The sequence below is a fragment of the Stenella coeruleoalba genome (genome assembly GCF_951394435.1).
Source record: "Stenella coeruleoalba genome assembly, chromosome: 1".
NCBI classification, from domain to species: domain Eukaryota; kingdom Metazoa; phylum Chordata; class Mammalia; order Artiodactyla; family Delphinidae; genus Stenella; species Stenella coeruleoalba.
Window position 1 is genome coordinate 80,490,756 of NC_137169.1, and position 216,407 is coordinate 80,707,162.

Here is a 216,407-nt window from a genome sequence, read left to right on the forward strand (position 1 = left end):
AGTAATAAGTGCTATGTAATTAAGTTGTAATGAGAGTGTAATGAGTGTAACAGGAAGACCTAATCTAGTGGAGGCCTCCTTGAGGAAATGACTTTAGGTTGACACCTGAGTGTGGGATGGAAGAAGAAGAGAGAAGAGCCCAGTACAGAAGCAGAGAGAGAGAGAGGAAACAGGGTACTGGGAAGAGCTGAAAGGTAAGTGGCTGGAGATGGGAGCATTGCTGGAGGGGTGGTTGCCGCTGAAGATAGATAAATCACGTAAGACCCTGTAGTTCATCCTAAGAGTTTTGATCTTTATCTTTAAAATAATGGAAAATAATTGAATGGTTTTAAGAGTGTTAACATGATGAGATTTAGCTTTTTTAAAAAGATTACTCAGGCTTCTCGGTGGAGTGTGCCTTTATCCCTTCCACTGGTTCTCAGGAGGAGAGCCAAAAAGTTGACACTGAGCAAGATTTGCACTGTCATTCCTGGGTTTTATTTCCCTTGACCTCCCTTAGCTCTTTTTTTTTTTAAACATCTTTATTGGAGTATAATTGCTTTACAATGGTGTGTTAGTTTCTGCTTTATAACAAACCGAATCAGCTATACATATACATATACCCCATATCTCCTCCCTCTTGCATCTCCCTCCCACCCTCCCTATCACACCCCTCTAACCCTTAGCTCTTTCATGGTGTGATGGTCACACCAGAGGTCTGTACCTAGGTTACACCCTAAGCCTTACCTTTTCCCTGCATAATGAGATTTTATACAACAAAAACAAGAACACAAGTATTAAATCTAAATAAAGTAAACTCTTCCACACAATTCTTGGTCATTGGGTTACTTGGAAACAAAGACCTTTAGTTCTTTCTTTCACTAAAGAAAAGCATTTTCAGCTTTTTGAGTAAGAAGAGTCTCTCTAATGTAAAAATGCCTGCAGCTAGTTATTTATGTTGACCTCTAGTAGTGTGTGGCTTCCTTGTGAACACTTAGTCCTGAGGACATTTTCTCTCACATAAAAACGACTGAATCAAGCCATGCCAAGCTGTTAATGACCCTCAGATTTGCGCTTCAGGAAACTGGAGGTTGATTGGTTTTTGACGGGTTTCTCAAGCAGTTTGTCATCTGTTTTTGTCCTCCCCTCCCTCTTCCACCCTTCCATCTAGGAATGAATATTAACGAATTTAGAAACACTGTTTGCGGTTGGGTCCAAAAGACAACTCCTGTGCTGAATACATTTTTCTAATTCACATCCACAAATAATGATGAGGTAGTGGTCAAGACTCTCAAAATCCAAACTCAGTCTCCTTACTCAGCTGTTGTGAAACAGATCTTAAGTGCTATTTTAAACCCAATGAACCATGTTGGCTCCAACCTCAGCTGCTACCACATGCTGAGTACTCACTACGTTCAAGAGAATGGAGCTTTGGGGAGGGTGGGAGGAAAGTATGAAAAACATGACAACACCGCAAGGCAAAACTCACGAATCCCCTAAACGACATGGGGGCTAATCCACTGACTTGTTTTGAGGGTAAAAGCCTTCAGGGCGGCGCTCCTACTCCTAAATCCTCAGCTCCCTGTACGGGGCCTGGCATTCAGAAAGCACACAGCAAACGTGCACGTGGTGAGTGAACGATCTCCGATCCACGCTCAAGCCTGGGGCCGCAGAGCTCAGACCTCAAGCACCTTTCAGGCGGTCGAACTCCAGGCCGGGCCACGTGATGCGCTCCAGCCAATGGGCAGGTTGCCCCCGGAGGATCGCCAATAAAGGCGCCAGTTGCTGCCCGCTAGCGGCCGCCATTGGGGCGAGAGTTGGCGGCGACGGGTGGTGGAAAGGTGCTTCCCTGCAGCGCTTCATCTCGTGAAAGCTGAAGCGGACAGTCAGAGAAGGTCCTTTCCACAAGGGGTAAGGGAGCCCCTTGCGGGAAGCACTACTCTGGGATCCGAGCCCTCGCTGTCACCCTGGGTGGGGAATAACCGTTTTTTCCTCTCTTCCCCTCCCCCATCAACATTGTGCGACAGCAGAGGCCGTTAGAGAGGCCATCCCGGCGTGTGCCTTTAGCCCAGGTGAGCTGCCGATTGCTTTTCTTTGGCCTTACCAGCTGCAAGCTCATTGCCCCAGTGGACCCTCTAAAATGTTTTTGGCTTTTCTCTTACGCTTGGTGGTGGTGGTGGTTATTTTTTTTTTCCAAGGAAGGGATGAGAAGAGGAAGGTTGGTCCAAGGAAGGGCTGTCCAGCCACCTCCCCATTTGAAAAACAGTCATGGCCTTTGTAGTTCTCTTAGGTCTTGGATTGATGGATCGCTGCTTGTACTGTAGTTTCGGGAATGAAGGAGAAAACATGGAACTTTAGCTGTAGCTGACTTTTCTTGTTGTGTTTATTCTGGGCGTGATCATTTGGGACAGGAAATTTCCCATCCTTGATTCATTTATTCATTCAACTAACATTAAGCCCTTGGAACATATTAAACCCTCTGTTGGGTGTTGCGGAATCTGGAGTTAGGGCAGGCCTCAAGGCGCTGGATTGTGTTAAGAATTAAAATGAGGTACGTACAGGGTGCTTTGGGACCTGTGGGAAGGGCCCGGGTGGTTGGAAGGGAGCAAGGGAGGGTTCTGGGTAGGCAATAACTGAGCTGGGTCTTGAGATGAAATAGAAGTTAGTCTAAAGAGTGAGGGGAGCTCTGGTGAGGAGGGGAAATTTTCCAAAAGCATAGACGTGAGAGCACAAGAGTAGGTGGGACAGTGGAAAACTGGCAAATTTTTGAACATGGCTGGCACTGTGTTGGGAGAGTAGGAAGAGATGAGTCTAGTGAGATAGGCAAGGGGCCATAAGAGGGTTTGTTTATTGGTATGTCATGAAGGGCTATAGGTTGAGCAGTATGATCTTAAGTTGCTGAACAAAAATCACAGCATCACCATTGCATGAATTCAGGTGGGAGATAACAAGTGATTGAACAAAAGGAGTGGTTTGGGAGATGGAAATTAGGAACACCATAAGTATTCAGAATATGTAAATTTATATTCAAGAGTCAGTTGTTTAGAGGTATTTGATGCCTTGGAGTGGCTGAGATCTGCAGAAAAGTAGTAAAGAAGACAAAGGAAAAACTGGAGGATATTAATGGGTTAGCAGAAGATGAGATTATGGATTTCTCTGGAATTCTAATCTGACCCACCTATTTGTTCCCTTAGCACCCTCTTAACCTCTGTCACAGCAATAATTATATGTATCCTGTTGGAATTGCCTATTTTATAAGTCTCTGTAAAGAGATTATTGTATCCCCCAATTCCTAGCTCAGTGCTTGCCACCATTGTAGGTGCTTTGTAAATATTTAGTAAGTGAACAAACAGAATCTGGGGAAAGTGGTATCCTGGAAACCAGAAAAGAGTTTCAAGAGAGTCACAATAGTCTAGTGACAGATATAGCTGAGAGGTCAAGTAAGGTATAAGATTCAAAAAGAATCCATTGGATTTAACAAGTAAATATCGTAAGTATTAACCTTAGTGTAAGGGGAGTTTTAGAGGAATGGCAGGAAAAAGGCATGTGTGATGTGGGGAGTAAAGACTGTCATTTTTTAGGATGCTCTGGTGTGAGATACAGAAGAGAGAAGATTGAGACTACAAGGATAGAATAGGATCAAGAGAGGAATTTTTAAGGAGACTTGAGAAAGTTTATATGGAGGGTAAGCTAGTATAAAAGTATTGAAGATACAGGCAGAAGAGAGCAAGGACCTTCAGCAGGGGTATTATCTAGAGTATCTGGGAAAAGAGTTCAGACAAGAAGATTGAGGAAGGAGCAGATGAGAAGATTGAAGCATTGTGAAGAATATACATTTTCTACAAATTACCTGTTTGACCTTAAATAAAGCCTGATTTTATTTCAAAGAAACCATTTTCTCCCTTGAACTGGAGATGGCTAATTTGATGGTGCAGGATTTGTAGTCAGTATTTGAGCTCATCACAGGGCAGATTGCTTTTGATCTTTCTGAGCCCTAGAGGCATCTGATATTCAGAATCCAGACTTTTTTTTTCACCTCACTATCACCACTTTTATTCAGGATATACAGGAGATAGGAGTATTTGAAAAGAAACTAATAAGCAGACTTTTACAAACCTAATAAACACACAAAACCCAAATAGAAAAAAAGAGAATGCTTTGAGGGATATAACACCAGAGGCTTTTAAGAAAAAATAATTTAAAACAGGGAAAAAAAGGTAAATTTCAGGACATGTTAAGTATACGAAACCAAACTAAATTAGAAAATCAGACGAGACCAATAGATTCTTAGACAGTGGTTTCTTTTTATTGTTTTCTTTTTTCTTCCAGTTTTATTGAGATATAATTAACTTACAGAACTGTATACGTTTAAGGTGTACAGCATAATGATTTGATTTACATATATCATGAAGTGATTATCACAATACATTTAGTAAATGTCCATCATCTCATATAGGTACAAAATTAAAGCAATAGAAAAGAAAATTTTTATTTGTGATGAGAACTCTTAAAGAATCCAAGCTTTTTATGCTGTACTGCTTCCCTGCATGTGTAAGATCTATGAACCCAACCAGAAGTGCCACCACACAGCAAAATAACTTATATGTTTCTTATAACATTTTGGAAACATTTTTTAGCTTGTGTGTGCATTTCAGGAAATCTTTGGCCTATATGTATTTGTCAGGGATGACTGAAACATTCACAACAATCCCAAAGGCTCTCTTTTTCTTAGAAGTTTAAAATTTCACTCTATAAGTTGGAATAACCTATAGAGAACAATTAAACATCTAGCAAAATTTAAATGCATTGGCCCAGAAATTGCCAATAGAAATAAATCCAGTAGGCCAGGCCAAAAGAAGAAAAAGAAGAAAGGAAGAAATATATCCAATAGGTTTTGGCATACATATGCAACAATATATTTACTTATTAGTGAGTAGATATTCATTGCAACATTGCTTATAATATCCATATGTCCACATCCATAAGATTACATACTACGCAGGCATTAAGGAGGGAGGGGGCTGCTCTGGGACATTTTCTAAGATGAATTAAGTGTAAAGAACCAGTTTCTAAAAGGATACCCAAGAAATTGCTAAGAGTAAGGAGGGGGATCTGGTTGGCTGGGGGATAAGAATGGGAAAGGAAACTTTGTTGTATACCATTCAAACCATGTGGATGTTAAAATTCAAATAAACTTGTTTATTTTTTGAAATCCATAAATGATATATTATCTTTAAGAATTTCTCCAGAATTCCCAAGATTATTTTATAATGAGCTATTGTGTGGACGAAAGGGATCTGATTTTCAGGCAACTTGCCCATGGAACCGTAGAATAATTGACAAGGTGATGCTACATTATTATGTGATTATCTTTATCAAAGTAAACCAGAATTTTTTTTAAATTAATTAATTTATTTTTGGCCACGTTGGGTCTTCGTTGCAGTGCGTGGGCTTCTCATCGCAGTGGCTTCTCTTGTTGCGGAGCACCGGCTCTAGGCATGTGGGCTTCAGTAGTTGTGGCTCTCTGGCTCCAGAGCACAGGCTCAGTAGCTGTGGCGCACAGGCTAAGCTGCTCCGCGGCATGTGGGATCTTTCCGGACCAGGGCTCAAACCTGTGTCCCCTGCATTGGCAGGCAGATTCTTAACCACTGTGCCACCAGGGAAGACCCTAAACCAGAACTTTTAATAATCATTTATGATACATTGTTTTTGAGCAGTTGTAACTGGTGGTTGTTACATAACATTCAATTCTTAGTGACATTAGATTTCATCTGCCCATGCTATCTTTCTTTTTAGAAATATATCCATGGGTAAAAAATGTTTTGAAAGCAGAAATAACAATAAAATGACAGCTCATCATAACCATTAGAAACAACAGTGGATTTTCACATAAGCAGTATAGGCCATGGATTATGCATAGTTCCCAGTAGACTTGTAACTCCATAGTTCAGTAAGTTGGAGTGAAGTAATTTTAGAGAAAATCTTGAAGTAACCAATCTATTTAAATGACAAATTACTTCTGACACCTTACTAATTGTGACCTACCATTATGTCAATTAAGGTGAATCTTTTAGAGGGTATGTTGCTGGACCATGATGCTGGCATTTTTTGTTTATTCTTAATTAAGAGTAAAAGCTAAAAATAATAACAGTCTTTAGAGAATGTAAAATAAAACAGTGAAATTGGCAGCTATCTAACAGAAATTTGCCAAATATCTTTTAAAGCCACATAGCTCCTTTTTAAAAAATTTTAAATAAGAAAGAAAAGATTAAAATAATTTGAACAGTAAGACTGGGATAATTACAAAGAATATTTTATAAAGGGGATAATTCCTAGCTCTCTATTGCTGGACAGAATTTCACCTCAAAGAAACCAGGGCCTGTAGCCAATGCAGAGCACTTCTGAGATCATCATCAGATTACCAAATATTAGCTATTCTTTTGCCCAATGATAATTATCAGAGCTCTTGTCCATGGTCAGTCCATCTGCTGCCTTCAATTGCAGTGCACTTTAAGTTTATTATTAAAAATTTCTGACATATAGAATAACGGATAAAGTAGTACAAAGGACACCTGTATAACTACCAACAATTGTCAACATTTTGCCATGTTTGCTTGTCTGTATAGGTTTTTCCCCAAAACCATTTAAACATATTTCACAGATGTGGCTATTCACACCAAATTTTTTGAGCATGTATTTAAACTTTTTTTTCCTTACATAATTACCCTACTGTTCTCACACCTATCAAAATTCCCTCGATTTCCCTAGTTGTCCCCAAAAATGTCTTTAGTAGTTGATCTCAAACCAAGATTTGATATAGGATGGTAAGTTGAGTTCAGTTGTTATGTCTTTTTTTTTAAAATATTTATTTATTTATTTGGCTGCATCGGGTCTTAGTTGCGGCACACAGGATCTTCGCTGCGGCATGCAGGATCTTTCGTAGTGGCAAGTGGTCTGTTCATTGCAGCGTGCAGGCTTCTCTCTAGTTGTGGCATGTGGGCTCCAGAGGGCACGGACACTAGAGTGCGTGGGCTTAGTTGCCCCGTGACATGTGGGGTCTCAGTTCCCCGACCAGCTGTCGAACCCACGTCCCGTGCATTGGAAGGCGGATTCTTAACCACTGGACCACCAGGGAAGTCCCCAGTTATTATGTCTTAATTCAGAGCAGTTCCTCATTTTCTTTAACAATCTTGCTTTTTATAAAAGATGGGCCATTTGTCTTATAAAATATTCCGTATTCTACATGTGTCTCTTTCCTTATGATTTTCGTTTCATTTGTTCTAGCACGTCAAAAAACTTCTGCAATGATGGCAGTGGTCTATAGCTGCACTGTCCTGTACAGTAGCCAGTAGGCATATGTGGCCATTAAGCACTTAAAATGCTGCTGAGTTTTTAACTTAGGTAATTTTGGTTAATTTAAATTTAGAGTTACATGTGGCTAGGGACTTCCCCTGGCAGTCCAGTGGTTAAGACTCCATGCTTCCAGTGCAGGGGGTGTGGGTTCGATCCCTGGTCATAGAAGTGAGATCCCACATGCTGTGTGGTTTGGCCAAAATAAATAAATAAACAGAATTACATGTGGCTAGAGGCTGTCACATTGGACAATGCAGCTGTAGCCCTTGAATTTTCTGTTACAGAAAAGTTAAATCTAGAAGCTTGTTACACATTTTTGGCAAAAAGCCTTTATAGATGCTATATAGATTGTATTTTGTCTTATCAGGAGATACATATATATATATATATATATATATATATATATATATAGGCTTTTAACCCAATATATGCTATTTTAAGTTCTTTCTAGTTAGTATTATTTTCCTAAATACTACAAAAACTTCAGTATTGGATTTGACTAATTTGGTGCAGATATCTGATCAAAGTACCAGAAGCAAGAAAATGTGGACTAGTGTGGTTGAAATATAACGGTCATATGATGAAGTGGTATGAGTAGCTAAGGATGTAAGGGATGCAAAGGAAAACAATTTTAAGAGTGTTGCTAACCATTTCAGATACTACAGAGGAGTCTGGGAAGATAGCTTAGGAACACCAGTGAGGGATTTGGAATATTTCAAGGTATTAGTGGTCTTTGGTAGAGCAGTTTCAGAAGAGTTGGAGAAATCAGATGAATGTATTTGACCTTTACAAGATTTTTTGCACCCAAGTTTTGTTTGTTTGTTTGTTTGTTTGTTTTAAGAGCAGTTTTAGGTTTACAGCAAAATTGAAAGGTACAGAGATTTCCTGTATATTCTCCTGCCCAAAAACATGCATAATCTCCCTTGTTACCAGCATCCCCCAACAAAAGGGTACATTCGTTACAATAGATGAACCTACAATGACACAGCATTATCACTTAGTCTGTTGTTTGCATTAGGGTTCACTCTTGGTGTTGTAATTCCTAAGGGTTTGGGCAAATGTATAATGGCAGTATTTTCACTGCCCTAAAAATCCTCCATGCTCCATCTTTTCTCCCAGCTCCTGGCAACCACTGATCTTTTTACTGTCTCCATAGTTTTGCCTTTTCCAGAATGTCATATAGTTGGAATCATACAGTATGTAGCCTTTTCAGATTAGCTTCTTTCACTTATTATGCATTTAATATTCCTTTATGTGTTTTTGTGGCTGTATAAATCATTTCTTTGTAGCACTAAGTAATATTCCATTGTCTGGCTATTGCTTCACAGTTTATCCATTCTCCTACTGAAGAACATCTTTGTTGCTTCCAGGTTTTGGCAATTAGGAACAAAGCTGCTATAAACGTCTGCGTGCAGATTTTCGTATGGAAAGGTGTTTTTAAGAAAAAAAAATTTAAGATGCTGATTAGAACATGTCTGTAGGCAGAGATATCAGCAGAAGCTAATAATGTAAACAAATATAGAAAATGAAGCCTTAAGACAAAGCAGGAAACAGAACTATGTGTTGCATAATCTTTAAATAGAGGAAAGGCTTCATAAACCTAATAAAAAAGAAACATACAATAATGGAGATAAAGGAATTATTAATGAAATAATAGGTTTCTGGAAAAAGGGAAAGAAGGTCCTTATGGAAAAGAGGTGAGGCACTTATTAAATAAGAGGTAATAGTGTAGGAAATAAAAGAAGCTAAGAAATTAATTTTTAAAAGTTTCTCATGTAAACTAAGATGAGATCCTCTGCAAATGGGTATAGTGGGCCTGAGGTTTTGAGGAGTGGAACAGGTTTGGAAAAAGCATTTTATAATTGATGTATATTCATTCATTCATATATTTTTTTTTGAAGGCGGATTCCTGAGCAGTAGGAACTAACTTAAATCATCCTTGATTTCTCTCCCTACTTCTCCCTGTATAAACAAGTCACATCTGCTTTATTTCTAACATGAAATTGAACCTGAACACTTAAATTCAGCATATGTAGGCTCTGTCCTATGCATTGGATCAATACAAACAAGGTCCGTGGCCGGCATAGAGTTTACATTCTGGGAGTTGGTGGGAGGGTGGGTTGGGAGACAGTAAGCAAGTAGGTAAAAATATATTGGTGAAGCAGAGAAATGGCTGATGGATTGGAATTGGGGAGGATGGGTAAGTATGCCTATTTAAAATGAGGTTGTGAAGGAAAAGTCTCCCTCAGGAGCTGATGATTTTGAATCAGTCTGGAATAAGAGCATTTCAAGCAGAGTGTAAAGGCCCAGAGACCAGAACTGGCTTGATGCAAAGAACTCAAAGAAGAGGATGGCTGGTGTGAAGTGATTGAGCTGGGAGAGTAGGAGTGGAGGTGGAAGGAACAGAACAATGAACCAGACCTTGGGAGGTTTCAGATCAGTTTGGAGGCGATGGCATTAGTCTTTGTTAGAGGTGATAATGACTGGGGCTAGGGTCATAGTGGTGGAAGTAGTGAGAATCTGAGATTTATTTTGGAGGAGGACTCATCAGAGAAATACAAATTAAAATCACAATGAGATCCCATCATACGCCCACCAGAATAGCTAAAATGGAAGAAGCTGATAATACCAAATATTGACAAGGATATGGAATAACTGGAATTCTTAGACTGCTGTTGTGTATATAAGTTGGTACATTTTGGAAAACTGGTGGTGTCTATTAAAGCTGAACATATGCATAATCTATGTCCCAACAATTTTACTTCTGGGTTTATACCCAGCATAATGCATGTACGTATACACTAAAGCATTTCATAGTATTATTTGTCATAGTCAAAAACTGGAAACAACCCAAAAGTCTCAACAGGAATGGATAAATTTTGGTATAATTTTACAATAGAATACAGTATAATTTTACAGTATACAGAATAGAATACAGTAATGAAAGTGAAAGTGAACAAACAACATAGGCAAAAACATGGATAAATCTCAAAAACAATATTGGTGAAAGAAAGCTAGGCACAGTGTAATACATAGTAAATAATACTATATTTATGTAAAAGTTCAGAAACAGTCACAATTTAATGTATGGAGATAGAAGTCATCATAGTGGTTATCTCTGTGGAGAAGGGAGGGTGTAGTGATTGGGATATTCAAAAGGTAGGCTAGCTTTAAATAATTGCAAAGCCAGGATAAGAGCCAGTTGCAGTTGCAACACTAGAATAGCACCTTCTTTCTTCTCAATGACTTTTTAAAATTTATTTATTTATCTATTTATCTGTTTATTTATTTGTTTATTTTGGCTGTGTTGGGTCTTAATTGCTGTGCGTGGGCTTTCTCTAGTTGTGGTAAGTGGGGGCTACTCTTCGTTGCAGTGTGGGATCTTCCTGGACCAGGGCTCGAACCTGTGTCCCCTGCATTTGCAGGTGGATTCTTAACCACTGCACCACCAGGGAAGCCCCCTCAATGACTTTTTTTTTTTTCTCAATGACTTTTTATTGAGTTCTAGTTCATATTTGTATAAGATGAGGAGAAAAGTGAAATGATGAGATAAAATTATAAGTCATCTCCAAGTTAATTCATTTTAATGTAGTGGTTTGAAACCTGACTGCACATCAGGATGTCCAGGGAACTTAAAAAAGAAACAAAACTGATTCTCAAGCTGTATCTCCAGAGGTTTGGACCTAGGCATTGTTTTCTTGTTTCTTTGTTTTTTGGGGGGTTTTTTGATAGGTAAGAAGTGGATTTATTTAGAGAGATACACATTCCATAGACAGAGTGTGGTCCGTCTCAAAAGGCAAGCGGACCTTGGGAGATGGGCCATCTCAGAAGGGCATTGGTATTTTTTAAATGATCCGCAACACCTCACACCCATTACATTGGCTGCTGTTAAACAAACAAAGTAACAAGTGTTGTGAGGATGTGGAGAAACTGGAACCCTGTAGATGGTGGGAACGTAACACAGTGTTGCTGCTGTGGAAAACAGTATGGGATTCCTCAAAAATTAAAAATAAAATTACCAAATTACCATATGATCTAGCAGTTCCACTTCTGCACCCTGGGGATATATCTCTAAGTATTAAAAGCAGGGTCTTGAAGAGATATTTATACATCCGTTTTTTTTTTTTTACATTTATTTATTTATTTTTGCTGTGTTGGGTCTTCGTTTCTGTGCGAGGGCTTTCTCTAGTTGTGGCAAGCAGGGGCCACTCTTCATCGCGGTGCGCGGGCCTCTCACTATCGCAGCCTCTCTTATTGTGGAGCACAGGCTCCAGACGCGCAGACTCAGTAGTTGTGGCTCACGGGCCTAGTTGTTCCGCGGCATGTGGGATCCTCCCAGACCAGGGCTCGAACCCGTGTCCCCTGCATTAGCAGGCAGATTCTCAACCACTGTGCCACCAGGGAAGCCCCTACATCCATGTTTTTATAGCAGCACCATTCACAATAGCCAAGAGGTGGAAGCTACTCAAGTGTCTGTCAATGAATGAATGGGGAGACAAAATGTGTATACGTATAATGGAATATTATTAAACCTTAAAATGAAGGAAATTCTTACATATGCTACAATATGGATGAACCTTGAGGACATTGTGCTAAAATAGATAAGCCAGTCACAAAAAGACAAATACAGTATGATTCTACTTATGTGAGATTCCTGGAGTAGTCACATTCATAGAAACAGAAAATGGATTGGTGGTTGCCAGAGGCTGGGGAGACGGGAGAATGAGGAGTTGTTTAATAGGTATAGTATAGAGTTCTGGTTTTGTGCGATGAACAAGTTCAGGAGGTTAGTTGCTCAAAAATATGAATATACTTAACACTGCTGAACTGTACACTTAAAATAGTTAAGATAGTAAATTTTATGCTATATGTAGTTAGCCACAATTTTAAATGAAGGATCCACAAGTGATTAATATGCAGCAGGAGCTGAAAACTAACACTGCTTTAATGAAAAAAAAAGGTAAATTGGCTAAATGTTAACACTGAAAAATGGACAATTTATTTAATAGTCATACTTCGCTGATACACTTGGTAGTACCTTTGCTCTTTTATCCTTAAAGTAATAATGTTGTCTAGGAATGTTAGATACCATCTTTCTGAAATACTCGTGAAGCTTTAAAGTATTTTATTTTAGGTATAGAAATATCCACTAAAGAGTAGCATATTAACACTTGTCATTTTTCTTCCTAATAATTCACTTTTAAAATAAATCACTTTATTTACATTAGCCAGAAAAATTCCTTTGCCTTTCTCCCTTCACTGATTAATAATTGTAGAATAATGATGTACTCAGATAGTTATTCTTTAACCATCTCTTTAACATTCCCTGTTATTTCATTTTTACCAGGAATTTATAGACTTTTCCTACTGAGACCTCAATTTGTGTCTAAGAAAGACAGAAAGAAATTACTGTAAAAGATTGGAATAACTTAAATCATCCAAAATGGAAGCGTACATAATGAAACAACTTTTAGTACTTCCATAGAAAAAGGTTCGTATTTGTTTACAAATAAATTTATCATTTGGCTTTTCTTTTTTCTTCTTCTTCTTTTTTTTTTTGCTGCCCTAGTCATGATATGCTTTAAAATATGAAATCTGCTACTCTTGAAGAAAACTTTTCTGTTCCTATAAAAACCATTTTAAAGGTGCTTTGAAAATAACTCAGTTTTTTTGTTGTTTGTTTTCTGGTTTCTTTTTTTGTTTGTTTTTTAGGGCATATACCTATAGACAACATTAGAATATAAGGACTTGAAGCAGTTGAGAATGTCTCTGCCAAGTCGACAAACAGCTATTGTTAACCCTCCACCACCAGCATATATAAATACTAAGAAAAATGGGCGATTGACGAATCAACTGCAGTATCTACAGAAAGTTGTCCTGAAGGCTTTGTGGAAGCATAGTTTTTCCTGGCCTTTTCAGCAGCCTGTGGATGCTGTCAAACTAAAGTTGCCTGTGAGTGTATCTTATAATTATATTAGTTTAAAACAAGTAAAACCCTGTAAATATCCTCTGATAGAAATATTATGAAATATATTTAACTTAATAAATAATTATTCAGCACCACTAAAGAATATCCCAATGACTATTTTTTCCTAAAACAAAAAACTCATTTTTCTGAGCATTGAAATTCTTATTTTAGCAAGTTGTGGTAAATTTTAAGTATCAACATATGCTTTCTTGTTTATAGCATATGTCCCTTGACCTTTCGGTGTAAGGTTGTCATAAGTGTTCCCTTCTCCAAGAAGTCACTCTTGACACGTCCTGACAGACTTAGGTGTTTCACATACAGAATTCAACTTTAGGTCTTATATTAAGAATTTTAGCCATCTGATAACAGAATGGTTAAGTAATTTGTAATATAACTTGTAAACTGTAGAGCTGGGATTGTACTCTGGATTTGTCAGACTCCATAAATTCTAGTTTCTTTTTCTTCATGCCCTTGTTATTTTCCGGGATGGTTCTACTCTTATATTCTTTCGTTATTCTTTCTTTATTGGCTTTTTTTTTCTTCTCTCTGAAGAAAAATGCCATGGTAATCAACTTTGTTTCTCATCGCAAAAGGTTTTGGTTTCTATATTATCGCTTTTAATCAGTTGCTCTCTCTAGTTACAGGTGTATAGCTTCTTAAATTTGTGTACCAATTGTTGTAGTGAATTCATTCTTACTACTAACATTTAGAATTTCTTCTTACACCATAGGATTATTACACCATAATAAAAAACCCAATGGATTTAAATACAATCCGGAAACGCTTGGAACATAAATATTATGTGAAAGCTTTGGAATGTATAGAAGACTTCAATACAATGTTTTCAAATTGTTATTTATACAACAAGGTCTGTAAGCCTTATGCTATACTTGCTAATTCTTTTCTCTTACGTACAGAGCAAAGAGATATGTATAAACAAGTGTGCTGATTTCAAATTTCAAGTCTTGATTTGGGGTACATTCCATATTTTTAAAGATAATGTTTTTTACTTTATTTCCTAATTTTCATGTATCAATATTTGTTCATTTTGCCATATTTTTTGCTATATTTTTGTCTGAATAGCTATAATGGCTTATTATGTTTTAAAAAATAAAATACTAATGATTGCTGGTTTCTGTGAATAAAGTGTTATCTCAAAATGTTCTCTACTACACTTCTGCCTTTTTAGTTAAAATATGAATGATAAATCTTATTATACACTAATCTTGGTTAAATTTTTATGGTATGGATCTCTAGTTATAATCTAAGAAGCCAAACAAATGACATACTTATTTTTTCTTTCAATAAATTTATTTATTTATTTATTTTTGGCTGAGTTGGGTCTTTGTTGCTGGGCGCGGGCTTTCTCTAGTTGCGGTGAGCGGGGCACGCGGGCTTCTCATTGCCGTGGCTTCTCTTGTTGCGGAGCACGGGCTCTAGAGCGCAGGCTCAGTAGTTGTGGCGCATGGGCTTAGGTTGCTCTGCGGCATGAGAGATCTTCGCAGACCAGGGTTCGAACCCGTGTCCCCTGCATTGGCAGGTGGATTCTTAACCACTGCACCATCAGGGAAGGCCAAATTACATACTTCTGAACTTCATACAAGTTAACTTAAAGATCAGACACACTGTGTTATATCTCAGTAGTAGTTTTGCATTTGTGTTAATGTGTTAGCCTGTATGATAATATATGTGGACATTTTGAACTTAATCTTCACTTTTGTCTTCATCCATAAAATTGGATTTGTGTATTCAATTTTCCTCCATATAGGATTCCTGTTTCCCTAAGTACTGCATCCTTTTCAAGCTGTTCTATGCTATCTAAAATTTTTAAAACTTATTTTCCATTTATTCAAAATCACTAGTGACACTGAAATGTAATAGAAATGTTGGTTTAGTTTCCAAGGTAATCATCAGTGCCACCTTATGTATAATAGATTTAAGACTATTAGCTACTATGATTTTTTTTAAAAATCAGAGCTAATGGTATTCTGTAAGTACCATTGGCAAATTCATTTTAATTTAATAATTGTAAGGAGTCCTCTTACATTTAATATTTTAAAACAAAATTCAGTAATTTTCCTGAACTACCTAACTTAGAAATAGGTGTCTGCTTTAGGCCTTGCTTTGTAATTTAGTTTTTTCTCAGTAGTCAAGTAAAGCAAGATGAAGACTTCTAAGCAGATAGTTAAGATTTAAAAACTTAGCTCTACAGTGTCACTTTATTGCTTAGTTAATTGAAAATTGAATCACATCAAGTCAAACCATGAGGTACTTTTCACAGCCATGAACAAGTTTTACTTTATCCTATTTGTAAGGTAGAAATTCTAATTTCTAATACCTTTTTGTATTAGTAGGATTGGTTGGATTTTAACCCTTAGTGCTCAGAATGGCATCCTCAGTCCTTTTTAGAAGTTATAGGGGTAGGATGTTAGAATTTTAAATGCGAGCTGCTATACTTAATTTAGAAGTGATAAATACTGTTTAGTAAATATTGTCTAAGAGTACTATGGCACTGCCTTCACTAAGGCAGCCTGAATTATAGAAATTTGATACAGTGACCATACTGTGTAAACTTATGTTACATTTTATATATTTTCTAGCCTGGAGATGACATCGTTCTTATGGCACAAGCTCTAGAAAAGCTGTTCAGACAGAAATTATCTCAGATGCCACAAGAAGAGCAAGTTGTGGGTGGTAAGGAAAGAATAAAGAAAGGTAAGCAAGAAAAGGTTTATGTTCTCTTTCTTTCTCTTTTCCATATATATTTGAATGTGTGTATAAGTATAATGACTATAATTAAATAATAAATCCCTGGGAATTCCCTGGCAGTCCAGTGGTTAAGACTTGGCACTCTCACTGCCAAGGGCCCGGGTTCGATCTCTGGTCGGGGAACTAATCCTGCAAGCCATGCGGCATGGCCAAAAAAATTAATAAATAAAAATAAAAAAATAAATAATAAATACCTGAAAGGAGGTAGACATCTAGAAGTCCTTTTACATCTAAAACGTCCCTTTAAACAATCTGCTAAACCTTGAGCACAAGGATGGCTATCATACAAGATTGGGAGGACTGTATAGATTATGGCCTTGGAGCAAAGTTTCCTATAGAATAGTGCCATTCACTTAGTAGGCACCAAGTAATTCACAGTTACTATTTTAGTAGATCATGTATCTGTGCTATACTAATTAAGAGGGCCAAAATTGCCAGCATTTCTCTGTGTCAGAAGATCCCATAGCTAAGAATGAAGTGTTGCTGGTGGGTCTGAAGATTCTCTTTTCCTAGATCTTAACTCAGAACTTTAGGGGGAGATGTTTTACAGCTAATAATCCTAATATTTAAATATGAAGTTATAAAATTAATCTTAAGTATTCAGATGGGTTTATTGTAGAGGTTAATCAAGATTGTCATAGGTCAAATGTTGGTTTATCTTTGGGTCACTGAAGCTGTAAATCTTGGTTAAGTTACTTAATCATTCCATGTTAGTTTCCTCATCTATAATATCTGGAAAATATTTAGCTTTCATGGTTGTAAATTTTTGTAAAGTATATGTTAAGTGGCTGGGACATATGAGACTTGTACCAATTCAGGTGATGGTTGAGGTTGTTTTATTGATAGTATGATGTACTTTTTTGCTGGTTGTTAATAGATCTTTAGGATGGGTCATGACTTATAGCTTGCTTTCCATCCATCCTGTGAGATACTCACTTTTTAATAAAGTTTTTATTTTATTATTTTTGGAGAAGATTGATCGTAAGTCTGACCATATAAGCATAGGTTTCCACAAGAGGTTTAAAATAAGCCCTTGTGAGGCAAAAAACATAGATCAGTATGTTACTTAAATTGTTAAAACAAGGTGATAATTATTGCTGACTTAAAATATTATCTCTAGCAAGGTGAAAATTACTTACCTTTAGAATGTTTTCCTTTAAAACAACACTTTAACAGTTTCTTGATGGTTAAGTTGTAGCTACTTATTTCAGGTGCTCAGGTTATTGCTAAAAGCATAGGTTTCCCTTAGACAAAAGTTCTTTGACTTTGTTTTTCTGTCAGTACCTACTTGGATGTTTGTCCCTGTAAGGCACGTACTTTGGGCCTACAAAAAAGTATAACCACCCTAACTCTCAGTTTAAATTTAAGTTAGAAATAAAACTTTTTAAAATAATAAGGCAATGCATTACAATAAGTGTCAGGTGAAATTACACGTGGTGTGTGCTATGGTTCAAGAGTGAGAAATTGACTTGCACTGGAAAAGCTGGGAAGGGCTTTAGAGGTGATAGAACTTGATTTTGGCCTTGACAGATAGGTAGGATTGGGCTTTGGTGTGAAGGTCTAGGTTTCCAAGTAACTTTTAGTAGGAGCTTTCTACTGCCTAAGTCATGTCATTTTTCATGCACAGTGGTAGGGAAACTGCCATGTGACAGTAGCTAGTCTAAATAATGTGGTTACATGTTGATACTTTATGGCAAAGAAAAAAAATTTTTTAAGTAGTACATTGAATTGGTGTTGATTTACTGATTGAACAAATATTTGGGTACCTCTTATGTACCAGAACACTGTTCTGTATTCTTGGGATATATCAATGAACAAAACAAAAACTTTTGCCATCTCGGAGTTTACATTCTAGTAGTGAAAGAGAGACATACATGATAGGTTCAAAGTAGGCCTCATTGAGAAGTTAAGATTTGAACAAAGAACATTCCAGGCAGAGGGCTCAGCTAGGGCAAAGGCCTTTTCCCTTCCATCACTTTGGGCCATTGCCTTCATTTATGACCTGGATCTTGCTTCCCTCCTTACCTTCTTAAGGATTTTATTCCTTTGGTTATCCCCTTTGTTTCATGCGTCATTAATCTTTCATTCTCTATCAGGTTAGTTTTATTATACTATAAACATGCTCTAGTATCTCATCTTTAAAACTCATCTTTTCCCTATATCCTTCCAGCCACTGTCCTGTTTTTTGCTTTCCTCTTACGTACTCATGAACTCACTTCAGTATAGGTTCTAGCCTTACTACATCACTAGAAAGGTTCTTGTCAGTAGTCTTTATGTTGCTAAATTTAAGTAATATTTTTCTGTTCTCATTTTACTTGATCCCTATCAGTTGCTTTAGAAGGCTGCTGTCTCTTGAAATGCCTTTATTTCTTGGTGCACACTAGTTGTGAGGGTTTACTTCCCATTCTATAGTCTTCTTGGCCTTATCATCCTCTTCTACTCAATCTCTAAATATTGAGGTATTTTTCAGGGCTTGATATTAGATATTTTCATAAAATCCATCTGTGTTCTATTAACTCCCAGATTTATAGAATTTGGAGAGTCAGGGATACTATATGTTGTATGTCAAATGATAATGACATGGAAAAAACAAGAGAACTAAAGAGTAGTGGAATAGAGAGGGTTGCTTTATATAGGGTGGCTTGAGAAGGTGACATTTGAGTAAAGCCTGAAGGGAGTGTTGAAGTGAGCCATGAGGCTGTCTCCTGCCGGGCAGAGCAAATAGTCTGCCTATGGTTACCAAACTTGAGGACAGCAGGCCAGTAGTCTGGAGTGAAATAAGTGAGGGGAAGGGTGATAGAAAGTGAGGTTGGAAGGAGCGCAGAGGTAGGGGGAAAAAGTAGAGAGGTCACATGTTTCCTTACAAGCCATTGTGAGGGCTTTGGTTTTTACTTGGAGAGAAGATTAGAAACCACTGGACATTGAGCAGGAGTGTCATGATCTTATTTGAATTTTAAAAGATCCCTTTGCTTGCTGTTTTGAGAACAGACTATAGGATGTAAAAGGCAGAAGGGGGGGGGGCTTCCCTGGTGGCGCAGTGATTGAGAGTCTGCCTGCCGATGCAGGGGACACGGGTTCGTGCCCCGGTCCGGGAAGATCCCACATGCCGTGGAGTGGCTGGGCCCGTGAGCCATGGCCGCTGAGCCTGCGCATCCGGAGCCTGTGCTCCGCAACGGGAGAGACCACAACAGTGAGAGGCCTGTGTACTGCAAAAAAAAAAAAAAAAAAAAAGCAGAAGGAAAGAAGGCCTTGTAGGATGCTACTGCAATAATTCAGGGTTATTACCACCTATAATAATAGTTGGATTCTGGATAAGAAGATAGAGCAAAAAAGTTTGCTAATGGATTGGAAATTAGGTTTGAGAGAGAGTGGAGTCACAGATGACTCCAAAGTTTTTGGCCTGGGCAATTAGAAGAATAGAGTTGCCTAGATGGAAGGATGGGCTTTTGAAATAGTCATCCCTCAGAATCCACAGGGACTGGCTCCAGGACCCATCCGTGGATACCAAAATCTTCGGATGCTCAAGTTCTTTATATAAAATGGTATAGTACAGTGGTCCCCCGTATCCGTGGGTTGCCTCTGAGTGTTGTATCCAAGGTTGGTTGAATCCGCAGATGTGGAACCTATGGATACTGAGTGCTGACTGTAATAGATTTCAAGGTGATGTGATCCAAATGTCTCCAGTCCTAGCACTGTCTGGGAACGTATAGGGCAAAAGAACATGCACAAATGTTCCTTTGATAAGAGAATTATGTTCACATCTGTTGTTCTGTGTTAGCCAGTGATGGACTATCTGAAACAAATGTCCTAGGATATTTATGCAGAGCATTCTGAAGACCTCACGTAGTACCACATAGTTATCACCAGGGCGTCTGAAATTTTTGCTCGGGTTTACAGCAACCTGAAGCTAAAATCACAGAGCTCTGTTAGTCTGAGTTTAAGCCAGGCACCTTTCTGAATAAAATTGATAAACCTACCATTAATATAACAGGTTTTGAAGTCTCCAGTATTATATCTAAATCAGTCTAACTGTCAGCAAGTATGTGTGGGAGGGTTTCAAAGGGGAATGGGAGTGTAAACTGTGTTTATATTTTTAAAAGCTGAACTAAATGTATTAAAATAGAATGCTAAAAGAAAAATAGTTTTATGTTTTACTCAGATACTGACTCTGGTTCACACTTTACTAGATACTCAACAGAATGCAGCAGTTTCTGTTAAAGAAAAACAATCCCTCAAAGCACTGGAAAAAATAATTAAGCAGCAAGCAATTCCCTCTGTATTTCCCAAAACATCTATTTCTCCTTCAAACATGGCACAAAGTGCTCCACTGAACTCTGCCTCACAAACAGGCACCCAAGTAAGTTTACTGTAGCATTAAAATGTTTCAGTGTAAGTTTGATGTGATGTCTGTACCTTTTTTTTTAAACATCTTTATTGGAGTATAATTGCTTTACAATGGTGTGTTAGTTTATACCTTTTTATAAGTTGATAAGAAAATTGATCTTCAGCATACAGCAGTCAGTCTTTTTGTCTGTGTACATTTTGTGAACAGAGACCTGGGAGGCAAACCAAATTTTAGAGATTCCTTAGGTAGAATTTGAACTGATTTAGTATCTTTGTAGTATTAATATCAGTTGTCTAACTACTTTTTTTTTTCTTTTTTGGGTGATATAACTTTTATTGGCTCACAACTTGGTGGGTTGATAATTTTCTTTTTTAAAATTGTATACCTTAGCTGGTTTCAGGTGTTCAGAAACTTTTTGATATAACCATGACTTTTTCCCCCCATCTTTCATTGGTCTCAAAGGTTTGTACCAGACAGTTCTTTGGGATGTGGGAAGGAAATATCTGAACTATTTATTTTACCTATGAAAGAAAAATTAACCTTTACTAATACACGGAAGAATTGGTGCTAAATATCATTTCCTTTTTTTAACTGATAAGGGTAATGATCAAAGTGTGAAAACTGTTGCTCTGAATGTCACCTTATATATAGTTTTCTTTTTGTTTTTAAATTGTTTTGTTTTAGGTTACAAAGGGTATGAAGAGGAAAGCAGATACAATTCCTACAGCTTCAGTAGTTAAAGCAAGTGGTGAATCTTCCCCAACACTTACAGAAAAAAAATCAGGGAAAATGCCACCTATAAAAGAAAATGTGTTGACGAATGTTTTGACGGATTCTCAGCAACAATATAAAGTTGTAAAGAATGTTCAAGTAACCGAACAATTAAGGCACTGTAATGAGATTCTTAAAGAAATGCTTGCAAAGAAACACTTGTCATATGCATGGCCCTTTTATAATCCTGTTGACATTAATGCTTTGGGACTGCATAACTACAATGATATTGTAAAAAATCCAATGGATCTTGGAACCATCAAGGTAAATGTTGTGTTAATAGGAGGAACTTCTTTTCTTGATTATAAAAGTAATCTTGTCATCATAAATTTAAAATTCAGAAAAGGATAAAAGAAAAAATCACTAGTAGTCATACCACCTGAAGTAAATCATGGGAACATTTTTTTTTTTTTTTTTTTTTTGCGGTACGCGGGCCTCTCACTGTTGTGGCCTCTCCCGCTGCGGAGCACAGGCTCCGGACGCGCAGGCTCAGCGGCCATGGCTCACGGGCCCAGCCACTCCACGGCATGTGGGATCTTTCCGGACCGGGGCACGAACCCGCGTCCCCTGCATCGGCAGGCGGACTCCCAACCACTGCGCCACCAGGGAAGCCCCATGGGAACATTTTAAAGTGTTATGTTTTTATTTTCTTCAGTTCAAACACATTCATGGTTATTTACCACAATGTTTGAGTTACAGTATGTAATACAACTCTACCCTGAATTTTTACTTTGTAGATATTTTCTTGTTATATATTAAAAGTATTTTTAATTTGCATAATTATAACACAAAAAAGGTTTTTTTGGCAAGGCATTTATGTGGTTTCTAATCCTCTCTGCATTTTTTGGTCTTCTGCCAGATTGGTAAGTTTTCTTTATTGCTGATTTGGAAGCTTTAAATTATTGGAAAAATTTAATTATGTGTATTCATTTTAAGGGAAACTACTAAAAGAGTAGAACTGTAGCATTTTCAAAATGATGCATTATCTCAGTGTTCCTCCTGAATGACTACTCATTGTACTCCCTGTTCTTTATTATTGTCTAGAAGTTTGGTTCTTTTAAACACAGTTTTGTTTTATTATTTCATCATCAACATTGTTTATTAACATGTTACTAATTTTAGTGCTTACCCTCATTTCTTGCTTCTTACTCTTTCCCCTCTTAGTGTTTCTTTTTGCTGAAGTGCCAACTTCAGTGGTTCTTCCATGAGCATTTATAGGTAGTAAACTCTTAATAGCCTTATCTCTGAAAGTATCTGTATATTGTCTTTATTCTTGAATGGTTCTTTAACTGACTATAGAATTCTAGAACGACCAGTTATTTTCCCTCAGCACTAGGACAATATCCTTTGGCATTTATTGTTGCTGCTAGGAAGTCTGCTGTCAGTCTACTTGTCATCCCTTTGTAGGCAGTCTGTCTTTCCTCTCGCTGGTTGTGCATTTAATTTTATTCATCTTGATTGGAAATTATTGCTTTCAATCTGAAGTTCATGTTTTAAGTTCTAAAAAAATTTTAAGCATTATCTCTTCAAAATATGCTTTTCTACTTTCCCCTAATACTTACATGAGAGGTCATGAAACAATACCTGAAATAGGTAAACCTGAGCTGAGTCTTAAAGGATAAGTAAGACTTAGTAAGTTATAGCATCGGTCCCCAACCTTTTTGGCACCAGGGACCGGTTTCGTGGAAGACAATTTTTCCATGGACGGGTCGGTGGGGGGATGGTTCAGGTGATAATGCAAGCGACGAGGAGGCGCAGATGAAGCTTCGCTTGCTCACCCGCCATTCACCTCCTGCTGTGTGGCCCTATTCCTAGCAGGACTGGGGGTTGGGGACCCCTGAGTTATAGGACATTCCAGGCAGGGGGAGCAACTTGGAAGGCCCTCAGATCATAAAAGCATCCAGAATACAATATTTAAGCCAACATGAGACACAATATGAAGCAGTGAGTAGGGGAAAATGAGACTGGATGGAAACGGGGGCTTGAACATGAAAGACCCTCATTGTAGAGGCCTAGAGCTGGCATTAAACATGAGGATTATGTCCTCATATTTGATTCCTACAGTAACTTCTGTAGCAGCAATGTGGAGACTGGGTTATTCAGGAGGCTATCATAGAATTCCAGGGATAAGAAGATAGTGACTTTATTTAATTTAGTTCTCTGAAATCATTCCCAGTTGCCAGTGATCTGAGTGGTAGAAAATTATGTTTCTTGTTTTAGTTTTGTGTTTCTTTAATTACAAATGATGTCTGGCATGCTGTATTTGTTTATTGGCCTTTTGTATTTATTCATGGATTGTCTGTTAATATACACTTGTTTTGCCCAGCAGTCTATAGGATTTTCTTGACTGCTCATTTTTCTTTTTATAGTGGCTGCCTAACTGGCTACTCTGTATCCTCACTTCTATCCACTTTATATGCAGCTACCTAAAAATGTAACCCATCCTGATATTTCTCTTCTGTTCAATTTTTAATGTCTTTTCATTCCCAGGAGAATTTTAATACAGTATAAACCTTTCATTCAGATGTTCAAGGCTCATTTAAGGAGTTTATTTATTCATTGTTTTCCCACAATCAAACTGGTCTGTCCAAGATTATCTGGAAACACTGTTTTTTTCCTGCTTTTGTGGTTTTGTTCCTGTTCTCTTCTTTACTTGAAACACCCTCCTTTGTCTCTACTTGTCAAAATTTACTGGATTTTTTCAAAGTCTAAAAATACAAAACAAGCGTAGCAGAATTTTAATGTTTGTCAAATCTGGATGGTGGGTATCTAGTTTTGGTATTATCTATTATTCCTCTGTATGTTTGAATTATTTCATAATATAAACACTTAACATAGGTGCTCAAACAATTATTGAACTATATTGTTGATGAATCCTGTAATTTTTCCTTAATTTAGGCAAAAATGGATAACCAAGAATATAAACATGCGTATGAATTTGCTGCAGATGTTAGATTAATGTTCATGAATTGCTACCAATACAGTCCTCCAGATCATGAAGTAGTTACAATGGCAAGAATGCTTCAGGTGAGTTTTTACTTGTGCTCTGAAAGTGAGTTTCCTCTGAACATAGTTTAAAAATTTTAGAACCATAACTCAAGAGATAAAGAATATACCCCCCACCCCCACCAAGTAGTAAAGCATAATTTAGACTCTTAAAATTGTGGGGGTTGTTTGTTTTCTGAGGCATAGCATCCATTCGTAGTAAATCTGTTAATGAAGCTGCCCTACATATAGAAGGTACTGGGGAAGTAGTAGTGAAGAGAGGACAGTAGGTATCTGAGAGAGGGTTGACTGCAGTCAGTGTCCCACTGAAGGGAAGGCTCAAGGACTTCTGAGGCTAAGCCATTGGCAGGTAGTAGAATGATGCACCAGCCACAGGGCAGATCTTAAAAGGACTTCCCCTATATAATCTGAGAGGTCTGTCTTACCTGGAAAAATGGAGAAAAGTTGCTAAGGTTGGTAGGCAGGGAAGCATGAGTCTTATTATATTTCTGGTAAATCTTTTTGTCCTCCAGTTTTATAGGGATATAATTGACATTGTATTAGTTTAAGGTATACATTATGATATATGTATATATTGTGAAATGAGTACCACAAGGAAAAATAGAATTCTCATCAAAATATGACACTGAGGGGCTTCCCTGGTGGCGCAGTGGTTGAGAGTCTGCCTGCCGATGCAGGGGACACGGGTTCGTGCCCCGGTCCAGGAAGATCCCACATGCCACAGAGCGGCTGGGCCCGTGAGCCATGGCCACTGAGCCTGTGCGTCTGGAGCCTGTGCTCCACAATGGGAGAGGCCACAACAGTGAGAGGTCCGCGTACCGCAAAAAAAAAAAAAAAAAAAAAAAAAAGACACTGAGGGAATTCCCTGGCAGTCCAGTGGTTAGGATTCTGTGCTTTCACTGCCGAGGGGCCAAGTTCAGTCCTGGTCGGGTAACTGGGATCTGGCAAGCTGTGAGGTACAGACAGAAAAAAAAAAATGACACTGTAATGTACCTTTTCTTAAAAGGTGTTATTGCTGCATTAAATCAGAAACGCAGAAGACCTTAACAGTCTGATTTTCCATTATAGGATGTTTTCGAAATGCATTTTGCAAAGATCCCAGATGAACCTGTTGAGAGTATGCCTGTATGTTACATCAAAACAGATACCACAGAAACCCTTGGTAGAGAAAGGAGTAGTGAAGCTTCCTCTGCAGATGACTCTTCTAGTGATTCTGAAGATGAACAAGCTCAGAGTCTTGAAAAGCTTCAGGAGCAGGTAGTTGTTTATATTGATACAAAGTTTTTATATTCTTTCTATGAGCTGCTGCTGCTGCTGATCTATTATAAAATCCTATTTGTAGATTAAAAGCTGTTATATTTAGATCACGTATTAACTGTGACTTTATTTACTTCTTGGCACATTTTTAATGTTTAATAGTCTTTTCCCACTCAAAAATATATACATCTTAAAATTCTGTTATTTATATTCCTAATCAAAATAAATGCCTAATCACAATTCTCATTGAAACAATTTATATGACATAACCTGGATAGTTTATGGATGAGATCTTTATTTAACATTTGTTACCTTTTGTGATAAAATGTTAACCTGCTTTGAGCTCAATCCTGAAAAATCAATGATTTAAGACTTAAGACTGCCTGGAAAAATTAATGATTCTTGTTCTGTTTTTAGATGAATATTTAAGTTTATGGGTTGAGTACATGGTAGTCTTTGAAATTTAACATACGCCTTTCAAAATAATGAATTTGTGAAATGAAATATCAACCTGAAGGAAATGAATTTCACAAAGGATAATGTTGACTTTTGAGTGCCTTCATTTTTTTCTACTGTCTTTAATTATTTAGAGCCATGAATGTTTAAAGAATTTTTCCTTTATCAGCTTAAAGCTGTTCATCAACAGCTACCGGTTCTGTCCCAAGTACCTTTCAATAAGCGAAAGAGAAAGAATGAGAAGTCTAAAAGGGAAAAGAAAAAAGAAAAGATTGATAATAGAGGTGAAAATCCAAGGAAAAAGTTTAAGCAAATAAAATTAAAGGAAAAGTCCAAGTGCAAGTAAGTATCTTTAATGATGCCTTATTAAAATAACATTATCTAAAATACATTTGATTAAATTTAACTTTTGTTACAGTCAGCCAAAGAAGGGGAAACAACAGGTCTTCGCTGTGAAATCTGAAGATAAAGATAATGCTAAACCTATGAACTATGATGAGAAAAGACAGTTAAGCTTGGATATAAACAAACTCCCTGGAGATAAACTTGGGCATGTCGTTCATATAATACTGTGCAGAGAGCCTTCACTGAGAAATTCCAGCCCTAATGAGATAGATATAGACTTTGAAACACTGACAGCATCAACACTGAGAGAACTGGAAAAATATGTTGCTGCATGTCTGAGAAAAAGACCAGTAAAACCTCATGGTATGTATTTCTTTGTATTAGTAGAAATCAGTCTGGTATTTGTGTTAGTTTTTGGTCGTACTCACTCTTTTTTTTCCCTCCTAAATCACACAGGTAAGAGAATAATGAAGTCCAAAGAAGAACTTCATTCACAGAAAAAACAAGAATTGGAAAAGCAGTTACAGGATGTCAGTAATCAGTTAAATTCTAGAAAACATCAAACAAAACGTAGGTACCGGTTTTTAAAATGTTCCTGTAACTATTTAATGTCTGGCATTTAAAAAAAATACATTTATTTATTTATTTATTTTTGGCTGCATTGGGTCTTTGTTGCTGCACACAGGCTTTCTCTAGTTGCGGCGAGTGGGGGCTACTTTTCGTTGTGGTGCATTCGCTTCTCATTGCAGTGGCTTCTCTTGTTGCGGAGCATGGGCTCTAGGCATGTGGGCTTCAGAAGTTGTGGCACACGGGCTCAGTAGTTGTGGCTCGCGGGCATCAGTAGTTGTGACTCGCCGGCTCTAGAGCACAGGCTCAGTAATTGTGGCACATGGGCTTAGGTGCTTCACAGCATGTGGGATCTTCCTGGACCAGGGCTCAAACCCGTGTCCCCTGCACTGGCAGGTGGATTCCTAACCACTGCACCAGCAGGGAAGAGCCTAATGTCTGCCATTTTTCATGTCTTTTTGTATTCTGTAGCTGAGAAAACTCAATCATCCAAGGCCATTGGAAGTGGTTCCCGACTGAGTGAAAGCAGCAGCAGTAGCAGCAGCAGTAGCTCATCAGAGTCTGAAAGTAGTAGCAGGGATTCAAGTTCTTCAGACAGCAGTGATTCCGAATCAGGTTAGCTGTCCCCTTAAGTATACCTCTGCTTGTGGGGAAATATTTTTCTTGTAATATTGAGACTTATCATTTGAAGAAATGTTCATTACTTACCCAGAATCTATGGTTTGGATGCCACACTTATTATTTAACTGCATGTTGACAATCTGAACTATTTTCCTTAAAAGAGATACTGTGTAAAGTGAAACTTCATATTATACGTATGTGACTTACAGGCTTGTAATGTTGAAAATAATTTACTAAAGGTGGGATAGTCTGATATATAATATCAGGTCCTAATACCAAAAAACAGCACAGAATAAAATGCTGATTTTCACTTTTTAATAAAAGATTATTTGAGGACATCTTTCACTTTATTCTCTGATATATCAAATCACTCTAATGTTGCAAAGTTTGCTCTGTTGTGACAATATATTCTGAATTGAATAATCATTTTGAATTAAGAAACCAGTCATCCCAGAAAACGTGTAAAGCAGATTTTTTTCACTTCAGTGTTTTCTTCACTGTGGATTATTGTCCATTTATAGAAAAATGTACTTTAAATTCAGATTCTCAGTTATGCTAAAGTACCATGTTACCTTATATAGTTTATCATCAACTATATCAAGCTTAAGGCATTCGTGTTTCCTTTGTACTCTTTCACTCTTTCTTTGTACTCTTTGTACTCTTCACTGATGGTTGTGTAGTTGACAGCTAATCCCTGCCCCAGGTTTCAGACTTGGCAGAGGCATTCCATCATTGTTCACCAAAAGGCACATTCAAATACAGGGCACTTCCGGGCCTAAAATTTTGCTTTATTTTAAATGAGACATTTCTTGTTTGTCATGAAATTCAGCTCTCTTTAAAACATCCCACACAGAATATTGTCACATTAGGAATTCTTACCGTTTGTAAGAATATCCCTCCTATTTCAGTCCGGTAGTAAGGGTCTGCTCCGTTACAGTACATTGTTTCACTTTTGGTTCTCTTTAATTTGTGGTGCTGATGTCTGCATTTTGTTTTTACATTTCTGAAGTATATAGTGGTAAACATTTTTGTTAGAATAAACAGAGTTTTTACTTTTGTTGAAATTTGTCACACTAGAAAATTTTTAAATTAATTTAGGACTCAGATTATACATTATTTTCTTATAGTTGACTTTTTAAGCATAAAAAAGTACTGAAAAAACTCTAGCTTGCATTTAGTATTTTAAATTGTGACTAGCATTTGTAATTTCATCTAATAAAGAATTTATGGCCTAATAAGTTAGAGCACTTTGTCTTTTATTTGTAGAATAAAACTCTTATTAAATTATCTAATTATATATTGACTACTGATCAATAAATACCTTGAGTATTAGCAGAAAAGTACTTCAGAGTGCTTCAGTGAAGTACCTTAATTTTAATTTGAATTATCGGTTTCTGATAGAATCTTCCAATATGTTGCTTGAAGGAAAGAATGTTTTTCATCTATTGTGTTCTTAAAATAGTATAATATATATTATGTTTTCCTAACTTTCTAGCAGAATAACTCAGCCTCAGAATTCTGATTTTAAAACACTATTTAATTTTTATTTTATGACTATTTTATTTTATTTTATTCTTGTTTGATGTCATCTTTTCCAAGTAACTGGGGATGTTTTTAAAAACACTGTTAAAATCAAGGTAGCAAATTTTTATATTTCAATCTACTTTATGGATAATGTATAGGTTTGTGACACTAAGGTCAGTTTGTCTACTAATAGGATAGTATGAGTTATCATTTATCTTTGAAATTTTCATTGTTTTATGAACCAACTACATACTTCATTGGAAAAACACTGTATATGTAGGTTATAAGTTGCAAATGCAATGCTTACCTTAACAGGGAAAGAACAGTTATCTCTTTGCTTAATAAAATAAATTAGTAAATGAAGCAATGGGAGCTTTTCTCCTGTTAACTTCAGTTGTACCCATTAAAATACTGTAAGGCTCTTGATTTCTAGTGTGTAAGCTAACAGCATTTTTTTAACTTTCCTGAGAACAACAAAAACTATAAGTAAAAGGACTGCAAATTGTGAAAAATAATTAATTCAGACTATATCAATAGCTATACCTATTGTAAGAATAAGCAAAGCATCTACCATTCTTAATAATGCACATGATGTTATCAAGAAGCAGATGACAAATCCCAAGTCTAAGTTTCAGGGTGAGGGGAAATGGGGCTGTGGAGAAAATATAATTTGTGAAAATTAGCTATATTAGCAAAAACTTTGTTACATAAGTAAAAATTAACTGAAAATGTAAATAAGATTTTGTAACTTTAAAATTTATTACGGGCTTCCCTGGTGGCGCAGTGGTTGAGAGTCCGGCTGCCGATGCAGGGGACGCGGGTTTGTGCCCCGGTCCGGGAAGATCCCACATGCCGCGGAGCGGCTGTGCCCGTGAGCCATGGCCACTGAGCCTGCGCGTCCGGAGCCTGTTGCTCCGCAACGGGAGAGGCCACAACAGTGAGAGGCCCGCGTACCGCAAAAAAAAAGAAAAAAAAAATTTATTACAATTTGTCAAGAGCTGAAACTTAAAATAGGAATATCTTGATTATCAGAATTCTGATTAAATAAGAGTTTTGATTATTTAAAATAGGACATATGCATATAATTTCATTTCCCCAAAATTTTAATAGTGGAATCTTTTCTGAAAGCTTCTGTGAGAAATTCTTTTCTGATAGAAGGATATTGATCTTTAGTAATTTTTCTTAATCTATTTTTTAATACCTGTCTTCCTGGATTTTTTAGAAACTTGAGACTGTATGCAGTTTTCTTAACGAAGTCACAATCTCTTATTTATTTATTTATTTTTTTGTCACAATCTTTTATAATTTCTGTTATCAAGGACAGCTCTCTAAATTAACTTTTCGAAATTCTTTAATAGTATTGACTCTTAAGGTTCTTCTGTAGTTTTCTTGTATTATGAGTTTCTCTCTTTACTGCAATATTATTCTGTTTAGGTATGCTGAAATGTTTTAAGGGTGACATCTGTGAAAAACACTTAAATGTTATAAAGAGTGTTAGAGCTGTTTACACATTAATTATTATGTTCTATGTAATCTTAAACCTTATTTTATGCATGTTTGAAAAATATGGAGTAATTCTGCTTCATTAAATGGGATTAATTAAATGGCAGGGGAGTAAGTGCCAAGGAAAGATTCATTTTAAAATTTCTTTAGTTATAATTTCAAACAAGATACTAAATCAGTTCCAAGATAGACTTGTAATGAAATCCCAAATCTTTGAAAACTATAAGCAAGAAATCTGTGGGCTAGAAGCAGTACTTAATTGCAAATTTCAATGTGATTCGATTTTGCCTTTTAAATTATCTTCTTGAGTTACATTGGCATATGCAAATTGTCATGTGCCAAGAAATCAAGAACGATGATTGGGAATTCCCTGACAGTCCAGTGGTTAGGCCTCTGCGCTTTCACTGCCAAGGACCTGGGTTCGACCCCTGGTTGGGGAACTAAAATCCCACAAGCCGTGAGGCGCAGCCAAATAAATAGATAAATAAATAAAATAAAATCCTATCTAAAAAAAAAGAACAATGATTAAACATTGGTATAAATATAAAACCTTTCTAAACTGTTTTTCATAACCCAAAATATCATTAAATGCCAGATCAAAGATATAAATGAGGCTTGACAATAAAATGAATTCCAGATACATATATCCTATGTTAGCTGGGCTGCGCTAGAATGTACACACAAGCAACTGAGAGTTTTCTAATGCTCAACAAGGTTGGCTATCTTGAGTGATATAATAGGGAGGAATATTATTAACAGATTTAATACTATTACTGAGAAACCATCAAATGGAGCAGCTCATAGGTAATAGTGCTTTTTTGATGCTATCCTTGTAGGAAATAACTTCAGGAACTGTCTAAATGTTAGCTCAGATACTTGATTAGTGTGGAATAGAATATTTTTCAGGAATGATTATCATTTCAATTCTTACAACAGTTATACACAAAGAAATTGAATGGTTATGGCATCAATTCTTTACCTGGTTAAGACAAAGTGAATTTGTCACTTCATATTTTGGACTTTTTGCTTTTATTGGCTTCAGTGTAGTGTTCTAAAAGTGAAATTTATGAAATTCTTTAAGTACCAATTGTTCCTTTTTTTTTTTTTAACTTTCTTAATTATGGTGACTTAAAAGGAGTAAAATAACTGTTTCTCTTTAGTACTACAACCCACATCTTCTGTAGAAGTGACAATGATGCATTTTTTTTTCATGCAAGGGAAAAAGGACAAACTTTGTCCAAGTTTAGATTTTATTTTACCTTTTAAGGGGGAGAATGGTTTAGTAAATGTAGGAAGTATGAAATGACAGTTTGGAGTACTTTTCATCATTCAAGCTAGAAAGTTTAAGAGAAATGATTAGTACTCATCATGTAAATATTTTAAACTTTCATTAGTTTTCTCATCAATTAGAGTGTTTTTAAAGCCCCAGAAGGATAAATTCAAGGACTCAGACTTGATTAAAAACTTGCATATATTGAGGTCTGTACTTGAGCCACGAGTCTTAGAAATAGGGATAAACTTTGTCATGTGAATTTAAAAATATTGTGTTCAAACTGGGTCTTACTGAATAAACAGGCTGTCTAGAATAGTGTTTCTCAACCTTGGCAGTACATTAGAATCACCTGTAAAACTTTAAAAAATAGTGTCCAAATCTGAATTGAATGGAGAGTGGGGCCAGGTAAATGTAGTGTTCAAAGTATCCCATGTGTGGACTTACCTGGCAGTCCAGTGGTTAAGACTCCACACTTCCAATGCAGGAGGCCCACATTCGATCCCTGGTCCGGGAACTATGATCTCATGTGGCGTCGCCAAAAAAAACCCAACAAAAACAAAACAATGTATCCCATGTGACTACTGTGCTGCAGTGTTTGAGAATCATCAGTCTAGGTGTTTTTTTGTTTGTTTCCACTTTCTAAACTCTAGTTAAAATTACTTTGGTAAAAGGAAGAGGCAGCTTATAATCGGTTTGTTCTTCTATATTACATAAGCACCACACACTTAAATCAAAATACCAAAACATTCTTTAAAGGGAGCAGATTTCTTTCGTTCAAAGTACTTGATTTTTATCAATAGAACATTAGGGGATAAGCTTGGGCAAATCATTCAACATCTCTGGACATACTTTCTTTCCTATAAAATAAGGTAATAACTTCCAATCACTTTTCTGTACCCTGTCCTATAAAACAGAAGTGTGATTTGTTTTTCTAATTTAAAAATCTTCAGTAATTTTTTCTGCTGTAATGGCATTACATTCTGGTTTTACATTATGTATGGTATTATATTCATATTCAATTTATCAAATTTTTTAGTCAGTACTGGCTTGCTGATAATATTTGGTGTCTCTGGAGCATTGATCTCAGTGCTTTGATAGGTGATGGTTATTAGCAAAACTTTCAATCAAATATTTGATGCCAGATCTCTCTCTTTTTCTTGATTCTGTGATTAAAATTTTTGCTTAGTTTGAAATGAAAGTTTTCCAATGAAAGTTTTATATTGAGGTTTTTGGGGAGCTGTGAAAATAAAACACATTATATAATGTGCAAAATATTCATTTGTTTAGTAGTTAACATATTTTATCCAATTGGATCCTCACAAGGTAGGTATACATATTATCACAGATCCCTGGTGAAGTTGGTTGACAAGCGTGTATGTTGTCACTATAGTGCTCAGTTTTATTAATGTTTGTAAGACCTGGTAGGGCTTCTTCATTTATTGAAATGTGGTCTTAAGCTTGATAGTGAAAATGTGTATGTTTGCCTTTTAATTCCAAAGGCCAGGAACTCATAAATAAACAGAAATATGCAGTTTTATTTTACTATGTTCCTGGAAAGTCAGCTACATAAGAGTAGAATGAGAAGCAAAATACTGAGTTTTAGGCTATCATTATTCATCTATCTATAGTCTGTAAGACTTTTTTGAGGCACACTGTATTTGGTGTTTTTGATTTTTTTTTAATTAAAAATCTTTGATGCCTTTTGCTAGTGCTTTTTAGATTTTGAGGTGCTAGTTTTTATAATAGTCCTGAGCTTTAGTTTTATGTCAGAGAACTAAGATAATGCCCTTGAATTTTTCGTCAGAACACTAATGTGGTATGTTGTATTTTTACTGTAGTTAAGAGTTTATATCATTGAATAATTTGTTTAGGTGCATATTTGGATAATTAAGACAGATGTATATCACTAATCATTAGAGAAATGCAAATCAAAACTACAATGAGATATCATCTCACACCGGTTAGAATGGCCATCATCAAAAAATCTAGAAACAATAAATGCTGGAGAGGGTGTGGAGAAAAGGGAACCCTCTTGCACTGTTGGTGGGAATGTAAATTGATACAGCCACTGTGGAGAACAGTATGGAGGTTCCTTAAAATACTACAAATAGAACTACCATATGACCCAGCAATCCCACTACTGGGCATATACCCTGAGAAAACCATAATTCAAAAAGAGTCATGTACCAAAATGTTCATTGCAGCTCTATTTACAATAGCCCGGAGATGGAAACAACCTAAGTGTCCATCATCAGATGAATGGATAAAGAAGATGTGGCACATATATACAATGGAATATTACTCAGCCATAAAAAGAAACGAAATTGAGCTATTTGTAATGAGGTGGATAGACCTAGAGTCTGTCATACAGAGTGAAGTAAGTCAGAAAGAGAGACACAAATACCATATGCTAACACATATATATGGAATTTAAGGGAAAAAAAATGTCATGAAGAACCTAGGGGTAAGACAGGAATAAAGACACAGACCTACTAGAGAATGGACTTGAGGATATGGGGAGGGGGAAGGGTAAGCTGTGACAAAGCAAGAGAGAGGCATGGACATATATACACTACCAAACGTAAGGTAGGTAGCTAGTGGGAAGCAGCTGCATAGCACAGGGAGATCAGCTTGGTGCTTTGTGACCGCCTGGAGGGGTGGGATAGGGAGGGTGGGAGGGAGGGAGACGCAAGAGGGAAGAGATATGGGCACATATGTATATATATAACTGATTCATTTTGTTGTAAAGCAGAAACTAACACACCATTGTAAAGCAATTATACTCCAATAAAGATGTTAAAAAAAAAAGACAGATGTATAGATGTACATATATTATATGATCGTATTAATGAAGTCTGTTTTTTTTGTTGTTGATCAAAGCTGAAATCATAATTTTTCCCCTAAATGTGAAAGCTACCTGGATCTATACCCTCAATCTTTGCAGTCTGTCTTCTTCCCTTCCCCTTTCCACCTAACCCCCAACACTTAAAATAATACTTAGTGGAGTGACATTAAGATGGTCCATGTCATTTTAAATACTTGAATTCTTTAAATTAAAGCACGTCATTGAGTAGCACTTAGCAATTTTAACAGTGTCCAGCATCAAACATTTTAGGAAAGAACAGTAACACATCCAGCGGAAACTGATGGCATTTCAGGAGGCAGAAGGTAATTATTAAAATTGGAATGTTTTAAGTTTGAATAAGACCTGGTGTTGACCAGCCTTGGTGCCCTGAAGCCTGAGGCAAATAATGCTCAGGAGGCTCATGAAAGCTGGCTGGAGAGGTGAATCAAGGCATTAACTACCAGTTTGGTGCTTTACCACACTGACGTAGGCTTCTTACTGGGGAGGATAGCACCAGAATCAATTGTAGGATCAAGAAAGAGGAACCTATGAGCACCATGTCAGAGAGATCTCTTTTTATATCTACTCTACTGCCAGCGTCAGCTGTAAAGGCATTTCTAAAGGTAAAGGAGGTACTATAAAACCCATTTGTTTCTCTGTAGTTGAGGCTGCCAGATAGCTCGGAAGTAAAACAGGGTACTAATTAGATGGGATCTTTATTATAATGCTTAGCAAGCAGATCAGACTTTATCATGTATAATCAAATAGCTTCACTTTTAATAAAAGACTGTATCCTCTCAGGTAATGACATACCCTTCTCTTGTAAATTCTCAATTATTTTAATTAAGCCTCTTAATGGCTACTTGGTTAAAGATGATTTTAGTATAATTGGTACTGCTTGTTTAAACCCTTATCTCTGTTGTAACTTGTTTCTTTTTAAACTGTCGCTTATTCAAGCTCTTTACTCTGAAGTAACACATTGTTCTTTTTGCCTAATAATCTAAATTGAAATTTGTGAGGGGATATTTATTCCATTATGTGGAAAAGAAAATATCCCTTTTCAAAGCAAGTATCCCTTTAGAAATTTTGACTGATTCCAAGAGGGCGCAAAAAAATTTGTAAATAAAAGAATTTCTTGAGTTAAGAAGTTGACCATTTTCTTAAAATCATCACTTTCTAATGTGAAAAAATCTGTCATTTAGATGATGGTAATTTTTTAAGTTGGCAAATATTAAAATATTTATATACGTTTGCAGAAATGTTTCCTAAATTTACTGGAGTAGAACAGAATGATTCTTCTTCTAAAGAGAAAGTAAAGGTAAGTTAATTCTTCATTTTTACCTTAGAATTTTAAAATTATGTAGGTTATAGCTCACTGGTATAGTAGTAGCTTTCTTTAAAATTGTTCTTGATTTTATTTACATGAAGAGTTGTCACTCATTTTAATTTGTCAGCTAAATGTTCAAAGATTTCTTTGTAAAGAAGATTGAATAGTGAAATGATTTGGTTACATTTTTCTAACAAGATGTGACTTTTTTATGATTTAGTCAAACAGGTAAGTAGAACAAATTATAGAAATTTCAGCTTAGTCTTGAGAGTCTAAATACAGAGAGAAGGTCTTGGTGTCCCCATGTGCGTACCAATTACCAACTATTCATTTTTAGCACATCTATGTTTGATTAGTAGTTGACATGCTTTAAAAAGGATAAAAGTAATTTTATCTTTTACTACTAATCCTCATAAAATTTTTAATCCTTTGTACCCATCCCAAATATAGAATTACAGGTGTATACCTTTTATTAAATCATAAACTTACTTAACAACATCTAACTCTAGGTTAGGGGAAATACAACATAAATAATACTGTCTTGAAGTATCTCTTAGTTGTGAGAAGAGAGATAATCATACCGTTAAGAGATTGTATAATTAGTGCTATAATCATCTATATTCATAATATATTGAGAAAATAAAGGAGGAATATATATATACTGCCTGAAGGAGGGAATGCTTAAAATGGGTTTTAAATTATAGGGAAAGGGAAGAAATGGTTAGTATATTGACATGCTGATTAGGGACTTACTTTTTTAAACAGAGGTAGTAGCAGTAAGAGAGAGGGCGGGGGTGGGGGGTGGGGGAAGCACAGGAGGTGTGTTCAGGGAAATATGGTAGCAGAGGGTGTTTGTATGGGATTAGTTGGCTTTGGAGATATAATAGGGAGGGCTTTGCACACCTAGATAAAGTGTTAATATTTAATTTGTTAGGTAGGCGTGAGCTCTCACCGGTTTTTGAGTGGAAGGAAGATCCAGATGATCTGTCTGCCATAGGTATTAGTGGAATCAGAAAATTATGTCAAGTTATGAACAAACTTTGGAATAATTCTTAGTACATAGCACATAGAATGCTATGTTTATGATCTGTTTGTGACCAAGTGTTTTTCAGTGTCACTCACTGAAGAACAAAATGCTCATTTAAGACAAAAGAGGAAATATATTTATAGGATCATGAATAAATGCACATATTTGTGTGTTTCAGAAAGTGTTGTTTTGCTGATTTAAATCTCAGCATTTGCCTTTAAGCTTTGGGCTTGGGTCTGTATTATTGTTGGGATAAACATTCCTATGCCCTTTGTTTTATTCAAACTAGCATAGGTATTCATACACTTGCCTTATCGGCTCACTCACTCTAACCCCTTTATTAGATGGAGAAGGAAGATTGTCTTATTCATCTCTGTACTATCTATAACTCAGAGCTTAGTAGACAAGGTACCTGGGCTTTGGTACTGTAACTTAGCTTGCCACTGAATAGATGTGAGATTTTAGGTTAAGTTACCTTCCTTATATCTAAGTCCTATTGTAAACTGTAAATGGGGATAATAATTATACCAAACTCATAGGATTAGTGTGAGAAATTAAGAACTATATAAAAGGCTTACCCTGGTGCCTTGCACATCGTAAGTGTTAACTAAATATTATCTATTATAATACACTTTTTCTTAATAAGTAGTTAACAAGAGTTTGGAATCAGAATTTGTTGATAGTCTATGGCTCAACCATCATGTTATTCTTTTTTTAAACACCCCTCCTTTTATATCTATAATTCACTAAGGAAAAGGGGGTAAAGAAAGTGGATTAGTCTCTAGATTTGGTATAAAAGCTCAGTTTTTATTTTCAGTAGATCACAGGAAAGCATTTGAAAATAAGCAACACTGTTTAATAACATGTATAAGTCTATGTGTACTAGCAACTAAGATCATAGACTTTGACTCTGCTTATAAGCTATATAATGGCCAAGTTATTTAATCGTTCTAAACCTTAGTTTTCTCATTTGTAAGATAGTGATATTTATACCTTATAAATTCGTGTGACTTAATTTAATATCATATTCAAAGACAGTATTAAATTATATTCTATCCTCTTGTGTTTCTGTTTTCTTAGTTATACTTCTTGTGTGGTTAAGCTCTGAAAGATAGTTTTGTTTAACTTTGTCTTAGCGGATACAATCATCTGTGCAATATACAGCCTCTGGGAAAACTAGTCTTGTTCATCAGACTACATGTTCAGGTGGAACACCACCAAATCCCTACCAGTTAGTATTTAATTATCAAGAATCAGAATGTTTACAGAGTGTGGAAAACATTTCACCTTTACAAATTCTGCCTCTTTCAGGTAAGAAATTAAGAAGTAAATGACTGTGATTGAACAACTGACTTCTAAATGAAAATGCCAAGATTATCTTAAATGTTATGTATCTGGAATACTGACAATCATAACTAGTAAATTCCAGGTTAGAAATAATCCCTGAAGCATATTGCTTTATACCCCAAGGTACTCATTACATTTGAATGAAAGAAAATTGTATGTGCAGTTCACACACAACTTACTTTCATACAGATTATATACATTGGCATGTGAGCCATGCATAAAAACCTGTCACTGCCATAGCTCATAGCAAGCTCTGAGCAGACTTGCGAAATGTTGCTCTAATTTCCATGATGTCTGTGTGGGTTGGAAAGGTAGATTAGAATAGGGAAAAGATAGAGATTCTATAGGTAGAGAAATGAAGTTATAAACATTAAAAACAGTTTACAGTTAAAGAAACTTGGGCTAGAAATACTTGCCTAGTGGTGCTTCCTATTTACTAAAAACATATTCTAAAACTGGAAATTTTTGTATTTTTAGGTTCATTTGACTTTATAAATGTCTTATCTGTTAGTCTTATCAGAAGTGAACGTATCACCTTTCTCAGCCTGGTCCTCCTGGGGATGTGTGGCACAGGAGCATACTTCTCTGATAGTGATGAGCCCAGCTTATGGAGTGCCTGAACTTTGAGACACAAATGTGTTCAGGCCTAGACAGAAGCAGATGTGAATATTCCATATCCATGTCTCCTTCTGTCTAGACTGCTCCCTGGCCTTCCAATGGCAAGGGTTTCTCCAAAACAGAAGAAATTTCTAAGCTGTTTTACTGAAGGACAGATTAGGAGGAACACAGAAGTTTTGATCCTCCTTTATTGCTTCCAGTAAACGCTCCCTACTATTCTGTGTTTGAGTATTCCGTTTTGCATTTAACTCGAGTTATAGCTCTTGACTCTGGAGAAGGAGTGGAGATCAAGAGAAAAGGCAACACTGGGGGGCATCCCAGGAAGAAGTATAAACAAAGATCCAAAGTATGAAATATTTATAGCCATTCTTTTCTGGAAAAATATTTTCAAGGTACTCAGGAGAATAACTGAAGATGTAGTTGTTCTAGGTCATAAATTACCTTAAATACCAGTGCTACATTTGGATCTTTTATTTTGCACACAGAAAGTAGCTTCAAACAAGAGCATAACAAAATCAGATTTTACATTAGGAAGAGATTGCTGCTTGCTGTGTAAGGGATGGACTAAGATGAAGATGCTCTGATATAATTGGGACCAAGTAAGGAAGCTGGGTGCTATAGTCTAGGAAAGAAATTATGAGGACCAAAACTAAGGCAGTACGTACAGAAAGGATGTGGCTAAATTAGATATTTTTGTGGCAGAATTACTAAGCTTTATTAGAATAAGTGTCTTACCAGAGTATTATCCAACAGTTGGCTTGAAAATAAGAGACATTGTTCATTTTGGACATGTTTAAGATGCTGCAGAATATCTAATTGGAAATACATAACTAGAAATAGGTTTCTGGAACCAATAGGGTGTAACAAGAACTACAGTTAGGAATTACCAATATGTAGAAGCTACTTGAAGCCATGAGAATGAAGGAAAATGTACAGAGCAGGAGGAGAAAGGTCAAGGACAAAATTCTGGGTAACCAAACTCCCTCTCTGTAAAAGTAGAAAAAATTAATAAGTTAAAAGAAGAGGTAATCAAAGCTAAGAGGAAAAGGAAAAATGGTATAATAGAAGCCCAGGAGATACGTTTTTCGAAGGAAATCATCATCACGAGTATCATGTCCTACTATATACAAAGCCTTAAAGTACCGTGAGGAATGAGGAGAGAAGATTAAAATTGGCAATGTGAGATTTTTTTGCTTTTACAAAAGCTTCTTTTATGGCTACTGTGATTGAGATGGAAGCAGATTCTTGTAAACTGAGAAGTAATGGAATCTGAATGTAAACCAGTCTTTCAAGAACTTTATTGAAGAGGATGGGAAGATAGCTGTGGCTTTAACAGGAAGATAGATATTTTGTTTTTGTTTTTTTAAGACTGGGAGAGAGGTTGTTTTGTTTTGAATTTTGAAATCGGCGAGATTTGATCGAGTTTGGAGGTCAATCGCAAAGAACCAGAGTAGGGAAAAGTTGCTGTTTTCATTATAGTAAGTTCCTAGGACAATGATAGGGATAGCTTTGAAGAAGAATAAAGACATTGAAAAATAATGGAAATAATGCAGTCAAGATGGTCTTTTGTTCCTATTTTAAGAAAACGTCCTATCTATGAAAAGTCAGGCTTTAAATATCTAAATCTTCGTTCAGGTTCCGTTTCTTGTATTCCTTCAATTTCTGTTTATACGTGATTGTGAGTAATAATATTGTGTAAAGAGGAAGTTTGGATGATGCTGAATGGCTGTTCTAACTGCACTTAAGCAGATTTTTCAGAACCAAAGTGGTTTGCATTTGCCAACTGTAGGTGGCACTATGCCCAAGAGAAACTGCAAATATATATAAGCTATAAAATGTATATAGAATTTTACTTTTCTGGAGTGTAATCTTGGTGGAAATAAATTAGAGTACATAAATTAGAGTTACATAGAGTACATAAATGTATGTTAGAGTACATAAATATTTAAGAAGTTGAAGTTTTTAGTCATGAAGGATTACTAAACTTTATAATTTATCCTTCCAGAGCTCTTTAAAATATCTTCACTCAGTTGTATTAAGAAATTTTTTTAAAAAAAACTTATGCTGTCACATCAATGTGAATTAACATGGCAAATGAGAAGGTAAATCAAGGAGTTTGCCGTCTAGTAGGAGAAGTAAACAACTGGTATATAAAGTAAAAATAGGGACTTCCCTGGTGGTGCAGTGGATAAGACTCTGCACTCCCAATGCAGGAGGCCCGGGTTTGATCCCTGGTCAGGGAACTACATCCCACATGCATGCCGCAACTAAGAGTTCACATGCCGCAACTAAGGAGGCCACCTGCCGCAACTAAGACACCAAATAAATGAATATGTCTGTGGATATGTGTGTATGTGTATATAAATTTTTTTAATTAAAATAAAGTAAAAATAATGTGCCCTAAAAGAACCCAAAATGAAATTTAAGGAGATGAGGAAGGCAGAATTACCTGACCTCTTTGAAAGATGTGTATTGATGTATAGTAGGATCAAAAGGCATTTTGGTTAGAGGGAACAACACGAATGAGTGTATTCAGGTGACCAGTAATTCAATGTAATTAAAGCTTTGCTTGAATAAATAAATAGGAATACAGGGAAATAAATTTGGGAAGGTAGATCAGGATCAGATCATAAAGAACCTCAATACCTAGAGACTTTTGGACTTAATTATAATAGTATAGTCAGTGGGGAGCCAATGAAGATTTTTTGAACAGAGTGTGCTTCAGTGTAATTACTCTGCCAATATTGTGTAGGTCAGTTGGAGAGATGGGGAACAGAGACCAGAGAAGGAAAAGACCAACTGGGCTGTTGCAGTAGTACAAAAAAATTAAGTGATGGAAAGAAAGAAAAAGGTATAGTTGAAAGAAATCACAAGAGTGGAGTGAGCAGGTCTGCAAAAGATGAATATATGCTGGGTTTTAATAACAAAGGGGTGTATAAGCTTTGGTGGCTCAGAGGATAGTGGCTGGATACTGGTCCAGGTTGACAGACCTGGAACACAGATGAAGAACAGATGTCTGAGGAAAGATGAGTTTTGTAGTGTTTTGAGGTGCCAGAGGGCATCCATATGAAAATGTTTTTCCAGAGAGTCGGTCCCTTGACACACTTCCCTTGGCTTCTGTGACACTCTTCTCTTGATCATCCCATCTCTGAACGTTCTTTACAGACACCTACTTTATCTGCCTACCTTTAATGTTGATAATACTCTGAGTTACATCCTTAAGCCTCTTTTTACTTTACTACAGGCTTTTCTAGCTGTATTCCAACGCATAGGCTTACTAAGCTAGGACCTCCCCCTCAGCTCTCATAGCAATAAGCTTGGAGAAGACCTCCCTTTACCCAGGTATGCCATACATTGATCATTTTCTACTTATTATGGCATGTAAAAGGTTGGAAGGCAGCAATCTATACATCGTTCCTGGATGATCTTCTTGGAGTCTATGACTTCTAGTCTCATTTTTACAACTCAAGCATCCAAGCCCCAGGCATGTTTATACAACTCTACTGAATACCTTAAACAGCACATAGGCATGTCAAATACAGCATGTCAAAACTGAATTTCCCCCTTTTAATTCCTACATTTAAATCTTTCCTCTTTAGTTCTTAATAATGGCATTGTCACCACTTACTAACTTAGAGTCAACAAACTGAGTCGTTTAGAATATACTTCTCTTGACATAATACTCTTTCTACTTCTTAAATAATATCTGATCCCAGGCAGAGAGGGGATGTAGTTCTGTACTTAGACTTTTTCTCCCTATTTTTCCATTCCCTGTTGAACTGAGAAAATAGGTGCATTGGGCCACATAGGAACACACAAATTTAAACTTTGTTCCTTCATTCATCCGTCCACTGACTGTTTTGTCTCACCCTCCTGTGCTCACTCCTATCCTTTAGTGTTCCTCCCTTCTTCAAGCCTCACATTCAACTAGTGTGATTTAGCCAGAGAATCAAAGGAATTGATGGGTGATAGAAGCTTAAATGTAAGTTCCTATAACTCTAAGTGGCCAGGATTTTATGAGCTTGAGCCAATTAACAAAAAGATAGCAACTCAAGTTTTCATTTTTCTCCTCTGTCCTTTTGCTACTAGTTAGGACCTATAGACAAGAGCTGGAGAGACCTGAAACAGAAATGACCTAATTAAATTTCATACACCAGGATGCTTTTGGTCACAAATGCAGAAAATTCAGCTCCAAACTGGCTTACACAAGGAATTTTGTTATCATACATACTGTAGTCCAGAAGTAGGTCAGTCATTTAGACATGTTTGACAAAGGCTCAAGCTCTATTTCTGAAATTATTTTCACCTGTAATAAATGAAATATTTGTATGAAAGCTTTACAGTCAACAGGATTGTGTGGTTTGTTCTCTTCACCTCAAACAACATTTTGCATTTCTTACTCCTATTCCCCACTGGGTAGTTTAGGTGTCTGGTATCTTCGTTCTTCAATGCTTTGTATTTTCTTTGTTCTCAATTTGGCTACCAGGAAGCATCTTTCCTTAGAAGCCCTACAGTGGCTTAAGGCCTCCTCTTTTCTAAATGATTCACTGGTGTGGGGGTAGGATTACCATAATTAGCTTGGCCAATGAAGACCCATCTCTGGAGCTGAGGTCAGTTTACAAGCTGAAAGACTGCTATACCATGGGGAAAGCTAAAATAGGTCTTGGTAGGTGAGCCACAATGTCAGCTATACTTTATGCTGACAAAAAAGAAGAAGAAGAAGAAGAAAAAGAGAAGAAATAAAGGAGGTAAAATTTCAAGTGAAAATGTTTATTTTACAGTATTACAATTCTCCAACTAAGAATACTCCAAAATTAAGCGTAAAAAAACTAGTTATTTTATTTTCATAGTTTCTGACCTGGTGGGGGGGTGGGGGGGTGGTGGAAATGTCAAATTCTGGAGAATCAAGATGAAATAACTTGACTATACTATTCTAAAAATGTGTGCATTAGATAATCCTGAACAACACTTGAATGGCCTAACTGTGATGCATCAGTCCGGTGATAATGACACAGTGGTATTAGAATCAGAATGTCAAGTTCCAGTGCAAAAGGTAAGAGTAAAGTTATTTTTTCTCACAAATATTGGGGGATTTAAAATTGAATATAGAAATGGCATGGAGGTATTTTAAGCCCTAATTTGAATGAATTTTGGATCTCTAAGCCTAATTTTTGCCTACTTATTAAAAAAAAAAGTTAACCTGTGAGCAACACTCTTTCCCACCCTCTACCTTCAGTCCCCATATTTGTGTTTAATTGTAAATTCTATAATGCTGGTATTTGCCAGCTATCCTGATTTTAAAACATGTTATAAAACTATCTTTTAGAATCTGTTGTAGGTGATTTCCTCATGGAGTCTTTGGTGCACTTAAGCTCAAACCACACATTGATCAGTCTTTCAACAAGTATTCTAGATGTTTGGTATACATTAGATACACCAGGTACTATTCTAGACATTTGAATCTAGTAACTATCAGAAATGGACTATGAATGAGATATTCACATATCCCCTCTTTTTTCTCTCCCTCCCTTCCTTCCATTCTTTCCTTTCTTTTTTCCTTGTAAGTACTTCAGAGGACAAATCTTACTGCTTGGGCACACTTAGGAATATCTGACATTTCACCATGAGGAGCATATTGCTTTGGCCCTTGTTTTTTCTTATTCTTAGAATCTTTGACTTTCTTACATACTGCTCTGCTAATAGTTATTATCATCAAAGATGACCTATGTTTAATATGGGTGTTTTGTTATTGATAAGAACCATTTAAAAAGTACCTTTCCTGGGAATTCTCTGCTGGTCCAGTGGTTAGGACTCCTTGCTTTCATTGCCGAGGGCGCGGGTTCAATCCCCAGTCAGGGAACTAAGATCCTGCAAGCAGTGTGGCCAAGGGGGAAAATAAAAAAACAATAAATTTTTTTTAAAAAGTGCCTCTCCTGATATCCAGCATAAATTTTTTATTGTTATTGTTTTTTGTTTAAACATTGAAAGTGTCATCTGTCCCCTTTAGGATGCAAAGAATAAAGCAGCAGAGTTTCTCAAATATTTGGTTTACTGTGTACTAAAATCTTTGTTTCTCATTTAACAAAACTGTAATTTTGACTGACCCAAAATAAATTTTGAAAACAGTAAGAAAATTTTCAAAAGGGCAAAGATTACAGCAAAAATAAGCAGCAAAACATCAAGTATATGTCATACCATTGAAGTTTGTGTTAAAGGTAAAAGTGACATAAGTCTACTCTCTGTTGATTTCTAATGTCTAGCATATAGTAAGAACTAGAATGTTGAAAGCTTGAGGAGGAATGGGATTATGTGGCTTGTTCTCTTCACAACAAACCGTTTCCATTCTTTTTTTTTTTTTCTTGATTTTAAACTGTTTCCATCCTTGACATTATTTCCTACCGTTGCTCACTCACTATCAGCAGTGTTATTACCACTTACTGGAAAAAAAAAAGGCTACAGAATTTTGGTGCTAGAACAGATCTTTGAGAATTAGTCTTTATGAACAAACTGTGGCCCAGACAGTTCAAGCATCTTGCCCAAAGAAGAGCTGATACTAAAATAAAACATTTCAACAAGCTCCCAACCTCTGTTGTTTTACTCAGAGCTCTAGCTTTGCTGTTCGTCTCTTACTTACCTCTGCCTCAAGAAAAGGTATCCCTTCTTGCCAAGACTTCTCTATCTCTTTTCTTCATTTTCTTTCATTTAACAGATTTTTGTGGAGCTCTCCTGCCATCTCTATAGTCTCTATTATTCCTTTTGTCTTATTTCTCCACTACCTGTTTACATTTTAAACCAGGCTTTCTCAACTATAGCACTATTGACATTTTGGGCTGGATAAGTTTTTGTTGGGAGTAGGCCTGTACATTGTAGGATGCTTAACAGGAACCCTAACCTCTATCTACTAGATGCTAGCAACACCCTTTCCCCTACCACTACGTGACAACAAAAAACTTTGCTGACATTGCCATAGGTCTTCCCTGGGCAAAGGAGAATCACCCCAGTTGTGAAGCAGTACCTTAATTTTACCTAGAATCCAGCTGTTCCCCATTCCTGTAATTTGTCCTATCAGAGGAACCAATGATGTCTAAAATTGCTGCATCCCTCCCAAAGTCTTGATAGGGTAAGGAGTCCAGGGTCTTCTACTACTTCTCTCTCTGGTTGAACATCCACTGTGGTGATTTCAGTTACAGTCTCTCTGCAGATGACTCAAATATATAGTTCTAGACCTGACATCCTGTGAGTTTTAATCATTTTTGATTTCTCAGTCCCCTACAGCCAAGGAATTGCTAAATTCTCTGGGTTTTACTTTCAACATGTTTCCTTTTCCACTTCTGCCTCAGAGACCAGACCTCATTGCTTTCAGTCTGAGCTCTTTGTAATATTTGTAACTGGTCAGACTAACTTGAAACCTTCCTTGTTCTAATCCATTCTGCTTTTAACATTCTTACACTGTTCCTCCTGATGTATTGCTCTGATCACATTACTAATATGTATGAAACCTTCAGTAGTTTCTAACTTTGACTCCAGAGTGAAGATTAAACACCTTTACCTTATGACTCCAATCTAGCCTTTCAGTCTTAACTATATATGCCTTGTAATTCACTGAAATTGAACTCTTCATTTCTCCCCGGATATATCTAGTAATATCTTTAGTTATGATTTTCTTTCTTCAGTGAGGAATGCTTTCCATCCTCATCTCTGCCTGTCAAAAGTCTTCTTATTCTTCTCTGTGATGTCTGAAAAACTGTACTGTACTCCAAACCCAATTATGAACTTTTTTGTTTTAGGATCTGCCAAAATTTTATTGCAATTAGATAGACATTTCCGGGATCAAGCCAGAGACCAGGGTTTCATCCTCCCTTTATTTCCTATTAAGTATACTACCAGGTATTACCTGTTCTGTTTCAAATCTCTATCTGAAGGCAAGATTCTTTAACTAACTCAGTAGAAAAATGAAGTCTGGAACTAGTATTTAGCCCATTCCATGGGTAAGAACGAAAACAGGTTTTATTGGCAGCATACAGGAAAGACTTCATAAACACAACTGGGTGACCTATGGTGAAGGTCTTGTGTGTACAGTAGGGGTGAGATTACTTCAGGACGGAAATTAAAAAGGCTTATGGAAAAGTCTTGTCATAAATTTTCTTTTGCTTTACCTGGGACCCTGGACAAATTTCTCCCTAATATTTCATGGAAATAATATGAAAAGAGGAATCAAGCATAATTATTAAGGAGACATTTATCAAAAAAAATTTAAACAGAGGATGTTCAGGTATTGCATTGTCGTCTTTCCTTACCCCAGATAAGTAGGCTAACTCTTTTTTTTAAATTGAGGTATAACTGATATATAATATTATTAGTTTCAGGTATACAACTTAATATATTGAGAAATGATCACCACAGGAAGTCTATTCTCTCCCTCTCCCAACATAGTTAAAATTTTTTTTCTTGTGATGAGAACTTCTAAGATCTACTCTAAGCACATTTCAAATGTACAATGGAGTATTATTGACTATAGTCACCATGCTGTACATTGCATCCCCAGGACTTACTTATTTTACAGCTAGAAGGTTGTACCTTTTGACCTTCTTCACTCATTATGCCCACTCCCCACTCCCCCTCCTCTGGCAGCCATCACTTTGTTCTCTGTATCTATAAATTTGGGGGGTTTTTGGGGGAGTGGTGTTTCTTGGGGTTTTTTTAGATTCCACATATAAGTGAGATCATATGGTATTTGTCTTTCTCTGTCTACTTATTTCACTTAGCATAATAAATGCCCTCAAGTTCCATCCACGATATCCTTGGTTTTTTGTGGCTGAATAATATTCCATCATGTATATATGCCACATTTCCTTTTTCTGTTTATCCATTGATGGACACGTGGTGTTACTTCCAGATCTTGGCTATTATGAATAATGCTGCAATGAACGTGGGAGTGCAGATATTCTTCAAGATCCTGATTTCATTTCCTTTGGCTATATACTCAGAAGTAGGATTTGCTGCATAATGCGGTAGTTCTACTTTTTTTTTTTTTCTCGGGTATCTCTATGCTGTTTTCCATAATGGCCATACCAATTTAAATCCCCACCAACACTGTACAAGGATTTCCTTTTCTCCGTGTCCTCACCAACAGTTGATAATTGCCATTCTTATAGGTGTGAGGGTGATATCTCATTGTGGTTTTGATTTGCACTTCCCTTATAATTAATATTCCCTTATGATTAGTGATGCTGAGTACCTTTTCATGGACTTGTTGCCCATCTGTTTGTTCTCTTTGGAAAAATGCCTATTCAGGTCCTCTGCCCATTTTTTTTCAGTTTGTTTGTTTTCCTGCTGTTGAATTTTCTAAGTTCTTTATATATATCTCTTATCAGACATATGATTTTCAAATATTTCCTGCCATTCAGTAGGTTGCCTTTTCATTTTGTTGTTGGTTGCCTTTGCTAAGCAGAAGGTTTTTTAGTTTGGTGTAGTTCCACTTGTTCATTTTTGCTTTTGTTGCCTTTGCTTTTGGTGTCAGATCCAAAAAGTTATCACCAAGATGGATGTCAAGGAGCTTACCACCTATGTTTTCTTCTAGGAGTTATAGTTATGGTTTTAGGTCTTATATTCAAGTCTTTAATCCGTTTTGAGTTGATTTTTACATACGGTATGAGATAATAGTCTAGTTTAATTCTTTTGCATGTGGCTGGTCAGTTTTCCCAATACCATTTGTTAAAGACACTGTCCATTACCCATTTTACATCCTTCACTCCTTTTTGTTTGTTTGTTTTTGTAGGTCATTTTCCTTTATTTTAAATGTAACAGAAAGTTAAATTTTCCAATGAAATAATAATGAGGCTACTGGCTCTCTCCCACAAGACTCTGAGGCCAAGCCAAATTATATGAAGGCTAGCCTATCCACACTATTTTCCTTCACTGCTCTTTTAATTTCCTCTTTCCCCATCTTCTTCTGCAGCAGAACACGTGCCCAAGTATGAAATGAGTCCTTCACTCCTTTATTGTAAATTAATTGACCATAAGTGCATTTGTTTATTTCTGGGCTCTCTATTCTCTTCCATTGTGCTATGTGTCTGTTTTTATGCCAGTACCATACTGTTTTGATTACTGTAAGTTTGTAATATAGCTTGAAATCAGAGAGCATGATACCTCCAGCTCTGTTGTTCTTTCTTGGAATTGCTTTGACTAGTTAGGGTCTTTTGTGGTTCCATACATATTCTAGGATTGTTTGTTCTATTTCTGTGAAAAATGTCATTAGAATTCTGATAGGGATTGCATTGAATCTGTAGATTGCTGTGGGTAATATGGATGTTTTAACAATAGTAATTCTTTCAGTACGTGAACATGGAATATCTTTCCATTTCTCTGTATCTTCTTCCATTACTTTCATCACTGTTATAGTTTTCAGTGTACAGGTCTTTCACCTTGGTTAAGTTTATTCCTAGGTATTTTATTCTTTTTGATGCAATTGTAAATGTGATTTTTTCCTTAATTTGTCTTTCTGATAGTTTGTTAGTGTATAGAATCACAGTGGATTTTTGCATATTGATTTTGTATCCCGCAACTTTACTGAATTTCTATATTCTAATGTTTTTGATGGAGTCTTTAGGGATTTCTATATATAATATCATGTCATCTGCAAATAGTGACAGTTTTACTTCTTTCTGATTTGAGTGCTTTTATTTCTTTATCTTGCCTGATTGCTCTGGCTGGGACTTCCAGTACTATGTTGACTAGAAATGGTGAGAGTGAGCATCCTTGTCTTATTCCTGATCTCAGAGGAAGAGCTTTCAGCCTTTCATCACTGAGTATGATATGAGATGTGGGCTTGTCATATATAGCCTTTATATGCTAGGATATAGTCCCTCTATACCTACTTTGCTGAGAGTTTTTATCATAAATGGCTGTTGAATTCTGTCAAATGCTTTTTCTGCATCTATTAAGATCATATTTTTATCCTTCATTTTGTTAATGTGGTGTATCATGTTGTTTGACTTGCAGGTGTTAAACTATCCTTGCATCCCTGGAATAAAACCTACTTGATCATAGTGTATCATCCTTTTACTGTATTGTTGAATTTGGTTTGCTAATATGTTGTTGGGGATTCTTGCACCTGTGTTCATCAAGGATATTAGTGTGTAATTTTCTTTTCTTGTGATGTCCTTATCTCATTTTGGTATCAGGGTAATGCTGGCCTAGTTAAGTTTGGAAATGTTCCCTCCTCTTCTATATTTTGGAAGAGTTTGAGAAGGATTGGTATTAGTTCTTCTTTAAATGTTTGGTAGAATTTACCAGTGAAGCCATCTGGTCCTAGACTTTTTGGAAATTTTTTGATTACTGATTCAGTCTCCTTACTAGTAATTGATTTGTCCACATTTTCAATTTCTCCATGACTCACTTTCGGTAAGTTGTATGTTTTTAGTAATTTATCAGTTTCTTCTAGGTTGTCCAGTTTGTTGCCATATAATTGTTCATAGTAGTCTCTTACAATCCTTTATATTTCTGTGGTATCAGTTGTAATATCTCCTCTTTCATTTCTTTCTTTTTTTTTTTTTTTTTTGCTTTTTTTCTTAGATTGATTGATTTTGGCTGAGTTGGGTCTCCATTGCTTGCAGGCTTTCTCTAGTAGCAGTGAGCGGGGGCTACTCTTCGTTGCAGTGCGTGGGCTTCTTATTGTGGTGGCTTCTCTTGTTGCGGAGCATGGACTCTAGGCACACAGGCTTCAGTAGTTGTGGCACGCAGGCTCAGTAGTTGCGGCTTGTGGGCTCTAGAGCACAGGCTCAGTAGTTGCGGTGCACCGGCTTAGTTGTTCCATGGCATGTGGGATCTTCCTGGACCAGGGCTCAAACCCATGTCCCCTGCATTGGCAGGTGGATTCTTAACCACTGCACCACCAGGGAAGTCCCTTCTCTTTCATTTCTGATATTGATTTGAGTCCTCTTTTTTTTTTCTTGGTGAGTCTAGCTGAAGGTTTGTCTGTTTTGCTTATCTTTTCAGAACACCAGTTCTTATTTTCATTGATCTTTTCTGTGGTCTTTTTATAGTCTCTATTTCATTTATTTCTACTCTGATCTTTATTGTTTCCTTCCTTCTTCTAATTCTGGGCTTCATTTGTTTTTCTTCTAGTTCCTTGAGGTGTAAATTAGGTTTACGTGAGATAGTTCTTGTTTTTTGATGTAGGCATTTATCACTATGAACTTCCCTCTTAGGACTGCTTTTGCTGTATCCCATACCTTTTGGTATGTTGTATTTCCATTTTCATTTGTCTCAAGGTATTTTTTTTAACTTCTTTTGATTTCTTCTTTGACTCATTGGTTGTTCAGCAGCATGTTGTTTAATCTCCATATTTATGAACTTACCAGTTTTCTTCTTGTAATTGATTTCTAGTTTCATATCATTGTGGTAAGGAAAGACACTTGATATGATTTCAGTCTTCTTAAATTTATAAGACTTGTTTTGTGGTATAACATTAACTATCCTGGAGAATACGACAACTATTAGAAGGGCCATCTAGACATGTAATATCCAGTGTCCAGTATGGTAGCCACTAGCCACATATAGTTATTGAGCCCTTGAAATGTCTAGTGCAACTGAGAAACTTAGTTTTAGAACTTACAATTAACTTAAATTTAAAAACTTATACTCAGTTCAATTATTGGAGAGCGTATGGATGTTTGGAACAGTTTGATTATGCATATCTACTTTTTCAACTGTAAGTTTTATGAAGTCTAATTACAGATCAATGATTTCTAATCAAAGTTAAGCATTTGAATTGAGATGTGCTATAAATGTAAAACACCAATTTAGAAGACATTACAAAAATACAGGGAATTCCCTGGTGGTCCAGTGGTTAGGACTCCAGGCTTTCACTGTCAAGGGCCTGGGTTCAATCCCTGGGCGGGGAACTAAGATCCCACAAGCTGCACAGCACGGCCATAAGTAAGTAAGTAAATAAATAAATAAATAAATAAAATTATCTTCAGTCTTTTATATTGACTGCATGTTGAAATAATAATGCTTTGGGTATATTTGGTGAAATAAAATATATTATTAAAAGTTTTAGTTTAAAAAAATTGTGGTACTAGAAGATTTTAAACTATATATATTTCTATTGGGCAGCACTGATCTAGACCTTGGCATATCACAGTTAAGAACAGTGATCACAATCAGTTAATTTTTTTCTTCATACCGAAGAAAGGAAAACATAGCTATGTCAGAGGGTTCTCAACAAACACTGTGCTGTTCTTCTGGCATCGTCTTACTTTCCCTCTGATTAATCACTTGTATATTTGCTTTATTTTTCTCATAAGATCATAAATGTCTTTTTTTTTTTAAGTTTTGTAACTTAATTTTTTTTATTGAGGTGTGATTGATTTACAGTGTTAATTACTCCACACAGCAAAGTGATTTGGTTATACATATATATATATATTTTTTAATTCTTTTCCATTATGGTTTATCATAGGATATTGAATATAGTTCTCTGTGCTATACAGTAGGACCTTGTTGTTCATAAATATCTTGATTACAGTGACATGGGGATTTTTATATTCTTAACAGATTGTCATACCCTTAACATACATGTTTCATATTAAATTGAAGTAATTGTCAAGCATGCTATTTTAATTTGATCTTAGATGAATAGTTGAATTTAGTTAATCTGTTATCCTATTTTTTCTATTTTAGTAACCTTTAACTTAAGTTTAGTAAAGTTATGAAGCCTTTGGAATCTTTATTTTTGATCTATTACTATATCAAAAAATATTGCTTTTCTTCCAAAATTTAGTAGACATATACTGAATCAAATATTTGTTTTAGGATATAAAGATCAAGAATGCAGATTCTTGGAAAAGTTTAGGCAAACCAGTCAAAACATCAGGGGTAGTGAAATCATCAGATGAGCTCTTCAACCAATTTAGAAAAGCAGCGATAGAAAAGGAAGTGAGAGCTCGAACACAGGAACTAATACAGAAACATCTGGAACAGAATACAAAGGAACCAAAAGTATTTCAAGGAAATCAAAGGTCTGTAATTTACTGGATTAATGGAGGCTTTGAGAGATACAGACATGTATTTAAAATAAATTTCGTTTTTGTAAGTGGCTATAATTCAGCTATTTAGTAGACCACAAAGCAAATTATATTTAGAAAAAGTAAATTTTTATTGATTTTTTAAAAATTGGTAAGTAGTAGTATCTATTTTGAAGGGGATACAAATAATCAACTGATTGAAGAAGCTATTAAAGATACCAATATTGCTAAATTATAAAGACATCATTATTTTCCAGAAATGTCTTAATATTTCCATTCTATGTGTAAGAAGATGATGGTAAACCTTGGCCATAGTTTTCTAAAACCTTCTCTTTATTAACATAGATTACCCGATGTAAAATTTGACATCAAAAATACTAAAAATAATGTCATAACATACAAAAAAGGGTACCTAGAACATTGCTTTATATTTTTCATTTAACAACGTATCTTCATAATAAAAACTTTTAAGGAGCTTGAAACCTACTTTGAACTTCACTGTTTCTTTAAGGGACCATGGCTTCACTCTAGAATCTTTTCCAAATAAAATGCAAAACAAGTGTCTTGGAGAAGAGCAGAAAGAACATCAGCAGTCACTGGAAGCTCAAGATGGAGGCAAACTCTGGCTTCTCAAAGACCGTAATTTAGCAAGGGAGAAAGAGCAAGAGCGGAGGAGAAGAGAAGCAGTAAGTGAATTTTAGTTTATTAAATCTAACGAACAAAGGAAAGATTTAACAGAGCAGTGTCTTTACATGTTCAAAGATGTATTCTGGGTGGTTCTTCAGTGACAGTTACCTCTTTGGTGAGGATCAGGTTCTAAAATCAGAGAGTAAAATTAAAATTTCATAGTCAAAAGACACAAGCATAGTGTAATAATAGAGTATCAATCCTGGAGGCTACTAGACTTTGAGTTCAAATCCTGGTTCTTCCATTAACTAGATGTTGGAGCCTGGGCTATTTATTTAACCTCCCTGTGCCTCAATTTCCTTATTTGTAAAGTATGGATAATAAAGGTAAAAGGTGAAATGAATTTACGTGTATTAAGCACATCTGAAAATGCCTGGCACAGAGGTAAAATCACTTACTGTTATTACTGTTGAAACATCCATAAACTGCCTATGAATTGTGGCTAAAAGATATGCCATCTGTCCCTAGTCAGTGTTTATTTAGTTGAACACTAGATGAAGAAGTTATATGTCAATTATATCTTAACAAAACTGGAAACCAAAAAAAAAAAAAAAAAAAGACTTGTGTTTAAGGAGTCCTTAATATTTAAAAACTGATGTTTTAAAAAGTAGAATTAATTCCTTTTTTTATTGAGGTGGATTATTCTTTTATCTGTGGACTATTTAGAAGTGTGTTATTTAGTTTCCAAATATTTGGAAATTTTCTGGCTAGTGAAAATAATAGAAAATTAGTGATTTCTAATTGAACTCCATTGTGGTCAGAGAACATACAATGTCTTGAATTCTTCTGAATTCACTAAGACTTGTTTTATGGCCCAGATTATGATCTACCTTGGTAAATGTTCTGTGTGCACTTGAGAAGAATGTGTATTCTGCTGCTGCTGGGTAGAGTATTTATTAAACAGGGCAAGTTGGTTGGTAATGTTTTTCAAGTCTACTAAATTCTTGCCGATTTTCTGCCTGTTTGCACTATCAAATACTGAGAAAGGGCATTGGCACCTACAATGGTATAATTATAGGTTTGTCTTTTTACCCTTGTAATTCTATCAATTTTATTTCATGTTATTTTGAAGCTGTTATTAGGTGCATAGACATTTAGAATTGTTACGTCCTCATGATTAATTGACCCCCTTTTCATTACAGAATGATCTTTTTTACTCCTGGTAATATTATTTCCTGTGAAATATGACCACTTCACCTTTTTTATGACTAGTGTTGGCATGGTGCAAAAATTTTTTCCATCCTTTTACTTTTAACTTATCTGTGCTTTAAATTTATTTTCTTACAGGCAATATGTAGTGTAGTCTTGACATAAAAAAAAATCCAATCTCTGTCTTTTATAGGAGTGTTTAACCAATTACCTTCAATATGATTATTGATATGGTTACGTTTGAGTCCATCATCTTGCTTTTTTTTTTTGCGGTATGCGGGCCTCTCACTGTTGTGCCCTCTCCCGTTGTGGATCACAGGCTCCGGACACGCAGGCTCAGAGGCCATGGCTCATGGTCCCAGCTGCTCTGCGGCATGTGGGATCTCCCCGGACCGGGGCATGAACCCATGTCCCCTGCACCGGCAGGCGGACTCTCAACCACTGCGCCACCAAGGAAGCCCCATCTTGCTATTTTTTGATGTGTGTCCTCTGTTCTTGTTATTTTTTTTTCCCTGCATTCTTTTAGATTAATCGTATTTTTTATGATTCCATTTTATTTCCTTTATTGGCTTATTATCAATAACTCTTTGTTTTGTTACTTTAGTGGTTGCTTTAGCATTTACAATATATACTTTAGCTTGTCACAGTCTTCTCTTAAGTTATATCATACCACTTCACATTTAGTGTAATAGCCTTGCAATAGTGTACTTCCATTCGCCCCCTCCTAGCCATTAGACCATTGTCTAAGCAGTCAAATTGTCTCTAAAAGTTTTAAATGACATTTAAAAAAAAACCCTTGTATTTACCTACATAGTTACCATTTCTAGTGCTCTTTATTGATTTGTCTAGATCCAGATTTCCAAATGGTATAATTTTCCTTTTCCCTAAAAGGACTTCCTTCTAACATTTCTTGTGGTGTGGGTCAGCTGGTGATGAAATCTTTCAGCTGTTGTGTACATGAAAATATCTTTATTTGGCCTTTGTTTTTCATTAATAGACTTTATTTTTAAAGTATTTTAGATTCACAGCAAAATTGAAAGTATAAAGAGTTCCCACATATTCTCCCCTTTGCCCCACCAATTCACAACCTCCCCCACCATTAACATCCCGCTTTAGTGCAGTACATTTGCTACACGATCTGTGAACCAACATTGCCACACCATTATCAATCTTATTTTATCAAGGAAAGTCCATAGTTCACATCAGGGTTCACTCCTTGTGTTGTGCTTCTTATGGGTTTTGACAAATGTATAATGACATACACCAACCATTATGGTACCATCAGAATACTCTCCCTTTCCTGAAAGTCCGCTGTGCTCCTCCTGTTCACCCCTCCCTCCTGAACCCCTGCCAACCACTGATCTTTTTACTACCATAGTTTAGCCGCTTCCAGCACGTTGTATAATTGGAATCATACAGTATATATACCTTTTTCAGATTGGCTTCTTTAACTTAGTTATATGCATTTAAGTTTCCTCTATGTCTTTGTAGGTTGCTAGCTCATATCTTTTTAGTGCTGAGTAATATCCCATTGTATAAATGTACCACAGTTTATCCATTGACAGACATCTTGGCTGCTTCCAAGTTAATCACTGGGTTTTCATTAATTGTTTTCTTCATGTGTCTTGTGCTTTGTTGAACTTACTGGAGCGATGTGTTTATAGTTTTGATCAAGCTTGGAAAAATTTGGGGCATTATTTCTTCATATTTTTTCTGTTTCCCCCTTTTCTCCTTTTTTTATATTTGTTTATGGCTGTGTTGGGTCTTCGTTTCTGTGCGAGGGCTTTCTCTAGTTGTGGCAAGCGGGGGCCACTCTTCATCGTGGTGTGAGGGCCTCTCACTATCGCAGCCTCTCTTATTGCGGAGCACAGGCTCCAGACGCTCAGGCTCAGTAATTGTGGCTCACGGGCCCAGTTGCTCCACAGCATGTGGGATCTTCCCAGACCAGGGCTCGAACCCGTGTCCCTTGCATTGGCAGGCAGATTCTCAACCACTGCACCATCAGGGAAGCCCCTCCTTTTTATCCTTTTAGTGACTCCAATTTCTTTTGTATTAGGCCACTTGAAGTTGTCCCATCTCAGACATTATAGTTGTCATATCTAGAAGGTGATTTGGGTCTTTTTAATGTTTTTAGTATCTCTATTAAACTTTTGAACAAATGGAATACAGTTATCATAACTGTTTAATGGGTTCTCTGCTAATTCTGACATTTATGTCATTTCCAGGTTGGTTTCGATTGATTGATTGATCTCCTTTACAGATATTGTTTTTCTGCTTCTTTGCTTACCTGGTAACCATTGATGCCAGATGTAAATTTTACCTTATTGGGTGCTGGATATTTTTGTAATCCTGGAAAACTCATGTGAATTCATAGGACATACAGAAACATTAGTTCCAGAAGAAAAAATCCACTGGCTTTGGCTGTGATATTGATTATGATACAAGTAAATTTCCTAGGAAATAATATAAAAAAGTTTTGTCAGCCTCTTATCTATAGTATGAAGGCAGAAACAAATTGCATTTAGCAGTGTTGTAACATATGGTGGAGTTTACTTTAGAGCAATATGGTCTTATAGAACTTTCTACAATTATAGGAATGTGCTTTATACAATCAAATATAATAGCTGCTAGTCACATATGGCATTGAGCACTTGAAATGTGGCTAATGCAACTAAGGAACTAAATTTTTAATTTAATTTTAATTAATTTAAACAGCAAAGTTTTTACATTGTTTTATTTTTTTGTTTGTTTTTTAGGAGTTCTTTATTAAAGTTTAATTAGTACTTTAATAGAAGTATTTCTCTAGTGACCTAGGAATTTTTCCTTTTGGTACTCACAAGGGCCTGACTTCGGTCACCCACAAGTGACATCTCAGCAACCTACCTGCCACCTAACAACCCAACTAGGTAACCTGATATAACTTCTAAACCCCAAGCATTTTTCTGGAACCCACTGAAATGTGACTAAAAATGCCACCTCTAGCAGCTTGACATTTGAAAACCTGACTTTGGAGCTACCTACTATCATTCTTGACAACCCAAACTCTTATGCTGCTGCTACTTGACAGATCCGTATTGTAAACAGCTGCAAAAACTTGACATCTAGCATAAGCTCCCTACCAGAGCTTATTGCCAGTTCCTTTGACCCAATTTTTTATCTTAAATTTGAATGGCTGAAGTGTATATTAGGACCACTGAAAAAAGGAATATCCAGGTTATGGTGTCAGCTGCAGAGAGCCTTAATATTTAAATCATGGTATCTAAGGTTAATTGGTATAGGCAATAACCAGTTAGATATCAATAAGTATTCCACTAGTTCAGATTTAGTCAAGATGGAAGAGAATCTAAAATAAAGTACTTTTATTTATTCATTTTTTTAAAGTTAGTTTATTTTTTTAATTAATTCATTTATGCATTTTTGGCTGTGCTGGGTCTTCGTTGCGGCACTGGGTCTTTGTTGCGGCACACGGGCTCTTTGTTGCGGCATGTGGGCTCAGTAGTTGCAGCTCGCAGTCTTAGTTGCAGTATGTGGGATCTTAGTTCCCTGACCGGGGATCGAACCTGTGCCCCCTGCATTGGGAACATAGAGTGTTAACCACTGACCACCAGGGAGCTCCCAAAGTACTTTTTTTTTTTTTTTTTTTTTTTTTTTTTTTTGCTGTGTGGGGGCCTCTCACTGTTGTGGCCTCTCCCGCTGCGGAGCACAGGCTCCGGAAGCTCAGGCTCAGTGGCCATGGCTCACAAGCCCAGCCGCTCCGCGGCACGTGGGATCCTCCCGGATCGGGGCACGAACCCGTGTCCCCTGCATCGGCAGGCGGACTCTGAAGCACTGCGCCACCAGGGAAGCCCTCCCAAAGTACTTTTACATTTTATTTAAAAATTTTTTTTTATTGGAGTACAATTGCTTTACAATGTTGTTAGTTTCTGCTGTACAATGAAGTGAATGAGCTATATGTATACCTATATCCCCTCCCTCTTGGACCTCCCTCCCATCCCACCCCCCCCATCCCACCCATCTAGGAAGTCACAGAGCACCGAGCTGAGCTTCCTGTGCTTTATAGCAGGTTCCCACTAGCTATCTATTTTACGCATGGTAGTGTATATATGTCAATCCTAATCTCCCAGTTAGTACCCCCTCCCCCCCCTCCGCCCCATGTCCACAAATCCAGTCGCTGTGTCTGTGTCTCTATTCCTGTCCTCAAGTAGGTTCATCTGTACCATTTTTCTAGATTCCACATATATGCATTAATAGACAATATTTGTTTTTCTCTTTCTGGCTTACTTCACTCTGTATGACAGTCTCTAGGTCCGTCCACATCTCTACAAATGATCCAATTTCATTCTTTTTTACAGCTGACCAATATTCCATTGTATATATGTACCACATCTTCTTTATCCATTAATCTGTCGTTGGACATTTAGGTTGCTTCCATGTCCTGTCTATTGTAAATAGTGCTGCAATGAACATTGAGGTACATGTGTCAAAACCTTTTGAATTATGGTTTTCTCAGGGTATATGCCCAGTAGTGGGATTGATGTGTCATATGGTAGTTCTATTTTTGGTTTTTTAAGGAAACTCCATACTGTTCTCCACAGTGACTGTATCAATTTACTTTCCTATCAACAGTGTAAGAGGGTTCCCTTTTCTCCACACCCTCTCCAGCATTTATTGTTTGTAGATCTTTTGATGATGGCCATTCTGACTGGCGTGAGGTGATACCTCATTGTAGTTTTGATTTGCATTTCTCTATTAGTGACGTTGAGCATCCTTTCATGTGCCCCTTGGCCATCTGTATGTCCTCCTTGGAGAGTTATCTATTTAGGTTTTCTGCCCATTTTTTGATTGGGTTGTTTGTTTTTTTGATATTGAGGTCCATGAGCTGTTTCTGTATTTTGGAGATTAATCCTTTGTGTGTTGTTTCATTTGCAAATATTTTCTCCCATTCTGAGTGTTGTCTTTTCATCTTGTTTATGGTTTCCTTTGCTGTGCAAAAGCTTTTAAGTTTAATTAGGTCCCATTTGTTTATTTTTGTTTTTTTATTTTCATTACTCTAGGAGGTTGGTCAAAAAAGATCTTGCTGTGGTTTATGTCAAAGAGTGTTCTTCCTGTGTTTTCCTCTAAGAGTTTTATAGTGTCCGGTCTTACATTTAGGTCTTTAATCCATTTGGAGTTTATTTTTGTGTATGGTGTTAGGGAGTGTTCTAATTTCATTCTTTTACATGTAGCTGTCCAGTTTTCCCAGCACCACTTATTGAAGAGGCTGTCTTTTCTCCATTGTATGTTCTTGCCTGCTTTGTCATAAATTCGGTGACCATATGTGCATGGGTTTATCTCTGCTTTCTATCCTGTACCATTGATCTATATTTCTGTTTTTGTGCCAGTACCATATTATCTTGATTACTGTAGCTTTGTAGTACAGTCTGATCCTCCAAACTCCTGAGGGTCCCTCCAGGCATGGGAACCCCTCCCCTCTCCCAGCCACCCCTCAGGAGCGCCAGTCCCATCCAGTCTCCACTCCTCCCCACTCGCTCCCCTCCACGTCCTACCCGGTCACTCAGGGGTTCCTCCCATCCCCTTGGGTGTCAAGGTCCCCCACCAGTGTCTGGTATGTGCCCTAGTTGTGGGGAGATGTGAACTCCGTGTCTTCCTACTCTGCCATCTTGACTCCAAATTGCCCAAAGTACTTTTAAACAAAACAAGTTTCATTACATATTTTTGGAATTTTGCAGTATGTTTGGATACTTCTAGGAGTATCAGTGATATTTAAACTAGGACAGTGTATCCAACTCTCATTGGAGGGTTAAAATAGAACTTTTAAGGAACTATTCGGGCTAGATATTTGGTATCCTAAGAGCTGGCATTAGGAAAATAGCCTGGGCTAAGATCTAAGAATTTACCCTTTTGTCTCTAAGGCATGTTTAAAGAAATTTTCATAGTTTTTAAGAGTCACACATAGCTTCTTAATATCCTTTTGGTAGCTAAGTCATAATTCCAAGTCTTCTTCCACATAGCCAGAGAACACCGATTCCCATCCAGGAAGTCAACCAACTGGTTGCAAACTGGTGCTTTTACCTACTACTCTGGGCTGCTACTCTTCACTGATTTAAAAAAACAAAACAAAACATTTTTTGAACTTTCCTAGTTGGTATCATTTCAGATGTGGCAAATACTATCTAACTTGTATCACAAGGACTTTTAGAGAAGGCTTCAGAGTATAGTAAGAAACATTTGTTTCTTTTGTCTTAATTAGCTTTTCCTATACTTTAGCTTATTTTATTTAGCTTTTTAGCATTTAATAAACAACATTGTACTGAGTGTTATACATGCAATCTGGTTGCTCTTCATAAATACCTGTATATAAAATAAACTTGGTTAGATCATTTGCCTTAGGTTACACAGTAATTGGCAAAATCATGGAAAGCCCTTGGCTTTAAACATAGTATAGTTCTCTCACATAGGTAAGATACTAGTTCATTCAGAAAATAATTTTATGTGTCTAGCACTGTGTTGGCTGGAGAGATACATGAAACCACGTAATCTCAGTTCATGTTTATATATTAACACTGAGAACTTTATTGGAGAGATAGGTTAAACTTGTTCTTCGTGTTCTTGTAAGTTTTAAACTTATTTTTATTTATTATATGAACAGTATTTTAACAAAAATCAGATAGTATTTGAACAGATATTAAAAGTTATGTACAAACTCATTATGTTAAATAAATTGCATTCATTTTGTATGTTCCAAATGTTGCATTATCATTTTTTCATATAGATGTAACATAATGAAGGTATAAACTTTTTAAGTAACATTTACGTTTTCTCTTCTTTTCTGCAGATGGCTGGTACCATTGATATGACTCTTCAAAGTGACATTATGACAATGTTTGAAAACAACTTTGATTAAAACTAGGTTTTTTAATTAACCATCAACTTAAATGAATAATACAAAAGATTAAAATGCAAATGGTAAAAGAATTGCTTTCAGACACCAAGATACCAGTCTTATACTGTATTTTGACTGCTCTTAGATGATTAAACAATTTTCACTTAACATTTTTTAATAGCTATATGTTCATTTTTTTAATGACATAATTTACAGGAAATTTTATAGTTCTGGATCCCTAAAAATTGAATAAATTCCCAAATGTTATTCATTTTACAAATAGTCTACTATATATTATAGGCCCTGTCTAATCAATGAAAATCCTAAAGAGATGGTGTCTTCCTGTTTAAAATATGAAGACTATACAAGGGTATCAAAAATATAGTTCTTGTTGAGTTTCTAATTTTGCTTTTTAGAGGGAGTTGTCATTTAATGGAGTTCAAACCTTATTTTATGGAGTGATGGGCCCTTTTGTAATGCAGATGTTTCAGTATTTTATTTATTTTTTAAAATTGAAGTATAATTAACCTACAACACTGTTATTTCCAGGTGTACAACATAGTGATTTAATACGTCTGTACATTACAAAATGATCACCATGAGTTTTTAACTTTTAAAACAAATATTTGTCTGCCTTCAAAAATATTTAGAACCTCTAACAAACCATACTTGGTTTCTTTGAGTGTCAGGTTACATAAGATTCTCTATTGGTTCTATATTCAAAATTTATATTACCTATGGTTTGAAAGATGTTGAATTTGAGGCAAAATAGCAGTAGATATTAATTATGTATGCAAGTTTTTATAAGAATCTATACATTTCTTAATATGCATATGTGATAGCAATGGAAATCTAAAGTTTTACTTACTAAGTATTTAAGTCTGTAAAATAGTTTTGTTTCATCATTCTCAAGTTGGAATTATGTATAAGTCATGTATATCAGCTTCATGTATTTTAAAATTTTGATCTCTTGAAGTGTAACATTCAGGCACTATTCCAGTATCATCTAAAGTGAAAATTCAAAGTGTATGTGTATTGTAGAAAAAGAAAGTTTTCTTGGCTTCGTTTATTTTTATAATCAATATGATAATTTTTTGCAATATCTTTAAACTATTGACCATTTTGAAAACATGATTAACTAGTAGCTAAAATGGTGACGATACCTTCATGAAACATAGCCAGAATTAAAGTGAAAATCATACCTATACCTATTAAACTATATTTTTAACCAAGAAATTAGTATGCATATACTAAACAGCATGCATTGTTTTTCCTAAAAGATCATATAGATATATATTCTAATGTTTATTTATATATATAGTCTTAGATACTTCAGAAATGCATAGTGGTTACCTCTAGGTGATGGGATTACAGGATTTTTTTTTTGCTTTTTGGTTTTTTTCCATTTTCTGTAGACTTTTCAGTATTTTCTGGTTCATTTAAATATTGATTGTGTAATGCTTTTATGATCTGTGGGAAATTTTCCATTTTGAAGAGAATAAAAATAGTAAATAAGAATTTAGTTCTGTCACATACACATTAAATCTTTCAACAACTGCCTTTCAATAACTAATAAAACTGCTCAATGAATGATCTTTGTCTATATCTAAAAAGAAAGTTCAGCTTCATTAACATATCCTTTTACATTAAATGGCTTACTTGAGGTTTTCCTGTAAACATTTGCAGCAGTCCTTATAGAGAGCTATGTTATGGTGATCAGTGTTTAGTTTAACCAATTTCACGCTTGAACCTTTGCTCAGTCTGTAAGGGGCCTGGCACATTGCAGATACTCAACAAAATTTTGGTAGGTTGATTGAAGGCAGTTCTGCAGAGAAATTATTGATGTATGACTGATCCTTCCTATGTTACGCATTATTTTTTAGTACAAAATTGTTTGGCTTCTCTTAACTTCTTGCACGGAGTTTACTTGTGTTAACAACATTCTCTATATAATCAACCTTTTTCCTTTTTTTTCCTTTTCGTTCTTGAGTTGTTCTGGAAGTGTGGTCCATGGCCCAGCTGCATCAGCATCATCTGGGAACACGCAGATTCTCAGACTTCAGACTTACTAAATCAAAACCTCTTGGTTTGGGGTCCAGCAACCTATAGTTGACCCTCCAGGTGATTCTAATATACACTGAAGTTTGAGAATCACTGCTCTAACTGAACCCTGGCTCTCTCCTGCAGGCTGTCATTTAGTACTTGTTTCTCCACTAATGGTTTTCTTATCTTGGGAGTGCTACTTGCAGACCATTCTCTCCTTCCCTAAATATCCCAGCTTTAAGTTTTTCATGATCATCAGACTATACCACCCATAGTCATTTAGCATCCCTGGTTCACTCCTCCTCGTTCCCCAGAGATTTTAGTCTCTGTTTCACTGTCACTGTCTAATTGATGCTTCTCAGTCCCTTGACTTCTCTGCTAATGACCTTAATATCTAATCAACTTTAGCAACTCCTTTGTCATTGCCAACAACTATAACTCTTCCTTAATCTCAGTTTCAAGCATCCTAGTCTCTCACTATTTACTCCTGTCTTTTTCTAGCTTAATCTGGAAAGGCCCTGACTCCAGCAATCATTAGACCTCACTAGGACCTACGATCCTTTAACTCTAGTGCCTTTTCACAGTACCTCTCCCCTCACACCCTCACATCTCTCCTCATCCAGAGTCTGTAGTACATTATCATTTATAATCGCTCCCTTGCATACACTCTCAACTCCATTGTTCCTTTCTTTGTTGAACTCACTTGGCAAAACTCCAGTCTTTATTAATCTGCCTGCTTGGCATCCATGAAACTGGTTAGAGAAAGACATACACCTCTAGCAAGAATAACAAAAAGAAAAAGACACAAATCACTACAGATCCTATAATCATTGAAAAGATAAAAGGGGGGCTTCCTTGGTGGCGCAGTGGTTGAGAGTCCGCCTGCCAATGCAGGGGACGCGGGTTCGTTCCCCGGTCCGGGAAGATCCCACATGCCATGGAGCGGCTGGGCCCGTGAGCCATGGCCTCTGAGCCTGTGTGTCCGGAACCTGTGCTCTGCAACGGGAGAGGCCACAACAGTGAGAGGCCCGCGTACCGCAAAAAAAAAAAAAGATAAAAGGGAAATACTACAAATAACTTTACATTCATAAATTTGAAGAAATGGACCAATTCCTCAAAAAACATAAACCATCAAAACTCAATCAATGTGAAATAATCTAAATGGCCCTGTACCATTAAAATTTTTTTAATTCATAATTTAATGGCTTCTGAAAAAAATCTCCAAGCCCATATGATTTCACTGAAAAATTATACCAAAGATTTAAAGAAGGATTAATACCAGTGTAAAACAATCTCTTGCAAGAAAAAAATCTATTTTAGAAAATGCCTCTTCCAGAAATTGGCCTATTGTGTAATTTTTGTCAACAGGACAAATTTTATCAACAGGAACAGGGAATACTTCCCAACTCATAAGGCCAGTAATACCCTGATACTACAATCAAAGACAGTACCAAAAAAAACAAAACAAAAAAGCTGCAGACCATTACCTCTAATGAACTTAGACACAACAATCTTCAACAAAATACTAGCAGACCAAATCCCATAATGTATGAAAAGAATTCTACTCCAAGTGTGATTTAGTTGTGTTATGCAAAAAAAACCCAAGTTATACAAATTGGAAATGAATAAAACTTTTTGGTGTTTTTTTATTTCTTTAGCTATAATTTCCCAAAATGTTAAATAATAGAAGCAATAGGAGTCATTTATATTTCCAATTTTAAAGTAAATGGCTGCAGGATTTCACCATAGGCTATTTTTGGGGGGTAACTATAATGTTTAAACAGTTTCTAAATTAATCTTGCTTTAAGGAACAGCTGCTGAATTTTTGCACATGATTTTCTACACAGAAAATCCAAGAAATCTAAAAAAAACTACAGCTAATCAGTGATTTAAGTAGGGTCACAGGATACAAAATCAACATACAAAAATCTGTTCTCTGCAGGCTAATGAGCATGTGAAAACAAAAACAGTAACGTTTATAATCACTCGAAAGAATATGGAATATTTAGGTATACACTTAACAAAACGTGTACAAGGATCTGTATACTGAAAAGTACAAAATGCTTATGGAACAAATCAAAATAGAAAGACCTAAATAAATGAAGAAACATACTGTGTTCATTAATTGGAAGACAACATAGTAAAGATGTCAGTTCTCCTCAAAATCACATCCTATCAAAACCCCAGCAGTTTTTCATAGACCTAAACAAGCTTATTCTAAAATGTATGTGGAATGGGAAAAGCACTAGAATAATTAAATAATATTGACAAAAAAGAATAGCATGAGGAATCATTCTGTGTGACATTAAGGCTTACTAAAAAGCTATAGTGGGGACTTCCCTGGTGGTCCAGTGGGTGAGACTCCGAGCTCCCAATGCAGGGGGCCCAGGTTTGATCCCTGGTGGGGGAACTAGATTCCGTATGCATGCTGCAGCTAAGAGTCCGCATGCTGCAACTAAGAAACCCACATGCAGCAACAAAGATCCTGCGTGCCACAACTAAGTCCCTGTACAGCCAAAATAAAATAAATAAATATTTTAAAAAACTACAGTAATCAAGAAATGTATTAGTGAAGCGGTAGACCCAGAGATCAGTGGACTAGAACAGAATAGGGAACCCAGAAGTAGAACCATAAAAATATGCTCAATTGATTTTTGACAAAAGTGCAATTCAGTGGAGGAAGGATGGAAGGATAGTCTTTGTGGGGTTTTTTTAGTTTATTTTTGACTGTGTTGGGTCTTCGTTGCTGTGCAAGGGCTTTCTCTAGTTGTGGCGAACGGGGGCTACTGTTTGTTGTGGTGTGTGTGCTTCTCATTGTGGTGGCTTCTCTTGTGGAGCACAGGCTCTAGGCGCACAGGCTTCAGTAGTTGTGGCACATGGGCTCAGTAGTTGTGGCTCGTGGGCTCTAGAGCACAGGCTCAGTAGTTGTGGTGCACGGGCTTAGTTGCTCCGTGGCATGTGGGATCTTCCTGGACCAGAGATTGAACCCGTGTGCCCTGCATTGGCAGGTGGATTCTTAACCACTGCGCCAACAGGGAAGTCCTGGAAGGATAGGCTTTACAACAAATGGTACTGGGGCAACTGGATATCCATAGCCAAAAAAAAACCAAACAATCTCAACCTAGGTCTCACATCTTATGCAAAAATTAACTCAAAAACGCATCTTGGACTTAAATGTAAAACCATAAAATTTTAGGAAAAAAAAGAAGAAAAATCTTTAGGCTCTGTGTGTTAAGCAAAAAGATTTTAGACTTGATACCAAAAGCATGATCCATAAATGAGAAATTGATAAATTGGATCTCTTCAAATTAAAACTTTTGTTCTATGAAAAGATAAACTACAGATTAGGAACAAGTATTTGCAAACCACATACCTGACAAAGAAATATCATATACAATAAAGAACTCTCAAAAAAATTGTAAAAAAATTAAGAAATGGGCAAAAGACATGAACAAAATTTCCTCAAAGAGAATATACCTATGGCATATACACATGAAAGCATGTTCACCATCATTAGCCATCAGTGACATGTAAATTTGAACTGCAATGAGATATCACTGTACATCTATCAGAAAGGTCAAAATAAAAAAATAATGACAACATAAAACGCTGGCAAGGATGGAGAAAAACTGGGTCACTCATATATTGCTGGTGGGAATAAAACGGTAGAGCCACTTTAGAAACCAGTTTGCAGTTTCTTACAAACAAAACATGCAAAGCCATGTGACACAGGAATTGTACTCTTGGGCATTTATCTAAGATAAATGATAACTTATGATCACACAAAAATGTGTACACAAATGTTCCTAGCAGCTTTTTTCATAATAGTCAAAAACTGGAAAACATCCAGATGTCATATAATAGGTAAATGGTTAAACAATTTGTAATATATACATACTGTGGAATACTACTCAGCAGTAAAGAGGAATGAACTATTGATATATACAATAACTTGAATTTATAGGAAATTATTATGCTGAGTAGGAAAAAATCCCCAAAGATCATATACTATATGATTTCACTTATATAACATTTTTGAAATGACAAAATTTTGGAAACAGAGGACAGATTAGCAGTCACCAAAGGTTAGGAATGAGGTGTAAGTATGGTTATTACAGGGCAACATGAGGGATACTTGTGGAAATGGAACTGTTCCGTATTCTTGATTTTGGTGGCGGGTACACAAAGCCACATATATGATACAATTAGAAAGCGTAAAGTACACTGGATAAAGTATACACAGGTTCTATTATTTCTCTTATAACTTTGTGATTGTGTCACTTGAAATGTCAATTTAAAAAAGGTAATACTCAGGGCTTCCCTGGTGGCGCAGTGGTTGAGAGTCCGCCTGCCGATGCAGGGGACACGGGTTCGTGCCCCGGTCCGGGAGGATCCCACATGCCACGGAGCGGCTAGGCCCGTGAGCCATGGTCGCTGAGCCTGCACGTCTGGAGCCTGTGCTCCACAACGGGAGAGGCCACAACAGTGAGAGGCCCGCATACCGAAAAAAAAAAAAAAAGGTAATACTCAAAACTAAAAACTAAGTACTAAACTTATAGTGGTAATCATTTCACAATATATACAGATATCAAATCATTATGTTGTACACTTAAAACTAATACAATGTTATAAGTCAATTATATCTCAATTTTTAAAAATTAGGGAATCGGACTTCCACTTAGGATCTAGAAAACTAGAAAAAGCATTTCTCCCATCATTACAATGAATTAAAAAGCCAGAAAATCTTTAAATTCACAAATTAATCTGAGGGCTGACATTGCAGGGTAACCCAAAATCTAAAGAAACACAAATGCATCAAAGGAGAGACATGACATAGCACTGGCTTACCTGAGGTGGGTAGCACCAAATGCTATATAATCTGGCAACAACAACAATAAAAAATTATCTAAAAGTTCTAACAAATTGCTAAAGGCTGGTGTGGGCTAGCGTGAGAATAGAACCATTGGGAGCACAAGAGAAATCTGCCATCACTTTCAGGCTCTTCTCCACAGACCTCATCAGTACTTAAAAGAAAGATTTGGGGGTGAGGGTGGGGCAGGATGAGCGTTCTGAGAAAGCCATCCTCTTGATGCAGGCCTAGAAGAGAAGAGCAGCAGATACAGGAAAAGCACAAAGGCCCCCCAGATCCTTCTCCCCCATCTTCCCTAAAAAATATAAGGCTTAAGCTTCCGGAGGAAGAACAGCAAACTCTATCAACTTTAGGGCATAAATGAAGACCCACTGCAACTGGGGGAAGGAAATAGAAATAAAACTTCTAATCCTGGGAGAGGGGCAGGAAATACATTGTGGGTCCAGACCATTAGAGATACCGTGTCACTGGGGGCAGGGAAGGATCATTGAGAAGGTCCCACTCTGATATCCAAGGACATACTGCCTGCTGATGAGGCTGAATTAGGACAGCAGAGAATGCCCTGCCCTTCTTACCACCAGGGTAAAATGCAGTCAATGACAAGTAAAAGCAGTCTACTGCAATCAGAGGTGCAAGAGCATGGAAAGAGACTGTAACTAACACTAAGCATAAAGAAGGACTTAAAGATGAGCATGTAGCAACTATTGAGAAAAATTCACTGGCAAACCAGGATCCACCCTCATGATTCACACCAGATCCACACCAGAGAAATTTGAGAATCTGTGGTGTACAGAGGATAACCGTAGCAACAATAAAATCCAAATCCAGCTCAACTTCTGACTAGATTGACTCAACCTCCAGACTAAAGGCCTAGCAAAAGAAAAAATGTGTCAATTTCCAGGCATAAAAAGTATATACTTTTGGGCTTCCCTGGTGGTGCAGTGGTTGAGAATCTGCCTGCCAATGCAGGGGACATGGGTTCGAGCCCTGGTCTGGGAGGATCCCACATGCCGTGGAGCAACTAGGCCCGTGAGCCACAACTACTGAGCCTGCGCGTCTGGAGCCTGTGCTCCGCAACAAGAGAGCCCGTGATAGTCAGAGGCCCGTGCACCGCGATGAAGAGCGGCCCCTGCTTGCCACAACTAGAGAAAGCCCTCGCACAGAAACGAAGACCCAACACAGCAAAAATAAATAAATAAATTACTAAACTCCTATCCCCAACATCTTCAAAATAAATAAATAAATAAGATAGATAACCAACAAAGACCTACAGTATAGCACAGGGAACTCAGCTCAGTATTCTGAAAAAAAAAAAAAAGAGTATATACTTCTGTCTCTATTGTCTTACACAAAATGTCTTTCAAGAAAAAACTATGAGGCATACAAAGGAGCAAGGAAAAAAAAAAATCACACTGTCAAGAGACAAAGCAATCAACAAAAATGGACTTAAAGATGACACACAGTTGCAACTATCAGAGAATTTTTAATTACTATGATTAATGTATTAAAAGCTGGAAAGGAAAAATGGACAATGTGTGATCAGATGGATAATTTCAACAGAGAGATAGTAACTGTAGGAAAAAATAAAATGGAAGTGGTAGAAAATGAAAAACATGGTAACAAATCAAGAATGACTTTGATGGCCTCGTCAATAGAATCAACACAGCCAAGGAAAGAATCAGTGAAACTAAGTATAGATCAAAAGAAATTATGCACACAAAAAAGCAAAGAACACAAAAAGTGGGGTGTGGTGGGACCAACAGAACAGAATATCCAAAAGCTGTAAGGCAGCATTATAATCTAACATATGTCTAATTGGAATCTCAGAAAGAGAAGAGAGAGAGAATGGGACTGGAGAAATATTTGAAGGGACACCAGCTAAGAATTCTCCAAAATTAATTTGTATTGGAGAAAAAAAAACCTCCAGTTTTTCATTCTCCTGAGTAGGGAAAAACCCTCAGTTCTTCCTCCTGTGTGTTTCCTTTATTATTCACACAGAACGCTTCACTTCTGGTCACCAAATGTGTGGGGGATTTCCCCCAACCAAACAATTCTCTGTGACATCATCTAGGTGTCCTACAATTTAACTCAATTCTGAAAGTATCTACCTGGAGATAGTATCAGATCCCACAGGTTAAGGGCTCAGTCCCACAAGACTGATGCACCTTTCAGACACCAATCACAAGTAGTAGATCCCCAGATTATCCACAACTTCTGTCTGACTTAGACAAATCAGAGGTTCCCATGACATTTTCCCCCTTAGATTCAATTATTTGCTAGAGCAGCTTACAGAACTGAAGGACACACTTATGTTTATCGGTGTATTAAAGGATGTAGTAAAGAATACAGATGAAGAGCCAGATGAAGAGATAACATAGGGCATGAGGTCTGGCAAGGTCCCAAGCACAGGAGCTTCTGTCCATGTGGAGTTGGGAGTGTGTCACCCTCCTGTATGTGGATATGTTCACCAACCTGGAAGCTCCCCAAACCCCGTACTATTGGGATGTTTTAGAGGTTTCATCACAGAGGCATGATCAATTATTAGCTCCATTTCCAGCCCCTCTCCCCTCTGGAGGAGGGAGGTGGAGCTGAAGATTCCAAGCTTCTAAACATGTCTTGGTCTTTCTGGTGACCAGCCCCCATCTGGAGCCATTCAGGAGCTCACCCAGAGTGAACTCATTAGAACAAAAGATCCTCCTGGGGCTCTTATCACCAGGAATTTACAAGGGTTTTAAGAGCCCTGTATCAGATATGGGTCAGAGACCAAATATTAGAATAACAGATGCTCCTAGTTCTCTTATCACTTAGAAAATTACAAGGGTTTCAGGATCTATCTGTCAGGAAGCGGGGCAGAGACCAATATATATTTTCTATTATCTAACATAGTGACAGATCCAAAACCACAAATTCAAGAAGCTTAGAAAATGGTAAGCAAGATAAATACAAAAAAAAAAAAAAAATCCCACACACTTAGATATATCACATTTACACTGCTGAAACCAAAGTCAAACATGACACAATAAATACAGAGGAACAAAGAAAAGAATATGGCAAACTTCTCATCAGAAACTGTAAAAGTCATAAGACGGTGGAATGGCATCTTTAAAGTTCTAAAATGAAAATCTTGTCAACCTAGAATTCTATATCCACTGGAAACATTTTCAAAATTGAAAGAGAAATAAATACTTCTTCAAACAAACACAAAACAAAGTATTTATTGCCAGCAGACCTGTATTACAAGAAATGTTAAAGGAAGTTCTTCTGGTAGAAGGGATGTGATTCCAGTGAGAAAATTGTATCTATACAATGAATAAAGAACACTAGATATGGCATAAATGGAGGTAATTATAAAACTCATTTTTTATTATTTATAAATGCTCCAAAAGACAACTGGCTAAAGGGGAATTCCCTGGCAGTCCAGTGATTAGGACTATGCACTCTCAATGCCAAGGGCCTGGGTTCAATACCTGGTCGGGTAGCTAAGATCCCACAAGCACGCGGTGCAGCCAAAGGAAAAAAAAATTAAAAAAAGATAACTGGCTAAAGCAAAAACAGTAGCATTGATAGATCTAAAAAGATAAATAGGCAAATCCACCATTACAGACAGATTTCACCATTCTTCTTTCAGCACTTGATAGAATGAGTCGGCAGAAAGTAAAGATCGAATAGTCCTGAACAACATTGCTAACCATCTTTACCTAATTGACATTAATGCCACACTCTAGCTAACAACAGCAGAATACACTTTTCAAATACAGCTGGAACGTTCACCAAATAGACCATATTTAGGGACATAAAGCAAACCTTGACAAATTTAAAAGAATAGGTAGTTTATAAGATTCCGTACCAGATTTAAAGTAGAAATTAATAATAAAAATATATCTGCAAAATATTTGGAAATTAAGCATTTCTAAATAACCCATGATAAAAGAGGAAATTACAATAAAAATTAGAAAATATTTTGAATTGTATGAAAATGAAAATGCAACACATTAAAATTTGTGGGATGCCATGAAGTGGTAATATTTAGAGGAAAATTTTTAGCACTCAGTGTTTATATTAAAACAGAAGGAAGATCTCAAATCAGTCATTTAAGCTTCTACCTTAAGAAACTAGAAAAAGCAAATTAAATCTAAATCAAGCAGAAGACAGGACATAATAAAGAACAGATATCATTTAAACTTAAATGAAATTAAGTTTCATTAAAACAAAATTAAAAATAGAGAAAAAAATCAATAAAACCAAAAGCTGTTTCTTTTTTTAAAAAGATAATAAAATTGATAAGCCCTCTAGACAGACCTACCAAGAAAAAAGAGAAGACACAAATTACAAATGTCAAGTGTGAAAGGGAGAATATTACAGATCCACAGACATTCAAGAGATAATAAGGGCATGTTATGAAAAATTCTATGGCCATAGATTCAACAACTTATATGAAATGGATAAAATTCTTAAAAAATACAAACTGCCAAAGAGGAAACAGATCACCTGAATAATCCTACAAATATTAAGTAAATTGAATTGTATTTTAGAACCATTAAAAAAAAAAAACAAACAAAAAAAACCCCAGGCATACATGGCTTTTTTGGAGAATTCTACCTAACATTTAAGAAACAAATTATACCAATTCTATATAAATTCTTCCATAATATATAAGAAGAAAAAATATAAATGCAAAAATCATTAACCAAATATTAGCAAATAGATTTCAGCAATATATTAAAAATACACTACTTCATGATCAATTGGGGTTTATTCTGGGAATGAAAGGCTGGTTCAACATTCAAAAATTTTATATGTAATTAACCATATCAGTAGGTTAAAAAGGAAAAACTGATTATCTCAAGAGAAGCAGAAAGCCCTTTTAGAAAATTCAACCCCCATTTGTGGAAAAAAAAAAAAAAAAACTCTCAGAAGCTAGAAATAAAAAGGAACTTCCTCCGGCTTCCCTGGTGGCGCAGTGGTTGAGAGTCCGCCTCCTGATGCAGGGGACACGGGTTCGTGCCCTGGTCTGGGAGGATCCCACATGCCGCGGAGCGGCTGGTCCCGTGAGCTATGGCCGCTGAGCCTGCGCGTCCGGAGCCTGTGCTCCGCGACGGGAGAGGCCACAGCAGTGAGAGGCTCGCGTACCGCAAAAAAAAAAAAAAAAGGAACTTCCTCAATATGATAAATGACATCTAAAAAAATCTTAAGGGAATTCCCTGGTGGTCCAGTGGTTAGGACTCCCTACTTTCACTGCCAAGGACGCAGGCTCAATCCCTGGTCAGGGAACTAAGATCCTGCAAGCTGCGTGGCTCAGAAGAAAAGAATCTTCAGCGAATATTATGCTTAATAGTAAAAGACTAAATGATTTCCCCCTATGATTGGGAACAAGGTAAAGATGCCCATTCTAACTCCTACTCAGTGTTGTACTGGAGGTCCTAGTCAGTGCAATAAGGGAAGAAAAAGAAATAAAGGGCAAACATATTGGAAAGGAAGAAATAAAACTGCCTCTATTCACAGATAACACGATGGTCTACACAGAATATCCCAAAGAATTTTTCAAAAAGCTACCAGCACTAAAAAGTGAGTTTAGCAAGGTCTCAGGATTTGAGACATAAAACAAAAAAAATCATGTAAGCACTAGAATCAGCAAGCAACTGGAAACTGAAAAATAGCATTTACAATAATATTTTTTAAAGAAATACTTAGGTATAAATCTTACAAAATGCATGCAACATCCATATGTTTAAAACTATGAAAAACATAAATCAAAGAAGATCTAAATAAATGGATAGATATGTTCATGGATTGAACAACTCAATATTGTTAAAATATCAGTTCTCTCAAAATTGATTAATAGATTCAATTCATTCCAATCAACAATTTTTGCCAAAATTGACAAGCTAATACTAAAATCTGTATGGAAAATTAACTAGAATAGCCAAAACAATTTTGATAAAGAACAAATCTGAAGGACTCATACCACCTGAGTTCTAGACTGACTATACTTTCAACAGTCATGACAAGTGTGTATTAGAACTTCCCTGCTGGTACAGTGGTTAAGACTCCTCACTCAGACTTCCCTGTGGCGCGGCTCAGTGGTTAAGAATCCGCCTGCCAATGCAGGGGACACGGGTTCGATCGCTGGTTCAGGAAGATCCCACATGCCGCTGAGCAGCTAAGCCTGTGCACCGCAACTACTGAAGCTGGTGCACCTGGAGCCTGTGCTCCCCAACAAGAGAAGCCACCGCAATGAGAAGCACGTGCACCGCTACAAAGAGTAGCCCCTGCTCTCAGCAACTAGAGAAAGCCCCTGCACAGCAAGGAAGACCCAACGCAGCCAAAAAAAAAACAAAAACCTTAAAAAAAAAAAAACACTCCACACTCCCAATGCAGGGGGCACATGTTGGGGAACTAAGATCCGCATGCTGCACAGTACAGCCGAAAAAGAAAAAAAAAAGTGTGTATTGGAGAAAATATAGACGTATAGATCAATGAAACAGACTAGAGGGTCCAAAAATAGTCCCACATGTCAAGCGACTTTCAATGAAGGTGCAAAGGCAGTTCAATAAAGGAAGAATATTCTTTTCAACAAATGATACCGAAATAATTGGATATCCACATGGAAAACATAAATGTCAACCCATACTTTGCATCTTATGCAAAAATTAACTTGAAGACCTAAATATAAAACATGAAATGATAAAACTTCTAGAAGAAAACATACGGGGAAAAAAACCCTTGTTGACCTGAAGTTTAGGTAAAGATTTCTTACATGCAAGACCAAAAGTACCACGTATAAAAGAAAAGTGATAAATTGGATAACATCAAAATTAAGGAATTCTGCTCTTCAGAAGTCCCTAAAACTGAAAAGAAAAGACAGACTGGGAAAATATTTGCAAACCACATGATGTGTGATAAAGGATTCATACCCAAAATATATAAAGAACTTTCAAACTCAATAGTAAGAAAATAAGCAACCCAATTTTTTAAAAAATCTATAAAAGATTTGGACAGCTGCTTTGTCAAAGAAGAATATATTCAAGTGTCACACAAGTACATAAAGATGCCCAACACTATTATCATTAGAGAAATGCAAATTCAAATTTCAATGAGATACCACACTACACAACTCTTAGAACGGCTAAAATCGGGATTTTTTTTTTTTGACAATGCTAAGTGCTTTCAAGAATATGACCTAATCATAACTCTCACACATTGCTAGTGTGAATTAAAATTGCAGCCACTTTGGAAACCAGTTTGACAGTTTCCTATAAAGGTAAATGCACACCTAACGACCTGACCCAGCAAGCCCACTTCTAAGTGTTGACCCAAGTGAAATGAAAACTTAAGTTCGAACCAAAAATTTTACATGAGTCACTTTATTCATAACCACCAAAAACTGGGGAAAAACTGAAATGTCCCTCAACTGGGGACTGTTCCATATACAATTATGGTACATCCATCCAACAAAACACTTATGAGCAATAAAAAAGAAACAATATATGTAACAGTGTAGTTGAACCTCAGATGCATTATGCTAAGCGACAGAAGCCAGAAACAAGAGGTTGCATACTACGTGATTCTATTTATACAGTATTCTTGTAAAGGAAAAACTCAGAGGAACAGAAAAAAGACCAGGGATTTCCAGAGGCTTGACTTTAGAACCAAACACCTGGCTGGGCAGATAACGACTCTGAATCTAGTTGGAGAATATCAACACCTTCAGATGATTGTTTGGAATGAATAAAGAAATAATGTCTGTCAGGTAGTATGAAAATCGTTTACTGCTCCTCCTCCACGCGCCCCATAATTCCATGATCCAGAAAAAGGCCTAATTGAGGACAATGGGAGGATTTGAACACTGGTCAAAATGAGTGGCTCTTCCGGCCACAGTACCTAGGATGATTTGGGAAAGTCTCACCTTCATTTTCCCCACATTTTACCGATTCTGAAATGGGATTTTACTCTGCGGAGGAAGGTCGTGTCTCCACCCTTGCCTACCTAGTCCGGGGCGGACGTCGCAGCGTAGTGGGTCTGCGACGCGGCACTCCGGGGCTGGGCGCAGTGGCCGCAAGAGCTCACCGTGAGTGCGGGAGCCCGGGGCTGTGACACCGGACCCGCGCCAGGCACGGACGCCCGGGGGCCCGCGGGGAGGCGCGCGCGGAGCCGGCTACCGCGGACCGGCTGGAGGGGCTGACGCGCCGCCGCGCTTGCAGTCTCGCTCCGTAGCCGAAGTGCGCGCCGCTGCTCTCCGCGCCTCGGAAGTGCAGCGGACCCCGCCGTTGCCGCCGCCCGATGGCGAGGCTGCGGGATTGCTTCCCCCGCCTGATGGTCACGATCCGGTCCCTGCTCTTCTGGTCCCTGGTCTACTGCTACTGCGGGCTCTGCGCTTCCGTCTACCTGCTCAAACTTTTGTGGAGCATCGGCAAGGGACCCACGCAGACCTTCCGGAGGGTCGCCCGGGAACACCCTCCAGCGTGCTTGAACGACCCCTCTTTGGGTACCCACTGCTACGTGCGGATCAAGGTGAAGGCCGGCGCGGGCCCGGCGCTGTCGCGAGGGAATGTGACGACTGTGAGAGCAGAGGGCGCCGGGCTGATCCTTGCATGACTCCAGGCCCAGCGTCCCCTACTGTTCTCGGGGTTCGCAGGGCGTGCGGCGGGGACGGGGAAGGTGCCAAGGGGATGCAAGAGGGGCAAGGTGTCGCGGGAGAAGGTCGGGATTGTGTGTCTTTACGGTCCCTGTTTGTTGCGTGCGTGTGTGTGTGTGTGTGTGTGTGTGTGTGTGTGTGTGTGAGAGACAGAGAGAAGGTTATGTGGAATTTCTTTAATAATCTGGGTCCTATTATATTACTGTCCCCTCCTCCTCCACCACAACAACCCAGAATAATTCTGCTCCCTCTCCTCCTGTAAGGGGAAGCTGTGGTCTGTCACCTCGTTGCCCTTTAGAGCTCAGATAAGCTGTAGGGAATTGTTACTGGTGGCGCCCTACTGTCTCAGGAGGCTGTCCTCGTCCAAATTTTAGAGATTGAAAGAGTAAATAGAATAAGTCATTGGAAATCAGGAGTTTATTCAGATCAGCAGAATGGAGCATTCACAGATGACCTAAGCAACATGAAACAATAAATAAATTGTGTACGTTTGTGGGGAAGGAAGCAGACTTATGGTGCCAGAGACCAAAGGAATGGCACAAAAAGTAAATGTCAACTATGCATGCAGACTCTAATTGTCTGTGCTTGTCCCAAGCTTTCTTACAGCCCTCGGATATTCTATTTCCTGAGGCTCCAGGTGGTGAAGGGAGATGGCTTCTTGAAATGCACCCTGCAGTCTGACTCGCAGGCCTTTCAGAAATAGCCTACGTGAAAGGATATTTTTGTCACCAGGTCTGGGATTCCTATTAGGAACTAGATTGCCCAGCAGCTGAAGTTCAGAAAACCAAGGGGCATGTCTTTCTTACACTTTTTCAGCCTGGAGTTGATATGAGAATTTAAATGAGTTAATATGTGTAAAAACAAATGAACGAAACCAAAAAACTTAGAACAGTGCCTTGCACATAGTAAGTGAAATGAAGTATTTATTCACTAAATCTAATCAAGTGCCCACAGCCTTTCAGCTTCCAAGACTCACCACCAATAAAAGAAGTTATTGAACTTCTGGGAAGGCATTCAGCAGTGGAGGGCAGGGCTTCCCTGGTAGCGCAGTGGTTAAGAATCTGTCTGCCAATGCAGGGGACACGGGTTCAATCCCTGGTCCAGAAAGGTCCCACATGCCACAGAGCAACTAAGCCCGTGTACCACAACCACTGAGGCTGCGCTCTAGAACCCCTGAGCCACAACTACTGAAGCCCCTGCTCCTAGAGCCTGTGCTCCGCAACAAGAGAAGCCACCACAATGGGAAGCCCGCACACCGCAACCAGAGAAAGCCCACACACTGCACAGAAGAGTAGCCCCTGCTCACCGAAACCAGAGAAAGCCCGTGCGTAGCAATAAAGACCCAATACAGCCAAAAATAAATAAATAAATGTTTTAAAAAAGGAAAAGCAGTTGCAGGCAGTCAGAGTTGTTATCTTCATCCTACCTGAAGGGGAAAAGCAGTTTAAGAATCATCTGGAATTCCTCATAATGCACTTTTTCTGACTCTGGCCACCTAAAGAGTTTCCCCAGAGACATAGAACCAAGGAGTGGAAAGAGCATTGTCCTGGGTGGCAGGACAAGATGGAGGTTCTAGTCATAGCCCTGCCCCCAACCACCTTTACGACCTGTGCTAACATCTTTGGACCTCAGTTTCTAACTCTGCAAAAATGATAGGGTTGAACTATATGACCTTTAAGATTTTTTTCACATCTGGAAACCCAATTGCTTGGGTTATCTAATAAAAAACCCAGTCTCTGGGTTTTGGGTCTTGGTTTCTTTCCTCACTTCCTTCTGAGTTTTTGTTTTTCTTTCTTGCTTTTTCCTCCACTTTCCTCTTTTCTGTTTGCTTTGTATTTGCTGTATTCCTGTCTCATTCCCATGATTTTTGTTTTCCTTGGGCAGTTTTTCTCCCATATGCAGAGTGAAGGCTTGAGCACTCAGATCATTCGGCTGTTAGAAATACACTGATATGGGGGCTTCCCTGGTGGCACAGTGGTTGAGAATCCGCCTGCCATTGCAGGGCACACGGGTTCCATCCCTGATCCAGGAAGATCCCACAACCACGGAGCAGCTAAGCCCGTGCGCCAAAACTACTGAGCCTGCATGCCGCAACTACTGAAGCCTGTGCGCCTAGAGCCCATGTTCCGAAACAAGAGAAGCCACCACAATGAGAAGCCAGCGCACAGCAACGAAGACCCAACACAGCCAAAAATAAATAAATTAATTAAAAAAAAAAAAAGAAATACACTGATGTGACATGAGGAGCAGGCAGCCAGGGGAACTGTACGTGCAACCTCAACAGAAAATACTAACGTGGGAAGGAGAGAACTAAAAATAAGGAAAGGTGGTGTGAATTATGTAACTGATGGCACAGCTCTTGATGGGCAAGCTGAGAAAAGTACATGAGTAGGAGGTAAATATGGCAGGAATATAAATGCAGATCAGAATTATTTACATGTTCTGCAGAATTTGAGTGCGATGAAATGTGACACATCAGTAAGAAAATTGTGACTGTTTCAGAAGCTCATAATATATAAATTGAACTTGTAAATAGGAGAAGGGAATGTTGACAAAAGTGAATCATTCAATTCACCCTGTTAATAAATCATGGTTATTTTTTCTTTTTGAAAATTAATATACTTATTTTATTTCTTTATATTAAAAATAATGCAAGTGAATTTTTTTTAACGGCATGGAAATACTAAATGTACCACTTTTTATAGTCAACACAAAACATCGCTGAAATTTCATGCCCTCTATTTCGTGCTGCAGGATTCGGGGTTAAGATTTCATTATGTTGCCGCTGGAGAAAGAGGCAAACCACTGATGCTGCTGCTTCATGGATTTCCAGAATTCTGGTAAACTTACCAACTAACTTTTTCTTTTGCACTAAAGACTCGGCTTATCATAGAGTCATTTTCTTATAATGACTTTTAATAGACCCCATGCTATGATCAAGTACTGGTCTAGAGTTATTATTCCTAAATGTTCCTCAATCACAGGAATGGTGTTCCTCCTGTTTTAAAGAAACGTGCATATTATCATCCTAATTTTTTTTTATATAATTAAAAGAAGTATCATTTAGTGTTTCAAATTTCTGAATAGTCAATTACAAAACAGTTTTTATAGTACCTACTGCAGACAAAATACAACATTGGATAGAAAAGGAGATTTGCAAGAAACCAAAGAATTAGAGTGCCTGTTACCTGGCAGCTTTTGGTGAGACTTGGGGTGTGGGAAAGGCAGAGGGAGAAGAGGGCTCATGGAATCTGAAAAGGAACTCTTTCCTATGCACATAGTAACAGGCTCAGATGAATGCAGGACAAATTAAGGATTGGAATATTTCACATTGAGAAGAAAACCTATAGCCAAAAATATGCAGTTGCTAGTTACCTAGAAGAAAATGTTCTGTTCTCCTTTGAACCCCACAGAGCCAAGTAAGTACAGATGAAACATCACATGATTAAACTTTAAAAAAATGAATATCTTTTTAAAAGATGGTACATATCAAGGTGGTAAAAAGAAAATCATATTTTTGATAGCTCAAGGGTATGATCTTGAGATAGCTAAATGGACCAAAAAAAAAAATCATGTTCTCTGAACTGACTCAAATGTAGAATATATGGTATGTTTTTAAAGTTCTGGGACAATGCCCTGTCCCTAAATGTCTCCCTTACTTTTGCTCTTAACACCTAGAATTCCACCATTACATATTCCTCACTTCCTTTAGAGTTTTAAAGATTTTGGGTCATCCAAAGTCCTAATTTAAAATACATCTAGCTGTGAAAGAGATATTACCTTAATACACTTTAGTTAATACTTTTCAAATGAAAGGGGCTTTATTAATAAATGCATTGAGATTGCTAGCACACTAGGAAGTATTAGGCATCGAAGAAAAGAATGGAGAATGGCAAAAACCCATCTAGCTAATCATTTTCCCAGAGCAAAAAGTCTATGACCTGACTGGCTCACAAGTAAAATGTTAGTCTGCAGCGTTAGTCAAATCTGCATAAAGTAACATGGGCAGTGAATTCTGGCTCAGCCATTTAATTGCTGCAGGACCCTGCACAATCTACAAGAATCTTGCAGAGTTGTGGGGATAAAGGGAGTCAAAATATGTGAAAGGCCGTTCCCATGGCCCCAGTGAATACTCAATAAATGTTCATTTTCTTCCTTCATTCCCATTCACTCAGTGTGGAGATCCATGTGCCACCACTAGCATCCTCAATGCATTTATTAATAAAGTCCCTTTCACTCATAAAGTATTACTAAAGTGTATTAAGGTAAAACCTCTTTCAGAACTAGAGCCTTTTTAAATCAGGGCTTTGGATGACACAGAATCTTTAAAACTCTGAAGTAGGTGAGAAATATGTAATGGTGGAACTGCAGGTTAAAAGTGAAAGTAAGGGAGAAATTTGGGGACAGAGCATTGTCCCAGACCTTTAAAAAATAATTTCCTGATTCTGCTGATGATAGTTAATACTTCCTGAGCATTTACTATGTGCCTGGCACTCTTCTGAGTGTCACAGCTACCCTTCTGCAATTGGCAGTGCCAGAAAGTAAGGTATACCTTCTTAAACTTCAGAGCTGACCTCTGCTCTAATATATCCTTGGTATATAGGAATGATAATGATCTGATAACATACATGGATTTTTACCTTTCAAATTTCACAGCTTATAGAAAAATTCAAAAGTTAACCAACAATGTAAGTATACCTTACTTTAACATTTTAAATCATCATTCTATATAAAATTCATGATCTTTTAAGTGGGGAGACTTAACTTTTTAGAAAGAAAAGATTTAAAGGCTCTTCTCTTTCTGTACCTCATACCAACCCCGATACTTGTCCGTGCTCTTTTTCCTCCTGGAACGTCACTTCTTTATATGTGGAAGATACAGATGAACCTGCAACCACTTCAGCCACTTGGTAATTGTTCTGAGGAGCCCCAGAAAATAGCAGTGATACCCATTTAATATAGGACAGTAGATGCTCTGTGTCATATTTTAAGAAATGATACTTTTGCACATTTTTCATAGCATTGTCCCTTTATTTACTCTTCATGAGACCCCTTTTGCAAAACAGAAACGTCTGGTGATTCTTGTCCATGTCCTAGAATCTTCAGTGGATAGGACAGCCTAGGAGGGGGCCCAACACCAGTCACTGGACATCAGACCCATTTTCTCCAGCAAAATCAAGTCTTGGCTTTGTCCAAAAGGGTTATTGAGAGGAATGGTTTAGTTTTGAAAAAACTCCTAGAGATATTTTTACTTTAAAGAGCATATATTAGGAAATATATGCAGATCATGGGAATGAGCCCCCTTCTGTTCACCAAATGTACTATTTGTTACTCCAGCAAGAGGCTTGCTATAATTTAAAACAACAAACAGCAAACCCTGAAAACTGAGTTACTCAAATAGACCATATTGAATTCACTGAACTTTGCTAGCCATTAATCTGAAAGCTACCTGGTTGTTCAGGGAGATTCCTAGAGCAACCACATGGAGATTGCTGTTAATCAAAAACTTCTATTTGAGTGTGTCCTACCCTAAACCAAGACCTCTATGTTGACACTTACTCTGTCTTTCCTTCCAAATTACCACTGTTCCCCATCATACAATCTAGTCAATTCCATTCATGTGCTCCATTCAGGAAAAAGTCAATTTGAATCACAATTTAGGATAAAGCTGTTTTGATTAAGCCACTTCAAGTCTCTCTCTCTTGAACTTCCCCTTTTCTTTTTCCAAAAACCCCTTCTCTTGCACTTCTCCCCTTTTTAAGAGCCAAAAAACTTTATCTGGCACTTCAAACCGATTTCAATTTACATTATAAATATAAATATTATTCCTCTATCATCAAGTTTTGCCTAAATACACATGAATTTATAAGCATCTTTGTAGGTCAGGTAGGCCAGATTATTTGGTACAGTGAAAACAAAATAATCATAAATTGGCAATGTGTGTAAAAGTGCTTTTTAAACAGAAAAGTACTATACAAATGTAATGTATTATTTGCATTTATCATCATTAACTAAGAATAATTGTTGAGAATTGGTAACATTTAATGTATACTATTAGATGTTACGCAGAAATAATAAAATTCTCTGTCTTCTTTCTTAAAATATAAAGGAAACATCAAACAATATACACATCTATGAGAACTTTAGCTAAACTAGCCCAAAATAAGGCTGTTTGTCAAAGATGGTTTTTCTCCCCCTCTATCTCCACCTCAATTTGCATTGCTTTTAAAAATATCTTGAGCTGATGCAGGCAATTTCTGGCGATACACCAGCTGTATGGGACGCATTCGTCATTACTCAAGTGAGGGCTCGTCATCCATACAGCTGAGCAGAATCTGATGACTGCAACTTTTTCTCTCTTGTGAAGGGGAAGAGGGTATTCTACATTTCAAAGAGGCTAGCCTGGTAAACCAGGGGTCCTCCTTACGTTAAGAATAATAACTAAGAAAGAGGTTGTTTTTTTTGAAGTGTCCTCTGCTATTACCTAAAGCTACCAGAGGGGGAAAAAACAATGTGGATGAAAATAGCTAGATTTGTTTATTTATAATATTGTCAGGAGTTACTGATTTTGCAGTATGTTTCATTCCTCTATCAAGGGGGTTGTTTTGTTTTATTCATGTGAATGACATACCCATCAGTCTATCGCTGGGGTGATTTCTTCTTCAGTTTACAGTTAATGTGTAAATCAAATATGATTTATTTATGAACTCTAGGAAGATTGCATTTAAAATTTATTTTGTACTTTATTAAGATAGCAGTTGCAATCCTTAAACGTTCTTAGAAATGTTTAAGATATTGTTTGGCTCCACTCATTGACAATAGCAATAGCTGAATTTATTTGGAAGGCAATTTAAATTATTAATAAGGTAATGATGTGCAGGTATTATGTTTGCATAATCTCTAATACATTAAATGTAAAATGTTACAGGATTGCACACATTTTTTTGAGTCAAATTTCTACCTTGAAATCTCTAATTAAGTGAATTCTAAGTGAAGACACAAGTATTTAAGATATAAAAACAATGCACATTTTAATAGAAATTGAGTATAAATTCCCCAACAGGAATCTGGGAACTTTAGTTCAAGGTCGTCTCAAGGTTTGAACTGAGACAGAGTTTTATGGAACAACTGGTATTTCTAGCACTATCATAATTCAGTGCTTTCATTTGTTCATTGTTTTACTCAGTCAACAAATCTCTATTGAGCACCTACATGTCTACCAGATAATTCAGGGAGCTCACCATCAAATGGAAGTGCCAGGCACCAACAGACTAGTGTCTAGTACACTTGTCTGTACACTCTTCCCAGTGCACTGAAGAGTGTACAGACAAGTGGGAGAGTATGGAAGGGGCCAACCAACCCACCTGTGAAGGAGGGAGACTGGGAAGTCTCCTGGAAGAGGAGGTGCCCAGCATGAGGAGTTCAATGAGGGGTGAAGGACAGGGATTGTGGGGAGTAAGGGAATGATGTGGAGGGATGATGTTTCAGACAAGGAGATTATATAAACAAAGTCATAAAGACAAAACCCATGTTTATTCACTGCAAGTAGATAAGTGCCGCAGAGGCAGCATAGCATGGGCTTTCAGGCCAGACCACCTGGGTTTGAATCCTGGCTCTGCTGTTTGCTAAATCTGTGACCTTCAGCACATCCAGGAACCAGTCTGTGCCTCTGTTTCTTCATCTGTAAAATGGGGATAATAATAGTACCTACTTCATAGTACTGCCTTGAAGATCGACATCCCTATGTGTGAAGCACTTAGAATTGTGCCTGGCATGTAGTAAAACTGATATAGATGTTAGTTCTTTTTATTATATAGCAAATGACAGAGTATAAAGTAGTCAGGCTGGAAGATCGGGCAAGTCAAATCTTGGAGGTTTTGTCTGCCAGAATAACATGCTTGGGCTTCACGTTATGAGTAACAGAGAGTCAAGAAAAGCTGTTAAGCTGGGTAATGACCTGAGAGAGTTTGTGTTTTTGCTAAACCACTCTGGTTTGTAGAAGACAGAGCCAAGGGGAATGAAATGGACACAGACCAATCGATAGGCTGCTGTGTTAATGGAGGCCTGAATGAAGGTAATGGTACCAGGGATGGACAGGAAAAGTGATTAAATAAATATTTAAGAGGTTGAATCTACTGAACTTTATTGATTGAGTATGAGGGATTATAAAGAGTGAAGAGTTGGGCTTCAGTTATGAAGACATAAAAAAATCAATTCACAATGTTAAGTAAGGCTATGAGAAAATAATAAAATCATATGTGTTGACAGATGAGTATCTTTAAGGAATGAAACTGCTTCATTTGTTTATTACAAACCAGAGACAAGATTGTCAATATTGCTATGGCCTTGCTAAGAAAGACACTTTTTGTTAACATTTTCAAATCCATATTAATTGGCAATGCTTTTGCAGATATTTACAAATTATAGGTATCCTAGTAATAGATCGAAGACGCTATCCATTCATAATTCCAAATATGTATCTGACACCCTTCTTGATAATCTACCTGCTGATGTAAGGTGTTTGATTTGCTTCGTTGTTCTCATGGCTTTGTGTCACTTCACACTGCAGTCCCCTTGCACTATTGGTTTATAATCTCAGATCACTCTGTTCACTTTCCTATTGTGCTCCAAAAATCTTTCCAGACAACACTCTCCCATTTGGTTTGTGTCAGATAATTTTGCACTGTGTTTTCATGGACAGATGTGCATGCAGATGCTTTTCGATAAATGCATATTTTGAGCTCCATAACATAGTGAGTCGCTTTGAAAAATCCATGTCTCTTTTTCTGTTTGTCATCCATAATGATTTTGCTTATTAGAAGATAATCTCATGGATCTCTGTATTTCAATTAATTCTGCAGTTTTATTATCAAGCACAGGGGGAACACCTGGCCCAGCAGAAACGTCTAGGACTTGGCTGTCACTATGGTCATTCTAATTAGTCAGTTCCTGTGCCATTTTGGTTGTTAAATGTTTTAAATATCACACTAGCTTATGCTGATGGTTCAGGATCTTCCCCCCAAGATTTTGTTTTAGCAAGTGGAGGTTTATCTTTTTTGTTTGTTTTTATTTTTGGCTGTGTTGGGTCTTCGTTGCTGTGTGCAGGCTTTCTCTAGTTGTGGCGAGCGGGGGGCACTCTTCATTGCGGTGCCCGGGCTTCTCATTGTTGTGGCTTCTCTTGTTGTGGAGCATGGGCTCTAGAGCGCAGGCTCAGTAGTTGTGGCGCCTGGGCTTAGTTGCTCCATGGCATGTGGGATCTTCCCAGGCCAGGGATCAAACCTGTGCCCCCTGCATTGGCAGGTGGATTCTTAACCACTGTGCCACCAGGGAAGCCCAGAGGTTTATCTTAAGTAGTTGTTTTATTGGATTCTTTCCATGAAAATATTTTTTTAAATCGTCAGACATTTTCATCCATGAGTAACCCATTGTTATTACTAAAAACATTGAGTCCTATTTGACAGTGGACTAAGGTGAGTAAAATCTCCCTTCTAGGAAAATATATTTTCATCTCACAAATTTTTTGAGAGAATCAAATGGTGCAGTATGCGGAAGCATTTATAGGTACAGACTCAGTGATAGTAGTGAGCATTATTTAAGAAAAGCTTAGAAAAGTGACTTCTTAAATACATTTCTTAAGGTTTTAGTATCTGATATTTTGTAGTTTCTATAAACCCTGGCCCTTTGTTACACTTCACTGGACCTGGTTAAAAAAAATAATATAATTTTAGTAAAGAACGTCAGTGCTTATTTCTCAAACAGTTCTTTTCTTTCCTGCCCACACACAGCTATATAACCTTTCTCAAAAATGAGGGGGTTCTTACAGCTTTCCAGTTAGAAAATCTGTAATGTTATTCTTTGTATTAGTTACTGTGGTATTTTTAACGTTTCTTATTTCCTGCAGGTATTCTTGGCGTCACCAACTAAGGGAATTTAAAAGTGAATATAGAGTTGTAGCGTTGGACTTGAGAGGCTATGGAGAAACAGATGCTCCCATTCATCGAGAGAATTATAAATTGGACTGTCTAATTACAGATATAAAGGATATTTTAGACTCTTTAGGTAGGTTTTAAAAAACAGTGTTAATTCTTTTTAAGGGACTAACATTCAACAAACTGTAAACTGATTACCACATTTCTTCCATCTACCTGAGCTGTTGTCTAGATCCTGTCATCTTAGTTCATACAGCTCAAAATATTTATAGAGGCAACTTAAAATAACACAACCAGAATAACTATTCTGTCTAACAGCCAAAAGTGACTCTCAAAATTTGTTTTTAAAAATTGACTTAAGGTATACTATCTATTATAGTGGTCTAGTGGTTAAGACTCTGCACTTCCACTGCAAGGGGCACAGTTTGATTGGGGAACTAAGATCCCGCTTGTCTTTCGGCATGGCCAGAAAAAAGGTGGGGTGGGGGGGACTTCCCTGGTGGCACAGTGGTTAAGAATCCACCTGCCAATGCAGGGGACATGGGTTCAAGCCCTGACCTCGGAAGATCCCACATGCTGCAGAGCAACTAAGCCCATGCACCACAACTACTGAGCCTGTGCTCTAGAGCCCATGAGCCACAACTACTGGGCCTGAGTGCCACAACTACTGAGCCCACGTGCCACAACTACTGAAACCTGAGCGCCTTGAGCCTGTGCTCCGCAACAAGAGAAGCCACCGCAATGAGAAGCCCACACACCGCAACAAAGAGTAGTCTCTGCTCACCGCAACTAGAGAAAGCCCACTCACAGCAACGAAGACCCAACACAGCCAAAAATAAATAATAAATAAATAAATTTATGAATAAAAGAGGGAGGGAGCAGTGAAGTATACTACCTCTATGGCAGTGGGGAGAGGGGAGGAGTAAATATTTTTTAACAATAATCTAATACACTATATCCCTTTTGACTAAAACCCAGCTGCTGCCATCAATATGTTAACAGAACCAGTATAGTGAGAAACCCATGAAATCAAATTAAAGACCCTTTTCTACAACAATCTAATGAGAACGTAGATCAGGTCAATATTCTTAGAGGGGAAAAAATGGATGAGGTCTGGGGGTGTCAATGCAGTGTTGTAATTTACTGTGATTACAGTAAAATAGACTCAGAGACACTGATTTCCGACAGCCATATTTCTTTCACATTTTGTGGTAATTCAGTCAAACTTGGCCTAAATTTGTAATCATGAAATTTTCGAGTTAAATCAATAATGTAATCTTGCTTATGACCTAATTATGTGTAGTCTTTACCATGGTTTTCCAAACTCAGGTTTATGTGACCAGAGCTGAACTATTTCTAATTTTTTTTAAGAGTATAAATTCCCAAGAGAGATTCTGAGGTCTATAATGGATCCTGGGCATCTAAATTTTCTAAAAAGCTACCCTAGGTGATTCAGACATACAGGGTTTTGGAAGCACCAAACTCAGTGTCTGCACAAAGTGCATAATTAGGGTAGGAGAGTAGAAAGATTAGTTTTAGAAACATACCTATTTTATGTGCAGTAATGATGTACCCACCTGTTTCTTTTCAATGATGCCAACATTCATTTCTCAATTACAGGGTATAGCAAATGTGTTCTTATTGGCCATGACTGGGGAGGCATGATTGCTTGGCTAATTGCCATCTGTTATCCTGAAATGGTGATGAAGCTTATTGTTATTAATTTCCCTCATCCAAATGTATTTACAGGTGAGTTTAAATTTCCTTTAAGACATCTTTGATAGCGTGACAACTCACTATTGTCACTGACACGGATTAAAAACAGCAAAAGTTGATTAACATAATATTTTTTAAATTAAATATGATATTATCACATGATAATGTCAGCTATCTCAGCTTTAAATATTCCTGAAGAGTCACAGGAATTGTTGCTTTATATTTGCTTGCATAATTTTATTTATTTTTAGAAAACATTTTACCGCTAACTTAGGGAGAGTTAAAGAGTTAAACGGAAAATGCAGTAACATTACTTTGACAGTAATGAATCTTGACAGCCTAGAAATAAATTTTCCTCTTGCCTGACTCCTTTGGCTGTCAGGAATGGCAGCATTCTTTAAAGCAGCAGTTCTCAAATTTTTGGCCTCCTTTATACTCCTAAAAATTATTAAAGACCCCATTGAGAATTTGTTTATATGGGTTATATCCATAAACATTCACTGTATTGGAAATTAAAAAAGAGAATTTTTAAAATGTTTATGTATTAATTCATTTTTTAAAAATAATTAATCCAGTACATATTAGCATAAACATTTTACTGAAAACTAGCTACATCTTCCAAAACAAAATTTTAGTGAGAGGAGTGTCATTGTTTTACATTTTTGCAAAACTCTTTAACTTTTGGCTTAATAGAAGACAGCTGGATTCTCATATCTGCTTCTATATTCAATCTGTTGCAAATGTTTGAATTGAAGTACATGAAGAAATCTGGCCTCACACAGATTTGTAATTAGAAAAAGGAGGAGAATTTTAATAGTCTTTTCAAATAACTGCATATGTTCTCCTTTAATACTACACCAAACTCAAAAATTAGGTATTTCTTAAAGGTTAGTAACAATGTGGAATCTGATGTCATATTAATGAACTTTTTGTACTCTGTCACATTAAAATCCATTGGCCTCTCTAGCACTTTGAATGGATTTTTTCTACCTATGCATGATTTTGCAATCATCACGCATTGGAAGATATTGGTTCATTGAGTTATGCAGGTCTTCCATAAGTGGACACATTTCATTATATGCTATCAAATCATGTTCATTAATATCACCCCAGTTTCATCAAAAAAGCCTTTGCAAAGCTGTCAAGCTCACAGTAGCAGACACAAGTTTCCAAAATTCTAATTTTCATTTGAAATCTTGAACTTCATCATTGACAACAAACACTGTTGATTGTCTTCCCTCAAGTGACAGGCTCACTTTGTTCATTTTCAAGAGACTATCTGTTAAATACCCAATCTGACTGATGATAGTTAGTCGTTCTCTCAAGTAAAAATGGTGTTCCATTAAAAATGCAGCTAATTCAACTTATCAGACAATTGCAGAAGTGCTTTTCCTCGAGACAATCATTGTATTTGGGTGTTCAACAGAACTGCCTTATTTTCTATTTCTTTTTAACAACGTTAAAAAGACGTATACAAAAAGGTAGAAATTTAATAAAATTAATAATTTTTGCTATTTCATCAAAGACATTCTTAAGTGAAACTGCCACTTAATTTTATGTATTTATGTACTTGTTTGTTTACAGCAAGTGTGTGGTGGTGAAGAATACAATGACTGCGGGTATTGTTTAGTGTCACTGCCTTGATTTGTGCTCAGGCAGCAATGGCTTTATCTACTATTGCCTTTGTACCATCTGTGCAAATGGCAAAATGAGAAAAGTTAATTGTATTGTTTTGAAATAATTTGACCATCTGTATCCTTTGAAAGGGTCTTAAGGATCCCTGGGGGTCCACATGGACTATGTTTTGAGAACCTCTGCTATAAAGAGAACCCTTAATCTTAAGAGTGACTAAAAACAAATAAAAAAACTGAACAATGGCTAGGCACACTTTTATTTGGTTTTGACAAAAATTATAATTTTGTCCTCTTTAACTACCCTTGTCAAATTTTCTGAGGTTCAGTACTGTCATGACCCACAGTAGCCCTCCAGGGAACAAAAAATTCAGAAAAACATATTTTTATTTCTTCCTCAAAATTAAAGTAGGTGAGGGAGAAAGGGAACATGACTACATAAATACTGTATAAGTATAAAAGTTAAATTTCAGATACATATTCAATTGTCCTATCTCAGCTGAGGTAATAGCATGGCTGCTTAGGAATCAAATATCTAACTGAGGTTCATCATATTTCTCTCAGTTGCATTAGTCAATAGAAGTTGTGCTACATGCTTGTTCAAGTGATCAGGACCCTAGAGTAAATGTTATTTTGTTGGTGCTGCTATATGGACAAACTGTAATTGGTCATTTCAGTAAGAAAATACTTGGATATTTCTGGAACTATCTTATCAATAATAGGTTCAACCCTGGTCAGGTCAATATGAAGTCTTCAAGTAATATGACTGTATTTTCCCTTAACTGTATTGATATCTCTAAATGCAGAGCTGAATAAATCTTATTCGATGATGACATTATAAAAAAGTATAGCACAAGAGTGCTCCACTTACCTGAGAATCATAATTCTAAAAACTCTAACCATGTTGAGTACAGTTACACAGTTAGAAATAAGAAAAAAAAATCACCTCTATAGCAAGGAAAGTAAAAGTATAGTATACAATACACAAAAAATATGTACATTTAATATGTATGATCACATTACTCCCTAGTTTAAAACTTGTGTCTTCCCAAAACACTTAAAATCTTTATCATTCTGGCCTTACCTGACTGGGTTTCTGCGTTTTTTTCTAAAACTCATACCATCTCCCCCTCCTCATTCACTACACATCAGCCACACTGGCCTTCTTTCTGCTTCTTGAATGTGCCAAGCCCAGTACCTACTTTCTGTTCTTGATGCTCTTCCTAGATCTTTGCGTTCAAGGCTTATCCCACATCCCCAGAGAAACCTGTTCCACCACCTTTACTAAAGGATAGTCCCTTCACACCACCCAACCATTACTTTCAATCAGATTACCTTGTTCTATTTTCTTTATGGTATTTTTGCTAACTAAAATGATCTTTTAAGTATTCATTACTTATTTATTATGTATGTTCCTTATGAATGGGAACCTCTTTTCTCTTGTTCAATGCTAAATCCCCTCACACACAGTAGATATTCAAAGATTCATTGAATGGATGAATTTTCTCAATACATGAATGAATTTAAAGGAAAGGCTTTAGTTTCTGTTGAGGCCAAATGAATAAGATATTCAAATCAGCCTGTAAGGAAAATCTTTTCAACAAGGGAAAATTACTTCCCCATGTATCCTTAGGAAAAGTGTTTGGTCACTGATAATGACCTTGGAGAAAAGGGAGTGTTGTTTTGGGTTTCCTGTTCCTTTCTGAGTCAACATTTCATAAAGTGGAACTTTCTTTTTATTTAAAGTGCTTTAATTATTTAAAATACCAAAAATATCCAAAATAAAATATAAGAACATAGAAATTGTTCCAAAGAGAAATATACAGAAGCCTTATTTGTAGATTCTTTTATGGGATCATCTCAAAGGTGAAATTGCCTTAAAAAGAAGTTATTTCAATAGTAAGTAATTCATACCCCTTGGATAAGGTCTAACACGATATTTTAATTTCAGAATATATTTTACGACACCCTGCCCAGCTGTTCAAATCCAGCTATTATTATTTCTTCCAAATACCATGGTTCCCAGAATTTATGTTTTCCATAAATGATTTCAAGGTAAGTCAAACATGGTGATGGATGTTACAGACTTATTGTCTGTGATCATTTTGCAGTGTATACAAATATTGAATCAGTATGTTGTACACTTGAAACCAATATAATGTTATATATCAATTATACCTCAATTAAAAAAAGAAAGACTGGTGCCCAAGAGGATGACAAAATTAGGAGGTCAAAAATAAAACATAGACTGAAACACTAAAAGCAAACAAAAAACCCAAGAAAACCAGTTCTGCTTATGTTGTTCTGATTTATTTTAAATAATCATTTATTGTACATCTGTTATGTGTTATGCACTGATAGGCATTTCCTCCTATGCAAAAAAATAAGTCAAACAAATAATGTTAATGAGAAACATTTTAAATTAAAATCCATCTTTAAGAAAGAAAAACAGGGAATTCCCTGGTGGTCCAGGTGGTTAGGACTCCACCCTTCCACTGCAGGGGGTACGGGTTCAATCCCTACTTGGGGAACTAAGATCCCAAAAGCCTTTCAGTGCTGCCAAAAAAAAAAGGGAAAAGAAAACAGACAAATGCTAAAACTTAATAAATGTTTCTAAGGCTTCATCGATAGGCTTACTTATTTTTACATTCTCTATTCATATGTTTGAGTGCCTGGGTGTTAACTCAATTTTTTTCTGAGAGCCTGTTCCCCTACAGGCATACTTCTTTCTAGAGAACATTCCATGGGGAGATGAAAGAATATGAATGCCAGGTAAGAGAATTTGACAGTAGCAGAAGTGGAAGCCCTTGGGATTAAAAAAACCCCCAAACAAAATTAAGCCTGCAGGTATTGGTGTACCATATACACTGACACCAGGAGTCATATATAGTATCTATTTCTTCGAAGTTAATTAGTTGCTTCTTGTTTGTCCAGCATGATGTTAAATATTTAGGGAGGTTAAAAAAAGACATAATATTATTTTACCTGGAAATACTTCTGCATGTACCTCTGACAATAAGGACTATTTTTAAAAAAAGAACATAACTCCAGTGCCATTATCAAAGCTAACAAAATGAACAACTTGTTAAAATCATTTAATGCCCATTCAAATTCTCTTAATTGTCTCAACTGTCTTTATGCACTTTATTTGTTTGAATCAGGAACCAAACAAGGTCTACATATTGTATTTGTTTGTTATGCATTTTAAAATCTTTAACGGTTCTTTCCTTTTGTTTTTTACCATCACTTTTTTAAGAAGAAATTTGTTCATTTGCCCTGAGGAATGGTCCACATTTTGGATTTGACTGACTGCTTCATCATGGTGTTATTTAACTAGTTCTGCTAAGCCTTGTCTTTCCTACTTCATAGGTGCTACTGATCTAGAGGCTTGATTAGACTGTTTAATTTGACAAGAATATTTTATAGGTGGTTCTGTGTATTTCCTAATGCGTCACATCAGGGAAGCACATAATGCTTAGTTGTCCCAGTTTTAGTAATGCTAACACTAACCAGTGGACTCACAAATTGTCAGCCTATCCAAATTGCCTAACAACCAACCTTTCACCAAATAACTTTAGCATACCTTGATCGTCACGGCCTAGGTTCATTATTTCTTTAGAAAACAGTGATTTTTTTAGTTCTATGGGGATGCCTAAAAAGTTCCCTCAGTTTTTAAGTAAAAATAAAAGACACATTTTTCATTTTCACCAAGAGCTTTACTGAACCCTTTGGTTCCCCTACCTTCTGCCATTTTTCAGGCAACTTCTAAATTCCATCTTCCCAAAATTTTTTATCCTTTTGAGCAAAGAACTGTTCCGGGTGCCTTTTACAGTCTTCCGGGGTATTGACATTTTTTCCATTAAGAGAACTTTGTAAAGACCGAAATAAATGGAAATCTGAAGGTGCAGTGTCTGGTGAATATGGCGGATGAATCAGAACTTCCCAGCCAAGCTGTAACAGTTTTTGCCTGGTCATCAAAGAAACGTACGGCCTTGGTTATCCTGATGGAAGATTATGTGTTTTCTGTTGAGTAATTCCGGATGCTTTTTGTTGAGTGCCACTTTCAGTTGGTCTAATTGGGAGCAGTACTTGTTGGAATTAATAGTTTGGTTTTCCAGAAGGAGCTCATAATAGAGGATTCCCGTTCAATCCCACCATATACACAACATCACCTTCTTTGGACGAAGACCAGCCTTTGGTCTCTTCCGTTCCACATTATTGTACAGTATCCACTTTTCATCACCCATCACAATTTGTTTTAAAAACGGAACATTTTTGTTACGTTTCTGTAGAGAATCGCATGCAGCAATACGATCAAGAAGGTTTTTTTTCACCTAGCTTAACATCAAAGCGATTCACATAACCAGGGTGGTGCAAATGATTTTCAACGCTTGATTTAGATATTTAGAGTATGTCGGCTATCTCCTGCGTGGTATAACGTTTATTGCTCTCAATTAATTTCTCGATTTGATCACCATCAACTTCAACTGGTCTACCCGACCATGGAGCATCGTCCAGTGAGAAATCTCCAGCAAGAAACTTCTCAAACCACTTTTGCCACATTCACTCAGTCACAGCACCTTCTCCATACACCACACAAATCTCTTTTTGAGTTTCAGTTGCGTTTTTACCTTTCTTGGAATAATAAAACATAATATGCCGAAAACGTTGCTTTTTTTCTTCATCTTCAATATTAAAATAGCTACACAAAAATTCACCAGTTTTGATAAGTTTTTTTTTTTAATGCATGCTAGTATGACAGCAGTCACAATACAACAAAATTATTTCGAATAAAGTTAAAGACAACTAAGTGCTACTAGAGCCATCTTATGGAAAAAACTGAACGAACTTTTTGGCCAACCCAATATTATTCTTTCTGCTTTTATTAACTGGAATTCATGTATAAAGAGGAATTTCCACATCTATATTTGGTTATTCTGAAATACAGTTCCCACAAGAATGGCAGGACAAATGCTTCATTATTTCCCTTTGTAAACAACTTCCAGAGTAATGAATTGGTGCCCTAGAAACTTCCACTGATAACCAATGAGGGTTTTTTTTTCATATCATTATGAGCTCATGATTTTTAAAAATATATTTGATATTTATCAATTGATTACAGTCATTATTCTCTTTGATGCCCAAATTGTTGCAAGTGTGAACTCCTTCAGGTTGGCTCCTATGTCCTCTTGACACAGGAGCCCTTTAGTCAGGGATAGCTTGCTTCCTTAATGTCCTAAGGTCATCATTTTTTTCCTGTTCCAGATCTGGAATCAGTCATTTATTGAAGGAACTCTGGCTCCTATTAGCAGGAAATGGTATTTAGAGACCACAGATTGGGTATCAAGGTGATCATTGTTACTGAGTTTTCATTGCTTCTAGATCTTTCCATTGGACAGAATGTAGACATACATATTTTTTAGGAAAAAAATATGAGTTCTTATTCACATTTCCAAAGCAAATTTAAGATGACAGCATTTTCACTTAACTTCTATGACTTTATATAAAACATTATATGGTTCTAAGTCAAAACTCTAGAACAAGGTACATTCAGAGAAGTCTCACTTGTCTCTGTTTCCTCTGTTTCTCTGTCTCCATCCTATTCTGTCTCCCATCGAAAACCATTTTGGTTAGTTTTGTTTCCTCTTTTTATTGTTTCTTTTTAAAAATATAAGCAAATATGTATATATTTATCTTTTCCTTCTCACACAAAAGATAACATACTATAAACACTATTTCTACCCTTGCTTTTTTTCCAGTTAACAATATACCCTGCAGATGACTCCATCATCAGAATAGAGATTATCTCCATCTTCTCTTAGAGTACTAAGAACACATAATTCACCAACGTGTATCTATACCATAGTTTATTCATCCAACCCCCCACAGACATTTGTTTCCATTCTTTTTATTTTCTTAATTAAAAAAATTTTTTTGGCTGTGCTGCACCACGGGGCATGAGGGATCCTAGTTCCCCAACCAGGTATCGAACCTGTGCCCCCTGCAGTGGAAGCACAGAGTCTCAACCACTGGACTGCCAGGGAAGTCCTCCATTCTTTTTCTATTACAAATAATGTTTCAATGAATCACCTCCTGCACATGTCATTTCATATTTTTGCAAGGGTGTTTTGGGGTTGAGGGATCTAATTTTAAACAAGAATCCCAATAATTCTGATTCAGATTGTTTAGAGACACACTTTGAGAAATGCTGGTATAGAGCAGTATTTTTCAAATTGTAGGTGGAGACCCATTAGTGAGTCATGAAATAAGTTTTGCAATTCAGTAAAGTGGCTTGCAATTTGAGTTTTTAAAAATAAAGTAGAACAGAATTGAAAATATCATTACATGCTGTAATAAGTGTAAGGGCTATTTCTTTAAACTTTTGTTTCAGACATATATGTGTAGAGATACGAACTGGATCATGATGTAAAATGTGTTTGTTACTCTAGGTTGTGATCAAAAGAAGTTCAAACAATTTAGGGGGAGGTGTGTGGATTGGTTGTCAGTAAATAGATAAACTGTTAACTGGAATATCAGGCTTTAGAGCAGGGATAGTACTCGAGCTCAGCCTTGTAGAATGTGAAGAGACACCAAGAAGACAGGATACTTTTCATAAGGGTGAAGTGTCCATGGGGGATTAAAAGGGAATAATATCAAAAATAAAGCCAGGAAAGCAGAAATATATAAAATGTGCTTGTAAACAATGAGGTCTCCAACCTGGCTAGAGCAGAAACTGGGCGCTATCACTGCACACTGACCATCATTCTCTTTCAAAAGCCAAGTATTTAGTTACTATTAGGTAACTGAAGAGTTTTAATTATTCTCTTCTCACTTATCAGGCTTTGAAACATCTGTTTACTAGTCACAGCACTGGCATTGGAAGAAAAGGATGTCGATTAACAGCAGAAGATCTTGAAGCTTATATTTATGTTTTTTCTCAACCTGGAGCATTAAATGGTCCAATCAACCATTACCGAAACATCTTCAGGTCAGTATAATTTGCTCTTTTTAACTAAACAAAATATTAATTCCATACAGAGCCAGTATTTGATTTTTGTTAACATCTTTATTGGAGTATAATGGCATTACAATGGTGTGTTAGTTTTTGCTATATAACAAAGTGAATCAGCTATACATATACATATATCCCCATATCTCCTCCCTCTTGTGTCTCCCTCCCACCCTCCCTATCCCACCCCTCTAGGTGCTCACAAAGCACGGACCTGATCTCCCTGTGCTATGCGGCTGCTTCCCACTAGCTATCTATTTTACATTTGGTAGTGTATATATGTCCATGCCACTCTCTCACTTCGTCCCAGCTTACCCTTCCCCTCCCCGTGTCCTCAAGTCCATTCTCTATATCTGCGTCTTTATTCCTGTCCTGCCCTTAGGTTCTTCAGAACTATATTTACTGATTATTTTTAATAAGAATTATTTTATCAAGTATTTTCCATTAAGTTCTTTAGCTTAGTATACTAAAACCTACTCTCTTAAAATATTTAATGTTTTTCTTTGTTTTATTTATTTATTTATTTATACTGTAGTATAATTGACATATAGCATTATATTGGTTTCAGGTGTACAACATAATGATTTGATATTTGTATGTATTGCAAAATAATCACCACAGTAAGTCTAGTTAATCATCTGTCACCATACATATAATTTTTTTTCTTGGGATGAGAACTTTTAAGATCTACTCTCTTAGCAACTTTCAAATATGTAATACAGTATTAACTACAGTCACCTATCTGTACATACTTTGTTTTATCTGTAACTTACGTTTCATGTGACATTTAACAGTTTGAAACCTCAGGACCAGAGAATATGCTTTTCTTTTAGTTTTCTGAAAACTCCTCCCTTTTACCCTCAATTCGATCTGGTGAAGAATTTATATTCCTCTTTACTTTTTCATTAATAGTCCTTTTAATAGGGACTAATAGTCCCCTTTCCTTACTAATTCAACTATTACATGCTCACATGTTGTTAAATATGCAGGTAACTATTAGAAAATGTTTTGTTTTGGAACACTTTATGAGCTCCAGAATTTAAGTGACTTGCAAGTTTGTATAGCAATCCATGTATCAATAATTAAGTATAGATATATTTTTATATCAGTTTACCCATTCACCAAGAACTTAATTTTTAGGAGCATTAGAACCAAATGATGGCCACTTGCATGAGAATCAAAAGTTAAGACCTTGGTGGACATATGTGATATCCTTCATATTCCAGCAGCATTTTATCAACCCCAAGTAGCCTCAAGTCAAGCTTTTTTGTAACTAGCAAAAATGTAATTCAGTGCTGGAGAGTGTCTAGTTAAATGTTCCTTCTCATTCTTAGTTAACAGGGTTGTAATTAATACCATCCCGCCTTTCTGAAAAACAGCTTAGCAGAAGTTGTCAAAAGCTTTAAAAATATGTATCCTCTTCAGCTCAGGAATTCCACTTCCAGGACTCTAGCCCAAAGAAGTTATCTGAAATGCCAACTAAGATTTGGGCACAAAATGCTAATTGCAGCATCACTTAAAACATCCCCGGGCTTCCCTGGTGGCGCAGTGGTTGAGAGTCCGCCTGCCGATGCAGGGGACACGGGTTCGTGCCCCGGTCCGGGAAGATCCCACATGCCGCGGAGCGGCTAGGCCCGTGAGCCATGGCCGCTGAGCCTGCGCGTCCGGAGCCTGTGCTCCGCAACGGGAGAGGCCACAGCAGTGAGAGGCCCGCGTACCACAAACAAACAAACATCCCCTTCTTTTAAGTGATGCTATAATCTAAATATTCCATTATACAGGAACAGTCATTTATGGGTTATTATGCCATAAAATAGTATGTTTTACAATTATTTTTGAAAAACTATATGAAACAAGAAAGTTATTATAAATTAATATGAAATTTGCATGTGTATACTGTGTATAAACTGTATATTTACTGCATTGTACTTATGGTTTCAACGATATGCATAGAAAATGACCATTTTTTAATGATGGAATTATGCATGATTTTATTCTTTATACTTTTCTGTATTTAAAAAATACACAATAAAAACTTTATATTTTAAAAAGAATCTTCTTGCGAAATAAATATAGTATCATGTAGTATTAAGGCTCATTCCGTATATATGTTCTGACTTTTCAGTTCCAATTTTCACATAAAATTCATTAGATTATCCAACAGATAATTGAAATACGTTTAAATAGTAACACTGTTTAAAGCTCCCTTTCATCACACTATTCAGAAATTCTGTTATCTTTTTGAAGCAAATTATTCTTCATAGTGATGAATTTCATATTTAATTTATAGCCTGCATTATAAGTTTTGCACGGCTGATCCAATTAAAACTTTTATCTGGCCCTTTCTTAAATAGACCATTAATTTTTTTTATTGTACAGATTGATTGCCTAATGCAGTGTTTCTCAACCATTTTGTTTGTCATCACTTCCCTTCAGAGGCTTTTTAGGCATTTTTTTTTTTCCTAATTGCCCCCCACCCCATGAAATTTTAATATCTGTTTATGTACTGTGTGTATACTCATGGTTTATATATAAAAAGCATAATTTTTTTTTCACTCTCCCAAGAACAAATTTTCATCCCTTTGGTGGTGATATTGCCCTCCTTAAAAATCTGTGGCCTAAAGAAACATTTTGGGGGAATGTTATTTTAACGTTTACAGTGAGTCTCAAGCCCACGTGTTTTGTTTTTATAGCTGCTTGCCTCTCAAGCATCACATGGTGATCACTCCAACACTACTACTGTGGGGAGAGAAAGACGCATTTATGGAGGCGGAGATGGCTGAAGGCACGAAGATTTACGTTAAGAACTATTTCAGGCTAACTATTTTGTCAGAGGCCAGTCACGGGCTCCAGCAAGAACAACCTGACATAGTGAACAAACTGATATGGACATTTCTAAAAGAAGAAACAAGGAGAAAAGACTGGCTTTTTCTGTGACGAGTCTGTAATGAAATCTCTAAATAATTTTTTTAAATTGTTCATCAACTTCTTTAAGCTTCATTAGGAAAAATTGTTTTAATATGCTTTATCATAAATAAATATCCTGACAAATGACATCAAGAAAAATCTGAGAACATGTGAACTTGTAACATAATGTTGGTTTTTTTCTTGTTGTATTTTGCCCAGAAAAGCATCTGCCTTAAAATGTACACACTTGTACAAAAAGGAAGTTGGAGAAAGTGGTTCAGTTTTGGTTTTTCGTGTTATTTACCCTGTTAATATATGGTGCCTTTTACAAATGTATATTAAAGATTAGCTGTGCCATATTAAAAGGCAAAACTGCAATGGTATAAATTTTTATTTTATTGTTCCAAAGTTCTTTTTACTATTTTTTGACCGTTAAAAAATTCTATTATCAAATCTCTTGGATTTATAGTATATTTATTAGTCTGAAGGCAGATATGACAAGATGAATGTGCATCTTAAAATAGGCCATAAATACTACTTACACTGGGAAGAGTAACAAAAGAGGATATGAAGATTCTATATATACATATATATTTATTAAACATTGTAGGGAAGCAGATCCATTAAATTACTTGCCTTAATTCTTCAGCTAAATTGGTGAGAGATTTAGAAAAAAGATCAAAATGTGCTTTTGCCCCATTTAATGCAACAAGGATTGAATACTGTACTTCCTATGTGCACTAGAATCTAAGCTCCACAGGGCAGAGATTTTTGCTTTATTAACTGACATATATCCAGCATCTAGAATAAGAGCCTGACTCATTGTGGGAACTCAAATATTTGCTAAATGAATAAATAATATATTTGATACACTGCTAGGCACTGTGCGGGAAATATGAAAGGAAGATGGCATGGTAATGTTGATCTTTCCCTTAAGAACCATATACAGAATGCAGTTAAATCAAACAAGGGTTCAAAAGTATTAATGAGCCTTACAGATAAGAGTGGGAAGGGAACTCCCCGGCAGTCCAGTGGTTAGGACTCAGCCCTTTCACTGCTGGGCCCAGGTTCAATCCCTGGTCAGGGAACTAAGATCCCACAAGCCGCACGGCATGGCCAAAAAAAAAAAATGGCAGGAAGAATTACAGAATAGAGGATGAGACCAACTCAAGGGATTACTACTCATTCTCTTGGGTTGCTCTCATCTGGCACGGGAGACAACCTGTAACACTGCCAAATCATGGCTCCTTAAAGACTACAACTGTGTTCCCAAATAAAACTAAGCTGGTGAAAGGAATGTTTCCCTCACTAAGCCTAGTTCTGATAGTGACAGAAGAAAGTGGAATGTCCCTAAGAATTCTCATCATTGTATCCTAGCAACGTGTATTTACCAATAAAAGCCCAGTTTTCTATGTACATTGTACTTGTGCCTCATAACATCTCAAGGTAGGGAGTACTTGTGCCTTATAACATCGCAAGGTAGGGAGTATCACCACTTTACAGATGTGAAAATGAGATTGGCCAGTGCCCACAGTACAAGGGTTGGAACCAGGATCTGACCTAGATCCATCTGGTTGTAAAGCCCATAATCTTTCCACTTAGATCACATTCTGTTTAACCGGCTTTGGTATCCACACTGCTCTTTCTGTTTTATGGGTAACCTGTTGTGTTCCAATAATTAGAAACATCTTTCAGAAACTTAAAATTTGACTTTTAATTCTGGAGGAATTTAAATTAGCAAACAGGAATATTTGATACAGCAAATGCTACAAGGTTTAGCAGAGAGCCTCGTTCACACCAACTTGAATTATGCTTCCCTCTTGATCGTTTTCAAAGGGCAGCAACAAAGGAAGGAACAAGACTTTATTGACCGTGTGTGGTGACACAATGAAGTAATCCTGACTTATTTTAATGAAAACGTGTTTCTGACAAAGGTGATTTTAAGGTTTCTCGTTGTTGTTACTTATGTCTGTTTGGAATGCTGACCAGTTCATCTGGACTAATATTAACAGTACGCATCAAAACGTGCCACGGGTAATCCTGGCCTATGATAATGGATGTATTCTAATTTTCAGTGGATGTAGAAGAGTACTTGTAACAGATATAAAGGCTCAAGGTTGCCATCAGTTGGACCTCTTAGCATAAAGAGATCCATTTGTAGGAAGAGTAAATGAATTTGACTTACCAACTGCCAAAGCATCTCACTGTAAGTAAACTTGACTGGTAATGGCATTTAAATTAAAAAATTGTGATTAATAAATATTCATCTATTTAATTCATCCTTAGTAGGTATATAAATATGCTTAATGTAAATTTCAGAAATTATGTGAAAATAATTTATTAAGCATATATGTCAAAAGGAGGCCATTTACAAAAAGCAAAAAAGATTGTGCTGTTGATATGATTCTAATTCTCCTGTTACATCATTTACCATTTTTGATTTTTCTTACTTTAAAGGTAATATATCATTGTCTATTAATCCACAGTTGCCTCAAAGAGTTCTAACTGTGCGAACGGAAAGAGCACTTAAATATGGGGCAGGGGTATACTCCGGGGGCCGCCTCCAGATCCAAGCTACAGGCGTCCTGAGACTAAGGAACAGTGGGCTTCATGGCACAGCCCACCTCGGACTCCGAGGCTGCGGTGTTGGAATCCACCCTCAGCCAAGACACAAGCAAGTCCCTGTACCCACCGGCCGTGGACAACCCCTTCACGCAGCAGACGCACATCAGCGCGTGGCGCTGGGCCTACATCGTCCTCATGGGGGCTGTGCTGGTGCCGGTGCGCGTGTCCTACATCGCCGTCCTCTTCATCTTCCTCTGGCCGGTGGCTGCGCTTTCCACCATAGGTCGTCGTGCTCGACCAACCAAGCCCGCCAGGAGTTGGAGAAGAAGACTGGTGCAGCCAACTCTCAAGTTCTTGTTTCAGGTGACTTTTTTTCAGCAGGGTTCCTGGTTAAAGTGAAAGGGATAAAGGCAACCCGAGACGAGGCCTGCATCTTCGTTGCAGCACCGCACTCCAGTTTCTTTGACGCAGTCGCCTGTGTCGTAGCAGGGTTCCCCTCGGTGGTCTCTGCGAGTCAAAATGTGCGTATCCCCGTGGCTGGGAAATTCTTACTGTCAACGCAGCCGGTGCTTGTGACCTGAGATGACCCCAATTCGAGGAAGAATACCCGGGAGGAAATCCTGAGGCCAGTGATATCTGATAGGAAGTGGCCACAGATCCTGATTTTCCTGGAAGGAGTGTGTACCAACCGCAGCTGTCTGGTCACTTTAAACTAGGGGCCTTCTCTCCAGGTGTTCCTGTGCAGCCAGTGCTGCTCAGGTAGCCAAACACCCTGGACACCGTGACCTGGACCTGGCAGGGGTTTACAGGCTTCCAGACCTGTATATTGACCCTGAGTCAACTCTTCACCAGGGTAGAAGTTGAGTTTATGCCCGTTTATATCCCAAATGACCGAGAAAAAAAAGACCCCGTCCTTTTTGCCAATACAGTGAGGATCATCATGGCCAATGCTCTTGGGGTGTCTGTGACAGATCACACTTATGAAGATTGCAGACTGATGATTTCTGCAGGTAACCTTCGACTACCCATGGAAGGCGGTTTGGTTGAATTTACAAAAATTAGCCAGAAATTAATGTTAGATTGGGATAATATTCATCAGTGTTTGGATGAATGTGCTACAATTGCAGCTGCCTCAAAAGGAGGGAAGATAGGAATTACAGAGTTGGCGAACTATTTGAAACTCCCAATTTCAGAGCCCTTGAGACAACTTTTTGCCCTCTTTGACAGGAATAATGATGGCAGCATAGACTTCAGAGAGTATGTGATAGGTCTGACTGTCCTATGCAATCCTGCCAACACTGAAAAGATTCTGCACATGTCATTTAAGCTTTTTGATCTTGATAGTGATGGTTTCATAACCGAACAGGAGTTAGCTGCTATACTTCGGGCAGCTTTTGGAGTGCCAAATCTTGATGTTTCCAGACTCTTTCGATAGATAGCTGGACAGAACTCAGAGTACATTTCATACAGGACCTTTAAGAACTTTGCCCTGAAGCATCCAGGATATGCCAAGTTATTTAGTTCATACTTAGACCTCCAGGCAGCCTATATATATTCATTACCACAGCAAGTACAGGTTTGATGGTTGTATTCAGATGTTAAAGGCAGCCCTGAAAATGGTGAAAGTTAACATCCAGGTTGAAATAAAAATTATCCTTTGAGGAAAGACACAATAGTTTTTACTCTAAGTGGCCTGGGCACTTAATTATGATATTTAAAATGTGCTTAAGGAATATATATTTCAATTTGATTTTATAGTACCTAATTTTCTTCTTCAGGTAATATGTTTGTTTCAATGTGGCCTAAAAGTAGAAAAATATCTGCTTATAACTTTGTTCACCCAGCATGGTTCTAGTTAATGCCTTTATTCTGCTTAAAGTAAGAAAAAAATAAGTGAAATAAAGGGCCTTCTTTTTGCTAAATTAAGGTCAGAGAAATATTACAGCCCACCACCTCTCCCTCATTTTTACAGAGAAAATACCTCATTAAGAGCTCTACTGGGGCTTCCCTGGTGGTGCAGTGGTTGAGAGTCCGCCTGCCGATGCAGGGGACACGGGTTCGTGCCCCGGTCCGGGAAGATCCCACATACCGCGGAGCGGCTGGGCCCGTGAACCATGGCCACTGAGCCTGCGCGTCCGGAGCCTGTGCTCCGCAACAGGAGAAGCCACAACAGTGAGAGGCCCGCGTACCGCAAAAACAAAAAAAGAGCTCTACTAGCAATAAATAAATACTTTGTTACCATTATTCTTCCCTCCAAAAAGGATCTGCTGCATAAATGCTTCCTTGCTCTTTCTCAAAGTAGCCCAAATGTTCTTATTGTACAAGACAAAATAAAAATAAACATCAGGAAGATATAGTATTGGGAATACCATTGAAACACTTATATATGGCATAGCTGCCCTTTATTTATTTATTTTTAAGGTATAAAAGTGATTATTTAGAATGGGAAATCATGAGAAAAGAAAGCTAATATAATAAACATAGGTTATAAATACAGGAATTCTGATAAATTCTGTTATGTATGACCCTCACCAAAAAGGAAAAGTTTGTGTTTATAGTCGAATGTTTTGCATTACTGAGAACATTTCTTTTGTTCTGACTAGGCACCCATGAAACTTCTGCTTACTGTTGTGTACCTCCTTCACTATCCATGTACTTCCAGCATCATTTGCTGTAAGACATCTTCACATAGTGATGTGACCTTGAGCCCTACCCCTTCATGTCACCTTGTAGGATGAATCAGTGAAGTATTCCTAGAAGCCATTCCTACAACAGGACAGGGAGCAACAACTTATCTAGATGTGGAAGTGATTTTGAACCAATAACTATGCCTTGCTAACCCAAACTACTGTATCCCCAACTCAGCTTCATTGTGGCTGAATCCTCAAAATGCCTACAGCCACTCAATGCCACCAGATATGAGGGGATATATGACTAAGGGGGAAGAGTCTTGATCACTTGTAGTCAAAATCTCTTACTTATGCAGACCTTACAAAAACATACCCAAGTAGACACATTCCTAGGGACCCTACTAGACCTTTGCAAGGGCTTGTACAAGTGGGGCCCCTAAAGCTTAAGGGTCATTAGTTAGCTTCCTGGTATTTTGAAAGAGTAGAAAGGAAGAAGAGATAAGAGTGGGAGAAAGGTGAGCAGATGGAAAAACTTAAGGAAAGGGAAAGAAAAAAAATCATATTATTTTGAAATAATTTCCATGCAGTTCTGATCTGAAAAAAGGAGATGGATAAGTGATATTTCATAATCCCCATTGTTTTAGTCCATTCAGGCTACTATAACAAAACTACCACACATTGGGTGGCTTAAACAACCAAAACTTATTTCTCACAGTTCTGGAGGCTGCAAGGTCAATGCACTGGCAGATACAGTGTCTGGTGAGACCCTGCTTCCTAATTCATAGATGTCTTCTCACTGTGGGCTTACCTTGCAGAAGGGGCAGAGGGAGTTCTCTGGGGTCTGTATGTATTTATATTTTTTTTACTTTTTATTTTTGGCTGCTCAGTGCTGCTTGTGGAATCTTAGTTCCCCAACCAGGGATCGAACCTGCACCCTTAGCAGTGAAAGCACAGAGTCCTAACCACTGGACCACTAGGGAATTCCCTGGGGTCTAATTTATAAGGGCACTAATCCCTTTTATGAGGACTCCACCCTTGAGACCTGGTCATCTCCTAAAGGCCCCACCTCCAAATACCATTACATTGGGGATTAGGTTTCCACATATGAATTTTGGGAGGACACAAATAATTCATTCTGTAACAACCCCCCAGCATGATAGTTCCATGATAATAATGCATGCATATGTAATTCAAATACAATGATTTTTTAAAGGTAATGGAAATTATTCATTTAAATAAGAGATTTTCACTTAAAAATAGTTACCAAGATGTATCTTTACTCAAACAAGGGTACTATTACTCAAATATTCACTGAAGTTTGAAATTATCTCTAATTAGATAGTGAGCTATACAAAATGTCAGGGTCATTACTTCATTATATTCTACCTTTTAACTTCAAAATGTTAAACACTGCTTTATTTAAACCCTCTTTAATATATAACACTTTTTAATTGAAGTATAGTTGATGTACAATATTATATAAGTTACAAGTGTACAATATAGTGATTCACAATTTTTAAAGGTTATACTCCATTTATAGTTATTATAAAATATTGGCTATGTTCCCTGTGTTGTACAGTATATCCTTGTAGCTTATTTTATACATAATAGTGTACCTCTTAATCCCCTACCCCTAACTGCAACCCCCTTCCCTCTCCCCTATGGTAACCATTAGTTCTCTATCTGTAACAGGTAACACTTAAACTTTTTATTGTAAAGTGCTTACAGTTAAAAACTATACCAAACAAATCTGTAGCTAATAATAATTATTACATATTGTATATTATGAATATAATCTGTTTTAAGATAAACACTGTTGCAACTAACTCAGCTCAAGACATTAAAACTTTTCCAGCCACCCTATAAGTTCCTCTATGCCCCCAATCATAATTACAACCTCTTTCTTCCTCCCAAATTTAAACTGCTTTCCTGACTTTTATAGTTTCACTTCTTGTATTTCTTTACATTTTTGTTATCTAAATATGCATACTTTGACACTGTGATGGTTCCTTGTATATGTTGTGAAATAATAGAAAATGTATATTGGCCTTTGCCCCAGCTCCTGGCACAGAGTTCCTAAAACCCTTGTAATTTTCTAAGTGATAAGAGTATTAGGATCATCCTTAGTTCTAATATTTGGTCTTTGATCCCCGTTCCTAAGTTTCTAAACCCCTTGGGATTTCCTGGGTGATAGGAGCATCTTTTGTTCTAATGAGATGACTCTTGGTGGGCTCCTGGATTGGGGCTGGTCACCAGAAATCATCTCATGATTAGAAGCTTGGAATCTTCACCCTTCCATTCTCTAGAGGGTTAGAGGGGCTGGAAATAGAGTTAATGATCAGTCAGGCTTATAGGATGAAGCCTCCATAAAAATCTTCAAACTATGGATTTTGGAGAGCTTCTGGGTTGGTGAACACATGGAGGTTCTGGGAGAGTGGCACACCTGGAGAGGGCATGGAAACTCCATGCCCCTTCCTACATATTGGGTTGGCCAAAAAGTACCTTTGGTTTTTAAGTAAAAATAAAAGACACATTTTTCATTTTTACCAAGAACTTTATTGAACAACATATTCAACCTTCTGCCAGTTTTCTGGCCACTTCATAATTCCATCTTCCCAAAACTTTTTATCTTTTTGAGCAAAGAACTGTTCCAGGTGCCTTTTACAGTCTTCCAGGGAATTGAAATTTTTTCCATTAAGAGAACTTTGTAAAGACCGAAATAAATGGAAATCTGAAGGTGCAATGTCTGGTGAATACGGCAGATGGATCGGAACTTCCCAGCCAAGCTGTAACAGTTTTTGCCTGATCATCAGAGAAACATGCGGTCTTGGTTATCCTGATGGATTATGCATTTTCTGTTGACTAATTCTGGATGTTTTTGTCGAGTGCTGCTTTCAGTTGGTCTAACTGGGAGCAGTACTCGTTGGAATTAATTGTTTGGTTTTCCAGGAGAAGCTCATAATAGAGGACTCCCTTTCAACCCCACCATATACACATCACCTTCTTTGGATGAAGACCAGTCTTTAGTGTGGTTGGTGGTGGTTCATTTCGCTTGCCCCACGATCTCTTCCTTTCCACGTTATTGTACAGTATCCACTTTTCATCGCCCGTCACAATTTGTTTTAAAAACGGAACGTTTTTGTTATGTTTCAGTACAGAATCACATGTGGAAATATGGTCAAGAAGGGTTTATTCGCTTAACTTATGTGGAAACCAAACATCAAAGCGATTCACATAACCTAGGTGGTGCAAATGATTCTCAGTGCCTGATTTGGATATTTTGAGTATGTTGGCTACCTCCTGCGTGGTATAACGATTGTTCTCAATTAATGTCTCGATTTGATCACTATCAACTTCAACTGGTCTATCTGACCATGGAGCATCATCCAGCGAGAAATCTCCAGCACGAAACTTCGCAAACCACTTTTTTAAAAATTAATTAATTAATTAATTAATTTTTGGCTGCGTTGGTTCTTCATTGCTGTGTGTAGGCTTTCTCTAGTTTTGTCAAGCGGGAGCTACTCTTCATTGCAGTGAGTGGGCTTCTCATTGCAGTAGCTTCTCTTGTTTCGGAGCACGGGCTCTAGGCACGTGAGCTTCAGTAGTTGTGGCATGGGGGCTCAGCAGTTGTGGCTCATGGATTCTAGAGCGCAGGCTCAGTAGTTGTGGTGCACCGGGTTAGCTGCTCCGCGGCATGTGGGATCCTCCCAGACCAGGGCTCATACCCGTGTCCCCTGCATTGGCCGGTGGATTCTTAACCACTGTGCCACCAGGGAAGTCCCCACAAACCACTTTTGATGTGTTCAGTCAGTCACAGCACCTTCTCCATATACTGCACAAATTTTTTGTGTGTTTCAGTTGCATTTTTACCTTTCTTGAAATAATAAAGCATAATATGCTGAAAATGTTGCTGTTTTTCTTCTATCTTCAATATTAAAATGGCACACAAAAATTCACCAATTTTGATAGGTCTTTTTTTAAATGCACGCTGATATGACAGCTGTCACATACAATCTAACAAAATTGTTTCAAATGATAAAGACAACTAAGTGCTACTAGAGCCATCTTACAGGAAAAGATGAACAAACCTTTTGGCCCACCCAATACTTTTCCTCTCTCGACTGGATGTTTACTTGTATCATTTATCGTATCCTTTTATAATAAACAGGCAAACAGTAAGTAAGTCAGTTCCCCTGAGTTCTGTGAGCTGCTCTAGCAAATTAATTGAACCCAAGGATAGGACTGCGGGAACCTTATATTTCTAGATGATTGGTTAGAACCATAGTAACAACCTGGCGTTGCAATTGGCAACCGAAGGAGGAGCAGTCTTGTGGGACTGAGCCTTAAATCTGTTGGATCGGATGCTGTCTCCACATAGATAGTGTCAGAATTGAGTTTAATTGCCTGACATCCATCTGGTATCACAGAATTGCTAGGTGTGTGTAAACCCCCCCTCACATTTGGTGTCAGAAATACTGTGAGTGTGACAGTGGTGTGAGAGTAAAGGAGATACACAAGAGGAGAAGAGTATTTTCTAAACTTATGCCAACTTGGCTAGGGCATGGTACCCAGATATTTGGTCAGTCAATATTCTAGAAGTGAAGGTATTTTTTAGATGAGATTAACATTTAAATGAGTAGACTTTGAGTAAAGCAGATTACCTTCCATAATATGAGTGGGCCTTTGAAAAAAGGATAATTTAAATAAGAGAATTAAGCATTTATCCTGCCTTTGCAGTGTGAAGTGTATTTCTGGATATCCAGTATTTCTCATTGATGAGGGAAAATTCTTCTTTACAGAAGATTTCCAGCAAATTTCTAGCAAATAAATGTAGAAAGAATGATAGAATTATAAAATCATTTTGTAATCCCTAGTTAATTGATTAAAGTAAGAGTCATCAACAGACAAAACTATCAGATGAAAATTAATGATACATTTTAACAACATTAAAATGGGGATAACCAAAGATTATGTGCCTTCTGACAGGATTCAAAATGAATTACTGCTTGTGGGAGGCAGAATAATGCCTGCTCCCCCTGCCCTGCTCCCCCTGCCCCCAAAGATGTCTATTTCCTAATTCCAGAATCTGTGAATATGTTAGGTTACATGGCAGGGGAATTAAGGTTGCAGATGGAATTAAGGTTGTTAATTAGCTGACCTTAAAAAAAAGGAGATTATCCTGGATTATCCACTTGGTCCCCAGTAATCACAACAGTCCTTAAAAGAGGGAAGAAGGAAGGAGAAGAAGAGTTCAGAATGATGCAATGTGAGGAGGATTCAACCTGTTAACTTTGAAGTTGGAGAAGCGGAGACGAGAACTGAGGAATATAGGCAGCCTTGAGAAGCTGGAAAAGGCAAGGAAGCTCTCCCCTCAAGCCTTCAGAAGGGGATGCAGCCCGGCCCAAAGAGGAATTTTAGCCCAGTGAGATCTATGTGGGACTTCCAACCTATAGAATTGAAAGTTAAAAAAAGTGTGCTTTTTTAAACCACTAAGTTTGTGGTAATTTGTTAAAGCAGCAATAGAAAACTAATATACCACTTATAAAAGTTTTTTTTTTCACTGGGCTTCCCTGCTGGCGCAGTGGTTGAGAGTCCGCCTCCCGATGCAGGGGACACAGGTTCGTGCCCTGGTCCGGGAAGATCCCACATGCCGCGGAGCGGCTGGGCCCGTGAGACATGGCCGCTGAGCCTGCGCGTCTGGAGCCTGTGCTCCGCAACGGGAGAGGCCACAACAGTGAGAGGCCCGCGTACCGCAAAAAAAAAAAAAAAAGAAAGGTTTTTTGCTAAAAAATTGAAACTGAATATAATCAAGCCTCTAAAAACAGCTTCCATTTACAGAAAATATATGGGATAGATGAGCACAGTGCGTGATGCTACAAAGAGGCAAATTTAAAATGTGGCATACTCTACAGCTCAAATTGCTCAGGCTTCTGCCACAATGTCAGTGTCATGAGGGAAAATATAGGAGATTAGAAGAAACTCAGGAGATGTAAGAACCAAATGTAACCTTGTATCTTGTTTGAAAACCGATTCAAACAAACCAACTGTAAAACATATTTTTTAGGACAGTTGGTAAAATTTTACAATGGGCTACATAGGAAATGGAATTATTGTCGATTTATAAGGAATACCATTAATGGTTTTGTAATGTTATGTAAGAAAATGTACAGTTTTTAGTGATGCAAACTGAAGTATATAGGAGAAAATGAAATGGTGTCTGGGGCTCTACTTTTAAAATTTTTAGAAGGAAAGGAAGAAAGAAAGAAAGAAAGAAAGGAAGGAAGGAAGGAAGGAAGGAAGGGAGGGAGGGAAAGGAAGAAAGAAAGAAAGAAAGGAGGGAGGGAGGGAGGAAGGGAGGAAGGAAAGAAGCAAGGAAGGAGGAGAGAAGGAAGGAATAAAGAAAGGAAGAAAAGATGAGGAAGGAAAGAAAAACTGATACAACATAATGCCCAAATCTTGATAATTGTTGAATTTTGGTAATGGGTATATCGGGGTTCACTGTAGCTCTCTCTTTGTTTCTTTGTATGTTTGAAATGCTTCATTTGAAAACATTTTTAAAGAAAGAAAAAATACATCTAAGAGAATCACTTTTTTTCATGAAATTGTAGTACTTAGATGAGTTTTTTGCCTTCCAAGGCAATTTTACCTAAACTTATATTTCACACATAAGGATCACAGTTAAGGCCAACCCTAAATAAAATTATGGATTTAGCAGTGTTTACCTCAGAGCTCCTGTTGCTAGCTTCCCAGGACTTTCTAGTGTTCCTGATCATAAAGCCTTTGAGGAAAAAATTTTTGATAATTTCACTCACATTAAGGTGTAAATGATTACAGATATAAATTAATTAAAATAGAAATAATGTTTTAAGTAAAAAATCTCTAATGGTGGAATGTGAAGCATCATTAAAACTCTTTTTTTTCTCTTTTTTTTTGCGGTACTTGGGCCTCTCACTGTTGTGGCCTCTCCCGCTGTGGAGCACAGGCTCCGGACACGCAGGCCCAGCGGCCATGGCTCACGGGCCCAGCCGCTCCGCGGCATGTGGGATCCTCCCAGACCGGGGCACGAACCTGCGTCCCCTGCATCGGCAGGCGGACTCTCAACCACTGCGCCACCAGGGAAGCCCTAAAACTATTTTTTTGTTTTGTTTTTTAACAGGGTACTTTTTCTTCAATTACTTCACAAAGCTGCCTAAGCTGCCTAAGGTAGTTTAAGAGAATTAAATTTACATGGACTAACCACTTCACACCAAAGGGCCCACATCATTAAAAGGTGAGGAACCCAGCAGATGTGACCTCACACCAGAGGGCCCACATCACAAAGGGGATGGGAACCAGGCAGGAGTGACCTCACACCAGAGGGCCCACAAAAAAAAAAAAAAAATTTACATGGACCAGAAACCATCTGTCATCCATTCCCAACCAGAGAGTAGCCTAATTTTTGCTTCATCAGCTGATAAAGGGGCATGGTAGAAGTATTACAGGACTTTGGAGGGAAAGAATCTTGTACTGAACTGTCTGGGTTTTAATACCTAGACCACCACTTACTGGCTGTGTGACCTTGACCAAGTTATCTAGCCTCTCATGCCTCAACTTCCTCATCTGTAATTGGGCTCATAGCAGTACCAACCTAAATGGTGGTTGTGAGGATTGAGTTAATACACAGAAAGCAGGTAGAGCAATTTTCCCACCTAAAAAGCACTCAATAAATATTAACTATCATATTATCTTTGACACTCCTCTTTTCTATAGGAATGATTAAAAATCAGTTATCCAGTATATTCATAATTAAGGTATCTGAACAATTGAGAAGGTCATTATTTGGAGAAATGGCTACTACTTGGCCAATCTTCTGGTACAATATCCATATATTTTCCAAGCAATTAGTATGTACTTGTTACCTTGTGCAGAGCTTCTGAATGATGCAGAAGGATTGAATCTTCTTCCTTTGGAAGAAGTAATCAAATAAAAAAACAAAAGACTTTGTAAGTAATTTCGCTCCAGCTCTTTTCTCCACACCAAAATTTCAAAATTCTATAGCTCATCAATCCACCCAATTCCTTGGTCAATTAAAGGCTCTACCCCTACAACATTACTTCCTTTCTTCCACCTCATAACTTTTATAGCTTTATATGCAAAGTGGGGGAATATAACTGACATTTCTCTGCTTAAGTCCAAGAGCAGTTACATGAGCCACTCCCTGGATTAGAAGGGGAAGGAGTCTTCTAGACATTATACCATACCCTTTGCAGGGGGCTCTGGAGTGTTGTAACTCCTGCTGATTTTACGAAGTTCTTCCCGCGCCCCTCACACCCCCAATTTTTCTTGCCCAAAGCAGTAAGTGAAGGAGTGTGACGCGCCGCAGTAAAGGTCTAGTGAACTTGTCTTTCCTGGGAAAAAAAGCGCTGACACCCCAGGAAGACAAAGTGCTGAAAGGCTGCACTGGTTGATTTGAACTCAGTTCTTGATAAAACATTTATTTAAATGACTGGTTAGCACCAACTGGAAAGCAGAGGGATAGGGATAAAGCGCAGACCTGGTTAGCAGCGCGGACCTGGTTAGCTCCGCAGAACAGTTGGCTCCCTGGGCAGTGCTGCGCGGAGCGCCTGCCGGCGGGGTTAAAACACAGCTACTACGCCTGCGCACACCCTCCCGGGTCACGTGCCGGCGCTGTTCGGGTCTCCGAGATTCTCCGTGACTGAGGTTCGGCAGCCATAAGGGACCGTCAACAAAGAGACGAGAGGCGTCAGCATTTTCCTTTAGGGGGCGGATTCGGGTAGGAGCAGAGCTTTCGGTATGAAACGCCCGTTTCTTCCAGAGGCGGGGAAGTGAGACCCTGTACTGGGCCTGCGGGGCGCCGCCGTACCTTTGTGGAACATGGCCCGCCGTGGGGAGGATAGCGTGGCCTCCGTGGTACTTCTGGAGTCCCCTGGAGTTTCCAGTAAGGGCTTGCAAAGGAAGGGGCCCAGTGAGCGGCGCCGGCTGAAGGCGATGGTGTCGGAGCAGCTCAGCCAGGATCTGCTCAGGTAGGAGGAGGCGGGAACTCAGGCTGCTTCAGTTCTTAAGGCGCCCACCTCCGTACCAGAAACTGTGGCTCCTCGGTTTCTCCATCCCTCCCTGCTTTGTCCGCCTCACCTCAGGCCACTGCAGGACGCTCACTGGTGTCCTCACTACAAAGAGGATTCTTTCGCCCTTATAACCAATCCAGAGCACCTCGGAGACCACGTACCAGATTCAAGAAGAAAACCAAAATTACCGTCATAGTTCTGTGCAGCACCAGTTTATGCCAAAATACTCTAACACGGGTAGGCTTAAGTCTTGAAAGACTCGCTAATGTCGGGGTGGATACAGGTTTCGTGGTCCTGAAACTTACACAACTTTTTATAAGCTCAAACAATTCTAAGAACAATGATACAATTAGATATATATATTTTTATATTTATTTTTTATATTTATTTTATATATTTTTTTTAATTTTTTGAGTATCTATTTAGAATGAGTAAAAATGGATCAGATTACTGGAGCGCTGGAGGTCTCTTTTGAGCGCTCTTTAAACGATTTAGCACAAATGCTTTCGTAGAAATACTACCTGATCACAACCTGGCTTCCCCTCTCCTCCTAGAATACTCTACAGCCCGCAGCAACTCCCAGCAATTCCCAGTTCCCATGAGGACTCTAGCAAATGGAGAGTTGTTGTGAAGCTTAACTCAGGCTATAGTGAATCCAGGAACGTCATCTCAGTTAATAAAGAAAATGAAGCTTAGAAATATTCCCTAGCTAGTTACCATTTCCACCAAAACATTGATTCTTGAACTTTAGTGTGCATCAGAATCACCTGGAGAGCTTAGATTTCCTGAGACCCAGACCTTAATTCTGATATAGTTGGTCTGGGATGGGGCGTGAGATTTTTGCATTTCTAGCAAGGTCCCAGGTGATGCTGCTGGCCTGGGTCACACTTTGAGAACTATTGAACTAGTGTAAACATAATTACTATTAATAACAGTTGTGCAGCACTCTACATTTAAAAAGTGCTTACTGTTGCCCACACTTAAGGCTCCACCATTTATAAACTGAACTTTATAAAGCAAAAAAATTTCCTTTTAATTTGGGCCTGTCTATGAGAGATTCTGCCTTGTCTCCACCACTGGGGGAATTGATGTACAACATTAAAAAAAAATGAGAGTGAAGTTGTTCTGTTTCTAGGATGAATCTCTAAGGATGTGGTACTCCTCTTCAGTGGCTCTATTCTTCTGGCTGTATTGTGAGCCTTGAAGTGTCATGAATTTAAAGAAGATAATACATCTAATTTATATAAAGAAAATGAGGTCATAAGTATAGTAGGTGAACAATTTATCCTCATCCTAGCAGCAATGAAAGGATAGGATCCTGAAGTCTCAAGTTCCTGTTACAAGCAAAAGTGTTTTTGTGTGTGTGTTTTTTTTTTAAACAACTAAAAAATCTCATATACTCACCCAGCCATACTCTTCTACAAACTCCTTGAGGGCAGATACTATGCTTTAGTCCCCTTTATGTCCCCAGTGCTTCGTACATGGTACATGCTCAGTAAATTTTTAGTGAGAATTGGGTTTAATCAGTAGTCTAAAATGCTTTAGATAGGTGAATACAGTAGGTGACAGAGAAATAAGATGGAAAGAAGCTGGGCCTTGACACCACTGAGCCTTTGCTCCAGCCTATCCTTCCTCTAGAGTTTATTATGAGATGAGCCAATAAAACCCTCCTTAATGTTTAAGCAGGTCTGAGTCAGATATTGTTACTTGTAACAGATAACAAGATATGCTTATAACTGATACAGGTAGTTTTATAAAATAAAAAGCACTGTATTTTCACATTAACATTTTTTAAAACATTAACTTTTTTTTTATTTGACGAATACTCATGAGCATCTATTATGAACAAGGCAGATTCCCTAGTGACAGTTGTATGGCTACCAGCTGCAATGCTTGTTTATTCACTTGGGGAGAAGTGGGGGATGGGTAGAAGGTGGGTGGGAAGGAGGAATAAATGGTGTATTTGTATTTGTACAATTTGAGTTTTTATTAATGTTTGGGAGACCAATACATTCTTGTATAACTTTAACAATCGCTTATGAAATAACTTATTGATTAAAATATTGACTAAAATGCATCTATTCGCTCATTGTTTCCAAGGTTCTGAAAGCTTTGTGCTCTGAAGCATTTGTTTTGTTTAGGGTAAAATACAGCCAAATCCAAAAAAGCAGATATTGAGCTCTTGCTGTCTAATGAAGGTACAGTTTTTGCCTTTGGAGAGTTCATTGTCTGAATATAATATATTTTAGTTATATTAAAATAATATAATTTTATTATTATAAAAATAATAATGATACAGTGACAAGTGCTGTGATAGAGGTATGTACGGAGGGATCAGAGGAAGGAGCCAGTAACTGGATCTTGGGGGAGTGAGTGTCAGTGGCAACATTCTAAGCTTTCACTGTAATGGATATCTTTATCCATACTTGGACCTCCTGTAGTGTACTAGTGTGATTGCTAGTTATATCCTGCAATACAGAAGTCCTCTGAGAATATATAACTTGCTGATGATAATGTTATACTATATGAAGTACTATTTAACATTTACAGAGCAGAAATATATAGTTACCACACAGAAAAAAACATTGTGACAGTTTCTATTATGATGCTGATTTCTGTTCTTCTATCACCTTACATGTGAGCTTTACCATAACTATGTCCTAACATTAGTAAAGGGACTTGAATGGGCTTTCCTTGAGTCCATCGTTTTAATAATAGATTAGAGCATAGTTCTATATTTTGTGGGGTGGGCAATGGAAAAGGGCTTAAATGTCACATTCTTGATAGCCAAGCCTGCATTTCAGACTTGGTATTTAACAGTAGTCAAAGTACAGCGTACCAGTTTCTAGACTGGATTGTCTGTTATTGCGTGTGGTTTGCTGGTGGTGTTGACTGTTTACTTTTTTTGCTTCAGTTTTAGTAAGATTTTAAAAAATTGATTCAATAGTCAACAATCACATTACTTTGTGTTCTCTTTCCAAAATAAATCTAAAGTACATACATTATAAAGGAAAATCAACATAAGTAGCAGAAGATAAATTTTATTGGTAGAAGGAATTAAAAGGAAAAGATATTTTTTGAAAAAATAGTCTTACTCTTTTAGTGTAATTACCTTTGTTTTCATTATAAATTTTAGAAAATTGCCTTCTAAACCAATATTAGACAATGTTCTTTGGATGAACTGAGAATAAACTCATTTTCGTACTAACTTAATTTTATTATCTCTGTATTTTTAGTTTATGTGTTTTTTTAAAAATTTTTTTCGGTACGCGGGCCTCTCACTGTTGTGGCCTCTCCCGTTGCGGAGCACAGGCTCCGGACGCGCAGGCTCAGCGGCCATGGCTCACGGGCCCAGCCGCTCCGCGGCGTGTGGGATCTTCCTGGACCGGGGCACGAACCCGTGTTCCCTGCATCGGCAGGCGGACTCTCAACCACTGCGCCACCAGGGAAGCCCTATGTGTTATTTTTAAAGCTTATTTTATAAAAATGGGCATATTATATATTAACTGTGTATAATTAATTAGTTTAATTAATTAACTAAACTGGTTCCTTTTTATTCCTTATAGGCTTCTAAGAGAAGAAGTCCATACAGATGTTACTTTCTCAATAGGTTGTACTTTGTTCAAAGCACACAAAGCAGTCCTTTTAGCAAGGGTTCCTGATTTCTATTTTCATACTGTTGGACATACAAATAACTTAACAAATCATGAACCTGTTGCTGTGGAGAACTTTGAAGCTTCAGAATTTAGAATATTTTTACAGTAAGTGCTTTCTTCATCTTTTTTTCTAGTATGTAATTGCCTATTTTTTAAACATATGTGTGTGTTTTTATTTCATGTATTTTCATATCTATTTTATAACCTTCTAACTTAAATTCCATATTATCTTAGTAATTAGTGTTAGTAGAGGCTAAGTATTAGTATTAGAGTCTTTGAGGCTTAGTATTAGGAGAGGCTAATTTCTGCTTGAGATTGATCCTGAGAGAGGAGAAATATATCTGCTTTAGAGAACTGTCTATTCACATCCTTTGTCCATTTTTCAATTGGATTATTTGTCTTTATATCATTGAGTTATAGGAGATCTTTATGGATTCTGGATATTAGGCTCTTATCAGATATATGATCTGCAAACACTTTCTCCCAATCAGTGGGTTGTCTTCACATTCTTGATGGTGTCATTTATAACACAAAAGTTTTAGATTTTTTAATGTAGCCTAGTTTATCTAATTTTCTTTTGTCACTTGTACTCCTGCTATTGTAGATAAGAAACCATTGCCTATTCTAGGGTCACAAAGAGTTATTCTTATACTTTCTTCTATGAATATTTTGGGTTTATGCTTTTAACTCTTACATTTAGGTCTGTGATCCATTTTGAGTTAGTTTTTGTGTGTAATGTAAGGAAGGGGACCAACTTTATTCTTTTGTGTGTGAATATCTAGTTGTCCCAGTACTATTTTTGGAGAGACTATTCTTTCTCCATTGGATTGTCTGTACAGCCTTGTTGAAAATCAGTTGTCCATTGCTATGGACTGAATCGTTTCCCTTGAAAATTCGTATGTTGAAGCTCTACTCCCTAATGTGATGGTATTTGGAGATTGTGCCTTTGGGAAGTAAATTAGCTTTAGATGGGACCTCATGATAGGAATAGTGCCCTTATAAGAAGAGACACCAGAGAGCTCGTTCTCTCTCTTTCTCTGCCATGTGAGGGTACAGTGAGAAGGTGACTGACTGCAAGCCACGAAGAGAGTTCTCACCAGAACCCCACCATGGTGGCATCTGATCTTGACGTCCAGCCCCCAGAACTGTAAGAAATAAAATTCTGTTGTTTAAGCCACCAGTCTATGATTTTTGTTGTGGCAGCCCAAGCAGACTAATACACACATAAACGTTAGGGTTTATTTCCGGTCTCTAAATTCTTTTCCATTGGTCTGTATGTCTGTCCTTAATGCCAATGCCAATTATCATTTTAACTTTTATGAGAAATCAGAGTTGGATTTTTGTGTTTTTATGTCCTGAATCCTAGGTATTTTTTAGATGCTAGTCTTTTAGTTATTTGCTGACATACTATTTGCCTATAATCAAAATCATGTTGACTTTAATGTTGAAAATTCTTTTTGGATAATTAAACTTAAGTATATGTGTGTGATTTGGTGTATTTTTCTTCATTTCATGCTCTGACAGTTGCTTGAATGATCTGTTTTTATTATTTCAGAGTTTCTTATATGAAGCTCCAATAAGCATAAACAGAAAAATGGGTATCCTTGGCTTCCTCTGTTTGTAAGAACAGTATGACATACTATAATTTAAACAAATACTTTAAGTGCAATTTAGAAAATCATTATCATTTTCCAGTATAGTTCATAATAGGTTCATCACTGAGTTCCAGCCATAATTTTAAAATACACACTTTTGTTTTTCTAGTAGGTGGTATAGTGGCTTTGTTGTAGAGTAGGCTCTGTGGTCAAGCCAGGTCTACCATTTCTAACTGAGTGAACTTGGACTGATCACTTACATTAGTTTCCTCACCTGAAAAATGGACATAATACCTACCTCATAGCGTTGTTGTGAGGGTTAAATTAGATGCTTGTGAAGCACTTAGCTCAGTGACCTGAGATATAGTAAGCACTGAATACATTGTAAGTATTATTCATAGTAGTAGCCCTTTGATATTACACATTTCTCCAGCTATTGAGTGTATGTTTAGAAAAAGATGCTTGGGAAAAGTCAAATTTTTATATATTAGAGAAAGAGAAATTACATTAATGTTATCCTTTATTTGTTGTCTTTTTTAGAAAAAAAGATTGAATGAGAGACAGTATGGTAGAGTGGAGGAAGCACTGGACTTGGCAACAAGACAGAGATATGCCTTCTGGCTGTGCATTACCTTGTTTTATGATTTCTTTGAGCCTTAATTTTCTCATATTTAGAACAAGGACGTTGGAGTAAATGGCTTTGTGCTTCCTAGCACTTCACAATCCTCTGTTTTAAGCACTTAATCACATTCTGTTTTGTGTTAGGTTAGTGAAATATGTCTGTGGTTATGGAAGCTCCTTGAGATTAGATCATCTCATTGATGTGAGCATTCCCAGTGGTATCTCATCAGTGTCTTGCGTATAGAAAGTACTTGTGATATACCTCCCCCTTTTTTAAAAGGCAGATTGTATTGAAATTTCTCTGTGTTAATATAAAGCATAAGGAGAGGATTATAATGTGGAGTATTGAGATAACATTTTTTAGTAAAAATTCTGATAACAGATTTTTAAATTTTTATTGTATGAAATGCAGTCCTTATAAGTATCTTCAACACACATCCTTCTCTTTAAATAACCAATAAAGATTTTGAAGTATACTGTCATATTGCTACTTATTGTAGGGTCCTTTGCTATGCACTTAAGTTAGCATAGTAAGTACAGTCTTTGAAGAAATTTTTTATGTACCGTGTCTTCAGATATGGCTCAAATGATTGGCACTGGAAAGTAGTTCCTGCTTTATGACCTCATGATTAAAATTCAATAAAAATCTTTGATTTCCTAAGATTTACCACATTATAGTTGTGTGTGCATGTTTGTGTGTGTGTGCGTGTATGTGTGTGTGTAAAGGAAGGAAAAAAGGGAAGACCTTTAAATTTTCAATTTAACATCAATAACTGGGAAATGCTAGTATAAAATGTCAATCAAGTAAACACATAGAACAGCAGCACAGTATAAAAGATTCCGTTTCCCCTACAGCTTTCTCAGGTGGTGGCTATTTTCTCTCCCACATCCCTTGCACTAGTAGGGCTGAAGTGGGTGGAATAGGTGTCTTGTAATATTAACTATATATATATGTAACTTGGCATCTGGGGCCTCACTAACTGGGGAGAGACTGCCCCTTCCAGAGTTAGCTAATTCCCTGAGCATGACTTTGATATGCAAACCAAGTAATCCTGAAGCCATTCCTACACCCACCTCTTCTGTCTGTTTCTTATACTCTAGAAGGCAACACTCTCCTTCCCTAATCATCCCAGAGTCAGGTACCAGACAACTAAAGACCAGAGCCCCTCTCCCCCAGAGCCCCTCTCCCCCAAATTACTCAAACTATTTAATCCTAAACTTGGTCAGCTGCTTACCTTGCCTCACCCATTCCTTCCCACAAAAACCACTTTTGCCTATGCTTTGCCCTCCCTGTTATGTCTCTAAATAGACCCTGTTGCTTCCCCATGTGGCCCTACCTGGCGTGGTATTCCCCATTCCTCTTGTGAACTGTAAGTTGTAAACTATCTATTCACTGGTAATCATCTCCTGATCAGTTGGCCTCACCATACCTGAATAAACCTAAATTCCCAGGTAACTTTTTTTTTGTTGCCACGTGGCTTGCAGGATCTTAGTACCAGGGATTGAACCTAGGCCACAGCAGTGAAAGCCCAGAATCCTAACCAGTAGGCCACCAGGGAACTCCCCCCAGGTACATTTTAAAACACTTGTGAACTTCATTACTGCCTCTAGACCTTTCTCCCTCCCTTCTTCCTAAACCCCCTATCTTTGAATCTCATCTTACCAATCTGTACCACTGGTCAGTCATCCATAGACCCCTCCAGGTCAGTCCTCTTCATTCCTCAAAGAAATTGACTATTGTCAGTTTCTCTAATAACTTAATTCTTGGTAATTGCAACTGCCATACCCATTAGCAGTCACTTTCCACTCTCTCCTCCCCCCACTTCCTGGCAACCAATAATCTACTTTCTATCATTATGGTTTTGCCTATTCCAGGCATTTCATGTAAATGGATTTTTATAGTATATGGCCTTTTATGTGTGGGTTTTTAAACTGGGTGTGATGTTTTCAAGGTTCATCCATGTTGTGTTGTTTATCAATACTTTGTTCCTTTTTATGGCTGAATATTTCATTGTGTGATGGATCAAGGGTTGCCAAGACCATTCCCAGGTTTGATGATTCACTAGGAGGACTCATAAGACTCGGCATATAGTTATACTCTAGCCTCTGATTTATTACAAAGGAAACAAAGGGAAAAGGTACATGGGGTGAAATCCACGGGAAACAAGACACAAGCTTCCAAGGGTCCTCTCCCAGTGGAGCCACACAGACCATGTTTAATTTTCCTACAATGAGTTATGACAGCAACTCTGTAATGTTGCCAACCAGGGGGGCTCATTACAGGTTCAATGCCCAGAGTTTTTACCGGGAGTTGGTCTCCTGCCTGATGTGTACCCATATTCCAGACTCCTAGAAGGAAAGCATGTGTTCAGCATAAACCATATTATTTGTATAAACAATACACAAGCTAAAAACAGCTGAGCCACCCTTGTCATTTAGAGAATGCTAGGAACACTGTTGAAATAATGTTCCCAGATACCAGCCAAGGACACCTCTTACAATCAAGTCTTTCAAAAGATAGCAGTCCCACCTGTGTTAACTCTTTTCTGTACATATGGATATAAATTGTGTTTATGCATTCATCAGTTGATATACATTTCAGTTGTTCTGACTTTCTGGCTGTTATAAATAATTCTACTACAAACATTCATGTACAAGTTTTTGTGTGAACATATGCTTTCAGTTCTCTTGTGTTATATGTACCTAGGAGTCGAATTGCTGGGTCATATGTTAAACGTTTTGAGGAACTGCCAGACTCTTCCAAACTGGCTACACCATTTTACATTCCTACCAGCATGTATGAGGATTCCAGTTTCTCTGTGTTCTTGACAACACTTGTTATTATGTCTTTTTGATTATAGGTACCCTAGTGGGTGTGAAGCAGTAACTCATTGTGGTTTTGATTTGCATTCTTCTGATGGACAGTGATGTCGAATATCTTTTCATGTGCATATTGGTTGTTTGTATATCTTCTTTGAAGAACTATCTGTTCGCATTCTTTGCCCAGTTTGAAATAGGGTCATTTGTCTTTACACTATTGAGTTTTGTAAATTCTTTTTTTTTTTTTAAATAAATTTATTTATTTACTTTTGGGTGTGTTGGGTCTTCGTTTCTGTGCGAGGGCTTTCTCTAGTTGCAGCGAGCGGGGGCCACTCTTCATCGCGGTGCGTGGCCCTCTCACTGTTGCAGCCTCTCTTGTTGCGGAGCACAGGCTACAGACACACAGGCTCAGTAGTTGTGGCTCTCGGGCCTAGTTGCTCCGCAGCATGTGGGATCTTCTCAAACCAAGGCTCGAACCCGTGTCCCCTGCATTGGCAGGCAGATTCTCAACCACTGTGCCACCAGGGAAGCCCCTGGAAATTCTTTATATATTCTAGATATGAGTCTCTTATCAGATATATGATTTGCAAACATTTCTCCCATTTTGTGGGTTGTCTTTTAACTTTCTTGATGGTATCCTTGAAAACACAAAAGTTTTTAATCTCTATGACTTTCATTTTATTTTTTCTTCTATAACTTGTGCTTTTAGTGTCATATCTAAGAAACCATTGCCTAATCCAAGGTCACAATTACTTATCCTGTGTCTACCTTTTTAGTTCTTACATTTAGAGCTTTGACCTATTTTGAGTTAATTTTTGTATATAGTGTGAGGCTAGGGTCCAACATTGTTCTTTCACATTTGGATATCTAGTTGTCCCAGTACCACTTTTTTTTTTTTTTTTTTTTTGTATAGGTAAGAAGTGGATTTATTTAGAGAGATACACAGATACATTCCATATACAGAATGTGGTCTGTCTCAAAAGGCGAGAGTGGCCCTGGGAGGAACACACTCCACAGACAGAGTGTGGGCCGTCTCAGAAGGTGAGAGGCCCAGCACTGTTTTGTTTTGTTTTTGTTGTTTTGTTTTTTGCGGTACGCGGGCCTCTCACTGTTGTGGCCTCTCCCGTTGCGGAGCACAGGCTCCGGACGCGCAGGCTCAGCGGCCATGGCTCACGGGCCCAGCCGCTCCGCGGCATTTGGGATCTTCCCGGACCGGGGCACGAACCCGTGTCCCCTGCATCGGCAGGTGGACTCTCAAGCACTGTGCCACCAGGGAAGCCCCCCAGCACTGTTTTGTTTTTTTTGTTTTTGGGGTTTTTTGCGGTACGCGGGCCTCTCACTGCTGTGGCCTCTCCTGTTGCGGAGCACAGGCTCCGGACGTGCAGGCCCAGCGGCCATGGCTCACGGGCTCAGCCGCTCCGCAGCACGTGGGATCCTCCCAGACCGAAGCACGAACCCGTGTCCCCCGCATCGCCAGGCGGACTCTCAACCACTGCGCCACCAGAGAAGCCTCCCCAGCACTGTTTTTTGAAGAGACTTTTCTTTTCCCATTGGATTGTCTGAATACCTGTAAAGGAAAAACACCCTCCTGTGTGTCTCCTTTACTCTTAATACTCTGCTCATTGAGTACTTTACTTCTGACACTTGTGGTCACCAAATTCGCAGGAGTTTTTCCCCACACCAAGCAATTCTGAGGTTCTCCAGATGCCAGCTGGGTGTCCTACAGATTTAACTCAGTTCTGACACTATTTACCTGGAGATTGCTACCTGTGCCTCAGGTTGTTGCCTGTGCTTCTGATCAACTGGCTATAAATGTAGATTCCTATGACCCCTTCCTCAGGTTCAGTTAATCTGCTAGAGCAGCTCACAGGACTTAGGAAAACTTTTTACTTACCATATTACTGGTTTATTATAAAAGGAAAAAATTCAGGAACAGCCAGATAGAAGTGATGCATAGGGCAAGGGATGTGGGAAGGAGCTTCCAAGCCCTCTCTGGGTTCACTACTCTCCCAGCACCTCCATGTGTCCACCAACCCAGAGGCTCACTGAAACCCATCCTTTAGGGTTTTCATGCAGGGTTCATTACATAGGCATGATTGTTTAAATCATTGACTGTTGGTGATTAATTCAACCTCTCCCCTCTCCAGAGGTGGAGGGGAGAGCTGAAAGTTCCAACCTTCAAAGCCCTTGGTTGGTTCTCCAGGCAACCAGCCCCTATTTTTAGGAGCTTTCAAAAAGTCACCAACTTCACTAATGTAAACTCTGGTGTGGTTGAAAGGGGCTTTGCTATGAATAACAAAAGACATTCATTTCACCTTTATCCTTCTGGAGCTATTTCAGGACCTGGGAACAAAACTTAAGTACTATAATAAAAGATGTTCTGTGGTTTTTACATAGGAAATTAGAAGGGTTTTAGAAGCTACGTGCTGGGAATAGTGGACAAAGACCAAATATATAGTTCATATTATAAATCACAATATCACAACACCCCTGTTGAAAATCAGTTGCCTATAAATCTATATTCTAGACATTCAATTCTATTCCACTGATCTATGTGTCTATCCTTATACCAGTACCACACAGTATTGATGGCTATAGCTTTGTAGGAAGCTTAGAATTCAGAAAGTGTGAATCTTCCAACTTTGTTCTGTGTAAAGATTGTTTTGGCTATTCTAGCATTTCTGTTTGACTTTGAGGGTTGGCTTGTCAATTTCTGCAGAAAACTAGCTGAATTTTGATAGCTGTTGCACTGAATCTGCAGATTAATTCAGAGAGTATTGCCATTTTTACAATATTAAATCATCTGGAATGTGTTTCCATTTATTTAATTGCTTTCAGCATTGTTTTGTAGCTTTCAGGATATGTCTTGCACTTTTTGTGAAATACGTTCCTAAGTATTTTATTTTCTTGATGCTGTTGTAAATTGAATTATTTTCTAATTTCATTTTGGATTGTTCATTGCTAGTGATTTTTGCATATGGATCTTGTACTTTGCAACCTTGCAGAACTTGTTTAACAAATAGTTTTTGGGTGAATTTCCAAGGATTTTCTATACACATGTTTGCCATTTGTAAATGAAGATAGCTTTACTTATTCCTTTCCAGTCCAGCTTATTTCTTTTTCTTGCTTAATTGCCCTGGCTAGAATCTCCAGTTAAATGTTGAATAGAAGTGGTAAGAGCAGACAGACATCCTTACTGATCTTAGGAAGAAAGCTTTCAGTCTTTTACCGTTAAGTCTGATGTTAGCTGTGAGTTTTTCATAGATCTCCTTTATCAGGTTGAGGATGTTTCCCTCTACTGTATTGTTGGTTTGCTGAGTGTTTTATTATGACAGCGTGTTGGATTTTGTCAAATGCTTTTTTTTTTTTTTGCATCAACTAAGATGATCATGTAGTTTTTGTCCTATTGATATGGTGTCTTAGTCCATTTGGGCTGCTATAACAAGACACTGCAGACTGGATGAGTTATAAACCACAGAAATCTATTTCTCATAGTTCTGGATGCTGGAAATCCAAGATCAGAGTGCCAGCATGGTAGGGTTCTGGAGAAGGCCCTATTTTAGGTTGCAGACTGCTGACTTCTCATTGTTCCCTCACATGGTGGAAGAAGGTGAGGGATCTCTTTGGAGCTGCTTTTAATAAGGGCACTAATCCCATTCATGAGGACTCCACCTAATCATCTCCCAAAGGCCCCACCTACTAATATCATCACATTGGGAATTGGCTTTCAACATGATTTTAGGGGACACAAACATTCAGGCTATAGCATATGGTATATAATATTGATTTTCATCTGTTTAACTGCCCTTGAATTCCTGAAATAAAGCCCAGTTGGTCATGATGTATAATTCTTTTTATATGTTGCTGGATTCACTTTGCTATGATTTTGTTGAAGATTTTTTCTCTATATTAGTAAGGAATGTTAGTCTGTAGTTTTCTCTTCTTGTGATGTCTTTGTCTGCTTTTGTGTCAGGATAATTCTGGCTTCACATAATGAATTGGGAAGTGTTCCGTCTTATATCTTTTGGAAAAGTTTGTGAAGGATTGGCATTAATTCTTCTTTAAATTTGGTAGAGTTCAACAGTGAAGCCACCTGGTCCTGCGTTTTTCTTTGTGAGAAGTTTTTGATTACTAATTCAATCTCTTGTTATTTGTCTATTCAGATACCCTGTTTCTTCTTAAATCAAGTTTGGTTAGTGTGTATCCTTCCTAGGAATTGTCCCTTTCATTTAGGTTATATAATTTGTTGGCATTATATATTCCTTTTTAACATTAAAAATTTTTATGGACTACTTTTCAAACTTTCTGTTATTTTAGATTGATCTTTCCTCTAGTTAGTCCAGATTAGAAAGGTTTTAAAACTATATAGCCGTTATCTATGAAAGCAGCATGCTGGAAAACTAGCTTTTAAGAATCACTGACATTTATTTTACATTTTGTCTTTTAGGACTGTATACTCATCAAACAGAAACATAAAAAACTATGAAGAGGAAATTCTCAGGAAAAAGATAGTGGAGAGTGGAGTACCACAAAAGAAATGTGACTTCAGTGTTGGAAAGTGTACTGACAATGATGGAAGGTCATCTGTAGGTAAAAGGTCATCTGATCATTCTTTTATGAAGCATGAAATTCCAGAAGATAACAATAAAGAGGACATTCCAGAAGATAACAGCAAGGAGGACAATTTAATTTCCACTGGTGAGGTATTTTTTATGGATTTTTATAAAATTTTATAGCCATGAAAGTAATTATATTCTGATACAATTAGAGAAAATATACTTCACAAGTCAGCTCTACTGATCACTTTTTATAAGTAAATGAAATAAAAGTAAATGAAAGTCAATATAATAAAAATAAATGAAAGTAAATTATAGGTAAATGGAAATAATAATATGGTCAACTCCCAGTTTTCCTAAGTAATTAGAGATGGGGTTATTATTAAAAAATACACACATAATTCATAATTCTCCTTTTAAGCCTCCATATATTGTCATCCTTATTCTAATCTACACCAATAAAAGCTTTAGCAGACTATAGAATCAATTCTGTTATAACACAATATATGCATTCCTTAAAAAACACCATGCAACACAAAAATCACCAGTACATTTTGTCATGACACAAAATCACTGAAACTTTTGTCGTGACACATTTTTAAAAGATAGGAACCTAATAAAAATGATTAGCATAGTTTTACCCATGTTAAATGGTTCAGAAATGCGTAAGTACTACAATAGATGTGGCATTTGACCTTGAAAAACACCTCTAGTTTGTTTGTATAAGTGGGTGTCAGAAGGGTTGCAGCTTGTGAATTATTGTGAATTGGTGGAAGGAGGTTGTTAAGGATATAGATATATATACAGGAGATATTCTAACAGGAAACTCGAGACCCCTGGATCAGAGAACAGACTGTTTGTTACTTACAGAGCATCTCAGCACTACCTCCCAACCCTCAGTCCCCACGAGGCTATGTGGTGAGGGCCTGATGTTACCTGTCCTGCACGTGCAGTGGGATTGCACCATAGGAGGGGAACACCAACATTATGAGACTTTTATAGGCTGCTGGCAGATCTGCCCATCCTCCTCTGCAGAGAGAGAGACACCTTTACTTTGGAAGGTAAATAAATCTTCTCTGGTTAGGATAAGGTAGCTTCAGTACCCTAGAGTGTAAGGAAATGGTTTTGAGGGGAGGGTAGTCTGAATCTTTCTGGAGCATCACATTATCTCTGACTTCTAAGACATGTTTGTTGTTTAACCATCCTTTACCCAAATTTGCCAGTGCTCTGCTCAGAAAGGCCAGACCATACAGAAGCACAAAAATATTCGTAGAAAATGGTCTCCCAGAAGTTGCTATCTGAAGTCAGATAGAAGTTTGTTACACCAGAAATGGGTAGGTGTGGGTGAACTGAGGTATCTGGTATATGTTTTAGGTGTTTGTGTGTGTTTTGTGTATTCTTACAGGGCTGAGTTCGGCTTGGTGCAGTTCTTTGCCTTGACCTAGTGTTTCTCATGGATTAGCTTGCACCTAAGAGAGAAAAATCAAGAGCATAGTGTCAGAGAAGACAAAGGAAGTTTCAAGGAGGGTGGCATTGACAGTATGCGATACTGCAAAGGAGTTAATAAGATGTGGACAAGCAAGTGTAAGATGTGGACAAGCAAGTGTCTGGTAAACCAGTCAACACGGAGGTTTCCATGGAGTGATGGAGAAAGTAGATGAAGGCAAGGGGTTGAGGGATTAATGAGCTCTATTCACTTATACTCAAAACTTGTTTGGCCACTTTAATAGGCTGCTGTGGGACCATGCGGAGCTCTAGACTATAGGCAGGAAAAATGGGTATCAAATACCAGCTCTGCCAACTGCTCTAACTATGTGGCCTTGGGAAAGTCCCTTACACTCTCTGAGTCTTAGAGTCCTCATCTATAAAATCAGTCTGAAACCACTTCTTAGGACTGAGACTAAATGAGATAATTAAAAAATATGAATAGATCTACCTCAAGCCTAGAACAGGCATACATGCATGTATTCGTTCATTCACCATAATGAGATACAGTGAACATATATAAAAGAAATCTAACTAAGCTTAAATCAGTTTGTTTTTACTGTTGTTGCACTAAACACCAGTAATAAAACTCTTTAGTTAACAGATACTTTCAAATACATCCAATTCTACTATAACACTTGTTTTCAAAACATGAGTTTGATCCAACACAATTGACATATTAGGGAACAATTTGGGCATAATGGGGCTTTTTCCTTTCCTTCCCTCTTGGTCACTCCTCAGTCTCCTTCACTGGAACTTCCTCTTTCTGCCCCTTAAATAATTGGTATTCTCCAATTTTTTTTTTTTTTTAGCTTCGTATCTAACCACTGACTAGACATATCTGTCTAAATATACCTTAAATATCTCAAAATTTAACTTGTGTCAAACTGACCTAATCATCCGCTTTCTCAACCTGCTCTTTTCTTAAATACTGTATCAGTGTGAATTATATTACCATCTTTCTCCTCAGTTACTCTTTTACCCTTCCTTCGATTCATGATCATGTCTGTTGATTTGTCTCCTAAATATTCTTAAATACTTCTCTTCTTTACCCTCCTGCCATTTCTTTATTTCAGGAATTTGCTATTTTCCTTGAGAATTTGAACCCCAGCTGGTCACCAGGCCTCTTGTTGTGCCACCCTCCATCTCTATTGTACAGAACAACGTCCATCAATTGCAAGTGTGGTCGTGGCACTTCCCTTATTAAAATCCTGCAGTAGTCTCACACAGCCTTAATATAAATCCCAGCTTCTTTCCCATGGTGCAAGGGGATGTTGGGAACTGACTCCTGCCTAGAACGCTACTACCTCCTGTCTTCACAACCCCTCTTACCCCCTGAGCTCTATTCTTACTGACTTACTTGGCATTTCCTCCTAAGGAAGTATATTTTGCCACTTCTGTTCTTTTGCACTTGCTGTTTATTCCTGAGATGCTATTCTAATCATTACATTGAGTATCAACTTTGTGCTAGTTTTGAAGATTTGATAGTGAACAAAACAGATAGTGTTCCTATTCTGCAGTTTAGTAGGAGGTACAGTCAGGTAAGTTACGTACCAAGTGTGATAAGGACATAGATAGGGCACATGTAACCTAGGCTTAGGCCTTCAGAGAAAGCTACATGGAGGGAGTGATATCTGAATTGAATCCTGAAGGAAAAAGCAGAAGTTAACCAGGCATAAAGAGTTTAGGGGAGAAGTGTTCCAGGCAAAGGAAACAACATGCCTGGAGGCAAAGAGAACCAGGCACATAGCAAATTTGGAAAACCAGAAATGGTTTGTTGTGGGTGTAGGGTAGAGTAGGGGACAGGAATGGTCAAAGTAAGGGATGAACCTGGATATATAAGCAAAAGCCAGATAATGAAAGCCTTCTATAAAGGATGACTTTATAGTCTATGGTCCAAACTAGGATTCTTTTGAGAGAGTGAAAGATGAAAAATTATTATTGCTGTTGATAATTATTCTGGGGCAAGAGGCATTAATTGGACTGCCCCAGGCAAACCAAAAGATGTGGTCACCTTACTCATAACCTATTTTAAGGAGTTTAGGTGGTACTATTTTGCAGGCTTAAGGAGTATGAACAGAGCAAATTTAAGATAGAGTGGAATGATGACTTCAGGTTGTGGAACAGTTTTGGGTTTCTGTGATTGTGTTTTTGTTTTTGTTTTTCTGGTTACCACTTCTGACACCAAACGTGTGTGGTTTTTTCCACATACCAATTCTCCTAGCACCAAATGGGCATGCAACAGTTCAATTCTAACAGTTAACTATCCAGAGTTAGCACAGACCCCACAGGTTAAGGACTTAGTCCTACAATATTGCCCCCACTTCAACACAAGTGGAGTGCTTAGGCTACTGTAGGGGAGAAAAGAGTTCCTTCTACCCTCTTAGGTCCTGTGACTGGCCTACGAATTTAACTGAAGTAAGACAGATTAACACAAGGGGGAAAAATGGTTTTCATTACTTTCTTTTGTACCGAGAGTTTCACAAAGAAAGGAGATTCAGGAAGGTGGCCGGATGATTGAGGCTTATATATCATTTTAGGCTAAATGAAAGAAAGGACTTTTGGGCTACTAGGTGGTGGAGGCAAGTTATGGGAAGATGAGGGGAGAAAATGTATGGTGAATAAGGATTGTCTTGTTATGCAAATAAGAGTCAAGTGATGAGAATAGTAAGGAGATATCTTTACAAATGGAAATTTCCTTTACAAAAGGGAAAATTTGTACTTTTATTTTTAGGCAGTTAGGGGGATGTAAATAGCTTTTCCTGCATCTGCTCCTTCTCAAGTACCTTTAGCTCAAAATAATCCTCATGCCAAAGTGGCATGTTTCGGGGTGACATATTCTGGCGCTTTTTACTACCCGGGCTTGTGCCCAGTGACTACAAATTCAGGAGTTCCCATGACCATCCTCCTCCAAGGTTCAATAATTTGCTAGAATGACTCACAGAACTCAGGAACACATTTCTCTTACGTTTATGTGTTTATCGTAAAAGATATAATTTAGGAACAGCGAAATGGAAAAGATGCATAGGGTGAGATATGGGGTGGGGTGGGCAAGGACAGTATACAGAACAAATTCCATGCCCCCTCAGGGTGCGCCATCTTTCTGTTACCAAGTCCAAGCTCGCTCGGCTCGCCGCATGACAAGCCAATAAATCAGAGACGAGGTGTTGAGGCAAGGAATATGACTTTATTCGGAAAGCTGGCAGACCGGGAAGATGGCATACTAAAGTCTCAAAATAACCATCTTATCGGGGTTTGGATGCCAGTTTCTTTTATAGCACAGAGAGGGGGAGGAGATGAGGAAGTAAAGTAAAAAGGCCAGAAGTTTTGCAAATATCCCCTGGAATGGCCAGCCTCAGGGAGGGGATGTGTTAATTTCTTCTTTTTTGCAGCCATCCACGGGGTGGACAGGGTCCGGATGTTTCCCTGAACAAAGGCACTTTGGTTTAACATTCAGGCAGAGGGGCAGGGTTCCCTGAGGCAGGCCATTATGTATAGACAGTATCCTTTTAGTGAACAAAAGCAGTGGGAAGCAAGGGTTAAAGTCAAAAAACATCCAATATGTAGTCAGATTTGGTTCTTCCCTGTTATATTTCCAACAAGTCAGTGTGTTCACCAACCCAGTAGCTCCCTGAATCTTATTCAAGAAATTTTATAATTCAATCTATAGCCCCCTTTCCCTCCCTGGATATGGGGGGGAACACTGATAATTCCCACTCTTTAATCACATATTTGTCCTTTCTGGTGACCAGCCCCCATCCTGAAGCTATTTAGGAACCCTACCCTGAATCGCCTCATTAGCATAAACTCAAGTAAGACATTCCTATAATTTAGGAAATTTCAAGAGTTTTAAGCTCTGTGCCAGGAATGGGGGAGAAAGACCAAATATATATTTTTATTATACCCCACTGTGATGTATCAAGTTCAGGGGGCTATTTGAGTACATAATTGAGAGTTGAGATAGGTAATCATCTATCAAATTAGCTTGGTTTTCTTTTGAAAAGTTTCTAGATTTTCCCTTTGGGTCAAAAATTATACTCTGATCTTTGAATCATCGAAATGAAGACTATTCCTTCAACATCTCCCACAAATTTATGTGCTTTAAGTCTTCTATAGGAATATCTGGAAGTGGTAGGATCTGCCTCCTTCCCCTGCTTTATTCTGGTTGGAGTTTTATGTTTTTTCTTCAGAAATCTTTTTATGTAGTATTTGATACATTAATTTATTCAACAAATATTTATTGAGGATCTATGTGTTAGGACTATTCTAGGTCTAAGGGATACTTCAATGACTAAAGTGGACTTCCAGCTCTTTTGGAGCTTAGATTCCAGTTAGAGAAGGTATGGTGGGGGTGGAGATAGACAATAATGTAGTAAAGAAGTTAGAAGGTGACATGCTATAGAAAAAATAGGACAGAGGAAGGAGGATTGGAAGTACTAGTGATGGGAGTTGCAATTTTAAATGGGTGGTCAGAGTCAGCCTTGATTAAAAGGTGATGTTTAAACAAAGATTTGAATCCAGTAAGGAAGTTAGCCAAGTGGATATCTGGGAGATGAGTGGTCAAGGCAAAAGAAATGGCAGTAGAAATATCCTAACATGGGAACATAACTTGCCATTTGGAGGAATGAGAGAGAGTTCAGTATGGAAATAAGCAAAAGAGTAGACAATGAGATTAGAGAGGTAGTGAGGAGCCAGATGTGGGGCTTGATAAGCCATTGTAAGACTTTGGCTTTTACTCTTAAAAAAAATGGAGAGAACCGTATTGTTTTGAACTGGAATGGTGATGCCAAAAACTTGGCCTCTGTGCACCAGTGCCGAATCAAATCTTGGAGACAGAGTTTTGGGTGAAGTAGAAAAGAATAGCTTTATTGTTTTGCCAGGCAAAGGGGGACACAGCGGGCTCCTGCCCCTCAAAAACTGTGTGTCCCAACCTGGGAAAATTTGATGAGAGTTTTATAGCAACAGTTCAAGGGTGAGGTTGCTCATAAAATTAGGGTGTGTGCAGGGCCTGCACTCCTTTAATCTGGCTTCAGGTGGTCTCCATATAAGCTTCTCTGGTTCTCGAGGCTATCAAACCATGACCTTCTCTCTGGAATGAGGATTGCTTCATCTTCCATCTATTGGGAGTTTTAGTTCTATAAGGAGCTCAAAAGATATTGTTCCTGCTCCAAGGCTGCACCATTGTTTCTTGGCTGCTCGGCCCTTGTCTCTGCATCCCCTCCCTTAAGATCATTAATTACCTGTTCAAGGGCAAGCATTGCGGCTAGGCCTAGATCACAAAAAGGCTTAGGCCAAAATGGGTTCTCTTGTGTCAAGAAAGCCATTCATGGTTCTCTTTCTCCGGGGACCCCCTAACTTATCTGTTTACAGTGGTAGCAGTGGAGATATTGAGTAGTGGTTGGATTCTGGATTTCTTTTGATAGTAGAGTCAGTATTGGCATCTGGTTTATAAATGTATACATTTGTAAATTGGTTAGTGGGAATATGTTCTTGGTGATCCATCCTCACCAGGTGTACTAACAAAAATTTCTGAACTGACAAAGCTATAGTATACAATTTAGTATTTTTCTTTTTTTATATATATGTACATGTTCTATATTTCACTTCCCACTGCCTAAAGTGAATCTTTTGAAGTAGAGCTAGTTCTTAAAGTGTTTATTTTCTATACCTCTCCATACTATGTACAGTACTAAACTCATAGTAAGTGTCCTATAAATCCCATTGATTTTAGTTGAAATTCTATTGGTTCACAGATTATCCTAGCCATAAATCCATGAACAGGAACAGGAAAAAATTAAGTGGTGAAAAAGAATATCAAAATTGGAAAATTTTCTAAGTCAGCTGTTCATGAAGTGGCTTCAGTTTTGGTATATAATTTTGTAACAATATCACCTATGTTTAAATGTGTATCTATATTTAAAGGTATATCTATATTTAAATAGAAATATATATTTCAGAGCAGAAAGGATAGATGATTTTAAAGTTTCATTTTACTTTGAATTTACCACTTAAATGTTTCAGTCACTGTTACTCTCTTTCAGTAGCTAATTGAGATAACTGTGGAAAAACATTTTGCTAGTATTAGAATACAAAATTTTGGAATATATATACTATTAAAGAAACTATTTTTTTAGTCTTGTTTTTCTCTTTTAAAGATATTTATGACTTGGAACCTGCATCTGAATTAGGAGAAGATTTATTGAAGCTTTATGTGAAACAGTGTTGCCCAGATATTGATATTTATGTTGATGGAAAAAGTTTTAAAGCTCACAGGTAAATAGGCATGTGATTAATTTGGTGTCTTGGTTGTGACAGTAAAGTGTAAAAAGGTAGCTATCTTTTTCTAGCACGGTGGTTTTCAAGCTGATTCACATAGGGTACAGGGGTTCCATGGTGATGCCTCAGGAGGTCTCTGACAGGGGAGGAGTTTGGACATTAGGCAGGATTTTCTATCTGCACATTCACACATGCACAGGTGACCCTACCCAGACATGTGCACATGCTCAGCTAGAGAAGATCTGTGCTGTGCATTGGGCATGAACGGAAGATTTTATTAGAAGAAAATATACTGTTACCTAAAATAGGTTTGAAAGCCACTGTCACAGAAAATGTAATTAAATGCAATTTTTAATTTCACAGGCATTATGCTATTGAAAATGATTATTTCTACATGAATGACATGTATTTTCTCTGAATTCATTCTGGCTCAAAGCCTTTGATTCAAAATAGCCAATTCTCCTGAATAGCATGGATTAGGAGGTTTAATATTTCAGTGTACTTTTAAAAAATTATTTTTCTGCTGTAGAGTTGGGTTGCTTAGACATTCCAGGCTTTTAGAGTTTAAATTAAAGCCTGCTGCCTGTTTTGGTTAGACTCTTCTTTTGGTAAGTAACTAAAATCTGCTTAAAGAAAGAAAAGATGTTAATAAAAATACAGGTTTTTTTCTTGGAACTCAAGGGAAAGAGGTACAGCTGGCCTCATAACAGACTAGAATTGGAACCAGAAAGCTGAGGAACCCAGAGTTCTCCTCCCTATCTCTTTGTGTTTCAAAATAGAATGTTAAGTTATTCTGGTGCTGCAGAAGAGGAAGAACCAGACTATTTTTGCAGATGCAAGAAGCAGTGTTGTAGGTTCAAGGGTACACAGCCCTTAATGAAATTAGCAGTGAGTTTAGATTACAGAAGTCCACCAAGCCAAATAGTAGTGATGTTTGTACTCTCAGAAATCATACTGGTTTTGCCAGTTAACTGACTGTAGTACATTGCTAAACTCTAGGATTGCCAGTTTCCATTAGACTACCATTCAGAATTTGAACTTTTCTTTCTGGGAACATAGGTTTTGTAAATATATATACACATTTTCCTATTTTTTATGAAATCTGCATTATATATAGTAAAATACAGAGTGTGATACAGATTTATTCATATATTTTCCATATCATGGATATGTATTTCTCATATTTGGGAATATACAAATTCCCAAGTGGTGTGTGTGTGCACACGCATGCCTTTCTTTTTGGTTGGGGTAGGGGGACAGCACAATTTTATTTTTAGAATTAATTTACTTTGATTTTATTTTGTGCCAGATTTTTCTTGAAACCATATGGGCATCCTAGCAAAATTCTACCTATGGAGCCCTAAGGCTATTGTTGTCATACAGGGAAAGCAGGACGCTGTGATGATTTGCAGTATGTCCTCAAACAGTGTCTGTATTTGTCTTCTCCCTGTGTACTGCCCGACAGTGGACTGTTTAAGAGCTGGAACTAGAATATTAGGTTTGTATTTTAGGACAGCTCTTGCCCACATTTCTGGCTTATTTTGTTCACCTAGCAATAAAAAATAAATTTATGTTAACTAGAAAGGCAATTTCCTGAGAATGTGTTTCAGGAAGATCTGGCTTAAGTTTTCGTGCTTTGTTGTTAGTGCCCTTATGTGAGTAAAAATGGCAAATTCTAAATCCCAAGATTACCTTCCTATTCCAAACGTAAACATCTCTTTGTACATATTTACTTTATTATTCAGTTCAAAGAATATTATGTCAGTAGTTCAGAAAACACAGGCGTACCTCGTTTTCCTTTATGGCTCTTCACAGATAATTGCGTTTTTTACAAATTGTAAGCTTCTGGCAATTCTGCATCGAGCAAGTCTGTCAGCACCATTTTTTTCCCAAAAGCATTGGCTCGCTTCATGTCTCTGTGTCACAGTTTAGTAGTTCTCACAATATTGCAGACTTTTTTCATTATTATAATATTTGTTATGGTGTTCTGTGATCAGTGATCTTTGATGTTACTACTACAACTCACCGAAGGTTCAGATGATGGGTAACATTTTTTAGCAATAAAATATTTTTAAATTAAGGTATATACATAATGCTGTTGCACACTTACTAGACTACAGTATAGTGTAAATGTGACTTTTATATGCACTAGGAAACCAAAAGATTAGTGTGACTTGCTTTATTGTGGTGGTCTGGAGCTGAACCCTCAATATCTCCAGTGTATGCTTGTATCATGTAATATAATCTAAAGCCCAGCAACAGAACTTTCTCAATTATTTCTTGTTCTAGATAATTAATGTCAGCATTTATCCTAGTGGTATAGCTAAAAATCCGTTTGTAAAATGACTGCTTTAATTATATGTACTCATATATTTAATGATCAATGCAAGTACTCACAAAGACCAGGATTTATGGGCAGAATTACATTCAATTTAGGTCTCAAATTTTAGAAGAGTTTAGTTTGCTAGTTTAATGTCCAAACTGGTATGGTAAAGAGATAGTTTCTTTTATTGAGTCACTGTCTTTCTCTTATGCTCAAGCTCCTTCTTCAAAAACATCCCTGGTATCCCAGTTCTTCCAAGATTATGTCTCCAGTTGCTAGTTGCTCTGTCCAGCCTTTCCCTTGATCTGCAGCCCAATACCTGGAGCCCTTTATGTGCTGCCGGACAATCTGATGACAATCACTTGCTTGTGGTGCTACAACTAAGCCAAAGAAATAATTTATAACTGAGTAGTTAAGAGTATGTGAACTATGTATGGAGCCTGTCTGCCTGGGTTTGAATTCCAGCTCTACCATCTTTAGCTGTATGAATTTGGAGAAGTCATGTAACCATTCTGTGTTTCAGCATCCTCATCAACGATGGAGATTATAATAATACTCATCTTATAGGGTTATTCTGAGTGTTAAATTACTAAAAGCATTTACGTACTTTGAACAGTGCCTAGCACATTGTAAGTACCATATAAGTGTTTGCTATCATCATCCAGGTAATAGGCCTTTGATACGAGATTTTGTGTAGATGGTAGCAACAGTCTGTGTGTCCTTTACTTACGTGCCACAAGGAGAGAAAGGTGATTTGAATCACTTGCATTTCCCCCCAATCCAAGGAGGAAAGGGATAGCAGTGGGCCTCCAGGAAAGTCACATTTACTACACTGTTCTGCCTCTACACAGGCCTTTCCCTCTCCAAAGCATAACTTCTCCACCCTTCCCACATCTTTGTCCTTTCTTATCTCCAATACTTCTTCTCAAAGGAGAAACAAAGAGAGCTCTTTTTATTTGGTGGAAGAGAGGTTATAATAAAAGGACCCATTAGAGTTCATGGATCCCATTTGTTAATTATGTTACTACTTTTCTGAGTATTGCTTCCTGGAGTACTACAACACATTACTCCTGTTGTGGATCTCTGTAACATTACATAACATTACGTTCTTTCCTGAATTGCTGTCAATCACCAGATGAATACCATCTGTATATTGGGCATTTCTCTCTATTTTTATTTCCTCCTGTCATCTTTAGCCTACCTCTAAGTACCTACCTTATCCACTCCACTGCTGATCTCCCATTTCATTGTGTTAATTATTATTCTAATGTTTTCTGAGTGAAATTGAATCTGCTATATTTTTAAACTAATTTATTTGTTGCACTTCAGTATTCCATAATTAAGATTCTCTTGGGCTTCCCTGGTGGCGCAGTGGTTGAGAGTCCGCCTGCCGATGCAGGGGACACGGGTTTGTGCCCGGTCCCGGAGGATCCCACATGCCGCGGAGCAGCTGGGCCCGTGAGCCATGGCCGCTGAGCCTGCGCGTCCGGAGCCTGTGCTCCGCAACGGGAGAGGCCCGCGTACCGAAAAAAAAAAAAAAAAAAAAAAAGTCTCTTGTGCTGCTTTATTGAAAAAGCAGGGCAGTGATTCCTAATTTTAGCTTTGTAACACTTAAGATCCTATATCCCTTCCAGAATACCTTTTTTTTTTCAGTGCCTGATATTATAACATCAGACATTCATTCATGGGGTTAAAATGCTGTCAAATCTCCCTTTAAAATGTAGATTTCTCTGAATATTTAGTAAATCAGCACTGAGTCAGGAGATCAATGTCCTAGTCTGTGTCACATGACTAATTAGCTATATATTCTTGAGTCCATCAGCTGAAAACTTTTTCAGAAGTATACAGTTTAGTAATTCAGAAGTCAGTCTTTCTGGGTGTAGATTCTGATTGTACCATTTAATAATTATTGAGAAGTTACTTAATCTCTCCAAGTCTCAAATTCTTTATCTGTAAAAGAAATAATGATAGTAATTGTAGCATAGGATGGCTGTGAGGATTGAATCCGATAATGTACATAAAGCACTTAGCATGGTTCTGTGGCACATTGGAAGCATTCAGTAAATATTAGTTTCTATAAGTATATATTAGATATCTGGGAGGGAGGCACATTGTTGCTTTTTCTACCTTATCTTAGAGTGGAGGTTGGCAAACTATGACCCAACCCAAAGCCGGTCAGTGGCTTCTTTTTGTATAAAACAACAACTACAACAAAAAAACAAGAATATGCAACAGGGACCTGAAAAGCCTAATATATTTATATTGATGTTTACTATCTGGCCCTTTGCAGAAAAAGTTTGCTGTTCCCTATCTTACTAGGATTGCCAAGAAGCTATTTTTTTTTTTTTTAACTAAAATTAGATGAAATTATTGACTGGAAAAACAGACATATGGAAAATAGGATCTAATGGAAATATAATGCCTCTTTTCAATTGAAAGATTTATTTTATTTATTTATTTTTTTAACATCTTTATTGGGGTATAATTGCTTTACAATGGTGTGTTAGTTTCTGCTTTATAACAAAGTGAATCAGTTATACATATACATATGTTCCCATATGTCTTCCCTCTTGCGTCTCCCTCCCTCCCACCCTCCCTATCCCACCCCTCCAGGCTGTCACAAAGCACCGAGCCAATATCCCTGTGCCATGCGGCTGCTTCCCACTAGCTATCTACCTTACTACGTTTGTTAGTGTGTATATGTCCATGACTCTCTCTCGCCCTGTCACAGCTCACCCTTCCCCCTCCCACCAAGAAGCTTTATGAAGTAATTGTAATAAAATTCCAGATTCCCATGCAATAAAGTGGGTTATGAACGTCTTAATACTAATTACTTTATTAATGATAAATGGTCAACCCTGTCCACTTAAAAGGTTTAAAATAATAAATTAGATGTGGGAACAATAGAGAGAAAAGAGGTGAGATTCTTTGGTACCATGGGCCTTTGAGGGAGGTTGCAATGGGGAACCAAAGCCAAAGGTACTGAGCGCCTAAAAGGAAACAAGTCATCTAGAGTAGAAACTCCTTAACTGAACGTGACTAAATGTACTCTTCAGCTGTTCTCTGTAGAGCATGCTGACATGTTAGGCAGAACTCTCAAGGCTAGGATGTCATTCTCTAGTATACCTACAACATTTCCATTCCTTTTATTGAGTTTGTGTCTCCTGAGTCACTTGGGGTTATTCCCAAACCTGTTTGATGCCATTTGAATTTCTTGTTTTGATAACATGACTTAATGACATATCATATAAACCAATGACACATGATGTATGAAAAGAATTTGTTGTTACAATGAAAACTAAAGTGAATGTTTTAGAAAGATTAATAAGGGAGGGGCACTTTTTTTTGAGCATTTTATTTAACTTTTTATTTTATATTGGAGTATAGCCGATAAACAATGTTGTGATAGTTTCAGGTGCACAACAAAGCAACTCAGCCATACATATACATGTATCCATTCACCCCCAGACTCATCTCGGGAGAGGCACTTTTAAAATTGCTGTTGAATTCAGGGACTTCCCTGGCAGTCCAGTGGTTAAGACTCCACACGTCCAATGCAGGGGGCACAGGCTCGATCCCTGATCGGGCAGCCGGGATGCCGCATGCCACGTGGCATGACCAAAAAATAAAAGATAAATTAAAAAATAAAGTAAAATTGCTATTGAGTTCAGTTTAGATGAAACAATATAAAAGTTTGAGGGGAAATTATAAAAGTCTTAAATTATTCTATACTTCAGATTGCTTCATAAAATTTTTAAATTTCTTCACTTCAGAGAAGTTTGAACTAAAAATCATAGACAGGGTATATGGGTATATATAGTTTTTGCAAGAAATAGGAGGCTCCAATCAGCAAACCCACAATAAAAAAATAAAGATTGGCCTTGTATGGTCAAAGATTTGTGAATGAATACATAGTTATTTTTTAAGTTAGAATAAGATGATTATGATATAGACAAATCATTTAAAAAATTCTCTTCTAATTTTTAGATTAATCAAACAACCATCAGTCCTCATTGTACTGGATAACAGGGCATCCATTACACTTCACAAATCATTTTTTAACTTAGGAAAGGCTAATCCTATGAAAGCTGTAGTCAATGTATGTCAAAATGGATGTCTCAAGAGAAAGCTAACTTACCATTTTTAAAGTTTATGTTCTCTAAAATATTTGCAAAGTGTAATGGGTAATGGTGACAGCACCAGAAAGTTTGCATTCACTGTTCTGGGTTTAACCTTTATTCAGTTATGTTGAACTAAAAGGAAAAAAATATATTCTTGGAGAAAGAGTACTTAAAAAAATAGTCCTAGTGAGAAATTCTTTATTTAGAGCTTCTCTGAGTAATCCAGGCCATTATTCTGCCTGGAGTAGTGAATCCAGTTCAGCTAAAATCAGGAAGTATTGAATAGCAATGTACTCTAAAGCAAGAGCAAGGGGGAAATTAGGGCATCTCTACAGAGTCAGAAGCAGCCTTGTCAGTTGAGATTAAATTTAGTCAAAAAGAGAAAAAAATTTTGATGTGTTGGAAAATGAAAAATCTGGTGAAGACTTTTAATACACCATGCTATCTACAGCATAATTTTTTAAACTTAGGCTTGTATCTGAATTAAATGGGAATGTTTCCTAAGTTTCTGTCTTAAGGGCAGGGTAATTGTTTAAGCCTCAGATGCTTTTTGTCTTATTTAGATGGGAACGGCTAGCATGCTGCTTAGTTTAAACATGCTGTTTAGCATGTTTAGTTCAAGTCTTCCATATCCTTAACTGACTTTTTGTCTACTTGTTCTGTTAATTACTGAGAAGAATGTTGATGTCTCTAATATAATTGTAAATTTATCAACTTCCCCCTTCAGTTCTATCAGTTTTGCTTCATATATTTTGAAGGTTTGTTATTTGGTACACACACATTTAGGATTGTTATTTCCTCTTGATGAATTGACCCCTTTTTCATTATGAAATATTAGTCTTTACCCCAAGTAATATTCCTGTTGTGAAGTCTTTTGTCTGATGTTAATAGGGCCACGCCAGCTTGCTTTCTTTTTTAAAAATTGAGGTATAATTGATATATAGCATTGTATTAGTTTCAGGTGTTTAACATAATGAACTGATCATCACAATAAGTCTAGTTAGCATCCCACTCCAGCTTTCTTATGATTAGCATTTAGATGGTATATGTTTTTTCATCCTTTTACCTTTAGCCTCTCTGTGTCTTTGTATTTTAAATGGGTTTAAAATTAATTTTTTGTAGACAGCTATAGTTATGTCTTGCTCTTTTATTATCTGGTCTCATAATCTCGCCTTTTAATTGGAGAATCTAGATTATTTATGGTAATATAGGTATTAATGTGTTGGAATTTAAGGCTACTATTTGTTTTCATTTTTTCTTTGTTTTCTTTTTCCTCTTTTCTTTGTATTAATTGAGAAAAAAAAATTTTTTTTTTTTGCGGTACGCGGGCCTCTCACTGTTGTGGCTTCTCCCGTTGCGGAGCACAGGCTCCGGACGCGCAGGCTCAGCGGCCATGGCTCACAGGCCCAGCCGCTCCGTGGCATGTGGGATCCTCCCAGACCGGGGCATGAACCCGTGTCCCCTGCATCGGCAGGCAGACTCTCAACCACTGTGCCACCAGGGAAGCCCGAGAAAAAAGTTTTTTTAATGCAGTTTATTTCCACTATTGTCATATTGGCTATATTGTGTGTGTGTGTTGTTTTTGTTTTTTTAGTAGTTACTTTAGGATTTGTAATATGCATTGTTACTACCATTTACCTTCAATTAATATTATACACCTTTATGTATGATGTTAGGACATTTTCCCCCTTCTGTCTCTTGTGTTATTGCTGCCATACATTTCACTTCTATATATACTCAAAACCCCACTATAAATTGTAATTAATTTTTTAAACAATTATCTTTTAAGTAATTTTAAAAATGAGGGAAAAAGTTATACTTTAGTTATATTACCAGTTCTGACACTTTCAGTCTTTGGTGTAGGTCCAGGTTTCTATCTGTTATAATTTTCCTTCAGCCTAAAGAACTTTCTTTAAATTTCTTGTAATAGAGTTCAGCTGGCAATGACTTTTCTCAGCTTTTGTCTAGAAAAGTCTTCATTTAGCCTCCATTTTTGAAAGATATTTTTGCTGAATACAAAATTATAAATTTGTGATTTGGATTTCTTTCAGTGCTTTAATCATGTAATTTCATTGTTTTTTTGGCTGTGCTGTCTCTAACAAGAAGCCTGTGATCATGTCTAGCTTTCCATGTCAGTATTTGATGTACCTTTTTCTTTGGCTGCTTTACAGTTTTTTTCTCTATAATTAGTTTTTAGCAATTTGGTTATATCTTGTGCTTTTGTTTATTCTGCTTATGATTTATTGAGCTTCCTGGACCTGTGAGTTTGTAGTTTTTATGAAATTTGGAAATTCTACAACTATTATTTTTTTCAAGTTTTCTTACCATCCTCTTCTTTTTCTCCTTTCCACATGGGACTCCAATTATGTTATGTTAGTCCCAAGCTCGCTTAAGCTCCTTTTTTTTTTTTTTTTTTTTTTGCGGTACACGGGCCTCTCACTGCTGTGGCCTCTCCCGCTGCGGAGCATAGGCTCCGGACGCGCAGGCTCAGCGGCCATGGCTCACGGGCCCAGCCGCTCCGCGGCATGTGGGATCTTCCCGGACCGGGGCACGAACCCGTGTCCCCTGCATCGGCAGGCGGATTCTCAACCACTGCGCCACCAGGGAAGCCCAAGCTCCTTTTTTTTTTAACCAGTTTATTTTTTCTCCCTATGTCTTGTTTGGATAATTTGTATTGCTATATACACAGGTACACCAATCATTTCTTCTTCAGTATCTAATCTTTTTAGTCCATTCATGAATTGTTTTTCATTTCAGATATTGCATATTTCATCTCTAAAAGTTTTGTCAGGTTTTTAAAAAGATCTCTTCATTATGTTACTTATTTAAAAATCCTTGAGTGTATCTATAATAAGATCTTATTTTGTTTATTTACTTTTTATTTATTTATTTTGGGCTGTGTTGGGTCTTCATTGCTGCACGTGGGCTTTCTCTAGTTGCAGGAGCGGGGGCTAGTCTTCTTTGTGGAGCACAGGCTTCTCATTGCAGTGGCTTCTCTTGTGGCAGAGCACTGGCTCTAGGCACGCAGGCTTCTGTAGTTGTGGCACATGAGCTCAGTAGTTGTGGCTTGCGGGCTGTAGAGCGCAGGCTCAGTAGTTGTGGTGCACAGGCTTATTTGCTCTGTGGCATGTGGTATCTTCCGGACCAGGGCTCAAACCTGTGTCCCCTGCATTGGCAGGCAGATTCTTAACCACAGTGCCACCAGTGAAGTCCCTATAATAGCATTTTTTTTTTTTGCGGTACGCAGGCCTCTCACTGTTGTGGCCTCTCCTGTTACGGAGCGCAGGCTCCGGACGTGCAGGCTCAGCGGCCATGGCTCATGGGCCCAGCCACTCCGCGGCATGTGGGATCTTCCCGGACCGGGGCATGAACCCATGTCCCCTGCATCGGCAGGCGGACTCCCAACCACTGCGCCACCAGGGAAGCCCCCTATAATAGCATTTTTTTTTCCTGTTTTATTTATTTATTTATTTTTTATTGGAGTATAATTGCTTTACAATGGTGTGTTAGTTTCTGCTTCACAACAAAATGAATCAGTTATATATATACATATGTTCCCATATCTCTTCCCGCTTGCGTCTCCCTCCCTCCCACCCTCCCTATCCCACCCCTCCAGGCGGTCACAAAGCACCAAGCTGATCTCCCTGTATAATAGCATTTTTAACTGCTTTTTCTGCTAACTCCATCATTTCTTTCATTTCTGGGTCTATTTCTATTGACTGATTTTTCTCCTGATTATAGTTCATATTTTGCTACTTCTTCACATACCTGATCATTTTTTATTAGATTCAGAACATTATGAATAGTATGCTGTTGAGTGTTTGAATTTTGTCGTCTCTCTTTTAAAAGTGTTGAAGTTTGTTTTAGCAGGCAATTAAGTTATTGTGGATCATCTTCATCTTTTTGAGATTTGTTTTTAAACTTAGGGTGGCTCTAGAGTAGCCTTTACTCTGAAGGGTGGATAGCTCTTCTACTGAGGTGTGACCCTTCTGGGACCTAGGAGCAGTATTCAGTCCTTGCCAGAAGGAACTTGATCTTCCTGCCCTGTATGAACAGGCTTATAGCTCCCTGACCTTTATTCTTTGCTGGGCTTCATGAAGTTTTACCCTATGTGTGCTCAGATTGTGTTCAGATGAAGGCTCAACGGGATCCCTCCTCTAATTTTTGGAGCTCTTTTTCTTGAGTTCCTCTTCTATTGTACTGTGCCCCGTAAATTCCAGCTGACTCATTTTCCCGAGCTCCCATATTTGTCTTCTCAACTCAGCAAGACAACTAGGCTCTGCTTCTGTTTACCTTCCCTGTGCCATGATCTAATTGTTTCTGGGAAGAAAAGTGATATGATTGTAGGGCTTGCCTCATTTGTTTTCTTTCTCTTAAGGATCAGAGTTCTGTACTGCCTTTTTTTTCAATGTCATATTTTATTCACTTTCCTACTTGTTAATGGAGGTGAGGCAAGTCCCATACTTGTTATCTTTCATGGGTGGAAGCAGAAACCCTAATTTTTTCTTAATATACTTTATTTTTAGAACACTTAAATTTACAGAAAAACTGAGTACAGAGAATTCCCATATGCCCCCACACCCAGTTCCCTTATTATCAACATCTTATGTGTGCATCTTAGTATAGTACGTTTGTTACAATGAAAGAACCAATATTGAGACAATATTATTCACTAACATCCATAGTTTATTCAGAATTCATCAGTTTTTGACTAATGTCTTTTTTCTATTCTAGGATCCCATCCAGGATACCACATTACATGTAGTGGTCATGTTTCCTTAGGCTTCTCTTGGCTGTGATAGTTTCTCAGACTTTCCTTGTCTTTGATGACCTTGACAGTTTGAGGAGTCCTGGGCAAGTATTTTGTAGAATGTCCCTCAGTTGTAGTTTACTTAATGTTTTTCACATGATTAAATGAGTTATGAATTTTGGGGAGGAAGTTCACAAAGATAAACTGCCATTCTTATTACATCATTTCAAGGGTACCTGTAATCAGCATGACTTATCACTGTTTATGTTAACCTTGATCACTTGGCTACACTAGTTTTCGTCTGGTTTCTTCACTGTAAAGTTACTCCCCTCTCCCCCATCTCCCAGTTCTATACTGTACTCTCTAGAAGTAAGTCACCTTAAGTGTAGTAAGCCTACACTTAAAGGATGGGGAGTTATGGTCCACCTTCTTGAGGGGATAGTATCTACCTAAATTATTTGACATTCTTCTATACAAGAAATTTGTCTTTTCTCCCCTCTTTATTTATTCAAACATTTCTGTATGTCAGCATGTACTCATGGATATATATTTTGTACTTCAGCTCATTTTGGTACTTTGGTTTGTAATTTGGTTTATCTTGCATTTTGGCCTATTTATTTTTTACTGAAATTGTTCCAGGTTTAGTTATGGGAGCTCCTTCAATTGGTTCTTGACATACAACCCCCCCCATCAGTGTGTGTGTGTGTGTGTGTGTGTGTGTGTGTGTGTGTGTAGCATTTCCTTACTTACTGACACTAAAAGATACTCTAGACTCATCTGTCCTAGAACCAAATATTTCTCTAATGAACCCTGATTCCTTTTATTCTAATGGTATTAGAAACTACTGTTTGGACACTGGGTGTGCTTGTTGCTAGTTCTTTTAGATCCTCTCAGCTGACAGAGCAAGGAAATATATGTGTATATATTAATCTTCAGATATGCACATATCTATAAATATTTCTGTATGAATCCATCTTTATTTGTATTAAGCAAAAAATGAATTCATCATGAGATCTCCAACACTGATCACACTAACACATTGATCATCCTACTCTTACCTCCTTGCTTGTCTGTAATCTTCCAGTATAGCGGTGAGAAACTGGCTTTCATCATCTAACATCTAATACTTAATCATTCAATTCCAGTATTCATGTATAGTGGTTTCAGAATTGTTAATCCATACCTGCATGGGAAACAACTTTACCAACTAGAGCAGGGGTCCCCAACCCCTGGGCCACAGACTGTTATTGGTCCATGGCCCATTAGGAACTGGGCCACACAGCAGGAGGTGAGCGGCGGGCAAGTGAGCGAGTGAAGCTTCATCTGTATTTACAACCGCTCCCCAGCACTCACATTACTGCCTGAGTTCCGTCTCCTGTCAGATCAGCAGCAGCATTAGATTCTCATAGGAGCACGAACCCTACTGTGAACTGCACATGTGAGGGATCTAGGTTGCACACACCTTATGAGAATCTAATGCCTGATGATCTGAGGTGCAGCTGAGGCAGTGATGCCAGCACTGGGGAGCAGCTGCAAATACAGATTATCATTAGCAGAGAGGTTTGACTGCACAGAGACCATAATAAATCAATTGCTTGCAGACTCATATCAAAGCCTTATCAGTGAGTGGTAAGTGACAATTAAGCTGCATCTTACAGAGTAGACTGGACATAAGCAACACACTTTGGGTGTCACTGTCTCCCATCACCCCCAGATGGGACCATCCAGTTGCAGGAAAACAAGCTCAGGGCTCCCAGTGATTCTGCATTATGGTGAGTTGTATAATTATTTCATTATATATTACAATGTAATAATAGAAATAAAGTGCACAATAAATGTAATGCGCTTGAATCATCCCAAAACCATCCCCTCCCCACCCCCAGTCCGTGGAAAAATTGCCTTCCACGAAACTAGTCCCTGGTGCCAGAAAGGTTGTGGACTCCTGAACTAGAGTACACTGCTTGTACTACACAGTTCCTTTGCCTTTATTCGTACAGTCTATACTCATTTCCAAAGTTATTTAGGCCAGTACCTCCATCTCCCACTCGCTTCAATGAGGTTATTTCATACATTTGTAATACAGTTAGGTAATTTTGTCACAGTCTGCATCCTGGGATCTCCTGACCTCCTCCTAAGTGTTCTTGTTTTAATTAGCATACATTAAGTTTCACTTGTACTATAAAGTTCTGTGGGTTTTTTTTTTTAAACATCTTTATTGGAGTATAATTGCTTTACAATGTTGTGTTAGTTTCTGCTATATAACAAAGTGAATCACCTATATGTATACATATATCCCCATATCTCCTCCCTCTTTCATTTCCCTCCCACCCCTCTAGGTGGTCACAAAGCACCGAGCTGATCTCCCTGTACTATGCAGCTGCTTCCTACTAGCTATCTATTTTACGTTTGGTAGTGTATATATGTCAGTGCTACTCTCTCACTTCGTCCCAGCTTGTCCTTCCCCTTCCCTGTGTCCTCAGGTCCATTCTCTGCCTCTGCCTCTTTATTCCTGTCCTGCCCCTAGGTTCATCAGAACCATTATATATGTGTTAGCATACAGTATTTGTTTTTCCTTTCTGACTTATTCACTCTGTATGACAGACTCTAGGTCCATCCACCTCACTACAAATAACTCAATTTTGTTTCTTTTTATGGCTGAGTAATATTCCATTATATATACGTGCCTCATATTCTTTCTCCATTCATCTGTCAATGGACACTGAGGCTGCTTCCATATCCTGGTTATTGTAAATAGAGCTGCAGTGAACATTGTGGTACATGACTCTTTTTGAATTATGGTTTTCTCAGGGTATATGTCCAGTAGTGGGATTTCTGGGTCACATGGTAGTTCTATTTTTACTTTTTTAAGGAACCTCCATACTGTTCTCCCTAGTGGCTGTATCAATTTGCATTCTCACCAACAGTGTAAGAGGGTTCCCTTTTCTCAACACCCTCTCCAGCATTTACTGTTTATAGATTTTTTTTTTTTTTTTTGTGGTACGTGGGCCTCTCACTGTTGTGGCCTCTCCCGTTGCGGAGCACAGGCTTCGGACGTGCAGGCTCAGCGGCATGTGGGATCTTCCCGGACCGGGGCACGAACCCGTGTCCACTGCATCAGCAGGCGGACTCTCAACCACTGCGCCACCAGGAAGCCCTGTTTGTAGATTTTTTGTTGATGGCCATTCTGACTGGTGGGAGGTGATACCTCATTGTCATTTTGATTTGCATTTCTCTAATGATTACTGATGTGGAGCATCCTTTCATGTGTTTGTTGGCCATCTGTATGTCTTCTTTGGAGAAATGTCTATTTAGGTCTTCTGCCCATTTCTGGATTGGGTTGTTTGTTTTTTTGATATTGAGCTGCATGAGCGGCTTGTATATTTTGGAGATTAATTCTTTGTCAGTTGCTTCATTTGCAAATATTTTCTCCCATTCTGAGGGTTGTCTTTTCGTCTTGTTTATGGTTTCCTTTGCTGTGCAAAAGCTTTTAAGTTTCATGAGGTCCCATTTGTTTATTTGTTTTTATTTCCATTTCTCTAGGAGGTGGGTCAAAAAGGATCTTGCTGTGATTTAGGTCATGAGTGTTCTGCCTATGTTTTCCTCTAAGAGTTTTATAGTGTCTGGCCTTACATGTAGGTCTTTAATCCATTTTGAGTTTATTTTTGTGTATGGTGTTAGGAAGTGTTATAACTTCATTCTTTTACATGTAGCTGTCCAGTTTTCCCAGCACTACTTGTTGAAGAGGCTGTCTTTTCTCCATTGTATATTCTTGCCTCCATTATCAAAGATAAGGTGACCATATGTATGTGGGTTTATCTCTGGGCTTTCTCTCCTGTTCCATTGATCTATTTCTGTTTTTGTGCCAGTACCATACTGTCTTGATTACTTTAGCTTTGTAGTATAGTCCGATGTCAGGGAGCCTCATTCCTCCAGCTCTGTTTTTTTTTCTCAAGATTGCTTTGGCTATTTGGGATCTTTTGTGTTTCCATACAAATTGTGAACTTTTTTATTCTAGTTCTGTGAAAAATGCCATTGGTAGTTTGACAGGGATCACACTGAACCTGTAGATTGCTTTGGGTAGTATAGTCATTTTCACAATGTTGATTTTTCCAATCCAAGAACCTGGTATATCTCTCCATCTGTTTGTATCATCTTTAATTTCTTTCATCATTGTCTTATAGTTTTCTGCATACAGGTCTTCTGTCTCCTTGGGTAGATTTATTCCTAGGTATTTTATTCTTTTTGTTGCAGTGGTAAATGGGAGTGTTCCTTAATTTCTCTTTCAGATTTTACGTTGTTAGTGCAACAACAAAAATGCAAGAAATGCTGTGCATTAATTTTCTATCCTGCTACTTTACCAAATTCATTGATTAGCTCTAGTAATTTCTGGTAGCATTTTTAGGATTCTCTATGTGTAGTATCATGTCATCCGCAAACAGTAACAGCTTTTTTTTTTTTTTAACATCTTTATTGGAGTATAATTGCTTTACAATGGTATGTTAGTTTCAGCTTCACAACAAAATGAATCAGTTATATATATACATATATTCCCATATCTCTTCCCGCTTGCGTCTCCCTCCCTCCCACCCTCCCTATCCCACCCCTCCAGGCAGTCACAAAGCACCGAGCTGATCTCCCTGTGCTATGCGGCTGCTTCCCACTAGCTATCTACCTTACGTTTGGTAGTGTATATATGTCCATGCCTCTTTATCGCTTTGTCACCGTTTACCCTTCCCCCTCCCCATAGTCTCAAGTCCATTCTCTAGTAAGTCTGTGTCTTTATTCCTGTTTCACCCCTAGGTTTTTCATGACTTTTTTTTTTTTTAAATTCCATATATATGTGTTAGCATACGGTATTTGTCTCTCTCTTTCTGACTTACTTCACTCTGTATGACAGACTCTAGGTCTATCCACCTCATTACAAATAGCTCAATTTCGTCTCTTTTTATGGCTGAGTAATATTCCATTGTATATATGTGCCACATCTTCTTTATCCATTCATCCGATGATGGACACTTAGGTTGTTTCCATCTCTGGGCTATTGTAAATAGAGCTGCAATGAACATTTTGGTACATGACTCTTTTTGAATTATGGTTTTCTCAGGGTATATGCCCAGTAGTGGGATTGCTGGGTCATATGGTAGTTCTATTTGTAGCTTTTTAAGGAACCTCCATACTGTTCTCCACAGTGGCTGTATCAATTTACATTCCCACCAACAGTGTAAGAGGGTTCCCTTTTCTCCACACCCTCTCCAGCATTTATTGTTTCTAGATTTTTTGATGATGGCCATTCTGACTGGTGTGAGATGATATCTCATTGTAGTTTTGATTTGCATTTCTCTAATGATTAGTGATGTTGAGCATTCTTTCATGTGTTTGTTGGCACTCTGTATATCTTCTTTGGAGAAATGTCTATTTAGGTCTTCTGCCCATTTTTGGATTGGGTTGTTTGTTTTTCTGTTATTAAGCTGCATGAGCTGCTTATAAATTTTGGAGATTAATGCTTTGTCAGTTGCTTCATTTGCAAATATTTTCTCCCATTCTGAGGGTTGTCTTTTGGTCTTCTTTATGGTTTCCTTTGCTGCGCAAAAGCTTTTAAGTTTCATTAGGTCCCATTTGTTTACTTTTGTTTTTATTTCCATTTCTCTAGGAGGTGGGTCAAAAAGGACCTTGCTGTGATTTATGTCATAGAGTGTTCTGCCTATGTTTTCCTCTAAGAGTTTGATAGTTTCTGGCCTTACATTTAGGTCTTTAATCCATTTTGAGCTTATTTTTGTGTATGGTGTTAGGGAGTGATCTAATCTCATACTTTTACATGTAGCTGTCCAGTTTTCCCAGCACCACTTATTGAATAGGCTGTCCTTTCTCCACTGTACATTTCTGCCTCCTTTGTCAAAGATAAGGTGACCATATGTGCGTGGGTTTATCTCTGGGCTTTCTATCCTGTTCCATTGATCTATCTTTCTGTTTTTGTGCCAGTACCATACCGTCTTGATAACTGTAGCTTTGTAGTATAGTCTGAAGTCAGGGAGCCTGATTCCTCCAGTTCCTTCTTTCGTTCTCAAGATTGCTTTGGCTATTCGGGGTCTTTTGTGTTTCCATACAAATTGCAAAATTTTTTGTTCTAGTTCCGCAAACAGTAACAGCTTTTTACTGCTTCTTCTCCGATTTGGATTCCTTTTATTTTTTATTTATTTATTTTTCCTTTATTCCATTTTTCTTTTCTGATTGCTGTGGCTAAAACTTCCAAGCTGTGTTGAATAATAGTGGTGAGAGTGGGCAACCTTGTCTTGTTCCTGATCTTAGAGGAAATGGTTTCAGTTTTTCACCATTGAGAACGATGTTGGCTGTGGGTTTGTCATATATGGCCTTAATTATGTTGAGGTAAGTTCCCTCTATGCCTACTTGCTGGAGGGTTTTTATCATAAATGGGTGTTGAATTTTGTCGAAAGATTTTTGTGCATCTATTGAGATTATCATATGGCTTTTATCCTTCATTTTGTTAATATGGTGTATCACATTGATTGATTTGCATATACTGAAGAATCCTTGCATTCCTGGAATAAACCCTGCCTGATCATGGTGTATGATCCTTTTAATGTGCTGTTGGATTCTGTTTGCTAGTATTTTGTTGAGGATTTTTGCGTCTATGTTCATCACTGATATTGGCCTGTAGTTTTCTTTCTTTGTGACATGTCTAGTTTTGGTATCAGGATGATGGTGACCTCATAGAATGAGTTTGGGAGTGTTCCTCCCTCTGCTATATTTTGTAAGAGTTTGAGAAGGATAGGTGTTAGCTCTTCTCTAAATGTTTGATAGAATTCGCCTGTGAAGCCATCTGGTCCTGGGCTTTTGTTTGTTGGAAGATTTTTAATCACCGTTTCAATTTCAGTGCTTGTGATTGGTCTGTTTATATTCTATTTCTTCCTGGGTCAGTCTCGGAAGGTTGTGCTTTTCTAAGAATTTGTCCATTTCTTCCAGGTTGTCCATTTAATTGGCATATAGTTGCTCGTAGTAATCTCTCATGATCCTTCGTATTTCTGCAGTGTCAATTGTTACTTCTCCTTTTTCATTTCTAATTCTATTGATTTGAGTCTTCTCCCTTTTTTTCTTGATGAGTCTGGCTGATGGTTTATCAATTTTGTTTATCTTCGTAAAGAACCTTTTAGTTTTATTGATATTTGCTATTGTTTCCTTCATTTCTTTTCCATTTATTTTTCTTCTGATCTTTATGATTTCTTTCCTTCTGCTAACTTTGGGGTTTTTTTGTTCTTCTTTCTCTAATTGCTTTAGGTGTAAAGTTAGGTTGTTTATTTGAGATTTTTCTTCTTTCTTGAGGTAGGATTGTATTGCTATAAACTTCCCTCTTTAGAACTGCTTTTGCTGCATCCCATAGGTTTTGGGTCGTCATGTTTTCATTGTCATTTGTCTCTAGGTATTTTTTGATTTCCTCTTTGATTTCTTCATTGATCTCTTGGTTATTTAGTAGCATATTGTTTAGCCTCCATGTGTTTGTATTTTTTCCTGTAATTGATATCTAGTATCACAGCATTGTGATCGGAAAAGATACTTGATATGATTTCAGTTTTCTTAAATTTACCAAGGCTTGATTTGTGACCCAAGATATGATCTATCCTGGAGAATGTACCATGAGCACTTGAGAAGAAAGTGTATTCTGTTGTTTTTGGATGGAATGTCCTATAAATATCAAGTCCATCTTGTTTAATGTATCATTTAAAGCTTGTGTTTCCTTATTTATTTTCATTTTGGATGGTCTGTCCATTGGTGAAAGTGGGGTGTTAAAGTTGCCTACTATGATTGTGTTACTGTCGATTTCCCCCTTTATGGCTGTTATCATTTGCCTTATGTATTGAGGTGCTCCTATGTTGGGTGCATAAATATTTACAATTGTTATATCTTCTTGGATTGATCCCTTGATCATTATGTAGTGTCCTTCTTTGTCTCTTGTAATAGTCTTTATTTTAATGTCTATTTTGTCTGATATGAGAATTGTTACTCCAGCTTTCTTTTGATTTCCATTTGCGTGGAATATCTTTTTCCATCCCTCCACTTTCAGTCTGTATGTGTCCCTAGGTCTGAAGTGGGTCTCTTGTAGACAGCATATATACAGCTCTTGTTTTTGTATCTATTCAGCCAGTCTGTGTCTTTTGGTTGTGGCATTTAATCCATTTACATTCAAAGTTATTATCAATATGTATGTTCCTATGACCATTTTCTTAATTGTTTTGGGTTTGTTTTTATAGGTCTTTTCCTTCTCTTGTGTTTCCTGCCTAGAGAAGTTCCTTTAGCATTTGTTGTAAAGGTGGTTTGGTCGTGCTGAATTCTCTTAGATTTTGCTTGTCTGTAAAGCTTTTAATTTCTCCATCGAATCTGAATGAGATCCTTGCTTGGTAGAGTAATCTTGGTTGGAGGTTTTTCCCTTTCATCACTTTAAATATATCCTGCCACTTCCTTCTGGCTTGCAGTGTTTCTGCTTAAAGCTCAGCTGTTAATCTTATAGGAATTCCCTTGTATGTTATTTGTTGCTTTTCCCTTGCTGCTTTTAATATTTTTTCTTTGTATTTAATTTTTGATAGTTTGATTATTATGTGTCTTGGCGTGTTTCTCCTTGGGTTTATCCTGTATAAGACTGTCTGCGTTTCCTGGACATGATTGACTCTATCCTTTCCCATGTTAGGGAAGTTTTCAACTATAATCTTTTCAAATATCTTCTCAGTCCCTTTCTTTTTCTCTTCTTAATCTGGGACACCTATAATTCAAATGTTGGTGCATGTAATGTTGTTCCAGAGGTCTCTGAGACTGTCCTCAATTCTTTTCATTCTTTTTTCTTTATTCTGCTCTGTGGTAGTTATTTCCACTATTTTATCTTTCAGGTCACTTATCCATTCTTCTGCTGCAGTTATTCTGCTACTGGTTCCTTCTAGAGAATTTTTAATTTCATTTATTGTGTTGTTCATCATTGTTTGTTTGCTCTTTAGTTCTACTAGGTCCTTTTTTAGCATTTCTTCTATTTTCTCCATTCTATTTCCAAGATTTTGGATCATTTTACTGTCATTAGTCTGAATTCTTTTTCAGGTAGACTGCCTATTCCCTCTTCATTTGTTTGGTCTGGTGGTTTTTACCTTGCTCCTTCATCTGCTGCATATTTCTCTGTTTTCTCATTTTGCTTAACTTATTGTGTTTGGGGTCTCCTTTTCGCAGGCTGCACATTCATAGTTCCCGTTGTTTTTAGTGTCTGCCCCCAGTGGGTGAGGTTGGTTCATTGCCCATGTCCGGTGGTGTGTTTTGGGATGTTTGTGAATTTAGTATGATTTTAGGCAGCCTCTCTGCTAATGGGTGGGGTGTGTTCCTGCCTTGCTAGTTGTTTGGCATAGGGTGTCCAGCACTGTAGCTTGCTGGCCATTGGGTGGAGCTGGGTCTTAGGGTTGAGACAGAGATTGCTGGGAGAGCTCTTGCAGATTGATATTACATGGGGCTGGGAGGTCTCTGGTGGTCCAGTGTCCTGAACTCGGCTCTCTCACCTTAGAGGCTTAGTCCTGACACCAGGCTGGAGCACCAAGACCCTGTCAGCCACATGGAATTATCAAGGTGGTGGTCATTGGTGAGTGAGAACAGGAGAAGAGGCCTGTTCTATGCCTGGTCCTGCTGAGCAGTTTTCAGACTTCACCTCATTCTGGCAGCAGGATGACTGGGTCAGCCACTTGAGGCAGGATGGGGTGCATTAAGCGGGCAGTGCTCAGCTGTTGTGCAGACTGAGGGGCCCAGTCGAAGCCCTCAGGGAAGGGTGACAGCCTCTGGCCTCCGGCCTCCTGTGGCCACGGCCTCTTTGGGGTCTTCCTCCCGGCGTCAAGTCACTCTCACTTCTGCTTTGGTGGCTGCGCCTTTACCCTGAGCTTCTTCACGAGGCTAGCACTCCCGAGGCGACATATGAAAAGTGCGGGCCGCGCTGAAGCATGAGAAACCTCTGTGGGTTTTTATAAATGGATATTGTCCTACATCTACCATTACAGTATCATACAGACATTTTCAACTAAAAATCCCCTTTGATCAGTCTCTTCAGGTTTTCCCCCTCCCCAACCCTCTGGCTTTTTTTTTTTTTTTTTTTTTACTATTTCCATAGTTTTGCCTTTTCTAGAATGTCATTTGAATAGAGTCATATAACATGTAGCCTTTTGGGACTGATTTCTTTCATTTAGCAATATGCATTTACTATTCATTCATGTTTTTGTGTGACTTTATAGCTAATTCTTTTTTTTTTTTTATCACTGAGTAGTATTCAGTTGTAATGAATATACCATTTTTTATCTGTTCACCTATTGAAGGACATTATGGTTGCCTTAGTTTGGTGATTATGAATAAAGCTGCTGTAAACATTTGTGTACAAGTTTTTGTGTGGACATAAGTTTTCAGGTCTTACTGAAACTGTCTTTCAAAGTGGCTCTATCACTTGCATTTCCACTAGCAATGAATGAGAGTTCTTTCTGGTCCTCATCCTCATCAGCAGTTGATACTGTTCTTATTATTTTTTGTTTTTTGGACTTTAGTCTTTCAGATAGGTATGTACTGGTATCTTATTGTTGTTTCACTTTTTATTTACCTAATGGCAAGTGATGTTGAAGATCTTTTCATATGCTTATTTGCCATCTGTATATTATTGAGAGTTTTTGGTTCAGATCTTTTTTTTATTGTCAAGTTAGGTTGTTTGTTGTCTTACTATTGAATTTTAAGAATTCTTTGGATATTTTGCATAGAAGTCCTTTATATGATATGTGCTTTGCAAATACTTTCTCCCAGTTGGTGCCTTGATTTTCATTCTCTTAACAGTGCCTTTTATAGAGCAAAATTTTTAAATTTTAATAGAATCCAGCTTATCAATTTTTTCTTTTTTGGATCATATGTTTGATGTTATATCTAAATTCATCATCAAACCCAAGATCCTTTGTTTTCTTCTAGAAGTTTATGGTTTTATATTTATATCTATGATCCATTTTGAGGTAATTAGTTAATTTTTATGTGAGGTATAAGGTTTGTATCTACGTTTATTTTTTTTACATGTGGATGTCCAGTTGCTCCAGGACCACTGTTAAGAAGATTATCCTTTCTCTACTGAATTGCCATTGTGCTTTTGTCAAAACTGAATTGATTGTATTTGTGTAGGTCTATTTCTGACCTCTCTATTCCATTGATCAATGAGTCTCTACTTTCACTAGTGCATACTGTTTTGAGTACTTTAACTGTATAGTAATTCTGGGAATCAGGTAGTGTGAATCATCCAACTCTGTTCTTCTTTTTCAATATTGTGTTGGCTATTTTAGGTTCTTTGCCTTTCCATATAAGTTTGAGAATCACTTTGTCAATATCTACAAAATAGCTTTCTGGGACTTGGATTGAAATTTCCTAAATTTTTTAAGTCATAAGAATTGCAAATGCTTTTCTGTATCTATTTTGATGATCACATGGCTTTTCTCCTTTATTTTATTATTTTTTTAATCCCATACTCCCAGCTTACCTCCCCCTCCTTTCCCCTTTGGTAACCATAAGTTTGTTTTCTATGTCTGTGAGTCTGTTTCTGTTCTGTAAATGAGTTCATTTGTACTCTTTTTAGATTCCACATATAAGTGGTCTCATATAATATTTGTCTTTGTCTGACTTACTTCACTGAGTATGATAATCTCTAGGTCCATCCATGTTGCTGCAAATGGCATTATTTCATTCTTTTTTTATGGCTGAGTAATATTCCTGTGTGTGTGTGTGTGTGTGTGTGTGTGTGTGTGTGTGTGTATAGATAACATGTCTTCTTTATCCGTTTATCTGTTGATGGACACTTAGGTTGCTTCCATGTCTTGGCTATTGTAAATAGTGCCACTATGAACATTGGGGTGCATGTATCTTTTTGAATTAGCACTTTTGTTTTCCAGACAGTTGCCTAGGAGTGAGATTGCTGGATCATATTTTTACTTTTTTAAAGAACCTCCCTACTGTTTTCTGTAGTAGCTGCACCAATTTATATCCCCACCAACAGTGTAGAAGGGTTTTCTTTTCTCCACAACCTCTCTAGCATTTATTATTTGTAGACTTTTTGATGATAACCATTTCTGACAGGTGTGAGGTGATACCTCATTGTAGTTTTGATTTGCATTTCTCTGATAATTAGCAATGTTGAGCATCTTTTCATGCGCCTGTTGGCCTTCTGTATGTCTTCTTTGGAGAAATGTCTATTTAGGTATTCTGCCCTTTTTTTTGATTGAGTTGTTTGTTTTTTTGTTACTGAGTTGTATCAGCTGTTTATATATTTTGGAAATTAAACCCCTGTCAGTTGTATCATTTGCAAATATTTTTTCCCAGTCCATAGGTTGTCTTTTCATTTTGTTTATGGTTTTCTTTGCTGTGCAAAACTGATGTGTGATTAGGTCCCATTTGTTTATTTTTGCTTTTATTTCTTTTGCCTGGGGAGACTGACCAAAGAAAACATTGCTATGATTTATGTCAGAGAATGTTTTTCCTATATTCTCTTCTAGGAGTTTTATGGTGTCATGTCTTATATTTAAGTCTTTATGCCATTTTGAGTTTATTTTTATGTATGGTGTGAGGGAATGTTCTAACTTCATTGATTTACATACAGATGTCCATCTTCCCCAACACCACTTGCTGAAGAGACTGTCTTTTCTCCATTGTTTATTCTTGCCTCCTTTGTCATAGATTAATTGACCATAGGTGTGGGTTTATTCCTGGGCTCTCTATTCTGTTCCATTGATCTATGTTTCTTTTTGTGCCAATACCATGCTGTTTTGATTACTGTAGTTTTGTAGTATTGTCTGAAGTCTGGAAGGGTTATGCCTCCAGCTTTGTTCTTTTTCCTCAGAATTGCTTTGGCAGTTCTGAGTCTTTTGTGGTTCCATATAAATTTTAGGATTATTTGTTCTAGTTTTGTGAAAAATGTCATGGGTAATTTGATAGAGATCACATTAAATCTGTAGACTGCTTTGGGTAATGTGGCCATTTTAACAATATTAATTTTTCCAATCCAAGAGCATGGATATCTTTCCATTTCCTTCAATCCTCTTCAATTTCCTTTTTCAATGTTCTATAGTTCTCAGTGTGTAACACTTTCACCTTCTTGGTTAGGTTTAATCCTAGGGTTTTTGTTTTTTAATGTGATTTTAAACAGGATTTTATTTTATTTTTTTACTTTCCCATTCTGATATTTCATTGTTAGTGTAAAGAAATGCAGCAGATTTCTGTATATTAATCTTGTGTCCTGCTACCTTGCTGAATTCATTTATCAGTTCTAATAGTTTTTGTATGGAGTCTTTACAGTTTCTTATATAGAGTATCATTCATTTGCATATAATGAGAATTTTACCTCTTCCCTTTCTGATTTGGATACCTTTTATTTCTTTTTCTTGTCTGATTGCTGTGACTAGGGCTCCCAATACTATGTTGAATAGAATTGGGCATCGTTGTCTTGTTCCAGAATTTAGCAGGAAGGCTTTCAGCTTTTCACCCTTTAGTATTATTTTGCCTGTGGGTTTGTCATAAATGACTTTTATTATGTTGAGGTATGTTCCCTCTATACCCATTTTGGCAAGAGTTTTTTTTATCATGAATGGATGTTGAATTTTATCAGATGCTTTTTCTGCATCTATTGAGATAATCATGTGGTTTATGTCTTTTCTTTTGTTGATGTGGTGTATCACATTGATTGATTTGTGTATGTGGAACTATCCTTGTGACCCTGGAATGAATACAACTTGATCATGGTGTATGATCCTTTTTTTGTGTTGTTCCTTTATTTTGTTAATGTGCTAAATTATGTTGCTTGATTTTGAAACGTTAAAGCAATCCTGCATTCCTGGAATAATTTCAACTTGGTTGTGATGTTTTATATATTCTGTTTATTGCTGGATTCAGTTTGCTAATATTTTGTTTAAGATTTTTTTTATGTATATTTATGAGATAGGTTGGCCTATAACTTTCCATTTTTTATAATGTCCTTGTCAGGTTGAGGTCTTAAATTTACGTTGACTTCATAAAATGAGTTGGGAGGCATTTCTTTTATTTTCTTTCTATTTTATTCATTTTTAATGTGTATGAGTAAGATTGATTTTATATGTTTTTAAAATATTTATTTGAATTCACTGAGGAAGTCATCTTGGCCTGTAATAAAAGGCCACTTTTCTTATATTAAGTTTTATTTTCATCCTTTTTTAAAGTTAAATTTATTGAATTAGAATTCATATACAATCAAATACACACATTTGAAAGTCCAATTTAATGAGTTTTGACTAATGTATAAACCTGGGTAACTCCCACCACAATCAAGATACAGAGAAGTTTCATCACCTAAATCCCTTGTGCCCATTTACCATTAGTACCTTCCCTCTCTCTAGCCCCAGGCAAAAACTGAGTTTCACATGCTTATTTGTCATCTGTATTTCTTTAGTGAGTTTTCTGTTCATATTTTTGCCCATTTTTTAATTGGGCTGTTTGTTTTCTTATTGCTGTATTTTCTAAATTATAGTTTATTTTACCTGTCCTAGAATTTCATATAAATGAACTCAGACATGTTATTGAGCTTGGTTTGCTCAGCATAATGTTTTTGGGCTTAATCCTTGGGTATTATGTATATCAGTGTTTCATTCAGTTTTTATTGCTGAGTAATACTGCATTGTATGCATACACCACAATTTATTTACCCATTCTCCTGTTGGACATATTTGTTGTTTTCAGTGTTTAGCTATTATTAATAAAGCTGGTATTAACATTTTTGTGCAAGTATTTGTGTGATTATATATTTTCATTTCTGTTGGGTAAATTCCTACGAGTAGAATTGCTCGGTCATATGTTAAGTGTATGTTAACTTTTTATGAAATTGAGAAACATTTCTCCAAAGAAGTTATACCATTTTACACTACCACCTACATGCTGTGAAGAGTTCCAGTTTTTCCATATTTTCCTCACCACTTAATGTTGTCGGTCTTTTAAATATTTGCCACTCTAGTAGGTGTGTAGCGGTATCACATTGTGGTTTTAATTTGCATTACCCTGATCACTAGCAATTTTGAGCATCATATTATGTGCTTATTGGCCATTTGCATATCTTATGACGTTTCTGTTCAAATCTTTTACCCATTTTTTTTAAAGCACTCGTAAAGGGAGTGATTTGTTACAAATTTTAATATACATTAACTATTGAGAAACAGACATGTACCTTTTTTCCCCCTTAAAATGAATCATGTACTGTTCTGACCATAGCTTTTTCTAATTTTAATCTAATGCTCAAAACTTGATGTGATGTTTTTCTTTATAACGAGCCATAAACATTAGTTTTGTAGTAAAACTATTTAAATCAATTTGGCTCTTATCTGATAATTTTTTGTGTGAGTGTGCCCATTTTTTAGTAGGATTGCTTATGTTCTTATACTGAGTTGTATAGTTCTTTATATATTATGGATTCAGTTGTTTGGCAGATATACGTTCTGCAAATATTTTTTCCCAACATTTTGCTCATCGTTCCATTTTCTTAAAAGTGGCTTTAAAAGGACTGAAGTTTTAAATTTTGTTAAAATTTAATTTTTTATGTTTTTTTTGAAAAATTGGTTCATGCTTTTTGGTTCCCAAGAAATCTTTGCCTACTCAGAGTTGCAAAGATTTTCACCTGTGTTTTTTCTAGCGATATTATAGTATTAGCTTTTATGTTTAGGTTTTGATCCACTTTGAGTTAATTTTTGTGTTATGGTGTGAGGTTAACTGTCAACATTCATTTTTTCCCCTCCAAACCTCCAGTTCCAGTACCACTAAAAAAGCTTGATCAAGACTGCATTGAATCTAGAAATTAATTTAGGCAGAATGGACATGTTAACAGTTTTGGGTCTTCAAATCCATGAGCACAGTTTAGCTCTCTCTTAGGTCTTTGTAAATTATCTCAGCAATGTTTTATAGCTTTTAATGTAGAGGTCTTGTACTTTTTTGTTATATTTGTTCCTGTGTACTTGACCTTGTTTGCTAATAGTGTAAATGAAATTCTTTTCCTTCATTTATAGCTATTCATTATTATGCCTGATTATCTTTGGATATTTTATTGAAAATTTATAGAAATAATTTAATAGTCTGGATGATGTAATTTTAATGAAGACAAGATTTCCTTTTGCTTCTGGAAAGCATTTAGGCTAGGTGGAGATCACTTTAATCCAGTCAGGAATTGAGCTCATTAAAAGCTGGACTTCAGTTCTAATAAGGGCTTGTCTATTTCCTGTTCATTCTTCTTCCTAAGGTGTAGACCTTTCAGAGTCCAACTGGAATCCTGGGGCATCCACCAAAGTCTCTCCTCATTGCTGGATCCCAAATTCCAATTTGTGTGCCTCCAAGCCTGTGAAGATTGTCAGAAGCTATGTTTAGCTTCTTAGCCTCTCAACCATTGCTTTTGCTTTCATATTTGGCAGTTGCCTCAATGGAAAAAGTAACCTAAAATATACTTGGATCACTTCAAATCATTATTTCTTTCTTTCTTTAAAAAAAAAAAGAATAATACATATATATATGTTTTATATATATATATATATATATATATATACATATATATATATATATATATTTCCAAGCTATTCAGCAGGAGGGTTGGTCTGTGACAACCTAGTAAGCCATTGCCAGAAGTGTCTTTCTCTTATTCCTCTCCCCCTCTACTTTTCCCTCCCAACCTCCACTAGAATATTCACATTTTCTCTATATCTCATTTACTGTTATATTCCCTAGAATAGTGCCTAGCACAGAATAGAAGTCATTAGATATTTGTTGAGTGAAAGAATGGATGAATTAGCATTCTATCTGGGAAGATAGAATGGACATTCAAAAGAAAATATCTTTACTGTCATTTTCTCAAACTTAAGAGATAGCTAAGTAGCTATTCTTGAGCATAATTATGGTGAGTTTTGAACTGGAGCTCAGGACCTTTAGAGTTCTAGTCTCTTACTAATGTTTCCTCAACATGTTACATGACATCGTTTGGTCTTTATTTCTCCATTTGTAAATGATTTATTACTCTCTTACTCATGGAAATTGTTACTAAAATTTAAGAGCTTTCAAGAGAAAAAATTAAGTGGGAGTTCCCTGGTAGCCTAGTGGTTAGGAATCTGGGCTCTCACTGCTGTGACCCAGATTGAGTCCCAGGTCAGGGAACTGAGATCCCTCAAGTGCATGGTGCAGCCAAAAAAAAAAAAAAAGAGAGAGAGAGAAAAAAAAATAAAAAGATGAAAAGGACATTGGAATTAATGTTTTAATCAAGGAATCAAAATTCTTTGGTATAAGTATAGGCTTATAATTTGTATTATTAAAATCTACCAGTGAATACAGTTAAGACGGATAGATTGTTATCATGTTTTAAGAGGTAAAGATGAAGAGTTTCATAAAGAATAACATTTTGCATTGTGCATAAATGTTTGCCTGTGTTTTTTCCCCCTCTTCCCTTTAGAGCCATTTTAAGTGCAAGATCTAGTTATTTTGCTGCGATGCTGAGTGGCTGTTGGGCTGAAAGCTCCCAAGAGTACATTACTCTTCAAGGGTAAGCAGAATTTTTACAAGGCAGCTTGACTGCAAATGATTATAAATAATGCTTTTAATACAAAGCACTTTTCATGAATCTGATTTCCCTGTATGTTCAATGAAATGTTTCTCATGTGGTACAATTCAGCAAAGTACACTTTCTGAAAATGAGAGGTAGTTGGGAACATTTAGTAATAGAGATAGTGTGTTAGTCTTCTCAGACTACCATAACAAGATACCACAAACTGGGTGGTTTAAACAGCAAAGATTTGTTTTCTCACAGTTCTGCAAGATCAAAATGCCAGCAAGGTTGGTGTCTGGTGAGAGCTCTTACCTTGGGTCCTTGGGTTGTAGATAGGCACTTTTCCACTGTGTGCTCCAGTGATGTTCTTTTTAAGTGCATGGGGCTGGGGGGCAGGGAGGTAAAAGGAAGGTGGAAGGAGAGAGCTCACTCTCTGGTGTTCTTCTTATAAGGACACTAATCCTATCACATCAGGGCAGGGCCCCACCCTTATTACCTCATTTAACCTTAATTATTTCCTTAGAAGCCCCATCTCCATATAGGTACACAGGAGTTAGGGCTTCAATATATGAATCTGAGTGGGTGGGAGAACACAGATATTCAGTCTGTAATAGGTAGTTTCTTAAAGAATAATTTGGATAGGTGTGGATTTCACTGACCTATGATAGTGCAATGGTGAATCTACACAGTTGGTGGCAGTTTAAACTGCTGAGACAGTTATTAAGAGATGAACTACTTCCTTAAACGGTGAAATGGAATATTTTTTGGTCACAGATGATCACTGTGAGAATCTGGAGGGTACAATATGGGAGAGGGCTTTGTCAGTAGGAAAACTGCCTGGGCGTTCTGAGGGAGCCTGTCAGCCCTGCATCATTCACACTGCTGATGTTTCCTCGACTGGGTCAACCTTGGCTAGAGGGTTGGGTGTGGAATGGTGGTCATGGTGATTCCATAACAGTGGATGCATGGAAAGTATTGATAAATTCTCACTATTTTTTACACTGGCCTATAATCTTGAGGCTTCTAGGTTACAGCTGTCTGGTTTCCTTACTAACTAAAATTGATCCCCAAATGCCTCTCATTTTTAATTTCTCAGTCTATAAAATATGGAAAATTGAAACATTTGTAAGAATATGTTATGTGTTTTTATTTATTTTTTCATATTTCATTCATTTAATAGAAATGAAACGCATATGCAGAAGAACCTAAACCTCCTTTCTTTCTTACCAGGGTTTTAGAGAGTTGTGTTTTAATTATATTACCTATCACAGTTTCGATACACATATCACAATCTGGCAATCACCAGGTAGTTTCTGATTATGGAAGATTTTGTACACCAAGCAAAGAGTTTATTAGCCTATGGGTAAAAGGAATGTGTAGTTGAATCAGTTGGTGAAACCTTATCATTCACTGTTGAAAAACAACCTGAAAGATACATATATCCTACCAAGAAGGCTTCTTCCTTTATGGCGAATTTAAAATATCTGCTGAATATAGGAAGAGGGATAATGCTAGCAGAGGCCAGAATTTCTCTAAGTGTGTCAATCCTAGGGATAATCACTCTAGTGTAATTTTGGAAACGTGTCCAGGGACTGTGTTTCAGATGTTTTAGATATCATTTTTTAAAACTGTCAATCTTCTCTCATTAGAACTGAATTAAATAAAAATTTAAATGAAGAGATAACCTAGTTTGACTCAGAATGCAACTTTTTTGGCATTTATTAAAAATCATGTGATTCTATGTAGTGAGATAAAGGTCAAAAGAAGTGTATGATTATTGGACCTTACTTGACAGCAGGGGAAAGTAATTTACAGAGAACACTTGTCTGATTTCGTAGAAGAAATCTTAGTTGCTTATATGTTTAGTGACAATTTTTACTATCTGATACCTATTAACATATACCTTTGTTCCTCTCTCCAAATAGATTCTGTCCTCAGCAGTGATAATACCTTACAATAACATCATATATTTTCTAGGATTCTTCCACACTTATGGTGCCCTTTAATTTTTAGAATCAGTCTTTGAGAGAGAGGGTATATTCACATATTACAGATGAGTAAAAACAAGATCAGATAAATTAAATGTCTTCCAGGGGTTACTTGGTAAATAAGTGCTTATGCTGAATATAAGTTACACGTTTGTTGATTCTTAATTCAAAGTCCATTCCACAACAGTTACTGAAGAAATTAAAAGTTTCACATTGGCGTGTGTTCTTGAGCTATCTCAGACTGATCTTCTCCACTGTTTAAATCAGTGATTTTCCCATAGGACCCTCAAGTTCCTGGTAGGTATGTTAGGGAATACATGGCATGGGATTGGGATATGAGGGGAAGGCCATTTGGGAAGAGGCACATCTTCAACCAGAGCTGCTCTACTTTTATTTATTCTATATTGCTCAAAATGACCTCTGAGTTTAGCTATAGGAACAAAGGCAATCTTTAATCAGCACTCACGAGTGATCCGATTAAACATTCAAAACACACAGGCTTTTAAAGGAGAAGTCTATTTATTAAGAGGTCAATAGATAAGAAAGAAGTAGTGGCATAACTATTGGTCTCTACTCACCACCTATAATTTTCCTTCTTTCATTATAGTGGAGGTAATGGATAAAAATCTCCTCTTATAATATGGCTTGACTGCTACTGACCAACTTTAGTGGTTCAAGGGAAAGCCAAGTAGAAGTAGCCAAATTTGTTTTAAACTGTCATTACAAATAAGTAGGCTGTACGTTGTAGCAGTGCCAGCAATGATCAGGCTCACTCCTCTTACAGTATTTTCCCTTCACTTCTGTTGTAAGCAAGACTCTACTCCTTACTGGATCATCTTACCCAGAGCTGCTATTTCAGCAGTGGAGACTTACTCCTAATCAGCTTATTCACTTCTAATGCTAGCACGTTGGAAATGAGGATACATTTCTTTTTGACTCTTTTATTTTGCTTGATGTAACAAGGTTTTCTAATGCTAAAATGAAAAGAGAATTTCCTGACAGATTCTGGGTTTTATCTACATCCTTTATTATTATTATTATCACACAATCTGTTTTGCTTTCCCCTCCTGTATCATATATCAAATTGACTGTCTCAAATTACCACCTAAAATGTTATTAGCATCATGGTGTATAAAGCTGTAGGAAGGCTAAAGGGGATTTAGGGATTTTACTTATTTTAAAAAAAAAAAATCACATCTTTTAGGAATTTTTATATTATAACAAAGTAATCTACAAAATAAAATCTCTTTTCACATTAACTTATATGGTAATCCTGGGTAGATGTTTCCATGGATTGTGTGGTATAGTAGAAAGATCATGGACTTTGGTCCTTCCTTATAGGAAGTCCTACATCCAGTCCTAAAGTGTTACATGACTTTAGGGACATTGCTTACCTTCCTTAAGTTTCCTGAGGTTGTTGAAAGAAAAAAACCTGGCATAGTGCTTGGTACATAGTATGTAGTGCTCATTAATATTTGTCTTTTTCTTCTTTCCCTAAATTATATTGTTCTCATTTTCTAGAGAGAAAAGCCTTCAAGTGAGGGCCATTTACAGTACCAGGACAGCAATGCCTGCTGTGCTTGGTCAGCAACTGCTTTTGGAACTGTGCCACTGTTGCATATCTGTAGGATGTTTTCTGCAGTAGATTAGAATTGAAATCCTGTCTGAAATCCCTACAGAAAAGAACCGAATGTTTTTAATGAGTTGGTAGTTCAACGATGTAATGCACATGATATTTTTAAGATGGGCAGCCTTCAATAAATTATAGTAGGAATAGTGGGGTCCTATTATCCTTGATAATAATTATCCTATTATCCTATTATCCATGTCCCAGAGTTGGAGGGGGAAGGATATAGTTGGAAGGAAGTTCTCCTGGTGGAGGAAGGGGGAAATTTTCCACATCCTATACTGGAAATTGAACCGCAGCCAATAGTTCTGTAAAGAAACCCCACATGTTTCCATTTTATATAAAAAGAGGTCTTTCACTGGTGGCTTGAGACTTTAGAGCATAAATTTGGATTTTCTTGTCTCCCTTGGGAGATTCCTGGGCTTGCTGTGAACCTTCAGGATGATCTTTTCAAATATGTCAGATAATATTTCTTTTCTGACTAAAATTCTTCAATGCCTTCTCATCACAATCAGAATTAAACCCAAATCTTTACCATAATCTATAAGAACCTGTATGATCTGGCCCATAGGCTTTTCCCAAACTACCCCACCTAAAGTAGCTACAGCCTAACTCTCTAGTTATTCTCTTCTATGTTATTCTGTTGTATTGTCTTCACTTTTCACTATTAAAATTATCTTCTTTGTATATTTGTTGACATATTTATTGGCCATGTCCTCTCTCTAGAACGCAAGCGTCTTGTATCCTCAAGGTCTAAAATAGGGCCTATCATTCAATAAATATTGACTGTATATGAACAAATGAATGAGTGAATGAGACCCTACATTACCTTAGCCCACATATATAGGAGCCTGAAACTTTAGGAAGCACATATAAAGCACAGAGGTTTAAACTGGGCACATGTTGTATCTGATCCTAGAGCTCTGTCCTCTCATAGGCTTTTCTTTTTTCTAATTCTGGGTATATGTTATATTTTCATCTCCTACAGGATTTTATTCTGATTACATTTAAATGGGAATAGTGCTTTAAATCTTTCCATTTAAACTGTGGGCTATTGCAGTAATTTGTTGGGGGTTTTTTTTTCCAGGTCAGTTGATCATGTCTTTATAAACACTTTTAGTAAAAATACAGATGACTTACAATAATGAGAATGCAGTTTAGTAAAACATCTGTCAAGACAGCAGGAAAACAGTTTCTTGCTGTTTTTATAGCTATCATATATATTGATACATAAGCTCAAATGTCTAGCTTTTGCTATTTATTTTAATAAAACTCCTTTTATTTTTACTTAGTCATTATTATCCTTTGCTTAAATATGTCAAGTCTTAGAAGAAACTATTCTTTCAACAGAAATGGTCAGTCCTCATTAATACTGATAAGAATGGCTCTCGAAATTTTGAGGAAAAGTGCATGGAATCTAATAATTATGCTACTGTTTTAGGCTACAAACTATAGATGATATGGCATAATCATTCTGAGATCAAATCTTGTTGTATCAACGTATATAAATGAGAATATTTAGAGATTTGACTTTTTTCTAAGTATTAAAGATGTGGAATTTTGAATCAGCAGAAACCAGTAGGGGGCAGTAAATATTTATTAAGTAAATTGAAAAATATTTATGTTTTCAACTCAGTATTCCTTCTGAAGGTTTGGGAGATGCTTATAACTACCCTAATAAGCCATTCATTAAATATTCATTAAACATTTATTGAGCATATATTATTTAAGGCCATAAAATCAAAGCAGACACCTTTCTGAGTCCTACCCTGAGGACTCCATTTCTTTTCTTCTTGCCTTCCTCCTTTTGTTACTTTAGCAGACATTAGATACCATGCTTAACAAACTGTGAAGGTCTTATCAGCACTGTGCCCACCCTGCTTCCACTGCGGAGCTCCAGTATTATGTGGGGAAAGGAAATTCTTCTCAACCTGGGGATATTGAATCAATGCTGACATTCTGCTGCTACTAGACACAAATCCTGCCCTCACAGAACTCAGTTTAGAAGGAGAAACAAATACATAAACAAAGATATTACAAGTCAGTTTAATAAATGTGATAAGGGAAGTGTGTGTGTGTGTGTGTGTGTGTGTGTGTGTGTGTGTGTGTGTGTGTGTGTGTGTGTGTGTGTGTGTGTGTGTGTGTGTTATACTGCTTAAGACCCCAGGCTTTGGAGTCTGGATTTAAATTTGAAAATTCCAAAATTCCAGTGCTATCTGCCTGGATTTAAGATCCAGTACATCACTAGTCATTTGACCTTGGGCAATTTACTTTTTTTTTTTTCCAGCACCTGCCCCCATGGGCAAGTTACTTAATTTCAGTTGTTTCATCTGTAAGATGAGACTAATAACAATATCTACCATTGAGTTGTTATGATGATTAAATGAGCTAATGGCATTCAAAATGCTTATTAGCTCATGACTGAATCATAATAAATGCTCAACTGATGTTAGTTATTATTTATGTTTAACATTCAGTGATTTCTTTTTTTTTCCCCCTTGTGAGCATTAAGGAAACAATCAGAGGTAAAGAGCCCCATGTCTTGTGTCTAAAAGATGAAATAAGTAGAGAGGGAGAGAATTTTAAGCAGAGTGAACAGTATCTGCTAAGGCATGGATGTATAAAGAATTATAAGTAGTTCAGGTATAAGAAACAGCAGTTTACTTATCTTGGAACAGCTGCTAGAGAGAGAGAACTAGAAATCAGATGATAAAGAACATTGTACACCAAGCTAAAGAATGTCGGCTTGTTTCCTAGGTGCTCTGGAGAATTGTTGAAGGGTTTTTAAAGTCAGGGGCTATATCAGATTTACATTTTAGCAAAGTCACTCTAATAACAAGGTGGGAAATGGGATGCAAGGAGATAATTTCAGGCAAGAAGCCCACACGAGAGGATACATTATCATAGTACAGAGGAGAGAAACTGAGAGGCTAAACCAGGGCAATGAAAGGGGAAATTAGACAGCAGAGGCTGAATTCAAGAAAATTTTGAAGGTATAAAATGACAGAATATAATGAGGGAGAGAATTGAGATGAACCTCCAGCTCTGACTTAGGCATTTAGGTTATTGTTCAGTCTTCTTTTTGTTATTCCTGTTTGGTTCATAGCACTGTTGCAGGACTTCTTGCATCTTGTCCCACCTTCTATTCCTCGGTACCAAGGCGAGTGAATTATCCAACAACCATTGGGCATTGGTCAGGACGAACTCTAGATGAGAGGTAATTTGATTTCTTTTCTCCTTTCTTCTGTGCTGAACCCGTGAAAAGAGGTGATGGGGAAGAGGGGCATCTGCTTTCCATCTTTGCTATCTGTTGGAATTTTGAGGGGGCCCCAATAAATAGTATACTTTCTTCCTGCTCAAAATGAGACAAAAGACTCAGCAGATGAAGTTAGAAAACATTTCGTTGATTTTTGATAAAAACTGTTAAAGCAGTAAAATGTGCTTTAACGCAAGAGCCAAAGTTGATTTGCTAGCTATGTCTACTCTAAGACAGCCCACCTGAGAGAAAGTCTGAATCTGGACAGCGGATGCACTTCTTCCCCGTCACCTCTTACCACTGGTTCAGCAGAGAAGAAAGGAGAAAAGGAATCAAATTACCTCTCATCTCAAGTTCCACTTGATCAACAGCCAGTGGTTGCTGTCTACCAACCAGATAATTAACCTCCCTTGATACAGAGGAATAGAGGGTGGGACAAGATGCAAGAAGTCCTATAACAGTGCTGTGAACGAAATAAGAAAAACAGAAAGAAGACCGAATTTGGGGTGTTGGGAGAGGAAGTCATGAATTTAGAGTTTGAGATCTAGTAGTCAGTGGGACATAAAGATTATCACTTCAGACTACTTCTTAAGTCATGTCTTTACTTTTAAATCTGTAAAATGAGGATGTTGGCAGAGCTAGAGCCACTGGATAGGTATTACAAATTAAGAAATCTATACAGCATAACAAGACTCTTTCTAGTGAGTAGAGTTGTCCATCCCAGGCTTTAAGCAAGACCAGAGGCCATTTGTCAAAGATGCTGAGAAGGATTTCTTAATGAGCCAGAGGTTGAACTATGACCTCTAAAGCCCTTTCTAACTTTGTCTATCATGGAAGATGCCCCCAAAATAATCAGGTATTTTATAATATACTAACAACATTTTATAGCATATAAAAACCCGTAGCTGCAGTTATGCTTCATTTTTAAATTAATGGCATACCTCATGGATGTTATTCAAAGAATATATTCATCCGATGAAAATGAGATTAGAACTTTATCTTGGCTAAAAGTTTATGGGAAAATAAAATGTATCATTGCTATCAGTTAAATCTTAATTATTTCTGGATTTGAGTATATTGAGTTTTCTTTTATTTTTCAGGATAAGCCATGTAGAAATGAATGTTTTGATACATTTTATATATGGAGGAACTTTGGACTTTCCAGACAAAGCTAATGTTGGGTATGTATGATTTTTTAATGATTTTAAATATAAAAGTATTAATATTTTGTGGCTTCTGCTTTGTTGAGCTTTGTTTAAAAGTGTCAATGGAATAGAAGCTTCAATTTTATTGTCTATTTTGCCTATCTTGTGTGTATTTTGGGAATATCTAAAAATAGTAAGTCACCTTATTTAGAAGAAAAGATGATCTAGCAACTCACAGTAATAAGATTAAGAAAAGTCTATTACACTTAAATTATGTTAGAAAAACTTAAGATTTCTTTTGGAAAATAGACGACAGGTTTTTATAAAATTAATTGAACTTTTAACAAATTTGGAATATTTTTTTTACTACTTTATTTTTTAATTTTAGGATGTCAAAAGAAAAGGAAAAAAACCCTAAAATTAATCTGAGAATTTAGGCATCCTAAAGATTAACAGGAATTCCCTGGCAGTCCAGTGGTTAAGGTTCCACGCTTCCACTGCAGGGGGAGCGGCTCCGATCCCTGGTCAGGGAGCTAAGATCCTGCATGCCGGGTGATGTGGCCAAAAGAAAAAGAAAAAGTAGTATGATTCTTTAGTACTGTATGGTGAAATGCCGTCTAAGCTGCTGAAATCCTACTGGAGAGTGAAATCTATCTTGCTCTTCTAATTTTCTGAATGTTCTCTCCTTTTATTGCTATTCTAACATCAGACAAATGAAGGCTGCTCGTTTACTTTTAAATATTCATTAGTTCCTTTAGTTATAAACTGAATAAATATGATTTGGGGGAGAAGGTATCATGAGTCAAAGGGATTAAGTACTGAAGTTTTGTCCCTGGAAACCTATAAGAAATTTTATCATGGTATCAAGGCTTGTAGGTTTCCTAAGTACCTAAAGTATGTGTGGGTACTCAGAAATACTTGCCAGTTGAAAGAAGCAACAGAAACCCTCTGAATCATTGGATGCCATCTCCAATCTTATGGTCATTTGTAGGCATTTTCAATATGATAAGCATCAATTAGTTGCCCTCCCCCTAAATTTTTATTATTCGTATTTGTTGTGAAGAGTTGTAACTTTTACAGCCTTTGAAGCAGTTTCCTGGGCTTTGTTGCATATGACTGAGAATATGAGAGGAGTTTGATTGAAACATCTCCAAATTTACTTCGTGTTATTCCCCACAAATCAAATCAAGTTACAGGGCTTTCAACTTTTGACCTATGTCCTTTTTATAATCTATAAAGAGTATCTATTATGTAGGGTATAAAGTTAGAATTAAAATAATTAAGATTATTCTTTTTTCTAAACTATATATTATCAAAAAATTATTGTGTATTATGCCTTGGTTTTTAAATTGAAGAATTAACAGTGCATCTATTCTTATTTTAGGCACATACTCAATATGGCTGATATGTATGGACTAGAAGGATTAAAAGAAGTAGCAATCTATATTTTAAGAAGAGATTACTGTAATTTCTTTCAAAAGGTAATTATTCAGTCTTAGAAATCTTTTACCTAGTGCTTAAAGTCACCCATTATTACCTACTAGCTTTTGCTGTACGCGGGCCTCTCACTGTTGCGGCCTCTCCCGTTGTGGAACACAGGCTCCGGATGCACAGGCTCAGCGGCCATGGCTCATGGGCGCAGCCACTCCACGGCATGTGGGATCTTCCCGGACTGGGTCACGAACCCGTGTCCCCTGCATCGGCAGGAGGACTCTCAACCACTGCGCCACCAGGGAAGCCCTTAAAAGAATTTTTTACATCAATAGTCCCCTCTTATTGGCTACTTGAGCCAACAATATGCATTGTAATTATGTAATTTTAATCACATTTAAATTTAGATTTTTGGGTTGGAATGGACTTTTCCTATCTGTCTATAAGTTGTAGCTGAGGAATCACCCCATGTGCTAAAACAGAGTCATGAACTGGGTCTACCACTCCTACCAACCCTTCAAGGTTCACTGAGAAACAGTTAAACTCCTTAGCTACCTTTAATCAACCATTCATTCCAGCCTCTATAAGTAAGGGAGCTAGAAGAAGGAGCACAGTCCATGGTGTCCTCAGCATTGCAGAAAGTGAAGAATCCTGGTGAAAGACTTTTCCTTCTCTTTCATCTTTCCCCATCTTCCTAGCCAAGAGAAAGTTAAGAGCCTGTTCCAAATAAAGATTAAAGATAGGGGTATCTGCAGTGAGGAGATAATGTCTTCTCAGCCCCAAGATGGACATCTATCATATCTGTATAACCAACCCACTCTGGAACTTCCATCAAAGAAGAAAAGAAAGTACTGAGAGATTTCTTGGAAGAGCCTGGAATATGTCTCAGGAACCAGTGAGAATATACTTGAATATGGAGATTTCTTAAGGGAGGAGGAGGCTTGCTGGAGAAGCCAGTACTAGCCTGGTGACTAGAGGCAATAGTTATTGTCATAGATAGAAAAAAATAATGGAGAGTCCATTCCACACCCCAATTATACATGGTATGCAGGGAAGGAAAGGGACCTTAGTGGTTCATTGAAGATTAGAAGAGACTGATACAGGGTCAAATGACAGTGTCCCACGTAAGGAGGCATCAAGCATCATGAACCCTAGAAGAACCTTTACCACTGAGAGGTTAGGGTGAAGTTCAGTCTGTCTCTTAACAAGCCACCACATTAGCAAAGGCCACCAACATCTGGATTAGAGTAGTCAAGGACATCTTCCTATTACCATGTTTGTCACTGGTTAGTTACATAAGGTGGCCATAGCCATCCATAACCCTTTTCCACAGGAGTTAGACCCACAAAACGGAGGAGTAAGAGACCATGTTCTACTCTCCATTCCAGATCTCCCCAACTAAAAGTGTAATCAGTGATGGAGAGTGAAAGATTTAAATCAAGTATGAGATAGGTGTTTAAATAGTACTATACCAAATTTCAATACCAAAAGTAACCAGAAGGTACTGGAATTTGCCTATGATCATTAAAGTATGGGAAAAGAGGGAATTTGACACAGCGTGGTTGATAGCGCTAATTGGGGAAAGAAAGTTTTGTTAGTATCTGCTTTAAACTGAGACTCCTCAATAAACCAATTGCATGAAACATTTAAAAAATAATCTCTTTTATGTATTGTCTTTGGACCATTGCCTCTACTTTTTAGTATGTTCATGAGTATACACAGGTTACATGCAGCTTCTTATATTTTACTTTCAATAATTCACTTAATTTTAAAAATACAAAAGGCATATTTGTTGCCATTTAAACAACAGAAGATGAAATGCTTTTAAATTATCAATATGGCATTTTGTTGAAAATTATTTTACTTTATTTTAATGAAGTCTGTACTACTGTGCTAACAGATATTTGAGAGCAGTTTTTGTTTTTATTGACCTGATCTTTAAATTGTTTGCTTTACATATTTTAACAATATATATTTTGATAAATATATTTTTGAATGTATAATTTTTAACTTCTAGATCTCAATTATGCAGTTTCTTAGCAGTGACTTAAATATAGTAAATCTATAATAGCACATGCCACAGTAATATATGATGGGATATAATATGATGGTTAATGGGCCCCAGAACTCTTGGCAAGCTAGCTTCAGTCATTTCATTAACTTTACAATCTTGCCTTTTTTAAAAGTAAATTTTAGAACTTCATTTATAGGATTATAGTGGGTTTTACATTATGTTTTTTGCCACTGATTTAAAAATATATCTTAGGTTATAATTTAAATATATGTCATCCCAGATTTTACAAGCAGGTTTTGAAGATGACTAAAGATCAAGTCATCCTATTACAAAAACACTTAGGAAATCAGCATTTCCATATAAATAAAATTCTTAGAAAGCTAGTTATCCCTTTAAGCCAGGGGTCAGTAAACTTTTTCTATAAAAGGCTAGATAGTTAATGTTCTAGGCTTTGTGGGCCACACAGTCTCCATCACAACTACTCAGCTTTGCTGTTATAAACCAAAAACAGCTATGGACAATATGTAAATGGAACAGCATGGCAGTGTTCCAATAAAACTTTATTCACAAAAACGGTGGGCTAGTTTTGGCCCACAAGCTGGTTTGCTAGCCTTTGCCTTTAAGCAGCAAATTATTTTGTATGGAAATTATTCTTAAGTTATACATCAAGTAGTGGATTTTGTGTTGTGGAGGGCTGGTTATTCCTAAATAAAATTAGATTGCTAGACTTCTTAACTCTTGTGCTTACTTTTATAATTTTTTATGCTTCTGGATGCTTTTAGGTTGTCAATTATGTCTATACCAGTAGTCTCTTCCCTCATACTACTTTTATCTTATCTGAAGTGGGTCAGAAAACCAAATTATTTAACTTAGTAGAATTATTGTATAATTTATATAGTGATAGCCATTTCTGATTTTAGGACAATTTAGAGTACCTTCAGTTATCTCAAAGGGAATAACTAAATTGTTGATGTGCAAAAACAGGTATTTACAGTTAATTTCCTAAGTAGTATGTAACACCTTTAGGAGAAGGGTATTAGGAAATCAAATTAATAGCAATTTGTAATTTTAAAATTTGGGGGACTTCCATGGTGGTGCAGTGGTTAAGAATTCGCCTGCCAGTGCAGGGGACATGGGTTCGATCCCTGGTCCAGGAAGATCCCACGTGCCGTGGAGCAACTAAGCCTGTGCACCACAACTACTGAGCCTGTGCTCTAGAGCCTGCGAGCCACAACTACTGAGCCTGCACACCTAGAGCCCGTGCTCCACAACAAGAGAAGCCACCGTAATGAGAAGCCCACGCACCGCAATGAAGAGTAGCCCCCGCTTGCCACAACTAGAGAAAGCCCGCGCACAGCAACGAAGACCCAATGCAGCCGAAAATAAATAAATAAATAATGAAATGGAAAAAAAATCTATTAAAAAAAATTGGAGGGCTTCCCTGGTGGCGCAGTGGTTGAGAGTCCGCCTGCCGATGCAAGGGACACGGGTCCGTGCCCCGGTCCGGGAAGATCCCACATGCCGCGGAGTGGCTGGGCCCATGAGCCATGGCCGCTGAGCCTGCGCGTCCGGAGCTTGTGCTCCGCAACAGGAGTGAGAGGCCCGCGTACCGCAAAAAAAAAAAAAAAAATTGGAAATCACTGACCTTATTTGAAGGACTATGCTGGAGGCATTTCTGAAGAAGCTTTTGCTGTTCTCTGAGTGCAAGGTATCTTCAGATACATATTTAGAGACTATATATACATATTGGTTGATTGCTGGTCTTTATTAAGTGTATAAACGCAAATCACAACTAATGAATGTGTACAAAGAGAAGCTGAACTTTATTCACCCTAATAGGGCAATAGTTGTGCTTAGGAACATAGTCTAAAAAACTGAAAATACATGGGACAGGTAATACGTAACACATATTGAGGCTTAACACCAAGAGCAGTGAGTTCTTCACTACTTGTATCTACGTTTTATTTATTTGTTTTAGTTCATTACTTCTGTATATGTGCTTTTTAAAAATATGTTTATATAATCACGATCTAATTAAATTCTGTCATTTTGTTTGAGGTCAATGTAGGACCTCCCATTGCACATGTACTTAGTTATATTTATACTTTAGGAAGCAGATTAGACCATACGGTTGTGTTGCAATGTGATGTGCTAGAAATTATTATACCACTTGTACTCTAGAAAATATTTATGCTAAAAGAAATTAGAATATAAACTGTGTGCATTCTGGCAGCTAAAAGAACTCAAATGCTATCCTATAAAAACTAAAGTTTATCAGTGATACTTGATTTTAAAAGAATAACAGACTTTTGAGTTACATATATTTATTCTGCAGTTTAGGTATGTAAATCAGATCATTTTTATGAACCAATTACTTTTAGCCTCTGTAAGTTGAAAAAGAATAAATGTAGTGTTTTCTATCAATTTTAGCCTGTTCCCAGAAGGTTGGCATCTATATTAGAATGCCTGATTATTGCTCATTCAGTTGGAGTGGAAAGTCTTTTTGCTGACTGCATGAAGTAAGTGATCTGAAGTAGTGCTGATATTATTAATTTAGGGATTCTGTTCTTCCATTCTCCTAATTTTCTGGGAAATTTTAGACTTGGCCTATTTTCTTGGGCATAATGTAAATAGCTTAATGCTTAACTAGTTACAACAATTGAGGAGAAGTATTGATGTAGATATTACTCAAGATGCTTGGAATCAACGTTATTTTAGCTGAACCATGGTTACTTATGTTAAAATCCATGCACGTAACCCAGAGTGGACTTGAAATAAATGTCTACAGAAAAGGGAACTTAGTTAAGTCCATTATAGCACTCACAAAATTAACTGTTAGGGTTAGTCAAAACATAATATATATAAAACTTATATTATTGAAAACCAAAATGTTACTGAATATTATAATGAAAAATATTTTCATTACTTTAACTTGAGATTCTTTGACTTTTAACAGGTGGATTGTAAAGCATTTTGCAAGGTTTTGGTCTGAGAGAAGCTTTGCAAATGTACCTCCTGAGATTCAGAAAAGTTGTCTTAATATGTTGATTCAGTCTTTAGTAAGTATAACCTGAATACTTTGTGTTTGTCATCAAAAAGTTTATTAAATTTTATATAGGTACTTTCGGTGTTTTAAATACAAATGTAGAATTGTATTATAAAAGCAAGATGAAAGGACCGATTCCAGATAACCCAGAACCAATTCAGAGAATCTGTCTTTAAGACTCTGTTCCTCTGTACCAAATGCATTAGAATTCAGTCAGAGAACCACAATCACTAGAAAGTATACGTTGGCTCATGAACAAAAGGGGCATGGTGCCAGGGTTGGTTATGCATTGGCTCAGTAGCAGGGACCTCCACTCATTACGGTGGATTTAGGTGCAACACTGAAACAGTGGCACCATTCTCCAAGAGGACCAGCCATCTACCTGCTGGCAGGTTAATTACATTGCACCACTTCATTATGGAAAAGTCAGTGCTTTGTTCGCAGTGTAATAAACATTTGCTTTGGATATGGATTTGCCTTCCTTACTTCCAGTGTTTCTAGTAAAACCACTGTCCGTGGACTTACTGCCTTTTTCACCACCATAGTATTCCACACAGCATCACTTCTGACTAAAGAACTCACTTTATAGCAAATGAAGTATGGCAGTGGGCCCATGCTTACTGATTTCACCTGTCCTACTGTGCTCCCTATCATCCTGAAGCAGCTGGCTTGATAGAATGGAGGAAGGGCCTTTTGAAGACTTGGTTACAGTACAGTCACGTGGCAGTGACTTGTGGGATTGGGGCAGTGTCCTCCGGGAGGCTGTATATGCTCTAAATCAGCTTTTGATTTATGGTGCTATTTCTTAACATAACTAGGATTCATGGGTACAGAAATCAAGGTGTGGAAGTGAGAGTGGCTCCACGTATAATTACTCCTAGTGATCCACTAGCAGAATTTTTGCTTCTTGTCCCTATAACTTTAGGATCTGCTGATCTAGAGGTCTTAGTTCCAAAGAGAAGAATGTTTTCACCTATGGACACAATGATTCCATTGAACTGGAAGTTGGGACCACCTCCTTCTGGCCACTTTGTAAATCAACAGGCAGAGAAGGGGAATTATTATTAGATTGAGCCTATTTTTTTTTTAAACATCTTTATTGGAGTATAATTGCTTTACAATGCTATGTTAGTTTCTGCTGTACAACAAAGTGAATCGGCTATATGTATATATATATATCCCCATATCTCCTCCCTTTTACATCTCCCTCCCACCCTCCCTATCCCACCCCTTTAAGTGGTCACAAAGCACCAAGCTGATCTCCCTGTGCTATGCAGCTGCTTCCCACTAGCTATATATAAGGAGAAATTGGGTTGGTGCTATATAATGTGGGGAAGGAGGAGTATATCTGGAATGCAGTACTCCCATGTCCTATGGTTAAAATCAATGGAAAAACTCAATTTAAGCAGCACTGATACTGGCCCAGATTCTTCAGGAATGAAAGTTTGGGCCACCTTACCAGATAAAGAACTATAAACAGCAGAGGTACTTGCAGAGGACAAAGGGAACATGGAATGGTTGCAGGAAAAGGTAGTTATAAATACTAGGTATGACCACGTGACCAGTTATAGAAATTAGCACTGTAGTAGTTATGAGGTAAACATATTCATTTCCCCTTTTTATATGAATGTTTATGTATATATTAACCAATTATTTTTTTCCCCACTGTCTCATTCCCCTACCATTTAGTATAAGACATGTTAACTATACCTCTGTATTTAAGTTACAGGATGCCAAGGGGTAGTTTGAATCAGTTTGAAGAGAGACTTTGTATCCTATTTTAGGGAGAGGGTTAGCATGTTTGTTTTATAGGGGATGGTTGTATAGGTTAAGCATTAGCATGACTTTACTTTGTCTCCATAGGAATTAACTATGATTTAAAGAAATGTGTATGCATGCCAAGTTGACAAGGGTTGGACTGTAGTGTCTCTGCAATGTGTTAGCTTGATTAGAATGAACTATGCTTCCCAGAATTTCCTTCTTTGTACTGCTTCACCTTGCCCTGTATCCTCTTTTGTTTCTCTTACCCCTGGGCCAGGGATGTGTTTAGCTCCATGATGGCGGGTGCTAGCATCTCCTGAAGGACACTCATTTAATCCATGTTGGAGGCAGTGAGACCTAAAATGAGCCCATCCTTGTGGGTTATAGCTTGTGCTCTTGGGTGTCAGCTTGTCCTTACCCCTCACACTTTACATCCATCATCCTCTCTCAACTGCTTTCCCTGTGGACTTCATACTACAATACATCATCATATACAAAGAGTGCTTAACCAGCTCCCATAATTGCATAAGGTGAAATCCCTTTAACAGACTCCTTTATGTATATAAATACCTCCTAGTGGTCCCGTTTCTCTGATTGAACCATGAATGGTATTTTAGACTGGGTTTCATAGAAAATAATATCTAAATCTAACTGGGAAAATAAGTTTAGGCCATCAGCTGGTGATATACCACTGCAAAAAATAAATCTAAATCTGTGTTTATGCTAATGAAGGACTTTGTTGTTTTGTTGCTTACTATTTTGCATTAGTTTCTTTGGTCATTGAATGGTTACTCTGTTCATGAGGCAAGCAAATGGCCCAGCTATAATTCAGTTCAATAGAAGTGAATTATTACCTAGTGGATTTTTAAAAGACCTTTATGGTTCAAAATATACTTTTTATATTTTGAAATTACATATAACATAGGTACTCTTATTTCCACTTTATATATAAGAAAAAAGAATCAGAGAGGTAAATGCTTTATTCAAGTTCACATTGTCAGTAAATTATAAAACCACGTCTTAAAACCAATTGCTGCCATTCTAAAGGTAATATAATAGATGCTCAGCATGGGCAAAGATTATTTTTAGGAAGTATGGGCCTTGACTTCAAGGAACTCGCAAACTGATGGAAGGATAGGCACTTAAACAACTATGCAAAATACAAGTTAGACTATGATGAATACTAGCATTAAGTTCCATGTCAGTCTTATTTACCTTTGCAGCACCAGCCTTAGGGCAGTGCCTAGCAGACATTAGGCACTCAGTATATATTGATAGGTAAATAAAGGAGTGAATAAGTATAATTTATAATTCAGGTTTATACGTGGAATCACAGAAGTTAAAACAATTGATTCTGATTGGAAGGATAAGAGAAGTGATGTGAGATGAACCTGAAAATAGAGGACAATTTCAAAATAAAAAAGTGACTTTTAAATGTGACCAGGGACCTGGAGTCTGGGCAGTGCCAATATTCTCTTGTAACTGGAATAATGAGAGAAGATAAGTCTGGGGAGAGGCTAAGGCCAGATTGGGAGGGATCTTAACTTGACTGTCTCAAGAAGTTTGATTTTTTTTTAAACAAGTGGTAAGTGAGTATAACTGAGGAATAAGCTCTTCATACTATGCCTCTCCCTCTCCTACAATATTTTATTTTGATTTTATAGCTCTAATCAGTTCCTTGTAAGCTTTGTGAATGCTTGGTTTTTCCTTTCAAGACAGATATAAAGATGAACATCAAAACAACCAAACTTACGAGCCTTTTGGCATTGTGGTGATTATAATGAAAATTTGAAATTTTGTCTTTCTTTGTGGATATTCAAATTTTAGGAAACCTTAATTTAATATATTCTTCATATTTTACTATAGAAATAAAATATATTTTGCTACATTAATAAAAATAGAATATTTAAAAATTTTAAAATTAAAATATGTTATCCAAAACAAATGAAAGAAAGATTGAGAAATCTTCTTAAGTCTTCTTTGGCTCTAATTCAGTTAAACAACATGTTTCATGGCAGGCACTTTACTCTATCAATAATATGCCTAACACTGTCATATACAAAGGGAGATAAGAAAGTGCTGCATTGGACTATATATGGAGAACTTTTTTTTAAATTTTAATATAAGGGACTTTGAGCTTTTTCTCCTTCTTGATCACTATGCAGCAGTTCAGTAAGAAGTGGCTACTCCCTCCTACCAAGTACAAACCGTTGCTTTTGGGAGGAAGAGAGAGAAGGGTAGAGGAGTTAGTAGAAGAGAGAAAGTTTTTAGAAAAGTTAGGGCTTCTAATTACTTGAACTATTTCAAAACAAGATTAAATTTTTCTGTTTCAAAATGTTTTGTTTTGTTTATGGTTTCCTTTGCTGTGCAAAAGCATTTAAGTTTAGGTCTCATTTGTTTATTTTTGTTTTTATTTCCATTTCTCTAGGAGGTGGGTCAAAAAGGATCTTACTGTGATTTATGTCATAGAGTGTTCTGCCTATGTTTTCCTCTAAGAGTTTTATAGTGTCTAGCCTTACATTTAGGTCTTTAATCAATTTTGAGTTTATTTTTGTGTATGGTATTAGGGAGTGTTCTAATTTCATCTTTTTACATGTAGCTGTCCAGTTTTCCCAGAACCACTTATTGAAGAGGCTGTCTTTTCTCCATTGTATATCCTTGCCTCCTTTATCAAAGATAAGGTGACCATATGTGCATGGGTTTATCTCTGGGCTTTCTATCCTGTTCCATTGATCTATATTTCTGTTTTTGTGCCAGTACCATACTGTCTTGATTACTGTAGCTTTGTAGTACAGTCTGAAGTCAGGGAGCCTGCTCCTCCAGCTCCATTTTTCTTTTTCAAGATTGCTTTGGCTATTTGGGGTTTTTTGTGTTTCCATACAAATTGTGAAATTTTTTGTTCTAGTTCTGTGAAAAATGCCATTGGTAGTTTGATAGGTATTGCATTGAATCTGTAGATTGCTTTGGGTAGTATAGTCATTTTCACAATGTTGCTTCTTCCAATCCAAGAACATGGTATATCTCTCCATCTGTTTGTGTCATCTTTAATTTCTTTCATCAGCGTCTTATAGTTTTCTGCATACAGGTATTTTTTCTCCTTGGGTAGGTTTATTCCTAGGTATTTTATTCTTTTTGTTGCAGTGGTAAATGGGAGTGTTTCCTTAATTTCTCTTTCAGATTTTTCATCATTAGTGTATAGGAATGCCAGAGATTTCTGTGCATTAATTTTGTATCCTGCTACTTTACCAAATTCATTGATTAGCTCTAGTAGTTTTCTGGTAGCATCTTTAGGATTCTCTATGTATAGTATCATGTCATCTGCAAACAGTGACAGTTTTACTTCTTTTCCAATTGGATTCCTTTTATTTCTTTTTCTTCTCTGATTGCTGTGGCTAAAACTTCCAAAAGACAACCCTCAGAATGGGAGAAAATATTTGCAAATGAAGCAACTGACAAAGGATTAATCTCCAAAAATATACAAGCAGTTCATGCAGCTCAATATCAGAAAAACAAACAACCCAATCTAGAAATGGGCAGAAGACCTAAATAGACATTTCTCCAAAGAAGATATACAGATTGCCAACAAACACATGAAAGGATGCTCAACATCACTAATCATTAGAGAAATGCAAATCAAAACTACAATGAGGTATTGCCTCACATGGGTCAGAATGGCCACCATCAAAAAATCTACAAACAATAAATGCTGAAGAGGATGTGGAGAAAAGGGAACCCTCCTACACTGTTGGTGGGAATGTAAATTGATACAGCCACTATGGAGAACAGTATGGAGGTTCCTTTAAAAACTAAAAATAGAACTACCGTATGACCCAGCAATCCCACTACTGGGCATATACCCCAAGAAAACCATAAATCAGAAAGAGTCATGTACCACAATGTTCACTGCAGCACTATTTACGATAGCCAGGACATGGAAGCAACCTAAGTGTCCATCAACAGATGAATGAATAAAGAAGATGTGGCACATATATACAATGGAATATTACTCAGCCATAAAAAGAAATGAAATTGAGTTATTTATAGTGAGGTGGATGGACCTAGAATCTGTCATACAGAATGAAATAAGTCAGAAAGAGAAAAACAAATACCATATGCTAACACATATATATGGAATCTGAAAAAAAGAAATGGTTCTGAAGAACCTAAGAGCAGGACAGGAATAAAGACGCAGACGTAGAGAATGGACTTAAGGACACGGGGAGGGGGAAGGGTAAGCTGGGACGAAGTTAGAGAGTGGCATTGATATATATACACTACCAAATGTAAAACTGATAGCTAGTGGGAAGCAGCCGCATAGCACAGGGAGATCAGCTCGGTGATTTGTGACCACATAGAGGGGTGGGATAAGGAGGGTAGGAGGAAGATGCAAGAGGGAGGGGATATGGGGATATAGGTATACGTATAGCTGATTCACTTTGTTATACAGCAGAAACTAACACAATAATGTAAAGCAATTATACTCCAATAAAGATGTTTTAAAAAAAAAGGTTTGTTTAAGCCTTTTTTTAAAAACAAATTATGAATAGTTTTTAAATATAGGAAAATTAAAACAAAAATAGGCATGGGGGATAGTCAGTAGCGTAAAACTAAAGTTGTATATATATTATGCTTTTAGTCCTAAGGCCAAAAGATAATTGAAGGCCTATTTAATTAACACAATATCAAAAGAATTAAATAGTATGAGTCATAGTGTTTATTCAGTATATGGTGTTAGGACAACAACAGGAAGCTTGCTGGAAAAAATTTAAGTTGGATCTATACATCACATCCTGGTATGCCAGTATACATTCCAAATGGATCAAAGATTTACAAGTAAAGAAAATGAAACCTAAAACACTACAGTTAAGTCCTGGGAGAATTAGTTTATAACCTCATCAGTGGAGTGGGGATACAAAATTTAGAAGCCATAAAAGAATTTGGTTACATAAAAATGCAAAATTTCTATATAGTAAAAATTACCATAAGCAAAGTCAGAAAACAAATGACAGTTCATATCATACTCTTATTCTAATTTTTCTAATATAGAGAGTTCCTACAAGTTGATTTTTAAAAAATAGCTAAATGGTAGGGTAAGACTAGATAGTTCACTTAGAAAATACAGATGCCTCTTAATTTGATGAACAAATCTTCAACTTCATTTATTTAAGAGAAATGGACATTAAAATTACCATGTCAGACTGTTTTGTACCTTTTAGTATGGGGGAAAAAAAGGAAATTTGTACTATTTTAACAAGGATGTAGGGAATAAGTACTCCTATTCACTCCTGGGAAGGGTATAAATTAGCACAACTTTTGCTGTGTTTTTTAAACTTTTTTGACTGACCCAGAGCAAGTTCTTTTTATGTTATAACCCAGTTTACTCACACATGTAGAACTGAAACAAGTTTCAAAAAAAGAATACTTACCATATTCCATATGATGTTCTGATATTTTCTGTTTTTCTCTTTTCTATCTCTTTCTTGTTTTGTCTTCTAATGCTGATTGTAAGCCACTAAATATATTTCTCTAGGTTGCTAGGGGAGAAAACTACAGTTTGGAAAACAGTGCTCCGTTGAATATATGTTGGCAATGTTTTGTATCCTCCTGGTGCCCCACCTCATATCCTTTGACCCATGTATGTACTCCAACCATTGCTGCAGCATCCAGCTGCACACAGATGTAATCTGACAGCACTTTCCCTCAGCCACATCACACGTATTTCTCACTTTCTGTCCTGAGGCTTCACTGCTGTTCTACCCAGGGTACCTACAGCTCTTCAAACCTGGAAGTGAAAGGGAATTAATATCCCAGGGGACAAACCTTGACCAATGGGAGATTGGTCAGTGATTAACCAGTGATTAAATGTTTCCCTGATCTATCCCTTGGGTGAATAATTCAAATTGTATTCTCTGTGGCTCTTCAGAGGGCCCCCAACAAGATTGATCCCCAGTTGCTTACAATAGCAAATGCCATATCATTGTTTCTCAAACTTAAATGTATACACACAACACTCCAGGACTGGGTATTCCCTGGTGGTGGTCCAGTGGTTAGGACTCAGTGCTTCCACTGCAGGGGGCACAGGGTTCAATCCCCGGTTGGGGAACTAAGATCCCGCATGCCGTGTGGTATGGCAAAAACAAAAAACACTTCAGGATCTTGGTTGAATGTAGGTTCTAATTCAGTAAATCAGAGGCGGAGCCTGAGATTCTATACTTCTAACAAGCTCTAGGTAATGGTAGCTGCGGATCACACTTTGAGTAGCAAGGAGCTGGAAAACATACCCTTCCACTGGCTTTCCCTCCTTCCCTGTTTCACTCTTGGGTCATCTTGGGATCACTTGCGTACAAGCCTATTTCTCAGGCTCAGTTATTAGGCAGAACCCAGGATAAGACAAGTAGTATTGACCCAGCAATTTTATTTCTAGGAATTTATCCTATAGATATATTCACATATGTGTGAAATAATGTTATCTACAAGGTCATTCATTACAACACTGTAATAACAAAAACTGGAAAGAAATAAACATCTACAAGTAGAGGACTGGTGGTATGACTTCTGATATATCCATATTATGGGCTATTCCATAGCTATTAAAACAATAATAAGGCTCTTTATATTGTGATAAGAAAAATATTCAAGGTATATGCTAAGTATAAAAGGTAAAGTACAGAGTACTGTGCATATTAATGCCTCCATTTGAGTAAAATAAGGGAAAAATTACTTTTTTTGTTTGTATATGCATAAAATAACTCTGGAAAAATACAGAAAATAAATAATATTGATTGGGACAAGGGAAAATAGGTGGCCAGGGACAGGAAGGAGTGGGTGACTTTTCTTAGTAATGCCTTTTATATAGTTTTGAAATTTGAACCATGTGTTAACTACTGAATTTAAAATTTTATGTGTTTTTATATACGGAATCTAAAAGAAAAAATTTTTAATGGTTCTGAAGAACCTAGGGGCAGGACAGGAATAAAGACGCAGACATAAAGAATGGACTTGAGGACACGGGGAGGGGGAAGGGTAAGCTGGGATGAAGTGAGAGAGTGGCATGGACATATATACACTACCAAATGTAAAATAGCTAGTGGGAAGCAGCCGCATAGCACAGGGAGATCAGCTCCCTGCTTTGTGTCCACCTAGAAGGGTGGGATAGGGAGGGTGGGAGGGAGACACAAGAAGGAGAAGATATGGGAATATATGTATACGTATAGCTGATTCACTTTGTTATACAGCAGAAACTAACACACCATTGTAAAGCAATTATACTCCAATAAAGATGTTAAAAAAATAAAATAAAATTTTATGTGTTTGATCTAGAAGTATATTACATTTTCTTCCTTCTTTGAACCTTAAGCTACTCTTAACATTTAATGTTATCATATATTCAGATCAGTATGGAATTAAGATCACATACCATCTGTTATCATTATGTCCATGTTTTAGTTTTCCAATAGATTTCAAGCTAAATTATGACAGCTATACATCTGTATTTTTTAAAAGATATTGCTTGTAAGCTGGCCATTTGCTGTTTGAGGAGAGACAGGTTGATTGGCAATTCTACTGAGTTATTGCTTTTATGATTTTCTTCCTGAGCTTAAATAAAGTTAATAATACCAAAAAAAAAAAAAAGATATTGCTGTCAGAGCACATAACATTATGTTTATAGTAAGCACTTTGTAGATACCTGCCAAGATATTTGAATACTCTATATTTGTCTCTAATACCAGAACAATGCCTATTAGTAGAGCAAATTGGGTTTATTGCCTAAAACTCTTAGTAACTGCACAGTTACTCAGGAAGTTACCAGAGGAGGAAAGGATAATGGTAAATTATAGTAAAAATGTAAAAAAACTTTTTAAAGACTCAAATTATAGCAAAGTATGATTTTTTTACTCAAATAAATAAAGCAGGGGAAGTATAGAATACTTTTCAGAAGAATTCTTGGTAAATGGGTAAAATTTTTAAAGTTTTGATGTTCAAGGATTAAACTTAATTTAGCTTATGAATTCACTTACAAACTCTCAGTCTCTGTTGATGCTCAGAGATCAACAGATGTGTCTACTGTGACTCAGTTCTGTACTAGGACCTGTGGTTACAACGGTGAGCCAAAACAGACATGGTTTCACATGCAGTAAACATACAGCCTAGTGAGAGAGATGGGTATTAATCAAGTAGTTATTTCATGATTGAATAATTACAAATGAAGTAAGTGCTCTAAAGAGAAGGGACAGGCTCTCTGATGGCATGTGTAAAAGGAATCTGAAGTAGGTATAGAGATCAGAGAAGACTCTGCTTGAGGATCAAGCACTGTCATTTCCAGATTTACTAGTTATTTATTGCTGTGTAACAAATCACCCCAAAACTAAGTTGCTTTAAACTAAAATTTATTCTCTGTGGATTTACTGGGTGATTCTTCTGCTTATCTTGCCTGAGCTCAGTCCTGCAGCTGCTTTCAGCTGGTGGCTAAGTTGGAGGCTGGGCCTCCCACTCCCTGTGTACTTTCTTACCAGGCTTCTTCATGGCTTCATGGTCCCAGAACCAAGAGGGTAAAGATAGAGGCTGCAAGGCTACTTGAGGCCTATGCTCTGAAACCTGCACAATACCACTGCTTGTGCAAGCAAGTGAACGGCCAGTTTAGATTCAAGGGATGAGGAAATAGAGTCCACCTCTTGATGAATTGAGCTACACAGAATTTGTGGCCATTTTTTTCAATCTACTACAATCGATCAGATAACTATTTATTCAATAAATCATTATTTCCTAAGGATCGTTTTAAGAATTAGAAATCAAACATGAATAAAATATAGTAATTTTAAGTTGCCATTTTTTCCTTTTCCTTAGAGCACATGGTATTTGTGAATTGTCATTTCATTTTTATTTATTTATTTATTTTTTTGTGGTACGTGGGCCTCTCACTGTTGTGGCCTCTCCCGTTGCGGAGCACAGGCTCCGGATGCACAGGCTCAGCGGCCATGGCTCACGGGCCTAGCCGCTCCGCGGCATGTGGGATCTTCCCGGACCGGGGCACGAACCCGTGTCCCAAGCATCAGCAGGCGGACTCTCAACCACTGCGCCACCGGGGAAGCCCTGTCATTTCATTTTTTATAGAGATCAGTATTCGTGAACATTTTTTCCTATGGTATAAAAATGAATCATTATTAAATAAATAATATAAAAAGAAGAGTCTTACCTAATTAGAAAGGAAGAAAAAGTCACTGGGGATTATAAGTCAATTTTAGCCTTTCTAAATTTGTAATAACATGTATTTTATAGTCAGAAAAGAATTAAGGCTATGTCAGTGTAGCCATGCAGTTATGAATGATATCTATAAGCACAAAAATTAATTCAGTAGTGAAAAATCTCAGGGAAGTCAAGCTTTTCTTTGTAGTTATAACTTTGCTCTCATGTTTGTTTTAGCTGTCTTTTAAAGGTGATTTGTTTCCAGCTCAAAGTTTGCCCTTTGGGATAATTTTGAATGAATTAATAAATATGTAAAGCTAATGACAAAGATATTAGCTACCTGGAATTTTGGTTTTTGCAGGCAGTGTCACAAGAAAACAAAAGTATTTAATTTGCTTGGAAAGTTATTTTTATGAGCAGTAATCTAACTTTTTTCCCCAATATTTTCAAAATTATAAGAATGATAAGAATGCTGCTTTTCTTCTGATGGAAAGTGACAGGCTAATCATCAGTTTACCCAGAGTGAAGTGGACAGAAGCAGCACTGACCATGGCATCTCAGCTTCAAGAAGAATGTATTGCATTTATTATAGAAAACTTCTCCAAGATCATTCAAAGTGAAAATTTTGCTCTCCTCTTACAGGTACTGCATCTAAAATTATATCCTATATTTAGTCCCATCTTTGTGTTCTGATTATAATTATGTAAGTTTTCAAATTCAGGTTGCCTTTGATTAAATTAGTATGACTTAAATAAATTCCATAGCAGATGGCATGTTTGCATAGCATTTAGGGCAGTGATGGACAGGATTTTTGTCTCATAAGATAATGAAGGGAGGAGGGGACAGGTTGAGTGCCCTGGCAAGGCACAGTGTAACTCTGGCAACTCCAGCCCTCAATCGGCATAAGCCATATTTTAGAAATTGAAGTCATAAAGATATTGTTTTGGTCAGTAATACAATTATGGTTCATGCAAAATTCTCTGTCTTACTGGGACCCACTTTCTCTAAATTTAGTTACTTAATAAAGAACTTTTATAACTTATTTCTAGGCTCTGTTTTAGGACTATTTTGGCTATTAAGAACTGTGTGTGTGTGCCGATATTTTTAACAGAGGAAAGGGATTAGTATAATATTTATTATTATAATGATAATAATTATTATTATTAACAGAGGAAATAAGATTTCTGATTGACTTCATATAGCCAGTTATGATGAATGGTCTGCTGCTATGCCAGACTTTCACATTTCTTACACATTTACATATATTCCTATTAAATATCAATTTCTGTGTTCTATAGTCACAAGCAATGAGTAGCACATCTGATCTGCTGGACAAAATTTTAAAAGCAATTGAAGAAAACATTACCACGGAGAATAGTTGCTCTCTTCTTACAGCTCTGGACACGTTACTGAACTCTGACAGTACAAAGGAAATGGTATTTGATGTAATAAAATTCATTAAAATGATAGAATAAACTGTTTTAAGATTTTTAAATATATACACGAATGATAGAATATTTAAACTGTTTTAAGATTTTTAAATATATACACGTTTTAAATGTTGCATGGTTCATTGAAACTAAGTGTTTGATACCTGGAGGTTGGTTACAGTCTCTACTTCTGTGTATATTTGGAATTTTTCATAATACAAAATTTTAAAAATTTCATTTACCTCCAAATACACTTATTATAAAAGTTTAGAATTTGGAAGTTTGGCTGGCTAATTCTAAACATAGTTTGGTACTTAGCAATATTAATTGGTACAGCATAAGTTTAGTATTTCTCCCCAGTCACTACATTAAATTTCCTAAATATAAAACTTAAAGAATTTTAAAGAATGTTTTACAGTTTTAATCATCAGTGTCTTTTAATTTTATAATATGTTCTTAATTTTTGTCTTAAGAAAAAAATCATTTAAAATTGGATTGAGAAAAAGCAAAATTAAAATATATCTTATTTTTAAATGCAATTAATCAATGGTAATTAATAAGCTAATTGCAAATTATTGACATTTTTTATTTGTTCAACAAGAATGACAAAAAATTTCATCATATTTATTATTACTGCATAGAGTATTTGACCTTGTAATGTCATAGCTGATTTGAAAAGGCTGTGGAAGGTTTTTACGTAAAGGCCATTGGTGGTTTAAAACAGTGTTTGGTTAAAAGGATAATGCTGAAAGGATAAGGTTCATGTTCACTATAAAATTCTGTTGTTAAAGAGCAAGGCTTCATAAATAACTTGTACCCGACGATCTTAAAAATCTAAGTGATGACATCATTGATCTAGCTTAGGAGTAAGTAGATTCGGAAGGGAATAATGACTGGTTGCTATGACAATGTGGCTCTGACCAGCTGCTGATTTGTTGCTTGAACACAGGGTTTTACGTGCAAGATCCAGGCTCTGCGTGATAAGCTGTGGATCTTCCTGGTTCAGTCTTTCTATGCTGTTCGTCACACAGAAAGCTGGAAGCTGATGAGCACAGATGATCAACAGAAAATCCAAGCAGGTATATTAGCCTTGAGATTTTTTATTCTTATAATTGTGACAAGAGATATTTTAAAGGGATTCTAATAAGTGATAGGATTAACGTTTGTTTGCTTCTGTTTGCTTGCTAATTGAAACTGGTGCTGGTATGTTTAGGCAGTTTTAATAAATCATGCTTTTTTTCTGTCCTTAGAAAATGAAACTCATTTCCTTATATATACATATATAATTCTACTTTATCTTAGCAACTTTATATTCTAGCCAAATTTGCTTAAAAGCATTCTTTTAGATAGATTTAGAAGTATAGGAAAATGTAACCCATATAGAATAGATTACCAAACATACTTTCTCTCCCTTTTAAAATATATTTTTCCATAAAGCTTTCCCATCTTTTGCATAAGATACTCTTTCTTGTGGTTTTGCCTAGATTAGATGGCTTTATTCCATGATCGATTGGTTCAGTGATACGATGTGTGCTATTGCGGAGTGTCCCTCAGGAGCCGCACAGTGCTCTTTGACATTTAATAGGTACCATTTGAAATATTAGCATTAAACAAAAGATTTATACTGCTCAGAATGTGTGTTTGTTTCAAAAATGTTAAAATAAAAAATTGAGGGTGTGGAACTAAAAATGGCTTCATCACTATTTTTGGGTTAAAGCAGGTACCTTAGGAAAAATATTGACAGATTCAGTAAGTATACTTTTAAAAACATTTTAAATTAAGAGACTATATTTTATGAAGCAATATTTCTGTCCTATAAAACATGGAGACCATATGTGATATAATATATTCTTGATAGTACATGGATATGTTAAATTCTTTAATGATTTAATCAAAATATGATTTGCTCTGTCTTGCATTAAAAGCATAACACGATGGTGTAGCCAGATGTGATCTCAAGAGCACTTTTCAAAGAAATTCCAACAAAATAATAAAACAAAATCCATGAAACAACAAAAGTCATGAGAAGGTCTTTAGAAATTGGAATTTTTTTCCTTGTGACTATTTCTGTACTGATTTTTAGATGACAGTTCATCTGTACTATATAGTGTAAAAAACTAAGATCAGCATTCCATGAGTAGGTGTCATTCAACTCTCTTCTGATTGGGAGTAAAGTTTGCTCTTCTCCATTTTTAGAGGATATCATAGTTAAGTTTGGTCCCGAACAATGTTCTTTATCTTAATTCTTCAAAGTGCTAATTTAAAATACATGTAGGGGCTTCCCAGGTGGCACAGTGGTTGAGAGTCCGCCTGCCGATGCAGGGGACATGGGTTCGTGCCCCGGTCCGGGAGGATCAATCCCACATGCCGCGGAGCGGCTGGGCCCGTGAGCCACGGCCACTGGGCCTGCGCGTCCAGAGCCTGTGCTCCGCAGCGGGAGAGGCCACAACAGTGAGAGGCCCGCGTACCGCAAAAAATAAATTAATTAATTAAATAAAATACATGTAAATACATACATATATATACACATATCTAAAACAAAATATTATTGGTAATCCAACTAATTGTCAAAAAGAACTTTTCAATCTATTACATTCTATCTGTGTAAAAATAATTTTTAAAATCTTAAATATGTTGAATTATAATGAGTCCTGACTTATGCATAATTATTGCATTGGGAAATCCCAGATAAAGGAGTAATTCTAGGTTGTCTTTGTTATAACATTTCTTACGTTCTAGTTTGAGTTACTGATCTTTGGGAGAAATCTTGTATTAATTTTCACCTGTATATTTTTGTGCAGTCATTTGCTAACCACAAACCAATCCTTGTAATGCTATTTCTAGGATCCTGCTTTGTCTTATAACATAGTTCCTATAGAATAGAAATAGTAGAAGGTGCATGTTAGGGTTACAGATAATTTGATGTATTTTTCATCAGCTGTTTTAATAAAAATAAAATAAATTTTGGAAAATATATGTATATATTTCTTCAAAATATATTTTAAAGCTACATAACCTTCAAAGGGAACAAAATACATTAGCTAAACTATATTTATGGCTCTCATACCATTATTCCTATGTATTTCCCTGACGTCATTTAAATTCTTATTTGAAGAACATAAACCGAGTTCCCCAATAATTCCCATATAAACCTAATCTATAAAATGAATATTTTATGTAATTCTAAAAAGAATGATATAGGTTTAAGGATTGTCTCTTGTTTTATTTTCAACAAAACCTTACCTTTTTTCTCTTTACTCCTTCCTCAGGACATACCTGCAAAATCAGAAAAATTTTAAGAGTATTTTAATATTTTTTAGGATAGAAATTTTCTCCCATTGAATAGTTTATAAAATATTACATCTCCAAATATCTCAATATTACATTTCAAAAACTCTGTAATTTTTTGAAATTTGGAAAACTAGCTAAAAAGGTTATCTCTAAAATTTCAAGCTTGAGAAAATTCTAAGTTTTTATAAATGTATAAATCTTCTCTGTGAGACTGTACATTTCTAATTCATTAATTTTAATAACATAAAATCCATAGGGACAAGAAAATAAGATTCAAAATGAAGTTCTTTAAGAAAAATTCTAGAATAGGGAATTATTTATGTGTACTAGATTGGTTTCAACTTTTTAAAAGTTATTTCCATCAAAATGTAATCTTTTTCTGCTAATATACTATTTTCCCTCTACTTCTATGGTAATAATAGTGCTTCCTGTAAAATTAGATTGCTTTTTTTTTTCCTACAGCTGCATTTGACAAAGGTGATGACCGAAGACTTGGCAAAAAGCCTATATTCAGCAGCTCTCAGGTAAACTTTTACAATTTTACAGGCCCAGATGAAACAAGATAACAAGTAATTTAAATTTTATCATTTTATATTTCAGAATAATTTTTAAAAATCTATTCTTTCATTAACTAAAGCTGTTTCTGGATGGAAATAATTTTGCGTCTCGTTTTTAATCAAGTGAACATTTTGTAAATTTTTAAATGATATGCATTTTTTATATCCAGCTGGTATGGGAAGTGAAATATTGTCTACCATTTTTATTTCCTTGAAAACCTTTTTGGCAACTAGCATGTTGGAACTATTCCAGATCAGAAATTGTCTAGAATTCTAGATCTAGTTCCATGTCTGTTTTTCTAATTAACCTACTTTTTACAAAAGAAGATTTTAGTTGTCCCAGTTTTCTCTATACTAAGATTTTAATCCACATAATAGATTTTTGGTGTGAAAAAGACAGTTAATACCAAGAGTACAGTTGTGTTCACTTTAAAAGTTACTTGGTGTACTTATATGAGTTAACTAAAAATAGTCAAACTCTTAAAAACTAAGTAGAGTGGTGGCTGCCAGGGGCTGGGGAGATAAGGAAAAGGGGAATAATTGTTCAATGGGGATAGAGTTTTCAGTTTTGCAAGATGAGACCGTTCTAGATATCTGTTGCACAACAAGGCGCATATAGTCAACCTGACTGTACTGCCCACTTAAAAATGGTTAAGATGGTAAATTTTATGTTATTTTTTAGTGCCCACACACACACACACACACAACACACACGTTACTTGGTATATTCATTATAACATGAAATACATTTTTCTTCCCCTAAAATGTTATTAATGATAATTAGAGTTCCAATCTAGCTAACTTAAAAATGGTCACTTAATAATACATTTGAAGCATAAAATTATACTAACCTAGGCACACATTACAGTGATATGGAGACATACACTGAGAGTTCCAGTTTGGAATGCAAAGAATATATTGCCCTTGCAAGAGTGGAATTGGGAATCTTCCTTATCAGCCAGTAGATAGGAACTCACACAACTCCAAGCCACAACCAAGAGCTCTGATGGCTTGAGGCAGAGGTCAAGCTCTAAATGTCTTGGGTGAGAAACTGTGAGACGCTGGAGCTTTTTGCTAGTAAACCTCCTAGGACTATTTCCCTAAGTGTGTTCCATAATATACTAGCTCCATCATATGTTCTACCTAAGAACATCTAGCGTCAACTAAGGTTGAGAATTGCTACACACCATAGCTCCTCTTAGACACTAACGATGCACATCAGCACCTAAAAGCTCTGAGAAACACTACAGTAAAGAACACTTTTGAATTTTGTTTTCCCCAAGATTTCCTCAAATTTTATAACCATGGAACACCACTAGACTCCCTCTTGACCCCTTTTAAGCATGTTGTACAGTTCCACAGAACATATGTTAGCAAATGGCACCTTAGAACACTTTTTCTATGTACTATGTTCCCTTTCACCCTATGTGTTTGTGTGTGTGTATGTGTGTGTGTGTGTGTTTTAAGGCCACCATGATTTAGCCTACCTGCCTTTCTTTCCCCTGTTCTATCTACTAACTGCTATCAACCAGGCTTTTCCTCCTTCCTTGCCTTACAGCAAAACAAAATCTCATTTCCCTTCCTCAGTTCCTGACTTTCAGGTTGTCCAAGGGTTTATACTGTTAACCACAATGGGAAGGAAACAGGCTAATATGTTTTCCTTAGAAAGGCAGCATTGTACTGAAATGGGTGCTGGACATAAAATCGTAAGAGTTCAGATCTTGACTTTATTATCTTTGTCATCTGTGAGTCTTAGTTTGCTTATCTGTAGAATGGAGTAATAAAACCTAGCCGGGATTATTGTGAAAATTAAGTGAGATAATTTATGTGCAATTGTCTAGTATGTAGTAAGTCCTCAATAACTGTGGTATGAATAAGTGTGTCTTCCAAAATGAGATGAGATCTTTTAGAGGTGGGAGAAAGTTGATGAGATAAAATAGAAACGTTTAAGAAGAGTGCTGGTACCAAAATACTTAAGACTAAAATTATACGATGTCTGGGATTTGCTTCAAAATAAAATGGTGGTAGTTATATATGAAACAGAATTGGCCAAGAGGTGATAGTTGTTAAAGCTGGGTAGTAGGTATGTGGGGATTCATGATACTGTTCTGTCTTCTTTGATTATGTTTAAATTTTTCTATAATAAAAAGTAAAACAGGGCTTCCCTGGTGGCGCAGTGGTTGGGAGTCCGCCTGCCGATGCAGGAGACACGGGTTCGTGCCCCGGTCCGGGAAGATCCCACATGCCGCGAAGCGGCTGGGCCCGCGAGCCATGGCCGCTGAGCCTGCGCGTCCGGAGCCTGTGCTCCGCGATGGGAGAGGCCACAGCGGTGAGAGGCCCGCGTACCGCAAAAAAAAAAAAAAAAAAAAAAAAAAAAAAAAAAAAAAAGTAAAACAAAATAATACCAACAAAAAGGAATAGTACTAGACCTGAAAGTGTGTCCAAGAGGAATGCTTTATTTTATTTTTTATTTTTGGCTGCGTTGGGTCTTTGTTGCTGCGCACAGGCTTTCTCTAGTTGCGGTGAGCGGGGCTACTGTTTGTTGTGGTGTGCGGGCTTCTCATTGCATTGGCTTCTCTTGTTGCAGAGCATGGGCTCTAGGTGCGCACGCTTCAGTAGTTGCAGCACATGGGCTCAGTAGTTGTGGCTAGTGGGCTCTAGGGCTCACGGGCTTCAGTAGTTGTGGCTTGTGGGCTCTAGAGCACAGGCTCAGTAGCTGTGGTACACAGGCTTAGTTGCTCCACCCCATGTGGGATCTTACCGGACCAGGGATCAAACCCATGTCCCCTACATTAGCAGGCAGATTCTTAACCACTGTGCCACCAGGGAAGTCCCAAGAGGAGGGCTTTAGAGTGTTACTCTTTTTTCTTTATCTTTGTCAACAGCATGTGGTGACCATTCCCAACTGGTCAGTTGTATATAAGAAACATACATAAACTTTGTAGATGTAAGTCATAGATTGCCTAAAAATGCATATACGTTGAATCCTCACCATGGTATACTATGTTAATGTGAAATTTCTAAAGGGGTAGAGCACCCCATATACTACATAGATCTCACCCATAGCATGATGCTTTAAAGTAGATAGATTCAAGGATAGAGTGAATTAAGAAGGATTAGTTTTAAGGGTGGGAAGAGGTCTAACATCAGAGTCTTCCTGGTTTTAGGTATTAAAAATAGAGAAATGGTTTTTTTGTTTGCCTGTTTGTTTTTGCGGTATGTGGGCCTCTCACTGTTGTGGCCTTTCCCGTTGCGGAGCACAGGTTCCGGACGCGCAGGCTCAGCGGCCATGGCTCACGGGCCTAGCCACTCCGCGGCATGTGGGATCTTCCCAGACCGGGGCACGAACCCGTGTCCCCTGCATCGGCAGGTGGACTCTCAACCACTGCGCCACCAGGGAAGCCGAGAAATGTTATTTTTTTTGAGCTAAGATTTGATCTAGCCTATTTGGACCTAGCCTATTTGAACTTTATAAGTATTACAGAGAATCCTAGTACACAGCACTGAATGGGACCAGTCTCCACCCCTAGACATGAGTAATCTGAGGCCCAGAGATATTAGTAATGATTTCTTAAATATCCTATCTTCTATTCTTCAGTTAAAAGCAAAGCTAGAACAAGAATCTAATGATTCCTTTATTATTATACCTTGCTTTTGCTAAACTTAACTAGGTTATTTATTATGTATATACATATGTATGTGTGAATATAGACACACACATATTTATGTTATTTTTATCTTAGACAAATTTTAATTGTAATTAGAAGCTTTCATATTTAGAAATAACTAGACCTTGAACTGTATATCAATATGTGCTCAGATTTGATAGCCATCATCACATGTTCTTGAGTACCCAGTATGTGATGGGCATGGTGCTAAGGGATACAAAGATGAAGACAACACAGACGCTGTCTCATACAGCTTCCAAAAGGGAGTATTTATATAACAAATGGCAATATATTCTTAAAAATTTATTCTGTAATTCCTACCAGTTTTTAAAATTTTGTTATTCCCTTCCATACAACGTTGTTCTAAGCAAAATTATAAAGTAGGTGCATTGTCTTTAGTGCCCTTCTACTTTCCCCTTTTTATCTATTTCACCTGTTTTTAGGACCCCTTTTCCTTTCTCCAGACAACCAGTACTGTATTACTATGTTGTGGTTTGTTTTTTTTTTTTCTCAAAAACCAAACTTTTCAGGGACTTCCCTGGTGGTCCAGTGGTTAACACTCCATGCTTCCAATGTAGGGGGCATGGGGTCGATCCCTGGTCAGGGAATAAGATCTCACGTGCCATGCTGCACAGCCAAAAAAATAAAAAAAGAAAACTTTTCAGGTGTAATGTGTTCTTTCCCAGGGGCTTCCCCCTCCCCACCCCCCCCACCCCCGCCCTTGCTTCCAGAGGATTAAATATTTAGTGATAAAATTTCTGGAATTTGGGATAGGATTGAAGAGAGAATTTTTGGTGAAAATCATTAACATACAGATGATTACCTGCTTAAAGCAGTAAATCCTGAGCTCAAGTCCTAGTTCAATCCCTTATCAGCATGTGGCCTTGGGTTACATACCTGCTTTAATCCCCAGTTTCTTGTTGAAGAAATGGAGATAACAACAGGAGCTGTCTCATAGAATTGTTGTGAGGATTAAGTGAGATGATACATGAAAAGCATCTGAGCACAGAACCTGGGAGTGGGCCCTCGAAAAATGTTGGATATTGCTATCATTCACCCAAGGCATCCTGACACCATTAAGTATTCATCTCTACCATAACTTCATAAAGTTAAATAGTATGCCTCTTAAAGTAGAATTTCCTGTTAATTTTGTATGTTTTATTTCAGATTTGATTAAGGTAATGTGATCAAAGACACATTCAAATGACCCCAGATCATTCAAGTTTTAAGTGGCCCTAAATCATAATCTGAATTTTGCTGCTTTTTCCTCTTTGAAAAACTGGCTATTGAAACATAAAGTATTATGTCCAAGACTTCAGTCAAGTTACAGAGTATTTTTTTTCTTCTTTGTAGCAAAGGAGACAAGTTTCTGACCCTGGTGCTATAAAAAACAAATCTTGGAGAGAAAGTAACAAGAAAGAGTATTGGAGTTGTCCCTCTACGAATCAAAAGATGAAATCTGATGGATTAGGAGCGTCTGGACATTCATCAAGTACTAATAGAAATTCTATAAATAAAACTTTGAAGCATGATGATTTAAAGGAAAAGGATGGTACAAAAACCGCATCCAAGAGTACAAAAGAATTAAAAACTGTGGGAAAAAATGTTTCTGGAAAGCCCAAACCTATAATAAAGCCCAAAACAGAAAACGGTGATAATGCAAAGTCAGCAAACATGTCACCTAGACAAGTTGTGGAAAGATCAGCAGCAGCAGCAGCAAATGGACAGAAAAATTCAGTAAATGGAAAAGGAGTGAGAAATCAGGAAGGTCAAATTACAGGTGCCAGACCCAAGGTACTCACTGGGAACTTAAACGTGCATGCCAAAGCAAAGCCTTTGAAGAAAGTGACAGGCAAAGATTCTCCATGCCTCAGGACTTCAGGGCCCTCCAGCAGATCTACAAATTCAAGTATGGAATTACGGACTTCCACTGACTGTCTGGATGAACCAAAAGAAAATGGGTCAATAAAAGAGAAGCCTTCTGGTCATAAATTTTCCCTTTGTGACTCTCCAGGACAGACTGTGAAAAACAGTGTAGAAAGTATCAAAACTTCCACTGTAGGTGGGTTTTAACACTCTAATTTTTAATAGCTATTGAGGAGCTTTTTAGGAACAGTTAAAGTTCCTAGAAAAAAATGAACCTATGTTTCGACTTTTATTTAGTTTCAAATGCAAAAAGATTTTAGTAACATATATTCATGCAAACTGAGAAAAAACAGTTTTTCTCACCGTAACATTTAATTTTGTATATAGTGTATAACCAGTGAATTTATACATACTTATTACATATTTATTCCTCAGTCTCATGGCTCACTCTTCTTAATTTACAGCAGTAAAATCTCGACCTGTTTCAAAAGTTACCAATGGAACTTCCAATAAAAAAAGCATTCATGAACAAGAAACTAATATAAATAACAGGTAAGCATTCATTGTTTTACCTAGACATTAGCTTTCTCTGGAAGTTAATTATATACTAACTTCTAGCTAAATATTGTTAAAATATCTTTCCTTTGTTAGAAAATTTAGTATATTTACATAATGATATTTAAAAACTTTTCTTATTTATTATGTAAAATGATGATTGATACAAAATTGTAGAAGAATAATTTATACTTGTGGTACCTTATTATGCATTGCTTTACCATAGTTGATCTACAGTTTTATAAACTTAAACACTTAAGAACCTATGGTTTTTTCTATTTTCAGAAAAGAGATATATTTTTTATTTCTTTGAGAAAAAATACTTTTTTTGTTTTTTTTTAATTGAAGTATAGTTGATTTACAGTATTGTGAAAAATATATTTCATGTATGGGTCTTTTAAAAAATTATGTTTTGGAATCTCAGTGTAATACTGAACGCAAATAATTTTTCTTAGTGTGCTAAAGAAGGTCACCAGCAAAGGATACAGTGATCCAGTACCACAGGCAATTTTAAAGAAAAGAGGAAATGGCAATGGATATGGTACAGCTCAGCAGAGGACAAAGAATGCCACAGTTAATCTTGCTAAAACTCAAGGTAAAGTTGAAATACTCCCAGGTATTACTTCCTTGTTTAAATTGAATAAGCAGAACTCTGATTCTGGAACTTTAGCAACAAATAAGCAAAGTATAACGTGGTTTCACTCATTTTACATTCATTTCATATTTTAGAGATGAGATTTTATTCTTCCACTTTTCAGACAAGTATTTTGGTGTTTTGGGGTGTGAGTTTAGTTTTTATTTTCTTTTGTGAAAAAAATAATTAAGGGAGTCACTAGGTTATCTGCATTTCTGGTCCTTCTGTGTATTATACCTGTGCTTCTTCAAAGTTTCATTGATAAATATAAGAATTCCATCTGCAAAACCAACACTAAAGAGCTCTTTAAAAAGTAATGGTACAATCTAGAGAGCTGTAATACGTAGGGAGGAAGAATTTTCCCTCTGGGCTCTGTGCTATGCCTGTTGTTTTTCCATATTCTAATAAAGAGAAGAATACTGATCAGATTGCATAATTTGCTAATATAATAACTGATTTTAAAAATTAATTTGCTTTATGCATTAAGCATTCACAGTGTGTAAAATGCTAAAACCAATTTTGAGGTAGGTAATGAATTAATACTGAAAGTAAATTTAAAAGTAAGCCAGAGAAAAGTTATTCATGTTCTAGTGACAGCTAAAAATTAAACATTTAAAAAGATTTGATAATTCTGTTTGACATATTTAAATGCTCAAAATATCATCTCTAGGATTTCAACCATTATAAACAAATGAATTCCCAAAATTAATCCTCTTTCTTTCCAGTTACCAGCTTTAGTTTCAACTGCAGATCTAAGTTGTTAACCCTAATGACCTACAATAATAATGATCTGGCTATGAGAAATAAATTAGCTTTGTTACTGTTTGAGGAAAAAAATTGCAACAATTTCAACATTTCTATTTTGTGTTTTAGCTTGATTCTGCTTTTCAGCTATGTGAAACAGTCTGTTTTTCCCCCTAGAACTTCAAAGGGAAGAAAGACCCTTACTGCTCTTTTGGCATAAGAAAATCAGATTTTTCTACCCCCATATATTTATGCAAATCCAATTCTGGCATAGGATCAATGCTCTTTACTTGAGGAGGAGAGATCCTATTTTAATAATTTTACTTAAGATACTGGAATACTTCCTCTATATTTGTAATAAACTTTTTTTATTTTATCACATCACTAACGCCTAATTTGTAATTGTCCGTTTGATCATTATGTTACCATTTCATTGTTATCTATTTTATTTCTTCTAAAGGGATTTAAAAACAAATATTGAATTTCACTCACAAACTGGAAGGTATATTTTTGAATTTTCTTTACTTAGGATCCCAAGGAGAGTCACCACATTCAGTAAAATCTTCAGGGTCTTCAAGGCAGTCTGATGAAAATGTGACAAAATTGGACCACAGTGTAACTACAGATAAACAAACACCTAAGAGAAAAATTGTCAAGCAAGGACAAACAACATTGCCTAAGATTAGTGCAAAAATAGTAGCAATGCCTAAAAACCTAAATCAATCTAAGAAAGGTGAAACTTTGAATAATAAGGATTCAAAACAGAAAACACTTCCTGGACAGGTTATATTGAAGACTCAGCCTTCTTCTCTGAGACCTTTAAAAAGTGAACCATCTGTTGTCCAAAAAAGTGTGCTTCGTGATGTATGTGATAATAATAACAAAGGCAATGTTTCTGAACAGAAGCCTCATGAACCTCTAATTAATCTCACAGCCGAAATCAGTGATACAGAAGCATGTCAGTCACCATGCATACTTGACCCACAAAAGCCATTAAACAATCAAGAAAAAGAGAAGTTGGTGTTAGAATGCCAAAATATTTCAAATCTAGATAAATTAATAAAACATGAACTGGAATCAAAACAGATTTGTTCAGATAAAAGTGAAACAAATTTTTCTGGTCACAAAAAAACAGATCAATGCAACACAGTTAAAATACATTGTCATTCTGATGAGAGTGATAATGTAGATCCAGAATTTTATAGCACCACTGCTCTAAAATCCATGATTTCAAATCCAAATGAAAACTCTTTGAACTCTAATCCAGTTTGTGACCTAGATTCAACAAATGTAGAGCAAGTCCATTCAGTGTCAGATAGGGAGAAGCAAGCAGGGAGAAAAGATACAAACAAAAAACTAAACATTAAATGTGTGAAAGATGTTTTACCTTGTGTTCCTGAACAGACAAATGGTACCTTAAATTCTGGTCAAGATGACAGAAAATCTAGAATTCATGTGGAAGAACAGACAGTTCCCCATCAGTTTTCTGATGACTCTGCCATGAATGGAGACAAACATGCTACAGTAGACTCAAATACTTCCTCCAAGTGTTTTTTGGAACAAATACCAGGGAAAAATTCTCCTAAAGACATGGAAACAACGGAAACTCCAGAGAGCCATGAAACTCCAGAAGCTCCGTTCATGAGTCACTGGAATTTGAGTACCAGTGTTCCGCATCAGAGAGAGAGTCCTGAATCTGACAGTGGCAGTGCTACAACATCCTCTGATGACATAAAGCCTAGATCTGAAGACTATGATGCTGGAGGGTCTCAGGATGATGATGGGTCAAATGACAGGGGTATTTCTAAATGTGGCACTATGCTGTGCCATGATTTTCTTGGAAGAAGTAGCAGTGACACCAGTACTCCTGAAGAATTAAAAATATATGATAGTAACTTAAGAATTGAAGTGAAAATGAAAAAGCAAAGTAGTAATGATCTTTTCCAAGTTAATTCGACAAGTGATGATGAGATTCCTAGGAAAAGGCCAGAAATTTGGTCTCGATCTACAAGAGTCCACCCTAGGGAAAAAGAAAATATTCCACGAGGCAGTATCCAGTTTGCTCAGGAAGTAGATCAGGTTTCTTCCTCAGCAGATGAAACAGAAGATGAAAGGTCTGAAGCTGAAAATGTTGCAGAAAATTTCTCTACATCTAACCCAGCTCTTCAGCAGTTTCAGGGAATAATTAATTTAGCTTTTGAAGATGCAACTGAAAATGAAAGTCACGAGTTTCGTGCAACTAAAAATTTTAAAAGGTCAGTTTTACTTTCGGTAGATGAATGTGAAGAACTAGGATCTGATGAAGGGGAAGTCCATGCTCCCTTTCAGCCTTCTGTAGATTCGCCTTCACCTTCTGATGTTTTTGATGGTGTTTCTCATGAACATCACGGAAGGGTCTGCTACTCCAGATACTCACAAGGAAGTAAAGGTAGTATTTTAGAATGTAGACAAGAGAAAGCCAATAGTGTATATAAAAACAAAAGCTCTCCCTTGGGTCTTAGTAGCATTGACTCTTCAAGAAAAGATAAACAGAGTGCTTCAGCCACAGAAAAAAAGAGCACAACAGATGTCCTGTCCAGAGGAGGCAGACAGCTTCCTCCAGAAGATAAAAAAGTAAACAGTGGAAGCAATGTGGTTAATGACTTTCAGCCACGCAGCAAACTTTCCGATAGTGATATAAAATCTCAAGAAAGACCATGTCATCTGGAACTTCATCAAAGAGACCCCAATTCTGACATACCAAAGAACAGCTCTACAAAATCTCTGGACTCTTACTGGAGTCAAGTTCTGCCTCCAGAAGGTCAAGTGAAAGAGAGCCATTCTGCAGCTACCAAGAAAGCTAATATTGCTTTATCTGCAGGTAATGTACAGATATAGAAATGCTAAATCCATAAGAAAATGAGTTTATAGAATTTTAAAGTTGTAGGTAGCCCTGAATGTTATATTTTAGTTAGATAGAATAATTACTTAAGCAACAGATTCAAATTTTAAATGAAAACTGAAATTTCTTAATAGAATGAAAATAGCTCGTTACTCTTTATTGTTCACTTAAAATCTTAGTGAAAAATTCATATCTAGTAAAAATTTGGGTGGTTTATTAGAGCTAACCTACTAAGAGATTTTACATGAAAGAATAAAGGGAAAAACTTAGTTTGCTATTATTTAGTTATTTATGTCTAATTTAACATAGGAATTATTGACTATTAGAAATTTTATTATACATTGGATATGATTTATGAACTATGCTAATATATATCTAAGAGGGCTGTGCAATAAGTATAGTAATATGTAACTAAAAGCACTGAACTATTTTAACTAGATTAATTATTAAAATTTATATACGTTTTACAGAGATTAAGACTTTCAGGATCACTATAATTCTATTCTAAAATTTTCAAGTAAAAAGATAAATTTCCTAAAAGAGATTATATTTAGAAGCAATGATAATATATGAAAAAATCCCAGGCTTATTTCATATGTATAGATGGTTTCCTGTCTAATTGTTTTGTGTGTTTGTCTTCCTTATTATAGTAATTTGAACCATGACCCACATTTAAAATATGCAATAGTGGCTGACTGAGTAGCTAATGTATACCAGAACTAAGAAAAATACTTATCAGTAGTCCCTGTTCAGCAAAATCACAAGAATAGGGAACTCTTTAAAGTTGTACTTTTTTTTTGTCCTTGCTTGCATCCTCCTTTGCATGTGCAATATATAAGTCTTTAGATAAAGTAAGTCTTTAGATAAAATGTATTTATTCTCCCTTTGAAACTGACTTACCTTAAAAGTCACCATCAAGTAACCGCCTCTTATTTTCTCTTTAAGTTTCTATTATAGTGAATTAGATACATGTGCGCGTTCTGTTTATGTTTAAATAATTTCTGTTTTCTGTATCACAAGTTTTCAAATTAAACTGGAGAATTATTGTTAGTTGCCTATGTTGATTTTGCTGCTAAACATTACCTTTGAGTTTTTTTTTTCAAACGTAGAAAAAGAAATGCCTCAGAAATCTTGTCAATTTTGTATAAATGTTATTTTTCCCATTCTCTGTTTTTTTTTGGACAATAACTGTTATATTGTGTTAATATTGTTCTACAGAACTCTGAGGGGTACCAACATGTGCAGTTTTTACATTGTTTAGTATTATGAATTATTTCAGGAGACATAGATGATTGTGACACAGTGGCACAAAACTACATGTATGACCATCGGCCTTCAAAAACCCTCTCTCCAATATATGAAATGGATGTAACAGAAGCATTTGAGCAGAAAATGGAATCAGAAACACATGTTACAGACATGGATTTTGAAGATGAGCAACACTTTGCAAAACAAGATTGGACGCTATTAAAGCAACTGCTCTCTGAAGAGGATTCAAACTTAAATATTACAAATTCTATTCCTGAAGACTTAAATTTAGCACAGTATCTAATCAATCAGACACTACTTTTAGCACGAGACAGCTCAAAACCTCAGGGTAAAGCACATGTTGACACTTTAAACAGATGGAGTGAACTAACATCTCCATTCGATGATTCCTCAGCAAGCATCACCATGGCTAGTTTTTCCTCTGAGGATTGTTCACCCCAAGGGGAATGGACAATTCTGGAACTAGAAACTCAGCATTAAGAGTATTAACACTTTGGAAAATGTTAAACTATGCCACCCCTTTATTTTTTTGATGCTTATATTATATCCAAGTGATAATTGCATTAGCCTATTAGACTATCCTTAATATTGAGGGAGTCTTTCCAATTTACTGAAGTAAACATAGTTTGTTTATTAATATATCACATGTAGAAAAAAGTGTTTTTCTAAAAATCTTGAGCATGTTTTCTATAATTATTAGAGAAATTAGAAGACTTGTAAGGAAACCCTTGCTTTAGTTTTCCTTTCCTAACTGATCATTCATTTACTTGTTTATCATTCAATAATTTAAAATGTGAATGCACAAGTAGAACAGTCCCTTTACTTTTTGCTCTGCATATGGTAACCATAATTTAACAATAAAAAAACTTATTGTGCTTGTGTCAATTTATGTAGAGTTAATTTGTAACATTCAAACGCAGGTTGGTATGGTTGAGGCTGATAGCTTAATATTAGAAAAAACCTTCGCTTTCCCAACAATTCACGTCCAGGAAATTGTCAAGTAAATGCATCTCAAATTTCACTGACATTTTTGCTAAAACAGGAGAAGTGGAATTTCCTGTAACTCTTTTTGGGATATATCCGCGGAAAGGCATCTGCCCTTGTTGAAAAAAAGTGGGAAAACTGTCCATCTGTTTTATCTATATAGACTTCCTTTATAGTTAATCACTCTCCATTTTTCATTCCATGGTAGAGATATTTTTGAACTGCATCTGCAGTAATCCTGCACTAAATATTACCTTGAAAATGGGTACATGAGGCAATTGAGTTATAGAGTTAAATTGTGTGCATGTGTGTGCACATACATGTATGTTTGCTTTTCTATTTGTCTATATGCTCTAGTTCCTTATTTCCTTGATCAGATTGTCTTTCAGTCTGTAATTTTGGTAGAAAGGCAAAGATAAACATCTTTTTTACAAAATTCTACTGGGGAGTGAACACTTGGTTACCTACTTGATATTGGTGGATGTTACCCTTAGGGTGATGGGATTTAGTAGAATTGGCACCTCTCAAAGCTTTGTAACTAACTAATAATTTCTCTAAAATAGACCAGAAGGAAATATTTTGGCTTAGAATTCCTTTTCTAAATTAACAAAGTTTCGGGCAATTCCCTGGCGGTCCAGTGGTTAAGACTCAGTGCTTTCACTGCTGTGGCCCAGGTTTAATCCCTGGTCAGGGAACTAAGATCCTGTAAACTGTGCAGCGTGGCCAAAAATAAAAATAAAAAAATAATAAATTCACAAAGTTTTCAACAAATGATCAACATTAGCGAGAACCTGTAACTATATTGAATATCAACAATTATATTGATGCACAATCATTTGGTATTCTTATATAATAACATATTAATGTTAATATTAGCTACTAACCTGTTATACCATACCTTTTTTAACTAGAAGCTCTGCAAGGGACACTCATTCATTCAAACAGTCAAGAGACACATTTGTTCTAGGCACTGAAGTGTGAAGATAAATAAGGTTTGATTCCTGCCACCCAAAAGAGTTCAGTTTCTAATGAGGAGGGAAAACCATATTAGAAAAAGGTCAAAAACAGTATTATAAGAACTTTGTGTCTTAAAGCTGGATGGGAATTTAGAGGTTAGTTTAATCCCTTCAAATTCCCAAGGAGGACTCTGAAGCCCAGAGGAATTTTAAAATTGCCCAGGGTCCCACACTGATTTGTGAGTTAGAATCCAGTATTCCTTAATTTCAGTTAGATGTTATCTCTACCACACAACACACTTCATTTGACTTTTATCATAAAATCTGAAAACAAATTCATTCATAGATAGTTTGTAGCATAAAGAAATAATATATGATAGAGTCAGAAACAGCACAGATTTCCAAGACAGTGTGTTTTCTTTTTCTCCAAATGTGAAATTGTTTTGTTATTTTTAATAAACTACCTCAGAAGTTCACAAATTTATAATTGAAGCTTCATTTCTTTCATGTCACATCTGCAAATAGATAGTAGGGAAGGACTTAAGTCCTTAAGTATGACCTCTTAGGTAATTTCAGGACGTGTTTTCTTATCATGCCCTTTTGTGAACAACACATCTACCAGTCTGTTTCCTGCAGGACTCTGGGCTAGTTCTTTATCATTCAACAAACATATACTGAAAAATAACTACTAAAATTTATTTAACACTTATTAAATGTTAGACACTGTGCTGAGTGCTTTAAATATGCATTAACATCTAATTCTCACAACAGTTCTATGAGATATGTCTTATCTTTATTTTATACATAAGGAGACTGATGTAGCATCCTTACCCTGGATGAGCTACCCTAGTGGAAGAAACTAAGAGAGAAATAACACATTATGCTATTGTTTGGTAAGATAGCAATTGTATATGGTCAGAGTTGTAATAGCTCAGAGGGAAAAGCTATGAACAGATTGTCAGGAAGGAAAGATTAGAGAAAGCTTCTTAAGGGCAAGTAATATTCAGTGAAGCTTCAGAATTTCTATAAAGGGGCTTGGTGGCTGCAATCTAGTTGGAAGTGTAGGCCAGGCAACTTGACTTGAAGATGAACTTTTATAGGAAGTACTTTGCTTTTCCTTAGATTGTATGTTACAGATCAATAAAAATACAAACATTTTTAAAACATGCTTTTATACATAGTTTACCTAAGACTCAAAAACTCCATCCATACAAAAAAAAAATCTTATTTTTTTTAAATTTGAGTTCTTGGTGGAGGACTGATGAAGATTATGGAGAGAGTCTAAAGCCCCTTTGTACCATCTCTTGCAGCAATCAAGTAATAGCTGATGCTGGCTTTCCAGGATGAGTAGGAATTTGCTTGGTGATAGGGCATTCTAGACATAGGAGCACCTTAAGGAATGGTGACCAGGATGTGTGTTGAGGATGCAGACAAAGAGTGGTAGAAGATAAGACTAAAAAGCTGAGTTGGAGTTGGATTCTGGAAGTTATTAAATACTATGCTTAAATGTTTAAATAGTCAAAGCTCTGGATTTGGTAGGCATCATGTCTCTTTCCATTATGCATTCATTTATTTATTTTTAACTCTCCCTGGACAATCTGTTTGCACATTCTTGGGGAAATAACCACCTACTGCTCACAATGGGTAGTCATCAAACTTGTTTCTTAAGTTACTAGGTAACATAACCAGGTGTTTCAGAAAGATAACTGTCAGCAGTAATGAAGATGGCCTGTTTTGGAGAAGCACTCAGATCTCAAGATGCAATTACAATAGTTCTGTCAACCTTAGAAATGGGGAACGGAAGAGGATTTGGTAACAGAGACATTAGGTAGATTGAGATATGGTGGCAGAAGATAGAAAGGAATTTTTTAATTGCTATCAAAAATAACATTTATTCCACACATATTTGAGGGCCCATGATATTTCTGGGTATTAAAGGATGAATGGCATCGTATCTGTCCTTGAATATCTCAGTTTAGTGAGAGATTGTTAAAACTTTTTAAGTTGTGTCAAAATAAAGCTCTGTATGAAGTGTAATCAGTGTACACAGGAGAGAGAAATGATGGAATGATACTTGGATAGGCTCCTTTACTATTTTAGGACTAGTAAGAGTTCACAAGACAAAGGAAGAGGCATATTCGGCAGAAAAAGAGTTTAGAAGCAGTGGGGAATTCTTGTTCCATATGGCTGAAGAGTAGAAGGGAATGGATGGGGAGGGCAAGAGATGAAGTTGGACAGGGACATATAGTACAGAGAGGAGCATGATCAGATCTGCATTTTAGAATGATCACTCTGGAAGCAGTATGTACAATTGAGTAGAGCAGGGTTCAAAGCAGGTAGACTAGTGATGAGTGTTAAAATAATAAAGGCTTGAACTAGGGCAATGGCTGTGGAGATAGAAGGAGTGGCCATATTAGGTTTAAGATGTGGATTGGAGAAACATTGATTTTGGGTGAAAGGAGGGAGTCATCTTAGAAGACTCAGGATTCTGACTGAAGTGCCTGGGTTGTGGATGACGTCATTAGCCAAAAATTGAAGCAAGCTCAGGAGTGGGGATGAGTTCAGTTTAGGACATACTGCGTTTGTGAGGCCTGTGGGACATTCAAGAGGCTGAAGACAAAATACTGTGGAATAGTCAGAGAAAGAAAAGCCGGAGAAGGAGACTGAAAAGGAATATTCAGAAGTAAGAGAACTAGGAGGCCAAAGATAAGAGGAGACAGTGGTGAATGTATAATCACCACTAATCAGAGAAGGGCAAATCAAGGCTGAGATTCTACTTTAACCTATCAAAGTGGCAAGGATTTTTAAAAGTTTGTAAAAAAAAATTCAACAGTTAGCAAGAGAATGGTAAGTTTGGGATCCTTGTATGTTGCTGTAGGAGTGTAAATTACCTTTCCAGGAAGTAATTAGGCAATCTATGTCAAGAATGTTTATAACTTTATATCCTTAAGCTAGTCCTTTCCCCTCTTGGGACCTGCCATTGAGAAATAAGAAGAATCTGAGACAAAGATTTGTCTACAAAAATGTTTGTCAGAGAGCTAGATATATAAGTGAAAACTGAAAACTAGCTAAATGTCAACAGCAGAAAGGCTAAATTATGGTACATCTATATAACACATTATGAAATGATTAAAATTGTTTTCAAAACATCTATTTCATGTCAAGAGAAGATACTTATAAGAAAAAAAACCAGAATATTAATTTATAAATATAACATCCAATTTTCTATACTTACAAGTACATAGAAAAAGAGACTTGAAGGAAATAAGTATGTATTAATAGTGGTTATGGTTAAGGGGTGATTATTATTTTTATCTTTTAACTCATATTTTTCATGTTTTCTACAAGGCACAGAAAAATAAGTATATTTGTTTTTAGGTAAGTAGTAGCGGTTAACAGTGTCAAATGCTGTTTGAAATGTCAAGGTTCACACTTAGACTAGTACATTGGATTTGGACATTAGGACTTTATTGGTAGTTTTTGTCAATTGGTGTTTTCTTTAGAGTAGTAGTAAGGACAGAAACTAGACTACAGTGGGTTGAAAGGTGAACAGGAAGTAAAGAAGTAGAACTTGTTCTTTTAAGGAGCCTGACTGAAAAAGAGACAGTGGTAGCTTGAAGTTACTGTTGTTTTTAAGATAAAAGTAACTTTAGCACTTTGAAAATAAGAGGTTGGGAATAATCAATGCATCAGGGGCCATCAAGGAAGAGGCAGGAGAAGGTGGGATCAAGCACAAAGAATACTAACTGATACAGGGCATTGCAAGGAACTTCAGGTGTTTAAAGCACTAAATGCATGTGGAACAGTAGAGGAAGATAAAGCTGGAAAAGTATAGGAAGGCCAGGACATGAAGAACCTGTAAGCCATGCCAAGGACGGGGAAAGCCATTTAGGCAAACATATTAAATATTTTAAATATATTAAATCAAAGGTAAACATATTATAGGACTGTTTTTTGTTTGTTGTTTTTGGGTTATTTTTGGCCTTGCCGTGCGGCATGTGGGATCTTATTACCTGAGCAGGGATCGAACCTGCACCCACTGCATTGGAAGCATGTAGTCTTAACCATTGGACCACTAGGGAAGTCCAGGACTGTTTTGTTAAGATTATTCTAGTGCATAGTGTGGAAAAGTATCTTAGAGAAGAGACTGGAAGAAAGAAGACCTGTAAAGGGGTCATTGGAATAATTAAGGAGAAAAAGAGACCCAAACTAAGGAAAAAATGGCGAAGATAGAAATAAGAAGATGGATTTGAGAGAAAATTAGGAGGTAGAATGAACAAGATGTGGTTTCCAACTGAGTATGAAGACTTGGAAGAAGGGATAAAGGTGATTCCTCTTCATACCCCAGAATTCTAATAGGTGAAAAATGGAAGGCTGATGCTTTGTAGTTGAAAAAAAGATAATTTTCAATTTGGACATGTCACATTTGAAATGCAGTTGAGACAACCAAGGTATATAATATGTCTTTCAAAATTCAGAAACCCAACGAACTATGATATTTCCACTCCCCACTCCATGTACTGCTAGTTTTGTTTCTTTGTGTTTTTTTGGTGGGGGGGAGTAGGGGTGTGGGAACTTGGTTTGTCTCAATTTAGTGGTTTATTGCAGGAGCTATTTTGAGATTGGAATTATCTACATACTCTTCTCCAGTGATATGTATATTATTTATACTATAAATTCCTATATTAAGACTACTTTGAATCCAGCTAGTTAGATATGAGAAGTATACGTTTCTATCATGTTAATATTGCATGAGTTACTTTCAGTGTTTGTGATTCATCTTACACACAATGGTTTCTTAATTACTTCCAAATTTAGCCAGTATTATCACAAGAATTTTAATTCTAATCTGAGAATTTCAATTCTATTCTGATTCTATATTTTATGATAACAGTATCCCAATCAATTAAATAATACATTTCCAAATCAGGAAGATATTAGGAAAAAATACTTCCACACCAAAAAATACAGTATTTTTCCCTAAAAGGTTTTCAAATAAAATGTTCTGAAGCTTACCTCTTTTTATTCAATTTATGGTCAACTTTAGTCAGGCAAGAGAGCTAGATAAAAAATTAAAATAGAAATATACCTGCACTTAAACAATTACATGCTTAAGGAAGATGTCTAACACTCTTACAAAATTGTCCTTTTACTTAGATCCAAACTCTCAAAACATGCAGAATCTACTTTTAAAGTCAAGAAAGTAAATAGAATATTTTCCTACAGTCTTCTGATCTGGATAAATTATAGAGAACAACACAAACTCAAGAAGTTAGAAAAATAACATTAAATTGACTCCAAAGAAAGTAGAAGAAAGGAATTAATACAGGCAATAGTGGAACTTAATTAGAAGTCAGAAAAAGAATAAAACTGATAAATCTAAGGGCTAATTCTTAAAAACAAAACCACCCACACACTAGCTTAATGGAGAGAAAAGCATAAGTACACAATATTAGACAGAAAAAACAACAGAAATTAATAAGGTAGTATTTTATGCAACTACATATAAATACAGTAGAAAACCTGGATGAAATGAATAACTTCTAGAGATATATAAATTACCAAAACAGGCTCAAAAAAAGAAAATCTACACAGATTTTTAGCCTTGGAAGAAACTGAGAAAGCATTCAAGATCTATCATTTTGGCATATTGGAGAAAGAAGAAAGCTTCCAGATGCAATTTAAGAAGCCATCATAATATGATCACCAAAATTTAACTAAAGATAGCATAAAAGAGAAAATTATGGAATAATATCACTTATAATAATCAATGCAAAATTCCTAAAAGATCCAGAAATATATTAAAATAATATGTGGCAATTTATTTAAGGAATGTAAGACAATTTAAGGTTGGGAAACCTATTCATATACTATATCCACATTAATAGGTCAAACATAGAAAAATCATCTCCATAGATACCAAAATTTAACTTGAAACAATGATGCCAAAAAGTACTATAAGAAAAGGTGAGATTATTTACAATTGCCAAGATATGGAAGTAATCTAATTGTCCATCAGCAGATGAATGGATAAAGAAAATGCAGTGTGTATATATATATATAAATACACACACACACACACACACACACACACACACACACACACAGAGTGGAATATTATTCAGCCATAAAAAAGAATGAAACTTTGCCATTTGCAACAACATGGATGGACTTGGAGGGCATTATACTAAGTGAAATAAGTCAAACAGAGAAAGACAAATACTGTATGTTATCACTTATTTGTGGAATCTAAAAAATACAACAAACTAGTGAACATAAAAAAGAAGCAGACTCACAGATATAGAAAACAAACTAGTGGGGGAGGGGCCAGATAGGGGGAAAGGATTAAGAGGTACAAACTATTATGTATAAAATAAGCTACAAAGATATATTGTACAACACAGGGAATATAGCCAATATTCTATAATAACTATAAATGGAGTATAACATTTAAACATTGTGAATCAGTATTTTGTACACCTGTAACTTATATAATATTGTACATCAACTATACTTCAATAAAAAGAAAAAAGATAAAAAAGGAAAACGTGTGATACTTTAATATAATCCTGCAGTAAGAAAGCACATGAGGGCTTCCCCGGTGGCGCAGTGGTTGAGAGTCCGCCTGCCGATGCCGGGGACGTGGGTTCGTGCCCCGGTCTGGGAAGATCCCACATGCCGCGGAGTGGCTGGGCCCGTGAGCCATGGCCGCTGAGCCTGCGAGTCCGGAGCCTGTGCTCCGCAACGGGAGAGGCCACAATAGTGAGAGGCCCACGTACCCCCAAAAAAACAAAAAAAGAAAGCACATGAAACCCAGAAAAAACACATGGAACTCCAAAACATAAAATATAAGATTGTTAATTTGGTTATTTAAATTTTAGAATGAATATATGCCCCAGATATCATAAACAGAATGAAGAGGCAAAAGATAAACTGGGGGGAATTTTTTTTCTTTTTAACAAAAACTAAAATGCAAATGGCTGGTAAACAATCAAAAGATGTCTAACCAGACTCAAAGAAGCATAGAAAAAGAACCATAAAAGAGTTTTTGAAAATATGAATACATTTAATAAGTAATAAATTTGATAAGTGAGACTGTTATAAGTAAATAAATGACTATCCACTAAACATTTTAATTACTTAGGAACTATGAATGAAAACTAATTAGATGCTTTGCCAACATAAAAAATTATTGGAGTTAATTAGATTCAACTAAGCAATTGAAATATATTAAGGGAGAGATACAATTCCAAGTATTATTATACTATACAAGTTTAAATTATTGGTCAAGTCAGTTACCTTGCTTGGAATTCAATTTCACTTCTAATTTTGAAAATCAACCTAAAATTCTGGGCAGGTTACATTAAAATCAATCCAAGAACAGTGTGTGGGTTGACTGTACTTTTCATAGTCAATGAAATAAGAAAATCTAAAAACTACTGAGGAAATGAAATCATTTTGAGCTGTCATGTGCATCACAAATGCCTGAGTCAGTTTATATTATCTCACAGATTTATTTATAGCATGTCAGTGTCAAACAGCTATTACTGCCATCACAAATCCTTATTTGCTGCTTTTTCATTTTTAAATTTTTTTAGAAGCAGGAAATAAGTCATCTTATAAGATCATTGTTTAATTCATTCATTAAAATGATCTTACTAATCATTTTAAAATTTATTTGAACATA

At 36.9% G+C, this 216,407-nt stretch overlaps 3 protein-coding genes and 1 pseudogene across 7 annotated transcripts; all 4 read left to right on the forward strand.

Moving 5' to 3' along the window:
• The first annotated feature begins 1,669 nt into the window (after positions 1-1,669).
• On the forward strand, positions 1,670-61,828 carry BRDT (bromodomain testis associated). 3 transcript variants are annotated; one of them, XM_079909301.1, is made up of 20 exons: positions 1,670-1,890; positions 2,007-2,051; positions 12,680-12,823; positions 13,045-13,284; positions 14,031-14,168; positions 15,901-16,015; positions 20,257-20,426; positions 21,099-21,449; positions 24,084-24,212; positions 25,260-25,448; positions 26,074-26,246; positions 26,323-26,612; positions 26,706-26,819; positions 27,288-27,431; positions 35,839-35,900; positions 38,073-38,247; positions 43,854-43,954; positions 52,720-52,925; positions 53,443-53,617; positions 61,603-61,828. In XM_079909301.1, exons 4-20 carry the CDS (start codon positions 13,096-13,098, stop codon positions 61,669-61,671), a joined length of 2,790 nt encoding a protein of 929 aa, XP_079765427.1. In that variant the 5' UTR covers positions 1,670-1,890; positions 2,007-2,051; positions 12,680-12,823; positions 13,045-13,095; the 3' UTR covers positions 61,672-61,828. The 3 variants fall into 3 exon arrangements, with proteins under 3 accessions (XP_079765427.1, XP_079765426.1, XP_079765425.1); XM_079909300.1 differs by having other exon boundaries at positions 2,010-2,051; XM_079909299.1 differs by lacking the exon at positions 2,007-2,051.
• A 14,558-nt stretch (positions 61,829-76,386) lies between these two features.
• Positions 76,387-100,420, forward strand: EPHX4 (epoxide hydrolase 4; the record flags this gene model as incomplete). The annotated part of the gene is made up of 7 exons (XM_079933940.1): positions 76,387-77,074; positions 79,953-80,038; positions 87,100-87,257; positions 88,748-88,876; positions 92,426-92,529; positions 97,314-97,462; positions 100,177-100,420. Exons 1-7 carry the CDS (start codon positions 76,844-76,846, stop codon positions 100,418-100,420), a joined length of 1,101 nt encoding a protein of 366 aa, XP_079790066.1. The 5' UTR covers positions 76,387-76,843.
• Positions 100,421-102,962: 2,542 nt separating this feature from the next.
• LOC307187012 (lysophosphatidylcholine acyltransferase 2B-like) lies at positions 102,963-104,656 on the forward strand (annotated as a pseudogene). The gene has a single exon. The product of its transcript is annotated as a lysophosphatidylcholine acyltransferase 2B-like (transcript).
• Positions 104,657-114,454: 9,798 nt separating this feature from the next.
• On the forward strand, positions 114,455-207,342 carry BTBD8 (BTB domain containing 8). 2 transcript variants are annotated; one of them, XM_079944074.1, is made up of 18 exons: positions 114,455-114,608; positions 118,217-118,411; positions 127,790-128,040; positions 135,539-135,656; positions 164,342-164,431; positions 172,406-172,486; positions 173,835-173,931; positions 178,326-178,414; positions 178,852-178,954; positions 190,345-190,527; positions 191,184-191,321; positions 192,265-192,394; positions 195,069-195,130; positions 200,185-200,893; positions 201,162-201,249; positions 201,708-201,847; positions 203,160-205,490; positions 206,791-207,342. In XM_079944074.1, the coding sequence occupies exons 1-18, from the start codon at positions 114,460-114,462 to the stop codon at positions 207,258-207,260; spliced, it is 5,424 nt and encodes a 1,807-aa protein (XP_079800200.1). In that variant the 5' UTR covers positions 114,455-114,459; the 3' UTR covers positions 207,261-207,342. The 2 variants fall into 2 exon arrangements, with proteins under 2 accessions (XP_079800200.1, XP_079800201.1); XM_079944075.1 differs by lacking the exon at positions 206,791-207,342 and having other exon boundaries at positions 203,160-205,600.
• The last annotated feature ends 9,065 nt before the right edge of the window (positions 207,343-216,407 follow it).

What these genes read in the sequence shown, in the direction of transcription:
- BRDT (XM_079909301.1), top strand. Translation starts at nt 13,096, where the DNA reads ATGTCTCTGCCAAGTCGACAAACAGCTATTGTTAACCCTCCACCACCA. An exon ending in TAAGGAAAGAATAAAGAAAG is followed by an intron (nt 16,016 to 20,256) that starts GTAAGCAAGAAA and finishes ACACTTTACTAG; the next exon opens with ATACTCAACAGAATGCAGCA. An exon ending in GTATTTCAAGGAAATCAAAG is followed by an intron (nt 52,926 to 53,442) that starts GTCTGTAATTTA and finishes TGTTTCTTTAAG; the next exon opens with GGACCATGGCTTCACTCTAG.
- BTBD8 (XM_079944074.1), top strand. Translation starts at nt 114,460, where the DNA reads ATGGCCCGCCGTGGGGAGGATAGCGTGGCCTCCGTGGTACTTCTGGAG. An exon ending in AAAAGTTTTAAAGCTCACAG is followed by an intron (nt 135,657 to 164,341) that starts GTAAATAGGCAT and finishes TCTTCCCTTTAG; the next exon opens with AGCCATTTTAAGTGCAAGAT. An exon ending in TCAACAGAAAATCCAAGCAG is followed by an intron (nt 192,395 to 195,068) that starts GTATATTAGCCT and finishes TTTTTCCTACAG; the next exon opens with CTGCATTTGACAAAGGTGAT.